Source organism: Pteronotus mesoamericanus, unplaced genomic scaffold (assembly GCF_021234165.1).
Source record: "Pteronotus mesoamericanus isolate MK-2021 breed Mesoamerican mustached bat unplaced genomic scaffold, CSHL_Meso_final contig_24, whole genome shotgun sequence".
NCBI lineage: Eukaryota > Metazoa > Chordata > Mammalia > Chiroptera > Mormoopidae > Pteronotus > Pteronotus mesoamericanus.
The window spans coordinates 8254219-8527943 of NW_026555100.1; the positions used below are offsets into that span (position 1 = coordinate 8254219).

At 48.7% G+C, this 273725-nt stretch overlaps 5 protein-coding genes across 7 annotated transcripts; 3 read left to right on the forward strand and 2 right to left on the reverse strand.

The window, feature by feature from the left end:
• Positions 1 to 1029: 1029 nt before the first annotated feature.
• On the reverse strand, positions 1030 to 66460 carry PALD1 (phosphatase domain containing paladin 1). 3 transcript variants are annotated; one of them, XM_054572663.1, is made up of 20 exons: positions 66402 to 66460; positions 33547 to 33759; positions 30889 to 30991; positions 29293 to 29472; positions 27923 to 28087; positions 26936 to 27096; positions 26695 to 26770; positions 25788 to 25939; positions 25377 to 25476; positions 25085 to 25189; positions 22903 to 22998; positions 22324 to 22452; positions 21775 to 21891; positions 21532 to 21687; positions 21027 to 21209; positions 19738 to 19878; positions 19431 to 19502; positions 17702 to 17842; positions 4837 to 4992; positions 1030 to 2794 (listed from the first exon to the last, which is right to left on the reverse strand). In XM_054572663.1, the coding sequence occupies exons 2-20, from the start codon at positions 33729 to 33731 to the stop codon at positions 2642 to 2644; spliced, it is 2571 nt and encodes an 856-aa protein (XP_054428638.1). In that variant the 5' UTR covers positions 33732 to 33759; positions 66402 to 66460; the 3' UTR covers positions 1030 to 2641. The 3 variants fall into 3 exon arrangements, with proteins under 3 accessions (XP_054428638.1, XP_054428637.1, XP_054428639.1); XM_054572662.1 differs by lacking the exon at positions 66402 to 66460 and adding an exon at positions 66027 to 66134; XM_054572664.1 differs by lacking the exons at positions 29293 to 29472; positions 66402 to 66460 and adding an exon at positions 66027 to 66134.
• A 27908-nt stretch (positions 66461 to 94368) lies between these two features.
• On the forward strand, positions 94369 to 101461 carry NODAL (nodal growth differentiation factor). The gene is made up of 3 exons (XM_054572422.1): positions 94369 to 94561; positions 98540 to 99237; positions 100892 to 101461. Exons 1-3 carry the CDS (start codon positions 94369 to 94371, stop codon positions 101042 to 101044), a joined length of 1044 nt encoding a protein of 347 aa, XP_054428397.1. The 3' UTR covers positions 101045 to 101461.
• Positions 101462 to 110115: 8654 nt separating this feature from the next.
• Positions 110116 to 134726, reverse strand: EIF4EBP2 (eukaryotic translation initiation factor 4E binding protein 2). The gene is made up of 3 exons (XM_054572665.1): positions 134251 to 134726; positions 111985 to 112170; positions 110116 to 111050 (listed from the first exon to the last, which is right to left on the reverse strand). Exons 1-3 carry the CDS (start codon positions 134393 to 134395, stop codon positions 111019 to 111021), a joined length of 363 nt encoding a protein of 120 aa, XP_054428640.1. The 5' UTR covers positions 134396 to 134726; the 3' UTR covers positions 110116 to 111018.
• An 11855-nt stretch (positions 134727 to 146581) lies between these two features.
• Positions 146582 to 217897, forward strand: LRRC20 (leucine rich repeat containing 20). Its single transcript, XM_054572666.1, has 5 exons — positions 146582 to 146677; positions 154001 to 154145; positions 188263 to 188412; positions 207622 to 207789; positions 217662 to 217897. Exons 2-5 carry the CDS (start codon positions 154064 to 154066, stop codon positions 217814 to 217816), a joined length of 555 nt encoding a protein of 184 aa, XP_054428641.1. The 5' UTR covers positions 146582 to 146677; positions 154001 to 154063; the 3' UTR covers positions 217817 to 217897.
• Positions 217898 to 240764: 22867 nt separating this feature from the next.
• Positions 240765 to 259715, forward strand: NPFFR1 (neuropeptide FF receptor 1). Its single transcript, XM_054572399.1, is given in 11 exon segments — positions 240765 to 240879; positions 241937 to 241955; positions 241957 to 242048; positions 242051 to 242186; positions 242188 to 242237; positions 244299 to 244398; positions 257955 to 258056; positions 259061 to 259210; positions 259212 to 259280; positions 259282 to 259594; positions 259596 to 259715. Coding segments are annotated over 11 exon segments (1266 nt in total).
• The last annotated feature ends 14010 nt before the right edge of the window (positions 259716 to 273725 follow it).

Below are 273725 nucleotides of genomic sequence, written 5' to 3' on the forward strand. Positions count from 1 at the left end.
GCTTACTGTGTGTCAGGTGCTGTTCTAAAGTTTGACATATTTACTCACGTGCCAGAGGCTTCAGATGCCATTGACTAGAGGACGTACTGAAATGTGAGCCAGTACCGTCCATACCACTGCTGGGTGCCCTCCGCAGGCTGGAGCAGGACTGGGGAGCTTGGGGGGGGCACATCCGTGAACACATCACCACCCCTGTGTACCCCGGCCCAGACCCCTCATCCCAGGCAGAGAAGTGAGAAACACACACACACACACACACACACACACCCAGTACACACGCCTCTATCTTGCATTCAGAAACCACATGAAACAGCCTAGGAGATAGTGTCTCCCGCTGCGCTAGGAAATAACCCCAGGAGGCCTCCCCTCCCAGCCTGGAAAGATGACCAACTGCAGCTCAGCGGGGGTTCCACGTTCCATTCCGACCACCCCAGCTGACCTCGGAACTACATCCCACAGAGCCTTGTTCCCCTAATCCTGGAAGAGTTTGAAGAAGCCAGGGTCAGTGTTGTTTCTGCCTCACTCTCCCTGCAGCCTCTTTACACACCAGTCTCTCAATGCAAGCGTGTTCAAGCATGGGGGGCCTGGAGGGACTGAGCAGAGCCTGGGGAGGGGGGAGGAAATGAAGGCAGGGGTCCACCCTCCTTCATGGCCCCTGAAATTCTACTTTGTTTCATTTCCCTAGTTAGGGCAGTCTTTCACACGTTAGTGTAAATTAGCCTGGTATGATGCTTTCTTCAAGGAGGGGCTTAGCATGATAGCCCTGGCATCCTGAGTGAAATGGTAAGGCACGATTGGAAATGTGAAAGAAGAGGAGGGATGTCCAGAAAAACTCCACCTTTTCTGAGTCTAGGGAGCACTAAAGGTAGGTACTCTCAACTCACCCTGCCCACTAGCCCTTACTGTGAAGGAGCAGGGACCCCAGCTCCACACTAAAGATAAATTAGCAGCCAAGCACACTTCACATGTAGCTGTTTTTAATGCTCAAAAGCTCTGTACAAAAAAAAAAATCACAAATGAATCCTCACAATACCCCTGTGAGGTAGGTAGGCAAGTATTATTCTCCCATTTTGCAGATGGGAATACTGAGGCAGAGTGGTGATGTGACCGGCCAGTGATCCCAGCACAGCTGAAAGTCAGGGCCAACCACAAGAACACAAATGCTCCCTCCCAGTTCAGCCCCGATCTCTGACCTCTCACCTAGGCCTTGTCTGCGAAGAAATTAAAACTTTTTAATACATGCAAAAAACAAATTAAAAAAACAAACCAAAAACAACAAATCTGGAAGGGTAGTGAAGAGACATACAGTAGTTTTGCAAAAAGAAATCAGCCAAGATGGTCAAATATTTTCCAATACTAGGTAGATATGAACAATTTCATCCTCTTGTCCCCTTTTCAAATGCCATGACTAGGGACACAACCACCTGTTTTTCCATAGAAGTGCATGTACTCAACCAAACAGAGGTCCCCCACCGGCCCCAACAAGCCAGACAGGTGGACAGCCTCCCCACTGTTCAGCCCCTGACACCAGGCGCCAGGGGAAGTGCTGCAAGGCTTGACCCAGCGCCGCCTGCCTCCCCTGCCTCTTCCGAGCAGCTTTCCCACTGTCTGGACACAGCAGGTCCTGGAGGCCCCTAGGTCAGCCGTGCGTGGCCCCTTCCGTTCCTACTGGAAGGCAGCTCAACGGACCCCAGCAAGGATGGTCTGGAATCCAAGTGACGCCTCACACCACTCACACGCTGCACTGCTCGCTCGGGTACAGCACCCCTGAGAGTTTCTGCTGCAGCGGGCAGGGGCACGGGGCCATCTTGGGCTGTGGGGATGGGGGGAGGGGGTGTGGGGGGGCCCAAGGCTGGGTGCTTTGTCTTCCCCAGCACCTCCCACCCGGGCTCCCAGGCAGAAGGAGCTGGCCTCTTCCGCAGGACTGCATCCACCTCCTGGAAGCCCTTTCTTCCTCTGAGAAGGGCTCCCTGATGCTTCCAGCTCCTTAGAAAACACCACAGTCCTGCCAGCCCCACAGCAGGGAAGTGGGGAAAGGAAGGAGAGGCAGGGGCCTCTGCTGGACCCACCAAGCGGTGTGATTGTACCTCTTGAAGTCTCCAGGATGGAGACCGGGCACGAGAGGCAAGAAAACTAGGTAAAGCCGCATTTAATAACAAAGCCACCCAGAGTGCTGTCCACTCCCCAGGAGACACAGGCCCCGAGTACGGGGAGAAGCCGAGAGGGAGAGCAGCAAGAGAATGAGAGAGAAGGAAACCACCGCTGGCCAGCTGCTCTGTGCCAGGGACTGTCAGGCTGCTCGGAGAGGGGAGCAGGAGGAGGGGACGGCAGTGCAAGTGGCAAGCAGCTTTCTTTAGCAACTTGAGGAGTGAGCCCTTTGGAGGGCTGACTCCAGCCCGTCTGCAAGGCATATACCCTGGGCTCTCCTGAAGACTGTTCTCACGCCTGTCATTTGCAAAGTACAACTGTGTGCTAATTGTCCTATAAAAAGCTCCTTCCAAAAAGGAGTCCCAACCCAGCCCCCATCTCCCTGGGAAGCTAGGGAACAGTTAACTCAGGGCCACTTCAGTGAACAGCACCTCAGACACCCTGATCCTTCGTGGGACCCTGCAGGAGGGGACAGGGGTAGGGGAAACACGTCCTACAGGAAGTCTCCGGCAGCAACGGGCTCAAGGCCGTGGCTCTGCTCCTGCCACCGGCAGCGCAGCCTTGAGAAGGGCTGGTCCTCCATGTTCTCAAGCTCGGGGAAGCCCAGCCGATTGAGGATCTCGTAGACTCCAGCCTTCGATGCCACCTGGAGAGGACAGCAGAGATGGGGCTGCGTTCCTGGGGAGGAAGGGTGCCATTTGGGTCACCCGCCCCGCTTCCTGCCTGCCTTCCCTCACGGGGCTCCAAAGCACACAGCTGAGTCTGAGGCCCAGGGACGCCTCCTACCATCTCAGAGAACTTAATGAGTTTGCATTTTGACCACTATTAACTGCTCTGAGCTTTAATTTCCTCATAATGGGGATAAGAGTCTCTGCCTGCCAGGGCCATGATGGGGGGCGGCGCCAGCACCGGAGGCACCCCGCAGGGGGAGAGCCACGCAGGAGACCCGGCTCACGCTGTGCCCGTGCAGCCCCAGGTCTCCGCCAGGGACAGTCAGAAGGGCGGGCTCTGGGCCTGACAGCTGGGGCCTGCAGGGAGGCTCCGGGAGGCGCATGACCTCGGGGAGCCGGCGAGAGCCTCTGGCGGTGAGTTCTGGCTGGGGGCCTCCACTCAGGCAGGTTACCTGGGGCCTCCCGGGACACCCTCCCACGCAGCTCTATTGCCCGGTGGCCCAGGCCCTGACACTAGACCCAAACTATCCAGCAAGCAGCCCCCTTCTCACCCCATCATCCTGGGGGTGGGAAAGAGCAGGATCCACTCAGAACGAAGGCCCTCAAGAAACCCTCCCCCCTACTTCCATTCATACCCAGGGGGAGGGCCCTGAGGCTAGAACCCCCCCTCTCCCAACTGGACCCGCAGTACTCTCCTTCCTTGACCTCCCCCGACACTCACCACCCAGGTTCAGCTGGGGACTGGGTCGAGCTCCTTCCCAGCCCTCAGCTCCCCTGATTTCCACTCTCCAAGCAAAACCCAGGTGGAAGTGTCCTGTGTCCCCCACCACCTCCACCCTATCCAGGGGCTCAAAGAGGAAGCGGAGACAAAGCCTGCTCAACAGCAGGGCCCCAATGTGGCCTTGGTGTGACCCATGCCTCCTCCTCCCCGGCAGGTGTCCTGACTCAGCACTCATCCACCTGAGGGCCACGCGCAAGGCCTTTCCTTCAGCACAACAGCCCAGCAGCCACTGTCCCTGCCACGGGGCACTGCCGGGGCCTCCCTGCCCCCACCCCCAGCCGCCGCTCCCTCACACCTGCCTAGGCCCCTATCCTCCCTAACCTGCTCTGGCTGGGGTCCCAGCTTCCTGCTTTCCCACCTGCCTGCCCCACCAGAGCTAATGCAGACTTGGTCCACGTTAGAATCACCAGGACAGGTGGCACGGTCGGGAGGGGCCAGCGTCCTGGTAGAGGGGTAATTACAGGCCGCTTTGCCGAGGACAGAAGGAGGCCACCCCACTGACCTAGCAGCAGCGAGGTGCCAGCTCTGCCTGTGAAACCGGCTGAGACAGAGGAAGAACCAGGAAGACCCGAGAGGCCAAGCACAGAGGCAGAACTCGAGGGCGGTGTCCTACCCAGACACGGTGGGCTCTGGAGCCAACCAGCTGGCTCCGCTGTGATTGTGAACAAGGCTCCTAGCCTGTCTGTGCTCAGGCTCCTCCTCTTTCGGATGGGAGAGTGACAGTCCCCTTGTGAGGCAGAGATGCTCAGCACAGGGCCTGGCAGGCGGGACTGTGCATCACATGGAACGCCCACCATGACCTCCTAAGGCGGTGCCAACAGTATCAGCATTGTGTCCATTTTAATGTTGAGGACAGCGAGATAGTTAACTAACTTGTCTAAGGTCATATAGAGGGTGGCAGGGACTGGGCCACCATGCCATCTCGCCCCTCGCAGAGTAGGTAAGGGCTGAACACATAACGGGCATAAAGAAGCCAGGCAATGTTGGCCTTGAGGACACACAGAGCAGCAGCCCAGCCTGACACACTGCCCTGTCCTGTCCCCCACACACCTCATCTCCTCCCTCCTCTTCGTTCACTCCTTCACTCACCAAACTTTTACTGCCTTCCAAGCGCAGGCACTGTGCTGGGGACCCAAGGTCAAGCAAGGCAAAATCTCAGCCAAACAAAAGAGAGATGGGAATGCTTTCCGCTCAACAGGGGGCCTGCCCAGGCAGCCCGGACCTCCCACCTCTCACCTCCCGCATCCAGGTGCTGAAAGGCCTCTGCCAGGAGTCCGCCTTCTCCAGGTGGAGGTAAGCGTTGAAGAGCACCAGGTACACGTAGCGCTCCAGGTACTGCAGGCTCCGCAGCTGCAGCCTCCGGGCCTCCTGCTCCAATTTGGCAGCCTTCGCCTGCAGGGTAGCACAGGGTGGGCATCAGTGCAGGCATTCATCCCCACCCACATGCATGTACTATGTACACGACATACAACACACATACATACATCCCACACGTACCATGCATACTCACACACCCCACACACATACCCGTACACATACATTCTCACACATACCACATACACCCTGCACATACCCACTCACACCCCATACCACACCTCACACACCACATACCTCACACACCACATACGCTCATACCGTACACACTCAGACACACTCAGACACACTCACACATTCACACCCTCCCTTGGGGATGGGAGGAAGGGATTCGGACGGCAAGGCCAAGGGCGTCCAAAACCCACTTCCTACTGGGACGCAGGGACACGTCACCCGGCCTCCTTCAATCCTCCCTCACTGAGAAATTCTAACCCCCGTTCTGGGCCCCCTGTTCTGCGGGGCACCCAGACAAGGACAGGCTGCCACGGGGAAGCTCCGTTCAGGCTCCCTCCGTCATGCCTGAGGCGTGGAGAGGCCCCGCAGGCCTGGGACTGACACTCAGCTCTGACCACTAGGGAGGACCCTTACTGCCAACCCCCGCCAGCCCCGAGTGGGGACCTCTCCTCCGGCCCCCAACCCTCCCAGGACTAGAGAAAAGACTCCTGGCTCCTCTCTCCCCTAGCCCTTGGGCCTCCCTAAGGACGGGGTGGGTGGGCCTGGGAAGGCGGCCAGGACAGCGGGCAGCAAACCTCAGCTCTCAGGGCTCCGACCTGTGGGTACTGCGTAGACCCTCTGGCCTCCCTCGACCTGGGCTCTGCGGCCTCCAGCTGCTCACAAGAGTGAGTTCATTTCCGCCTGGGAAGAGGGAGGAACGCCAGCGGGGCCTCCGACCCTGACTGGTCCCTAATGGACGGATGTCTTGCCTGTTTCTTAAGTGGTTCAGGATTAGAAGTGTCAGGGTCACCTGACACCAGAAAGGTCACCAGGGCAAAGGATCTACAAGAGATGCAGCAGCAACGGGAAGGGAGAGTAGGGACTGCCAGGCAATTAACGATGGGTCCCCAGAGAGCAAGGGACTCAGCCGGGCTGCGAGGGCCTGGCTGAATTTGAAGGGAGACAGCGACCAGATAGCGGGGCACAGAGGTGGGGGTGGTGCCCAGCGGGTGGGGACCAGGAAGGGGCTGGCCTGGCTGGAATGAGGCAGGGAAGGGACAAGAGGGAAACTGGGCTGGCACCCAGTGATGTCATCCCTGACACCTAGGAAGTCGACCCCTGAGGCTGGCTTCCCAATCCTGACATGCAGAAGCCTGGGCCCCACCCCAGACCAATCCCATGAGACTCTCTGAGGGGCGACCCTGGGCATCACAGCTGCGGGAAGCTCCAAAGTGGGTCTCTTTGGCCAGTGTTGAGCACTGCGGCCCCAGCTCTGGGAGCCACTGACAGTTTATGAGAGGAGTGACCTAGCACCAGAAGGCTCATGGGAGATGAATGCTCAGGGGTAAGGGGGGGTCCTCTCAAGGTTCTCCTCAATGTAGGGGTCAGGGACAGGCCACGAGACAAGCCCAGCTCCCCGCCACAGGGTCTCTCTGCGCCATACCTGACTGTGCCCTCTGCCCACCACAGATGTGGCACCCGCCCTGAAGAGGACACCATACCTTGCGTTGCACCCATACCCCCAGGTCTCCGCCCAGGGCCTACAGCAGCTGCCCCGGCTCCTGGAAAAGGATATGGCACAGGGACCGTTCCCCTCAGGCCCCTGGGACATCCGTGGGAGGGCACAGCCATCCCAGGCTCCCGGGAGCCACCAACTGCACCACCGCTGGAAGCCTTTCCCTGTGGGCACACATCCTTAGCCTCCGGCTCAGCCTCCAGCCCCGGACCGGACTCAGCCACAGTCCTACAAACCAGGAGCCACAGTGGGCCTGCTCTGGGGGCCTGGGGTCCCCCACCTCCCACTTCCGCCTTGGGTAACTCAGCCTTCCGCGCCTCTGCCGTCTTTGCTCCAAGGCCACGCGAGTGGACAGTAATTACACGCCCGGCCCACCCATGCCATCCATAAGGAGCTCTGGGGCCTTGGAGAGGGGGCAAGGGTGGAAGGTGAACAAGGAGACACGAGCTAGGTTCTGGGCCTGGCTCTTGCCATTTAAACCCTCAGCCCCCGACCCTCATTTCTGGAGGTGCGGTTGCTCAGTAAAGTTAGGTATGAGGAAGCACCTGGAAGCCATGGAGAGCCACACAAGTCCTTTCATTCACGGAATGGGACGGAGAGCTATGACACACAGGCGCAGGCCCTGCCCACAGAGGCGCTGGGGGTGGGGTGGGGGGACAAAAGATGGGTATGAAGCACCCAGAGGGGTCAGATCATGGGATCAATGTAGGGCAAGTAGCTGGACTGGGGAAGGCATCCAAGAGGAGGCGATATTTGAGGTGGGTTAGGAGAGAGAGGGGCGGGAAAGTGCCCTGAGAAGGGGAGAAAAGGAGTTGAAGAGTGAGACAGACAGAGGGGGAGGAGCTTATGGGGGGAGGAGGGAAGCTAGATGCAACACCCAGAGGCCACGCCAATACACTGCCGCTCTAGCACCTTTACGGGTGGGCCTCACACTGCCCTGCACGGGGATTTGCCACCCCATCCCTTATGCTGCTTCGCACACTCCATCCAGAGGCCCAGAGCCCATTTAAAACCATTTTCTTAACAGAGACAAGAGGGAAGGGGGGGGCAGGGAAAGGAAAGGGAAGGGGAAAGTCAAGGAACATATAGCAAGGACTCATGGACAAAACCAAAGGGGAAGAGCTGAGGGAGGGAAGGTGGGAGGGGGCAAGGGAAAGAGGTGGGGGGAAGGCAGAGACAAATGTATTTAAAAAGTAAATAAATTAATTTAAAAAAAAAGACAAAAGAAATACATGAATGACGACGAAGTTTGGTAATGCAGTAGGAATTTCAGTATATTAATTTGAAAATACCTTACTATTTTTTAGGGAAGAAGGAGAATCATCATCTTGGAAAAAGGAGAAATAATTCAGGAAGATAAAAATATTTCAGGATAAAGGAAATAATTAGAATTTAGGTAATCAAACAAACTTAGGTGATGTCTAGCACCTACAAAGAACAAGAATAGAAATGGAACAAAATTCCATTTAAGAATGCTCTGATAGCTTACAAGTAACCTGCACTCTGCCGTGGGAGAATAACTGAGCTGAGTAAATTCTAGACAGATGTCAAAATCTGGACCAAGGCTTTCTAGTCAGTTAATAAATCCTGTTCTGTTGACAATATGATATAGTATAATTATAAGTTGTTAAATGATGGCACCCATTTAGATTAATCCAGTGTTCTTGGTATGAGAATTCATTCTTAGTCTATGGTCTCTAATGAAATACATGGTTGTCCTAACTGGATGTGCCATTACTACGTCCATATAACTACAGCATATTGCATTGAGAACTTAATCCTTCTTTTCTTTTCTTCAATGGTTACTCTGATTCTTTGATGATCTTCTCCTGATATGGGAAGTAATTTGGCCAGAGTCAGAGATGTTGCCATGCGTTAATATTCTATATAACAATGATGTTCTTTATATTTCCATATAAAAATATGCACATTGAAAAGTAAATAAATCAGCAAAAATTAAGATGTTTATTCATATGGGGAAAATGTACACATTTGAATAAGTTGGACCAGCAGAAGAAAACATAAAATGAGTATGTCAAAATAAAAAAAATAAAAAATTTAAAAAAAAAACCATTTTCTTAGAAAGAAGGGAAGGAAATCACCAGTGGTGCCTCCAGGCAAAAGCCATGAACACCTTAGGAAGAACCCACTCAGAAGAAATGTCCAGGGGGCATGCAAAGCCCTCAGCTCTGGGCGTGGCTCTCGGGCAGAGCCACACCCGCCCTGTCCTCTCGGGGCCCTGCTCCCATGGGGACTCAGGCCTGCTGCCCTCAGAGACACCATCAAGGACCAGACCCAAGCGATATTCAGGGTGGAGGGGCCGAGCGCCTTCCGAGCGCTCCTGGCAAGGTAGGGTAGAATTATCTCTAAATTCAGACCGCTGGGCAAAGGTGACGCCTGACACTCCCCGGAAGGTTCCGTGGGCACATCCTGCCCAATCCAAGGCTGTGATTTGAGGAGTGGCCCATCTCCCTATCGAGGCCCTGGTTTCCTTAAAATCACCCATGATGGTACTGTCTGGGGAGGAGGACAAGCCAGCCACCTCCTACCGATAAAAATAGTGGAGCTGTTTTTACATGGCCTGGCAGCCCAGGCTGTCATTAGCTGTGGTGCGGTGGGCAAGACCTCCCCATCCCCTGGGACTGAGCCCTGAAATAGAAGGGGCCCTGGGAAAGGTGGCCAGGGCACTGGCCTCTCAAACCTGCAGCCCGCCCGGCACTGACACAGCCCAGCGTGGCCAGCGGTGGCTCTGCTGAGGCTCTGCTTTCTGCTGGGCATGGGGGCAGGGATGGCAGGCCTGTGCAGGCATGTCCAGGGCCCACTGCAGGCCATGTGCTGGGGCGAGCATGTTACACCCAGGTCTGATTAGCAGACTCTAATCCACCCTCCAGGCAACTCCAGGAAGGAAGAGGGATCTCCCATTTCACAGATGAGGCTCTGCAAGGTTAAGTAACTACCCAGAGTCACAGAGTTCCAAGCTGGGACACCAACTCCAAAATCCCAGCTCTCCTATCACCCTAGCCCTTCCTCACAGTCAAGTTCAGCCACCCCCGCCTCACTCCTGTCTTGGAACTCTGACCCCTCTCTTCTGCCCGGAACACGCAACTCCGTCCCCCCCACCCCCCGCCCACTGACATGGCTGTGTTCAGCTTGCCCCTCCGGCCCAGACAAGCCCCTCTCCTGAAGCCAGCTGTGAGCACTGCAGCCCCACAGCACCCCCTTCTCGGCTTCCTCTGCTCCCCAAGGCACGGCTGGCCTCAACCACGTAAACCAGGGGACAAGCACCAGACTATGGCTGGCCTGTCTCTCTGTGCTCCCCGTCGCTGCGAGAGCTGAGTTGGGCCGGTATCCAGCAAGTGCCCGGCTGGTCACTGAGCAGACTCCCCAAGTCACCTCCCCGTCTCGTACTTTCACTGTCATCTAGAATCTAGACTCTAGACAGGACACTGGAAACTCCCACATGTATACCTGGGACTCCAGAGCTGAACATGCAACAGTCTGTGCAGGGCCTCTCCAACCTACCAAACGTGTCCTGCCGAGCTCTCCGCAAAGCAGCCACCCATGGGTCGGCCCATCTTAGCGGCAATTCCATCCTTTCCGCTGCCCGGGCCCAAATCTGACAACCCTCCTTACTTCCCCCTTCCTCAACCCCGCACCTGACCAGCCAAGAAATCCGGTCCACTCTACTTCAAACACTCCCGGAAGCTGCCCACCTCACACCACCCTGACTGGAGCCACCTCGTGGCCGTGACAGCACGTGACCAGCCTCCCTGTCCCCACCCTCACCCCCACGCCCGCTGCCCATTATCAGCACAGCACCAGCGTGACTCTGCCAGAACACTGTCGGCCCCTCTGTTCGACGCCCTGCACTGGCCCCCCAGCAGCCCTCAGAGTAGAAGCTGAAGTCCACGTAATCCCAGACAAGGCCCCATGCGGCCTGCCCTTCCTGCCCCATAACTTCTGACCTCCTTTCCTGCCCCTCCCTGTCCCCTCCCACCCCCTCCGCTGCTCAAACACGCGGGGCAGCTCCCACCTCAGGGCCTTTGCACTTGCCGCATTCTCTGCCTGGAATCCAGCAGGGCTGCCTCCCTCACCTCCTTCAGGTTTGTGTGAAGGCAAATACCACCTTCTCATCGAGGCCCTTCCGCAGAGGGAGGGCTGAGCTGGACTGTGGAGGTGACGACGCGCAGTCAGCCTGGTGTCCGCACCTCTCCCACTGGTTCTGAGATGGTCAAGGGGACAGCAGGACACTGAGGGGCTGGGGCCCTAGCCCCAGCAGGGGCCTCTAACAACTTCCAGCCTCCCGCCATGAGCCCCCTTATCTTCGTGTCCCACCCCACCCCTGCCCCCGTCACCACCCAGACCCCTGTCTCAGCTGGTCTGGTTCTTCATCGACAGGAGCATCAGGCTCACCAAAACCAACATCCTTCCCCCCAGAGATACAGAGGCACCTCCCACACCTCCTTGGAAGGTGGACAAATCTAGGGAAAAGCCGGCACTGGGCCTGCCTCCTGGTGCCCTGTACCTCGGGGAAGCCTCTCTTTCAGGAGTATTGTACTTAGTTAATGCAGAGGGGGAACGAGACAGTCAGTATATCACCATTTTGCAAATCCCCAATGATATAAGGAATCCAGAGGATCAGCATGTGCCAGGTGACGAGAGACCACAGGACCACACAGCACCATCCTGAAAAACGGAGCTTAATCTGATCTGGCTCCACCCGTGAGAGGAAGCACAGGGACTTCGACACAGGCTGAGCTGCACCCGGGGTGTAATCAGCAGATCCAGAGGCTGGACAGCCAGTAAAAAGATGCAGTTATCTCAGCAAATACACGTCCAGGGAAGAAAGGAGAACGGTTCTAGAGCCACCATGACGTAAGGGCCACACCAACCACAAGTGATTTGTGGATCTTTTCTGGATCCTGATCCAAATGCAAAAGGCTTTGTGAGACCCGTGAGAACATGCAAACAGACAAGATATCGGGTGCTGATGGCGCAAAAGTACTGTTGTTTTAGGTGTGATAATGACATTACGATGATCTTTTTTAAAAGAGTCCCCCTTTTTTAAGTTATGTGCTGAAATATTTTCAGAGGAAACATGAGGTCTGGGGCTTGCTTCAAAATAATCCAGTTGGGCAGGGACAGGGGGTGGCAGGGGAGAGGTGGAAAGGCTTCAGATGACATTAGACTGGCCCGACTGGTAATTCCTGAAGCTGGGAGCTGGACGAGGGTTCATATTATTCTCCCTACTTTCAAATTTACTGTTGGACATTTCCCAAAATAATTTTTAAAAAAATAAATTCTGCCCTGGCCAGTGTGGCTCATTTGGTTGGAGCATCATCACATAAACGGAAAGGTCAAAGGTGCAATGCCCAGTCCGGGTACATGCCTGGGTGGTGGGTTCAGTCCCCAGTCAGGGCGTATACGGGAGGCAACCAATTAATCTTTATCACTCACATCAATGTTTCTTGCCCTCTCTCTCCCTCCCTTCCCCTCTCTCTAAAATCAGTAAGAATGTTCTCAGGCAAAGATAAAAAAAATAAAATAGAAATAAAAATAAATTCCTACTTTCAACTCAATCACTAATCCTAATTTTAAAATTCAGCCTACAGACGTGACCCGCACGGATGAATCGGCCGCGTGCACGAAGACGTTCACCCTATCATCCCCTGCCCGGAGAACAGGAAGCGACCTGAAGGGCCACGTCTATGACAGCAGCAGGTCACACTGGGGCACTTCCACTCACTGCGTATTATACCCACGTTACATACGGTGATGTAAAAGCTCTTCAGCAAACAGGGTGAAATATTGTGAGCTGAACCTATTCATTAATCTGCCTCTCCTCGTTCTACTAGAACATAAGCTCAGTAAAGCTTCGCCCACGGGTCCATCCCAGACACGGCCAAGCCCAGCACAGGCACCAAGGGGCCCGTGCTGGCTGAGCGCCTTTAGACACGTGAACACCATCCAGGAGAAGAAGCAGGCATCCTGTGTGCACACCATGATTACACCTATGAGAGAAAGTGTGTGCTGGTTCACAAAAGCCAGAAAGAAAAGTCAAATACAAAGTCATTGCTGGGCAGGCCAGAGTCTGGGAGACTGGGTAGTGGTCTAGTTTCATCTCTGTAACAACAAACAAGCTGCACAGAGGCCTCCCCGTGTAGGACCTCGCCATGCATATGGGACTTATGTGCATATGAGACTTATGACGCTCTGAGCCCTCCTTTATGACCCACAACAGAGAAGTGATCACCCACCCCTCTCTGCCAAAGGCCCTGAAGTGATTTTATTGCTGGAAGAAGTACAAACGCCACGTTCCAGGAGCTGTTTTCTTAACTGCTTACTATTGAAGTATACATTGACTGCTGGGCCTGGCAGGGGCCAGGAGAGGGAAATTTGCTGTGCAGGGGCTCTGGGCAGTGCGGAGCAGGAAGCCGAGGGACTGCGTGCTGTTGAAGCTTTCAGAATCCCAAGGCTGTGAACTAACTCCGGGGAGGAAAACTTTGGATGGGCAGAATGAGGGCGAGATCTAGAATGTTCCCAGGCAAATGGAACTGACATAGGTGATAATCCCCATTCAAGCCTGGGCTCAGGTCCAATTCCATTCAGTGGTTCCAGGGGTCCAACCAGGCCAACAAGCGTCACCTGCACATGTGGTTCCCGGACCTGCTCCAAGCGGACAACGGCAGGCTCCACTGGGGATTCCCTGGGAACTTCCACTATGAAAGCAGAGGGCAGGGGTTACACCAATAAACAGCCAGATACCAGGGATGAGGCAGAGCTGCCAATTCCCAGAGGGGTCAGTCCATCAGTGGGAGAGGGTGGAGGAAGCAGCTGCCTTCCGGAGCCTCAGCAAGCCCTCGCAGCTCACTGGAGCAGCAGCGACTGAGGGCTTGGGTCAAGGGCAGCGTGGCCAGGGGAGGGGTTCGGGGCTGGGAGTGAGGACCTTTGCTTCTGATACCTGCTCAGCCATCAACTCGCATGGGACCTGGGAAATCCGATCTCCCACTCATCTGTCAACAGAGAGGTCATGTGCCCTCTAAACCCTTTAGCACTAAAATCTCTGGGCCTAGCGGGGGTTTTGAAGCTCAGAGGAACATCTCAGGATACTGTGGCCCTACGATGACCCCAGGAGCCCTCCCATGCATTGAGCACCTACTGTGTGTCAGCCAAGCCCTGTGCTTCCCACCTGTCCCTCGTGTCCTTCCCACACGCAGCCCTGCCAGGAAAGCAGCATTAGTCCAGCCTGGCAGGTGGGGACACAGCAGCCAGGGAGGATGAAGACAGCCCTGTGGGAACCCAGCTCCTTCCACCTCCCACACCCAAGTTCCTCCTGCCAACCGGCCTGGAACAATCCTGCTTCCCTCCCATGTACACGGGGACTGACACTGGGCCATGTCAACTGTAATAAAGTCCATTCCATGGCGTGCGCGCGTGCACACACCCCCCGAGCTGGCCAGATGCCCCTTCTAATCTGGATGCAGCTGGGACAGCTCAGATCACCCTGATCTTGGGCAGGACATGGGCTCTTGGTCCCGCCAGGCCAGGGGGGCATTTTGCCTTTCTGAGTAAAGGAAACAGTGGCCTAGTCTCCAAAGATTATGATTCCCAAATGCATGTCCATGGCCAATTTCACAGGACCATAGGAATTTAGAAATATAAATCTTTTCAAGGACTATCCCGTAGTCAGAAATCATACCCACTTTACTTTTCTGGTACTAAAATATGTTTTCTTTTATGAAAAGCCAACCATATTAGATGGTAGGTGGATTTTTAAAATTTCTCCTTCTTTCTTGCCTTCCTTCCTTTAAAATGGACACATTTAACAACATTATACGTTGGCAACCCTAGAATAGTCCGTCCCTTTTTTAAACCACTCTGTGAAATCCCAACCAGGACTGAGGTCACTTTCAGTTCTTTGTTCCGTAAGAGCACTTCCAGGAGTCTATTACTGGATGACCACTAAGGTTAGTGCCCTTAAAAGAAGAGACACCAGAGAGCCCCGTCCCCCCACCCCCCCCCCCCCCCCCCCCCCCGCCCACACCACAGGCACCAAGGAAAGGCCTGTGAGGGCGCGAGGAAAAGGCAGCTGTCTGCGAGCCACGATGAGAGCCCTCACTAGAAACTGAATCAGCCAGAGCCTTGATCTTGGACTTTTCAGCTTCCAGAACTGTGAGAAAATATATTTCTGTTGTTTAAGCCATGCAATCTAAGCCCAAGATGACTGATGTACTTGTGATAACTTCTCTTCCTCTCCATGTTTCCATCTCCCCATCTGTAAAAGTGAGAGGGTAACGTTCTGAGGCCAACATCACCCTCATACCAACCAAAGACATTATAAGGAAAAAACTACAGAAAAAATATCTCTTATGAGTCTGATGCAAAAAATCCTCCACAAACTAAAGGTAGGAATATATAAAGATCACCTGCCATGACCAAGTAAGCTTTATCCCAGGAATGCTAGGTTGGTATATAATCCAAAAATCAATTAACATAATACACCGTATCAATAAAATAAAGTGAAATAAAGGGCAAAAACCATATAACCATCTCTATAGACATAGAAAAAGCATTTTGAAATATTTAACATGTAATCATAAAAAAAACAGTCAAACTAGGAATGGAAGGGGACGTCCCCAACCTGACAAAGGGGCATCTATGGCAAACCCACAGCTATAGCACCACACTCCATGGCGAAGGACCGAAGGCTGTCCCCCAAGGTCAGGGACAGAAAGAAGATGTCTCCTCTTGCCACTTCTGTTCAACGTTGTAGTGGAAGATCTTGCCACAGCAGTTAGACAAGAAAATTAAATAAAAGGCACCCAGATTGAAAAGGAAGTAGTAAAACTATCTCTATTTGTAGATGACATTATCGTGTATATAGAAAATTCTAAGGCATTTACTAAAACAAACAGGTATTAGAACTAATAAACAAGTTTAGCAAAGTTGCAAGATAGAAGATCGATATACAAACAGCAGTTACATTTCTTTACCATAGCAATAAACATGCTAAAAAGTGAAATAAGGAAATCAGTTCTAGTTATAATAGCATAAATATACTAAAATATGAATAAAGTTAACAAAAGCAGCACAAAACTTAACCTCTGAGAACTGTAATATAAAACATCACATAAGGAATTAAAGGAGACCTACATAAGTGGAAAAACATCTCATGTTCATGGATCAGAAAAGTGACTGTCGCTAAGACAGCAATAGTCCCCAAAGTGATTGACACATTCAACACAATCTCAGCAAAGTCTGAGCTGGCCTCCCTGCAGAAAGCCTGACCAGGAGCCTGCTAGACGTCCAGCCCTACAGAATCAAAGGCTCAGGGGTGAGGCCCAGTATCATGCATTTTAATGAGCTTCCAGGTGACCCTGACACCGACTAAGGTAGGGGACGCCTGCTTAGAGGATGTAGTGTTCTCAACCTTGACTGTACATTGGCATCACCAAAGGAAATTAAAAAAAAAAACAATCTGTGCTCTGGTTCCCCGCAGATCAACTACATCAGACTCTATGGGGATGGCGCTCATGCATGGGTATTTTTAAAGCTCTCAAGTGAATCTATTAGGCAGCCAGGATGAGAAGGACTGCGTTAGAAGGGTTCTCAGGCCCCTCTTCTTCGGCCCCTTGAGAGTTTGGCTGACATTCAGCCCACTGGGGCCACCTGGTGGTCACACTGAAAAACAGCTACATTTTGCTTTGGTAGCACCACCCTGCCACAGCCACTACCAAGCACCACCATCCTCACTGGCTCGGCTTCCTCCCTCCTCATTAAAAAACTCCACACCCCCAAGGCAGCGAGGGCATCCACTGCTGAACATAGCCCCAACCGCACCACCCTCCCCTCCCCTCCTGACAGAGTTAGAGCCAGCTTACGCATCCGACCTTATCTCTGACAGCTTCCAACACAACTGTGTTCACAGGCACCAAAGCACCTTCATTGCCTCTAAACTTACTTTGCACCCTGGGAGTGCCTTCCTCAGCTCTCATTATATGGGGGCTGTTCAAGGTCAACTCCATGGAACGGCTCCTCTCTCCCCTTAGTGCTCCTCACTCCACCCTCTGGGGCTGCAGAGCTCAGAGAGGGTAGGCCTATCAGGTGTGGGGGTGGGGGCAGGGTGGGGATACCTAGAACGCCTAAAGGCACTTAGGAGCTTGCAGGGCTGGAAGGGAGGAGATGAGGGGTGGGGCCTCTGACAGAGTGTGGCCAGTGTGGTGGGGGAGACCTCTGACTTGAAGCAGGGCTGAACATCCCTTTCAACTACTTGAGCCTCCAGTTACAGAGAACAAGAAGCTTCTTCAGCACTCCGTCCCCTCAGTCCCCTCTGAAAGCCAGAGGAGCTCAGGCTCCTAGTTCATGGCTGCCACCTGGTGGCAGCATACTATACCACTATGAAGACCCACAACAAATAGGAGATACAGTCTAGCTGTGGGGCCTTGGGAAAAACTAGTCCATGTTCCAACGTTTCAGCGACGTCCATTTTCTGAAACTCCTTAACCAGCTTCCCCACCCCACATCTGGCAGCTCTTGCAGGTGACCTCTGACCTTGAGCAGAGCCTGACCCCAGATGCCCTGCCTCCAGCCAAGCACCCCTGCCCCCCATGCCCTAGTCATGGTCTGGCTGTGACCCTTGAGCAAAGGCGGGCTTGGATCAGCCACTTCACCAATGTGTGCCCAGAGCATGGGGCTGGCGAGGAGCAGCCCCCTTTGCAGGGGCCCCCGGCAGAAGCTGTCCTTGGAACAAGGGTGGCACCCACTGAGATGCCCACTCGCTCCAGGCACGATCTCCTTGGAACACCCGTTCCCCCCACAGCTGCCCCTTCCCGCTCCAGCTCCCTCCTCTACCCCAGCAGCCCACCAGGCCTCTGGGCCGGAGAAGAACAGAGTTAGGCAGGTCAGCGTGCTCCACGCACAGCCCGGAGGCCACAAAGCCTGACACCAGGGCTGCCCAGCGGGTTACATGACTGGGCTGGGGGGGCCACATGTGACTGAGTGCTGGGGACCACAGCAGCCACACGTGGGCTATGCACCCGGGCTAAGGGTGGGGCTCACCTGGCGATAGGTGCAGATGATGATTTCCCGCAGGTGGTAGTGCATGGGCGTCATGGTCTCACTGACCGTGTCCAGCGCTGCGTCCACCTCCTTCTTCACACGGTGCCCATCGGGCAGCAGCTGCACCACCTTCATCACCACCTGGGGCCAGAAGAGGGGGCTGAGCGGAGAGAAAACCGAGGTGGGCAGGTGGGGCCTCCCACCCCAACAATAGGGTCGCCCCGCCCCGGGGTGGCCCTGGCCTCCAGGCCCAGGCCCTGACCGCAGAGGCCCGCCGTCCCCGGCTCTCAGGCGGGGCTGGGGGCCGGAGGGCGCCTGGGTGTCTCTGAGGTCAGGGGTCCCAAGGCACTTATTTTTCTAAGCAGTAGAAACCTTGCTTCAAACAAAACCACATCCAGACTCTAGTCTACAAAACAGGTGGCTGTCGTGTAAGAGGTGGCGGCGGGGGGTGGGGGGTAGGGTAGAGGATGAGCCTCTGTTGGGGCCCAGCTGGCTCTGCTTTCACCCCACAGCAGCCACCAGGCCCTCTGGGGACACCCGGCTATGGGGGACCCAGCATGGACACCACACATCTGATGTAAGCCCCCCTTTATTCCTAGGGGAGGGTGCTCTGGAGGGCACAGCTCTTCCCCCTGGTTGGCCCTCCCAGCCACGCCCCTGTGGATCCCCCACCCCCGGTAAATCTGTTGGCCAGGCACCCCCACGGCCAGCACCAGTCCAGGCGCCTATCACCTCTCATCCCACTGCGGCAGCCCCGCCTCCCCCCTGGGAGCCGAGAGGGCTCATGGGAATGTAAATGGGAGCGTGTCCCTTGTGTAGACTCCGCGGCTTCAATCTGTCTGCGGCTCCCTTGCACACAACATTGTTATAAATATGTCATGTTAGGTTATATGATAATATGTTATATGTTATAACATATAAAATGTTATAAATGTTATATTATGTATATTTTACCACAATAAAAAAAGAAAAAGAAAAGAATCAGCGAATCAGCCAGGAGACGGAAGAGAGAAGAGGTCGAAGGTGAGGGAACCGCAGGTGTAAAGGCCCAGAAGCTGAAAGGGCTTGGAGGGCTCGAGGCCCTGCCTGGCGGCCAGGGCGGCAGGACAGCGGGGAGGGGCCCGCGGGAGGCGGGCCGGGTAGGCAGGAGCCAACCACGATGCCAGCCCCAGGCAGCCATGTGCCAACTCGGAGCTGCATATAACCCACCTGTAAGAAGGAGACATTTGCCACCTACTTGCAAGGCGTCTGGGATGATGTCATGTGGCAGGTGCACATTACACAGGTGACTAAATTATAAATGTGAGTGACTGTCCACCCAGTGCCCTGGACTGAAATGGGGTGGGGTTGGCCAGGCCAGGGCCCCACACCAATGTCGCCAACCAGAGCGGGTCCCCGGTGCCTACGAGGGGGTGGTCAATGCTACCCAGACACGATGGTGGCCAGTGGCCTCCCCAAGGGCACAGAGTAGCCCAGCCACAGGGATAAACAGGGTGAGGCGGATCCAGGACCCCCATCCCCAGGGGCCATCTGCCAGGGCCCCGGAGCCAAGCTGCCCCACGCCTTGGTTTGCTCATCTGTGAAATGGGAGCACAGAAGCACTGATGTGATGAGGTGGGAGAAGGCGACGGCATTAAAAGCTTTGAAACCTCCCCCCAAGACCTGCCAGCGATACTCGCCCCCTCCCCTCCCCCAGGTGTCCCCCAGGGACCCTACGGGGCGTGCTCACCTCAAACTCCCCCTTGGTGAATTTGGCATCAGGCACACTCACAAGTTCCTCCTCGACCACCTCGGGGAAGCCCTGAGGGAGGACAGGCGTTGGGACGGGGGCACTCCTACCCGGGCTGTGCCTTTGCCTCAGGCCAGGAGCCCCTTGCCAGGAGTCTGTCAGCCCCGTCGGCCCTCTGCCCAGGACTGATGAGCACACTAGGTGCCATCTCTACCCCACACCCTCCTGGCACAGCCGGTGTCCCTAGGGACCAAGTGCCCACCCTGCCTGGGCCGGCCGCCGCCCTCACACGAGGGGCCTCACATACTCGGATGTGCCAGAAGGCGAGCACAGCCACCACCATGGCAGTCGTGGTCTGGCCCTGGCCACTGAGGCAGCTGAACACGAAGCCGGTGCCCGGGTCCTTGGCAAGGGCAGCCCGCAGGACCTCCAGCAGGCGGTCAAAATCCTGCGTGAGGAGACCAAAGTCTGAGTCCGCAGGTGTGCCCGGCTGCACAGACTCCCAAGGTGGCCCGTCCTCTAAACAGAGTGCTCACCCCATGCCAGGCTCTGCCAGGCTCACAGCCTGTGTGCACACACTCACCGCAGTACACACCAGACCAGGTGCACAAAACCAGCCCCACATATAGCACATTCCCCACCCCGGGACTGGGACTGGACATTTCAACACACACACGCACAAACCTGGGGCTCCTCTTGCCCACTGTCCAGCAGGCAGAACACACACATGTGCACACATTCCGATGTGCTGCGCCCCCAGGCTTTGCATGGACCCCCCCCCCCCCCCCCCCCGCCCCCCGCCGCTCTATTGACCAACTAAGATGGACCTAATCCAAGTCTCAGCCTAAGGGCAGGGTCTAGCCCTCAGTGGACCACTGCAGAGCGTGACCACCAGGGGGCGACAAACTACGGACAACCAGACCACAGAGCAAAGAGTGACAGGACACCAAGCCCATTACGACCTATCACCAGAGCACATCATAGGCCCTGCCCACACCACACAGACCCACACAGGCACAGCACCCAAACGACTGCTGTATCACACAGGCACACGGCGACCCTCACACAATACATGACAGACACATACACCACAGACATCCACAGACATGTATGTCACAAACCTACAGGAGCCACGTGCACACCAACACCCTGAGCCACACGCAGCACCCCACAGCACCTTCCTCCACAAACCCCTTACACACCACACCACACCACGCCCCCAAAACACTCTCCACACTTGTCCCCTGGTAAAGGCAAGATATACAACCCAGGTGCCATTAAAATACACCACACACATACACACACTCCCACAGCCACTCCAAACAGTCTCCAACAGACACACCTCCACAAACAGCGCGGACAGGCTCGCCCCCTCTACACACCTGCAACACATAATAATAAATGCACATATTCTCACACACATGCAAATACCAAGCTTGAAAGGGACGTGAATAAACCCACCTGAGCCAAATGTAAAACCTTGTGGAACGAGCACCCAGCCCCCAAGCAGAGCCGTGCCCGCAGCCAAGGCCCAAGCCAGAGGGGAAGCGGGGAGGGGCTCTCCTTCCCCAGAGGCTCGCCTCCCCAGCCCCTCACCTCCTCGTGGGGGGCACAGAAGTCTGGCACGGGGATGCGGTGGTAGGTGAGGCCGGGGCGGGCCCCGCAGTGCTGGCTGAAGACCTCCTGCATGGTGAGGCACGTCTGGAACCTGTGGGTCCGCGGGCCCTCTGCGCCTGGGGGAGGCATGCTCAGGTGGGCCTTCAGCTGGGTCTCCAGGTTCTAGGGGAAGGTGGGACAGAGGGCACACAGGCCACTGAGGCAGCCCCGAAAGGCCAGAGCCTGCTACGGCCAGCACAGCCCTGGCTTCCGGACGCAGGTCTGCCCCCTCCTGAGCCTCGCAGGTCATGAACCAGACCCAGAGCCAGGCAGGCAGCCATAGCAGGAGCCCCGAATCATCTGCTCCCTGACACTGCTCCTCGCGGGGGCCTGTTTCTCCATCTGCACAACAGGGGCATGGGACCTTCTAAAGACCCCCGCAGGCTGATTCCCCAGATGGCCTCCATGGGTGTGTGCAGGTGCGTAGAAGGCAGAAGGGCCTCACCTCCAGCTGGTCAATGGTCATGGGGGGCCCAGGCCACCGCAGGCTATGGGTGTGCCCATCACACTCCAGCACAGCCTCCTCTCTCAGGTTGACCCAAACGACCTGCTGCAGCTTCCTCTTTGCATCGGTCAGGTAAGCCAGGATACTCCCCAGGGCCTGGCGGGACAGGAGGCGGTCCGCAAAGGGCTCAGCCCTCCCCTCCTGCCGCCCCACAAGTGGGCCCATGCCCACTGTGGTGGTCACCTTGGCACTAGGCTGGGCTGTGCCATAGATGGGCATCCGGGACACCCGCCGGAAGTTGGCCACATCCATCTCTCTGACCGTGCTGAGTGCGTCGAGGGAGACGAGATCATCTGCGCCCTGTGGGGGAAGCAGCAGGCGCGGAGAGGTTCAGAACCAGCCCCAGGGGGCAGCGGAAGGGCGGGACGGCAGGTCACACTCAGAGCTTCATCACTGCCCCAGCAAGGGGAAGACTGACGGTGCCCACTCCCCCGATAAGGAAGCTGAGTCTCCAAGATGAGAAGCCAGCGGCAAAGGCTCTAGAGCCAGGGCTCCCGACTCCCTGCCCAGAGCACTTCAGTGTGAGACTCAGGAGAGGCACTAGAACAGTGGCCAAAGCTGCACCTGCTTGTTTGGCATGAAAAACCCCAGGAGCTCACAGGAAGATTCCACAGACACCTCACAGGCTGTCGCCCCTCAGCCTCACGTGAAGCAATGCTTAACCAACCCCTCCAGGAATTAAGGGCCAGCCCCCACACATTCCCACTTTCCCAGAGAGCCAGCCTTACTCACCAGGGAGCCCTTGGCGAGGAGGTCCCCCGGGGCCACAGGCCCCACTGAGCTCACGGTTACAGGTAGGCGGTACAGCTCAGGGTGGGCACAGAGCCAGCGGCTGAAACTGAGGGCAAAGGCCAGCGGGTACTGCAGCCCGAGGCAGAGAGAGATGGGAATTCAGGGGGGCTGGGCCACCCTGCACTCTCCCTGCCTGCCCCAGGGTGGGGGAGCCCCAAGAGACATCCATGATGGCCCAGGGCAGGGGTGAGAGGGTGGGGAGCAGGGACCAGGGCGTTCAAAGCAAGATCTTTCTAGGCCCCAATGCCCCCTTTAAGGGTACAGAGATGGGGGTGTGGGGGTGGCCCAGGGGAGAGAGAGGCCTCCCTTTGCCTGACCTACTCAGTGACCACCCCCATCTGGGTCTCTCCTTCCTCTGAAACCAACATGTGTCCCATTCTGCTCCTTAGTTCCACGGGGGTCCTCAGTGACCCCATGCCTGTCACCCTGTCACTGGTGGGGAGGCTGGAGGAGCCCCTGGAGAAGGGGCATGATGAGTCCACTCACCTCCACCCTCCCACCCCCCAACCCCGGCCCCACCTGCTCATGCAGATAGTAGTTAAACAGGATCAGGTAGAAGTATCGCTCCACGCTCCGCAGCGCCCTCTGCCGGGCACTGTGCTGGCTGCTGCTTCCCTGAGAGGAGGGAATGGGGAGGTAAAGATGGGACTGTTCTGGCCACACAGTCCCCACCCCAGGAAGGGCAGGAGTTAAGCCTCAGAAATTCCCAGAAGACAGTCTACCTCTCGCTTCATAACACAGTTCTGCCAGTTCCTCCAAGCGTCCCACCCTGCCCCGTTTGCAGCAGGTAACCCATGGTACAGGGACAGCTACGGTGACTACCCCAGGCTCGCTAGAGTTCTCAGTGCGGGGCCGACGTCTGCCGCAGGCTCTGAGCCCAGACACAGGCTGAGGCTCCCCGGCTTGCTCCACCACCACCGCCACGCAGGGCGGCACACCTCCCGTGTTGAAGCAGCAAGTGTATCAACACTCTCCCCTGAGCCAGAGCCCCTCACTTCCCAAAGCCTGTCACCCTCCCTACGAGAAAACAGAAAGACCCTCACGACAGCGCTCCAAGGGGCCATAATCCGTACTCCTACTTTACAAAGGGGAAACTGAGGTTCAGAGAAATGAAGTGACTTCCTCAAAGTCACAGAGCTGGGTCCCCACACAAGTGTCCTAACCCTGGCCCAGCACCTCTGGCTGAGGGCTTGTCAGAGAGGGTATTGATCCCCACAGTCTCCCCTCAGCCTTCAGATATCGGGGTTCTCCTGCTGGGTCTGTACACCCTGTGGAGGACACGGGGGATGGGTACAGGCCCGAAAGAAAGGTCGTACCCTTTGATGAAGTTTAATTCCATCTTTGGGAATCTAAGGCAGAGGTCAGCAAACTTTTATTTCTATAAAAGGCCAAACAGTAAGTATTCTAGGTTTGTGGGCTGCACAGCGTCTGTTTCAGCTCTGCCACTGCAGCACAAGAGAGCCAGAGACCGCGCATAATGAATAGGCGAGACCATGTCCCGATAAAACTTACAAAAGCAGGTGGCGTCTGGTTCTGGCCCCTGGGCCGCCGTGGGCCGGCCCCTAATCTAGACTATGGGAAAAATTCCTAAATTCATGAAAGCCTCATTTTCATGAAGCTGTTTGACGCAAAAGTGTTTACGCTCAGAAGGAACTGCAAGTGACTCAACTGTCTGACAGGAAGGGGGCCTATTAATAAATCATGGCAGGTGGCATGCCAGGAACACCTGCTCTGTGTCAGGCCCCGTTTTTGGCACTTCATGGGTCCTGTCCAACCTACAACAACCCTCCGGGGTCATTATCATCAGCGGCCCCGTGTTGCGAGTGGGGAACCTTGAGGCACGGGGCCATCCAGCAGCTGCCCACCCCCAGTCCCCTGTGTGGGGCAGAGCCGGGGTCGGATCCTAGGCAGTCATGCCCTCAACCCATCAGGCCCATGATGGCCAAACCAGGCCGCAACCTTAAGTTACACGGCCAGGAAAATCCTCCGTGACGACAGCCAGGTATGAACAGGGGGAAAAGCCAAACAAAATAAGCAGGACGCGCACCACATGCTGGGGCAACCTACACAAGAACATCATGCATGTGAGAAGTGAAGGAAGCCGGCCCCAAATGCTCACAGAGGCTATGCTGGGATTAGGAGTAATTGTTCTCCAATGTCTCAATTTTCTGTCATGTAACACTGCTTTTAAAAGATGGTTTTAAAGTGTTAAAAAAGAAAAAGGTTCTGCAGGCTTCAGATTCTTTCCATGCACTGTTTGCAAACACTGCCAAGCCTGCGTCCTCTCCCCGGAGTGGGGACAGGCCTGCAGAGACAGCCCAGAGCCCATCACGCTTCCAAAAGCAGCGGCCAGGCCAATCCCCGGCCTGCCCAAAGAAACGCCGCGCTTTTATCTGTGGGGGAGCCATGAGCAGTGTGGGAAGTGTCTGGATCCGGAGTCCCCCAGCACCCCGCCGGCAGCTCCTTCCTCCATCCTGTTTATTCTGCAGCAAGGGGGCCTGGTGAGGGAAAGTAAACTTCCCCCCTTCCTCGTCCGTCCTTCCTGCACATCCACCTCCCCTATGTCCCCTTCCTCTGAAAACCACTCTTCTAAATGGGAGAAGAAGCCACCAGGAAAAGTCAGTCTGAAAGAAGCCAGTCAACAGGCCTAACAAAACGAGGCTGCAGGTTCACGCAAAGGCAGGAGCTCTCCGGGCCTCACCTGGGCTGGGCTCTCCGGCCGCACACGTGCCAGCTTCCTCTGGTTTTCCAACACCACTTCCTTGAGGTCGTGCAACTCAGCACAGGCAGTGATGGCTCTGTCCACCTGGTGCCAGGGACCAGGGACGAGGGGACAGCGGCAGGGAGGGAGGAAAGATGGTGGGAGATAGAAGACAAGAGAAGGAGGTAAAGAGAATGATTGGCCAAGAATGAGAGCAGGGCTTGTCGGGGAGGAAGAGCCACCACGGTGCGGGGAGGGAGGGCCACAGCGCCTTGCCCAGCCCCTGGCTCACCTCCTCCACCATCTTCCTTCCCTGGGGCACCACGTGGAGAAAGCTCTGGACCACCTGGAGCTGCTCCATGGGCAGCGGCTTGCTCTTCACAGGGACAGCCCTGACAAGGAAGGGGGCAGGAGCATAATCAGCGCTACCGGGTGGCCCTGCCATTGACAGTCTCCCATTTATACGGCCACTGAGAGGCACCCGGTTACAGGCTCCAAGTCTGCCTTTCAAATCAGGTTGGCAGAAACAAGGGACATTTTCCCCCAGAAAGGTCAAGTGACTTTCTCCAGGTCACCCTGCAAGTCTAGGGTAAGCCGGGAAATGAACTCCCAGATGCCCAGTTTCCAGCTCTGGCTCTGAGCTCCCGATGTGTCCCTGGCATAGTGGGGCAGTTGCATGGGGCACCGGCCCCACAGCACTCACTCCGGCCTGGAGGCAGTCCCGCTATGGTGAAACAGGAGAAGGGTGCCCAGGGCCATGCCCAGGTTGGTCCTGCCCACACCCGTCTGGCAGCTGAAGAGGAGCGCAGGGGGAGGCCCATGGGCATCTCGAAGCAGCAGCAGGCTGGGGGTCTCCTGGGGAAGGACCATGGATATCAGGTAACAGCATGACCCAGAAACCCCTCAGCTGAGGAGCAAGTTGGGGTAGTGGGGTCACGACACAGGCCCACCCGCAACGCACCCCACAGTCTGCAGCAAGGTGGGGCCAGACAGGCAGCTCAGCCTTTTTTGCCAAAACCCACAGCCCCATCTGCTCCACCTGCCCCAGGAGCACAGGCCCTGGCTCCTCCCCGGACCCTGGGGGAGACCAAGGCACTGGCTCTGGAAGTGAGAACTACTCAGAGGAGATAAGGCCATGTCTAATACCCCTGTGAGATGCGACTTAAATAAATGACCTCCTGAAGGGGCAAAGAGAGAACCACCACCAGGACTCAGGAAGGGACAGTAGAAGAGTCTAGAGGGTAAAAAAATTTTAGCTCCAGTAAAGAAATGAGGAACTTGAGGTCTAGAGAGGTCAGGTTTGTCTAAGGTCCCACCACAAGTTAGCAGCCTAGTCACAGCCAAAGTCCAGCCCTCCAGATGGCCAGCGCTGGGCTCTGTCATTAGGGAATGTATGACTACACGCCCCAAACGGACACAGACACACACAAACCACTCCCCCCCACATACACACACACACATCCCCAACATACTCGGCACCATACACAACCCAGAGTGAGGACTTATTCTGAGGAAACCCAGAGGCCAAACCCACGGGAGCATCTCCATGGAGTCGGGGCCTATACACAGACCCACCCTCCAGGCCCTGGCAGCACCCTCCCCCCACTTACCCGGATGACATTGACAAAGGCATCAAACTGGGTTTCCAGGGGGGCCCCCTGCTCCGGCAGGGGCAGGCGGTGGTACCTGCCAGGTGATTGGGAGCAGCGCATCAGCCAGGCCACACACCCTGGGCACCCCTCCACCCCTCGCCCCACCGACAGCTGGTGAGACTGAGGCCACCGCTGGAGCAGGCCCAGAGACCGCCATGCCCAGCACCCTGGGGTCCTGCACAGGACTGGCCCTCGGTACCTGTAGGTGGGCTGCAGGAAAAGGGGCCGCTTGTATACCCCTTCAGTCACGTGTACATCATCCTCGCCCCGAATGGCCACAGTGTGGGGCTCCCCCTGCAGGTCCTCGATGTTGTGGTACACGTGGTATGTGTTCTCGCTCAGCTGGGCAAAGTCGTGGATCTACAAGGAGGTGTGGGGGCCAGACGGCCATGGAAGACCTTCAGGCCCCTCCCGGCCTTCCTGCCTGCGCCCTGCAGCGACTGGGCCACACCGAGGCCACGGGCAGGTTGCTTTCCCCAACCCGGGGCGCGGGGGAGCTACATGGCCAGGGGTGCGGTCTGCAACCTGGGTGTCCTAACGGCAGCTACCTATGCCCTGGGGTCAGGTCGGAAGGGCTCTGCCCAGTGGGCAGCAAGCTAAGCCACCAGGCTGAAGAAAGGGGCAAGACTCGGTCAGCAGGGAGCCAGAGAGGAGGCCGGAGAGGGAGACGGGGAGACGACGAGGGGCCAGTGCGGCCTAGGTTCCTGCCCGTGGGAGTCCCAGGAGACACTGTGACCCCTGTTATTTACACACCTCCATGGTGTGTCAACAGTCTCAGAGACCTTGACAAATCTTGTACAGAGGGAAGAGAGAGGAACTTGAGAAACCAACAGAAGCCCACAGGAGACGTGACTCACGCCAGCTTCACAGGGGGCTGAACTTCAGTCTTACACGCTTAGTCTAGTGCTCCTTGCACTGCCCCAGACCTCTTTCTACATAAAGATGCTGACTGTGAGGAGAAAAGCAGGGTGGGAAAGGGGCAGAGGCAAACAGAGCTGGGAACAGGAAGTCCCTCCGCTGGCTGCCTGTGAGCTGGCCTTGTAACCAGCCAGTGGCCCACGCAGGGCAGGAAAGCGGACGAGTACGGGCCCGTGACAGCAAAGCTGAGCCGCGGGCTGGGGTCTTAACTCAGGTGCCCGAGGCCTACCGGAGAGGAGGACACCCCACCCACCCCAGGGGCCCGCACCTCTTTTCGGATGGCCAGCTCCAAGCTCTCGGCCTGGACCCCAGGTCCAAGGCCCCGGAGGTTCTCATGAAGACTCTGCTTGTCTCGAGGTGTGTACGACACAAAGTCCTCATCGGCTCGCAGAAACAGCACGGGCTCCTCGCGCACGCAGAAGATGACGCACTCCTGCCAGGAGCCCGAGGAGGAAGGACCTGATCGCCACTGCGGAGCACGTGCTCCTGATCCGCCGCCCCCGACCCGCGGCCTGGCCTCGGAGCAGGCTGTTCCCCCTCCTCAAGGGCTCATCACCCTGCCCTGTCCCTGAGACCTGAATCCTGCCCCAGAATCCACGTGCCGACCACATGCCGCCTGCTCCGGACCCTCTCTCCTCTCAGGGCCAATAGTCCTTCATCTGAACCTCATAACCCCCGCTTTGTAGTAACGCTACCCATGAATCCCTCTTTTCCCCTTTAGTGGATTACAGGTTCCTCACAGGTAGAATCATATCCTGGTCATTTTCATGTCTCCACAATTTCTAGCACAGAGCCCTGGATAAATCGAGTGCTCGATAACATTCATTAGAAATGAATTCCCATGACCACAATGCAACCATTCATTCACTGTGCGTCGTACAGGCAGAGGGAGGAGTGTGGGCAGACCCCACCCTGGAGGAACCGGCAGTCTAGCTGGGGAGATGGGCTCCGCCCACAGCTAACACCCGTCCCTCTGGGTCACTCAAAGACACTCCATCTTAACCCCAGGTCAAAGGTCTGATTTGTGTGCTTACAGGGAGCCCACGATGAACCTGAAATCACCGTGGACCCTCAGCCTCTGTCCTGCAGACAAAATCCCACCTCGAAGGCAGGCAGGGGAGAGAGAGTCACTAAAAGCCGGCACTTAGAATGCAGATGTCTGGGTTTGGGTTCTGGGATGCCACTCATGAGCTAAGTCACTTACCCGCTCTGGATCTTGATTTCCTCCTCTATAAAATGGGAGGCTAACTGCCCCCCTCACAGGGTCGAGGTGAGGCTATAAAGCCTAGCTATGATTGTCACCCAGCAGCTCTCTCGTTGTGACTTGGCCCCCTTGTCACCCTGTTGCCCTCCTCACTTCCTCTGAGGTTCCGGGGATAGGGTGTGTGAAGGACTTCTAACCTCGAACCTCCCCTGTCCACACAGGACAATGCAATGACAGTTGCCTGGAATTTCCAACCATGCTGACCACAAAAACCATCATGGTATTCAAGGCCTGGCAGGGCTTGGTCAAGGTCACCGGCCGCCCTCCCGATCTTGCGGCCAAGGACCCTTCAAAGCCTCTGAAGTTGCCACTTCTGGGAGCCCTTTTCTCCAGTTTTGGGGGCCAGCCCCAGCCTGAGAAGTGACCGTGCTTACCTTGTGTCCATCCTTCTGGAGTTTCTGAAGGACCTGCCTGAACCCCGAGAGGCTGGGCTGTCCCATGCCAAACACGGTGAGCCCGCCCCGCACTTGGCGGAAGTTGGGGGCTCCACAGCTCCGCAGAGTGCCCAGCAGGTCCATCTTCTCAGCAACATCCCGCACCAAGAAGTAGCGCCCCTGGCAGTGGGAGAGCCACGGGGGGGGAGGGGGGGTCACTGAGATGACTCAGGGGAATCTTCTACAGTCAGGGCTCTGTCCCTGGCCCCAGGAGATGGGGATCAGGGAACCGGGGTAGGGGACATGGTCCTCAAGTTGTCTGCAGCCTCCCAGGAAGAAAAGACAAAATACATGACCACCTGTGATCCCAGGAAGGGGATCACAGAGTGAGAGGAAAGACAAGACAACCCCTTCTGAGTGGGAAACGGAGGATGCTTCATGTAGGTGTTGTCATCCACACCAGGCCCTGAGGGAGGAGAGCAGGCAGAAGCACTGCAGGGCGGGAAACCAGAGCTGGCTCTAGGGTGGGTCCGCGGCTCCCGGGGAGGAAGGATATGGAGAAGGGGCCGGAGTAGGGAGTCACCACTGGGGCAGCAGGAATCAGCTAGAGGAAGACTGTATGGGCCCCTTCCTGGGGTCCCGCAGTTTAGAGGATGGGCAGGTCTCTCCCCTCCCCAACTGGGGTGAAAAGATGCCATGACTATAGAGAAAAGAGGAAAATGGTACTTGGAGACCAGGGACGAGCAGGGAGAACTAGAAGAGTTCATTCCTGGGCACAAAGGAACCCTGAAGTCACCTCATCCGCCTCCCTGACTGCGCCTACATTACTGACAGATTGGTGGGACCCGTTCTTCCAGATGCCAGAAATCTCAGCTATTCTTTCAGCAAATACAGCTTAATTGTCATAATTCTTCATTCAGTCACTCATTCATTGACTGTTTACTGAGGACCTGTATCATGCCCAAGCATAGCTCTGAGGAATGGGGCTACAGCAGTGAATGAGAGATGAAAAATCATCTGTCCTCATGTACTTTACTTTCTAGGGGGTATTTAGGGTGGAGGGAAGGAAGGAAGGAAGGAAGGAAGGAAGAAGGAAGGAGGGAGGGAAGGAAGGAAGGGAGGGAGGGAGGGAAGGAGGAAGGGATGGAGGGAGGGAAGGAGGAAGGGAGGGAGGGAGGAAAGAAGAGAAGAGAGTAAAGAAAAGAAAAAACCAGCTAAGCTAGAGAAGTTCTGAAGCTTCAGAAGAGAAGGGGAGGGAGATCCCCAGCCTGGGGAAGCAGACTGGGACCTGGGGCCTTCTGTCCTCATCTACATTCTCCCTGGTGCTCCGAGGGACGGGGTAGGGCATGCTGGGGTCAGCCAAGGGGAGGATGGAGAGAGAGGAGCAGGCGCTCCACTGGGCAGGAGGAATGGGCCCCAGAAAACCAGGGGGTGAGGGGAAATGGGATTCGGACCCCAGCGGGTGGGATGAGGCAGTGAAAACAGAGAAGGGGAACAGTGGGGAAAGAAGAAAAAATTAGGAAGGAAACCTATGAGGAAGGAGGACAGGAGGGGCGGGGAGAGGCTGGGAGAGGGAAGGGCAGGGCTCGCCCTCACCTGCACCAGGTAGTGCTCAGGGGTGGCATCCGAGAGCCGGCCCAGGGTATAATGGGGCTTGAGCAACTCATCGTGGATCTGGAACTCCTCCTTGCAGTTGTACCTGCCAGGGGCAGATGGAGACCAAGTCAGGCAACCTCCAAAGCCAGGGTCCACTCCATCCTCACCAGACCTCACAGCAGGGCCACCCAAGCCCCACCCAAGTCGTTGCCCCTTTGTGGCAGAAGGGGTCCATTATACCACAATATCCACTCTCCTCTTTGTCAGCAAAAGAACCCTGGAATGGGGACTGGGCCATCCACATGAAGACAACATTTCCCAGCCTCTCTTGCAGCTAGTGTGGTCATGTGATTAAGTTCTGGCCAATGGGATGTGAGGAGCAGTGATATGTACAACTTCTGGGCCATTCCCTTAAAGGGAAGGTATGTGCCTTCTACTTTTCTCTCCTCCTCCCTGGCTAGCATCCAGAAGTGATGATAGGAAGCAGATGTTGATGACGGCACGGTAACAAGAGAGGAGGAGCCTGGACGATCATGGAGCCTGGTGCCTCTCCTGGATTTCTATGTGAGAGAAGCTTCTGTCTTGAAGAACACCTTTTGTTGCAGAGTTACTTTGGCCCTGGATGATTCCTCTCCATCAAACTGTCTCAGAAACAACCTCCACACTGACAATCCCACACAGTGAGGTGGTTCAGCACACAGGCTGTGGGGCCACGCAGCCTGGGCATTAATGCACCTCTGCTGCTTGTAACTCCGTGACTTTGGAGTCACTCACTCTCTGTAGCTCCGTTTCTAGTGATTCCCACTTCCTAGGGCTGCTGTGAGAAATCAACACGTTCATGAATATAACTGCTTAGCCCAGTGCCTTGGGCACAGTGAGCACTTATTAATAAAATTATTATTACTAGTGGTAGTTCTACCTCCAGAGGGCCATTTCAAACCCCCCCCCCCGTCGGCACAAATCCAGGTTTCTGCAGATGCTAAATGAGGTCTGTGCCCTCAAGACACAAAAAGCTTCTTGATTGATTATAACAATGAAGAAGACACAGCCCCCAAGTGGGTGGAGCAGGGAGCACTGGAAGAGCAGTGGGTTCCTGCTGCAGCTCTGCCTCCGCCTCACCACGGGGCCCATGGTGGGCAAACCTCTGCCTCCTCAAACTGTGTATCTAAGTCAGATTTCACGTCTGATTCAGAAGGTACTATTAGGTCAGGCGTCAGCAAACCTTTTATATCAAGGACTAGAAAGTATTTTAGACTCTGTGGGCCATACAAAGTCTCTGTGTCAGCGACTCGCCTCTGCAGCTGAAGTGTCAGGCATCCATAGACAATATATTAATGCATGAGAATGGCAGTGTTCCAAGGAAACTTTACTTATAAAAACAGATGCTGGGCTAGATTTAGCCGGCAAGATATAGTAACAGTTTGCTGCCCCCTGAATTAGAGGACATGTAAGGTCCCTTCCCCCTCAAACCTGCTGCAGTGCAAGGAGAACCGCGCCCACGGCTGGCTCCAGGAGGCACGCATGTACCCCTCACAGTGGATTTTTATAGCGGCCGGTGACTGTTCCGAGCCACGCCACTTGATTAGATATTTTGAACATCATGTTCACATATCCTGGTAAGGAAACTGAGGTCCCGGGAAGAAACAGGATGTGCCCAAGGTCATGGAGCAAGACCCGGACATAGGCCTCCAACACTTCCCTCAGGGTTCAAACCTAGTTTTGTCGTCTCTAGTAGAGGGACTATATATCAGGTCTTTTTTATATAACATCTCTTTTCCTCCCCTCACCATGAATACAGTAACGTATTAGGATTATAATTTTCCTATCAGGCCCCAAAGCCAACAGGCCAAATTTATCATTCCCACCCTCAGGTTTCCTTACACAGAAGGCCCATCTGCTAGGTCTCTGCCAAGCTTCCATGTGTGGAATATATTTAATTCGTAGCTCACCACGTCCTACTTCCTGCGTCCTGCGGGGGCCCACAGGCAGGGGAGCACGGTGGGCAGATTCAGTGGAAGACAAGGCTTGCCGACTCCCCAGGACACAGATCCAACGCCCCCTCTGTCTCCCAGGCCTCAGGGCTCCCCAGCACCCACTCTTTCCTTGTGCCCCGAGGGGCAGACAGGGTTTCAGGGCCCCTTCCTGACCCACTTCCTCTGGACACTCAAGTCTCTCTCAAAATATGGTATTGGAACAACCCTCAGCCTCCTCCAGAAATGTCCCTGAAGAACCTAATTAGGACAGTCGACCAACAGCTTCCAGCTTTTTCAGCCCACGGCCCTTTAATGGCCTCGTGTTAACCTCAATTTCCAACCATAATTGATGGTTGCAGGGGGGGAAAAAATCTCAACCTGATGCATCTAAATATATACACGTCCTTTGAAAATGTTCAGCCAAAAATTATTTTCTAAAGAGTGTGCCGCCAGCCAGTCCTCCCTCTCCACACTCCCTGACCCTGTGAACATACTAAGTCACGTAAGCTAGAGACCCACGACAGTCTCTGCCACCTGCGTATTGTGTGTCTCCAGATAAACTGCCTAAACGCTCTGGGCCTCGACATCCGCATCTAGATATCAAGTCCTATGGTGCCACCAGCCCTCCAGGCTGCCTCCACAGCCATGTCTTCCAGGGACATCATAAGCTCCCCCTGGCACTCACGTGATCACGACAGGAGCCACCTTGTTGGGAATGATGGACTTGGCCTTGCTGTTGTGCACGCCCGTGGTCTGGAAGGAGTGGACGCTGAGTGAGTGCCGCCCGTCCATCGTGCTGCTGCTCTGGAGGCCCTCGAAGGGGGCACTGGCCGAGACCGTCTGCTGAGCTGTGCTGGCTGTTGTACCCATAGTCAGCCGGCAATCTCAGACCCAAGACCTGTGGGGTTGAGAGGGTGTACGGTCAAAGAGCAGGTAGGAAAAGCCAGGGTTGAAGACACCCAGCCCACCCCTCACCTCCACCGTAGGTACAGACCAAAGTCTGAGGCCCAGAGAGCAGGGGTACTGCCTACCACATGGACACTGAGGGTCTACTGTGTGCCCAGCCCACTGCTGGCATTTTGGGTATTATGGACAGAGAGAGATATAAGTACAGAGCCATGGCCCATTAGAGTTTACACTCCTCTGGTGCAAATGAGAGGAAAGGGCTAACTTTCCACACCAGGTGTAGACCGAGGGCCCTAGATGACTAGATCAGGCCACCTGGAGGCCACACCTTCCAGGCTAGAAGTAGAAGAGCTGAGGGAGAACCAGGGGCAGATGCAGAAGGAAGTCAGGCCTAGATGTTAGGGATGTGGATGGGAACAGAATGCAGAGGACACTCTAGCCATGAATGTCACAAAACAAGGCCAGGGAAGTCCAGGCAGGGTGAGCTCACAGCCGATCAAGGGTCCAATGAAAGCTACAGGCCCTGAACTCAACATCAGCATCATCCACATCATCACCACCAACCTCAACGTCACCAGCATCAGCATGATGAACCTCAACCTCAACCTCAACATCGCAAACCTCAACAACATCAACAGGCAAAGCTTGCGACCCACAAGAAGCTTCCGCGTGGAGAGCTCCCTCCTAGAGAAGCACGTAAGGATGCGTGCAAAAAGTGGGCTACAAAGGTGGTGTTGCTTATGTAACAAAACACTGGAAACAACCTCCATCCTTCACCAGGGCACTTGTTGAATAAATTACAGGACATCTCTAAGATGGAATGTTAAATGGATAATAAAAATATCACATTGACAGATGTGGAAAGACATCTCAGAAGTAGGACTGAAAGGAGGAGGCTGCAAGTTTAAGCTATAATCCCAACTGAATTCATAAAGTGTACCAGGAGAAAAGTCTGGAAGGATACACTCCAAGATGCCAACATGAGTTATCACCAAGTGATGAAATTACAGGTAACTTTTTTTTTCTCCTTTTTGCTTCTCTGCATTTTTGTGATTTGTCTCCTCTGAACACTGGGTAATAAAGTTAACGCTTATTTAAAACAAATAAGAGAACGGCTGGGGAAGCGGGCTGCAAGACCTGGGAAGAGCTGCTGGAGGCTGTGTGGGGAGGGCTGGCTCTGGGGCGCAGGCACAGGAGACGGAACTCTCAGAGCCCAGCGGCGCTGGCCCCCCATGTCATTAATGGTCCAGGATCAGGAGAAGGAGGGGCCTACCTGCCCTGCCCACCCCAACCCTACCTGCACCCTGACATGGGTCGACCCTGCAGAAACACAGGGACAACATAGTCCTTAGAACATGACAAGTCCCCCAGCTGCCACTGGCTGGGCACGAGCAGCTCCGGCCACCCACATGCCCCTGCCCTCTACCCCCAGCCCTCTCATAACCAGCAGCAGCACCTCAGAACATGGATGGTGGACCAGGGGCTCTGCAGCTCAGCGTGAAGGCTGAGCTCACTGTGCCCTCTCTCCCGCAGCCCCTGAGTCAGAGCTCCCGATCTCCCGCGGGGGGCTGCCCAGGCCTCCCCATGGCTGTGTGCTCATGCTCCTCTCCCCAGAGCCGCCTAGACAGAATGACTAGCCTCACGCTGCCCCTCCCAGAACCGTCCCAAACCACCGCCCGTTTTTCTCCCTCTCCGGCGTGGGAAGGGCTCCCTGCCCAGCCTTGCCGTACTTGAAAACTCCCAGGAGCTGCATGACAGCTTTGTTAACACACACACCTGTGTTTATAAGAGCCCCATCGTGACTCTCCACACCCGGTCCAATTTCTCTCTCTTTCCTTTTTGGGACGGGGTGTCAAGCGTGGAGGGAAGGAGTCTCTGTTCCGAAACAGAAAGGCAGGCAGCTCAAAGGGTGAGGGCTCACGTGGACCCCCAGCGGGCCTACAGCAGAGCCCTAAACTTCTCTCCAGTTCTCTCCGCTTTGCCTGCGTGGCAGGCCCCCAGCAGAGTTCACCCAACTTTCCCAGACCCCTCTCGATAGTCTGGGCCAAGCAGGCATGGGTGGGAACAGCCCCTTCCAAGAACACAGGTGGCCGTCCAGAAGCAGGGCATGACGAACAGAGGCAACAGCTGGCTACGGCTGCCAGGCCCAGGCCAGGCCCTGCTCTCATTGGTCTGGGCTGGGCTGGACACCTCCGTCCCTTCTCCCCGCCCCCCGCGGCTCCCAGCGCTCCCGCTGCAGCCACCTGATCTCTCACCGGCTCCACAGGCAATGAGAGCCCCCAGCCAGTGCCTGCAAAGGCAGCCCGGGGACAATACAGATGTGCACAGCTGCAGCCCACAGAGGTGGGAGAAGAACAGTACCCTTTGAAAGCTGACCCGCCTCCAAAATGTCTCCAGGACGGTGACACCCTGAGATTCCCAGGCTTCGCACTCTGCAACTCTCTCCCTGGAACTTCCCTCAGCCGCCCAGAGTGAGTCCTCCAGGCACAGGGGCCTTCGCCCTGCTGGCCACAGGCTGCGGGGCCTTGGGCGACCTCCTTCCACTCGCTGGGCCTTCGTGAGGCATGGGATGGTCTGAAAGCCCCTTTTAGTTTCAAAGGGACCTGGCTCCTAAGGTGGGCAGTTCTAGTGGTCACGCCACTGCCGTCCACTCCCAGGCAGTGGTCGGCAAGGGTGAGGGTGTGGGGATCCCTAGTGCTCCCGCCTCCACTGCGGGGAGAGTGGGGAGGGTGGCTTTGGATGAGACCAGACTAAGGCGTCTCATGAAACCGGATGGCGTGTAAACAATCACGCCGTTCTTTTCCTGCCTTCTAACTAAAAGCGCGCATTCCCTTCAATCACAGTGAAGGCCACCCCATCACAATGCTGATCTCAGGGTGGGGTCGCCCCAGAGCCCTTAGATGTTTCACATCGCACCTCAGTTGTGCAGGCATCTGGAATGTGGCTTGCGCTCATCATTCCTTTCAAACCACAGCAATCCTGAGCGCCGGGTCCCCTGCCCACAGACCGGGGGTGATGTAAGTGGTGCCGTGGTCCGCCCACTCCACCCCCACAGTCCTTCTCCAGCCTCGGAGCCCCATTCTTTCTTAATCAAGTCACTGGCCGGATTATACTGTGTATAGTACCAGTCTCCCTGACTTTCGAATAGCAAGACGGTGTCTGACTTGTCCGTGCATGACCCCAGCATCAGAGCAGCACCTGGGGCCCAGTAGATGCTCAGGAAATAAGAGATGGGCAGATGGCCAACTGCAGGGCATCCACAGCTTTCAGGACTCAGAGAGCAAGTGAGTGCCCTGCACCGAGGAGCAGGTCTCAGCCTCCACGAGGCAGGGTCAGGAAAGCTGCTCCCGCCTCACACTTCCCTCACCTGGCCTGCCCTTCTCCCTAACCCTCCCACATTCTACCCTTTCTTGGAGGTTAAAGCCCGGCTCCTCCAGGAAGCCCTCCCTGATGACACACCCACCCCACCTCTCAGCTCCAGAGCCCACTGTCAGCATCACAAAATGGGACACTCCTTGCACTGCATGCTGCTCCTGGCAGGGGCCGTCCTAGGTCCTTCCCGGCTGTCAGCAGCCTGGCTTAGAGGACGAGCTGGACGCATAACTGCTGATCAAACAAACCGCCTCCATCACTGTGCCTCCGCACCACGCCTGGTTCCTTGCTGATAGGACCAAGGACGCCACTCAACAAGCAGGCACAAAAGACGGGAAGGATGTTCAAACACTTGGGCATTTATTCCTGATGGGGGACTGAGCGTGGTATTTTTCTTTTTTGCTTACCTATCGCTTCTAAGTTTCCTACCATGAACACAATTACGTTGGGAATGTTAAAAACGAAGTGTTGTTATTTGTAACAGTTTCAAAGTTGGACAAAGGTCGCAGCTCCCCGCCCCGGGCATCCCACACGGACCGCCAAAGCCCCCTGTTCTGCGCTTTTGTCCCCAGTGCCCTCTGCCCACTGATAACCGTGTTCCCGTGACAAGCACTCCATTCGTAACAGCCCGGTGGGGTTTTTGTCTTTGTGGTTTTTCTGTCTTAGCTACTGACAACGACCCTCAAGGGAGGAGAGACAGGGTTAACGATGCCCCCTTTACAGCCACGGAAACAACAGCTAACCAATAATGAGAATTTCCTCGACCTACGTGGTTCAATAAAGGCAGAGCCCAGGTTTCACCTGTGTAGCCCAACATGTCATTTGTCTGAGGGGTCACCCAGACCTGTCCCTTCACGACCTCTGCCCCTCAGCCTCCTTCTCTTTAACACTAGGATTAGAACAATTTAAAAAATAAAGCCATCCGGGGCCCAGGATCACGGGAGACCTTCACCTACTAAATTATGTGTTTCTGAAACATCTTGCTTTTTTTTTCCTATTAAAAAAAAAGTCTGAGAGTTAAAAACAGAAGGTGGAGGAATGTTTGGAAATACTGCCACATGTTCTGCAGGGGCTGCCGCGATGGGGTGGCCTTGAGTTCAGGGCCTCCGCCTGCAAACGGTGGGGAGCCTGCGGAGGTCTGAGTTCTGGCAGGGACACGTCATCGTTGTCACACACTGAAATGACACCTCAAGGTGGGCTTGGAGCAGGGAGTGGACAAGGGCGGGCAGAGAGACTAGCCGGCCAGCGGAGGAGCCAAGGCGACTGGGCGCCGGCACAGCCAGTAGCAGATGGAGGCCGGGCAGCGGGTGCGAGTCATAGGGCAGAGGGGCCCCCGAGCTGGAAGGAGCTGCAGGAGCAGCCAGCCCTGCCCCGGGTCGGGGGTGAACAAGACTCCCTGTAGCCCCCTGACAGGTGGAGGGCAGAGAAGGAGCTCCCCCCGCTCTAAGGCCAGCAAAGACCTTGACACTTGTCACACATGGGCCTGAAAGCTCTTGGAGTTTGGGATCCTCAGGAAGGAAAGGGGCCCTTTCAAGCACCGAGGAGCCTGCCTCCCGGCCCGGGAAGCCCCTACCTCTGGAGTTCCCCATGTGGGTCGGCTCTGCCTGACAGAAAGCTCCATCTACAGGGGATCTTAGATTCGGGAGGCAGAAAGGCTTTAATGAACATTTTGAGGACAAGTGGGAAAATCTGAATATGAACTCTATATGTTGGATAAACAAGTTAACTTTCTTGGGTGTGATGATATCGTAGGTACAAGGAGAATGTTCTTGTTCTTAGGAGACAAAGGCTGTGTGTAACGTGAAGCATCTTGCCATCTGTAATCTTCCTATGGTTGAAGGCGGGGGACACAAATGGAGTAAATTTAGCAAGTGGTGAGGACGAACATGTGTTCGTTGTAGTCTTCTTCCAACTTTTGCGGAGGCTTGAAATTTTTCAAATTAAAAAACTGGGACCAAAACTATTTCTTAAGTAATAAAAAGTTTAAGCTGTCTAATGAGAGCTGGTTTTCCACAGAGTCCCCCTGCTCTCCCCCTTGAAGACTGAGAACGCATCTCATCTGGAGGGAGAAAGTCTGTGATCCACGGGCCAAAAGGAGCCACATGTGCAAGTGGCTTGAGCCTTGCAGTTTTGTTATTTTCCACCCTAATTAGCCACCAGCACTTAAAAATCAAGTGGTGGCGCCCCTGGAGGGACCCCTGCAGTGCTCCTGGGCCCTCCCCCGCCTCTGGAGGCCTGATGGGGGAGGGGGCTCCGGCTCTAACCCTTGTCCCGGGGCAGCCTGTGCTTTTGTGTCACAGCACCTGCAGTTGTTCTGGCCACTCTCCTGTGAGCGAGCTTGTCCCCTCCCTCAGCGCCAGCAACCCAGACACAGGGCACATGCTCTGAACCCCTGAGAAGAGGTTGTCCCGCCTCCCTTATTCTGACCACTGCCACAGCGCTGATTCCTGACCCGTCAAAAGCCTTTCTGCCCCCACCTCTTGCTGGGCCACGTGACTTTCTGATTCCCAGGCAGGACGACTGGCCTCCCACCTGGGCGAGGCTCTGCCGTCCCTGAAGGGCTGGCCCAGCTGCTCAGCCTGGGAACATCCCCTTAGGTTCTATCAAAATGCCCGCAATGCCTTCATCCCCCCTTCTCCACCTTGTGTATTAAATGAACCAGACGAGGGGCTGCTAGCTGAGCTCCTGGCTGCCCAGAGCCAAGAATACACTGCCCATCTCCCTTGCAGCTACCTGGGACCTTGTGGCTAATTCTAGCTAATGGAACATATGTGGCGTGTCACATGGCAAGTTCCAGAATCCTTCCTATCCCTTTCCTCCCTTCCTCCATCCTGCTGCCTGGAGCGCAGATGTGATGACTGAGGTTTCAAAGCCATCGTGGGCCCTGAGCACGCGAAGCCACGCCCTAGGAATGGTAAAGATCAAGTTCCCTGAGGAATCAATCCATGGACCACAGAGCTCTGGGCTTGGAAAGGATGTCGAAATAAACTTCCATCTTGTGTAAACCGCTGTTATTTGGCTTTTCTTATTACTCGCAGCCAAATCTAATCCTGACTAATGCGCTCCATTATTTTTAGGTTTCACCCTCAGTGATCACACGCCATGTGGCGACAGGACAGGACTGACTTCCCCTCCTGCAGGACAATATCAAGCTTCCCCACTGGCAAAAGTCGAGCTGCACTGTGGGCTGGCGGTTCCACACTCAGGCAGAGCCACGCCAGGGCCCCGGGAGCTCAGCCCACGTAGGGGCCACGGGGGTTCAGAGAATACAAGAGACATCTTCCCCGGCCACCAGAGCCCATGGGGGATGCACACAGGTGACAACTGGAACACCATCAGTTGCTAGACAGTGTAGCGCGGCAGCTTTCCCTGCGTCAGCTGCAGCAATTTAGGAAGTTCTAAGCAGCTAGAGTAATTTGCTTCACACAGTAGAAGGACATGTGGCCTCCGCTGCTCCAAAAAGGCAGACAGAGAACACAGAGGCTTTCCATCTGGAACCTCTCCGTCTGCGTCTTCCTCGGGGCCTTCCTGAGCAGGGTAACTCCCTGGAAAACAAAAAGGTATCACCTAGATGGGAGGGACCCTGCCTGCTGGGTTCTTCCAGGGAGGAGCAGGAGGAGTGGACTGTAGAAATCCCCAGGGAGGAGGCCAGCCCACCCTGGAATGGCAGCCATTCTGTGCCTGGAAAAGCCTGAAGCTCCTGTCCATCACCCGGTTCCAGGCAGCCTGGGACCAGGGGTGAGGGGAGGGCGGGGTGCGGCGGGGAGACCGTGCGGTGAACAGGGTTAAAAGTACCCAGCCATGCTCACCTGCTCAACTCCAAGAAGTTGGGCATCTGGTTATTTCAAGGTCAGGAGAAGCCCAGAGTCTCCTGAGACCCCACCCAGAGCCCTGGACCTGCCAACACTCTCCAGGCTGCTTCCAGGGACTGTGCCCCAAAGGGCCAGTGGGAGCTTATGCTGGAAACCCACTTCCTACCTCCAGCAATGTCACAGGGGCATGAAGCATCATGGCAAGGAGACCTTTTCCACCCTTATGGCCTCCAGTCTAGACCCCCTTACCTAACATTCAAGGCCCCCTTTCCCACGCTCATCACCCCTCAATCTTTTACGAAAGTTCAACGTGTGAAACAGCCAGAAGCAGAGCTGCTGTGCTGACTGCTGCCTCAGGAAAGGGGCTGCAGAGTCTCCTGCCCAGAACCCCCGATGAGGGACGGCTCCATCCAGAGATACTGGCCAGAGATGTCCAAGGCCCTTACTGCCTGGGTGTCCCAGGACACATCCAGCCCTTCCCTGCCGGCATGCCTCTGCCCGCCCTGATCCCACAACCAGGAGGAACGCCATCCCCATCCTCGCCCTTTCACCCCGCCCATCGACATCTTGTAGAAATGCCCCCTCCCTCTCCAAGCCTTCCAGCACACAGCCTGCGCCCCACGCAGCGCTGGCCTTGAGCCCATGGCCTGGTGTTTCGTAAGCATGTCTCATCCCCCAGCTTTGGATCTGATGCTCCTCCGGGGCCCCCATAAGGTTGAACCCACAATAGTTGCAGGCTCTGAATGTCATTTTGAAAAATGAATTTCACATTCACTCTCCGCAGCTCCAGAACAACTCTGAGAAAAACGGAAGCACAGGCTATTGTGCCATTTAGCAGGTCAGAAACACGGAGGCTCAGAGAGTTCACGATATGATGCAACCACAGCACCGGGCCTCTGGTGTCGCCACCTGGGCTCTCCCTGCTGCGTCATCTAGCCGTCACTCTCCTATTGCTCCTGAAGCCACCCTTTCTCTCCTAAAAGACACTGGGACGCTCACACCGGGACCTGGTAGAAGGAAGAGAACAAGCTGGACCCAGAGAGGAGTGTCCCTCCCAGGACCACAGCCTCTCACACACCCCTGGCAGCCAGATGCCCAGGGTGGGTAACAATGGAGCTAAAAATAGGGCAGGAGACTGAGTGGCCAGCTGCAGGAAACATCTGCCTCAGCTGCAGAACAAACACGGAGGAAGTCACCGAGCTGCAGGGTCCCCTACTCTGAGGCCAGGGGAGAGCTGGGGGATGAGGGGTCCATGAAGCCCTCAGGTCCGTACCCAGGGCACGGGGCCCAGAGCAGCCCACCACCTGCCCTGGGCCTTGTCCCCCAACTCCCATCTCTCTCTCCCTCTCTCTCTCTCTCTCTCATACACGAGTGTAAACCACCCTCAGGCACCAACACATGTCTTAGAATCAGAGGCACCTTTGTGCCCCTAATCTGTTCCTCTCATTTTACAGAAGAGAAAACTGGGGTCCAGAGTAGGTCAGAGACCTGTCCACAGTCAGAGACCGTGGACAGCGGGGTCGGGGTCTCCCACCCCTCTCCCGGCAGCACCCTGCCTAGCTGCTCCTCTGAGCACGTCCGCCCAGGGCCATGACGCCCCGGACCGGGAAGAGCTCTCCGGCTCCACAGAACAAAGCACACCAAGCAGAGGAGACAGACTTCATAAGACTTCAGTCAGACTCAAAGAGGAACCGCATGGCAACCCATGACTTGGAGGCCCAGCCTCCTTCTCCGGCCTATTGCTCCCCAGCTCCCACCTTTGTGCTCAGAACTCCAGCCAAGGTGAACTTCTTACCATCCCTGGAACAGACAACATCTCAACAGGCCTTGGCCAATAATTAATAACAGTAAGAAAATAATAATAAAGCAGAGGTATATCTTACCAGACCAGGGCATTGGGGGTAGAGCGTTCTACAGTCTACATAAGGCAGAAATGGGGTCCTTGGCAATCCTTTAAATAGCCCGTAAAGGACAAGGCTGGGCCAGTTCTCTGTTGGTCCAACCTACTCAGTTTCCTCCAGGGACAGAACAGAAGCCGCTACTTCTTCAGCCGAGCAGCAGATCAATTTTGGGGGCCAGTCCAGCCTAGGGCGCATGCATCCCACACCTTCCTGCCCTGCTCCCTCCGCCTAGCTCACTCCGAGCCACACCAGGAAGCCTTCCTCAACCTGCCCCAAGCCGCCTCCCACCACGATGTGGCCCCCGTAAGGCCCACCAGGCCGGGGCTGAGGCTGGCCTTCAACTGCATCCTGGTGCTTGGCAGAAAGTAGCCACTTAAGTAAACAACACTGAAAAGATTTTTAAAGAACAATCACCACAAAGATCACCTCTACAAGTATCCATGTCCTGAGCATAACTGAGACAATACAGGCAGGCCGTAGCCCGCGGCCCGCACACAACAGGCACTCCATAAATGCAGCCCGGTTTTGACCACCTCCTAGAAAATGGAGGCGGACGCTGACCCCTGAGTCCCACACAGTAGAGAAGGTTCATGAGGAAGGGGCATGAAGGCTAAAGGCTATGAGGCCCCTTTTGGGCCAGGAAGCTGGACGGGTGATGCCGAGGGGTCCCCTGTCTGGGAAGCAGATTGCACCCACGCAGGAGTCACCTGGCTGAGACGCCTGCGTCTCTTCTGTTGAGTCGCATCTTCCTTATGTCCCAGGAGGGCAAGAAAAATGGGGCATCTATAAAGCCCCCTGGGCTCCTCATTTATTCTTGAGGACCAAACACATTCACCTGGAGTAGGATTTGAAATCACAAAGGATGAATTTTTAACCCCAAATGGCTTACCTCTCCATTCCCCACATTGCCTGTCTCAGGTTTGTTAGGGACAGGGGAAAATAATGGCAGCAGGCAAACTGTCCCAGACCCAGAGAGGGGCGCAGGCGCCACGCTAGGTCCATTCGTCTGTCATCTAACCCAGAGCTCTGGCACATGCTCCCAGAGCCCGAGGGTCCCCTACACCTCTAGGGGTCTGCAGGGTCCAAACTCTGTTCAGGACAGTAAGAAAACATCACTGCCTCTCACTGTGAGAACAGGGAAACAGCTAGAGGCTCAGCAGGGGGCACGGCACTGACCTTGAACTGGGCTGGTCATCACTCACAGTGACAAAATATGCCAGTGTCACTTAAGAATGCCCTTTGATGAAGCAACGCAACAGATGAATGTCACCAAATCTCAGCCCTTGAGTGCATCTTTTTAATGTTCTGTGCGGTGACCTGGGAAGTGCACGTGGGCTGGTCACCGGAGCGCGACAGGGGTCTGGGGGGAGGCGGGAGCCGGAGCTGTGGCTGCACTGGCCGCCCTGCCCAGCCGCCACCACCAACGCTGCTGGAAAGAACAGCCAATGGAAGAGAGGAGGTTGGTCACTCAGAATGGGGGAGCTGGCCGACGTTTTCTCAGAAATGAACACGGTGAGCCTGCCTCTTCGTGGAAAATGAGGGGCAGCATTTGCTGCCAATGATAAAGTCTGAGCTTTCAAGGCAAAAATCAAAATTTTGAAAAAACAGCATCGGCCACTGTGAGTTGGATGGTTTCCCAGCACATAAAGAATTAGAGGTACGGGTGATGTTCACATGAAGAGAGGGGCAAAATTAGGTTTATAGCTGTGAGTACATGAAACACAGTTTATTCTTGTATTATTATTATTATTGTATTATTTCCCATAAGAACAATTGTAAACATACTTTTGCCCCACCCTATATGCAATTTTTGAATATGATGAAATGAAATGCATCCACATTTGGAAGATCTGTGTAACTCAGTGACCAATCTCTGATGTTATGCCTGGGTCAAAGGTCCACTCATAGTGCAAGACAGTACAATGGACTTTAATGTAACAAGATACGCAAAGTTCATCAGTATGTTTTTAGATTCTGTATTTCAGTTAAAATTTAAAAAATTATCACCTGTCATACCTGGCCAGGTAGCTCAGTCGGTTAGAGTATCATCCTGTCCTGATACGCCAAGGTTGCGGGTTCAATTCCTAGTCAGGGCACATACAAGTATCAACCAACGAATGCATGAATAAGTGGAACAACAAGTTGGCGTTACTCTGTCTCTCTCCTTTTCTCTGTCTCTCTAAAATCAGTTTCTTAAAAATATGAAGCAATAAGTACAGTTAAAAAAATTATCACCTGTCAAACTTTTATAAAGTATCAAAGAAAAATATCTATAGGTTAATAAAATACTTCTTTCTTTTCAACCACTTATCTGTGTGAAACTGAATTTTCTTCATATACTTTCATCAAAACAACACATCACAACAGAGCGAAAGCAGAACTACATACGAGAATTTGACTTCTGTTAAACAAGATATTAAAGAAATTTGCAAAACTGCAAAACAATGCCACTCTTCCCGCTATATTTTGTGTTTTGGAAAACAATTATTCTTCCGAAAAAAAATGTATTTATATTAACATAATGAGTTTTCTACTGTAATTTGTAAAAGAAATGTATAAATCTGTTTTTAAATATATTCAGTTTTAATTTCTAAAATGGCAAATGTCAGTTTATATAACCCACATAAACTAAAGCTCTTTGGGGTTTCCAATATTTAAGAGCATAAAGGAAGGAGCCCCAAGACTAAACGTCTGCACATACCTATGATTTAACCCCCACGGCAAGCCTTTGGTTTTGTGTACCAGCATTATTCCCATTTTGCAGGTACAGCCACTGAGGCAGGGAGAGTCTGAGTAACGTGCCCAAGGGTACACAGGTGGCTGGGAGCTTCCAACTACATGCTCGTGACCTACACGCTGCCCATCACATTATGCTCCCAAAACAAGTGCAGAAAGGTGAACAATAATGTGCTATGAAGAAAACCACAAAAGTGAAAGAGGAAAATATAAGTAAATATTGGCATAATCTTGAGGCGGAAAAGAAATTTCAATGCAAAATGCTAAAGACAAACAGTTAACTAGCAGTAGATCAGACTACACAAAAAACCACAAAACAGAAAAACCACAAAGTTAAAAGTCAAATGTAAACTGGGTAAAAATATATTCAACACATTTTTATTATATATCATATTCAATATAGTCTTTTGTTTAAAAAAATGACAAAACAAGTACATCTTGAAAGTAGAACAAAAAAATAAAGAAGAAATTCAAATGGCCAATAAATATGAGAAGAAGAGCCCACCCTAATTTGTCATTTAAACACTGGAAATGATGAGATGCAGGGCCCCGCCTATCGTGGCAACACGGGCACCGCAGGACAGAAGCACCGTGTTGACACGGGAGCCACGCATCGGCCCGCCGCTCCCGAGCACCATTGCAGCGTAAACCGGCACAGCTCCCTGGAGACCGACTTGGCAATAATTTTTAAATACCTTAAAATTATACAACCCTTTGACCCAGCAATTCTCCTATCAATTGATTTCAAAGGAGATAATCAAAGATACGGCCCAAAAGGTGTTGGGTACAGCTTTATTTATATTAGTCAAAGGCTGAAAACATCCTTCATAGCAACAGTGGTCGAAGTGAATGTATCATGGATGTCACTCTGTGGTCATTAAAATGCAGGGAACGTCAGATGACTGTCACTAACAGAATGTGGAGGGAAGGAAGTCAACATAAAAGAATACTGTGATTCCATTGATTAAAACTCAAACACAGGCCAAAGTAGCCTATAGTGTTAAAAGTTAGATGAGAACTCACATCTGGAACAGGAAGGCGGGGGTACAAGAGTCTGGGGTTCTGGAAGAACTCTGTTCCTTGACCTGGGTCAGGCTGCCAAGGCTGTGCTCACTTTCTACAATCATCAAGCTGTCTACTTGTGATGTGTTTATTCTTCTGTACATGTTGAACTTCAATTTAAAAGTTTCAAAAGAAAGGAGTAACAGTGTATTTGCTGACATAGAAATATATGTACTGTATGTGCTTTTTTTTTTTAAGATACCAAACAGCCCTAACTGGTGTGTAGACCAATGGGCTGGGCATTGCCCCGCAACTGAAAGGTCACCAGTTCTATTCCCCATCAGGGCACATGCCTGGGTTGTGGGCCAGGTCCCCGGATGGGGGAATGAAAGAGGTAACTGATTGATGTTTCTCTTCAACATCGATGTTTCTCTCCCTCACTTTCTCCCTCCCTTCCCCTCTCTCTAAAAATAAATAAATTTTTTTTTTAAGAAAATGAGAGACACCAAACAGTGTTTCAGTTTTGCCCAATTAAGAAGTGAAGACTCTTGTATAAAGGTGCACGCGCATGCGCGCGCACACGCAGAGAGAAAATGTTGAGAAGGCTAGATCTCAAAATATTAATGGAGCTGTGGTTACCACTGGGAAGTGGGATCACAGATAAGTTTTCTAATCTTCCTGCCTATCTTTATTTTCTCTGATTTTCCTAAAATGAACCTATACTATTTACAGAAAAAAAGAATTTAAAAAAACAAACTCCATAGCATGGCCTCTGATAACAGTAAGGTTCTGTATCAACCTTGGAGCCCCAAAGCACCCCTGACCTCACAGGAAAAAGGTCAGAAGACTGAGGATGTTCCTGAGTTGCCGCTGACGGAAAGCTAACACCCTCCCCTGGGAGCAACTAGTATGTTGGACTCAGAAAAACTTGGGTAGACCCCAGCACTGTTCCTCATCAGAGGCCCGGCCTGGCTCCTGAGCTTCTCCATGTCTCAGTTTCCCTACAGTGGAGTGAGGGTTAAACAAGGCCACGATGTCCGGGCCTGACAGTGCTCAGGGAAGTTCTGACACACAGGCTCCCCCAGGTTCACAGGAGAAGAAATGGAGGCCCAAGGAGGTTGAGCAATGTCCTCGAACCACCAGCCTGCGCCTCCGGGGGACGCCCATAGAGTTCCCACAACTGGAGCGTGACCCGGAGGCCTGCTTCCTGGTCCTGATCTCAGGAAGTGCCTGGCCCTCCCTGGGCTTCAGTGCCCCCAGAGTAAAGAGCAGGCAAGCCATTGAACTTGACCTCTGGGAGCCTCCCTCAGACCCCACACCCATGATCCCCCTGAAACCCCCATGAGGAAGGCTGTGGCAGGAAAGGTGGATGGCTCATCCCGACAGGAAGTGACCTCATAGGATGAATGACAGGCCCACATTCCAGCAGGAGCCCCACCTGCTGGTGACCTTCAGGGTCATGGGAGCCAGGAGCGGGTAGGCATGCAGAGGCCAAGGCGGAAACAGGATTTACTGAGGAAGGCCAGGCACACGGAGACCCCCAGGCAGGGAAGTGACTTCACTGCACACACTGTCCTCCTCGCTTCCGCCCCTGGCATGGAAGGGAGTTAACCCTGAGAGGGCCAAGCCTCTCCGGCCCCTGGCTAACTCCACACAGGCCAGGGGAAGAGAACCCAGGCTCTCTCCTCTGCCCGCTCCTATTGTTCGCAATCCACGCTGAGAAAACGGACACTCATAGAGGTGGGCACCGGGGGACTCCAGGACCTTTCGCACCTCACTAAGTTGCACAGAGGAGGGAGATGTTAACTTAGGAAAGGTTTCCTGGAAGAGGGGACCAATTAGCTGGGCCTTTAAGGATGAGCAACATTTGACAGACAGGAAAGGCATTCTAGCAAACAAATAGAGCCAAGTTCTGGCTGGTGTGGCTCAGTGGACTGAGCGCCAGCCTGCAAACCATCAGGGCACATGCCTGGGTTGCGGGCCAAGTCCCCCATTGCGGGGCGTGTGAGAGGCAAAAATTTCTCTCCCTCTGTTTTCTCCCCTTCCCCTCTCTCTAAAAGTAAAAAATCTTTTTTTTATATCACAACCTCTCTGGCCCCAGTGCCCAGGCTTATCCCAGCCCATCAGGCAAAACAAAACCTACTGGTTTCTGGCAGGGGAAGAGCTCCCCCACCTCAAACCTCCAGGGGCAGAGGGAAGAGCAGGAAGAAAACACCAGGGCACAGGAGGGGAAGAAAAATATTTTTATGTTTTTCCCTCTTCCTGTTTGTCTATCCTCTTGATCCCAAAGCTCCTAGCGGCTAGCTGTTTGTTCAGGAGAGCTCTGAACAGCAGGAGTGACACCTTGCTGTTGGCCGCCCTGGACCAGGCAGCCCCTACCAGCCGCGTGCCCGCGTGCCCACAGACCCCTGCCCGGCCCAGGGAGGCTGCTACATAAAGGACCTTGCAACCGAATCTGGGGCCCAGGAAGGAGGACCCGAGCCAGGGCGGCGGCGCTGCTGCCATCGTCTGTCTCCTCAGCGCCAGGTGGCACCGATCAGCTCCACACTCAGCTCTGATCAGCTCAAGAGGCGACGAGAAGGATTCTGAGAAGGATTCGAGGAAAGGACTCTAAGCCTGGCCAGGGCACGGGGGTGGGGCTGGGAACACGGAGCATGCGCTGCACATCAGGCGGCCCTGGCATCCAGTCCGGGCTGACCAATGCCTTGCTGTGTGACCTAGGCCAAGTTACGGACATTCTCTGGGCCTAGTCCCCTTACCTGTAAAATGAGGATAATACTGGAACCTATTCATTAAAGATGTGATGAGGACTACATGAGACAACGTAGGGGAAGCGCTGGCACCTAGGAAATGCAAATAAACATTATTTGTCCCCACTGTCACCATCTAGCTGACCCTCTCACTCAATCCTGAAGATCAGACGTGCCTTTAAAATGTGCTCAAAAGAAAAACTGTAGCCTTAAACAGGAAGGAAACCTGACATGTGCCACAACGTGGATGAACCTTGAAGACATTATGCTAAGTGTTTAAATAAGCCAGACGCAAAAGGACAAATGCTGTCTGATCCCACTTATATGAGGTGCCTAGAGGAGTCAACTTCAGAAACACAAAGGAGAAGGGCCATTGCCAGGGGCAGGGGGCGGGGGACGGAGGGGATGGGGACTTAGAGTTTAATGGGCAGAGTTTCGGTTTGGGAAGGTTAAAAAGTTCAGGAGGTGGCGCTGACAGTTGCACAATGCGAATGCACTAAATGCCACTGAACGGCACAATTAAAACTGGTTAAAGGAGTAAACTTTACGGTATGTATACTTACCTCAATAAAAAAATTAAGGGCTGACTCAAAAAATAGGTTTTTTTACTTGCCCATGTCCGTTTCTGCCCCTGCCCTTGGACAGTTCAGGGTCGAGAGGTGAGGCAGGCGTGGGAAGAGCTAAGGCACTGCCTCCCAGGGAGCTGGTACCGTCCAAGAACCAAGTGGCAGGAGCTGAGGAAGGGGACGTAAGTGCCGCCTTGGGGGCCTGGGAGGGCCGGGAGAGGAGGTGGCTCCGAGCAGGGCGTGCATCAGCCCCAGACTCCGGCCCCTTCCAGTACAGGCGGGTCCGAGCGAGGCAGCTCCAGGCTCCTGCGCGTACCAGGAGCACTGAGAGTATGAGACATACAGGGACCCACACAGGCCCCGCACACAGTCTCAGGCCAAAGATGCTGGTACAGCACCGCCCCCACCCCACCCCTGCAACATGCCAATCCCGGCCCCTGCCTGGCCAGCCCAGGAACCAACACCCAACAAACAACACCTCCTCATCTCTCCAGCACCCGCAACCAAGGAAGGCAAACTGTGGTCTGCCCATCTTCTCCAGGGCCAGGGATGGGGAAGGAGAGGGCACTCCCGGTGCAAGGAGACACCGAAAAAATGCCGTCCAGAGACCCCCTGACCCCAGCCTGACCACCTTCCCCACAGGGCGGGGTGGGAAGCAGCGGGCCAAGGCTTGGGGGTGGGAGGTGTCTAAAACCCAAGGTGAGACAGCCTGAGGGATGGCTATCAACGGTCCCCAACCTTTTTGGCACCATGGACCAGTCTCGTGGAAGACTGGGGACGTGGGTGGGGGGCAGAGGCGGGAAAGGACTAGACGCTGAGCTCAGGTGAGCCATGCTGGCGGCCCAGTTCCTAGGCCGCAGACCAGGACCCCTGGCCTAGATTGCACCATAAGTCACGATGTGAAGGCAGGCAAGCCACTTCCCTTTCTGGATCGCCTGAAACCTCCTTACTTTCCTTCTTGGTAAAAAGAGGATTCTATCCCAGTACCCAGCAAGCACTCCTAGGTACACATCCAAAGAAGGAAGTGTGTGAGGGCACCAAAGGACAGGCAAGAGTGCCCAGCAGCTTTTCACAATCATCGAAACTGGAAACAAGGCCAAAGCCCATCTATGGGGGGCAGGAAACACAGTGTGGCGCCCCCTACAAGGAATACAACACAGCAATGAAAAGGGACAAACTGCTGATGCCAACAGCATCGCAGGCCTTACGGAGTTTATGTTGAGAGAAAGAAGCCAGAAGAAGCCAGATTTAAAGCAGCGCATACTGTATGGTTCCATTTACATAAACTTCCAAGATAAGCAAGGCTAATTCTTGGGAAGGCCTTCAATAGCATGGCCATTTGCGAGTGTGGGAAGGTCGGGTAACTGCCTGGGCCCTGGGGAACGTTCCAGGCCACTGGAAATGTCCTATACTTTTATCTGGGTAGGAGTCATGCAGGTGATTCATCTGTAACAATTCATCAAATTACATCCTCATTTACTGTCTCTAAATTATATTTCAATTTACAAACAGCTAATAAGTCATCCTCTGCCTTTCTCTGATGAATGCAATGAGGTGATACTGACATTCTGTGGGCAGAAAAGCCACAGAAAGGGTAGGGCACATGGGCTGGGAGTCGGAAGGACCAGGGTTCAAATCCTGATGCTCCTCTGACCAGATACATTTTTTCAGTTTTGATTTTTTTGTTGTTGTGGACCAGATTTTTTTATAACAAAAGTAATTTGTACTTACTGTCACAAATCAAAGATGAAGAAAGAAAAACATTATGCCCTTCCCGTCCCCCTCCAAGCCCACTTCGTAAGCTTCCTTCTACAAGCTTTTTTCCCTTAACAGAACACACAAACACCCCTCCCAGTTGCTGCATGCCACTCCAGCGCTGTCTCTTTAATGGTGGCCTGCCTTCATTGTATCACTACTCATTCAACAAACAGCCACTAAGTATCCATCATGTCAGCCAGACAGGCACAGTCCTAGCCCTTCATGAAATACATTCTATCAAGAGAAAGGAAAGGGGAGGGGGAATCAACAAGAAATACTATAAAGACAGGCTCTGGCAGAGTAGTTCAGTTGGTTAGAGCACTGTCCCGATACGCCAAGGTTGTGGATTTGATCCTTGGTCAGGGCACGTATGAGAATCAACCAATGAAGGTCAACAAATTGGTGAGCGCGCTCTCTCAAATTAATAAATTAAAAAATGTAAATTAAAAAATACAATAGAGACACATTTTATACATTGTGAAGAGGGCTACAAGGAGCTGAGGTGCTGAGATTAAAAAATGAAGACGGGCCCTGCCTCATGTGACTCAATGGATTGAGTGCTGGCCTGCAAACTAAGAGGTCACCAGTTCGATTCCCAGTCAGGGCACATGCCTGGGCTATGGGCCAGGTCCCCAGCTGGGGGTGTGCAGGAGGCAACTAGTTGATGGGTCGCTCACATATCATGTTTCTCTCCCTCTCTTTCTCCCTTCCTTCCCTTCTCGCTAAAAATAAATAAATAAAATATTTTTTAAAAGTGAAGAAGGTAGTTGAAAAGGACATACTGTAGATAGGATAGTCACAGAAGGCCGATGCTGACATCAAAGAGCAGGAAGGTTTTGGCCACGTGAAAAAGCATGCCAGGCAGAGGGAAGAACACATGCAAATGCCTTGGGGTGGGGAAGAACTCAGAACTGAAACGAGACAGTGTCCTGCACACAGAGCCTTATGTCCTGACAGTTTTACTTCTTTAGGACAGGCTACCCAAATCTGGGCTGCTTAGATAAGAAGACATGTGCCTTTTAAAAACTCTAGTAGATACTGCCATATTACTTTTCCAAAAGGTTATAGCATTTCACACAGAAACCAGAATTGCTTAAAAGGGCCAGTGTCCTCATATCCTCATGGGTTCAAGTAGCTATCAATCTTATTCATCTTGCCCATGTGAAATCTCTCCACTTTCTTGTCTGTAGAGCGAGGTAAATAACAGTGCCTCCTCCCCAGGATGCTGTGAGGTTTAAATGAGTAATAAATCCATCTAATCTGCGGCTCCCTGCGCCTCGCAGAGTGAATGCTCAACGAATGGGTGCAGGTAATCACCGTCATTTCTGTACACGTGCCAGGAGGTAACTGCCAATGCCATCATTACCAGGCTGACAAGGGGAACTCCCCAAGGGGAGATCTGAAGGCTCAGACTGACAGGGTTAGCATGGCTGTCCCTGGACTCAGGGACAATAGGGAGAAGGAGGTGGAAACTAGGGCTCAGCGTAAAGGAAGAGCTGTTAGCATAAGAGAAGGCTGGGAGTCAAGAGATTAGGTTCAAGCCAACCTTTCTGGGACTCAGTTTCCTCATCTATAAATTGGACTAATTCATTCGCTCTTCAAGCAGCCATTCTGGGGCACCTGCTATGTGCAAGACCTTATTCTAGGAGCTGACAATACAGAACAAAAGTTTCTGCCTCATACATGCTAGCTGGAGAAACAAAAACAAACTATATAAATTAGTCAAATTAGAGAGTCTATCAGGTTATTTGTGATAAGAAAGAAGAGAGTTATGGAGATGAGGTATGAAATGTTAGACAGGGTCCCCAGGGGACCTGGCCCACAACCTAGACATGTGCCCTGACTGGAAATCAAACTGGTGACCCTCTGGTTCACAGGCCAGCGCTCAATCCACTGAGCCACACCAGCCAGGGCCTGACTTTTACATTCTAACAAGGTCACCCTAGGCTGCTGTGTTACAATAGTCTATAAAGGAAGAGGGAGGAAGCCAGCAGACCCTTCAGGAGCCTACTGCTCTAGTACAAGAGATGCGGAGGCCAGGGCCAGCGGTGCGGGGAAGATGAGGAAGAAGGGCTCATCCTGGATCCATCTACTCTGAAGGTGAAGCCAGCAGGACTTGCTGGCATGTCATTTCTGAAGACTGAGAAACACAGAGGAACCATGGATGGCTTAGGTGTTAAGCCTGAGCAACTAGAGGGATGGGGTCGCCACTAACTGATAAGGAAGACTGAAGGGAAGTGTGCCGTGAGGACTGGACAGACAGACAGAGAGCCACGGCCTCGCCCTGGCTGCAACCTCAGAGGGAAGCAGCAGGCCCCAGGGACCTGCAACACACGAGGCCGGTGTGGGTCGTTAGGGAGGACAGCACAAGACACAGAAAGGGAAAAGTGGGTCCAGAGGGCACGCCAGCGTGGTGCGCCTGACCTGCCTGAAGCTTTGCTGTCCACAGAACCCAGGTCACGGTTAAGGCTGCTGCTCACAGGTCTGCATCTCAGGTGGGGAAACTGAGGGAACTGAGTTCTACAGTGAGGCCCTCATTTCGAAGCCAGAGAGGGCCAGAATGAGCTAAGGGGTTGGGCAGGGAAGGCATCCAGCCGGCCCATTTGGTTCCTAGAGCTCCCACCCCCAACAAGGACCACGGAGCTGGGGCCCAGCGTCCCCGGCACCCAGGAAGTCTGCAGGATCCCGAAGGTGAGGCAGGGCTCTGGGCTTCCAAGGCCAAGAACATGACTCAGTCCAGACTCCACAGATGTCTGCTTTGGTATCTGTGAGTTCTTTTTTAAAAATTCACATACCACAAAATTCACCCTTTTAAATATACAATTCAGGGAGTGGGGGTTGGAGGTAGAGGGATCAAGCAGGAACCAACCACGGACGGACGGACGCGCACAGCGGTGCGGTGATCGCGGCGGCGGGGGAGGGGCGGATGGAGGTGGAAGAGGGTATAAGGCGGATAAATTGTAATGGAAAAAATACAATTAAAAAGTAATAAAATATGCAATTCAGTGGCATTTAGTACATTCACAATGCTGTGCAGCCATCACCTCTAGTTCCAGAATAGCAAACCCAAAAAGTTAAACATAAAATTACTATTTGACCCAGCAATTCTACTTCTAGGTATATATCCAAGAGAATTAAAAACAGGTATCCAAACAAATACTTGTATGAGAGGGGATCCAAAAAATAAAACAATTTATTTATAAAACATTGTGTATTTATTCTTCCACATTTAAACTTCAGTCACCTTCAAAGTCCTCTCCATGTGATGCAATACACCTATCGGGACTTTTTTTCCACTGCTCAAAACAGTTTCTGAACTTGTCAGTTTGGATGCTTTTTCATGCTTCTGCCGTTTTTTTTTGTTTGTTTGTTTTACCTCTTCCACATCAGCAAAACTTCTTCCCTTTGAGGACGTTCTTCATCCAGGGAAACAAAAAAAAGTCACTCAGGGAGACATCAGGTGACTAGGGAGGGTGGGGCGTGGGGGTCATGCTGTTTTTGGTCAAAAACTGCTGAACACTCAGTGCGGTGTGGGCAGGTGCGCTCCTAAATCACCAGTCATGAAATGGGCAAACATGTTGAGTCTTCAAAAAAAATTCCCTGAAGCCGAACACAGCCTCTCACCAGAACGCCAGCTGGAACACTGACACAGATGGGTTCCTAGAACGCTCAGCTGGTGGGGCAAGTCTGCACTACAAGGGACCCACCCTCCAGAAGATAATTCCGGATTTTTTGGGTCCCGCCTCGTACACCCACGTTCATAGCAGCACCTTTCACAACAGCCAAAGGAGAAACCATCCAAATGCCCATGACCGATAAATGAATAAACAAAATTCGGTGTGTGCATACAATGGATCATTATTCAGCATTCCGCTCTAAAAAGGAACAAAGCACAGCTACATGCTACGATGTAGATGAACCTTGATAACATTATTCCAACTGAAAGAAGAAAGACACAAAACATCACATATTGTGTAATTTTATTTACATGAAATATCCAGAACAGGTAAATCCATAGAGACCAGAATACAGATCAGTGGTCACCAGGAGCTAGGACGAGAGAGACGGGTAGCGGGATCCAGAGTGAGTGCTGAACAGACGATAAAGGGTTTCCATTTGAGGTGATGAAAATGTTTTGGATGTTCAACCTCACTAATCAAGGAAATACAAATCACAACTGCCAAGTGATTTTACCTCCTGCCTGTCATGGCTATTACTTTTTAAAAAAGAGACAACAAGTACTGGCAAGGATGTAAAGAAACTGGAACCCTTACACACTGTTGGCAAGGTGTAAAATGGTGCAGCCACTATGGAAAACAGCATGAAAGTTCCTCCAAAAATTTAAACTAGAACTACCATGTGATCCAGCAATCCCACTTCTGGGTATTTATCCCACTTTCAAATCAGAAACTCAAAAAGATACCAGTACATCCATATTTACTGCAGCACTGTTCACAACGGTCAAGAGGTGGTGGCAACCCTAATGTCTATTCACACACACGCACGCACGCACACACACATTCTGGCACAAATAACGCCCTTTTTATTACAAAATCTTTTATCACAAAGTTATAAGCATGTAATTCTGTAACATAACAATATCACACTCAGGCACACCATATAACATTTTAGGTGAGTTGTTCAAATTAAAACTAAATTTTGAGGTAAAATAAATTATTACCCCCATATTATCACCCTACCAACCACACTCGAGCAGGCATTACTTCTGCCGGACCCTGTATATATATATGCAAAAGTATGTTTATAGTTGTATTATATATTTGTATTATATATGCGCCCTATTTTCATTATCCACATATATACACCCAATGGAATATGTTTCAGTCTTAAGAAAGGAGATTCTGCAACATGCTACAACAACGATGAACCTTGGGGACATTACACTACGTCAGAGATTTTCAACCTCTTTCATCTCCTGGCACACATAACTAATTACTGAAATTCTGCGGCACACCAAAAAATATTATTTTTTGCTGATTTGATAGAAACATAGGTGTAATTTTGATTCATTCACACCAGACAGTTATTGTGTTCGCTGTTGTTATTTTTTTATTTGATAAGTTAAGGCAAAAGAAGTCAGCGGCCCTGCATAGATAGCGCCACTATCTAGTATAGCACACGTTTTAAAAATTCTGGTAGCGCAGCGAGTGGGCCATGGCACACCATTTGAAAATCGCTTCAGTGACATAAGCCAGTCCCAGAAAGATGACAAATACTGCAAGATTCCATTTATATGAGAAATCTATAGCAGTCAAATTCATATAGACTCGAAGAACAGAGCGGCGGTTGCCAGTGCCAGGTAAACATGAGGAGCAAATTCTAGAGATCTGCTGAACAACATCGTCCTGTGGGCAACAATCACGTACTCACTTTTAAAATGTGTTAGGAAGGTAGGATTCAGGTTAAGTGTTCTTACCACAATAAATGTTTAATGTTTTGGAATAAGACAGAAGTGATAGCTGGCTGCCCAATACTGTGAGTGTACTAATTATCACTGAACTGCACACTTTAAAAGAGTTGATTTTTACGGGATGTGAATTTCACCTCAATTCAAAGAAAAAAGTAATGAGAGCAAATCCTGGGCCATCTGCCTGACGCCCTGCCATGAAAGTTGGGGCTCAAGTCCTGTGTTTACAATCCAGTTCCTTCCCTGTGAAGGCCAAATGACATCATCGCACACAGCACAAACAAAGGTTGTGGTTCAAGCAGAAGAGGGGGCTGGGGTAGAGAACTGAGCCACCCCATAGCCCATGCAGCCTGGATGTACGCAATTCAAAGGCCCAGCCTCTTAGCAGTCAGGACCATGTCCATGTTAGGAGCATCTGTGTGATCTGAGCAAAGCCCATCTCTGTTTGTGCCAAATTCTCGATTCCCACAAGAAGTGGGTTTAAGAACGTCTGTACAGAATCAATAACTCCACTATTCCGCCCTCATCTTCAATCAAACAAGCCAGCTTTCCAGATATCAAGCGATGCCCTATTAAAACAGACATTTGGGGATTACTCACTGGCAGTGTGGGCTCAAATGTGAATAATCAGAATTACCCCAAACTATCCAACTAGCCCAATATTATCACTGTCACTCTGCATAGCAGGCCCGCGTGACAGGGCCAGGAAACAGAAGCAGCCCGGGAACACCACTCCCTACTATCAACCCAACGTTGGCAGTGTAATTATTTACATCCTTCCAATAAATTAACATTATTCATTTGAAATGGGTTGGCTTTCTGGTTTTATTAATATTCTGTGTTTATTTTATAGTTACGTAAAAACTAAATCAAAGGCACTCTACCTAGTTTATATTTGTGCACATTTAAGTTATATTCCAATAAGAAAACTTAAGTGAGTCTTTTTTCCTCTAAAAGGGAGAGAGAAAGTGGATTAGTGAGCTGGGTGTGGGGAGTAACAACTAAGAGGACAGGTTATCCTTTGGGACTGATGACAATGCTGTAAAATTAGACTGCGGTGACAGATGCACAACTCTGAATCTGCTAATAGCTACTGAGCTTATGCTTTATATGAGCGAATGGTATGGCATGTGAATTGTATCTCAATAAATCTATTTTTAGAAGGAGGAGAGGTGACATATTACCCAGGTTTGAGCAGCTCTAAGCTGGAGAAGTCACAGAAAACAAACCCACCTATTGACAGCTTCTCCCCCAGGCCCACCCATCTCTCCCTCCCCTCACACCACCCCCAAGGGCTCGGAGAAGGAGGCTAAGGAGAAACACTAAGTCACCAGACAAGGCCACCTGGGGTGAGCGGGGGCCACCCTGGAACTCCACACAGGATTCCCATCTCCTGGAACTCACTCCATGTAACAGAAGTAAGACACGACTTTGAATTATTAAACTAAGAAAAACTTAAAAATGATGAAAATCACCAATGTCACTAAGTGTGCAGGAATTGTGAATCATTTATACATAATGACAGTGTGAAGGAAAGGAGCGTGACCATACAGATTCAGAGTCTCCATGACCCAGCTGGCTGGGGTCAGGGTGGAGCCCGGGGCGTGCCCATCTGAGCCCGGGCAGCCCTTTCCTCAGGAGGCTGGAGACATCCCCCCTCCACGCACCCGCGCCAGGCACAGCCTGCCACTCAAGACAAGGTCCCATCAGTAGGACCCTAAAGCAGTTTCCTAGGTCTGCCTCCGCAAGGGCCAGCTCCACTGCAGCTAGAAGGGAGGCCTCAAGGGTCTGTCCACTGTCGACCCAACCAATTGCCCTCTCCTTGGGCCTATTCCTTCCAGAGACACTTCACAGAGACAGGAAGCCCCCGCTGCTGGCTGCTGGGCGGGAGGCGGAGGTGGAACGTACGTCCACCCGGACACCAACTTATCTGCCCGCACAGCAGAACAATCCTTTTTACACCAATGGCCCTCTCCTCCAGAAAGCTGCTCTGAACTGGCCACCGCTGGGGAGCCTTCGTTCTGTCTCCCCGAAGCCTTGCTGGGCACCCGCTCGGAGCCAGGGGGGCGAAGGACACCCCCATCTCCCAGCCCTCCGCTCAGCGGGATGGTTCCCAGGAAATGCGCCTAGAAGCCCAGCAGCAGCGCTGGGGACCGATGGCTAAGTGAAAAAGTGGGTCCCTGAGCCGTGGACCAAGAGTGATCCCATTTATATCCCCAAAACGAAAAACTACACAAAGTCCCATCGAGGCACCGAACAAAGACTAAGGGATATTCGGTGAGTGCTGGCAGTGTAAACCCTTGGCGAAGAGAGAAAGGAAGGAGGGAAGGGGGCTTTTTACATTTTACTCTCTGCGAAGCTACAACTTTAATCTTTCATAAAGATAACTGCTTTATGTTATTTTTTAACTGAAAATATTTCCAAAAGCAGGGTGGGATCTGGCCAGCATGGCTCAGTTGGCCGGGTGTTGTCCCGCAAAGTGAAAGGTCACCAGTTGGATTCCCAGTCCGGGCACGTGCCTGGGTTGCGGGTTCAGTCCCCCGGGCCCGGCATAAACAAGAAGCAACCAGTTGAGAATTCTCTCTCACTTGGGTATTTCTCTCTCTCTCTTTTTACGTCTCTCAAAAAAATAAATAAATAAATAATTTTTTTTTCTTTTTTTTTAGGCAGGGTGGGTGTCCATCAACTGGGAACTTGATAAGCAAGCTCCCTCCACACGGGAACACTACACAGGAGTAAAAAAGGAACGTACTGCAGAAACATTTGGCAATGTGGACACATCTCAAGAAATCATGCTGAGTAAAGAAGCCATACATAAAAGACGACCTATTATATAAGTCCATTTATGTGAAAATCTAGGAAAAACAAAACCACAGTGACAGGAAGATGATAAGTGGGACTAGGGGTAGGATGGTGACTGACCACAACAAACCATGAGGAACCTTCTGGGCGACAGAAATGTTCTCAGACTTGACTGGGGTGGTGGCTACATGTCCGTGACATTCACCCACACTCGCCCAGCTACATACTTAGAATGGGCAGATTTTATGGTACACACACCTCAATAAAAAAATTCCTAAGTAAGGTAGAAGAGGGAATGGGGAGCAACTGATCAACAGGTATGATATGGGTTTTCTTTGGGCGTAAGGAAAATGTTTTAGAAATTGAGAGGCAATGGTCACACAACATTGTAAATGTACTCAATGCCACTAAAATGTATGCTTGAAAATGGTTAATTTTATGTCAAGCAAATGTCATCTCAATTTTTAAAAATTAAAGGTAGACAAGGAAAAAATTATTATTCCCACTTTGCAGATGAGAAAATTGCACTCAAAGGAAGCAGTCACTGCCAGCTCAAGGATTACCTACCTGTGCGTCCGCCTGGTTTAACGCGCAGCACAGGAGGCTCCCGCGCAGCACCTGCCCCGAGGGCTCTGCAGCTTGGGCCCAGTCTCCAGGGAGGGCCCGTCCCTCTGGGGCATTAGGAAACCAAAGCTTCCCAAGAGGTCTTGGAGTGAGCCAGTGGAGCAGCACCTACAGGAGACCCCCCCCCCAAGTTCATGGGTTCCATCAACAGACAGGACTGCATGGGGGGAACGGGAGTGAACACCCACTAAGAAGGTGGTCAACCTAAGGCGAAAGCCTCTCCGCGCAAGGATGCACGCAGGGGAGCCCCCATCAGATCCAGGCTGGGCGAGGTCTTCTAGGCACTGCCAGCAGGGCCCTGGGGCTTTAACAGAGGGCTGCTCCTGGAGAGTTCAGAGGTCAGCACCAACCTCAGGGACCCCAGGAGGAAGGACTCACTAACTACAGGGCAGCAGTCAAAGGGGACATACCCACCAGCCACTTTGTGACCAGCAGGAGAGGGGTTAACTCTTGCATGGGGTCTACAATTCCAGGAAAAGGAAAAGGGCAGCAGAAATCCCCTCTGTGCTCTCTAAACAGAATCTCCACAACACCCAAGTATTCCTAACCCCCACCCTGGGGTGGCAGGACAAAGGCCACACGCCTGCAGACAGGCGGGCGGCGGGGCTCAGCAGGCTGCAGAGGCTGGCACGGTGCAAGGTCATCGAAGGGTGTCCACCTCTCCTCTCCCCCCCAAAAACTGACCCAGCCTCATGGGCTTCTCAGGGGCGAGGGCGGGAAACCCAGCGGTGGATCCACAGCCCTCCCAGTACCACACCCTCCTTCCTCCTGGAATTTCCGATAGCCCTAGCTCCCTGGGAGCCTGCAGGGCCATCAGCGACACACCCAGCGCTCAGATTCACCCCCCCACCCCCGCCCCATGCCTGCTATGGTCACGTAGGTAACCCCAGATGCCCCATGTCTCTCGCAGTGCCCCAGCCCAAACAGGGGTACGCCCTCGTAGCTAAAGCCAGTCCACATATCAGTTATATCAGTTACAGGAAATATATAAAACAATTTCTGAAGTCCAGAAATTCCACTGTTAGACATTCACTCCTTAGGAAAGCCTAAGGAGTTTTCAAAGGCTTCAATTCACTGAAAGGAAGGGGATGAGGATTTATTAACTCATGGGTATCTTGACTAAGAGCAAAAATAGGCATGTTGATCTTGGGTAGGAGGAGTCTGGAGCCCCAGCTCAAAAATGAGGGGCACGAGGGAAAGCTGACAGCTTTTATAAGGGGGTAGGGGGGGTATCTAAAGAATCGAGGAACTGGGAATGTAATTCCTAAAAGGAATTCTGGTGGGCCTCCAGCCTGTGTCCTAACAGGGAAACCTGGGCTGCCCCAGAGCCCTGCGTGGCAGGGGCAGAAGGTCCCAACATGCAGGGTCTTTCCTAACAAGCCAGGAGTGCGAGGGTGGAACCCCTCCCCGGATCCACGGATCTGTTCATGTCCCCCACCCACACCAAGCTGTGTCACACCTTCGCATGGGCTGCTCTTTCTGCTCGGGAAGCCTTCCCTCACCCTTGCGCAGTCTGGGCCAGCCTTCAAAGCCCACCTGAAGCATCGCCCTGCCCCCAGGCAAGCCATTCCCTCCCTCTACCTCCACTCTTGGCCAGCACAGACCCTGGGAAGGTACCAGTGGGGGGTGGCAGAATGTACCTACCTGCCTCTCTCACCTGGCAGGTGTCAAGTGTCACTCACTTCTGGTCCCCTGCACCTCATACAGAACCCCAATCAAGAACAAGCCAAGAGGCATCCTAGTGGCTTCCCACCATGAGGCACTGTGCGAGCATCCTGGTCTCTGGCCTCCTAGGTGTCTCCCTTCGCTGAGAGAAAGGTGATAACAGAGGCACCTGAGGTTTACTGAGCATTTACTACAAGCCACACTCTAACAAGTGCTCTCCGTGCACTGCCTCCTATCATCCTTGAGACATTCTTATAAAAGAGTTGCTATCATTAACCCTGTTACATAAGGGCATCAGGCACAGAGAGGTTAAGCGAGTTGCCCAGGGGCACACAGCTAGTGAAAGAGCCGAAATTTGGACCCCAGCGGTGAGGTTCCAGGACCGTCGCGGAGGTAGGAAAATAATCAGGGGGCAGCTGTCAGGACAAGCTCTGAGTGGGAGACGAAATTTCTCTTTTTTCAGGTCCCAGCCAAAGACCCAGGGAGAGCAGCAGGACCTCCTCCCAGACCGAGCCCACCGCTCCCCGGCCCATTCCCACTCTGAGTGCCAGTTACAGGAAACACAAAAGGCCCATCTGCAAGCTCCTGTGCCCTGGACCAGGGAGGTGCACGGCTGCCCAGTGGGAGGCAGAGCCATGATTTGGGGCTATTCTTAGCAAACCACTGGCTCCCCTCCCAGAGGCGCAGAAGGCAGCGGGCCCAAGCTTCCATACACCCTGCCTGCCATTTCCTGACCCTGCGTGCAAGTTCCACAGAACTAAGGAGTGGCTGGTGGGCAGGGGTGAGGACAAAGCCCTCCAGCTTTCGAACAAGAGGTGCCGCATGCCCAGCCTTCCTGGGGCCAGGCACCTGGCTGCTGGAGCAGCTCTGGAGAGTCCTGGCCACAGGCTCACAATCAAAGCACCGCTGACCAAGTGCTCGCTCTGCGCCAGGGCCAAACCACAAGCTTTCCATGGATTATCTAGCATTTAACCCTCACAACACCCCCAAGGGACAGGGGTTAATGGCCCCATTTTTAAAATGAGTTTCACTTTAAGTGAGTGAGTTAAGACACTAAGTAACTTCTCCAGGGTCATAGGGTGAGTTAATGTCAAGCTGTATCTAGATTCTGGCTCCCAGTCTCCAGGGTGGGCAGGAGAGGAAACTATAGCCAGAGGCAGGAGGCCCCCTTCTGGGCCCAAGGCCAGAGTTTCAGAGAAACGTAGTCCACACCAGAGAACAATGATTTCACCAAAGACCCCACAGCAAAACTACTCTCCCAGTCCCCCAGGGATGGGTCCTTCCCTGCCAAACCCCCTCAGGCTTGGGGTCAGAAGGAAAGTCCCCTGCCAGATTGCTCCCCTACCCTAGGACACACAGTCGCACTTCAGGAAGCTTCTGGGGGCTCAGGGAAGATGAGACTCAAAGGTTCAGGGAGCCCCTGCTCGTGCTTAAGGCATGCACCCAGCCCTGTCACTAGGGAGTGAGAAGGTCAAATGATTCTCAGAGCAAAACAGAGACTACTGAGCCCTGGGGGTCTTCGAACCCCAGAGGAGTGGTCTACCAATGAAGCCACACCACAGACACCTGCACTATCACCCCAAACAGGTCCACTTCCGAGCACTGCTTGCCACTCATGACAATGACTGAGCGGTACACAACTCAGACTACGTCCTGGTGCCCACCTGTGCATGTCCTGGCCTCATTGTCAGGTGACTCAGCAGGTATATGTCTCTGTGTCCCCGGGGAGCCCACAGCCAACTCACGTCTACCCAAGTACTCAAGTCACTTCCACGTGGCTCCATGTTCTGCGCCAGTGAATGTCGGCTCACATCCACGTCAGAAGCTCATATGTCTGCCCACTTACACATCAGGTGAAGGTGTAGACCTGTCTACATAGGGTCTGTGGCCCATGTGTGGTTGATGTTTCTGTGTTCACATTGTCTGCCCCTACACATGTCTTACCCACCTCCATTGTCTTTCCATCTGTCTTCATCGTGTCTCTATCCAGTGTCTGTCTCTGCCCACGCACTATAAACCTGAGCACGCATACATCTCTGCTCGTACAGCATTCCCCACCTGTACCAGGGCGACCCTGTGTGTGCCACCTATTTGGAGGTGGATGGGCATGTTTACCCAAGTACTCACGGTGCTGGCCAAGGGCTGCAGGGTGAGCTCAGCAACTCCTACTCCCAGAACAGCGCCCAAGGCTACATGTACAAGCACACTGCCACCTCCGCAAAGTGTTCCAGAAAAGCAGAAATCTGCCAGGGATGTTGGGGGAGGGACAGAACCCCAGACACAACAGAAACCTCAGACATGAGGTCAGTATTGCCCCAGGTACCTCCCACCTCAAGCCAGCCCTGCCCAGCCCACCCACCTCCAACACCCCAACTCCAACACCAGTGGCCAGTGAATGGGAGAGTGCCTGCCTGCACTCACAGGAAACTGTCTGGCTCAGGGCCTCCCCCAGCCTCCCAACCTCATCCCCAGCCCCCAGCAATAGAGGCTCTTCAGAAAGGAAGTGAGGACTTCCTCCCTGCTGGCCTCTGAACCTCCAATAAAGCCGGATCTAGACCCCCAACCTCAGAGGTCCCCGAGCAGCTGGGAGAATCCAGCGCTCAGCCTGACCCCACAAATTAAATGGGTTTCTTCAGAAATCTACAAGCAGGGAAAAAACCACCTGGAGTGAGGCTGGGGGCACATACAGAAAGGGGAATTTCCTGAGCCCTCCTGCTGTTCCCGGTCCCTGGGGGCGGAGAAAGGTCCTCTTTACCAGCAGGGTCATTAGAAAGGCTGGGTATGGAGCCGGAACATTTCAAGCATATTTGCATGACTGACTGCAAGAGAACTGGACCCCAGTCCCCGCCTCCCGTCACCACCAACTCGGTCTATGTCACTCACTTAGCAATTAATCATGTGCAGCCTCTTGGCATTTCTACTATTACTACTGGACCAGAACTGGTATGGAAACCCCACAGCAGCAAACTTTGCATGTTTCTGTCCTGTCTTCCCCACGGGGCTGAGCCGCCAGAGGACAGAGCCCTCCACCTCCTCCCACCACTGCCGTTCTCCCAGGCAGAGCCCAGTGCCTGGAACTTAAGAGGCACTTGGTCACTGGGTCCGGTCGCTCTGCATAAAACCCATGGAGTTAGCCACTGGGCCTCCAGTTGGGAAAGTAAAGAATCCCAGAAGCTTGATGAAACCAGGAAGCGTTCTTCCATGTCTGACTCCCCATGAGAGAAGAGCATGTTCCAACCATGTCCGCCACTGTAAATGGGGTGCAGCAGGTCTCCCACGCACCATACTCTGCTTTCTGACAGGTCACTGTCTCTTCTGGAAAAACCTCTGAAGATGAAAAGGAGGCTCTCCCGGGAGACCCAGGCCCACAGAAGGAGAGAGCCAGAGCGGCGCAGAATCAAAGCGTGTGCCCACGGGTACCTCTGGGCTCTTCCGCTTCCACAGGCCTCAAGACCCCTAAATATGAGCCCAAGTGTGGATCGTGAGACAGCTTCGCTTCCCCCAGGAAGTCCGTTTGGGGCTACCCGCAGCCCTAGCCATGAAGAGTGGAGGTGTTGCCAGCCCACATCTGCTGAGATCAAGGGAAACCTCGGGAGAGGGGGTAGCCCAGGGCGCGACAAACAAAATGACCCAATATCTGCTCACTGTTCAGTACGTGATGTCCCGCTTCTCTCCCAGGCACCAATCCCGTGCGAGTCTGGGTGGGGGCCCAGAACCTCTCTTCTCCGGGGAGCCCAGGGAGGCGTTAGCTCCGGGGGATGGGGAGCGGGTGGTCAGAGCGGCCGAGAGGGGTGGGAGAGCAGAAGGCTCCCGGATCTGCCCTACCCTCGCCAGCATCGGTACCTGCCAGCCTGCGGTAGGCGCGCTGCGCCGGGACTGCGGGCGCCAAGTCAGGCAGCGGCGGGGCGAGCCCGGCGCGGGCTCCGGCTCGCTCCTCCCAACTTCCCCAGCCCATCCGTGGGCAGAGGTGACTCCGGAGGCGGGCAGGCCGGGCGCTATGAGGCGAGGTCACCAGAGCGAGAGTCCGCGTTTGCCGACGGTGAGAGCTGCAAGACCCAACCCCAGCGCGCAGCTTTGGTCCCGGCGCCCCGCGCCCCCAACGCCGAGGGGCGGGCCCCGTTGGGCCGCCAATCACCGCTCCCGCCAACGCCCGACCAGCCTGAACCCCGGCCCCAGTCGACTAGGGGGCGGGGGGCTCGGATTTAAAGACACACTCACCCGAGCCGCGTCCGGTTAGGCGTCCAGAGACTCGGCTCCGGAGCCGGGAGGGAACGGCTGGCCCCACCTTCCCCGGCCCCGCTTCCTCCTTCCGTCCGCCCACCCAGCTTAGGGAGGAAGAGTTTGGGGCGGGGGAGACTGCCTGGGAAACCAGTTCCTCTTCCCTTGTCATTAATTCGGTTCGTTCTGGAAGATACCCAAACCCTACATCCAGCCTTCCTGGCTGGAGAAAGAAGCAAACGCTGGCGGCGCCACACCCCCTCCCAGACACCAGCTCCCCGAGAGATTCGCGAGCCTGGGCTTCCCTCGCCTCTCTGCCTTTTAAAGCCAAGCGGGCTGTACTGTGCTGTGCAACCTGATTTAGGCGATTACCTTCTCTGGGCCTCAACCTCCTCAAGTGTCATTGCGCGAGCCCTTAAAGAGCAGACTGTCCGCTCTGTAGTGGGTTTCTCCCAAGCCCTGGCCACCCAGAGAAATGCGCCCCTCCGCCCTCGGAGGCGAAATGGGAAGAGCAGGCAAGACACTTTGGAAGGGAAGGGGGTCCCTCTGTCCCTCCCCCTCGGCTCCCATCGGCGACACGCACAATGTCCGCTCCTCAAGGGAGTTTGCCCCTGCCTTCTGCGCTGCGCGGGGTTGCCCCCGCATAGCAGCCCAGCCAGGCCTACTCGACGCCCAGAAGCCCAAACTCGCCCTTGGCTCGCACGCCCCCGTGGGCCTCCGTGTGCGTTTACTCTCTACAGCGGCTTCCTCTCCGGGAGGTGGGCTTTGTTGTGGTTAGTGAGTCACTTCCTCTTTCCCCACCGCAATCGGAGGAGATCCTTATTCCCTACCTGTCACTAGCTGCCTGGCCATCAATCAGAGTTGATGCCAAAGTGAATGGAACCCAGATCTCTCATAATGAAGGCAGTTCAGCCCTTACCTCTGTCCAAAGTCAAGCCAGAAAGCGCTGTGCTGGGAGAGGGGCGCTGAGCCCCCGCAGCGGCGCCTGAACCCTAGCAATAAGACAGGAGAAATGCCTGTCGTTTGTGGTGTTTACCAGGTCTCCAGCACTATGGTCTCAAGTGCTGCACCTGGATGAGTTTATTATCACTATTTTTGGGAATGAGGAAACTTAGTGGGTGAGGTAGACATGTCCTCACCTTCAGGCTTCCCGGGTCGTACCTAAAGTGTGCCAGGAGGAGAAGGGCCGAGAAAGTCAAGGAGTGGTCTGGCGAAGCAGACCCGACCTTCGGCTAGGCTCACGGTTTATGGGCTGTGAGATCTGGGAAAAGTGACATAAGCTCTTTGATCCCCAAGTTCCTCATCCAAAAAATGGTCTGTCCTTCAAAGAGATGTTGAGGAGCCAGGAAGCGAGGGCGTGTGATGCCCTGGCATCGTGTGTGTCGCATTGTAGGCTCCAGCCTTAGATACCATTCTCTTCCTTCTCCCATCACACCCCCGTACCCTACCCCTCCAGCTGTCAGGCCCCCCAGCTGAGGGCCCGCCATCCTGAGGATGCTGTATTCCGGAATAACTCCCATTGCAGCCAGGACTGTGGTGGGGGTGTGTGCAGTACTAGCATATGCGTGCACACGTGCATGCATGCATGCACAGGCACGCACACTACTCCCCTTCCCTCACTGTCCAGCAGGTGCTGGAGTATGTGGCCCTCTTTCTCTCTAGACCGGCTCCTGGAGGACAAAGTTCCATCTCTGGCCGCCAGTACAGTGCCCAGTACACATTATTCATTCATTGGCATCCACCATGCAACAGTAGGTGTTCTTGTTGAATTAAGCAGAAAAGCCCAGGACAGAGATGTCCCCAGGAGAGCCAACAATCACAGCTCTTCTGGCTTCAACAGACAACTTGGGGCTCAGCTTGTAGACCCCAGAAGTAGGGGTGTGAGCCACGGTGGGAACCTGGAAAGCAAAGAAATCCTCTCTGTGCCTGGGTGAAGAGCCAGACCGCAGCGGCGGTCCAGGGAGCCATACTCTTCATCAGCGTGCCCTCCCTTTCCCTCGTCCCTCCATCTTGTTTTCAGTAAAACTCTTCTTTTGAATCTGAAAAAAAAAAGAAGAAGTAGGGGGCTGGTGTCTTGGAAGTGTCTCCTGGACAAACCCACAAACTGCATCCAGACCACAGCGTCCAGCCTCCTCAGCCCACCCCCAGCCCCTGAAGCTCGGCTAAGTCCTGCTCGGAGCAGCAAGCCCTGTGTCCCTGGCTGCCTGCTGGCCCTGGGCTGGGGGTGTCCCCAACAACAAGAAAGCCTTCCGGACCAGATTTGCCCCACTGTGGGCCTGGGAAGGGGAGGAAGCTGAATACTGAGGGAGAGAAGAAAGAAGGGACACAGAGCAGCCCTAGATATTGCCACGAGAAAGTGCCCTCCCTAGCCCCAGGCAGAAGGAGAAATAAGTTGGGCCAACTCTCTCTGCCCAAACTGTCACAGAAGCTGCCTGAGAGATCTGGAAGCTCAGAGCAGAAGCCCAAAAGTCCCTGAGAAAGAATCGATGGTCCAAGAACAGGACCTTCACCCACTCAGCCAGCACCCTACCAGCTCTACCACCACCCTACATTCCACATACACAAGCACCCAAGATACCACCTTACTGCCTAAAGAATGCCAGTGTCCTATGTACAAATGTATGCACACATATGTGCTTATGTCGCTCATGTGTGAGCTCACATGTGCAAAGATGTGAATAAGGAAGTACATGTTTGTGCAAGCGTCCAACAGGTGTGAATGTAGATATACCAATGATCATGTGTGTATATGTATGTGCAGCACACACACAAACCAACCTACTACAGTCCAAAACCAGGTTGCTGGTGCAAAGAATAGCGAATAACCCCATTACTCACACTTCCTGAAGAATTGCTTGTAGCTGTCCACAGCCCCCTCCACCCAAAAAAGCAAGGTGCTGGTGCTCTTGGGAGAGAACTTCCAAGTTTAATTCCCACACAGAAAAATAAGCTGTGGGAGCCCCCTGTTCCTTTGTGACAATGCTCAAGCCAAGAATTATTTCTTGACAGGCACAAATGACTCGCTGGAAGGCAGAGGAGCTGGGTTCAAACCAGCAAGGATGAGACGTGACAAAAGATGAGAAACAGGCCCTACTGCTCTTTTCTGCTCCTTGTTCCCCACCAAGCCTGCCGGCAGCTGGGGACACTGGGCTGGAGGAATGACAGTGTCGAGGCAGGGAGCCAGTCTGGTCTTGATGCCCATGACCGCAGTATTGCCAAGAACCGGGGCTCCTGTAGGGCCTCCGAGGTGGGTGTCTTGGGGCCTGCAGTCTTCCCCTGAGGCAGGTGATCTCGGAACCTCGGGTATGCGTGCTCCCAGCTCCCAGCACAGACCCATCTCCACCTGCCCTGGCTGCCTCAGGGGCCTGCTGTGACTGTCTGCCCTTCCAGGCGCACTGCTGGTCTCTGGGATCCAGGCCCCTTCAGTGTGCGGTCGAGGGCTTACAGACACTGGCTTCGAGCAGGGTGAACCTGCCCCAGATTTGGCCTCAGCAACTTTACCGCCATGTAACCCCCTACCCTAAAAGTTACTGCGTTTCTCCAGGTCTCATTTTTTTCATTTGTAAAGTTATACGAAGGGCAGTTCTACCTCCTGGGAATGTCTGGAGGATTAAAGGGGTGCCTGGCCCTCAGCCAGAGCTCACTGACACAGCAGCTCTTGTTACTGTTACTATTGTTGCCACCTGAGCTCACCCTCTCTCCCAGCCCTGAACCTGCCAGGGCAGAGGGGTTCTTTGAAGCTGAGTTCAGGTTTTGCCTCCTCCAGGCAGTCTTCCTGGCTCACAAGATCTCTGTCTGCTCTTGGGCTCCTTCCTCATCATCTCTGTGTAGGGATCTTGGACCTGAGCACCCCTGCCTGAACAGAATATATGGTCAATAACTAGATTCATAATTAAAAGAATTATTCAGTTTATTGGTTGTACCCTCCAGGCTCAAGGATGCCATCACCCACCTCTCAAATTCACACACTGGGTTCAGAGTTTTTTGGCCAAGACTCAAAGTTAGCAATACATTTTACATTGGACCACTAGCTCCACAGAGAAATGAATGTGTGTGTGTTTCTCACACACACACACACACACACACATATGCTTAGCTTTACTGTGTACAATGCATTCTGATACTTTCTAACCTGTCCTATCCTATTTATTTATTTATTTTTATTGCATTGCATAAGACTGATTTTGCTTGTGACCTGCAGTTTGAAAACCCTGTACAGAATCATGAGGTCCCCGAGGGCAGGGGGTCCCCCCTCCCATCCTTAGCACCACTCCGTACTTGACTCAAGAGCACCAGGAGATGTGGGAGAAGGGTGATTCTGTCTCCGGAACATCCCGCAAGTGCTACAGGGAGAGCGTTCCATCAGAAGAAAAGAAAAAAGGGAGAAGGAACCCTGGTTCACTCATTCAACAAATAGTTCATTCATTCAGTCAGTCAACAAACATTAACAGAGTCCCTTCTATATTTCAAGCCCTGTTCTAGGCCCTGAGCAGTACCTGAGGCAGATGAGGCTCTGCTTTCATGGGGCTGACATTTCAGTAGGGTGGGGGTGAGGGATAGAATAAACAAGTAATAAACAGAAACAAGATCAATTCTGAGTGAACCATGCTCTGAAGAAGACAACACAACGGAATGCTATAGAATAGTGTACTGGCGGGGCTACTTTAGAAATGACGGAGGTCTCTGAGCCTCAGCTAACCCACCTGTAACAGGGCTACAAGGACACTGACCCAAGAGGGTGGTTGCGGCGCTTACATGGGGCAATGAATTTAAAATATGTGGCAGCATCCCTTATTGTCATTGTTAGTGGATAAATAACTGTGACTGAAGATAGGCCGTGATAAGTCCCACAAAGCAGAGGAGGGTTCAGAGGAGGGTGAGGGGACAACGCTGCCTACAGCACAAGCCCAGGACCCACGCATGTACTGACTTATCCCTGTGCACAGTGTTCCTTTCTTGTCCCCCCCACTTCCGCCCCAGCTCCCTACTCCCACTGCACCCCACAATTCAGCCCAGACCCGTTTGAGGTGTCCTCTCTTTAAAAGTTAGGGCATTGAAGAGTTAGCCTCCCCCTAGCGGGGTGTCCCAGACCACCCAGGGACAGATGCCCCCACACCCAGCAGCCTTCACCCCCCCCCCGGGCCTGCCTCGGTGGACCCCTCACTGACTAGGCGGGTCTGCCCGGGAGCATGGGTACTGGATCCCAGCAGGACAGAAAGGGGGCAGAGCTCGAAGGGGCTGAAGGGGCTGGAGGGCAGGACACTATCTTCCGGCCCCTGGACGGCTGTCAGGGAGAGAGCCAGCACCCCTGTTCCAGGGAGAGTCGCTTAAGCAGCCGAGCTCCGTGGGACATTTTTTAAGCACCTACTATGCGCCCTGACCTGGTGCTCACAGACCTGCGGGAGAAGCAGACAAATAAACTGATAGCTTCAGGTCGATGTGTTTCCTGGGAGGGAGGTGAGACCAGGGTGCTGGAGGGTGGGGGAGGGTGTGCTCAGCACGACCTCCCAGGTCAGCTCAGAGTGAAGGTGGATGTCCTGCGGGGACACTGCCAACTCTAACAATGTTCAGTGATTTGCTCCAGCTCTGGCATCAGGGCGACATGAGTTTTAATGCATTTCTGCCACCTATAAGCTTGTGTGACCTCAGGCAAGTCCCAGAGCCTCTGTTCCCACATCTATAAAATGGGGATAGTCATACCTACCTTGACAGAATTTTGAGATTAAATGAACTAATACATTTAAAACTCTTAACAAAAAGCTGTTGGATAGGAAGCTCCATACACAGTAGTAGTTGTGGCTGACATCGTCATCAGAAGATCCCCTCTGAGGCTCCGTCCCTCGGCCTCCCCTTCTCCGCCCTCCCCAAGCCAGCGCTTGCACCGTGCCTCCCTAGAACCGCAGAGGCTCCCCTGCCCCCACTGCTATCAGAACGCAGCTCCAAGTGGCCTTCTGCTGGGTCTCACTGCACAATCCCAGGCCCTGGACACTGGAGAGGGAGGGGTGGAGGGGGGTTCTGCCAAACCCTGCAGCAGGGAGACCATCCATCCCTGAATAAACAGGCTGTCGTCCCTTTCCCTCCCACCCTCTCTCCTTTAAATAATCTAGATCTGTTGCCCAGTTGTCTCCAAGCAACACCACTCAGGCTCCCAAGGATGTCTCACTCTGACAGAGCCATTTACGAAGATGCTGCAAGGGAGGTGGGGGCGGGGCAGGGGGTCAAGGGAGCTGCAGAGGCCTGACGCAGGCGCTCGCCAGGGCCTTCGTGCATGCGGCAAGCTCCTGGTCTCCAGGAACAGAGCTCCTGGGCTGACCCTGCACCGGACCAGTGGGCAGGAGACAGTGCTTGATTACCAGAAACATTCCAGGAGAGGCTGAGGCCCCCCAGATTTACAGAGATGGCCCCAGACTCCATGATGCTTGGAACACGTCGCAGCCAAGTGCCTTGGAAAGATCACTGGCCCGGGCTCAGCCTCCTGAGTTCTAGTCTGGATGTCAACATTCACTGCCCAGCCAAATCACCCACCCTCTCTGACCCTCAAAGAACCTTGGTGCCAGAAGATAGCTTCAGAGAGGGCTGGGAAAGGGACACTCTGGCACTCCTCGACCGTATCCGTCCAAATGATAAATGCACAGACTCTTGGCATCAGCAATTCCACTTCTAGGAATTTAGCCTAGACACGTGCTTGCACAGGCACAGATCGACAAGAGTACGAGATTAGTCATAGTTTTCAATGGTGAAAGATTGGTTGATAGTGTGATTTACCAGATATAATTGGCCTTTGTCCACAGTTCCTGGCTCAGGGCTCCCAAACCGCCAGGAATTTCCTAAGTGGTGAGAGTAACAATGGTGTCTCTTGTTATGTTAATGAAGTGACTTTTGAGTGAGGGCTGGTTGCTGATAGGAACCAACCGAGAGGTTAGAGGATTGGAACTCTGACTTCCCATCTCCTGATTTCCAGGAAGGGGAGAGGGGCTGGAGGTTGAATCAATAGCCAGTGATTGACTTAGTCAATCATGAGTATGTAATGAAGCTTCCATAAAACACCCCCCAAAAAGGGTCAGCCTTTTCTTCAGAGCTTCTGTGGTAAAGAACCAGAAAGCTTCCACCAAGCCAGTCTCCAAGCTCCACAAAGACAGAAGCTCCTTCATTCTGATCTCGCCCTATGTCTCTCCTCATCTGGCTGTTGATTCCTACATAAATCAGTAATCTAGAGGAAATGGGTTTTCCTGACTTCTGTGAACAGTTCTAGCAAATTCATCAAACCTGAAAGGGTGGGGTGATCACGGGAACCTCTGATTTGTAGCTGGTCAGTCAGAAGCACAGGCAACAGCCTGGGCTTGCGACGGCACCTAAAGTGGAGGACAGTCTTGAGGGGCTGAGCCTTTACCTGGGGAATCTGATTCTGTCTCTGGGTAGACAGCAGCAGTGTCAAAAGGAGCTGGCTTCTCAGACACCATCCTGACATCAAGAGTTCCCCACACACACACACACACACACACACACACACACGCACGCGCGCGCGCACAAGCTGGAAATAGGGCTAGGGAACTGCTTTCTTTTTTCAGTTCCAGTCTGCTTTCAATATTATTTTGTATTGGTGTCATGTGCATAGCACAGTGGTTGGACAATCATATACTTTACAAAGCGCTCCCCCATGTTTCCAGTACCCACCTGGCACCGTACATAGTTATTACAATATTATTGACCGTATTTCCTATGCTGTGCTTTACATCCCCGTGACTATTTTATAACTGCCGATTTGTACTTCTTAATCCCGTCAGCTCTTTCATCCAGGCCCCCAAACCCTCTTCCTTCTGGCAACCACCAGTCCACTCTGCGTCTGCGTCTGTTTCAGCTTTGCTTGTTGGTTTATTTTGTTCTTTAGGTTCCACATATTAGTAAAATCATATGGAATTTCTTTCTCTGGCTGACTTATTTCACTGAGCTTAATACCCTCTGGGTAAGATTTCATCCTTTCTCATGGCCAATATTCATTGTACATATGTACAACAGCTTTTCTATCTACTTGTCTATTGATGGGCAGTTAGGTTTCTTCTCTTTTCTGACTATTGTAAATAATGCTGCAATGAACAAAGGGGTGCATATGTTCTTTTGAATGAGTGTTTCAGGTTTCTTCAGGTAAATACCCAGAAGTGGGGCCGCTGGGTCATAAGGCAGTTCCATTTTTAATTTTTTGAGGAATCTCCATACTGTTTTCCACAGTGGCTGCACCAGTCTGCATTCCCACCAACAGTGCACAAGGACAGGAACCCGTTTTCAATTGGAAACCACTGAAAGGTCTTTCAACAGAGCATTGATTAGCCAGATAAGCTATGGAATGCCCAGAAACTAGAAATACCATGCAGCTATTTTCAAGCACACGGCAGATGTATGTGGACTGATGGAAAATGATCTCCAGAGGTGGGCAGGGACAAGGACGGTCAGGGCAGTGTCACCCCGTGGTCTCCAGGGGAATGGATAAGTCACATGGGCTCCAGCCATGGAATCCTGTCCAGGTACACCCAACGATCAAGGCGTACACAGAGAAACATGAAGGGAGCATGAAAACACAGCATCCTGGGATAAAAAGTCACAAATAGAACTAGATTAGCCACATAATAGCAACACTGTACACAGAAAAATACCTTAGTTTTTAAAAGTGAAGATATGCACATTACATAAAAGTATTTATTGAACACACTACCACGGTGTCTATGAGGGAAAAAATGAGAGGAAGGGAAAATAAAACAAAGAGAAAAACAGGAGAGAGAGGTCTCACATGTGATGATGATGATGATGATGATGATGGTGTGCTATGGATTAAGGAAAATTATCCACTCGGCTCTGCAGCTGAGGAAAGAAGGAGGGAGGGAGGGAAGGAGCCAGGAGAGCAGACTGCAGGGCAGAGTCTCTAATATTCCTGTAAAAAAGGTGGATATTTCATACACACACACACACACACACACACTGCACTGAATGCCTCTAAATGGCAGGTAGGAAACCAGAAACTTAAGTCGCCTCCAGGGAATTGCGAGGCTGGGGCTCAAGCCAAAGGGAAACATTTCGCTGTACACCTTCTTGTGCCTTCGAATTTTGCTCCACGTGGATACGTTATCTATTTTTTGATCATTAAAATAATTTAACTCACAGCCTGTACACACATATCCAATCTCTAGAAGGCCACGGAAGGCCCCGGAAAGAGGGTAGAGGGAGGGACGCCGCTTGCCTTCCACTCACTATCCTTCTGTGGTTGGATTTTTTACCCTATGACGTATTCTAATAATTAAGTCATTTTTCGTTTTTATTTTGAACACTTTATGAATGCGCAAAAGCAGAGAATGGTATCATTGATTTTATATGCCCACCATCCAGATAAGGCAATTGTCAAGGTTGTGCTGCAGCTGCTTCATCTCCCATCGTCTTTCTTGTCTTCTGGCTTTCTTGCTGGAGTATTTCAGAGCAACTCCCAGACATCACACCAGCTCACCCCCTACCCACATCAGAATATGACGGACATAATAAAGGCAGGTCAAAGAAACAAAGCCTGAGAGGCCAGGGTACCCTGCCAGGCCTAGAGGGAATGCACAAAATCCTCAAGGGGCGGTAGTCCCTTTCTCTGTTTGACTGCTCCCAGAGATGAGGAGCTCACTCCCTGACCCATCTCCGTCTTTGCCCTAATGCGCTAGAGCTAGGCTTTTCCCTCAGGCACCACCCCACTCTCCTTGCTATCTTGGAGCCACACAGCAGTGGGCAGAGGCAGCTCAAAGCCACAGGGAAAGAGCCTGGCTCATTAGAGTCCATTCTTCTCCAAAACAAACTCAGAAGTATAATGGCACACCATGCACATTCACATAAACTGGAGGCTACTGAAGCTCTGCTGGCTTGGAAGTCCCCTCTAGACACCTCTCCCAAGCCCCCAGTTAGGCCACCTGAGACAGGCATTCACTGTCATGGCAGTCAGATGTAAACCTTGGGTGAGGGCTGGGCGTTTGCTCCCTGGCCTGCCTATGCGTGTATTTGAATCGCCAGCAGGAAGGGTCCAGGGGCAGGCTCCCAAGCTCTGCTCCAGCTCTCTTAGGCCAGAAGCTCCAGGGCTGGAGCCTGGGAAAGCCTCTGGGTGGCTCTAAAGTGGCTGTCAAGTGTCTAGTGTTTGGGAATCACTGGGTCAAGTGACTCTGACGTCTTCTTCCAGCTGCAATGGCCAACTCAACTCAGCCACCTGCCCCTGTACCAAGATTCTGGCCTGCTCTCACCCACCAGCCCAGAGGGCAATGTTCCCACCTGAGGATGGCAAGGAACCAGTGGTGTGAACTCCTCTTAAGAGCGTGCTGGCCAAGTACCAGAGGAGCACATGCAGCCCTCAAATTCAGTGCTCTTTCTGAGCCTAGAAGCTGTGGATTCAGAGAGGGCATCTTGCCCCCTTTCCTTCACAGCCTTTCTCCTCCAGGGAAGAAGAGACACTAAGTGTTTACACTGCTGAAGTTCACACACATTAACTCACTGAAGCCTCAACCCCATCCAGGAGGCAGGAGTCAGCTTGTCCTTATTTAGCAGATGAGGAAACTGAGGTCCAGGGAGATGAACCAAACTGTCAAAGGCATAGAGCTCACAGGAGGCAGAACTGGGAGTCACACCAGTTACCCTGGCATCAAAGCCTACCTTTCTTGCCCTGGCTGGTATGGCTCAGTAGATTGAATGCCGGCAAGTGAACCAAAGGGCCACAAGTTTGATTCCCAGTTAGGGTACATGCCTGGGTTGCTGTCCAACACATTAAGTTTCTCTCCCTCTCTTTCTCCCTCCCTTCCCCTCTCTCTAAAAATAAATAAATAAAATCTTAAAAATAAAAAGCCCACCTTTCTTGCCATGGCCAGGTAGCTCAGTTGGTTAGACCATCATTCCAATACACCAAGGTTGCACGTTTGATCTCCAGTCAGGGCACATACAGGAAACAACCAAAGAATGCATAAATATGTGGAACAACAAATCAAGGTCTCTCTCTCTCCCTCTCTCAAATCAATAATAAATAAATAACATAAAAGCCCGCCTTTCTTGCCCTGACTGGTGTTGCTCAGTTGGTTGGGCATCATCCTGAAAAGTGAAAGGTCGCCAGTTCGATTCCCAGTCAGGGAACATGCCTGGGTTGCCGGCCTGGTCCCGTGTTAGGGTGTGTGCGAGAGGGCAGCTGATGATGTTTCTCTCCCTCTCTGTCTCCCTCCCTTCTCTTCTCTCTAAAAATAAATAAATCAATCTTTTTTTTTAAAGTCCACCTTTCTCTACCCTCAGTACTTGGCTGCACCCCTCTGGTGCCAGAATTGAACAAGAGACCTGATGTCGCCTCTGGCCTGTCTCAAAAGTGCGGGCAGTAAGGCTGTGCTCAGAATAACCGAGTGCCCAGTCAGTGCACGTAGCACTTTACACCATGTGTTAGTTCTGATGCTCAGGAAAGCAGACACAAAGGCAAAGTTAGCAGTGCAAGAGGTTTACTAGTGAAGTGACTGCGAAAGCCAGGGGCAGGACTGAGTGGGGAGAGCCTTCACGCCACGTTGCAGGTCTGACACCCAGGAAAGGGCAGGGGAAACAAGGGGGCTTGGAAGGAAGAGCCCTAGACCCGGTGTGGCCTAGAGAACGTCTTAGTCAGGCTGATGGGACACCCACACAAGACCACTCATTAGAGGAGTCCCGCATTTGGCAAGCGGGGTCTGGCTCTAGGATCCCTACTGGCTCAGCCGCTGGCCAGGATCAGCCCAGGGAGGTGACGGATGCAGCAGCGGATCCTGAAGGTGTGGCCGCTGGGGACAGGCAGCCAACTGCATCCTGTAGCAAGTCCTCCGGCTGGGAGCTCGGGGCGGCAGCCCTCAATGCTGCCACCCCTGCAGGGTTCCTTGGCTTGCCTGTCCCCCTGTCACTAAGCGGTGAGCTCCTAGATGCCACAGCACTGCACTGTTCAGCTCTGTGCTTGAGAACGGGGCATAAACTAGGAGCTTAAGAAATGTTTGTATCACAGGCAAGACTGATCCTCCAACCACAGTAGGGCAGCAGCTTCCTCTCTAAGAGGCGGTTTTGAACAGAGGAACAAGGAAGAAATTCAAGTCCTGAGTACCTGCTACATGCCAAGCTTGAAACCAAGGTCTGTAAAGTGCTTTTTGGACTACAAAGGGCTTTCTCAAAATGATCATGTAGGCTATTCTTGGGCAACCTGAGAAGTAGATATCACTCCCACCTCCCAAAGCCTAGAGTCTCAGAGAGGCGATGTCACTCACCCCAGCATGGCTCTCCTCGCACCAAACCCAGCTGCACTCCGTCCATTACCGAAGGTCCAAGAAGCCCCAGGCAGGGCTCCTTTGGGGGCAAAGGCAGGGAAGCGGCCTCCACACCTGGCCCTGGAGAAAGGAAGCTCCCTTAAAAACCTTGGCTGGGGCCCCTCACCCCACCTTCCTCCTGGGAAGACAGTCAGGCAGCCTCTCTAACTAAGTGGGGAGCCAAGTGGTCAGGCTTGATTAGGGCCATGAGCAGAGAGGTTGGGTGGACAGAACCTCTGGCCAGATTTCCACAGCCCCAAGCCCTACCCTAGTTCCTGCCTTACAGTGTCTGCACTGGGAAGGTCAGCGGGTCTCTCTGGGCCCTGGGCCTCAGTCTTGTCATCTGTAAAATGGGTAAGTAATTTCTGACTTGCATGTAAACACAATGTGCTCTTCCTAGACACCCTCTGGCGGGTAGGTAGACAAAGCACCCATTTGGTAGCAGGTGACAAACTTCAGACAACTTGGGAGCCCTGTCAGAATGAGCCCCGTGGTTTTCCTTCCATTGGTTTTCCTTCCATGGGACATCAGGACTGAAGGGCTCTTGGTAAGGGTTTAATCAACACCCAACTTTACACAAGAATACTCCCCACAGTGCTCCTGTCCTGTATGGGGTTTTCTTTTATTTTTAGTTATTCATTATAGAGAGGGGGAGAGGGGAGAGAGGAGGAGAGAAAAAGTTGTTCTTGCATTTCTTTATGCATTCATTGGTTGATTCTTGTATATGCCCCAACCTGGGATTGAACCCTCAACCATGGTGTAGCGGGATGATGTTCTAACCAACTGAACCACACAACCAGGGCTACAGGGTGTTTCCTTAGTGCTAGGTGGTATGTTAGGCTTCATATCCATGCTCTCATTCCTAACTTTTGAAAAGTGTATTTCATTACTGTCTTTATTGTATGAATGAAGAAACTGAGGCACAGACAGGTTGTAGAACTTGCCCACTGCTCCCCAGCCCTCTCTGACTCCAGGGCGCTTGTGTTCAGCCACTAACCTGCAGCCTGACCTGAATCCTCCAGGGGCCGGGAGCTGACTCCCTAGAGAGATTCCCTGCGGAACTGTGCTGCGTGTTAGGATGGCCTTACTCCTCTTAGCATGAGCCTGACACCCACTTCCCAGTCGTTCTCCTTAGGCCCCAGCTGGTCCTGACCCCCCAACCGTGGGACCACCAGGGTACATGTATGTATCGTCTCCTTTCAAATATTTGAGGAATGCCATCTCATACCCCTACCGCCAGACTTCCTCTCCGATTCCACATCCCTGACGCTTTCAAAGGCCTGTGGGAACCTCCAGGACCAAAAGAGGCCTTTACTGTTATTCTGCCACCAGGCACCCTGGGGGGTTCTTTCCCAAGGGGGTCAAGAAGAGAATGAAGCCCTTCTTTCTCTGGCCGCTCAGCACCCCGCCTACCCCCCAGGAAGCTGGTGTCTTGGCTCTGACCTCACACCTAGCTGACATTTGACATTTAGAAAGCTGTAGACAAGTCTCCTTGAATCTGGGGCCCCCACTCACCTCCCAGCCTGTCACCCCTCCCCCACTCCGATTCTCTGAAGGGGGTGCATGGAGCTGCTGCTGACAGGAGGCAGTGAGGTGGCAAAAATGCCCACTGTTTTGTAGGGAGAGAGGGAGAGGCCAGGGTGAGGGGTGGGGGTGGCAGGAAGGAAAGAAACTGCCCTGTGCAGGAGATCGGGACCGAATCCTGAATCCCGAGACCCGCAGGCGAGCCTGCTAAGTGTCCTGGGCAGGGGCCCTGCTTTCTCCTGTAGACCCCTGCCTTCTCTCGCCAGCTTGTTCCACGTCCTCTCTCTTCCTCTCATAGCCCCCTACCCGGGTCACTCAGGTCACTAACTTCTTTCAGCTCCTCAAACTGGCCAACTGGGGTCCTTCCTCAGGATCCTTGCACTTGCTGCTCCCTCTTCCTAGAGTGCTCTTCCTCCACATCCTCCCTCCTTTGAGGTCACCTCCTCAGAGAGGCCTTCCTGGCCGCCCCTACCTGCAGCAGCTACTCATTCTATCGCCATTACATCACCTCGTTCTACTACTCAGCACAGCATTCGTCATTATCTGATATTGTCCTCATTTGTTTTCTGTCTTTCTCCCCCAACTAGGATGTCAGCTTGTGAGAGTGGGAACATGTCTATGGGGGTTGAAATCTTGGCTCCACCTAGAACAATGGCTGACCTATGGGAGGTACCAAATAAACATATGCGGATGAACAGGCCATCTCTAGATCAAATCCAGTCATGTCACAGTTTTACTCTCTTGAAGGCGATGAGTGGGGACTCATTTTTTTTTTAATCCTCATCTGAGGATATGTTTACTGATTTTAGAGAGAGAAGAAGGAAAAGAGAGAGAGGGAAACATCAATGTGAGAGAGAAACATCGATCGGCTCAGGGTGGGAACTCACTTTTTATTTATTCATCCGCCCCATAAACATGCAAAAGAGGCCTACTATGGGCTGAGTACAACCTTAAGGGGTTCATCGTGGGACAGAGGAGAAAGGCTCATGTCAGATTTTTCTGGTACCACGTGAGGAATGGGCAAAAGGAGCATGTGCCCAGGGCTAGGGGAATGCTCAGAAGTGAGTGGTTTGGTCAGCCTCCCCGTTCCCAGGGCAGGGAGACTACATTGGGCTCTGGGTGTGGCCAAAACTTCCCAGGCCAGCTGAATGTCTGGGCAGCAGAAGGCCCTGGGCCTTGGCAGGAAGTCACCCCCTTCTAAAAAGCCAGGGAGCTCAGCCAAGACCAGCCGCTCTCCCTGCCTGCAGGCTTGGTCACCCGCTGCCATGGCAACCTGTCCTGCCAAGCCAATGACACTGAGTACAGAAAACACAGTGCCAAGAAGGTGGCAGGGCATCTGCCAGACTCTCCTGTTCTGGGGAGAGAGGCACCTGGGCCTGCCTACGCTGCAGCTGAGAAAGTTTTGTGTTGCTCCTGCGTTTGCTCCTGTGTGTGCGCGTGTGCATGCCATGCTGAAGCCGGTACAACAAAGGGCATTTCTCTCACGTCTGGGATTGAGTAGAGCATGAAGAATTGTTCAACAATAAAAGGCCATTTACTGCACACCAGGTACCATTCTAAATTCTTTTCAAGTGTTTCCGCATTTCAGTCTCGTGACAACCCTTTGAGGCAGGCGCTGCTCTCACTTTTACAGAAGACAAAAGCGAGGTGCTGCTGGTTAAGTAACTTGTCCAAGGTCTCACAACCCATAAGCGACAGAGCCAGGATTAGAATCCAGGCAATCGGGCTGCAAAGCCTTAATGTTAACCACCAAAAGGACAGCCTCTCCACAGAATGAAGTTCCTTTTGTTTACCTACTACTTGTTCAGTTTTCCGAGCTCTGAACAGGCACCAAGGAAAAATAAATAGGTTAGATTCTGTCTCTGGTTTCAAGTTGCTACTAGATCCTGTAGTAGACACTGGTAAAAATAACCATGATGCAGAGCCACGAATTTCAACAAACCAAGAGAAGTGTGGGGAGGTTCTGGGGACTGGGAAGCAAAAGGGGCAGCCTGGCTGGGCACCTGCCCTTTGGATCTCCAGCTGGGGCCCCGGGAAGGGAGTGGGAGTTGTCCTAGTAGCCGAGGACGATGACGTTCTGCCCTGGGGGGCCACCTGCTGGACAGATGTGGGAGGACAGCCTCGGCAGCTGGTCTCTCCTCCCCACAGCAGGTATTCCTGGGTGCCCACTCTTTGCTAAGTAAGGGCAGGGAGGCAGAGCAACACAGACGGTAAAACCGACAGCCTCTGACAGAGGCTTACATTCTTCATGCTCTACTCAATCCCAGACGTGGGAGAGATGCCCTCTGTTGTACCGGCTTCAGCATGGCATGCACACGCGCACAGAGGAGCAAACGCAGGAGCAACATAAAACTTTCTCAGCTGCAGCGTAGGCAGGCCCAGGTGCCTCTCTCCCCAGAACAGGGGAGAAAAGGGGAGAACAGGAGAGAACAGGAGAACAGGGGAAAAGACAGAACTTGCAGTCTGGTGGAGGAGGCAGACATGAACCAATAGCCCCACAAGTAAAAATGAACTACAAGTGCCAGTAAGTGCTCTGAAGGAAAAACACAGGGTGCTTTGAGGGTGTGTGAGAGCTTTAGACAGGGTAGTGGGGGAACACCTCTCCAAGGAGATCGTATTTCGGTGAAGAATTAAAGCCAAACAGGGGTTTGCCAGGCAGAGTGGGAGAAAGGGCATTCCAGGCAGAGGGATCATCACGGACAAAGGCCAGGAGGTGAGGACAAGCTCACCAAATTTAAGGAACAGAAAGAAGCCTGCTGTACCTAGACAGCAATGAGACACCCATGCTGGGGCTTTGGGAGCTTGTACTTGATCCCAAAGGCAGTGGGAGGCTCTGAAAGGTTCTATTGGGGGAAGTGCTGCAGGCCCATCTAGAGCAGCAGCGCCTGCGGGAGTAGGTAGAGGGGAGGAAGCAGGGTGGAGGCAGGAGACCAGCAGGGAGACCATTGTAGTTGTCCAGGTGAGAGACGCCTGGCTGTGGCTGCGAAAAGAGGAGGTGGAGAGGAGCAGATGAGTTCTAAAGAATGACTTTGGAAGCAGAATCAACAAGCAAGCATTGGATTCGATGTTGGGGTGTTGAGGGGAAGATGAAATCAGCACGTCAGGTTGAGTACCTGGGGACAGGAAGGGGCTTGAGTGAAGCAGGAGCACTGGGCAAGGAACACAGAAAGAGCTCCCTCTAGGATGGGAGTAGCTCAAGAGACCCGCAAGGGAGCCCAAGGAGATGCACGGGATATGGGGGGGGGCAGCAGATTAGGGGCCCCAGGCTCAGAAGAATGGTCTGGGGTAGAGAAAGGCAGGATGCCATTTTAAAACCTCAGATGGTGAGACCCTCCACAAGGAGCATATAGTGGGAGCAGGGAGAGCCATCAGAGCAGGGGTGGGGGGCTGCGGAGGGGGAGAAGGCTAAGAGAACAGAGTACTGAGCAGAGGGGGCCAGGAGGCGGGAGGGAAGCTTGGCAGCTCGCGAGCCAAGGGATAGGGAAACGTGTAGACTGTGTCAAAGGCTGCTGGGAGGTCAGTTAGGGCTAGAACCAATTTGGCAATGTGGGGTGTCCCACCACCCAAGCTGCAGGAGGGCTCTTGGCAGTGAAGTGTGACTGGGAGTCAGGGAGCGTGAAGAGGCAGCACTGTGGGCCCCTTGTCTGTGAGAAGGTGCTGCAGCTGGAAAGGGATGAGAGTGGACTGGTGCACAGACAGGGTATCAGGGCACAGGGGTTTGCCTTGATGGGCATAGAGGACAGCGGGGAGGAATGGAAAACATAGGCAGGACAGTAGGTCACAGCAGCTTTCCAGAGCCTCTTTCTTCTCTTCCTTCCAACTTTTACCCTGGTTTCTGCAGTCACGTCTGTAATAACCACGCCCTCCTCTGACGAGGGAAACTAAACCCCAGAGAGGAGCCGAGGTCACACAAGAGCTCTGCCCAAGCTGGGTCCTGCCATTGCAGGCCAAGGGCAGGGTGTGTGCCAGGCTGTTTGGAGCCTCAGGAAGCCAAGGATGATGCTGAGGTCATGTGGGCCCTTTGACCTGGTCTGGATGCCCTTCCTTTCCTGCGAGGCCTACACAGCCAGGCCCCTGCAATCCCCTGCCTCCCCCACCCTGGGCAGAGGACACCCTAGTGGTAGAGGACAGCAGACAGACCAGGTCCTCAGGAGACATCACTTGCTATGGAGCCTGAGCCTCATACCTTTGTGGAAGCGGGGCTTTTAAAGGAAAGAATACAAAAATGCAAATACAGATTAGGGCAGGGGGTCCTTGGAGGTGTCTGAAACTTACGTTTCATTAGCCTCAAAGTAACTCTAGCTGTGGTTGCCATGACCTCTATCAAAAGACATCCCCTCTCAGTACCCACTCTGTAGAGTTAAGGGCATCAGATGAGATAACTGTGCAAAGTGTGTATGACCAGCCTGTCCCCTGGTGAGGTCTGACAAACTGTGGCCCTGGTTGTTGGTGGGGAGAAGGGAAAGAGCCTTTGCTCCGCCTGAGCCCAGGGGCCCCAGGTATACAAAGCACCGTTGAGGACAAAAAGGCCGCGGTGGTGTGTGTGACCCACCCCAGAGCCAGCCGGGCACCGAGTGGGGCTTTGCAGATAGGCTTGAACTATAACTTCACCCTCCTGCCCCCACACTTCACACAGTCGCACACGCGACCCCTCCCCGCCAACAGCAAGAGAATGAGGCTGCTGGACAGAGGCCCAGAGTGGGGACGGGACAGTTGGCAGGGGGACACATCCCCCTCAACCTGGAGTCCTGACCAACGAGCTCAGGCGGACTCACCCTTTGTTGCGCAGAGGATCGCGACAGGGACCCAGTGGCTGGACAGCAGGGCCAGGGAGCTGCCCGCGGGGCAGCGCCAAGTGGTGGGCACGGCCCTCAGCGCGCTCTGGTTGGGCCCGGGAGGGGCATCCCTGCCGCTCTGCGGACCCGCGACCATCCTCCCGCCCGCCAGTCCCGGAGACACTCGCCGCCGCCCCTCCACCCCCACCCGCCCTGGTCCTCTCGCGCCGGAGTCCGCTCTGCTCGCTGGCAGAGTCGCTGGGTCGCGGTCCGCGGGCTTTTTCACGAGACCCGGCGCCTGGGCCCCCGCCAGCGCCCCGTGGAGCAGCCAGGCGAGCTCACCTCCCCGCGGACGTCGTCCCGCCGTTCCGCAAGCCTCCCCAGCGTCCCGCTTGTACCCTCTCAGTGCCAGGCGTGGCAGGCGGGACTAGGTACCGCCCCACCCACATCCAGTTAAGACCCTTCTCCACAAATGCGAAAGCAAAGCCAGAGCCAGACTCGCACGCTGACGGGCACGACTTTGACTCCAAGTCCAGTGCTCCGCTCCTTTGCCTCAGCCACCTGCAGATGAGAACAATCAACCTTCGTGAGGACAGCAAGCTCTGTCATAAGAAAAGTACCCTTTCTGCCACAAGTTTTAGCACCTGTTGTACCAGGGCGCTGAGTGCAGGTGTCCAGAGGAGACTTCTGTTCAGAGTTTAAGACAATCTCAGAGTTTAAGAGGAGGTGGGTGACGGGGCATGATGTGTGGGCCCCAAGGAAGGGGCGGATTGCGCGGACTGGGCTGGCTTCCTGCCCCTCCACCACCGCCACGCACGAACGGCAAGCCCAGCTGGCACCCGCACCCTGTCCCCCTCTCTGCCCTGCATGGGGATGGGGAGCAGTTTCGTGGGCTTGGGTCCCCAACAGAGCTCCCCCTCTAAATCTGCCACCAGTCCCTCCAGCCCTGCTCAGGGCAGCTCAGGACCTGAGACAGGCACAAGCGCAAAAAGGGTCACGTGATCTTCGATCTTAACAGTGGGACAGGAACAGGGCTCTGAGGGGTGCGGTCCACGGGGAGGAGGGAGCGGAGGAGCTGAAGGAGGGAGTGGGGGTGGGGCAGGCAGGGTGCTGGGAGCCAGGAGCAGGCTGGGATCGGGGCTGGGCTGCGATCTCCCCTGGGAGGGAAGTTACTGTGGCCAAGGCTGGAGCTGGGGGTGCATAGCCTCCTTCAGACCTCATAACCCTGGTCCTCAGGCCCTGAAACAGCGAAGGGCGGTGTCAGAGAGGTGTCAGCTGTCAGGGGGGGATTAGGTGGAAGAATGATTGGTGTGGGGGGGGGGATGGATGTGAGAGACACAGGGTGAGGTGGGGGGGGGGGGGGTGCCTTGTGATTCTGTAACATTTTGAATCATGAGAACATTAGCAGCATTGGATTCCCCAGTCCCTGTTCCCCAAAGATGTGAGCAAACAGGCACGGTGCTACCTCCTGAACCTGTTGCCCTCACTCCAGGGTAAAGTGAAGAGCAGAACACCCTGGGGTCTTCTTAGCTGTTTGTCCCTTCCTGAATGACAGGTGGAGAATGAGAATTAGAGTCAAAACAGACCTGGACTTCAAATCCAGGTCAGCTGCTTAGCACCAACTTGACCCTGGGCAAGTATTTATGCATTTCAAACCTCAGTTTTCTCATCAGTAAAATGGGAGCAATTATACCTATAGAATAAAACATAAAAGGAGCGCCTTAGAGTTGTGCATGAGGCATGTGTCCAAAGCACTCAGCATTATGCCTGCCGTAAAATTTGTAAAAGCTGGTTTCCAACACGTTTGTCCCTCTATCCAATGGGCACACATTTGGCACAGCCGCACCTCACCCCTAATTCCCATGTGTCTAGAGGATCTGTTAGCAGTCACAGAATGAAAGGCTCTGAGGGGAGGTGTTGGGTGGGAATGTATTCCATTGAATTATCTGCTCCCTGGAGACTCTTCCTGCCCCATTGGGTCTCTGGTTAATCGAATTAGCTCTCCAGGGCTTCCCGCATACCCAGCCAGGTCTGTGCATCTCCAGGCCAGCCACCTTTGAAGTCTGGGGCCCTTTGATGTGAGTGGGGGTGCACCCACCCCTGCGATCCTGCCAACCCTATGGTCAGTGGCGAGCAGGGCACGGGGCTTGAGGAGTATGGAGATATAAGCCCCATCCACTCACCCTGCCTGAGTTACCCCAAGCACAGGCTTTGGAGCCAGGCTGCCAGAGCCTGAATCCCAGCATTGCTGTTAACTGACTGCATGACCCTGAGCAAGTCACCCAGCCTCTCTGAGCCTCAGACATCTCATCTGTGGAATCAACAGAAGCACCTACCTCATGGGTTTGTGGAAAGCCAGAAACGGAGAGAAAAGGAGAGAAAGAGATGATGTTGTGTTACTTAATAAGACTCCCTGGAAGGCCAGGGACTTTGGGGTCTCACTCCAGACCCAGTGAATCTATAGACCAATAAGACATGGGTGTCCCAAAGGTATTAATGTACTTTTAAGCTTAAGCAGAAGTATATTTCATTAGGTTTCCTTCTGTTTCACAAGGATAAGTGCTACCAACTGACAAAGAACATCTGAGTCTAATAATCTAATTTTTTTTACTGCTTCTTTAGTTTTATGAATTTTGAATAATTTTTGTATTTTGATGTTTGTTATATTAATATCATTTTTACAACTTAGGTAAGATACAGTTGACACATGGCAACTGCCCCAGGCTCAGTTGAGTCATCAAACTCCAGCGCAACTTCAGCACCGGTGACTGTCAGAGGAGAGAAATGCGGAGCGGGGAGGGGGGAGGAGGGACACGGGGCGGCTGGCTGGGCTGTGGGAATCTCTGAGAAGCTTCTGGGGTGGGAGGCGAGGGCATCCTCCTGGTGGTCTCTTTGTTTGTTTCCCAGGCCAGGCTGAGCCTTCACCTCCTGACCCTGTGGGAAGCACACGTCGTCGGGCCTGGGCTCTCCCCGAGGGGGGGGCGGGCCGAGGGTAACAGTCTGACCGTGGGGGCTGGAGAAGCAGGAGATGCAGAGTCAGACAGCGGGGATCGCTACCAGCTGTGCCATCTCGGGCCAGCCACTCTCCCCAAGGGTGGTACCAGCCCCGCTCAGGTCACACGGCTGCTGCAAGGGTCAGGAGAGAGAATGGAGGTGAGAGTGTGGCATAAGTGAAGTACTGAGAAGGCTCAGTAACATGAATCGTGTTCCTAGGAGCCAGGAGCACGAAGAAAGCATTCTCTTACTGCTATCACGACATCAGCATGTCAAAGGAGGTATCCTGAGCATTTATTAAGCACCTAGTATGTACCCATATGCTCAGGAGAATGATGTGGAAGAACCTGAAACCACAGGAAGCTGGTGACGTGCATTGTTTATATCCTTTTGGTGGCAACTAGATCAAGAGACACTTCCCCTGTCCTCGCCTTCTTTCCTCTGTGTCCCACTCTACCCCCAGTCCAAGGACTGGGTTAAATGTATTCATTCAACAAATACATACTGAGTCTATGTATCAAAAACTGTGCTGCCCTGGCTGGTGTGGCTCAGTGGATTGAGTGCCAGCTTCAGTCAGGGCACATGCTTGGGTTGCAGACCAGGTCCCCAGTTGGGGGCGCGCGAGAGGCAGCTGATTGCATATCACTATTGTTTCTCTCCCTCTTTCCTTTCTCTCTAAAAGTAAATAAGTGAAATCTTAAAGAAAAACAACTGTGGTAAGCACTGGAGGTTCAGTGGTGAAGTGAACAGACGGGGAATCTGGCTTATAGCCCAGTGCTGGAGGAGGGTAACAGACAAAAAATAAACAAACAGTACCAGACAAAACAAGTTAATATCCAACTGTGGAGAAAGGAGCAGGGTGATGCGACAGAGTGCAGGACATCAGTGAAGACAGGCTAAGTGGGGAAAGGCCCCTCTGTGCAGGGAGGTAATAGATGACTATTGGGACATGGTAGTATCCAGTCTGGGTTGCAAAGCTGCAGTGACTTAGGATCCATCACAGCCTTACTCCTTGCTAAGTGTTCCATCTTGGGCAAGCTGATTAACCTGTCTGAGCCTCAGTTTCCTCGCCTGTAAAATGGGAGTAAATATGCAAGCTGCTTTATAAGATTGATGGGAGGGGTCCATTAGATAATGCAAGCACATTATGGTAAGCACGTATTAAATAATAGACTATTTCCATCTCATCTAGCCTGGGCCGAGTACCCACAATTCACGGGTTAGCCCCTGCGGAGAAGGACAACAGGGTAGCCCCTCCCAAACCCTCCCCACGCTGCGTTTCCAAACTCACTCCCTGCTACCTTTCTCTCACACATAGCAGGGTCTCAAGCTCATTTGTCTTTAGGGCCAGGCAAATGGGTGTAATAAGTCAGGACGTGGTGGGGACCATGGCACAGCTTGGAGAACAGACCCGGCCTAAAGGAAGCAGCTACTACTCAGCTTTAGGGGACACTCGCCCTGTTGAAATAAGGACCTAGACCTCTCCATTTCCCGCATAATGGGGGGAAAGCTATTTTAGGCAAAGTCTTAAGAATTTTCAGTGTTGGTAACTTAAAAACTTTTCAAAATACTATTGGGGACAGAGAAAACACTGGATCAGCCCAGGTGGGCTGTAGGCATGGTTTTCCACGTCCATTTGCCGAGGGCCAGCACTCTGAAGAATGCAGAGCAAGCTGGGCGCTGGGCTTGCTGGCGGAAAGCTCCTAGGGCTCAAGGACCTCGTCTGGTCCACAGAGAACGGCCGGGATCAGAGTGTGAAAGGGGAGGGGAGGGGGAGACCCCATGAGGAGGTCTTCATGGAAGCGGAGGCCCTTGAGCTGGACTATGTGAAAGAAGAGGAAGCAAAATCATTCTGGGCAAGGGAAGAACAGCTTTGAACTATGGGGAAGAGGTGTTTCCACAGAGCTGGAGTGCATTTGGCACACACAGGGACTGTGAGGGAGGGCTGTAGTCTCTATCTCCAGATCACGGGTCGCCACTGTGGCCAGCAGGTGCTCCTAGCCAGTACCCCTCAGCTCTGGATGTGGGCCTCTGAGACCAGCAAGGTGGGGTGACAGAAAGGGCGGGCAGGTACTGAAGGTGGAAGCTGGAAGCCCGTGCTTAGACCCGCCCTTACCACTTCCAGGATTGCATTCATTCATTTAGGCCAAAGATCACAGCAAGCGATGGTCAGTTATGCACTTGGGAGCTTGGGCTTTGAAGAGGAAAGAGAATTAGTCCCTTTCTCTAGGGAGTTCACAGTCTGATGGCAGCCACTGAAGAGAGTCCGGACAACTGCTCTCTGATGCTTTACTTAAGAGAGGGCTCTTCCTCATTGCCAGGGAGCTAGTGATAGGTTTGTAGAGGAGAGGACTTCTAAGCTGAGTCTTGAGAGATGGGTAGGAGTTTCCCAGGGGAATAAAGTGGAACCAGCAGAAGGCTGAATGCAGAAAAAGAAGCGTGTGAAATGTGCAGGTGTGTTGGGAACCTGCTTCAGGAATATAGAGTTCATTCAATCCCTTGACAAATACTTGAGTTCCTGTGTGCAGAGGCTGTGCTAGGCACTGGAGGGCAGAATAAAGCAGGTACTCTCCACCCTAACAAAGATAGTAATTGGAAATTATACTATCCAATTTCTCAGTACCTCACTTTCCCCATCTCTGAAGTGTTTTGCATACCTCACAGAGCTTCACTGAGGAGTGAATAGGATTACATGGTTAACATATTTGCGACGGCAGCTGGGTTCACACTGGCATATAGGAAATGCTCATTAAATATTTGCAGAACTAAAATGGCTTCTTGCCCTGACTCCCTGATAATCTAGCTCTTGGAGTTAAACTGTCATAGCTTCACTAGATAAGCAGCTTTGTTCAATGAATAAATACACAAATGCTACAGGCACTACGCACTTTACACACACATTACCTACAGCATGCCTGTCAAGTGGATACTATTCTTTGTCTCCATTTTACAGTAGGGAAACAAAGGCCTGAAGATGGTAAGAGACTGGTCTAACATGCACAGGTAGTGATGAAGAAGGCTCTAGATTCTGTGTCCTGGCAGTCTGACCTCAGAGCCTCAGCACTTTAACACGCCACATATTGTTGCTCACGTTGAGAGGGCATCTGGGTGGCCTGATGGAAAGCACTTGAGAACTTTGAGGGACTTTGCCCGCCACCCTCCAGCCAGCCGGGCTGGCCCTCCGTGGTTCTCTTTCAGGTCAGAGAATCTGTCGGACAGTCCTCGGGGGCAGGGGAAGTGAGAAGGTGTCATTCCCTTCCTGGGAAGAGGGCACTTCTGGTACTTCTAGTAGGAAACAGGTCCTAAATTAAGAAATACCTTTAAAAAATTAGAAATATGGCTGTTAGCTTCTGTCCTGAGGAGGTGACGAAGGCTCCAGTTCTTCCAGGGTGCCAGGGCTGGAGAAAGTTCAGAGATGGATGGGCTTTGACAGCGTCACTCTTGCTGGTCAGAGAGTGATTCCAGGCCTGGACGGGGCTCTGGGCCAATACACATCACAAAGTAGCTCTGTCTGCAGCTCCCAGACCTTGGGAAAGGCAAGACTGTTATTTGAGAGTTTTTTTAAAGTCTCAGTACAAGTCACATGTTCACCTTCTCATCTGGAGAGAAGCTCTAGGGCTAAAAGCGCAGTTTTGGTTAGCAAGCAGTCCTGTCCTGGCACTGGCTGTTTCCTGCTGTGAACTTGTGGTCTTGGCCAAAGTTACCTTGTTTCCTCCGAACTTCTGTTTTCTCATCTCAAAGAGGAGACAGTGATAAAATCAACGCAATGATTAGCAGAGTGCCTATTGCATGAGAGGCTCAGTAAATATTTACTATGGTTTTCTGATGGGTCGAAGAAAAATTTTTTCTTGTCAGACTGTCCAACTTTTTCTTGTAAGGATAGGAGTGATAATTTATTCACTCTATAGATATCAGAGTTGAAAATGGAAGTCGAATGTGTGTTTAAGGATTCTATGTTTGCTCTATTTATTTTGTATATTAAAAATCTTTTCTCTAAAAACATTAACCATTGTTATTAACATTTATTTTAACTGATACAGTTATTGAGCACCTACTATGCGCCAGATAGTATAAGGGGCACAGGATGACTAAAGCTTTATCCTTAATTTCAGGAAGTTGCTGGTCCCGTATGGGAGGTAGATATATCATCTTTTTTGTTCCTTCCCCAATCTTGGTGCATAAACTGCTCTGTGTTGAATATTCCTGTTTAAACAGGGACAGCCTGGAATCTGGGACACGAGGGGACCTGCAAGATCTGGGTTTCTGGGAGGCTGACTCCTATACTCCTGTCTAGCTACATGCACCTCCCTGTGTTGTCACTCTTGGTTCCCATGCCCTTGTCAGGGGCCCCTCCAGCACTAACCACCAGCTATCATTGTTTTTTATGTACGTATTGGGAACCTGGGTTAGGGTGCCTTCTGCCTCTGATGCAGATGGCCGGGGCTAACCACACCCAGCCAGCAAGCCCCCACGCTGGGGAAGTTGGAAGGCAATCACACTAATATCCAAATGCATAGGCTTTACAAATATCCCGGGTTTTGGAGCGTGGAAAGCATTTTAGGATTTACTTCATTTAATCTGTGCAGAAGGCGGTATGTCTAGTCATGCTTGACACATGAGGAAACTGAACAGGGAGAGGTGGGTTCCAAACGGCAGCTAGAGCCCCAGCCCACCCAGGTTCTCAACGTTGTCTGATTAGAATAACGGGGGTGCTGGTTAAATGTGTAGAAAAAAGCCCTCTCTTCCAGTTTTAATTCTGAAGGTCTGGATTGGGACTCAAGGATCAATAATTTAACAAACACTCTTGGTAATGCTTGTCTTCGGGCAAGTCCAGACACATTTGTTGATGTATTTACTTAGCTAAGGTTTACTGGGTCCCAGCGAGGATCCGCACTGTGGGGAGAGCATGATGAACATGCCAGTCCCCAGCCTGAAGGAGCTGTCAGCTGAGCAGATAGATTGTCCAGGGTCCTGGGTCTGCAACCCAGGTCTCTCCCGGACAATGTCCCTTCCTGCTGGGTGGGACTGGTTTCCGCCCGGACACAGAATTGGAGCCTGCTGGGCCTCCTCCCACAGTCTAACACTTGCTCAGGGCTGAGCCTGTAGTTCTTCGGAGCTGGAGGCATCCTGTGAAGAAGGCAAGGTGTGCATGGCACATAGTGAGGCATTCAGTAAATGCTAACCAACTGCTAACGTGCTTCTTGGCTTGAAAAGTATCTGGGGGGTGCGGGGTCGGGGGCGGGGGGAACCCTCCAGTGTGGAGGAAAGCAGCTCAGGCCTGACAAGAGGTAGGAATTTACATCTCTTCAAACGTAGTTCCAGCACGGACCTGACTTTGCACCTGGAAGGGAGGCCAGGCAAGGATCCCTCCTGAACTGATGAGGAAAGTAGGTCCCAGAGAGCCAGGAGTGAGAGGTCCTGAGCTAAAAGCTGGGTATCCCGAGGGCACTGCCGGGGCGGACGGAAACTGTGGGCATGGACATCGTGGGCAACACCTTTTCCCTGAAATCACTGAGGTGATGTCTGCCTGTGAAGGGAAGAGTCTGCTGCCACCACAGCCACCCCACTCGCGGGGACCAGGGACCTGTCAGCTATGTTCTGGGTTCCAGCTTCAGCTGACCACTTCCCTTTTCCAGTGGAGGAGGGCGGCCTTCATCCTGGTCACTCCTGGCCTGTGTCTTCCCCAGGAGACCACTTACATACTGGAAGCAGGACCCCGTGGGCCTTGGTCTGGAGCTCACATTCCTTGTTCCAGCAACTCTGAGTACCCAGTAGTTTCCCGGAGGCTGGCCCTCCAGATGGGCCCTGCCAGGTAAGCCGAGGTGCTCACGGAGGCCATCCTGGACAGTGCCCCAGAAGGCTGCACTGGCCAGGCTACACAGAGACATCACAGGCCAGTGTGGGTCCACACCTTCCCTGGTAGCCACCAGGGTCCACCACCCCCTCCCCCACCTACTCCTTGTTGAGCCAGACATACATTTGGAGGCTGGAGGGACAGGAAAGGGCAGGGATCCCAGGTGGGGGTAGAGTGAGGAAGCAACCACTTTGACCAGGGAGTTTGCAGGCAACAAGTCTGCTGTCTCAGAAATAAAGCCTAGGAGAGCCAGGTGCCCAGACCTGACAAACTAGCCGGTCCCTGGACCTTTGAGCTCTTCCGGGAGCTGCGTGGGTCTCCTCCCTACCAGGCTCAGGCCCCGCCCTCCCCGAGTAGTAGGGGGTCTCTCTGGGGGACTTCTCCCAGAATGGGGTGGGGGTGTGTGTGTATATGATCTTAAAGCTTCCCCTAGGGAGGTAGGGCGGGGCGGGGCAGCCGGCTACGAAGGCCCAGGATATAAGGGCGGAGGCGCCGTTTTCAGACCCGGCCAGCCCACCATGCACGCCCACCGGCTCCCCTTCCTTCTTCTGCACATCTGGTGGGCCCTCCTCCAGGCGGGCGCCGCTACAGTAGCCCCTCTACCCTTACGTACGAGGGGACAGGCCTCGTCACCGTCCCCTCTCGCGTATATGCTGAGCCTCTACCGTGACCCTCCCCGGGCAGACATCATCCGCAGCCTGCAGGCCCAAGGTAGGCTGCCCTACACCGCTGCGCACCCCGGGGCGCCTCGGGTCCCCTCCTACCACCGGCCTCGGAAGGGCGCTGGAGTCGCCTGGGGGCTGCGGATCCGTGCGGGGGACGCCGCCGTGGGGGACATGCCCGTGATCTCGGAGGGCGCGTTGGGGGTCTGGGGGTGACTGCACGTCTGCGTTGGCTCGGGCGCAGGGTTAGTGGGTGGCGGGATTGTGGTGCTCCAGGTGTGTCCCGGACGGAGACCTCTGGGTTCGGGGTCTTAGGGGTAAAGCGCGGTACTGTAAGTGGGAGCCTGATTGTGCCATTTTTTATCTCTGTGGTTTTGTTAAATTACGTAATTTCGGGCGTCTCAGTTTGCGCACCTGTAGAATAGGAATAAGAGTACCTCCCTCCTAAGTCTGTAGTGACCCCCACCCAAAAACACCCGCTCATAAATCTAGGTGACAAAGCAAAAAACAAACAAAAAACCCGCTTAGCACAAAAGCAGGCATGGCAATAAATGGCCCTTAGTATTGCCACAATTATTTTGTTTTGTCGAGTTTTTTTTTTTTTCTTCTCGTGAGGGTGAACGGGCATCCGGGTCTGGCGTTGAGAGTGTCTCAGGAGGAGAGCAGGCTTGGAAACCGGGTCCCAAGCGTGTCACACCAGGCATGCGCGTTCAGAGATCTGGGATTAGAGATGGGACGCCCCAAAGTCGAGAACTGAGTCACGTTTGGGTACGGAGGCTAGGCTGAGGAGGTGTCAGCGTCCCGGGTCACGCCGGCCTCAGGCCTGGATTTAGAGGGGGTCTGGGGGAGCCCGTGACCACGGTGACCTGGGAGTTTCGCCCTCCAGGACAGCAGAGCCTGTCTGCGCGCCGGGCGCGGCGGGCACGTGGGTGTTGCGCAGAGGGAGCCCCTCCCCGCGAGGCCCCCTGACCCCGCGCAATCCACATCCTGGGCTGGGGAGGGGAGCCCTGCCGCCCCGCGCCCCCCGCCGCTGCCAGGGCTAGACGGCCCTCCCCGGGGCCGAGGCGAAATCCACATCCGATAATCTGATCTGACTGCCGCCCGCCGACCCCTTGAGGTCCGTGGGTGGGGGCTCCTAGGGCCCTCGCCTGCCTAGTCTCGGGTCAGACAGCTCGTGACCCTCTCCGGAAGGGTCATCCGGGGACCGGCCGGACTAGGGACACCCCGGGGAGCGGGGCAATTTGAAAGTGCTCTGCTCCGCCACCAGAAAGCTGCGGGGGTGGGGGAGGGGGTATTGGGGGTGCGGCGGCTGTGCAAAGCGGAAGGTTCTTCAGTTCCTTTTTCCGGAGGGTTCCAGAAGGGTGGCTGGTCTTCCTGGGACTGGAGAACTGGGTTTCGGTCCCTCAAACCCTGCTTCCCAATTTCCTTTGTGTCCCTGAAACTTCAGTTGATTTCTCTACTTTGTTTCCTCTTTTGTAAAACGGAGCTGGCTTTCTTTCTGCTTCATTTGTGTGTGCATAGTAAGATATATACATAACAAAAATCGACCAGTTTACCCATTTTCAAGTGTCCAGCCGTATTAAGTACATTCACACTTGCGAACTGGCTTCACTCTGACAAAGCAGTGAGAGGAGCCTGCCTGGAGGGAGCCGGGCAAGGGGTGTCCTAGCGCGGCTCCGTTCCTTTCTGGGGTTATTTGCAAGCCGCACTCGGACGGTATGAAGTGGATGTTGGATGGAGCCTCACCAAATTGGCTTTGCATCTGTGTCTGTCACTGTTTAACCAGTTCCACGCAGGACGTTGAGTTTCTCATCCACAGAATGGAGGTGAAGGTGGGGAGGATTTAAAGGAGACAGTGTTTATAAAACACTTGGCATGAGGGTGGTCAAAATGGCATTTATTGTATAAATGGGAGATAGTTCCACACACCACGCCCCCCCCCCCCCGGCCCCGGGGAGAGCATTCTTAGCTTTTGTGAGGCATCAGTGACCCTCAGAAAGGTTAGCGCCCCTATTCTAAGATGAATGGAAGCCAGATCTAGGAGGCCCTATGTATCAGTGCTGTGTCCCAGGGGGCCCTTGGCAGGGGATGGGGTTGTGGAGTCTCAGACTCCTCAGCAGAAGCAGTCATTTCCCTGCCTGCCCGCCCTCCACACACGCGGCCCATCCCGGTAACCGATGACTCCGTTCCCCCGTCCAGGTCCCTGTCTACCACCACCTTCACTCCTAACTCTGGGCTGGGCAAAGGCGGTCGGTTAACGACGGCCAGTGTACATTGCGCTTTGGTGTCTGTGCTAGATAAAGCACTTCATGCACTTCTCAGTAAATCAGGGGTGGATATTATCACCACCTCCCTTTTACAGAGAGGGAAACTGAGGCTCAGAGAAGGTCTCAAATATTAACCTGCCCAATGTTAAACAGCAAATGGCAGAATTCAAACCATCGCTGGAGACAACAGGGCCCCTGCTCTTAGCCACTGAGCTGAATGCCTTCCTGAAAAAGGCCATTTGTGGATACTTGAGATAATATGTTGACTCCTGGTGCTTGTGGCTGGGAGTTGCTACATGTCCCACCTAATCCCCAGGGGGGCCAGGTGGTGCTCCAATGGGCAGCAGGTAATGTCACCCTCCTCCCCACACCTCTGGGGAGAGTTGCTAGTCTGGGGCCGGTTATTGCCCCCTGCAGGTGCTAATGAGGAGGGAAGTGGAAATAAAGTGAAAAGGGGCAGCCAGGGACCGGCTGGGAGAAGCCGCCAGAGGCTGGGCCTGGGCAGTGCCCCTTCCAATGCAGGCTGGGTTTCCCGAGAAATCCACTTACTGTCTGACCCAACAGGTTCTGCGAGACAATAAAACAAACAAACACACCAACAAACACACTGTTATGTGATCTGCCCGGAAGGACTGAACTCAAAGATTTAGGATCTATGCAGAAAGGGTTACTGTTTGTGTTTCTAATGAATAACCCTTGACTTTTATTTAGCAATAAACCCTCAAACCTCTTCACTTCCCTGGGTCTGATAATGCAGGGATGAGCAAGGCATTCCCATTACAAGAAGACATTGGGCTGGAAAAAGTTAAAGATCACTGTTAGGTGACCTGAAAATTTATAAATCCAGCCATTCCCAGACATCAGACCAAATTAGTCCAGGACTAAAATAAATGGAATGTGCTTCCTGTTCCTTTTCGTCCATTCTGGGCTTAGTTGTGTTGGGTGAGGGGAACAGGGCCGTTCGTGCGCGTGTGCTGTGTCTGTCCGGGGTGTGTGGGTGAGCTGGGGCAGGAGAGAGGGGGAGCGCCCTGCAGGTAAAGAGGAGAAACCACTGGGCGGGAAGTGTGAGGTCAGCGCAAAGCCAAGCTTAGAATGCCGTGGGGAGCCCATTTGTAAGGTTGCCAGAACCTCCTGAAGTTTCTGCCCCCATCTTGAGGAACAGGCCAGGAAGAGGGCAGCCAGCCTTTGGTTTCTGTTGCCTGCGCCCCTCTGAGAGCTCGGAGCCTTTCCATAATATGCATACCAACTTCATCGTGCCGGTGAAACAGGCCGCCCTTTCTAATGAGAAAATGGAACCTGGGAAGGTGACCGGCTCCAGGGTTAGGGGGTAAGCTGGAAGCCCACGGTTTAGGTCAAAAAGCTCAGAGCATGGCCTTAGGCTGCGTGGGAGGAGGAGACAAACTCGTCCAAGTTTTACCAGTTGTTCTCTGGCTTCAGAGTGTCTTGCGGGGGGGGGGGGGGTAGCAAAACAGTGGTTTGGAGATTGGGCTTTTCAGCTAGGCAAATCCAGGTTTCTTCCTGGCTCTGCCACCTTCCAAGAATAAAACCTTAAGCAGGAAATTTCCGTTCTCTGAGCCTCAGTTGTCTTCATCTCTAAAATGGGTTCAATAACATTCCCGAATCATAGGGTCAAGGAGAGGATTAAGAGAGGTGATTCGTCTAAGGGGAGAGCTCAGACGGGAGCTGTGGTTCTTGCATCGGCTGAGACTGCAGGGGGCCCCGCTCACCTGGCTCCCTTCCTGTGTTTTTTTTCTGCCCAGATGTGGAGGTGAACGGGCAGAACTGGACCTTTGCTTTTGACTTCTCCTTCCTGAGCCAAAAAGAGGATCTGGAGTGGGCTGAGCTCCGGCTGCAGCCGTCCAGCCCTGTGGACCTTTCCCCTGATGTCCCGCTCTCCGTTGAGATTTTCCACCAGCCAAAGCTGGAGGCGGATCAGGACCCAGACAGCTGTCCGGAACGTCTTCGGATGGAACTGTTCACTGTCACTCTGTCCCAGGTTACCTTTTCCTCAGGCAGCATGGTCCTGGAGGTGACCAGGCCACTCTCCAAGTGGCTGAAGCACCCGGGGGAGCTGAAGGAGCAGATGTCCAGTTTGGCAAGAGAGTGTTGGCAGCAGCCTCCCACACCACCTGTCGCCAACGCGCTCCTCCTGCTGTACTCCAACGTCTCTCCTGAGCAGAAGAGGCTGGGTGGCCCCACCTTGCTGTGGGAAGCTGAGAGCTCCTGGCGGGCCCAGGAGGGACAGCTCTTCCGGGAGAGGGGCAGGAGGCACCCTCGACATCCTTTGCCTGACAGAAGCCAACTGTGTCGGAAGGTCAAGTTCCAGGTGGACTTCAACTTGATTGGCTGGGGCGCCTGGATCATCTACCCCAAGCAGTACAATGCCTACCGCTGTGAGGGCGAGTGTCCTAACCCCGTGGGGGAGGAGTTCCATCCGACAAACCACGCATACATCCAGGTGCGGTGCCAGAGCCCGGAGGGGAGGGCAGGGCAGGGGAGGGGAGGGGAGGGGAGAGCAGGCAGTCCGGGGGAGAAGAGGCTGCCCTGCAGGGTCAGGGGCACAGCACTCCAGCTTTGCTATTACATGACTGTGTTCATTCCTGCACAGTTATTCAAGCACCTACCAGGGGCTGGGCCAGGTGCCAGGGCCAAAGGATATAGAGATGACCAATGACAGCATCCTCAGACAGCCTCCATGAAGTTGTGCCCCTTGGGGAGCATTGAACACATTGCTTTCCTGGGACTTTTTCCATGCCTTTCATCAAATTATGAGTGGCAGGTAGAGACTAGAGGGTCTCATATCCTCCCCAACCCTGCCATTCTAGGAAAGAAAGTTCAGAATCTAGAGTTTAGAAATAGAGAGGCCTGGATTTGATTCCTACTTGTTCACTGTGCCATACTGATCAACTTGCTTACTCTCTCTGATCCTCAGTTTCCCCACCTGAAAGTTGGGATAGCAGAGCCATATTTCATAGGGATGCTATAGGGTTAAGTGAGATGGTACGTATACTGCACGTACAATAGCTGGCAGCTGACAGGCATGTTTGATGCCTGTCAAACTTCCTCAGACTGGAAGTCTGTGGTTCACTGATGAAATGGGGGCCACATTTATGGGGCCATGGTTGAGATAATACTATTCCAGCTGCTGAACTTTTGCTGCTTAAAATAGTTAGAAAGGTCATAGGCTACCATCGGATGCCCGTAATCAGCCTAAGTTCTAGAAGGTGGTGGAGGGAAAGGAATGGAAGGAGAATGAGATGGAGAAAGTAGAGAATAGAGGGTAATAGAGAGGCCCTGTTGTAATAGGTGGCCCTGCCCTGCTCTCAAAGGTCATAAGGGACCAGCGTGTTTTTATTTACTCTGAGAAGCCTAGACTGAGAATCCCTTGGGCCTCTAGTGCATCCTCCATGCCAAGCCTCAGGCAGGGTTCAGAGGCTCTGGAGAGCACGTGAGCTGACCTTGTGCAAGGGAGGCGCTGGTGGGAGCCAGCTCCTTAGAGGACCTGTCCTGGGGAAAGGCCCTCATGAACCTCCGCTGGCCCCGCTTCACTCCACCAACCCACCTGCAGCAGATCAGAGGGAACCAAGGAGAAACCCAGATACTCCCAGTTGCCAACTCTGACCTGAAAAGATGTCAGTGTGTCACAGGGACAGGGCAGCACCCAGTCCCAGAATGCCAAGGGGTTGTTACCTTTTCTCCCATTGACTCTTTGCCCTCTCTGGGCAACAAAGAAAATCCCACAAGAATTTCTACACGACTCTCTTCTGCCTCATATTTTTAGAACTAAACCAGCAGTTTCTTGGAATATTTTTAAAACTGGTATTCACTCTAGACCATAACAATAGGAGAATGGATAATTTAGCTACTGTCCTACCCGGAAAGAGCTTTTAGGATCTTCTGTTGAAAAGATGCTTAAAAAAAGAGAGTTACTTAGAAGTTGGAGTTGATAATGTATTGCCATGCTGATTGCTTTGTGAAAACAACTTTCTTCAATCTTTGCACCCAGAAAGTGATTTAGATTCTATCTTTTTTTACCCTTTACCCAGAAATGACACTGTTCTGACCCTGCTGTTGGGATATGAATTGACCCCTCTCTCCCGTCCCTTTCACAGAGTCTGCTGAAACGGTACCAGCCCCACCGAGTGCCTTCCACCTGCTGTGCCCCAGTGAAGACCAGGCCCCTGAGCATGCTGTACGTGGACAATGGCAGAGTCCTTCTAGACCATCACAGAGACATGATTGTGGAAGAGTGTGGGTGCCTTTGAGGAGATCCTGGAGGGGTGCTGGGTTTGCCTGTACCTTGGAAGGTTGGGAAGCTCCTGGAAGACATGATAACCATCTGTCCCAAAGAGGAGGAATACAGGGGGAAGGCGGCTCTGTCCACCAGACCAGAGGAGGAACGGCTGCCCAGCCTGTGAACGAAGGCCCTGCGGAGTCCGGCTAAACATATAGGCCATCGGGAGAGGGAGGAGGAAGCTGTGAGGCAGACTTGCTGGGTTTTCTCTTTACTGAACAGATAGCGGCAAGGAAGAGCACTAATCCAAGAGTTCTTTACCGGACTTTTAAAGCTGTGAACCCCCAGAAATTGTATGTAAAAATAGAGGCATAAATGCATTTTTGAGGTGCGATAAAGTTGTTTACAACTTTTATGTATTCTAGAAAGTGGCCTTTGATACCCCCACCCCCAGAGATTAAGCATCACTGTGTTAAATTAAAAAGTCAGGTGCTCTCATTGCCTCAGGCTGGCTTAGGGCGCCGCACATCTTTCTGACTGGCCAGTAGTAATCTGTTGGCCTTGTCCAGGCTCCCTGAAGTGGATCTCTGCTAATGAGTTGTATGGACAATAAAGCCATTGTCTAGTTCTTCTGGGCCAGCTGGTGCCTTTGAAGGAAGAGGCAGGAACTCGTCCAAGAAAACTGGTCACGTTGGACTGCAGAAGCCGGAGCCCTCAAGACACCCTCGCGTCAGTCTGCTTTGGCAGACACAATCTGAGGCTATTAAACTTGGTGACAGTTTACCTCCATCTCTTAATGCTTACTGTTAATGAGGCCCCTGAGCTTCCTACCCAGTAGGGTGAAAGCCCTGCCCTGGGTGACAGATTTGGGTTATGATCACAGCTCAGCCACTGAGAAGCTGTGTGGCCCTTATCCCTCAGGTGAGTAATTCACTGCTCAGCCTCATCCTGGGGCATGGAAGCAGGTGGATCCTAATGTATTCCTGTGCAATGTCTGCTGGAAGGCTCAGGAGAGCCATGAGCTTTAAGCCAGACTGTCCTCTGGTCTTTACCCCCATCTCCCTATAAAGCCTGCTTGGCCCAGGGTTCTAAGATTGGCTTAATTTCAAGTTTCTCATAGCAGCACAACAAAAGGAACACAAGTTTACTTAGGAGGCTCTCCCATCAAACACATGTCTTTGCCTTCTGGATGAAAAGGCCCTAAAGCCAGCAATTCTGCATTTCTCTTACCAGCATTGCCAAAACAGGAATGAAAGACACACACACACACACACACACACAGACACACCATACACACACACCCCCACCCCCCCCACGGCAGGGTTAGGAGGCCATTTTGTCAGGAATGTGAAGCCACAGTAATTCTGCCCCTGCTTTCCCAAGAAGCCCATTGACTTGGGCTCCAACCAGCCTTTGGAAAATGATGTCAATCACATGAGGACACTTGCTGAGTTTAGATATTCAACTGCAGCCTTGCTTGCCCAGGCAGGGGTTGGCTAGGCTAGAGCCAGGCCTGGGCCTGGGAAACCTCAAAACCCTGATTCAGCAACAAAGCTGATCAAGCTGCTCTGTGTCGTGGAGTGGAAATAGACCTGCCCTAACTACAATTCATGATCACGTTAGGATTCTGCATCTGACTCTACTTAGAAAACAGTGGTGCTAGGGAGGCCCGGTGAGGTCAGCTTTTGTCCCATCCTTTCCTAAATGAAGCCCCAGAGAGGCCTAGTGACCTGACTACACAGCTAGGAGTGGCTCTGGTCTCCGGAGCCCCAGGGGCACTGCCCTTCATAGCTTTTAGAGGTCTTTGCCCCCTAGCTTTGGATCAGGGCTATAGCCTTTGGAATCAGACGTGAAGCCTAATTCCACTACCAAATCGATTATCTTGGGAGAGAAAATTCCATCCTTGGGCTTTAGAGCATCTTTGTTAAGTAGGTGCCAAATAGTTGTTCTCTGGTTGGGGCCAGGACAGCAAAAGGTCAAGTTATTTGTGGCTGCAGCTTGTGGGAGTACTCAGTTAGCAGCTCTGACAGAGGACAAACCTCACTGACAACAAGGCATCGCCTCATCCCAAGCAGAAGACGCAGGCACGAAGGAGTGAAATCTGCTTTGCTGACCCCTGCTGAGAGGTCGGGTTACATCAGCAGCAGGGGCATTCTGCTGCCTGGCCAGAGGCACCTGGGGCCAAGCCTAGCAACACAACTCCATGGTCTGCACCCTGTGTACTGGTGAATGCTTTGTTAAGTCAGGAAATACTACCTCTGAGAACCGAGTTCTGCCCTAACCGCGGGGCCCAAGAGGGAGCTTTGATAGAGTAGCCAGAGGTACCGGTATTTTACCTTGCTCTGAAGGCAAAGGTCTACTATTGTTTCTATGGCAATGCCACGTCAGTAGGTAAGTTGGAGAAACTATGCATTACTCTCCTTGGCTGGGGAAGTGGGTGGTGGCCTGGCAGTAGGTAGGAATGGCAAAAAGAAAAATGAGAAACAAACATAGGACACAGAGGAGTTGGGAAGCAGTTGTGACTCACATAGGACCATAGGGGTTTAAATCAATTTTGTAAAGCCTCCCCTTTTATTAGCAGCAAAACCCTTACCCCTCTATCTGAAATTGCTTGAGGTTAATGTCTTACTGCCTTTAGGGCAGAGTAAAGGACCTATGAAAGTGCTTTCAAAATTATTTGGCCCCACCTTTCCTAAAGAGATTATTTAGTCTTTCTGGAGGTCCTACCGCCAGATGGTAGCTGAAGTCCACAAGCCCGTTCCATTCTGGAACTTGCACTCTGGGGAAAAGGAGACCCCGCTATCCAAGTTCTGGTTTCACGCCAACTGAGCTGCGCTTGAGCCCTTTGATGAAATGTACAAGGCACTGGGCTAAGTGCTTCCCACAGTCTTACCTGAGCCTCACAACCACCTGGTAAAGACAAGGCTGAGACTGACTCCTCTTGGCAAGAACGCGGCTCCTACGCAGCAGAGCTGAAATCCAGACTGTTACCCAAAGCCTGTGCTAAACCTGGGCTGTCCTGAGAGGAACACATCTCAAGTCTACAGGTTTATTCTGTGGACTTGTTTACTGCATCTAAAACATGAAAGGACCGAATTCTTGCTCTCTATACTAGTATGTGAACCCCACTGAATTAATAATAGCAAGGAATCTGAGGCTCATGCAGCAGAGCCTGGTTTATTTTAAGACATCAGATATGATGGATTTCTAACAAGTGCTCCTGAGAGGCAGCGGCAGCCCTCTTCAGGAAAAGCCGTTAGGGCTTCCTCGAGGCTGGCGCCCATGGTTTTCTTCTACATCCAGCCCCAGCATATGTACCTGCACCTCCGAGCTCTGAAGGAACACGTCGCCTTCTTGCATATATGGGGCCGAAATGGCAGTCAGTGCTCCCCAAACGTCTAGAACGGACACCTGAAGTGGCCGAATGCTTTTACCTATCTTCTCACCAGTCAGGACTGCCAGAATGTGAAACCAACAGGATTTCACCTGGAATTTTAAAAAATTACATAGAACAGCAAGTTGATATTCAAGATCTTTATTGATTCAACTGTAACAGCAACCATTGGTAAGAATTTATTTTTTTCCCCCGATTTCCAAACACCTTCTGGTTTGGAAGGACAGTTAGACAAAAACAAAACAAACAAAAAACCCCAAAACAACTAATCACACAGGACTGCCTCAGGGCTACATGGTACCCTCTGCGATCCATTCATGACAGTGAAATGGATGGCGGGGTGGGGTGGGGGCGCGGGGGCCGGGGCATCAGAGGATGAAGGGAAGATCCGAGAAAGAACTGGCAGTCTCCGCTTTTCCATTCAGAATGGTTGGAACTGGGTCGCTGGTGTCACTAAGACAGGGAAGGACATTTTTTAATATATAAAATATTTTAAAGGTGATTAAAATGGACATCTGAATATATGAGTATCCATTGGGCTCTCCTCGCCCAGGTGGAGACGGGCTCCCTCTTCAGGAGGCAAGGCACTGGCTCACAGCAGAGATGCGGACACAGCAGGAACAGCATGGCTCACCTGCATGAGTCGTCCCTCATCTCCGTGGTGTTCCTTCCCCACTCTCCCGGTTTCAAGTAAAAATTACCCTTGGCCAGGACTGGGTTTTTGCCCCTTGCCCCCACTCCTTCTAAGATGGAGAGGGATTGAAATGGGGCAAAAATGGATATTCTGTGCTAGATTCATGGAATTCCCTAAGTTTGAAGTATCTAGGAATTCTGGTTTTAAGAACTGACAAGAGCTCCCTTTGCAAATTTCAACATGGCCAAATGATTATCGAGCATTGCGGCATCTCTCAGCCAGCCTCTCACTCACAGAACGGTGGCAGGGGCGGAGTTCAAGCACCTCCCAATATGTGTTTTCATCTCAATAGCATTTTCCATCAGGTATCCATGCAGTGATCTGCTAGCGCTGCACACAGATGTTAAGCAAACAGAAACCACTGACCATCTGAACAGGGCCTTGAAAGACTTAAATCTAAGCTTTGCCAAAAGGTATCAACTTATAGGACTAACCCAAAGAAATTTAAGTTCTGGAGGGTGAGAAGGGTGACATAAATGATTGTTTGAAAAAAATATGCATGTATCAATCACCCTCAGTCTTCAGTAAAACATTTTTGTGACCTAGCCTCAAAGAAACCCCAACACTAAACTGGAAAATCATTACTAGAACAGGGAATGCCCCTGGGGTATAAGCATTCTAAAGAACTGAGACCCAGATGTCTCAATGATCTCAATGATTTCATCTTTTATTAAAAGCTGAGAGGTAAAGAACCTGGGGCAGGGGGTGTAGTATGTGTGATAACCATGCCCCATCCCCCAAGTCCAGACAGAAACTGCCCTCCCAAAGAAACAATGCTTCTTTAAAACAAATACTGCACCATCCCAGGGGTCATGGGTGGGTGATTGGGTTTCGCAGATTAATAAATAGCTGCCTGTATGCATGTAGTCCAGAAACATGCCAAGAAGGGAAAGTTCTGACACAAATGAAGGCACTGGGCCACCTCTTTCAAGGAAACTGCAAAGGGCTGACTCGCTGGCTCAAGCAGCCAAGATGCTTGATACCTCACTGAGGATCCAAGATGAGGAGAAAGGAAAAAGGTTCAGTTTCTGGGATATTGCTGTCAGTACGATGAGCCCCTTACACCAGTGGCCTTGAGTCAAAGCAGGCGCTCAATACATACTGGCTGAATGATGGACTACGGAGATGATACCTACACAATTTAGCAAGCTGCATTCTAATGGAAATGTTTGAACTGGGAAGGTAAGTCCTGACAATCCCAAAGAGCTGGTAACCCTAATAGCAAAATAAAACACCGTCTATGTTGACTCCACCTTAAGATCAGGAGGAAAGGCAAAATTCATGTGAAGGTGCTTTAAAGATGAGTTCTTTACTTCTGGAAGAAATAATTTTTTTCTCATAGCTGCCTCAGTAGCAGTGTTTTATTCAAGTCTATTCTAAAGCAAGCAGTGCTGCAGATAAGAAAGTGCTGGGGAGAAGCAGAGTGTAAATCCATACAAGAGTCTACATATTTGAGATGTCTGAAATCTCTGAAAACTTAGTTGGGCATAGGTGCCACGCACACACAGCAGACATTCACTAAGAATGTGTTGAACCGATGAGCCTCATCTAAGTTTCTCTCAAGGGTGAAGACAGGACTGGTTCTTTTTAAAAACCCATTTCCATCAAGAAGCCCAGGACTAGGAGGATGCAGAGTTAACCTGTACACCGACTTAAAGGAACAGGGAAGCAAAGACATTTCTAATTCCCAGATGTTCCCTACTTTGACAAGTAGCTTCTTGGGTGACACCTGACCCAAGTCTGTTTCGGCTGTGGTAGCTGAAGTCCAGGTGTCAAGCATCGACTCTGGTGGACGTGGTCCAGGTGCTATCATCTCTTGCGCCCTGAATCTGAACCCTAAAGCAACAGGGCTACAGATAAGAAAATGCTGGTGAGAGGCAGAATGTAAATACATTCAAGATGAGTTCTTGTATGGCTTCTCTTCAGCTCATTAACCCAACATCTAATTCACATTTGCTCCCTTTGCTGGACAAACTTGGCTCCAATTAAGTCAGCTTTAGTGGATCGGCTAGAAGCACCCAGTTCCCTTCGTCAATTCCTGGCTAGGAGGAATAGCAAGTAAGTGGTTTTGAGTCTCACAAACACCAAACCTAGAACTTACAAAGCAGCATCTACGGGCTGCTGGCAGTCAGGCAAGTGTATAGTATTATGTTCTGGGAACTGCCATATCCAGCCACTCAAAATCAGCAGGTATCTTTGAGGAAAGTCTGTCTTCTCTTCCAGTTTGGTGACACATATCTTAGAGAACTGTTTTTAGGAGCAACATCTCTCTCAATAGATCATCTAGTTTAAACCTAACCACCACCTCCATTAACTTGGTTTCATCCTGTTAGGGATGAAGTGGCTTTAAGCTATATCCACCAGTTCTTTGATATTGCTCCATTCAGTAGGTGGTGTACTTCTCTCTTTTGAGTGCAGGCTGGGCTTAGCGGCTTACTTCTAAGGAATGGAATAAGGAAGTAAAAGTGTGTACTTTCAAAGACTGTAGATAAAAGGCACTGCAAATTCCTCCTTGTCCCCCCCCCCCGGTCACTCAGTCAGGGGGACGGCAGCTGCCATGGTGTGTGGACACTCACAATGCCCTACACAAAGACCCACATGGGGAGAAACTGAGGCATCCTGCCAACAACCACACGGAGAGACCTTAGAAGTGGATTCTCTAGCTCCAGATGACTGCAGACCCTGCCAACATCTTGACTGTAGCTTTCTGACACTGACACTCCTGTGCCAAAACCATGCTGCTAAGCTGCTTCTAATTCCTAACCTACAGAAACTGACAGATGACATTTGCTCTTTTGAGACTGTAAGTTTGGGGGTAATTACACAGCAGGTGGAAGGACAAAACTCTTGGCTTGGAAGCCCAATACTTCTAAGCCAATTTCTCTACAACTGTGCCTTTGAGAATGTGATAGCTATCTAAATAGTATGAGGAAGTGGTGGGCTCAAGAAACCACACTATAAAGGCAGAACCATGAGAATGCATGTCTCCTGCTGGAATATGGAGGAAGAGGTCATTAAGATGGACTGTCCCCAGAAATGTGGAATCATGATTTCCTCATTAAAAGAAAAATACAAGCACTCACTAAGATTTTAAGAACCATCTCACTCAAAAGATACCCTAAAGGTGTTCCCTCCTCAAGAAAAGCCAGGATAGACATTTAAGGCCTCACCCAAGTTTCCTTCCAAACATCCAGAAGTAAACCACCTACTGGATTCTGGCTTGCTCGGAACATGATTGTGAGGCACGGCCAAAGGGGTCATCTGCTGAAAGTTTACCTGTTGCCTTGTGAAATCATCTTTAAAATGCCAACTTATGAAGTCAAAGTCTCTCTGGTAGCAATGGCCTCCAGGAAAGAAGTGCACCAAGCAGCAAGAAGGCCTTGAATAGAAGGCTAAGGAACTGGGCTGCTCTTGTACTATACAATTGACACTCCCAAGAGTACTAGGAAAATAGCTTATGATTAGGCGGCTATGGGCAGAAATTGCTCAAGATGGCAAAAAAAAAAAAAAAAGGGAAAAATGGTATTTTGACACTACTCAGGCTGTCATGTTTTAATTCCATTCCCCACTGTTTGGTGAGGAAGCTGAGTTTCCATGTGCAAAAATAAAGATCAAGAAGGGGATGCTCTTCTGGCTCACGGACAGACCAACTGGCTGTAGCTGGAGTCGGATTCCACAGGATGCCAAGGCTAGGGCATGAAGAATGAAAAGCTTCATTCCTAAAGAATCATGCTCCCGGGGGACAAAAAGGTCCTGAGCAAGCTTCTTATGCAAATTACAGTGCAATTTGAGATTTTCCAAGAGAATATACAGTGAAATTTGGAGTTTAATTATAATCAGAACAGGGATACAGTAAACAAACAAACATAATACACTTTTCTGATCATCAATTTTTGAGGCTGAAAGCATCTCCAAAACTTTGGAGGTCCAGCTTATTCCTGAGAGACATCAACCATCACAAAAGGTTTTACTCTTTGAACTATTCACATTTCATAGCAGAAAACAGAACAAAGTTCCTCTGACATCCTCCCTCTCTTGTCCAAAATGTCTTTGCAAAGAGAATCTTTTCAAAGTTCAAAAAAAAGAAAAAAGAAAAAGCCAGCTTTCTTTTTTAGCCAATTGGCCTATTAACCTCATCCTGGGTTGTGATCTCTTAATACGAGGGTTCAGAACATCAAATCCAACCAGAAATTCCCAGGACATCAGAGGCTACTTGTCTTTCTATGAGGGGACAGAGGCATTAGTCTTTCTAAGAGGGGGTCACTCTCCTGGGATTACTGTGCCAGTCAATAGTCAGGGGAGTGGCTGGGGAAGAGGGGGAATAACAGAGCAAAGGGTAAGGGGAAAGGAGGTGTTCATGAACAACCCACGACAAGGCAGAATGGTCCAGCTTTACAAACCACCCACTATAAATGCCAAACATGCACACCCAAAACTAGAGGAAGAAGGAAACAACTCAAATGGGACTGCAGGAGACAAAGGGTGGTGAAATGGAACAGCAGACTCGCCTACAGACATCTCTCACCTTCCTAACACTGGAAGATGTGATTAAAAAGTTGCTGTTCAAAATTGTACTGAAAACATATCTAAAAATAGGTCTGTAGTCATCTTAAAAAATAAAAGGTCACTCCTCAGATAAGAGAAGTGACAGATATTATCAGATACCAACACTTGAGGTATCTTTGATGTATATTTGAAAAATGACCTGGCAGAGAAAGGAGGAGGAAAGAGAGAGGAAGGGAAGGAGGGAGGGAGGAAGGAAAAGAAAGGAAAAATTTGGAGTACAATGGGAAAGGCAAGAAAATGGGGAGAACACATTTTGAAGCCCATGCCTATCTATCTCAGCAGCCAAATAAAGCAGGTCCACAAAGGAAAGAAGTTTAGTTCTTTTCTAAACTCAAAATATAAAAAATTGCAACCTGAGATAAACATTACAATATTCACTGGACTGAAAAACAATGACCACTGAGACTAGTTACTTAAATGGGTCAATGCTCTTCCAAAATCATCCTAAGTATCATCCGCAGGATACTATCTATGATCAGACCTTATCCAAAATGCCTGTCACTTGGTATGGACCTGCTCTGAGAGCAGTAAAATCACCTGGATACAATAGGACTGCAAGCAACATGATGCAAGCAGGGAGGAATGGAAGAAGAGGAAAGAACAGCTGGTTATTGACAACCCCCTTCTCTTACAGAGTTTAAAATCGTTTGCACACATGTGATAAGTAAAGGAATGGGAAGATGAACTCTAATGCTGAAGACAGAAGATGGAGGGGAAGCAGACCTCCGAACAGTGTCACAGGGTAGTGCTACCAACAGCTGTACAACCTGTGCTAGCCCCATGGGCGAACACCTCAGGGTACAAGGGAAAGTATCTCTCTTCTTGTTTATTTCCCTCTTGTTTCAAAGGCCCCAAACCTAGACTCTTGTAGCACTGAACCATGGGCTGGAGACAGGGAGAAGAGACACAGGGTAAGAACACGAACAATAATGAATCCACCAAACCTCTGTAACACTTCCCCAGACTTCCCAGCTGGCACTGGTTGGTAGGTTGATATTTGATTTGGGATTTTAAAAAAAAATGGGGGAGGGGGGTGCTTCTAAATATGAAAATGACTTAGGGAAGCCAGAATTCAACTGTTTTCCTTTGTGGGCTGCTTAATTCCACAGAAATATGCCATGGGCCTTCAATCTAATCTAACTTGGAAGGGGAACAGGAAACAAGGAGAGGAAATGGTCAGATGAAGCTCATCTTCACATCATTTGGCACCCAGAGGAAGAGGAGGAGGTGGAGACTGCATTGGGGAGTGCTGGTATTGCCTCTTCTGTGTTTTCATTGTTGATCCTATTGGCCAAATCAGGTTTACACAGGAATCAGTGTTGCTGCTATTCTTCTGATCCTTGCAGGACAGTTAGATGTCCATCTCAAACTGAGCATCATCCCCTAGTTAGAATGAAAAAGATAAAAAGTTTTACACAAAAATAGACGAGCAAAACAGCTTTAATTGTCATTCCTCTGCATGAGGGTCAAAAATTAATTCAAACTATCACATTCTCTGGTAACTTAAAACAATTATCCTGCTTTGCTTTAGCTGGTCATTTTAATCTGGGAGAAGAAAAAAAAAAAGGCTGTCAAATCACTGATGGGAAGAAGCATTTGAGAAAATGATGCAAGTCCTTTTCGGTGTCCCTTTCTCCATAGGTTGGCTAAACAGGAGCTCCTGGGGATGCCGTCCATCACATCAGCATACTCTACTGGAGGCTTTGAACTTTGGCCCTGCTTTGAATTGACAAACTGTCTATTAAAAACTCATTTGGAATTTGAGGCGGTAGGATGCTGGCTCATGTACAGGGGTCATGGAATGCAATCTGAGGTGGACTTCAGGAGCTGGCTGTTTCCACCTCCCTCTTCTTCTTCCAGAGACAGTGAGGATTCATTACTAAACACGTGTGTGTAGGGGTTGTTTATTTAATTATAGGCAGTCCTAGAAAATAGGGGAAAAAACATACTGTTTCCCCCACACCATAAAAATGACGGAAATGGGGACTATTAAACTGTTTTAGGTTTTCTGGTATGTGTTTTCCCTAGTCCCATAAAGACCAAGTTCAAGGAGTCATCTTTGGAATTTACCATTCCGATTTTGGAGTTTTCCTTTCCACTCACTAGATGAAATTTGATTATGATTTAAACTTAAGGGTTCCAGAACATATCAATTAATAGTGGTGAGGGGACTTGGGGGGTGGGATCGGAACCTTGGAGACATATAACTAACTGAACACTAGTTTTAACTGAGCATCAACATTTTTCAACCTACAGCTGACTGATGTTCAAATTTCCAGGACCACCTTCCTGGTCCCCAATTCCAGCATTCTCTTACCAACTGCATGCTTCCTATCATGATTGTTCAAGTTGTTCAAATTGTTTACTTCTACTTTGGAGTCTTCAATTAAGGTGCCAGGGCTGGTGACTCCTGGGATATTGGGCAGATGGCAGGGTGGGGTCTGAGCCATGGGAGAATTGCGACGATCCAACAGAAACTTTCGATCATAAATGATTCGGGTTCCTGGAAAACATCATTGGAAAGAGTTGGAAAAAAATTAAGGGGTTATGAACATATACTACTACCCAGGAATTTATTTTAAATCCCATTTAATTCTAACCCTTAAGAATTTTGCAATTCAAACAAAATGGGGTAGCTTTACCCTCTCTAGCCCCTTTGCCATCTGGAATGCCTTTTCCTCCTCTCCTGCTGGGGAAATTACCTACTTATCCTCCTTCAAGACTCAGCTCCATCATTGTTTCCTTTACAAAGCTCTATAAAAATATTCTTTCCCCCTATCTTACTCAATATACATTACCTATTACAGGACTGTGGTTTAACTATTTGTCCCTCTGTGAGTTCCTTATGCCAGGGCCATGGTTTGTTCATATCTGATTGTAGGTCCTAATCATTAAGTAGATCTTCAAAAAAGTTTTATATAAAAGGTTGACGGATATCTACCTTTAGGTTAAAGGGACTGAGATCAATATTCTTTCCAGAAAGAGCTGAGTAGAAAATGAAATTGGCAGCCCTCCTCTATTTTACAAACCGGTCTGCTTACTAGTAAGTGCTACCAGAATATATTGTAGTAGGTATGGAATGCACTTTACCTGATAAACAGTTAAGAAAAACTGCTGCCATTTCTTCTTTTATGGTCTTTCCAAAGAACTAATGGCTACAAATAAGACAAAAAACCTAACAATTTAGAGATGCTAGATGTTGGCCTAAGGTAGTGGATGCCTGGAGCTCCACCGCTGATTCTAAGACTATAGTAAGCTCAGGGAGAAAGAATGTAGTGACCATGAGGCGGTGTCTGTTGAACAGGGGAGGAGGAAAGCGCAGTGGCAGGCCAGTGTACTAGCCATCCCCGGCCAATTAGCAAAGGGATGTAGTCCTGTGAAGGCATCTTGCTCATACTAGGCTTAAACCCAGGGAAGAAAAACTTGACTTAAAGGTTTAGGCTAACGGCATTGAAAATAAATTTGTGTACAAAGTTACACAGTTTAAAGAGGCAGAATGTAAATACTACCTGCTGGTCAATGCTTTTAGATTACCAAGTAAAAAGAAAGAATCCTGCCATATTATAACACGGAGAGACTGGTTCAGGTAGATTTCCTCAAATAACATGTGACAGCTATATCCCAGGAGACAGAAGAACAAATACAACAGCTAACTAATCTAATTGAAATGTGAGCATATAAGTGGAAAAAAGCAAGGCATTTACTACACAGGAATGGAAACTCTGGAGTCTTCTCCAGAAAGGAGGGAAATGCATATTTAATCCAAATAAATACCAACATTAAATAAATAGTTGGGAAGTGAGTTACAAACTCAATAATTTTCTTGAGATTAACAGTTGCAGTGGTACCATCACACTTTTATGCAAACGCCAGTAAATAATTTCCTTCTGAGGAAAAGGCCAGTAGAGACTCCACCCTCCATCCCCAACCATCCTTGCTTTATCAATCAAAATTAAGTACTAAACATACTATCTTCTCAATAATATTACAAATCAGTCACAGGAAAGAATCACTGAAAGTCTCAGATTCAGATGGGAATCTACTGGCACGTGAAGGCATTTCAAAACAAAACCTAAGACTTTCAAACCAACTCCAGAGGTTATCAACTTTCTTTTTTACTATCGAATCCTACTGTAACTACACTGCATGCACAATCATATTTATAGTTTATAAGATGTGGAAATAAAATATCTGGCTCTCACCCGCTCTATAATAAACTAAAAAAAATATGGTACCATACTTGGAACCTACCAAAACAGCATTTTTGCAGATATCTGTATCATCATCTCCAGGGAAGCTTGTTAAAAACATTCCAATTGAATTCAAACCCTTGGGACTAGAACCAGGGGGAAAATATATATATTTTTCCCCCCAAGTTCCCCAGTCATTGTGGTGTTCCTTTAAGTTAAGAACCCAACTTCATCCTTCTTCCAAAACCCTAGTAACAGTACTTTAATAATAGATGAAATATCAAAGAATCAGTAAGACAGTGATGGAAGGGGCAATAGAGATCACTTTGATGAATGATGCCGAGACTCAGAAAAGCGAATCAAGGTCACAAAGCTAACCAGGGCACAATCTGAACTGATGCTGTGGTCTCCTGACTCCCAGTCCAGCCCTCTTTCCAGTGCACATCACAGTAACTGTGATCTTCAAGAGTGGGAGTAAGTTGTCTGAAGTGAAAGGGATGGAAGGGTATACTACTGAATATATGTAAGTAACAGAGTAAACAAGCACAAGGTATGGCAAGCAGTTTATACAATACAGGCAACCAATCATTTGCCCTAAAACACTTCAAGATTGGGTGAGGGGAAGTGGTGGAGGGTGTTTTTGTTTTCCTATACATTTTATAAATTACTTAATCTTTGTATTTCTTACATAACAGAAATGTACAATTTTAAAAATTATGTGAATAAGTAGGTTATATAATCTAAGAAATTTATTTTGGAATACTAAAGGAGCATTACAAACTTTGGTAATAAAGAAGATGCTAGTAGAGATGATTATCTCCAAAGAACAGCATGGCAAACACCAGGTTAATAGCTCTAATTGCTGTGAAGGGTGCTTCTTTCACCATAAGGCTACAGGAAATAGGAAAAGGCCAAACCTTCACAAAGGACATCTTTAGGTCCTCTGAGAGTGGGCTAGTATTAAGCTTCCTATCTTTTACTGTTAGAAATACGTAAGTGTATAGACCCATAGTTCATTTGTGACGGGCCATGATCCTAAGCTTAGCAGAGCAGTTTTGTGTGACTCCCTCCAACCCATTAGAACACTTAGAAAAGGTGGAAATCATCTGTTCCTTATTTAAAGAAGACACAAGTCTTATATCCTCTTTCAAATATAATTTTAGGACAAGGAAAGTAGAAATTTACCTCCATTTTCTTTGTTCTGAAAAAATGAGAATTATAACAACTCAAAAAGGCATATGGAAATTATGAGTCATTTTGGATGGCAGAAAACAGTTCAACTTTCAAAAAGAGAATAATCTGAATTATTTTGGATGAAAAATTTTCTAACATGGATTTAAAATGTTTTACTACCTTAAACAGAAAACAATTCAACGCTTTCTTGATGAATCAGGGTCATTATTTTGAAAATCATTAAAAAAAAAGATGTTATTTATTTATTTAGAGAGGGGAAGGGGAGAGGGAAAGTAACATCAAAGTGTGGTTGCCTCTCACATGCCCCCTGCTGGGGACCTAGGTTGCAACCCAGGCATGTGCCCTGACTGGGAATCAAACCGGGGACCCTTTCGTTTGCAGGCTGGCACTCAATCCACTGAGCCACACCAGCCAATGCTGAGAACCGTTTTTTATACCACGTTGTCACTTAGAAAGTCTCAGGGCCTGTTCAACTGATGCTCTTTATTTTTCTTACACTGTACAGAATTCAGATTGTCAGGGTTGTGCCTGTACCCCTCCCTTCATAGTTTGTCCCCTCCCTCACTCTTAGGCTAAGAACTGCCTTTTCCCCATGTTTTAGTCAGTGTGGGCTGCCATAACAAAATACCATGGACAGCATAAAGAGAAACATACACGTATTCTCTTACAGTTCTTGAGCAATCCAAGATCAAGATGCCAGCATGAACTGTTTCTGCTGAGAGTTCTCATGTGGGCATGTAGATAGCTACCTTCTCCTTGTGTTCTTCACACGGAGAAGCAAAGAGCAAGCTCTCCAGTGTCTCATTTTAGAGGGATACTAATCCCATCAAGGGGGCCCCACCCTCATGACCTATTCTAAATCTAATTACCTCTCAAAAGCCCCATCTCCAAACACCCTCACCTAGCGGGTTAGGGATTCAACATATGAATGGAGAGGGCAAGATTCTATCTATAGTACACCATTCACCCATTGAAATTTAAAGTTCCTAATCTGTTGGGCTTGGAAATCAGTGATCTGCTTTTTAGAAGGCTACGTAAAATAAGAGCCACCAGGCTGAGAGGGGCCTGATGGCTTTCCAATGAACAGAGGGAAGAAGCTTTAGTGGATCCACTTTGCCCAGCTGTTGTTATCCGCCCCCCCCCCCTTAATGTCAGTGGGTTTCAGAAGGGTGAGGTTTCACTGTGAAATGTTGTAACATTCAACTTCCAAGTCAGAACAATATTATTCTCATTTCTGCAACACACCAAGCTTAGAAACTGAAGATGAGTGGTGGAAAAAAAGCACAGGATAAAAGTAAGCTTTCTACTTTTAAATTACATATTAGCAATAACATATGCATTAAAAAACTGTAATTGAGCCCTGGCCGGGCAGCTCCATTGGTTGAAGTGTCATCCCATACACCAAAAGGTGGCAGGTTTGATCCCCAGTTGGGGTACATGCAGGAGGCAATCAATGTTTCCCTTTCTCATTTCCTCTCTAAAAAATAAATACAAACATACATAAATACAAATAATAAAAAATGAAATAAAACATGTCCTAGGGTGAGGATCAAAAACAGAAACCCCCAAAAAACAACAAAAAAACCCCCAACAAAAACAAACAAAAAACCTAAATGAAATAACTAGGAAGTTATAGAGCTTCAACCTGTATGTGTGAGGTGGTGTAAGAGAAACTTTGAAGAACTTCTATGACTGCAGAGATGATAAAGTACCTTTTTACAACTTTACTGAGACATAATCCATTCATTCAAAGTGTGTAACTCAATAGTTTTTAGTGTATCTATAGAATTGTGCAACTGTTAACACGATTAATTTTAGAACATTATCATCCTCCTCAAAAGATAACCCACACACATTTAGCAGTCCCTTACAATTTTCCCCTAACCTCTTCCAGCCCTAGGCACCCATTAATTTTTCTGTCTCTACAGATTTGCCTACTCTGGACATTTCATATAAATGGAATCATATAATATATGGTCTTTATGACTGCCTCTTTCACTTTCATAACATTTTCAAAGTTCATTCATGTTAGCATTTATCAGTACTTCATTTCTTTTTTACTGCCAAATATTCCACTGTAGGTATGTATCACATTTTATCAATTAATCAGTTGATAGACATTTGGTTTGTTTCCACTTTGAATAATGCTGCTATAAACATTCATGTACAAGGTTTTGTGTGGACATACAGGGTGGGGCAAAAGTAGGTTTACAGTTGTTCACATAAAAAATATATTAATAATACAAGAATAAACTGCTTTGCACCCTCATAACTATAAACCTACTTTTGCCCCCCCCAATATATTTTCATTTCTCTTGGATATATTCATATACCTAAGAGTAGAATTGCTGGATCATATGGTAATAAAAGATTTTTAATCTTTTGAGGAACTACCAGATTGTTTTCCAAAGTGACCGCACATTTCACATTCCTAACAACAGTGTGTGAGGGTTCCAATTTATACACATGGTAGCCAACACTTTTTTTTTATTATAGTCATCTCATGGGTATGAAATGGTACCTCGCGGGGGGTTAATTTTAATTTGCATTTTGCTGATGACTAATGGTCTTGAACATCTTTTCATATACCTATTGGGCATTTCAACATACATTGTCTTTGGAGAAATGTCTATTCAGACACTTTACCCATTTTTAATGGGCTATTTACCACAAAGTTGTGAGTCCTTTATATATGATGAATACAAGTCCCTTATTCACATATGATTCACAAATACTTTCTCCTATTTTGTGAGTTACCTTTTCACTTTTCAGTAAGCAGTGTTCTTTGAAGGGCAAAAGTTTTTCATTTTGATGAAGTTCTATTTGTTTTTTCTTTTGCTGTTTGAGCTCTTGATGTCATTTCTAAGAAACTATCGCCTAACCAAGAAGGTCATTAAGATTTATGACCATTTTCTTCTAAACATTTTATAGTTTTAGCTTTTACATTTAAGTCTTTCAGCCATGGAGGTCCAGCTTCAATTTTTTTTTTTTTTTAACTCCTCACCAGAGGATATGTTTATTGATTTTAGAGAGAGGAAGAGGTGGGGAGAGAGACATCTATGTGAGAAACATCAACCCCTTGCCTCCCATGAGCACCCCCAACCAGGAATCAAAACTAAAAGCTAGATATGTGCACTGACCTAGAATTGAACCCGCCACCTTTTGGTGCACAGGACAGTGTTCTAACCAACTGAATCACCCAGCCAAGGCTCCAGCTTCAGTTTTTGCATGTGGACATCCAACTGCACCAGCATCGTTTGCTGAAAAGCCAACTTCCCCCCTTTTAATTTGTCTTGACATCCTTGTCAGAGATCAACTGGCCATAATTGTGAGGGTTTATTTTTGGTCTGCCATTCCTCTTTTATGTCCAACCTTATGACAGTACCTGATATCACACTGTCTTGATTTGTAATAACTTTTGAAATAAGGAAGTGTGAATATTCCAACTTTGTTTTTCTTTTTTGAGATTTCTGGGGCTATTTTAGGTCTCGACAAGTTCCATATGAATTTTAGAGTCAGCTTGTGGACTTATGCAAGGAAGTCAGCTGGGATTTTCATGGGAATTGTGCTAAATGTATACATAAATTTGGGAAGTTTTACGATCCTAACAATATTAAGTCATTTGATCCATTAACCTGGAATGTCTATTCATTTAGGTCTTTTAAAGTTTCTTTTAGCAATGCTTCACAGTTCCCACAGTATAAATTTTGAGCTTTTCTTGGTTAAATTTATTCCTACGTACTTTATTATTTTTATGCTATTACAAATGGATTTGTTTTTCTTGATTTTGTTTTTGGATTGCTCACTGCAAGTGTGTAGAAATGCAATTAAGCCCTTGCTGGTGTGGCTCAGTGGCATGAGTCCCACCGACCTGCAAACCAAAGGGTAACTGGTTTGACTCCCAGTCAGGGCACAGGCCTGGGTTGCCGGCCAGATGCCCAGTAGGGGGCACGTGAGAGACAACCACATATTGATGTCTCTCTCCCTTTCTTTCTTCCTCCCTTCCCCTCTCTAAAATTGAATAAATAAAATCTAAAAAGAAGAAAGGCAATCATTTTTGTATACCAATCTTTTATATAGTAACCTTGCTAAATTCACTCAATAGTTCTTCTCTATTTTTTTTTTAGTGGATTCCTAGGACACATGGTTTTGAATGCAAAAACACTAAACAATTTAGGAACAAAGACACCCTGAAGAACTAGAGTCTTAACTGATGCTGTAATTTAATGGTTTCAAATATAGACAGGGAAAATATGACTACAAAGCATGGTATTTTAAGGGTTTGAATTTTAGATCACTGCAAGTTAAAAACAATTAATTGTAATGTATAGAAAAAAAAGGGGAATCAACCTGTTAGTGACTGAAGAGTCTATGGTGTAATTCAGAAGCAAATGACATTCAAAAAACCGAAACTATTCAAAGAAAAACATTAAGACTCAACTATGAATAAAACACCAGGAAAAAAAAAAAAACACCTTTAGTTCCTTTGTTAAATATTGTGTTTACTGTGAAATTACATGAATTCCAAGACAGCCAATTAAAAAAACTAAAATACTCAGTGTCTCTTACACATGTGCATGCAGACATATCTTCTGAAGGAAAAAATCTCCTAGTAATTCATTTCTCCCAAACTGCCTGCCACATTTATGTCAGCCCAACTTACTGTAAACCATCTACAATTAGAAACAAGTTAACCTTAAGGGAAAATAAAACATCATATAAGAAACCTGCAGCTTGCATATAACACAATATAAAAATAGGGCATAATTTTGATTAATAGATGGAATGTTAAAAAAAGAACTATGCGACCTTGACAATGGAAACTTTCTCCAGTGATTTTGCCACTTCCCTTTCTATAAAAATAATCATACCCCTTAGTTTTGTGTTAAGATGTTATAATGGAAAGGCTGACCATACCAGCAAAGGACAGGTAGGACAGGTGATAGCATAATTGTACTCAGAGGAGAGCTGCAGATGACAGATTAAACACAGAGGTTTAACTATATTATTTAAGGTTTTAAAGGTAACTACTCAAAAGAACCAAAAATGATAACACAATTTATAGAAATTGGTAAATTGAGAGGCGAAATGAGGTAGAAAGTAATGGAAGTGTCCTGGATTCCTCACCTTTCATAATAGAAAGTCAATGGTATATCTAATGTTAAGAAATCAAGAAATTATGGTATACTTAAATTAATTACAGCAACAGTGGTAATCAATAAAAGGACTATAAAGAGAAACTATTAAAAGCAGTTTATTGACATTTTATTTGCATTTTATGCACCTGTTCAGTATTTCTCTATTTTGTTTTTAAAATGTGCATGTATTATTTTAGTCTTCATGTTTCGATTTCAGAATAAAAACTTTTAGATCTAGGGTTACTATCAGGTATTTATAAATTTTCTTCATTCCTTGTTGACTAGGTAGTAGGATAAATCACTACCTTGAGCCAGCATGGTTTCCCCCCTCCACTTTTTTAAAGTATATTTTATTGATTATGCTATTATAGTTGTCCCATTCCTCCCCCACCCCTTATTCCCCTCCACGCTGCACTCCCTCTCCCACCAGCATTCAACCCCCTTAGTTCATGTCCATGGATCATACATACAAGTTCTTTGGCTTCTCCATCTCCTACACTATTCTTAACCTCCCTGTCTATTTTGTACCTACCAATTATGCTTCTTATTCCCTGTGTCCCCCCCATTCTTCTCCCTCCCCATGATAACCCTCCATGTGATCTCCATTTTTGTGATTCTGTTTCTGTTCTAGTTGTTTGCTTAGTTTGTTTTTGTTTTATAAGCTTAGTTGTTGGGAGTTGTGAATTTGTTGTCATTTTATTGTTTATAACTTTGATCTTTTTCTTAAATAAGTCCCTTTAACATTTCATATAATAAGGGCTTGGTGACCTCCTTTAACTTTACCTTATCTGGGAAGCATTTTATTTGCTCTTCCATTTTAAGTAATAGCTTTGCTGGATAGAATCATCTAGGTTGTAGGTCCTTGCCTTTCATGACCTTGAATACTTCTTTCTGGCCCCTTCTTGCCTGCAAGATTTCTTTTGAGAAGTCAGCTGACAGTCTTATGGGAGCTTCTTTGTAGGTAACTGTCTCCTTTTCTATTGCTGCTTTTAAGATTCTCTCCTTATCTTTAGTCTTGAGTAATTTAATTATGATGTGTCTTAGTGTGTTCCTCCTCAGGTCCAGTTTCTTTGGGACTCTCTGAGCTTCCTGGACTTTCTGGAAATCTATTTCCTTCACCAGACTGGGGAAGTTTTCCTTCATTATTTTTTCAAATAAGTTTTCAATTTCTTGCTCTTCTTCTGGCACCCCTACAATATGGATGTTGGAACATTTAAAGTTGTTCCAGAGAGTCCTAAACCTCTCATTTTTTTTTGAATTGTTTCTTCATTCTGTTCTGGTTGAATGTTTACTTCTTCCTTGTGTTCCAAACCGTTGACTTGAGTCCCAGTTTCCTTCCCTTCATTGTTGGTTCCCCATATATTTTTCTTTATTTCACTTTGCATAACCTTCACTTCTTCCTCTATTTTGTGTCCATACACAATAATTTCTGTGAGCATCCTGATTACCACTGTTTTGAATTCAGCATCTAATAGGTTGGCTATCTCCTTGTCACTTAGTTCTTTTTCTGGAATTTTGACCTGTTCTTTCATTTGGGCCATATTTCTTTGTCTGGGCACAGCTGTTATCTTGTAAGGGGAGGAGACTTAGGTATCTGCCAGGGCAGGGCAACCCACTTTGCTGTGTTGTGGTGCTGTATGTCAGGGAGGGGTCAGAGAGGGAACAATGCCACTTGCTTGGCTCTCAGCAGGCTTTCAGTCACTTCCCCTGCTACCCACAAGCCAATTGGGCCCTTGGTGTTGATTTCCGGGTGGGTTGGTTTGTGTATGTTCTATCTCTCCAAAGAACTCTCCTGTGAGGCTGGCAGTTTCTTCCACCACCACAACCCCACAGGCTTTTATAGACAGCGGTTTTGAGGCTTTAGTTCCCCACATTGGAACCCTGGACTGCGAGGTCTCCCTGAGGTCTCCCTCCCTAGTTGTTCTTCCTGGCTTATCCACACACGAATGTGGGACCACCCAGTCTACCAGCTGCCACGCCAGTCGCCTGGTCTGCCAGCTGCTGCCTTGCCGCGTCCTCTTCGCCCCTCCTACCAGCCTGGATGAATGTTTCATCCTTAACTCCTTGGTTGTTGGACTTCAGACAGTTTGATTTTCTTGCAGTTCTAGTTGTTTTTTGTTTTTAAACTTGTCCTTCTTTTGATTGTGCAAGGAAGCAAAGCGTATCTACCTATGCTCCATCTTGGCCAGAAGTGTCCAGCTACCATGTTCTTGATACTGACATTGTTAGCAAACACAAGAGTAAAACTAAGTCTCTTTGATGGAGAGTAGAAAGGAAAAAAGCTTCTACCTGTTGATCTAAAAACTAGTTATTTTTCAAATGGCAGGGAACAAGATAGCCAATGAATGAGGCCCCAGATTATGCTTGCTGAGTTGGTTAGGACAGAAACAAGGTCATTTCACTCTAAGGGCCTTTAGGGCCAAGTAGCTTTGTTTAAGTGATAATTAATCTATGTATTATGCTATGTACACCTAAGAACTGTGTAACTTGAAATAAAACGACCTAGAGAATGTCCACGTCCACTGTAACATGATTAATTGACAAGTTAGTAGTCAATTCTACTTTTACAGGGTCCCCATCATAAAAGTCTGTTTAACTAAGGATGCTTCCAGAATCAGAATTAATTTAATCGCTTCTTGGCCTTTTGGCTAAGATCAAGTGCAGAATCAGATTTAAGCATACACTCATACAAATACACAGTTAAGAACAGAAACATAACTTGCCCAAATTACACAGCTTAAATAAAATGGTGACAAAACCCTCCTAGAAGGCTGAGATGGTCCTATATCCTACACAACACTGTCCTAGGCAGAAAGGGAGAGTGTGTAGTCAAATAGGGCTTCCCTAAGGGAGTTTTACCATCGAAGAGAAAACTCTTTCCCTAAAAGCCCTAGCCGACTTCTCCCTTCATCTCATTTGGCCACAACTGGGTCAGATGCCCACCAGAATGGATACTGGGGAAACACAGAGTAGTCATGGTATATATCCTGGGGGCTGGCATACTGCCACTTAAAAAAAAAGGAAATCTGGGGTAGCATAGAAGAAGGGCTGGAAACCAACAGTGTCAGCGACATCTGTTCAATATTTACGTAAATTTAATAACTATTAATTTAACCAAAATGCATTAAAAATTAAATTAGGAAGTTTGGAGGTAGAGGTATATATGAGGCCTGTCTGGAAAAAGTCCAATCATTGTTAATGTAACAAGAATGGTTTGCATGACATCAATGCAACTGGGTAGCCAAGGAGAGTGGACTGGAATACACATGTGTGAACAAGGATGACTTCATTGTAATAGTTGCCTTTGAGTGAGCATATGTACTGTGTGGCCGTCCCACTCAAAATGACTGAGTGAGTGAAGCAACGAATCCCCATCAAGTTTTGCGTTAAGCTTGAACATTCCCCTGTGGAGGCTATCCGGATGATTCAGAAGGCCGCAGCTATAGGCAACTGGTGACTGGTAGTTTCATCACAACAATGTGCCTGCTCATGCATCACGTCTTGTGCATTTTTTGCAAAATATCAAATCACTCAGGTGACCCAGCCCCCTACAGCCCAGGTCTGGTACCCTGCGACTTCTGGCTTTTCCCCAAACTAAAATCACCTTTGAAAGGGAAGAGAGCCCTAGCTGGTGTGGCTCAGTGGATTGAGCACCGGCCTGAGAACCAAAGGGTCACTGGTTAGATTCCCAGTGTACGGCACAAGCCTGGGTTGCAGGCCAGGCTCCTGATAGGGGGCACCTGAGATGCAACTGCACATTGATGATTCTCTCCCTCTCTTTCTCCCTCCCTTCCCTAAAAATAAATAAATAAAATTTTAAGAATAAACATAACAAAATAGGTATATTAAAAAAAGAAAAATAAAGCAAGGGAAGAGGTTTCAGACCACCAATGAGATTCAGGAAAATATGACCGGGCAGCTGCTGGCGAGTGGGATAACTGTATGAGGTTCCAAGGTGCCTACTTTGAAGGGGACTGAGATGTCACTGTCCTACGTACAATGTTTCTTGTATCATCTTCAATAAATGACTCTATTTTTCATATTTATATGGCTGGATACTTTTTGGATAAACTGCATATATTGGAAGGATATATATAGTAACTAAATGCTCACCTTCCACAGAGGAAACTAACTGTTAATATCCAAAACAGAAAAAGAGCATTAAATGTTATTCAGAAATATATAGGTAAACACTAAAAGAAATGGCTAAGAGTTTAAAGGGTGGAAATGGAGATTAGAGAGGACGGAGCACAAGAATGCTGCTTTTTGTTAATTAGTCTAATATTACTATCACTTTTAAACCTCACTTTTATCTCTGGCTGGTGTGGCTCAGTGAATTGAGTGCTGGCCTGCGAACTGAAAGGCTGCAGGTTCAATTTCCAGTCAGGGCACATGCCTGGGTTGTGGGCCAGGTCCCCAGTTGGGGTCATGTAAGAAGCAACCAATCGATGTATCTCTTGCACACTGATGTTTCTCGCTTTCTTCCTCCCTTCTTCCCTCTCTAAAAGTAAATAAAGAAAATCTTTAATAATAAAAAAACCCCTTATTTTCATAGGTATTAAAAAAAGTAAAAGAAAAATAAAAGCAAGATTGCATGAACCTTGAACAAGTCAGTCACAAAAGGATAATTATTGAATGATTCCATTCATATAAGGTACCTAGAGTAGTCAAATTGATACAGACAGATAGTAGAATGGCAGCTGCCAGAGGCTGAGAGGAGTGGGTAATGGGGAATCATTGGTTAATGGGCCTGATGTTTCAGTTTGGGAAGATGAAAAAGTCCAAGATGGTGGAGATGGCTGCAAAACAATGTGTGAATATAGTTAACGCCATGGAAACTGTACACTTAAAATTGGTTCAAATGGCCCTGGCTTGTGTGGTTCAGTTGGCTGGAGCAATGTCCCATGAACCAAAAGGTCACAAGTTCCATTCCCAGTGGTCAGGGAACATGTCTGGGTTGCAGGTTCGGTCCCAGGTTGGGGAGTATGCAAGAGGCAGCTAGCCTCGCAATGATGTTTCTCTCCCCTCCCTCACCCTCCCTTCCCCTCAATCAATGAGCATATCCTAGAGGGAGGATTGTAAAAAAAGGTTAAAATGGTAAATTTTGTTATGCATATTTTAAACTATAAAAAATGTATTTGATTTCAGATTTCCAGCCTCCAAAAATGTGAGAGTAAATTTCCATTGTCTAAAGCCTCCTCCCTATAAAATGTTTTAAGATTGAGACAGTGTAAAAAAAATTAATTATAATTACAAGGGCCCTGACCGGAACGGCTCTGTTGGTTGGGCATCTTCCCCTAAGGCGAAAAGTCACCAGTTCCATTACCAGTCAGGGCACGTGCCTGAGTTGCGGGTTTGGCCCCCAGTCAGGACACATACAAGAGGCAAAGGATTGATGTTTCTCTCTCATATCAATGTTTCTCTCCCTCTCTATCTCCCTCCCTTTCCCCCTCTCTAAAAGTAAACAGATAAAATATTTTTTTAAAAATCACAAGGAATTAAAAAAAAAAGTGACTCTAAAGTACTTGTAAATATAAATATATACACAACACACTGACGCTGCTAAGGCAGCAGGGGCCATGAGGAAGGAAGGTTTCCTTCAAAACTAGAAATTGAAATTTAAAGAAACAAAGCACTTGGCAAGTAATCTCAGTATTCCATTCGGAATTTTTGACAATTCTCCATCAACGCCTCATGCAAGGGCCCACCAAGTGATCAGAAATCGATAGGAGATGGACTGACTGGTGGCTCAGTTGGTTGAAGTGTCTCCTTTGACACCAAAAGGTTGCAGGTTCAATCCGCAGTCGGGGTGCATATGGGAGGCAAATGATCGATATTTCTCTCTCATACTGATATTTGTCTGCCTGCCTGCCTGCCTGTCTCTCAAATCAATGAACATGTCCTCAAGTGAGGGTTAAAATAAAAGAGCCCTGACTGGTGGTGGTTCAGTGAGCTGGGTGTTGACCCTCCAAAGGGTCTCTGGTTCAAATTCCTGGTCCTGGGCTGGGCTGTAGGCCAGATTCCAGTTGGTGGCGTGTGAGAGGCAACCAATTGAGGTTTCCTTTGCCCACTGACATTTCTCGCTCTCTCTAAAAATCAATAAGGTACATATATTTTAAAAAGAAAGAAAAAGATGAACAAGCAGCAAAGTGCTTCTAGTGCAAGGAAGTCAGCCTCTTCCTGCCACACCCACCCGTAAGTGAAAATACAGACAGGACTATAAAGGAAGTAGTTTTCTCTGCTTTTTATTCTTCCAACTTGGGAAGGTGTTAGAGTCTGTGTTTGACTGACTGGATTAAAGAACATTCCTGAACAAACTTGAGTTTTAAACATCTGTTCTTTATGCAGGCTCTGGATGAAGAGGCAGACTCTTAAAAGGCTCTATGCCAGATAACCCAGAGGAAACTAAAAGCTGCCGCCTAACTCAGTATCCTCCAGGGAGGTCGATGGGGGCCAACCTAGTGCAGTGTGTGTAACCATTAAATCCCTAAAGTGCTAATAAAACCAAAATAGAGACAGTTTTTGTACCAACAAAAGGCACTATCGGAGCTCCATGACCTAATAACTTAGTATGCTTAAATTATTATAGCAAAAGGAAGACATCCAAAGACTGTGCAAAGCCAATTCTACTGTCCTTTGACTAACTCCCAGTCTCAATAACTTCTGGGAGCAAAGATTTCCAAGATATTAAGGTCAAATGATGGCTCCCTGCCCAATCACTTAGGACACTGCTATAACAGAACACACACCTAGGATAAAAGGGAAGTTGATGACTATGTTCCTATTCGGAAGGTCCAGTGTTAGAAGAGGCCTTGGAAAGCATCTGGCATGCAGGAAGCCTGTTATTTTACAGAAGATACTAAAATCCAGAGAAGTTAACATTATTTGTGAAAGATCACACAGTGACACAGGAGTTTGGAAATCAACACAAATAAGTAAGGTCCTCTAAAACAAGTATGGTACTCTTGAGTCTCGACTGCAAAATGAGTCGAAACAAATGATGTTTTAAGGTAGCACCAAGTCCAAAATGGTATATGAATCACCGGTCTTAAATAAATGCCACCTTATTTTAAGTCTGTCTAGCCTAGGCCATCAGAAAATCTGGGTCAAAATAAAGTATACCAAATATGCCCACTTCTGTTTAGGCTTGAACACGGGTCTTTAAATAAATTTTCTTCACAAGAAATGTCAGGCCCAAATTCCAAGAAATGCTGGTTGGATCTGCCAGGATCCTACTGGATCTGACTGCATCCTGGATCCATTCTTTGGACTAGATTTCACAGATATGGCTCAGCCTCTGTGTGTAATGCTAATAATTAATGAAGGATCACTCTATTAGTACGGTGAAAGCACGCAGAATTCAAATCTGGCTTTCACTCCAACTATTTGCTTTTCTCCCAAGTTCACTCCTCATGGAAACTTATTTTTAAAAGTAAAAAACAACACATATCTATCAAGACCTACTCTTATTTGAGGTAAAGAACTTGAACTCTATCAACAAAGTTTGTAAGAGACAAAAGTCTACTAGGAGATCACTGGTCTAGGTCACTGTTCTTACCTGACACCTATTCCTAATAGATGAGGAACTTCGCAGATCAGGGAACATTTTCACTTCAATGTAAAAGCAGCCCAATTCTAACATAAATAGTCTCTTGGGATGAGATGAGCTCCTCTCTAAGACTCAAGTAATTAATTATGACACCTTAAAACGAAAAATCAGAAGCCTCTCACACTTTCTGACATGTACCTCTTAGAACCCAGAGAGCAATGGTCTATCATCACCAGTAAATAGTCAGCACTCCTGCTATTAAACAAGTAGGCTAGTTCTTAAAACATTAACAGTAAATGAGGTTATTACCTTGACACTCTGAACAAAGACATCACAAGGAAAATACAGACTAATATCCCTCATGCATACAAATGCAAAAATCCTCAACCAGCCCTGGCTGGTGAGGCTCAGTGGACCAAGTGCTGGCCTGCGAACCAAAGGGTCACTGGTTCAATTCCCAGTCAGGGCACATGCCTGGGCTACAGGCCAGGTCCCTGGTGAGGGGCGCATGAGAGGCAACCACACATTATTTCTCCCCCTCTTTCTCACTCCCTTCCTCTCTCTCTAAAAATAAGTAAATGAATATTAAAAAAAAAATCCTCAGCCAAGTATTAGCAGAGCAAATTAAGCAACATATAAAAAGAATTATATACCATGACTAAGTGGGATTCATCCCACCAATGCAAGGCTGGTTCAAAATCCATAAATCAATGTATTATACCCATATCAACAGAATAAAAACCACACAATAACCTCAAAAGATGCAAAAGAAAAGCATTTGACAAAACCAACACCCTTTCAACACAGCAGGAATAAAAGAGAACATCCTCAACCTGATAAAGGGTATCTATGAAAATTCCACAGCTAACATCCACACAGCACTTTCTCCATACACTGCACAAATCTTTTTTTGCACTTTTACTTTTTCTAAATAATAAAGCATAATACATTGAAAATATGTATTTTCTTCCATCTTCAATATTAAAATAGCTGCACAAAAATTTTATAAGTTTTTTTTAAATGCAGGCCAATATGACAGCTGTCACAATACAATCTTAACAAAATTGTTTCAAATGAAGTTAAAGACAAGTAAGCACTACTAGAGCCATCCTAGGAAAAAAAGCAAATAAACTTTTCCAGTTAACCCAGTATTTTCCAGTTAACACTCTTGATTCTTAAGATTTTTACTTTCTAAACTACCCAATGAAATGAACAGCTTCTGTTTATCCGGGCTAGAAATGGCCTAGATGTGTGCCCTAGATGGCCTAGAGATGTGAAAGATAATTTATTTAGATGTAAGCACTTAATGAATTCTCAGTTTTTGGCTTCAAGCTGTGATCTGAGAACCAGGTGAATAAGGTCTTTAAAAACTAGCCACACATCAAATGAAAAGCTGCTGGGTGGTAATAAGCACACAGGTTTTAAGGGACCTTCACAAAACAAAGTCCCATGATAAACAAAATTTGAGAATGGTAACCTAGGCTTCACATAAGTTGAATGGTAACTTAGTCATTCACATAAGATGAATGACTGCAAGTCTCAAATGACTTTTATCCTAGTATAAATGGTGCAACAAAAATCTTTTAAATATTATTTTGTTCATCTGAAGTCTTAGGAGTCAAGGAAAAGTTCTCCCATTCACCAACGAACTATTCTGCTCAAGTTCTCTTCCTCTCCAACCAGACGAACTAGCTTTCCCTACATTAACTTTACCCTATCTGATCTGCAAACCTTTATACACACAAGTAATCAAGCCTACAGTGTCTGTAAACCATGCAAGACTCCCTCCTATAAAACTGTCTCTAAGACTCCAGTCATCAAAGTCTTTGCTCAATAACCCCTGGGAGTGCTAGTTTACAGATGTGTCACTTTTCATCCTTCCTATTTCATGCACCAGCCTCAGGAGAGCTGAAGAGAGCTATGCACAGGTCTGTTGTGCAGGCTGCACCTGACTTAAAGCACTGCTGTGTGCCTTGAGGATGAGGACTGCTGCCTTCCCTAGGCTCGGAATTCAGTTTCTCACCAGCAAAAAATGCACCCAACATAAAAAAATAAAGTGCATCTTCCTAATATATACTTTGGCAGCTGATGAGTTATAAGACTAAAGCTGACACTCCCATGGAATGACAACACATGTTAATTTGTGTTACTCTGAGATAAGTAAATGCCATCTTCCTTGAACACAAAGCAAAATGACGGAACACCTTTCATTGTTTTTCACGCACTTCTCACATGTAATAATGAAGCCCTTTGGTTAATTAACTAAAGCTAGAAAGCAAAATAGTACATGTTTGTTCAGAAGTTTTTGGCCTAGAATAAACTCAGTCCAAGGTCACTGCATTAGAAATTTTACAATAAAAAACTAACCTTCCTTTTCCATATCTACACAAAGAGCTCTATTCATTTCTCCTAAGAAACCAAACAGATTAAAACTCAGGACTCCCTAAAAAGTACCCTTATTTTATTAATAATCCAAGCAGATTCTTTCCCCCTGCCTCCTGCCTTCTCCTTTATTTACAGATCCTTTCAATGGCCTCAGGTAATTCTGGTCCAGTGAACCAATCACAGCAACTTTCCAGCTGGCAGAGAGAGTAAAGGCATGACCAAGATTTCAGACCATCATTGTTAGTTCCCCTCTGGTGCTCTTGTTATGGCAACAGCATACTTTTCCACAGCTGATGACGCTGTTATGGGGGGGGGGGGGTGAGAAAAGGGCAGAAAGAAAGGCTAAAAGAGGTCTCTGTTTCTGCTTATTCCCCAGAGCGCAAGTCTCCCTGAAGCAGACAGTTGAGAACTTACAAGAGGACTATGGTAGCAGAAAGAATCCTATTAGCTAGCATTCCAGAGGCAGAAAAGTTTCTTTAAATATTTGGAAAACTTTCCTTTTCATTAAAATAAGCATCTTATGATAGTGAAGGAGAAAACTGGGATAGGGGTGGGACACTAAGTTTGAGGCTACCTGCTGCTATTAATTAGTAGTATGACACTTACTAATAAGTTACTTAATTTCTCTTGGCTTCAGTTTCTCTCAACTAACCAGAGTGTCATGAAAGTAAGGCCAACTATAATAACTTTACCTTCTTCCACTGAGACTAGTAGTAGTTTCTCAGAGAACCAAAATAAAGTAAAATCCAAGGGCATGTTTTTTGCCTTGAATTTATTCAACAAAAATTTTCCTCTTCCCTAATAGAAAAGCAACATGAGAAATTTTAGAGGTTATAGCAAGTGTGCTTTTACTTCTCATTTCTCAAACTGCAGGAAGGCAATTTTTTTTCAAAGATATTTTATTTATTTATTTTTAGATAGAGGGGAAGGGAGGGAGAGAGGGAAAGAAACATCAATGTGTGGTTGCCTCTCTTGTGGTCCCCTTACTGGGGACCGTGCCTCCACCCAGGCCTGTTCCCTTACCAGGAATTAACCACTGCTCTGTTTCGTAGGTCGGCGCTCAATCCCACTGAGCCACACCAGCCAGGGCAGGAAGGCAATTTTGAGAAACCTTTTCAAGGGTAGGCTGCATTCTCTGATCCCCAATGAATAAAGGACTGAAGGGGGGAGAAATCGAATGTCTTTGCCCCATGTGATCATTTCGGGCATTCAGCACATCGACTGTTACTCTGGAATGCTCTGGCATGTGTAAGATACTCCAAGTCTGAGGCAGGAAATGCTAATTCCCTTCCTTACCAGTAAATAGAGATTTCCAATACAAGAAGCCTACTGATTCTCATTTTTCTACATGTTTTCAAGTCTGAAATATGTAAGTTAGCACATAAAGTTTTTTGTTCTAGAACTAAAAATCTTATCCATTCTCAACTCATCAAGATTTTTAAGACCATTCAGAGCAAGGACTGCATTTCCTACTTTTGCCTGTATTCACTTTTGTTCAAAGCACTGCATTGGGCCCACAAAACTCACTTAAGATACCTAAGGATATTAATTTAGGTATCTGGAGGAGACCAAACAACAACAAACTATCTTACCTTGGTTCTGGGAAATAAAATACATGGGGGTGGAGGTGGGGAATGCAACAAGAGAAATGAACGAACCATGAGGGGAAAATTAAATCAGTAAGTACTGAACAGCTAAACAACACTGTGTTAACTATTATAAAATAGTGATTAAATCCAACTGCAACAGTGCTATATCCTCTAAACACATTAAGTCTTTGTGTTAAAAAAATCGAAAGATCACAATGTATTAAGCCAATAAATACAGGCTCAATATAATAACAGATGAGCTAACATGACAAGTCTTTAAATCTGAAACACAAAAACGGTCTAGAAACAGGTTAAATGATATTTGAGAAAGTAGTGGTGTGTGCTGGGAGGAAGGAGAAATGAAACCAGTATTTCTGGCAAAATCTTTCTAAGCATTTTAGGAACTAATCCAAAGTATTAGACTGGATTCTATCTTTAAAGTAAAGCTTAGGGACTATGCCCTTATTTTAAAAGCATGGTAGTTTGGCTCTTTGAAATATGCCCAAAAGGGTGCCCCTCTGTGTCTCTTCCCTCAGGGGACTAATGATTACTATATAGCAGTGATTTTCAACGGGTGTGCTGCAGGAATTTTTAAACATGCAATACCTGACTATGAGTCAGGGGCACTGACCTCTTTTCCCTTAGACTGTCAAATTAAGAAAATGACAACAGCCAACACAATAGTCATCCAGTGAATGAATCAAAATTATAGCTTTTTTGTTGTTGTTAGATCAGCAAAAAATATATTTGGTGTGCCGCAGAAATTTTAGTAATTAGTTTATGTGTGCCGTGAGAGGAAAAATGTTGAAAAATCGCTGCTGCATAGCTAAGAGTTCAATCCCCTCCTCAAACAAATAGCTCAGTTGCAATTGTTACTACAACATATGTTCTGAACTGCTGGGAGCACAGGCATTTACTGACCACAAAGAATTCTGGAAGTTATAAATTCCTTTCCATCACCTCAGAAAACAACATCCATTTTTAAAAAGCTGTGAGTTCAAGTTCAAGGCAACACTATCTGGAGCAGATTCTGGTCTGCCAAAATCTTTCATGATTACAAACATACTCAGGGGCTGGCCTTGAATAGATCAGGTCAGGAGAGAGGTTCCTCCAACGAGGTAAGTCATCCCACTAAAAACTCCAGTTTTGCAGTTAAACCTTCCTTAAACCCAGCTTTCCATACGTATTAGGAACTTCTCTGGCCTGGGTCATTTTAAAGTCTCCCAAGACAGTCACCCTTCCCCTAGAATGGCCTGGCTAGATTCCTCTGTAGAGCTCTCTCCGATTTTTATCCCTTGTTGGCAAGGAGGTCTCCTTACTCTAAGGTCCCTTTCTATTGTGCAACGGATTCAAGCACCGCCAAGGTCTAAACTGCACGGGATTGGTTGTAGCACAGCTGCTGAGCCCAGCCTACGGGAGCGATCTAGCACCTTGGAGACTGCAGGGGCTGCCAGCACAGTCCCAACGCTCTAGTGACAGGGCACCACATCACCAAAAGAAGGCGAAGTTCTGAAGTTAAAAATGAAGCACCATTCCCTTCAATAAGGTCCCTCAAGATCGCTTTCCAGTCTCCTCCCTTTGGAGAAGAGCCCAGTCAGGGGACACGCAACCTTTGAGCTCCCTTTTCCCGTGACCAATTCAAAACTTCACCTCTACCCCAGTGTTCTTCCTTGTAAACAGTTCCTGGTCGTACTTGGAAAAGCAATGCCCAGGAACCTCCCTCTGCTCTGCCCCTTCCTCAAAATCAAGCGATCCCACTGACCAAGGTGTTCTTGATAATGGCCTCTCCAATCGGTCTCCAAACGCGCTGCTACCAAAACCCTACCCTTAAGGCTGTCAGCGGTCTGCTACTCCCATTTCCTTTCCTTTGGCTATTACTTGAGCACTACTTTATCACTCTCTGATCCAGCCTCGGGACTCCCCCCACCCGTGAGGCCTCGTCCGCCAAGTAAACAATGCTGTCAAAGCAGGATAACACTGGGCGAGGCTTCCAAACTCCGCATTCCAGCCTCCTCCTTGCGTTCTGAAAGCAGCAAAACAAGTCATCGCAAGGGCCCAAGAGCGAATTACCCTCCCCAACTTCCTTTCTAAAAAGGCCTAGGAGACAGCTTCAAAATCAAGCATTACCGTGCACAAATGCACAACATGCAAGAGGCAGAGTGAGTGCAAGACCAAGTGTAGACGAATTTGCCCGGGGAGAGGCGGAGAGAGGGAAGAAAACTAGGTCGAGCGCATAAACCTGCCACGAAGCGGGAACAGGGGCTCCCCGCCCCCCACCTCGACAGGACAGCCACGTTTCCAGAGTGGGCGCGCGCTCAAGCGCGTTTCGGGCAAGAGAGAGAACTCAAAGTTCAGGTTCCCGAAAGAAGTCCCACGGGGCTTTGGTGGAGTTAGGCAGGGTTGGGTCGGGGGAGTTGGCCCAAGCGAGAGGCCCAGCGTGGACACGCCCTGAGTTAAAGGACCGTGGCGGGAGACTAGCCAGCTGCAGGCTCCTGGGGTGTGGGCCGCACGGTGCCGGGGGCCGCAGCGAGCGCTCACCTCCCGGTGTGGTGGAGAAGAGCGTCCCCCCGGGCGTGGTGCAATAGTCATGAGGTAGCTGCGCGGCGTCGCTGATGGGAACGGTGCGGGTGGGTATGGCGCGACTCTGGCTGGGCTGGTGGCCGCTGCCGGCGGACGAGGACATGGCTCTGGGCGCGGGCTCTAGGGCTTTGTCCGGCGGGCGGGCGGGCAGGCGGGCAGGCGGGCAGGCAGGCGGGCGGCGGCGGCGGCGGCTGGGGGCCCGGGCTTCTCCGGCTCCTCCGGCGCGCGGGAGAGCAGGCGGGGCTGAGCGCGCTCCGCTCGTTCCTCTAAGTCTTCCTTTCGCTCTTTCGTCCCGCTTCGCTCCCGCCGCCGCCCTCTCAGCCGCCGCTGCCGCCGCCGCCCGATCCTCCGGCCTCCGCCTGCAGCCTCAGCAGCAGCAGCAGCGGCAGCAGCGGCGACGACGACGACGACCGGAAGCGGGCGAAGGCGGGAGCCAGAGGGAGTTCGGGGAAAGGAGTTCTGCCGGAAGTGACGTTTGTGGGCGGGACCGCGGCTGCGAAGGGGCGGGGCCGTAGCTGGGGAGGACCGTCCCTCCCTACCTCGGCCCCACACTGGCCAGACGGACAACAGCGGGAAGGGGTTTGAGCCAAGTTTTTGTGAGCCCAGAGAAGGTAGGCACAGAAAACTTTACTGGTTTGTTTTTGTCAATAAACACTGCTTTACCTGAACTGACTTCTGCTTCCTAGTCATCTAAACAAAAGTGTAGTTTTACTTCTAATTGCTCAATAATAAATATAGGCAGTACATACATGATGTATTTAAAAAATCAGAGCAGAAAGATTTACGGTGTCACGGTTTCCCAGTTTCCCAATTTCCCTTTCTAGGGGGAACCGCTGGTACCAGTTTATTGTGTATCCTTCTAAAGACACTCTCTATATATACAAAATGCAACATACAAACATTAAGAGATTACCGGTAATCACTACCCGTGCCACAAGGATGAGTGTTGAGTTAGAGATAAAGAAACTGAAGCACAGGGAAAGGTTAGGACCACGAGGTACCTGAAAAAATCTAGATCTGGGACCCTATTCTTCCTTCTGGGAGGGAATCTTTTCTTGTCCTGAAAGTTTGGTCTCAAAGTTTACATTCTTAAAAGTTATTAAGGATCCCAAAGAGTTTTTGTTTGTGTGGATTATATCTATTGATAATTACTGCATAAAACAGAATTTTTAAAATGTGCTTTAATTCTTAAAATGCCATCGTATGTTCATGTGTTTTTATTTTTAAATTTATATTTCCCCCCAAAATTAGGAAAGTGGCATTGTTTTACATTTTTGCAAACATTTTAATGTCTGCTTAGTAGAAGACAGCTGCAGTCTCACATCTGTTTCTGCCTTCTATCTGTTGTGATGTTTTGATTTAAGTATATGAAGAAAACCCAGGCTCATACAGGTATGCAGCTGAAAAAGAGGTACGTTCACAGGTTCCTAGACAGGGTCTCGGACCCCTTTGTCCCCCACCCAGCCACCAAGGGATCTCCAGACCACATTTTAGGAACTGCTGCCCTAGGCAGCATTGCTTCTGCCCACAATGTGCCCAAGGTGGAATTGAAAAGATAATCATGGGCACCGTCAACATAGCTATTTTCCTATTTTGTGAATGAGGAGATTGAAATGAGTCTCAGATATAAGTGTTTAGCCCAAGTAAAACAGCACCTACCTCACTAGTCTGGGAGCCAAACCAAACGTGATTGGAGGGTTGGAACTTTCAGTCCTACGCCTTTGACTCTGGGGAGGGCAAAGGGACTGGAGATTGAGATCAATTACCAGTGGCCCATGATTAGTCAATCATGCCTTTGTTATGAAGCCTCCATAAAAACCAAAAAGAACTGGGGGCTGGGGAAGGAGTTTGGAGAGCTTCCAGGTTGATGAACACTTCGGGATGGAGAGAGTGGCACACCCAGAGAGTGTGAAAGCTCTGCACCCTTACCTGGTATTTTGCCCTATGCATCTCTTCCATCTGGCAGTTCCTAAGTTATATCCTTTTATAATCGTAAACTGGTAATCTAGTAAGTAGAATGTTTTCTGCGTTCTTTGAGTCACTCTAGCAAATTAATTAAACCCAAGGAGCGAGCAGTTGGAATCTCAAATCTATAGCCATTCTGTCAAAAGCATAGGTGACAACTTGGGCTTGGAATTGGCATCTGAAGTTGGAGGGGCAGTCCTGCAGGACTGAGCCTGTAACCTGTGGGATCTGACACTCTCTCCAGGTAGTTAGTGTCAAAATTGAGCTGAATTGTAGGACACCCAGCTGGTGTTGGAGATTTGCTTGGTGGTGAGGGAAAAAACCACACATTGTAATTGGGAAAAGAATCTTATCTTTCAATGTTATTGAGATCTTGGGTGACTGGGAAGCTGATGATGCAGTTGGGACCTCACAGACACAGTACCCCTAGATCCATAACTGATGTGCTGCTAGGATTGAACATGTAAAATATATCATATTTGGGCAGCCCTTTCTTGGAACTTCTAACATTCATCAGTATAACTTGAGTTTTAAAAAATGAAAGTGGCCTGAGTGTCTCCAGCCCAAGGTGTGTTCTTTCTGTAGTCTGTTATTCTGCTATTTAGCCATCCTGGCTGCCCAAAACTCATTCCTTCTAACTCCCCTGTAGTCACCTCATGCTCTATTACCTCTGCTTCTGTCTTTCCCAGGGCCAGAGGAAGGCTGTTCCCCACCCTCTGTAATGAGGCCACCCACACAAGATCTGTATCATCATAAAGATAATAGCCCATTACCTTTGGATAACACTTTTCCAAAGCACTTTCAGACCATTACCTCATGTTAAGCTGAGCCACTAGCCCTGTGATGGAGGCAAGCAGTTTATTATTCTTATCTATAGTCTATAGATAAAGAAACAGACTCAGAGAGGTTATGACTTCTCTGAGGTCATACAGCCAGGACCCATACAGCTGCTCAAGCTTCTGGCTGGCCATCCTATATACTTTCTCTTGCACCTGCTGGACTCCTGCATTATAAAGAGGGCAAGATGCCCCATGGGCACACACTCTTTATTGTCACATCTACTGAACTCATTGGGGGATGAGCAGTATCCATTCCCTGAGCTCCTGAAACATAAGAGACAGAATATGTTCAAAAGGTGGTGATAATTATAGATAACATGTAAGCATTTAGGCTGAGTCAGGTGCTTTACTAGGCCTTCTAGAGATCGTATCTCTAATACTCCTAACCGCCACAAAAGGATAGGTATTATGTGTATTTACAGATGAGGAAGTAGCCTCAGAAAAGCTAGTTCGCCCAAGGTCACCTGCTGTGTCTCTAGAAATTCTCTGGCCTCTCACTGTGGTTAAAAACAGTCCACTGTGCACAGGATTTGACCTCAGACATGCCTTCATTCAAATACTTGCTCTCCTACCTGCCAGCTATATGACTATGAACTCTGAACATGTTCTCACTTCTGAAAAATAAAAGAAGGAACCTCTCATTCGCTGAGTGCTCTCCGGAGGACTAAATGTCAGGCCCAACCAAGGTCTGGCTGATGGGAATGGTGGTCAGGCACCAATCATATCCAAGAAGGTGCCAATGGCCATGAGGCTTGGAGAAGAGGGCCGAGCAGGAAAGCAGCAAGTGTGCCAGAGGGGACCATGCTTCAGTCTCAGTATTTCCTCCTTTGTTAGTCTTGTCTGGTGATGCCAACAAAAGTCTGTAGCTGTAGATTTCAGAAAACACACTATGGTTTCTTCAAAATTCCTTAGGCAAAATAATGTCCTCCATTGAAGCCAATTTATTATCTGCCTGTTTACTACAATTCAACGCCTTAGTCCCTCTCTCTCTCTCTCTCTCTCTCTCTCTCTTTCTCCATCCCATTATTTAGTAGAAGATTCTTCATAGGTACAACCCTCCCTGTATTACCCCTGGCCTGCAGGGTGAAAGTGGGCAGTATGCTTAAGGCCACACCATATCCAGTGGCATGTGCCTGGTTTTGATAGCTTGCGCTCTAACCAGAGGGAGCAGTTTTGAAATGGAAATGCACTGTCATCCAAACAATGAGTGGTGTACCATGCTCTGTGCCAAGCCACAGCCCAAAGGCAAGGCACATGGTATACAGAGTTTTGGAGCCAAGAGTGGAGCTCACCAAGTTGAGACAGGCGCTCTGCCCCCAGGAGCTTCTGCCTTCTCTTGGGTGGAGCTGAGGGTTTTCAAAGGGAATTCTTTATGATGACTGGGTGGGCCCTATCTGGTTCACAGAAGAAACTTTGACTTGATTGCTGGAGATCTTATTCTCCATGCAGGCTCTGGACAAGCTACTTGGCTTTCATCTCTCCATCAACTAATTCATTCAGAAATATTTACTCAGCTCCTGGTGTGACCCTCCTCTAGATTAAGGGGTGAACAAGGGCATAACTTGTGGAGCTTCTGCCTAACCATGGGATTCACCTACCTTCATGACAACTCCTTGCATCCAGTTCTTTGGCTGGATTTGGATGGGGTTATTCATCCAGCCACACTGAATTAGGCTCAGAAGCCCTGGGATAACAGTAGCTGGTGGTGTGTGTCATTGTATCACCACCCTCTCTCCCATGGCTTCCTCTTACTCTTGGAATCTGGTCTAGCCTCATCTCCTACCTTTCTTTCTCTCACTTAATGTGCTCCTGTTCCTCAAATAGACCATGTTCCCTCCTATCACCGGGCCTTTGCACACGCTTGTCCCTTTGCCTGGTTGGTCCCTGTGATGACCAGACATTAAGGTGACCCCTGTGATCTTCACTTTCTGATGTTCACGTCCTTGAGTTGGGGTGGAACCTGTGACTTCCTTTGAACCAATAGAATATGGCAGAGGTGGCAGAACGTCACTCCAGTGATTATGTTATGTAAGACTCCGTCTTGCTAACAGACTCACTCTAGCCTCTGCCTACCTCACATCCATTGCTGGCTTTGAAAAAGCAAGCTGCCATGAGTCCTGCAGTCCCAAGGAAATGAGTTCTGTCAACAACCTGAGTGAGCCTGGAAGTGGCCCCTTCCGCAGTTCCGCGGTCAGGCCTCCATGTGAAAATGCAGCCCTGCCCCACACCTTGACTACAGCCTTGCAGAGCCCCCAGCTAAGTTGTGCCTGGACTCTTGACCCACAGAGCTGTAGATAATAAATGTATTGGTTTAAGTCACCAAGCTTGTTATTTTTTTAAAAATGCTGTGTAAATTTGTTACTGTTTTCTGTATGCAACACAGAAAATTGCTGTATTTCCTAACATCCACCTAGTTGACTCTTACCCCCTATCATTCCCATCCCACTCAGATGAATTTTCTCAGGGCAGCCTTCCCTACCTTCTCTGCCAAGGCTCGACCTCTTTGTTAGAAGCCCTCATACCACTGTGTGCCTCATCTCCACTTGACCTATATCGTTATAATTGTGATCACTTAATATCTGCTTCTCCTCTAAATTGTAAGTGGCATGAAAAAAGCCTATTAAGCCCTCTGTTTCTCTCCAGGGACTAGCACAGTGCCCTGTATATGTGGGTGCTCAGTAAGTATCTGTTGAATAAATAAATGATTGGTAGTCCATCCAGGGTCAGGAGGAGTGCAGGAATAGATAGGGGCTGGATTGTTCTGTGGTTAGAGGCTGAAATGACTTGGGGGAGAGTGCATCTTATAGTCCTAAAACCCACTTTTATTGTGATTTATCTGGGCAGCTGAAACTAAAAGTGTATTTTGGGGCTGCCTTGATAGGAGTAATATGTGTTCATACGGTTGTCACGCAGGGCCACCCCAGGACTTGGTATGAGTGTGTTTCTCTTGGAAACTCCAGACTCCCTTATTCCAGAACTTCTTGTGATTTGATCACCAGGCACCTATCCTAACAATATCCTTCCTAGGGGTTTCCACTTTCCTAGTCAGAGGAGGGAAAATGCAGCGGGGGGGGGGGGGGGGGGGGGGCGGGGGGAAGGGTGTGGTTAGGTGGAGTGAGCTCCAGCTTGGCAGTTTCAGTAAGGACCCCAAAAATGCCAAATAGCTGTCCTAGTAAAAGACAAGTATGTACATGGGTGCTACATACTGAATTATATTCCCCACAAATTCATACATTGAAACCCGAACCCACAATGCAACTGTATGTGGAGATGGGGCCTTTACGTATATAATTAAGGTTAAAAGAGGTCATAAGAGTAGGACCGTAATCCAGTAGGGCTGGTACCTTTATAAGAAGAGGAAGAGATACCAGAGATCACTCTTCACCACATGAGGACACAGCGAGAAGGTGGCCTTCTGCAAGCCAGGAACAGAGACCTCACCAGAAACCAACTCACCTAGGACCTTTATCCTGAACTTCCCAATCTCCAGAACTGTCAGAAAATGAATTTCTGTGGTTGAAGCCCCCCAGTGTATGGTATTTTGTTACAGCCACCTGAGCAGATTAAGACCTCAGGTTATCCAGAAGGCCCCATTGTATGCTATAAAAACAAGGCTGAGGGTCTCCAGAGTTTAGGCGTGTGTTTTTCTGTATCCAACTGTGTCCCCTGATTTTTTGGCATTAGAATTTAAACATGCCCAAGTCACTAAAAGTGTAAACATCCCTCCCCAGGTCCTATCTAAGGCCCTTCCTAGTTCTGGCCATGTTCTTCTTCCATTCCAGCCACGCTTCCTGAAGGAGTTGTCTATACTCACTTGCTGGTTGTTCTCTTATTCCCATTCATTCACTCTTCAGTCACTTTAGTTGGGTCTTCATTGCACAGAAGCTGCTTTGATGTCCCATTCAGTGGACAATTTTTGGTCCTCATCTGACAGGACCTGGGGTCAGCCAGCACAGCGTGGACACATGGGTAGCCCCAAGGATAGGGATGAAATCAAGTAAATAGACTTCTCCAGTTCAGGAAGACAAGATTTTGCTGCAGAACTTGGTGTTTGTGAGATGTTCATTGTTCTGGGCTGCCTCTGTTCTCTTTTTCTTGACCCTTTCTCCTCCCTTGCATTTCTGGACACTGGTGTCTTCTGTGTTTCTTCATCCCTTCCTGCCCTCTTGCTTTGCTCACTCGGATGAAGCATGCTGCCATGCTGAAGGAAGCTCAATGGGAAGACCCACATGGCAAACACCTGAGGGAGGCCTCTTGCCGACAGCTTGTGAAGACTTGAGGTATTAGTCCATCAGTCCAGGAGAGCTGAATCCTGCTAGCGACCGTGTGAGTGAACTAGGAAGAGAATCCTTCCCAGCCAAGCCTTGAGAGATTGTGAGAAACTCAGAGCCAAGGGGCCCAGCTAAGCCACGCCTAGATTCCTGACCAATATAAACCATGGTACAGTAAATGTTTTCAGCCACAAAGTTTTGGATAATTTCTTATGCACCCATAGATAACTAATACAGTCACTAAATCGACTTCTCAACCTGCTAACGGGTTATGACTTATAAATCAAAAAACACTGATCTGGTTCTAGATGTAAGGACTTTGCTAGGCATCAAAGGGAGATTCAAGGATGAATAAAACCTGCTCATTGTCTTGAAAGAGCTTTTAGTGTCTTTTAAGCAGCTAAAAATTTAATGGGATGCATGTATTTCTAGGGCAGGATGTTCCGGCTGTTCAAAGACAGCAGAAGCACATGAGAGGTTCCCTCAGGCCGAAATACACCATTTGGTGAGCACTGAGATATCTTGATTGGGGGTCCTTAAGAGGAAAACATAGGCTTCACTGGAGGACTGAAAGGGATTTCCACATCCAGAAAGGCTTGGAACAGAGAGGATGAGCCCATGAAGAACTCTGCTCAGGGGAAGGATCAAAGTGACCACAAATTGTATCTTATTTCCATTGTGGTTAAAGCCAGAAATCAGTAGGCTAGGCTACTGGAGGCATGTGTAGGATGACAAGGGCTGTTGTAAGGATTAAGTGAGTAAATGTGCAAAATGCTTAGATCAGTATCTGATGCGTACTAAGTAGCTATGTTTTGTTATTGTCACCTGGCCCCAGCTCTAGACACGTTCACAAATAACTTTCAAAGCACCAAACCCAATAGCCCTTCTCAGTTCTTCCCTTCTTCCCCTCCAACAACAGACCTTGATGTTGATTCTAGTAATTGTTAGATGGGAAGGGGTCCCTATCAGGGCTCTAAGTCATCAGAGAGGGCTGCTCTTTCTGCTTATAGGATAGTGACCTTTCCACAAGTGCCCTGAGAATTTATCTTTCTCAGCAAGGGGTAAACCTACCAGGAACCAGGCAGATAACAATTCTGTTTTTTGTTTTGTTTTTTGTTTGTTTTTAGGAAAGGAGACATTTATTTTCTCTTGTAAGCAGCAGCTGTCTTGGGGGTCTGGAGTCACTGAAGGGAGTCCAGTGAAGGTGGACGGCTGGGGACGGAGGACCTGGGGTCAGCCAGCACAGCCTGGACTCAGGGGTAGCCCCAAGGATAGGGATGAAACCAAGTAAATAGACTTCTCCAGTTCAGGAAGACAAAATTTTGCTGCAGAACTTGGTGTTTGTGAGATGTTCATTGTTCTGGGCTGCCTGCCTTGGACTGAGTTGGCAGAACAACACCCTTCTACAAGTGTCCAGGTCTCAATGCCCAGAATCTGTGACTATGTGACTTTCCTGGCAAAGACGGTGAGGGGGGTTCTCCTGGGTTGTCCAGTTGTCATGACAAGGGTCCTTACAAGAGCAACACAGGTCATTTCCTCACAAAGACATCTGTACCCCCATCTTCATTGCAGCACACAGTCCACGGTAGCCAAGGCACAGAAACAACGTACATGTCTGTAGACAGATGAGTGGATAGAGAGAATGTGAGCTGTCTGTGTGCCTATGATGGGACAGACGGCTCAGCCATGAGGAAGGAGGACATCCTCTCATTTGCAGCTGCATGGATGGCCCTCAAGAGCATTGTGCTAAGTGAGAGGGGCCAGAGGAAGACTTGCACTGCTTGATCTGACTTGCATGTGGAAGCTGAACGCACAAGTCCACAGGAACAGAGAGCAGACTGGGGGTTGCCGGGGTGGGGGTGGGGTGGTCAGCCACGGGCACAAACTCCCAGTTACAGGCGGGTGAGTTCTGCGTGGTGACTGTAGTTAACAGTTCCGTGAGCTTACTGGAAGGTCACTAAGGGAATAGACCTTAAATGCTGCCACCACAAAAAATTGGTGGCAGCAGGAGGTGACGGAGGTGCTCACAGCCTCACTGGGGCATCAGTTTGCAGCACATCCATGTGTCAGATCATTGCATTGCACACTGTGGGCCTACACACAGCGTTACTTGCTTGTCCTGTCTCAGTAAAGCTGGGAAGGGAAAGGAGTTATCTGTCATTTAACAAGAGGTTTCCTATCTGGTGGGCAGTTTGCAAAAGCTTTCAGGCATCAGCAGGGGCTGGGTGCAACCTCTGGCAAACATCTAAGCCTCTTTCTTTTTACAGGTGAAGTGTATATGGATTCCAGCTAATGTGACCAGGCTTGGACCAGGGCCCTAAGGGACCCGGACCTCCAAAGATGCTCTGGATTTCTTCGGAGAGACCTGTTTGGGCCAGTTGAGGATCCTTAGTGTGGCTTCTGCTTGCACAACTCTATCTTTCCTAGCCCCTCCTTTGTTATTCTGAAATGAAAGGTGGCAATGGATGTTTTTAAGAGATAAAAGTTTGCCAATTGGTTCTGTTCAATGAAATCTGTAAACATCATCATTGAAAACCTCAGAACTGTTGATAAATACTTACTGAGCACTCACTAGGTATTGTGGGAATATTTACTGAGCACTGAAGTAGGTTGCAAAACCAGCTTCAATTCTCTGCCCATCCCTATACCCGTGTTCCTTGCAATGTGACTTTGCTGCTCCTGCCATCAGAACACGGAGTCTACTTCCCCACCCTTGGATCCCGGTTGAACTTGTGACTTGGTCTAGCCAACACAACTGTGGAAGTGATGCAGTGCCAGTTTTGAGCCTAGACCTTAAGAGACCTTTCCTGATCCCACGCTTGCTATTGGAACTCTGAAGCTCCATGTGAGCCAGCCTGGCCTAGTCTGCTGGTGGATGAGAGACACGTGACCCAGTTACTTTAATCGACTGCTGGCCACTCCCAGAAGCAGAGGCCTCTGGCTGCCTAGCCACTGATGCCAGATGTATGTGGGAGTCCAGCTGAGGCCAGAACAGCTGCCCAGATGAACCCAACCTAAAGTGCTGAGCCATAAAATCATGAACTCAATAGTTATTTTTTCAAGCCACTTCTAAGTTTTGGGGTCTCTTACTATGCAGGAGAAAAATTGCTGACTGATATCAGCACTTACACATGCCAAGCGCTGGTCTATTTGAAATCAGGCAAGCCTTGGGAGAAAAGATGTGCAGAGATGGCTTAAGAAGAGCATGATGCCCTAAGTGCTCTGGAGAAGCAAACACACTAGGAATAGAAGGAGTGGCACTTGAGCTGGAGAGGAGTCATCCTTGTGGAGCTGGAGGGGCTAGGATGAAATTCCTGAGAGAGGGGACTGAGTAAGGTAAGGCATGGATGTGGAATACCCCAAACTGGGGCCATGAGTCAGTGGTATTTACTGAGCTCTTACCGCATGCACAAAAGCACTGTACTGGCTATTTCAGGTCTGTGTGTGCCTAGCAGGGGAGTTAAGACATCCACTTGTGGAAATTGGCCAGAAATTTAAGGCTGATTTTAACTGAAACAGAAGTAGCAGGGTCTGCTTTGTCTAGAGTAATAAGGATCTTGGCTTGGGCATAACAAGACTCAATCCGTTTATTATTTATATATGGTACCTGGTATATATGTTGCAGAGATACAGTGATGATGAGGGTGGGGAGAGGCTTCCATAGTTTTCCTGGGAAGGAGTCAGAAAACATGGCTGCTCAGGCAGCCTCATGAGTGTTAACCACTGGAGGGCAGGGTCCGTGTCTACTTCATCTTAGTATATATACCCCAAGACACAGGGCCTTGCCTACACTAGGCATTCAGTTTTTTGTTTTAAACTGATGAGGGAGAGAGAGAAAAAGAAACATCAATTTGTTGTCCTACTTATTTACACATTCATTAGTTGATTCTTGTATGTTCCCTGACTGGGGATTGAACCTGCAACCTTGGCATATCGGGATGTCACTCTAACCAACTGAACTACCTTGCCAGGTAGGCATTCAGTTTTGAAAGACTTTCTTTGGAGATGTTGCAAATTGCCTTACCTTTTATTCCTATTCACCCAATTGTATTAGTTTTCTAGGACTGTTGTGGTAAATTGGCACAAGCTGACTGGCTTAAAACAAGAGAAATGTACCCCCTCACTGTTCTGGAGTCTAGCAGTCTGAAATCAAGGTGTTGGCAGAGCTGGCTTCTTTTTTGGATGCTTTGAGGCAGAATCTGTTCCTTGCTTCTTAGCATGTCAATCCTTGGGATTCCTTGCTTTGTAGAAGTATCACTACAGTCTCTGCCTCCATTGTCACATGACACATCTCTGTCCATGTGTCTCACCAGTCACACTCTACATACTTCAGTATGAGCTTATCTTTTACCTGCACTGACCCTATTTCCAAATAAGGTCATGTTCTTAGGTACTTGGGGTTAAGACTTCAATCTGTCTTTTTGGGGGAGACACAATTCAACCTGTAACATCCATCAAGACCTAGGGGAACATGTGTTCCTTAATCTCACTGCCCCAGTCCTCAGAGGCAGCATTAAATGTTCTTTTCTTCAGGACTCCCACATGTTTAATACATGTTTCTGTTCATTAGAGCATTTGACTCGCTGGTCATCCTCACAGGTTGAGTTAGAGGCCTCATTTCTTTCATCTTCCCCATGAAAACTGCGAAAGGTTATATGGTGATTCCTCCATAAACGAAGACCTGTGAAGTAGCTACCCTTCCCTGAGCTATCGTGTTGGGCAACTTCCAACATTTCATGTATTAATCGTCACAAGGACCCTGTGAAGTAGGTATTTATATATTTAATTCCTCTTTTATAGATGAGAACATAGGGATTTAGAGAGGTTGAAGTTACTTAGGGTAGCCAGAATTGTTGTCTCTAAAAACCTGAATGGGCGTCTGAAGCCATCACGTGAAAAGTTTCCTATTCCCCATCTTCACTTTTCTCAAAGTACCCTGATCCGGCTAATTCAACTCAGCCTCAGTCCTACGTCCTCGTCTGCACCCAGCTCTCCCAAGCGTCTTCCCTCCAGAAGCCGCACACAAAGCGGATCCACCGATGAGGGCGCGCGGCCGCCCTTCCGCGCGCGCCGCTCCCAGGGCGCGGCGTGAGGACACCCGCGCGCTGCTGAGTTGCGCGCGGCTCGGGCCCTGCCTGCTCCCGCCCCTGAGCCTGTCCTGGCGCAACGATTGGCCGGGCGGCCGAGCGCTCAGGCCCAGGCCCATACGCCCCTCCCTGCCGGCTCCAACACGCTGCTGTTGCATGGGGCGCCGCCGGCGGCCGAGGGAGCGTGACTGCGCTGCGCAGGGCGCTAGGAGGCATTGTCGCCGTAAGTGTAGCAGAAAGCCGCCCGGATCGGGGCCCCACGCTTCGTGCCTCGCAAAGTAAACGTAGTCTGAGGCTAAGCGCTGGAGGGGCTGGGGGAGAGAGGGAGATAAGTGTCCCCGTTTCTGCAGTGTACCCTCCCCTCCCCCAGGTCACCTGGTGCAAAGAGCAGCGGTGCACCAGGTGCGGCTTCTGCAGAGTCCAGGGGCCCAGCGCCACGCCGGCTCAAGCTCGCAGACTGCGGCTGGACTGGGGCTGGCTCGGGGGAGTGGGCACAGCGGTGCCAGGGAGTAGGGAGCTCGGGGAAGCAGTCCTGGGCGGGCCTCCATTCCCCGCGGGAGGCGCCCCTGCGGGGACAAGCTGTTGTGTACTTGATTCCTGAAGTGACACTTTCGGGGTTTGCTTCTGCTCTGGGGAACTGCAGACGCGTGCCGCAGAGTGTGCCTCTCGGCCTCCGGAAGGCGCGGGAGTCCCTGGCCCTCTGTGATCATAGCATTCTTTCCTCTGCCTGCTTTATTCTCTCCAGTCTCCGCCTGCCGGGAGAACGGGGGCCGGCGACGAGGAGCCATTGGCTGCGGGCTTCGGGGGGTGGGGTAGACGGGTGAGGCGGGCCCCTTGCGCCACGCGAGGGGACCCTGGCCTGGCCACCTTGCTCAGTCCTGGGAGGTACAGCCCGAGGATGCTTACATGCCTATACGGAAGCACGCGCGGACGCTGCGAACCCCATGGCTCAAAAACAAGGCGCCAGCCGGTCCTGCTCACTCCCCAGCGGGCTCCTTTCCCTTGGGTGGAAAACTGGGTCAACTCTGTTCTGGCCTCCAGTGGGCCTTCTGGGCTACTTGGGTCCGATCCAGCCCGCCAGCTCTCACCTCCCCATAGGCTGTCCCATTGGCCTGGTCCAGGAGACCCGCTGGAGCCAACGTTGGGGGAGCTTGCACACATGGCTCAGGAGGTTCGGGTTGCTCTTCCAAGCGGCTGCCAGGCTCTAAAGTTCCCAAATGACTACACCAGTAACTAAATATAGGAGCAGCTGGTGTGGACGGGGTGTCGCAGCAGCTCCTTTGCACAGATCTTGGGGCTCAAGATAAGGTAGAGTTCTCACTGGTGAGGGCGGGAGCTGAGGCAGGGGGCTACTTTCAGGGTTTGAGCAAAAAGTTCCCCTTTCCCAGCCTCCTATCCAGGTGAAATGAGGTTATAGGTACAGGAGGGCAGTGTTGCCAGCTCATAAGCAGGGCACTTTTTTTTTTTCCTGGCATCCAGTTTATTCTAATTTACTGTACCTGTTTAATCACCTATTGGTAATACCTTGTGTGGGAAGTGCTTAAGAGCTTGCAAAGACCTTTCTCAAAAGTTATACGTCATTACTGTTTAAAACAACCCAGCAAGGAAGACGATATATTCATTTTACAACAGTTACTGCTCACAGCACTGATAGCCTTCCAAAACTTTGGTTGGTTTAATCTGCTCTCCTCAAAAACCTCTCCAGAGAGCTCCCTGCAGAGAAACAGAGGACAGATTTATAGAAAGGCCTTCAACCCCCTTCCCCAGTAATCTGGGGACAGACTGGCTGCCTGGCTTCCTCAGTCCTTCATCACTTTGGATACCTCTCCTCAGTCCCCCTCTCTGTCCCCTCCTCCCAGCCACACCGTGTGCCTTCGTGGCACAGGTTGCACTACTCCTTGGGCCTGGTGTCATTGCCCTAGTAGCGTCTGACTTATTCTGCCTCCTGTCACTGAGTCTCTCTTACCCAATGGGAAGCTTATTCTGGCCCATACCCTGTCTCTGTACTTTTACTCCCCAAAGCAGTGTAGCTGTAGTCCTTGTAGGAGGTGCCCTATAGATGTCTGCTGGATTTAAAGATTTCCTGCACACTCAGAGGAAAGGGGAGTGGGATGTGTGGAGAGGGTTGTGTTGCTTGGACAGCAGCAGTGTGAGTACCACTTTGGACCTGGTGCATAGGGATCTCCAGGATTTGGAGTGCTTTTCTTGAAATTTTCTAAGGCTTCTCTCTAGTGCCTGGGAGCAGCCGAGGGCTGCATATCCATCAGATTTGGGTCCACAAGGCCATGTGGGCTGATGGTTCCTGTTTCTCCCCTTTGGGATACTCTTTCTGTTACCACCACCCCTGCTTGTGGGGTTGACCAGATGCGTCAAGGTTTTTTTTTTTTTTCTCCTTTCCCAAATCTCCTTTCTCTCTGGGTTCCTGATACATGCTAAATAAGTTCTTGCTTGCTTTTTTTTTTTTTTCCCCCAAAGAGGCCCTCTGTTGGGTTGGGGCTGAAAGGAGCAGTCAGTGAGGCTGGACAACCTTGTTGGAGCCCTTTTGGGTACACACTCTAGACTCCTATCATCCCAAGTTTGTCCTTTCCTCACTTTTGGAGCCCTCTTATCCCATCTTGGGTCTCACACCACATGTGGCCCTGCCACGCTCCCATCTCACAGACCTTCATCATTTGACCTGGGAGAGAGATTGTCAGCTGAACTCTATGAAGGAACTCTCCCTTGGAGGGAGGGGGAGTTTTAGGTGAAGGCAGGGTGGTTTCCTAGCCAGTTAGTGAGGTTGGGCAGCAGGAACCCCTTGGAGGGGTAGGGCATATCTGAGCTGTACCCCTGAGCATCCTATGGAATATAAGGGGCCCCTCCTAATGACTTGTTCTAACTCACAAACTTTACAGGTTGCTCCTGTTCCTGCTTCAAATATCTATTCTCTGACTCATACAGTAGGATGTCTGAGCTTGCTAGCAGGGGTGTGTGTGTGTGTGTGTGTAAATTGATTATGCTAATACAGTTGTCCCATTTCTTTCTCCCCTTTATTACCCTCTGCCCAGCACCCCCCCCCTCTAGTATTTCCCCCCACCCTTAGTTCATGTCCATGGGTCATACATATAAGTTCTTTGGCTTCTTCATTTCCTATACTATTCTTAACCTTCCCCTGTTTATTTTGTATCTACCATTTATGCTTATTCCCTGTACCTTTTCCCCAATTCTCCCTCCTCCCCCTCCTCTCTGATCTCCATTTCTGTGATTCTGTTCCTGTTCTAGTTGTTTGCTTAGGTTTTGTTTTGGGGTTTTTTTTTTTAGGTTATGTTTTTGATAGTTGTGAGTTAGTTGTCATTTTACTGTTCATAGTTTTTGATCTTCTTCCTTTTCTTAGATAAGTCTCTTTAACATTTCATATAATAAGAGCTTGGTCATAATGAACTCCTTTAACTTTACCTTATCTGGGAAGCACTTTATCTGCCCTTCCATTCTAAATGATAGCTTTGCTGGATAGAGTCATCTTGGATGTAGGTCCTTGCCTTTCATGACTTTGAATACTTCTTTCCAGCCCCTTCTTGCCTTTTCTCTTTTGAGAAATCAGCTGATAGTCTTATGGGAACTCCTTTGTAGGTAACGTCTCCTTTTCTCTTGCTGCCTTAAAGATTGTCTCCTTATCTTTAACCTTGCATAATGTAATTATGATGTACCTTGGTGTGTGCTTCCTTGGGTCCAATTTCTTTGGGACTCTCTGAGCTTCTTGGACTTACTAGAAGTCTCTTTCCTTCGCCAAATTGGGCATGTTTTCCATCATTATTTTTTCAAATAAGTTTTCAATTTATTGCTCTTCCTCTTCTCCTGGCACCCCTGTGATTCAGATGGTGGAATATTTAGAGTTTTCCCAGAGCTTCCTAAACTTCTTATTTTTTGAATTCTTGTTTCTTCATTCTGTTCTGGTTGAATGTTTATCTCTTCCTTCTGCTCTAAACCATTGATTTGAGCCCCAATTTCCTTCCCTTTATTGTTGGTTCCCTGTATATTTTTCTTTACTTCACTTTGCATAGCCTTCACTTTTTCCTCCATTTTGCGACCATACTCCACCATTTCTGTGAACATCCTGATTACCAGTGTTTTGAACTCTGCATCTGGTAGGTTGGCTATCTGTTCATCACTTAGTTCTATTTTTTGGAGGTTTGATCTGTTCTTTCATTTGGACTATATTTCTTTGTCTTGGTACACCTGTTACGTTGGAAGGGGAGGAGCCTTAGGTACTCGCCAGGGCGGGGCAACCCAGGTCACTGCCTTTGTGGTGCTATATATGGGGGAGGGGTCTGAGAGGAAACAATTCCACAAGTCTAGGCTCTCCAATGGCTTTCAGTCACTTCCCCTGCTATCCACAAGCAAATTGGGCCCTTCCACTGAGGTGGGTGGGTTTATGTACATTCTAGGACCCTATGGGTCTCTCAGCGAACACTCCTGTGAGGCTCAGAGTTTCTCCCACTGCTGCATCCCCCACAGATTTTTACAGCTAGAGGTTTTGAGGCTTTCTTTTCCCCCGCTGGAACCCTGGATTGCAGGTCTGTCTTGCTCCCCAGTTGTTCCTCCTGGTTTATCCGCATGCAAATGTGGGACCTCCTGGTCTGCCCACTTCCAACTCGCCCACTTGGTCCTCCAGCTGCTGCCTTGCCATGTGTCCTCTCTGCCCTGGCTACCCAACTCTAACCCTCCTACCAGTCTGGATGAATGTTTCGTCTTTAACTCCTTGGTTGTTGGACTTCCATACAGTTCGATTTTCTGGCAGTTCTGTTTATTTTTTTGTTTTTAAATTTGTTGTTGTCGTTCTCTTGGTTGTGTGAGGAGGCAAAGTGTATCTTTCTAGCATCCATCTTGGTGGGAAGTCCAGGAGTGTGGTTTTCAATCTGATTATTTTTCATTAATGGGTTCTTTGGTTTAAGGCACAACTGCTTCCACCTCGTGGCAGCTAGAAGAATTGCAGGCATAGCGTCTGAAAGGAATCAATTTAGACAATCCCACTAAGTTTAGTACAGACCCTGGGCAGGTTGGAGATTTACCTTCTCTTTCTCCTCTGCTGAGAGGCCAGGGTTGCCTCTGTGATGTTTCTTATAAAGCTGTTCCTCATCAAAATCACAAGTCAGAGCTATTTCCTGTATTTCTTTCTTCTTCATTTTATGCCCTGTACCTCGTAGATGTTCAATACATGTTTGTGACTGTTGATGATAAATATTGGAGATGGGGATAGGAGGGAGCATGGTATGGTAGGAAAACCTGGTTTAGGAGTTAGAAGACCCAGGTCTTTTGTTTTCATCTATCTGATTTACCTCTCCTCTTGGGTCCTCAGGTTTGTTTTCTTCCTTCCTTCCTTCCTTCCTTCCTTCCTTTCTTTCTTTCTTTCTTTCTTTCTTTCTTTCTTTCTTTCTTTCCTTCTTTCTTTCTTTTCTTTCATAAAAAAGTGAGACTAAGTCATGAAAATTCCAATAACATTGCTATGATTCAGGCTTAGGGGGATGCCTTAAAGGTAGCATAGTGAAGGTGTTGGTTCTAGTTTTCAGTAGACCTTACTATTTCCTACTGTCCCATGGCTCACCTCCTGCAAGTTGTATACCCGGTACTGTTCAGGCATTTGAATTTATGCCCTTTCTCAATTACACAGTGCCTTAGATTTGTTGTAAGAGTCAGTTGACTTGTGTTTAGATTTGAAACTCAAATGATGGTTGTTAATCATCATCATCACCATTGGGAAACACTAACTGGGTATCTATTTTCAGTGTGTGGTGTAAAGTGTAGGTGGAAAGCACAGTATAGATCTGCTTTCCTTCAGACCAACTCAGGACTCAAATGTGTATAATTTAAAAAAGCTTATTAACAACTCAGTTGGCTTGTGCTAGGACATCCAGTGCTTCAGAAACTCAGAAGGAGAGAACACAGAGGGCTGGGGCAATCAGGGAAGACTTCCTGGAGGTGGAGAGAGAAAAAAATTCTACTCATTCCTTAAAGATGAGTTCCACTGTGGTGTTTGTTCAAAGTCACATGGGTATGAAACTGGGATTAGATGCTGGCATCGTGTCTGCACATGTATTGCTTTATCCTCTCAATTAACATTTATTGAGTATCTATGTGTCCTGGGTTCTAGGCTAGAAAGATATATATATTTTGCTTAATCTTTGTATGAACCCAGTGAAGTTATTACTAGATGTCTTCAGATGAAGAAATGGGCTCAGGGTGGTTAAGACACATTGCCAAGGCTTCTCAACTAATAAAGAGCAGATTTAGACATCAGGCCTGTGTTAAAAAACCAGTCTTTTCCCACTGCACCATGTGTTTCACACCTCTAATGTCAGCCTCCTTGACATATGTATGTGCATCAATATGAGATGCGCATACATATTGAACTCACTGCTAACTCTCCCCTAAGCAGATGGGTAGGCTTGGCCATTCCCCAGCTCAGCCTTGGCTGCCCTGCCTGTGCAGCTGAGCACATGCGCAGCTCTGAGCTCTACCCTTACCTTGTTTTTCTCTGCCCCTTACATTCTTCTGCCTTTGACTCTCAGACTGAGTTCATTAGAGTTGCCTGGGCTGTGTGCAAAGCTGAGATTGGATGGGGGTGAAATGTGGCATTGACCTTGGCCTCAAGTTCATTTTCTCTGTGGGGTGCTGCCACTGGTGATGTGGGTGATGTGGGTAAAGAAGTGAGCATTGAATGTGGAGCCAGGCTGAGCTGATTATTGTCACTTATTTCAACCTTGGTCAGGTCATTTAGTCCTACTGTATGCCTCAGTTTCCTTCTCTGTAATAAACGGAGTTGGCAACGTTTCTAGTGTTCCTTGTCTTTAACACCTTATAATTTTTTATTGTGTTCCTCACCCTTCTTTAAGTCTCCTCTCTCTAGTAGTCCAATTTCCTTTCTCTCATTTCCCTACCCCATCCCCCTTTTCCCTTGGGGTCTTGCACATAAATTCAGCATCAGGTTCATAATCAGGCCTGCAGGCTAAAGACGTAACTTCCCTCTATACTAATACTTGGGGAGGGAATTCTTAGAGACCAGCCAACCTGCCAGACTGTGAGCTCTGACCAGGCACAAAGGAGGAGCCTAGCGGAAGTGGGTGGGGCAAACCAGGAGCTGGAAGAGTTGTCCTGGAGGGTCTTGGACAGTGCAACATTTCATAGACTATGGGGTAGAGGGACAAGTGTCCCTTCCTTGCAGTTGGCTGTGCCCCGCCTCCTCCTCCTACTGCCCTGCCTGTGAAGTGAATCACAGGCCAGTACACACCTGAGTGCTTACATCTGCCCAGCCACGGGTTCAGGCCCTGATCCCGTGTCTGGTTAGGTCATATGTGTCGATCCTCCTAGGAAACTAGTAGGACTGGGCTGCCTCCATCCTCTGATGACCAGATCAGCTGGCTGTGCCCTGGGCTCTGGGCCCCTCAGGAGGAGGTGAGTGGCCTGGGCTCCCCCTGCAGGCTTCCAGCAGCTTGGGTCCCTGGGAAGAGTGGATTCAGAAGCGAGTCCTTGGCTGGAGGGCAGGCGATTCATGCTCCTGTGTCTTCCCCAGGTACAGGCCCCCTTGTGAGCAGCAGACCGGCCTTGGGGCTGGCAGCAGGACACCCACGTCTGCATGCTGAGGAAGATGGGTGAGGCGGTGGCCAGAGTTGCGAGGAAGGTCAATGAGACGGTGGAGAGCGGCTCTGACACCCTGGGTGAGTGAGGGACGTGGCTTTCCATGAGCGGGTGCCCTGGAAGTAGTTTGTGAAATCAGTTTGGAAATGAAATAGAAAGAGAAGATGAAAGAGACAATATTAGTGTACCCCTTGTCATGAGGAGCAGTGTTTCATGGAACTTTTATTGCAATTGTATTTAGTTTGCAAATATACTGGGGACCAATGTAAGACTGGCAATGGGTCGTAGTCAAAGAGATTTGACAAACACTGAGTAAGGGGTTCCACCTGCCTGGAGTCTGCCTGCCTGCCCTTGGACTGCCGGTGATTCTGAGCGTGTATGTGCCCTTGGACAACGTGGCAAAAGCTGGCACTGCTGAGTTGTCCCATGTCTCAGGCTCTGTGCTGGTATAGGGATATCGCCTTACTGAATTCTCACAGCCTCCCTGTGACAGATGATCCCTGCCAGGCATGACTAGCTATGGTCTTCAGATGAGGAGGAGATGAAGAGTCCAAGGCAAAGGGGGCTATTTCCAGGCCCCTTTTCACTCCACTGTTTTACTTGAATTGTACCCTATGTATTTTTTGCTTTAAACTGATAATAGCATAAATAAATATCTGCTGAATTGACTATCTTGCCATATGAAAGGATTAGCAGGGGATACAAGGCAATTGTGTGTGTGTGTGTGTGTGTGTGTGTATCTCATTCACTGGAATGTAAACAGCATCTTAGAGCCATAGGGTAGGGGTGTTGTGGGAACCCAGAGGAGGGGAGCACCATCCTGCCTGTGGGTGATTGTGCAGGTGGACAGATTGGGATTTGCCTTGGGCCTTTGGTACACAGAGAGGAAATTCACAGGCAGGTAGGGATGTATGTGCCTGTGTGTGTCTGTGTCTGTCTGTCTCACGAAGGAGCATATCAATGGAGGCTAATGCCTGAGCAAAAACCCATTGTCTGGAAAGGTAGAGCATTTCTTCAAGTAGCTGTTGACCAGGGTGTATCTGGAATGTAGGCTTCTGGGTCAGGGGGTGGTGGCTCAGGAAGTGGAGGGACGCTCAGCCGCTTGGCCACTGCTTCCAGGAAGCCTTCAGTCACACCCTGTCCACCTCTTGCTCCCTTCCTCTTCTGTAGCACCCATTCAGTGTCCCTAGAGGGCAATGATCCTGTGGTCTTTTGTCCCCTACTCCCTAACCCCCAAGAGCTGGCATAGTGTCAGGTATTAATGAGCACGTGGAGGTGTTTGCTGAATTGAGCTAAGGTAAGAGAAGCATCTCCTCTATGAGCAAACAACTTGAAGACTGTCATTGATTTTGGAGGGAAGACTCTGTGGGGAGCCTTCAGCTGGAGCCCGGTGCTGGTCACTAATATGTTTGTACTCACCCTTGTGCTCAATGTGGTGAAGAGCCAGGCTTTGGGTCACACAGGCCTGGATTTGAATCCCCACTCCACCACCTCCCAGCCTGCTTTCTTAGCCTCCCTGAGCCTCGGTTTCTTCATCTATAAAATGGGAGTTTAATTGTGTCTCCCTCATCAAGGTGATTAGGAGTAATTGTAGTATCTGTAAGGTGCTTGGCATGTGGGTAGGTCGATAAATGGCAGCTATGATTTTTCATTTGTTCTCTTCCCCGAGGGCTGGAGGGGGAGGCCTAAGCCCCCCCCCCCCCACCCTGCCCCATCATGAGCACACCTCCTCCATGTGTCAGCCAGCCAGGTCTTGTCCAGGTGTCTGTGTTGCCTTTGAATGGGGAGCTCAGTGCAAATCGACAAATCTCTGCAGTGACTAACCAGCTCCTACTTTAAAGTGTCATTGGGCAGAGGGACACATATGCAGCTCAGTCTTATCCAGAGGTGAGAAGGGGGACAGGCGAGGGGCAGCAGAGGAGGGACAGCGGAATTCCGACCTCCTGGGGAGGCGCTGTTTGAGAGAGGATTTCCTTAGGCAGCAGTAAGGAGGCAGGTGTCCCAGGCAGGGGCAGGGCAGCACCGCAGCTGGGGAGAGGCCACTGGAGAGCTGCCTCTGTGGCAGGGGGAGCTGGTAAGGGATGGCACCCTTCACGTGGAGGGCCTGGAAGGCCATGTTGAGTGTAGGAGTCTAGATTTCAATGTCTGTGGACCAGAGATTGCAAATTCAGTTGCCTTTGCAGCCCAAGTGAGGGTTTCTGTGAACTGAAGACTGGATACTCTTCCTGGGGTGAAGTGTGCAGTATGTCCAGGGTGGGGAGGGCTGTGACCAGCTCTTCTGCACTGTCTGGGGCCTTGGCCACTGAGGAACCCAAGCCGGGCCTCTGACCACCCAGCCAGACCACCTCAGTACCCGGGATTGGAATTCTGCCTTTCTGACACCAGAGAAAGGGCTGTATTCCCACCATGCTGTCCTGGAGTTGGGGGCAGATGGTTGGGTATTATCAGGGTCATGAGCACAGTGAAGCTGTAATCAACTTGGGAGAGGCCAAAGCTCAAGACTTTCATGTGTTGTGGAGGTGATGGGGTCTTTAAAATTAGGGCTGGGTGATAGGGGCCTTTTTACCTCTTCAGTGCCCAGAGAAGAAACAAAATATCAGACTGGCCACTAGTTTGGGTACCTGACCCTTGGCAAATGGAACTCATCAGGCTCATACAATCTGAGAGGCCTGGGGTTTAAACAGCCTGCACGTATTGAGTACTTGCTGTGTGCAAGGTGCATTGAAGCCCTGGACCTGAGACTAGACTGCCTCTGTGACAGTCAGAGAGCAGTGAGTGACACATGGCTCCATGCCCAGCCATGTCAGACAGCCCACAGGTGGTCGCGATTCAGAGGTGGGAGATGTTGCTGGGTGTTGAAGTGGTACAGGATAAAGTTCTCACATAAGATAGCAAACAATCTGAAGCAGCCTAAACAACCAGTGCCACAAAATTTCTTACATAAATTTTGTTAGAGCTATAGAATGCAATGTATGTTGCCATTAAGAGTGGTACATAAAATTTCATCCCATGCTTGAATTAAAACTGGAAAATCTCATGTATAATGTGAATTGGAAAAAAAAACCCACCCCAAACTCTATCTATAGTAAGATGCCAGTTATCTTAAATGTGTTTATGTACATAGAAAAAAGTGGAAGGAAATAAAACAAGCTGCAAATGTATGTTAGAAAATACAGCTCTGTACTTTGTGAATGTTCTGTGATGAACATATTACCCTTTAAGTAGAGAAGAATGAGTTTTAAGGAAGGGACCCCCTGCCACTACAGAATGTGGAAGGGAAACACCCTTCCTTCCCAACAGAGTGACCAGAGACCAGAGTGTCAGGAGTAGCTCCTTCTCTGAGCCCCTGGTCCTAGGAGTGGAATGGGCTCCCCTCGCGGCCTCCCTGTGCGCAGGCCCCGGGGGCACGGGCCCTGTGAGGTGGCTGTGGAGCAGCCACAGGTGTCTTGCTGCAGAGTGCAGAGATCCTGCGGAGACTGGGCGGGGGAGAGCTCTGTTACAGGCTGGCTCTCACCTTACGCAGGCCGGTCACCCTGGTGCGCGGCACTCCTGCTCCCCCAGGCACTCGTGGGTGCGCCTCCCCAGCCAGGCTTGCTCCACCTGTAACCTGAGCTTTGGATCCCAGCCCTTGTCGCCCACTTCCGGCCTCCTCATCCCCTGAGAAGTGGGCTCCTTTCCACCTGGCCCCTGGTATGCCCCTGAGCTTGAGTTGAAGCTGCTTTCCTCTAGCCCCTCACCCCTCCTCAGCCTCATCCTGGAGGCTCTTCCAACCAGCTGGCAGAGTTGTGTACTGTGCACCTTCCCTGAACCTGGCTCTCCTCTCTGTCCACACCTTGTCTCCCCACGTTAGCTCTTTATCTTTGTAAAGGTCTCAGGCCCATCGGGGCATCCCTAGGCACTCGTACCCCAGAGTGGTCTGATTGACCTTACCCTTGCCTCCCTGGCTTCCCATAACAGCATGTCTGGCCAGTGGACCATCCGGCCAGGCCGCTCTGCGCCCCACTCTTCTTCAGGGGAGGGGCTCCCAGGTCTGCCGTGTGCTTTGGGGATGACTTTAAAAAACCATCATTACTGCAGAGGAGCGGGGTTTGGAAAGGCCTGGGAGAGTGCAGGCAGGGCAGGCAGAGCCGGCTGGGATAGAGGCCGATGCAGAGATGGGAGGAAGGAGACTGTTGTGGGCTGGGAAGGAAAGGAGCTAGCATTTATCTGGGGCCCACTGATAAATGTTATGGGCTCAGTCATTTCATATCTCATTCTGTATTTTCTATAGCATTTTGTACTTTCTGACTCTGAGGGTTCATGTCTGTGTTCATTTGTAGAGACTTCTGAGCCATTAACTCTGGGCATGTTGCTCTCCCCATCCCTGGAGTCTCTATTGCCTAGAATTGCTCTTGGGCTTTCCCTCTGGTTGCCTCCTCACTCTTGGGTACTTCCTTTCTCTTTCTCTCTGTGCTCTGTGCTGAATTTTCTCTGATCATTGTAAGCCCTTTACCATTTTGGACTTAATCTTCCCGACAACCCTGTGACTCAGGTAATGCTAATATCCTCATTTCACAGATGGAGAAACTAAAGCATGGAACATTTTCTCTCCACTGTTGCTAGGTGTTCTGTAGCATGAAAGTACTCAGCGTGTCTCCTAGGACGAGTTGCTTTTGGAGTTGCCCTGTTATGCAATGCTGGAGCCAAGGCTGAGGGTGCAAGTGGTTTGCTGATGAGACAGCTGTTTAGAGGTGGAGCCAGGGCTCATCACGGGTGTGTGGCGCCCAGCCCTGCCTTTCCCCAGGCACCCTGCTGCCCCCATTAAAGGGTGAGGGAAGGAGACCTGAGCAACTTGGAGCTCCCTCCTCCCACCCTTACACTTGCCTCTCCGCTCATGCCTTCTTAGAACTGCAGTTGGCCTACCCTGTTCCTAGAAAAGGAGGAAGATAATCAGACTTATAGCTATCTGGTCATTTAAGATGTCTTATGTGGTAACGAGAAGGTGGGGAGAGCCCCCCTTAGGGCACATGCTCTGTCAGCTCCTCTTCTACAGGGCTTCCTAAAAGGCTGGGTCCTGCGTCAGGGTCGTGGGATTCGGGTTAAAAATGCACGTTCATGACCTCTACTCCAGAGCTTTGAAAATAGAATCTCTGAGGGTGGGGCATGGCGATCTGCATTTTAACGAGCCCCCCAGATAACCCATGCCTAATTTATTTATTTATTTTGGCTTTCACGTTTGTTTTTATTTTTAGAACAGTATTAGATTTGTAGAAGAATTGTGCAGCGTGGAGAGTTCCCATTTACCCCCACATGCATTTCCCTTGTTATTAACATTTTACATTAGTTTGGCATGTCTTTTGTAATTAATGAACCAATAATGATACGTTATTGTTAACTAAAGTCCATATTTTGTTCAGGTTTCCTTAGTATTGAACTCATGGCCTTCTTTGATTTAAGGATTATCACAGTACATGTAGTTGTCATGTCTGCATAGACCCTGTTAACTGTGACCGTGTCTCAGACTTCTCTTGTTTTTGATCGTCTGTCTTGACAATTTTGAGGTACACTGATCAGGTATTTTGTAGAATGTCCCTCAATTGGTATATGTTATTGTCAAGGCATAATTTACATGAATGAAATTTACATGTTTTAGTGTACAATTCTATGAGCTTTGATAAAGACATACAACTATGTGATCACCACCACCATAAGATCCAGAACCTTTTCCATCACCCCTGAAATTCCCTGTGCCTCCCCAAGTCCCCAGTACCCGGGAGCCACTGATTTCTTTTCCATCCCTATGGCTTTACCTTTTCTAGAATATCATGTAAATGGCATCATACAGTGTATAACCTCTTGAGTCTGACTTCTTTCATTTTAGCCTAATGTCTTTGAGATTCACCCATATTTTATGTGAATCAGTAGTTTTTTCCTGTTACTAATGAGTATTACATTGTATGGATGTACCATGATTTGTTTATCCATTCATTTGTTGGATTGTTTCCAGTTTTTTAAGGTTATAAATAAAGTCTATAGATATCCACATACAGGTTTCTGCATAAATGAAAGTTTTCATTTCTCCTGGGTAGTACCCAGGAGTGGGATTCCTGGGTTGTATATATTAAATGTATGTTTAACTAAATAAGAAACTGCTATCATCTTCCAAAGTGGTTGAGAGTTCTCATTCCTCTATATCCTTGTCAACACTCCATATGGTTTTTACTTTTATACATTCTAATAGTGTGCCATTGTATCTCATTATGGTTTTATTTTATAGTTCTGTGATGATTAATGATACGAAGCATCTTTTCATGTGCTTATTTGCCGTCCACGTATTTTTCTTTGATGAAATATCTGTTCACATTTTTTTACACATTAAATAGAATGGGTTGTTTCTTTTCTTATTAAGTTTTTGGTGGTTCTTTATTCTGGATGCATGTCCTTGGTCAGATATGTATTTTGCTAGTATTTCTTCCAGCAGGTGGCTTGTTTTTTTACTCTTAATAGTGACTTTTGAGGAACAGACATTTTAAATTTTGGTGGAGTCCAGTTTATCATTTTCCCTTTATGGATGGTGCTTTTGGTGTAGTATCTAAGAAATCTTTGCCTAAACTGAGGTCAGAGATTTCCTTCTATCAGAATCACCTGGGTGTTCATTAAACATGCAGGTTCGTGGACCCTACTCTAGAGCTTTAACAGCAGAACTTCAGATGGTGAGCCTGGTGATCTGCATGCTAATGCGCACCCTGCATGATTCTTCCCTGCCTTGAATTTTGAGGCTCACTGGCTTACTACTACTTACAATTTGGAACTTCCTTCTCTTGGTGCTTCTGGGTAGCTGGGCAGGGAGGGGCATTGCCTGGAGTGGTATCTGGAGGTGTGTGTGTAAGGGAGAAAGAATGAATATGAACATGGATATTATCCGTCCCCAGGAGACTGAGCAGCAGGCTCGGAGCTGTAACAAACTGAAGCAGGAGACCAAGACTAGTGAGAGAAGCAACTCATTTGCCTCTTTTCCTTCTTCCCCTCCCTCTCAGGCTCAGTGGCACTTTGGCCAAGTGCTTGTCTCCTCTTGTACATGCCAGCAGATGGCGCTCTGTCACCAGCCAACCAGGGGACAGGAAGCTGAAGCTGGGACTTGACCCGGCTAGGCTGTAGCTGGGTGAATGCCCAGGTCCTGACAAGCGCTTCCAGTCCCCGCCCAACTCACATCCTGTATATACATTCCTGGCTGGCCCGCACTGGGATATGATTTTGCAGCCCCTTTCTTGATCAAGGGTACTCAGGAAGTACCTAGTATATACTCACCAAAACGGAATGATACCTTTTTTTGGGTCAGACACTGTTTTTCAACACACACATTGAGCACCTAGTGTGTGTGCCCTGCCTGGAGGACCCAAGTGCCCAGGAGGTCCCAGTCTGGAGGGGGAGGCACACACGCGCGCGCGCGCACACACCCACCCCTGTGCTGAGGGAGGTGGGCAGCCATGTTACCAAACAAATGGACCTGTTTTGGCGGGGGGTTGCCCAGATGCTGTTACCGAAATGACACCTCCTTTCCTCGGGGTCCCTCGGTTGTAGGTCTTTTGCTCGCCACCCTTGGAATTACGGCTCTGAGTGGCAGAGTTTGGTGAAAAGGAAAGGAACTATTTATTCAAAAATTATATAGGTTTGATTAATGGCTAATTGTCACCCATAAACCTCAAAATCCCTTTAAAACAATCACCAGCACACACACCATCCCTGCCTTCCCCGCTTTGCCCAGTCAGGCCAGTCAGGGGTACCGTCCTTCAGAAGAAAAAGAACAGAAGTCCGGGGCTCCGCTAGGCAGGCCTCTCGCGGGTCTCAGCACCACCTGCTGTGTCGCCGCGATCTCCAGCTCTTAATCCATAACCATGTGGCACCTTCTCCTGGCCCATTAGCAAGAGTTCTTTTACCCTTTTCCCTTCTTTCTTCCCGCATGGTCTTCACAGTGTTGCCCAGAGTCTGTGTCCCTTTGTCTCTCCCACAGGCCCATCTCTCCTCCTTCCTTTCCCAGTTACATTCTGCATTAAGTCTTTTAAACCTTCCTGATTAGCTTTGGTGATATGCAAAATAACCCTTTTTGCATATGAAGAATGAAGCTATCCAGCTGTTACTGACATGCAAAATGACTCTCAATGGCCCTGCTCAAGGCTCCCAACCCCCCTGGCAGCCCGCCCTGGGGTGGGGAGAATATATTTTCCTTGGACACCCCAATCTCCAGACCCCGTCACAAATCCCCCTGGTTGAGGGGGGGGCCCTGGATGTGCCCCGTTACAGCCAGAAGCCTGATGCTGGTGGGGGCAGGGGTCCTGTGTGCTGCTCTAATGTCTCCTGGCCTGGGGAGTTCTGAGGGTCAGCCAGACAGAGTCCAGCTCTGCAGGCAGAGAGGAGGAAGCAGACTCTCACAGGTCCCCCTCGCAGCTGGGGGAGCAGGCTGGGAGTTTGCCAGCAGGGGATGGGGACAGCTGTGCCCACTGCAGAGCCCCTGCTGCTCTCCCAGCTCTGCTTCCTGCTCAAGGTGATGTGAGGGGGGTGACTGGGGGGTCTCTCTAGATTGGGGGTGTGCGCATCTCTAGCAATTCTAGAGTAATCCAGCCTAACCTCAGCAGAGCCCCCTAACTACACCTTTAGTTCCATGACACGCTGTGCCGGGTGGGAAGAAGCCTGGCCTCTCATTGTTTACCCTTTGGGCCTCATCTTTGTGCACAACTTACATGGAATACCTATTTTTCTTTTAAGTAAACTCACATATTTTTTAAAGTAATCCTTCAAATGCAGCGGCTGGGTGGAGCCATAAAACACATTTTCTCTCCATCCCAAGAGCTGCCTTCAGTATTGTAGCAAGCTGTCCTCATTCCCTCCACGGGCTCCACGGCCTCCACGGCCCCCACGGAGCCCCATGCTGACCTGGGCACAGAGGGGCAATGCCAGGCCACAGCACGGTGCGAAAGGTTTGCAGCAACCCCCACCCAGGCTCCCCCTGGCCTGCCTGAGCAGTGGGCTCAGCCCCACCCACGTGGACACAGCCCTCTGCCTTCTCTGCGGCGGCTCAGAAGCAGCTGGAACTCCACAAACAGCCCAGGGCAGGTCTGACACCAATCGCTCACCTCTGAATTGAGAAGGGCACCCCAGGCCTAGGCCCCGCATTTCTGTAGCGCAGGCTGCCAGTGCTGTGCCCGCCAGGCGCCAGGGAAGGCCCGGATCTCTGAAAGCTCTCCTGATTTTCTTTTCCACGCTGCTTATTTGCCTCTGAATGTACCCTCACACAGATCTCACCTCCACCCCTTTCATTGCTCTGGCACATCCTGCAGAGGAAAGACCTCTGATTCCTCTCAGTGTTTACCAGCCACCTCTGCCACCGCGGCCAGTGCCCATAGCCTGCTCTGTCTGGAACCTAAGGGCCAGACGTAGAGGCACCTGGGCTGGCCTTCTCGGTACCCTGGTTAGACATCTGAGGAGGCTGAGACCCAGAGATGCAAGGTGACTGCCAAGGTCACCCAGCGAACTCTCCACAGAGCTGAGACTCAAGTCCAGCCCTCCTGACTCTCAGGTCAGGTCTCCTCCCGCTACCCATCGTCCTTGCACGACAGTGGTTCCACGGGTGCCCTGGGCATCTGTCACTTGCCAGGTCTCCCTGACCGCCCCCCCCACTCCAATACCTCAAGCCACCAGCATGCAGGCCTCCGTCCTGGAGGATGCACACAGTTGAATGTAGCCTTAGAGACACCACGTGCACACATGTACCAGGGATGTGCTCAGAAATGTCCGCGAAGCACTGCTGGGACAGCCCTGTGTGTCCACGAGTAGTGACACGGGTTGACACGTTGGTTCTGGTTAACTGGTGTTTTGAGGCCTTTTTAGGACTGTTTACAGCAGTGGTGGGAGAAGACCTTAAAGCCCTAAGGTTGTGGCCCAGGTCTGTCTGTTGGGGGTCCCTGAATCCCCTTCTAGAACTTTGGAAGCTCCAATGGCCAGGAGCCTCAGCTGCCCCCATTCCAGTCCCACTGTGGACCTCAGACTTCTAGATGGAGGGAAGAAGGATAAGAGTGGGGGTCCGTGGTGGGCAACCTCAAGGAGAGCCGACCCATTCCTTGGGTTCCTGCTCACTGCAGCGCTGTCCTGCAAGCGCTGGTGCTCGGAATGCTGGGTGAGTGGGCGAATTCCCCCATCCCGTGGGCACTCACGAGTAGTCTTCTCTCTTTAGTTCTTCCCACTTGTCATTCGTCTGTCTGTGGAAGTCTCTCGAGCTGTGAGAACTGGTCCAACTCTGAGGGGTCTCTGGGGGAGCCCAGCAGGTGGTGGAGTTCCCTGTACAGCGAGGAAACTGAGACCTAGGTGACACATGACTTGTTGAGGTGCCACAAGCCCCAGAGACGGGCCCCTGTGGAATGAGCTGATGACTTGGGTTGTAAAGCACTTGAGCATAGGATGTCCTAAATGAAGATGAGTTCCGCTTCTCTTGTCTTGAGTGGCATATGCACCATGCGTTGGTTTAGCCTCTGTGCTAAGGGGGTTGCTTGGAAGAGGTGGCATTTCAGCTGAACCTTAAAGAGTGGAACAGTGTGGGACAGGAGTGAGGGGGTCTGAGCAAAGGCTTGGCAGCGCAAAAGTGCTTGTGGCGGGACTAGCAAGGCTGTGACACAGAAGAATCAAGGCAGCTGAGGGGGAAGGGAGGGATGCAGGGGTTAGCCAGTCTCAAAGGGCCTTGAGTGTCACCTGAAGCAGTTTCTACAGTGAAGTCCTGTCTTACACAGGGGTTAGATTCTAAAGAGGGTCTAAAAAGGGAAAATCACCTAGAATCAAAGTGACCCATGAATAATAACGAACTCACACTTCTTTAATCCCCACCTGTGCTAAGCTGTCCCAGGTGCTTCACAGAGGTCTCATTCTGACCTCATCCCAACCCTGGGATATAATCACAACTTGGGCTCTGAGGTGCCTGATGTTATTATCCTCATTTTCCAGAGGAGGAAACTGAGGCACAGGAAGGCTGAGCAACTTTGCCAACGGAGGGATTTGACCCAGGCTCTTCGGCTGCAAAGTGCACGTTTTTCCCCTGTGTAACTGACAGCAGGGGACAGATTGTTCTGATGGCAGGGGACCAAGTGAAACCGCTGACTTGTGGGTAGCAAACTCATGTTGAAGGGAAACGTACCTTCAAACACTAGCATCACACTCAGCACCTGAAGCAGCATTTCAGTACGTTAAATCGGGGGCTGAGCTGCCTCTGCTGAACTTGACCTGGGCAGCAGTGGGGAGCCCCTCGCAGTTTCTGAGCAGGGAATGATGTGTTGGGGGGGAGGGTTTAGGAGGACCCCTGCTGGACACAGCCTGGATGCGAGACCAGGAGGGAAACGGTGCCTTCCATGTGCCAGGCCTCTGCTGGCGTGGCTTCGTTCTGAGTGGGGCCAGCGGGGGGAGGCACACAAAGAAGGAGAGGCTGGGAGACAAGGTGGGCGGCTGATTTGTTGTGGGGGTGTAGCATTTGAAAGCTAGGCATGATGTAACAGAAACAAGGCATCTGGGCCTTTTGGGGGGGGATAAAGGGATTCTGATGAGTGAGGGCCCCCGAGGAAGACGCCTGCAGAAGCACACAGCAAGGGGCTGGAAGTGGAGGCATAGCCTGCCGTAAGTGGAGCTTTCCGCAGAAGTGTGGCTGCCCCAGAGGGGTCCTGTCTGTCTCAGCCCAGCCCTAAATCTGCTGCCAATTCCAGTGCATCCTTCACCCCTCCTTCCAGCACAGACCCCAGGCTGCCTGGCTGCCCTGCATGGGACTGGTACTTGAAGCAGAACTTTTTGAAGGCAAAGAGAAATACTGTTTGAAATCCCTTGGATAATTATGCAGCTTCAAAAGAAGTATGTTGGTAAAAGAATGAAAACGTTCTGCCTCAAAAACATAACCAAATAGACAATTTTGTGGCATCAAAAGCTTGTGTTGCTCAAGTATGAAGGTGTTAATCTTGGGGAGGTGACTTAGTGAGGCTGAGGCATTGATTAAAATAAAATACTTACACAAACATGAACACGGCTCTGGCTGGTGAGGTAGCTGTGGATGCAGCTACGTCGGGGGTCGGGGGGGCAGCAAAACCACTCATCCTGGAATGGAGTCCCCGACAACTCCAAGCTGTAAATGTGGCGACAGACCAAAACGAGTGAGCTCTGCTTTCCTTAAAGGTTAGGAAATTGTGGTTTATTTTGAAAGACAGGTGCTGCAGAACCTCATTACCTTTGAGATGAGGTTGAATTTAAGAGCCTTTTACTTGGCCGCTGCCTCATCTTGATTGACTGTGTTTTGCTAAGACGCATATTTTTGTCATGCCTCAGTTTGTTCCCAGAATTCCTTATTCTGTCAAGTTCATCTCAGCAAAGTGTGTTCACTGTTTGCCGCGCTTGTCTATGTAACACTCTGCAGAGGATGAGAAGGGGAGAGAAGGAGGAGGAGAGGACTAATTACTGAGCTCTGGCAGGTGTCCCATTAGGCTGTATATTTGATGGTATTTCTGCCTAGATTGACCCTGGCCCAGATTGTTCCATGCCCTGCTCCTTCTCTTTATTCTTTTTAAAATTAAAAAATATACATATTTATTTATTTGAGAGAGAGAGGAAGGGGAAGACAGAGAGAGAGAGACAGAGGCCGAGACATTGATGTGAAAGGGAAACATCGATTGGTTGCCTCCCTCCCATACGCACCCCACTCGGGGATTAAATCCACAGCCTAGGTATGGGAATAGAACCACCAACCAACTGAGCCCCACCAGTCAGGGCTCCTTCTCTTTATTCTTATCTCAGTTAAATGTTGCTTCCTCCAAGAAGCCCTCTCTGACAACCCTCCCTGAGGATTGCCCCATCCCTGCCTCAGTTACATGCTCTCTCATTACACCATTTTATCTTCTTGAGAGAGTATCACTGCCTGACCTTCTCTCGGGTATTTGTCTCTGTGTTCATCACTGTTCTCTGCACACTAGAGTGAAAGCTTCTTGAGGTCAGGGACTCTGTTTTGCTCACCACCATACCCTTGAACAGTGCTGGCATGTACTGGGTACTCAGGAAATATTTGTCAAATGAATGAGCGCATCTAATTTTCTCAGCAGCTCTGGACAGGTGGTATTTTCACATTACTCATGGAAGGGAAACTGAGGCTCCGTGGGTGCAGTGATTTGCCTGGATTCTCATAGCCAGCAAATCCTGTGTTGGAATTTGAACTTGAATTTTGCCCTCTGAAACATGCTATCCACCTCAGTGGGACCTAATCCCTGCCCTCAAGGAGCGTTCCAGGCGGCCAGGAAGAGTGATACAAAAGTATCGACAACTCTCACGTAGACACACAGTACCAGTGCCTGATGCAGGCGGCAAACACGCACGGGGCTCAAGGGTGGGAGCAATTACATTAGTTGAGACACAAGCAAAGGCTTCGTGGAGAGGCAGCATTGAAACAAAACCTGATAATGTGGTGTTAATGGAGAGCAGGTTTTTGAGGCTAAGGGAGTAGCGCCAGCAAAAACAGAGGTGGGAAAATAAAGTTTGCAGGGAACAACGAGCAGCCTGGCTCAGCCGGAGGGTGGGATCTTCAGTGAGCAGTTGCAAGAGGGATGTCTAAAAACGGAGGCCGGACCCAGGTCCCTCAGCAGGAATGCCAGGCTACAGAGGGTGGGTTCATCCCATGCGACCTAGGGGTCCTGAATGTTCTCGAGTGGGAAGAGGTGTTCAGGTGATAGTGGTGAAAGGGTAGGGGCAGGGCGGGGGCAGGGAGAGGGATTCCTCAGTGAAGACAGGGCCATGATCATTGTTAAGGTGGATTCCAGGGTTTTAAAGCTGGTTTCAGATGACAGTAAAACTATGCTGGAATTACCACATCTTTGCTGTAGAGGCCATAGTTTTGGCTGTGAACTCAAAACCTAGACAGATACAGCTTACATTTTTCTTCATTCCCCAAAAGGGCATTTTTACCCCCATTCTACAAAGGGGGGGAACCCCAAGACCAAGGTTCCCAGTAGGGAGGAGTATAGTTACGTTCCGAAATGTTGGTCCCGCTCTGCACCAGGCCTGAGGGGCAGTCAGCAGGAGTTCGCATGCCCCTCCTGTCGAGGTCACCGCTCACAGATCCTGGAAGTGAGTCTGCAGAGATTGACAGGTGGGAGAAGGTGGTCCAGGGCAAGCATTAAGGCAGGTATCCTGAGGTTGGAGGTGAGGTGGTGGAGGCACCCTCCCTGGGGGAAGTAGGGTAGGGCTGGCAGGAGGATTTGTGGGGGCAGAGAGGAGAGGGAAGGGGACTCCGTACTGTAGGAAGCGTGTGAGTGAGCTTGAAGACTGGCAGGTGGTGGAGGAGGAGCGTGTGGCCGTGAGCCAGGCACTGGTGTTGGGCTGGGTCTGACACGAAGCACAAGATGCTGCTTGAAGTCGTTTGCTTCAGCTTCCTGGGTCCACTCAGCCAGCCAACTGTGACCTGAGAAAGCCCAATTATTGCCTGAAGAAAGCATTCTTGTAGGGCAGGATTCCTCAATATATCAAGCCCTGAATGATTGTTTGAGGAAGAGAAGAGGTGTTATAGAAATCCAGTTAGTCAATAGTGGCGCAGTCCCATAGTGTCTGAGGCACTGCCTTTGTCTAGTAAGTGCGGTCACCCCAGCTGCCAGCCTCGGCCCCCTCTCTCCCTGCCCTGCACAGAAGTGGGCCCCAAGCTAACGGAACTTTCTGGAGTCTCGTTACCCCTGGAGATGCCCACACGTACTTGTGGGTTCCTGCCCTGTGGCCGGCAGTCTCAGCTGCGCCGGGTCAATCTTGAGGCTTCTCTCTGCCCAGCAAGTCAGACCAGGGAGATTTATCCTGGGGTGTGCGTTGGCTCCTACTGTGGATCGGGCATTTTGCTTTGCTGAGAATGAGAGGCGAAAAGATGTTGCCCTTACCAGCCAGGAGCAAGTGTTTGCCTCCCTTTGACCTTGTGCATGTGACAGTCACGATTTTTGCCATGTCAGAGGGCCAGCTGTACTCCCAGTCAGGGATGGAATGCCGCGGTCAACTCATGAAGTCGGGCTGCCCTGGCTCTGCCCTTTACTAGCTTTGTGACCTTGGGCAGGTTACTTGATCTCTCTGATCAAGTTAAGTCTGATCTGAGTTGTCTCAATTTTCTCATTTCTAAAGGTTCTTACTTTCTAGAGTCTGTTGTGAGAATGAAAATTGTGTAATGCCTGTAAATGTTTAGAATGGTGGCCAGTGTATGGTTGGTGCTAGGAAAGTATTAGCTATGATTATTGTTACTTAACATGTTTCTTTAAATGAATTTAGCTAAAGGAAAATTTAAGAAGAACCTTATAGAATTACTATAAATGGAAAATTGATATCACTTCTTTATTAACAGTTGATTGCCATAAAAATAAATGTGAAAACAAAACACTGTTATGAAATCTTTGGATATATGCTGGACTTGGACCTGCTTCCCCATTAAAAAGCAGTAAAGCAAGGACTAGATGGGTGATGACCATTTTTGGATTGAGAATTTGAAATGGGACTTCCTCATTCTGTGGCTCATTGTCATTTGTACAGTGATCACCATCTAAGTCCTGCTTCTCAAAGTGTGGCCCGATAGACCAGCAGCACCAGCATCACCGAGGAATTCATTACAAACACAGATTCCTCGGCCCTTCCAGACCTGCTGAATCAGAACCTGCAACTGAGGAGCCTGGTCTGCAATTGCCCGTTTTTGAATTCCACGCTTGGAGAGTTGATTTTCTATACTTTACAAATGAGGAGCTTAAGGCCTGAGAGTGACCTGTTCCAGGTCACTTGAGTTAAGCACAGCAGCAAGTCAGAATTCAGGTCTCCAGACTAGCTCTGCAGGGCAACACCCCCCGAGGAAGTCAAACTCCACTCGTCTTTCTGTGCTGCGTGACCTCAAGCAAACTCTTAACCTCTCTGGATCTTAGTTTCCTTATCCGCAGAAGGGGACTGACAATAACACCCTCTCTCAGAGGTGGTTGTCAGGGTTAGAAGAGATGATGCTCATTTAGTGTTGGCTGCTGCTACCCGTGTAGAACTCAAGGCTGGCCCAGGCCTCTCAGAGGTCTGGCTCAGCAAGCGTGTGGCCTCTGCTTGGCCAGCTGTGGTCATCTCAGAGCTGTTGGTGGCCACACTGTGGACATCATTGCAGCTCCTGTTTCTAGTCCCTTTTTTACTGTTCGAGATGAGTCATCAATTAAATTAAAATAATTTAATATCTCAAATTGGTGACTGTCATTTGGTTGTACTGTGGGGGCTTTACTTTTGATTTTAATTAAATGTAAGATTGTCTTTTCTTAAAGGTGGTTGTCTGCTTGCCAGGAAGAAGCAGAGATTGTTTTGGCAAATCCTAGATCCTGCAACAAAACACACACAGTTGCCTCCCTGTGGTAAGGTTGTTAGAGTAAGTGACAGCCAGGGATCCTCTTCCTCCCTCAGTGAGCAACAGAGCTGAAGCACTTCCTTGTAATGGATTTTCGTGTAAAGATAATGTCTTTGCCTCCTCCTAGTGGCATTTCCTATTCACTGAGCACAAACCAGTCTGCGGCACTCTGCGCTAAGCCCCTTGTGGACATTTTATTTCATGCTCAGAACAATCTATTATTTGGAGCATCTTCCTCATTTTTCTTAAATTGAGAGATAAGTCATAAAATTTACCATTTTAAAGTGGAACATGCTGTGGTTTTTAGTATGTTCACAAAGTTTTGTAACCATTACCATAATCAATTTTAGTACATGTCATCCACCCCCAAAAGGAACCCAGTGTCATTAAGCAGTTACTCCCTATTTATCCCATATCCCCCCGCCCCTGATAACCACCAATTTATATTCTGTATCTATGGATTTGCTTATTTTAGACATTTTAGATAAATGGCATCGTATAACATGTGGCCTTTTGCGACTGGCTTCTTTTGTTTAGCATGTTTTGAGGTTCATCCATGTTGTATCAATATTTCATTCTTTCTTATGGCCAAGTGATATTCCAAATGATACCTCATTTTGTTTATCCATTCATCAGTTGATGGACATTTGATCTCCTCTTCCTTGGCTGTGGTGAGTGATGCTCCTGTGAATGTGCACATACAGGTTTCTACAGGAATTTTTGTTCTCATTTTACTGAAGAGAACATGAGCCTGAGGTTAAGTAACTTGCCTGAAATCCCACAGCAGGAAATCCCCAGCTCAAGAAGAGCCACAGTTTGGACTTGAGGATGAGAGAGCTCTCAGGCCCACGCTGAAGCCACTTCTTCCTTTTAGGTCTCCGGCTCTTGTGTGGTCGGGGCACATCCTGATGTTGGGTGTGGTGGCCACTGGCTGAGGGGCCAGAGGCTCCACTTTGTTCTCTGAGACAGATACTCTGCAGGCGCGTCGTGTACTAGAGCTGCCAGGGTCTCTGCAGCAGGGCGGTGAGAACGCCCCTTGAGGTTCTGGATTCCCGGGTGCGCAGCATTTGTCGCTGGGCTGTAGGCTGTGCTCTGCAGAAGCCCTTCTGGCTTGGCCCTGATGGGATGTCCCCCCATTTCCCTTGTCCCCATCAAGGACACTCTCCACTGACTTGGCCTTCTCAGCACTTGAGAGAAAGTGTAAGGGACGTTACTTTAAACCGGGGATGTTTGTGAGAAGTAATAAATGCTTGTTGTAAACATATCACACAATACAGAGGTAAAATAGAAAGTAAAAGAAACAGCTTCCCCAAACCTATGGCCACTTTCAAGTTAAATGGTCTTGCCAGGCTCCCAGAAGATGCCACGCCCATTTCCCCCTTATCCACGTGCCTTTCCACCCTCCTCTCTAACTATCTGCCAGGACCTGGTGTAAGTGCTATTGTTAGGGTGGTTGGTGACAGAGCTGCGAAAGAATTCACACAGAGACGAAACTGTAGAGAGTAAAGTTTGTATTCACTCTCCAAGAAAGGAGAGGGGCCCGGTGTGGAGAGAGAACACCAGCATTGAAGGGCAGGGCGTAGGCCCTGGGCTATTGCGGTGTTATAACTTCAGGCTGCAGTTTGTTCCAATGTTATTTTCTGCCTGTGGCTATAGGGAGTGGTTAGTTCTGGTCTTGCTTTCTAGTTATTTCCAGTCCTGGGGACAAAAGCTCAGAAGAGTAAAATGTCAGTTGTTACGATCCCCGCAAGTATGAGCTCAGGAATTAGAGTTTGATCACACACTCTTTATTATTTGGCCAAGTTTTTACCTGCGCAGGGGCCACCTTTCCCTCGAAAGGAAAAAGGCGCACCGCTGTAAGGGTACACGGGTTTTTATAAGCAGAGCAAGCAAGCAAGATACAAGGGCGAGAAGTGGCAGTTAGCAATAGGCAGCTTCTTTCTTTCTTTTTTTTTTTTTTTTTTTTTTGCTGATTAGGTTCAAGGCTGTTACTGGGCCCCCTACTCTTTCTCTGGTCAGGATGTGTATCTGAGGCAAGGCTCAACCCTCGCCCTATGCCTCCTCCTCATTCTTGTCGACTCTGGCCCAGCTGCATGGGGGCTGCACCCTGATATGTTTTTCTTGGTACCAGTTTCTCCCTTATCCTCAGCTCTGACCCTGCCCCTACCGGCTGTTTATCTGAGTCAAGGCTCAGCCGCTGTCCTATCCTGCTACCAAGGGGGGCTCTAATTCTTCCCTTCATCTTGGGGCACTGTCTGCTCTAGTTTCTTGTTTCGGCCCAGGCTTGACCTAGTGTTAAAGCCTGGCCCCTTCATCAGTCATGTTTAACAAGGTCATAGACCTGCTCGGCAAATGGTGCCACATAGCAAATGGTGCTGACTTTGTCCTTTCAGTTGTGGTGGAACTTCCTGGACTCCTGTGGTCCTTGGTGGGCTTCTCCTCCGCCTTTTCTCTCCAGGTGACATGATGCAGAGAAAGGCTGGGAAAGGCTGCTCCAGACATTGGAGCACCAGCAAAGTCCCTGAAAGTAGTTCTCTGGGGGAAGAGGATTTGTCAGGAGGTGGTATGGCCCGGGCTCCTATTTGTCTTAAACCTTCTAGAATTAGTGGCTCTGTGAACACTGGGCACAAATAACTGGGAAAATCCAGTGCAGTCGTGATGCTGGTCCTTGATGACTGGTGGCTTCGCTCAGTCTCTGCAGCCTGCACCTCCAGCGTCAGGGATCAAGTGGCAATTCAGAGACTGGCAGCCTGAGTCACAGAGGTCCAGCTGTTTACAATTTTGTTTCGTACACCGGGATGCCAATTACCACGGAGCTCTAGAATGTACCTGGAGATGCTGGAAGTTTGATCTGCTGGAAGGGGTGCTGGCTCTTCCCAGCAGGCCCAGTCTAAGGCTTCATTTCTGTTTCAGAAAAATTCACTTCCTCTACGTCAGTGTCCTGAACGCAAGCGCCATCCCACTTGGCGCTGTCCTGATGCCCTCCCACAGTCCCACGTCTGTTTGTTAAACGGAGCTCTCTCCTGGTCGGGCAGCCAGGCAGCCTGGGTTGGAATTGCAACTCTTCTGCTTCCTCACGTGCCTTAGTTTCCGCACACGTAAAACGAGATGAACATCCTTTATGAGGTTGTTAAATTAGGTGAGATGTGTCATGTGCTTAGAAAAGTCTTAGGCACTTAAATAGTGCCATATAAGGATAAGCTATGATCAAATTGATTTCAATTATTTTTTTTTTTTTAGGACTCTGCCCTTGGCAGTAAGAGTGAGCACAGACTAATGTAGTGCCATGGATAGACCATGGCTTTGGAATTGGACTACCTGGGTTCAAATCCCAGCTCTATACTCATGAGCCTGGGGAGCCAACTTCACTGAGCTTCGGGTCTCCCCATCATAGTGCATGTTCTAGCATATTTTAAGGCATGACAGTTCAGAAATATTTGACAGGAGTCTAACCAAAGAGCCTTTGCTCAGTAGACTAATGGGGTCACAGAATGTCCAGCCTGGTTGATACCCCCCAAATTCCATAGTACTAACCCTTGCTTATAGAAGAGGAGAAAAAGTCCTGGAGAAGTTGTTTTCCTGAGACCCCTTGGCTGGTAGGGGAAGGGCTGGGACAAGGATGCAGGCCGCCTGAACCCAGTCCAGGGTGCTGCACCCCAAGTGTCACCTGTACCTCTTTCAGAGCCAGAAACACAGACAAAATAAGAGAGAAAGATGAAGAGACAGTTGCTCTGTCTTCAAATAGCCTGGTCTTAGGGGAAGTGGGAGGAACAGAGGGCAAAATAACTTTCCATGGGTGAGTAAATCTAAAGCCCCTACACAGGCACGGACCCGCCAGTACTCAGTAAATGGGAGTTACTTCAGTACTGTCACCACTATCATCAGCCAGGGCCAAGTCACCACAGTTGGTGGGAGGCCTAGTGCCTCTACGCCAGTGCTTCTCAAACTGGAGCTGACATCAGCATGGGAGGGCTTGTTAAAACACAGTGGCTGGGCCCCACCCCCCAGAGCTTCTGACTCTGTAAGTCTGGGGTGGGGCCTGAGAATGTGCACGTCTAACAGGTTCTAGAGTGATGCTGATGCTGTGGGTCTAGAGACCCCACTCTGAGGACCATTGAGTTGGACCAGCCCTTGCTGCTGAGAGCGGTCCTTGAGCCTCCCTGGTAGAAATGCATGCTCCCAGGCGCCGTCCCAGACCTGCTGTGTCAGAATCCTCACCCTAGAAGGATCCCTAGGTGATTGTAACCGGGAATTTGGAAAATCTGGGCTAAATGACCTCCTGTCTCCTTCTAACCCCGAGGTTCCATGAAAAAAAGATGTTTTGTCAAAAAAAATGACAGTCTGGGCAGAACCAGGTCACTTGACCACAGGTTCCTCCCATTGCCTTGGGAGCCTTGCTTCTTGGCCAGGCCATGGAGCCCAAAGTGCCTGCGTGTCTGAGTGCCTGACATTTTCTTTCTAAGACTTGTTTGACAGGGGCTCCATGATCCTCTCCGATTCCCCCTGTCACCAGGCCCCCCTCTCAGCAGGGACTGAGCAGGGGTCAGAGTTCTATGTTTCTCAGAAACAACTCGAGCTTGACCTAACACTCCTGACTTCCAGCAGAAGGTTCTGTTTACTTTGTGGGTTTTTCTTGTCTTGCCCCGGTTCTGCCTACCAGTTACTTTTCATCAGGCATTCATTAGAATTAACATGATAACCTTTAATGAAGGGCCCATTGGTTGAATAAAGACACTATACTGTCTTTATTAACACAGTATAGTGTCTTAATTAGAGGTTTGGAGAGATGGAGTTTGGCCGTCTTGGAATAATAATTATAATTATGAGGCTAAGTATGCCTAGTGTTTATTACAGTGACTTCCCCCAAGCATCTCTATTATCTACTGTAGCTCAGGTATCAGCAGCTTGGAACACCATAGAGGGGTATGCTTGAGTTTAGCTGCTGTCTAAATATTGATGTCCAAACTCCCTGAGCCCCTTTTTGGGTTTGGGCTTGCATGCCTCACCAGGTAGCATAAAGCGATTCCAGTGCCAGAGCCTTCCAGTTTGAGGACTCCCTGAGCAAGAGTGAGGCTCCAGGAAGTTGGAGGAGAAGGCAGGGCTCAAAGGTGGAGCCCTAGAGGGATAAAAGCCCTCTGTGCCTTGGCTCATGCAGCGCCCACATGTGGGTTGCCTTTCCTCTCTGCTCTCTGAGCCAAGTGATCTCTCATTCATCAACATCCAGCCTGAATCCAGGATGACCTACTCTTCTGAGTTGTCTGGGACTGAGAAGGGGTCCCCCAGGATGTGGGACTTTCAGTGCTAAAATCAGGAACATCCTAGATAAACTGGGACAAGTTGGTCACCCCCTTGGAATCTTTGCGTTCAGAGTTTTTGTATTCCGCCCTCTTACCAAAGTGACCTTGGATGATTTACCTATCAACATGGATCTCATTTTCCCTCTGTGAAGATAACTCATGGTTTTTATGGAAATTTAATGAGTTAATATATAAAAAGTGTCTAGTACTGTGTCTGGCATCTAGTAAATATTCAGTGATGTTAGCTATGTTTGTTGTTTTACTGAGCTGAGTGAGACCTTTGAGATGACCCTGCCTCTATCTAGTTCAGGAATCCGCTCTTTGGGGACCCTGCTTATCACACACCCCATGATATTGCACTTAGTTCCTCACACAGGAGCCTTTCTTTATGACTGGTGAACTATTGCCTGTCCTGTCAGCTCTGGGGACCCATAGAGAATGGGACTGTCTTCTTGGAGACAGACACCTCATGGCTCCTTGAGAATGACTTGCCTGTCTCCAGCTTGGGTCTTCTCTTCCCTGGGTAGGTTGCCCACAGGGGAAATAAAAACAGTTCATTAACTATGAAAGATAATCAGTCTCTTTACTGAAAGAATTGCAAATTAAAGTAAGGGATACTCCGATCATATTAACAAAGCTTTTTTAAAAAATGATCCTCTTACTTATTGGACAGAATATATGTAAATTAGTATAAATATTCTAGCAGTTTGGCAATACATATCAGGATCCATGTATTTGTTTGTTGATTATATTTGCTTGCTCATGAATATCTTTTGTCATTTTCCTCTTTCTTTTTGGTCTTATTTTTTCAACTGAATAATATTGAACATTTTAAATAATAAACATAACTATGTATCCTACTTAAAGACCCTCTTTCACAATCTGCTGCTTGCCTTATATTTTCTAAGCATCCAGGTGTTTTATATATTTTATACAGTTAAGTTTGTTGATCTATTCCTTTGTGATTCTTTTATAGCTGCTGGATATAGGACGTCATCCTCACATAATTTTTTAAAAAATATTTTATTTTTTTATTTATTTTTAGAGAGAGGGGTAGGGAGGGAGAGAGGGAGAGAAATGTCACTGTGAGAAAGAGCCATTGATTCGTTGCCTCTTGTACCTGATCCAACCGGGGACTGAGCCTGCACCCCAGGCATGTGCCCTGACTGGGAATTGGACCAACGACCTTTTGCTTTGCAGGATGATGCCCAACCAACTGAACCATACCAGTCAGGGCCTCACATAACATTTTTTATTTCAAAAATATTTAAAGTGTAATTTGATATAATTTTTTTTAATTTTTAGGTTATTGAGAGTCTCTCTCTTTTTGTTATCCCAAAATTGTTAATGGGTAATTCTAACATCAGTTATTAATCTTTCCCTTCCCTGATTTATTTATGAGGCCTCCTTCATTAAATAATGACATTATTTATGGACCAAATTTTATGGGCTATATATTTTCTTTCTTTTTATCTATTTTCCTTATTACCCTCTTTTTAAAATTATTGTAGCCTTATAATATTGGTTATCACCCGATCTTTTTTTTTTTTTTTTTAGAGTTATGCTTGCTAATTCCCCCAGTTGAAATTAAAAGCATTTCATCAAGTTAAAAAAAAGTTTTGGGATTTGAGAAGGAATTACATTAAATAATCTACATATAAATCAATTTCTTTAAAAAAATCAACATTATTCCAGGGAGAGAAGATGGCAGCCAAGTCGGTGGAAGCTGTACCTACTTGCTTGTTCCCCCAGCACAGATTTTTGGCTGATCTTCTGACAAGTGACCTGAGCAATCAGCGGAATTACAGCTGATAGGAATTTTTGAAGCCAAGGAGTACAGAAGATGCTTTGCACTGTCCACACCTGTATAACAGCATATAATATGTGGTGGGTGGTGTGACTCTCAGTCAGCCAGCCAGAGAGAGGAACCCAACAAAGAATGACCCAACAACAACCAAAATCCAATTACAATAAGAGAGCCCACATAAATGGCATAAAGGGCATGCCAAGATCACCCAATGGTCAAGGAGATCAAGGAGACTGCACCACTGAGTCCCACAGGTCTCCTACCACAGAAGTCCACCTCATAAGGGAAGGGAATCAAAGCAGATCAATCTAATACGCAGAAACAAACAAAAAGAGTCACCTAAAATGGAGAGACAAAAAGAAAACACCCCAACTGAAAGGAAAGGGAGGAATCCACAGAAAGAGTGGTGGGTGAAATTGAGGCAAGCAATCTATCAGACATAAGAGTCCAAAATAAAGGTTATTATAAGGATGCTCAAAGAACTCAATAAGAACTACAAGGAACTTTATGGGAGCTACAAGGAACTTAGTGGGAATTACATCAGTATGAAAAAGGACATAGAAACTATGACTAAGAGCCAGGAGGAAATTAAGAATACAGTATCTGAAATGAAGAACACACTAGAAGGAATTAAAAGCAGATTAGATGAAGCAGAGGATCAAATCAGTGAGTTGGAAGACAAGGTAGAAAAAAAAACACGCCCAGTCAGAGCAACAAAACAAAGACTCAAAAAGAACAAAGATAATTTAAGGGAGCTGCAGGACAACAACAACAACAACAACAAAAAACAATATTCACATAATATGGACTCTAGAAGGAGAAGAACAGGAGCAAGGGATAGAAAACCTGTTTGAAAAAGTAATAACAGAAAACTTCCCTAACTTGGTGAGGGAAAAAGTTACACAAGTCTTAGAAGCACAGAGGGTTCCAATCAAGATGAACCCAAAGAGGCCCACTCCAAGACACATCATAATTAAAATGACAAAATTTAAAGGCAAGGAGAAAATCTTAAAGGCAGCAAGGGAGAAACAGCTAGTAACGTACAAGGGAACTCCAATAAGGCTATCAGCTGATTTCTCAATAGAAGCACTACAGGCCAGAAGGGAATGGCACGAAATATTCCAAATAATGAAAAGCAAAGGCCTGCAACCAAGACTATTCTATCCAGCAAGCCTCTCATTTAAAATAGAAGGTGAAATAAGGAGCTTCCCAGACATAAAAAGCTAAGAGAGTACATCTCCACCAAACCAGCATTGCAAGAGGTGCTAAAGAGACTGCTTTAAGAAGATGAAGAAAAAGAGAGAGGAACACAGGTATAAATATCAGTAGTAACTTTAAATGTAAATGGATTAAGTGATCCACTCACAAGACATAGAGTAGCTGAGTAGATAAGAAAACATGACCTGCATAATGCTGTCTTCAAAGGACCCACTTCAGAACAAAAGATTTGCACAGGCTGAAAGTGAAGGGATGGAAAAAATATTCCAAGCAAATGGATATGAAAAAGAAGCTGGTGTAGCAATACTTATATTAAACAAAATGACTTTAAAACGAAGGTCATAACAAGAGTCAAAGAAGGTCACTACATAATACTTAAGGGAATAGTCCACCAAGAGGATATAACCCTTGTAAACATATATGCACCCAACGTGGTAGCACCTAAATATATAAGGAAGGCCTTGGAGGACTTTAAGAAAGAGCTCAACAGCAATATCGTCATCATAGGGGATTTTAACACCCCACTGCCAACAATGGATAGGTCATCCAAACAAAAAGTCAACATGCATATTGTAGCATTGAATGACCCTCTAGATCAAGTGGAGTTAATTGATATTTAAAGAGCATTTTTTGAAACACACATGAATCATTTTCAAAAATAGACCACATGGCAGGACATAAAACAAGCCTCAACAAAGTCAAGAAAATTGAAATCATATTAAGCATCTTCTCAGATCACAATGGTTTGAAACTAGAAACCAACCTCATGAGGGGGGGAACCCCCAAAATTCAAATACATGGAGATTGAATAACATGTTATTAAATAATGAATGGGTTAACAATGAGATCAAGGAAGAAATCAAGAAGTATCTGGAAACAACTGAAATGAACACACAACAACCCAAAACCTGTGGAACACAGTGAAGGCAGTCCTGAGGGGGAAGTTCATAGCACTATAGGCCTACCTAAAGAAGATAGAAAAATCTCAAATAAACAACCTATTGGATTTTTTGGAATAGTCTGAGAAGGACAGGGATTAGCTCTTCCTTAAATGTTTTGTAAAATTCTCCTGGGAAACTGTCTGGCCCTGGGCTTTTGTGTGCTGGGAGTTTCTTGATTACTGCTTCAATTTCCCCAGCTGTTATTGGTCTGTTCAAGCTTTCTGTTTCTTCCTCCTTCAGTGTTGGAAGATTATACTTTTCTAAAAATTTGTCCATTTCATCAAGATTTTCAAATTTCTTGGCATATAATTGTTCATAATAGTTTCTGATGATCATTTGTATTTCTGTGGTATCAGTTGTAATTTCTCCTCTTTCATTTCTGATATTATTAATTTGGGTCCTCTCTCTTTTTTTCTTGATGAGTCTGCTTAAAGGCTTGTCAATTTTATTTATCTGTTCAAAGAACCGGCTTCTGGATTGGTTGATCCTCTGAATTGTTCTTTTTGTCTCTGTGTCATTCAGTTCTGCTCTAATCTTGACTATTTCCTTCCTTCTACTTGCTCTGGGATTTATTTGTTGTTTCTCCAGTTCTTGAAGTTGTAGTGTTAGGTCTTTTACTTGAAATGTTTCTATCTTTTTTAGGTAAGCCTGTATTGCTATGAACTTCCCTCTCAGGACCTCCTTTGCTGTGTCCCATAGGTTTTGGACAGTTGTCTGTTCCTTTTCATTTGTTTCCAGAAATTTTTTGATTTCTTCTCTTATCTCATTATTGACCCATTCATTGTTTAATAGTGTACTGTTCAGTCTCCATGAGTTTGCAAGTTTTTGAAGTTTCTCTTTGAGGTTGATTTCGAGTTTCAAGGCCTTGTGGTCTGAGAAAAAGTTTGGTATTATTTCAATTTTCCTGAATTTGCTGAGGCTTGCTTTGTGTCCTATCATGTGGTCTATCTTTGAAAAACTGCCATGAGCCTTTTGATCCAGGGATTCCCCTGCTGGGACTATACCCTAAGAACACCAAAACGCCAATACAAAAGAACCTATGCACCCCAATGTTCATAGCAGCACAATTTACAATAGCCAAGTGTTGGAAGCAACCTAAATGCCCATCAGTAGATGATTGGATCAAAAAATTATGGTACATATACACAATGGAATACTACGCAGTAGAAAGAAAAAAAGAACTACTAAACTTCACGACAGCATGGATGGAACTGGAGAGCATCATGCTAAGCGAAATAAGCCAGGGGGCGAAAGACAAATACCATATGATCTCACCTATAAGCGGAACCTAACCAACAATGCAAAGATGCAAGGAAAATGTGACCAGCAACACTGAAAGGAAAAGAAATCAACAGAGACAAGAGGGAAGGGGGGGCAGTGAAAGGGAAGGGAAGGGGAAAGTCAAGGAACATATAGCAAGGACTCATGGACAAAACCAAAGGGGACGAGCTGAAGGAGGGAAGGAGGGAGGGGGCAAGGGAAAGTGGTGGGGGGGAGGCAGAGACAAATGTATTTAAAAAGTAAATAAATTTAAAAAAAATTAAATCCAAAAAAACCAAAACAAAACAACAACCTAACCCTACATCTAAAAGAACTAGCAGAACAACAACAAAGCCCAGAGCAAGTAGAAGGAAGGAAATAATCAAGATCAGAGCAGAATTAAATGACATAGAGACAAAAAAATTTTTTTCAAAGAATCAATGAATGCAGGAGCTGGTTCTTTGAAAAGATAAACAGAATTGACAAACATTTAACCAGATTCATGAAGAAAAAAAAAAGAGAGGACCCAAATAAATAAAATCAGAAATGAAAGAGCAGATGTTACAACTGATACCACAGAAATACAATGGATTGTAAAAAATTACTATGAACAACTATATGCCAAGAAACTGGACAACCTGGGAGAAATGGATAATTTCTAGAAACATACTATCTTCCAAAACTGAATCAAGAAGAAGCAGAAAGCTTGAATAAACCAATAACAACTAGTGAAATTAAAGCAATAATCAAAAAACTCCTGGAACACAAAATCCCTGGACTGGATGGCTTCACAGGCAAATTTTACCAAACATTCAAAGAGGAACAAACTCCTATCCTTCTCAAACTATTTCAAAAAATTCAAAAAGAGGAAAGCCTTCCAAACTCTTAATGAGGCCAGTATTATCCTAATTCCAAAACCAGGTAAAGACACAACAAAGAAAAAAAATTACAGGCCAATATCTCTGATAAACATGCATGCTAAAATCCTCAACAAAATATTGGCAATCTAGATCCAGCAATACATTAAAAAGATCATATACCACGATTAAATGGGATTCATCCCAGGGATGTAAGGATGGTACAACATTTGCAAATCAATAAATGTAATACACCATATAAACAAAAACAAAGGACAAAAAAAATCACATGATTATATCAATAGATGCTAAAAAAGCATTTGATAAAATCCAGCACACATTAATGATAAAAACACTCAGCAAAGTGAAAGTAGATGGAGCATACCTCAACATAATAAAAGCCATATACGAGAAACCTACAGCCAACATCATACTCAACAAGAAAAAACTAAAAGCTTTCCTCTTAAGATCAGGAACAAGACAAGTACGTCTGCCTTCACCGCTCTTATTCAACTTAGTACTAGAAATTCTAGCCACAGTGATCAGACAAGAAGAAATAAAAAGCATCTAAATTGGAAACAAGGAAGTAAATCTGTCATTGTCTAAAGACAATGTGATAGTGTACATAGAAAACCCTATAGTCTCTACCAAAAAACTACTCAACCTAATAAGTGCATTTGGCAAAATAACGGGATATGAAATCAATATTCAGAAGTTGATGGCATTTCTGTACACCAACAATGAACTATCAGAAAGAGAAACTAGGGGGGAAATCCCATTTACTATAACAACAAGGAAAAATACCTTAGCATAAATTTAACTAAGGAGTTAAAAAAAACAAAAACCCTGTACTGAGAAAACTGTAGAACACTGAAGAAAGAAATTGAGGAAGATGTAAATAAATGGAAGCATATACCATGTTCATGGATTGGAAGAATTAACATCATTAAGATATCCATACTACCCAAAGCAATCTATAGATTCAATGCAATTCCTATTAAAATACCAATGGCATATTTCACAGATCTAGAACAAATATTTCAAAAAGTTATTTGGAATGAAAAAAGACCCTGTATAACCTCAGCAATCTTGAGAAAGAAGAACAAAATTGGAGGGATCCAAATATCTTATATTAAACTATACTACAAAGCCACTGTAATCAAACAGTCTAGTACTGTCATAATAACAGACACATACATCAATGGAACAGAATAGAGAGCCCAGAAATAAACCCATGTCTCAATGGTCAATTAATATTTGACAAAGTGGGCACGAGCATAAAAGGAGTAAAAACAGTCTCTTTAATAAATGGTGTTGGGAGATCTGGACTGGTACATGCAAAAAAATAATAATAAAAAGAAAAAAAGAAAGAAACTAGACCACCAACTCATACCTTACACCAGAATAAGCTCAAAATGGATAAAAGACTTAAATATAAGTCGTGATACCATAAAAGTCCTAGAGTAAAACATAGGCAGAAAAATTTCAGATGTCCCATGTAGCAATATTTTTTGCCGATGTATCTCCTAGGACAGGGAAATAAAGGAAAAAAAGTAAACAAATGTGACTACATCACATTAAAAAGCTTCTGTAGGGCTAAAGAAACCATCAGCAAAATGAAGAGGGAACTAACCATATGGGAGAACGTTTGCCAATGATATATCAGATAAGGGTTTAATCTCCAAAATATATAAAGAACTCATACAGCTCAATGCCAGGAAGACAAACAATCCAATTAAAATATGGGAGAAGGGCCCTGGCTGGTGTGGTGGTGTGAATGCTGGCCTGTGAACCGAAAGGTTTCTGGTTCAATTCCCAGGCAGGGTGGCTGCCTGGGTTGCAGACCAGGTCCCCAGTTGGGGGCATGCAAGAGGCCACTGATCGATGTATCTGTCGCACGTTGATATTCCTCTCCCTCTCTTTCTCCTTCCCTTCTCCTCCCTCTAAAAATAAGTAAAAATAAAATATTTAAAAAATGGGAGAACAACCTGAAAAGACATTTCTCTGAGGAGGACATACAAATGGCCCATAGATATATGAAAAAAATGTTCAACATCACTAGCCACTAGAGAGATGCAAATTAAAACCACAATGAGATATCACCTTACACCTGTCAGAATGGCTATCATTAATAAGGGAAAAGGAAACCATAGTGCACTGCTGGTGGGAGTGCAGACTGGTGCAGCCACTGTAGAAAACAGTATGGAATTTCCTCAGAAAATTAAAAATGGAACTGCCTTTTGACCCAGCAATTCCACTGCTGGGAATATACCCTAGGAATCCCAAAACACCAATTCAGAAGAACCTGTGCACCCCTATGTTCATAGCCATGTTATTTACAATAGCTAAGTGCTGGAAACAGCCTAAGTGCCCATCAGTGCATGAGTGGATCAAAAACGGTGGCACATTTACACAATGGAATACTACGCAGCAGAAAGAAAGAAGGTACTCCTACCTTTTGTGTCAGCATGAATGGACTGGAGAATATTATGCTAAATGATATGTGCCAGTCGGTGAAAGACAAATACAATATGACCTCGCTTATAAGAGGAATCTAAGAACAAAATAAACTAACAAGCAAAATAGACCCAGAAACACAGAAACATGGAACAGACTGACAGCAGTCAGAGGAGAGTAGGTGGGGGATAATGGTGGAAAGAAGGGGAAGGGACTAGTCAATAAATACGTATGAATGACCCATGGATGTGGACAACAGTGTGGGGCTGACTGCAGGAATATTGGGAGGGCTGGGCCGGAGGAGGGCAAAGGGGGGAAAATTTGGACAACTGTAACAAAGTAACAATAAAAAAATAAATAAAAATTAATAGCAAAAATAATCAACATTATTTGAATATTTTGACTTGTCATCAGTGATCATATTATAGCTTCACATACAAAACTATTTTGAAAAACATCTTTGTGAACTTTTCTACTTTTCTTAATATTGGGTTGGCCAAAAAAGTTCGTTTGGTTTTTTTCTGTAAGATGGCTCTGGTAGCACTTAGTTGTCTAACTTCATTCAAAACAATTTTGTTAGATTGTATTGTGACAGCTGTCATCTCAGCATGCTTTAAAAAAAAAAACTTTGCAAAATTGGTGAATTTTTGTGTAGCCATTTAATATTGAAGATGGAAGAAAATATGCAACATTTTTGGCATATTATGCTTTATTATTTCAAGATAGGTAAAAAAAAAACCAACTGAAACTCAAAAAAAGATTTGGGCAGTGTATGGAGAAGGTGCTGTGAGTGATCGAACGTGTCAAAAGTGGTTTGTTACGTTCCGTGCTGGAGATTTCTTGCTGGGCAATGCCCCATGGTCAGGTAGACCAGTTGAAGTTGACAACAATCAAATCAAGACATTAATGGAGAACAATCAATATTATATTATGCAGGAGATAGCTGACATGCTCAAAATACCTAAATCAATAAAGTTATTGGAGAAGATGAAAATGTCTTTTATTTTACAGAAGAAACCATACGGACTTTTTGGCCAACCCAATGTTAGTCAAATACATTTTTCACAATGACTGTCTCTATGTATTTTATATTATTGTTGCCATTTGGAATAGAATTCTTAAAAACTATATTTTTATTACTGGCATATAAGAATATTATTGAATTTTGCATGTTTATTTGGATCAGCCACTTTGCTGAGGTCTATTTAATTTGTGTTGTTAGATGACTTTGGGTTATTGAGGTTACACAGCCATATCATATGCACATAGTAATCATTTTTGCCTGTTTCCAATGTTTGTGTTTTCTATTTCTTTGGCCAGAACTTCTAAGACCATATTCAGGGATGCTGGTAATGGAAGGCATCCTTTTCTGTTCCTTGTTTTAAAGGGACAGCTTTTGATGTTTTCTTCGATGTTGCTCCTAGTTTGTAGATCTGCCTTTTCCATCTAATGGGCTGATATGATTTACGACAACCACATCAAAGAACTCTTTGGAGCCAGCTGTGCTTCTGGCATAAAGCACTAGGGGACTCATTGTTTGGAAGTGTTTGTTCTTTGTAGAATCTCCAGCCTGCCGCAAACTTTGAGCCCACAGAGCTGGTCCAGTTCCAGCGCTGATCCCTACTGAGAGATCCCTACTGAGCCTGTCTTCCTGGGAATAGTTCCCCCATGCTGACGTCACTCTCTCTTCTGCCAGCCCCACCTGCTGATAGAAATTCCAGTGGTGCTTGGCACCACGCAGCAGCAAGGCTGGGCTCACCTGGCACAACCCTGGACCTGAGGAGGCAGTAAGACACTTCTTCATAGGATGCCCTCCCAAGGACCTCTGTGGACCCTACATCATCTGGACTTTTGTGTATATCCCACCTGTCCCCTTTCTTTCCTCATCAGCTCAGGGAGGTCACCAATTCCCCTGCCCTGTCTGAGCCTGCTAGACCTCTGCTGGCACTGTGCTCTGGGGTCTTTCCAGTCCAGTGGGAAAGCAGAAGCAAACAGGGGTTAATACAGTACAGGATGAGGAGGTTTCATTCTCACTATATGAGACTAAGGGGCTGGAGCAACTACCTGCTTATGGCAGTAAGAGAAGGCTTCTTGGAGGAGGTGACATTTGGTCTGGTCTTGGAGCAAGAGTAGAGATATTATGAGGCAGATGAGGGAGTATGGCTTCTATTCTGACTGTTTCTCTACTCTTTGCATTATTGTTGACATTCAGAATATGATCTTTGTAAACTATCTTTTTTTTTTTTTTTTTTTACTGGCATATAGGAATATTATTGATTTCTGTATATTTAATTTGGAACAGTCTTCAAAGGCTTAGGAGCCTGGGGGAAGCCTGGCCTCTGGGGAAAACACAGGAGTTTGCTGAGAGAGATGAGGCAGTGCTATCTGAGTTGGTGAGTGCTCCTGGGGTTCAGGGGTTGGGGGGCTGGCAATCACTTAGGGAAGAGAGAAACAACTTCTATAGCATCACCGCTACATTCCTGCCAGGCACTTTGTTCATACATTTAGTACTTTTAGTACATTTTAATACATTCTCTTTTCCTGACAGCCCTACTAGGTTGATAACGATACACCCATTTTACAGATGAAGAAACTGAGGTTCAAAGAAGTTGCATGACTTAGATGAGCCCTATCTCTTAGCCTTTGTGCTTTCAGTGTTTCCCTACTGCTGCTGTATAAAACAACTTTATTTAGATATAATTCACGTACCCTACAACTCATCCATTTAAAGTATACAATTTATTGGTTTTAGTATATTCATAGAGTTGTGCAACTATGACCACAAAGTTTAGAACATCTGCATTACCCCTGCAAAGAAACCTTCACCCCTTAGTCTCCATCCCACAATCCTCCCATGCCCCCTGCCTTAGGTAACCATGGAGCTACTTTCCACCTCTATATCTTTGCCTCTTCTGGGCATTTAATATAAACAGCCTCATACAATATGTCATCCTTTGTGACTGGCCTATTTCACTTAGCATAACGTTTTCAAGGTCCTTCAATGTTGTAGCATATATTGGTATGACATTTCTTTTTTCTTTTTTCTTTTTTTTTTGCTAGACATATTCCTTTAACGGAGATACCACATTTTGCTTGTCCATTCAGCAGTTGAGTAGCATTTAGGTTGTTCCCATGTTTTGGCTGTTATGAATAATGCTGCCATGAGCATCCATGTGTAATAGGTTTTTGTGTGGACACATGGTTTTATTCTCTTGGGTATATACTAAGAGTGGAATTGCTGGTTGCATGATTTTTTTAAAAAATCCTTATTTCTTGATTTTTAGAGAGAGGAAGGAAGTGGGGGAGGGGAGCCATCAATTTGTTGTTCTATTATTTATGCATTCATGGGTTGATTTCTGTGTGCACTCTGACCAGGGATTGAACCTGCATCCTTGGCACATCAGGATGGTGCTCTAACCAACTGAGCTACCCAGCCAGGGCCATATGGTAATTTTTGAGGAACTGCCGGATGAGGCTCCACAGCAGCTTCTTCGCTGCCTCTAGTACAAGGCTTACTTATCTTCAGAGTGACAGGACTGGGGAGAAGGTCAGTCTACAGAGTCTGTGTGAACTCTCTGTTTTCTAAGATGTGGACTACTGTACAGTAGTCAGAGGACTTGCAGCTTCACTAAAGGAGACTTTGATGATTCCACAGGGACTGGTGTAGTTTGCAGGGCCTCAAGGACATTGCCATGGATGCTGGTTGTCACTGTGCTGGCTGAGCTCTGCCTTCCACATTCTGACTAGTAGGCTGTGGTAATAGAGAAGGTGCTGGAATAAACCCTAAGGTTCAGGGTACGAGGTAGGGACAAGTGTGGTAAAGAGTGATAAAGGCTCTCGGAAGAGGGAGGGCAGGGTTTCAAGCCTAGCACAGCGGGGACAAGTGGGAGAGCAGGGAGGCTGGGAGGGGAGACTGGGTCTGGTCAAGTCCTTGGGCTGCTGTGGCTGCCAACTCTGGTCTGTCTTTCTTCTTTGGCTGCAGATCTGGCCGAGTGCAAGCTGGTTTCTTTCCCCATCGGCATCTACAAGGTGTTGCGGAATGTCACTGACCAGATCCAACTCATTACGCTGGCCAACAACGAGCTCAAGTCCCTCACCAGCAAGTTCATGACCACATTCTGTCAGCTCCGAGGTAGGCCCTGGTCAGCTCAGGCCGGGGGCACACGGCTAGCCCTTATATTCGGGCTCTGACCCTGTTGAGAGTATAACTAGGACCAGTCCTGTCAGCTGGACCTGGGAAGTCACTCCTGGGGGTGGGGGAGGCTTTGAGAATGGACCCAGGTCCTTCTTGAAGCCTGGGAATCTCTGTGTCACTTCTGCCTAGATGGCTGTGAATCAGCCTGGCTAAGGGCCCAGGGTGTGGCTCCTGGAGTGATTTCTCTTATTCTGAACAGACCAGCGGGGTGTTTGGGGTCCTCAGGTCCTGGAGTAGTATTTCTTGGTAGACTTGAAGAAGCCCCCTTCCGCCCCCCAGTCTGGCGTTGTTCTCCTGTGCTGCTCTCTCAGCTCGGGAGTGACAGGTTCCAGGAGTGTTGGTGTTTCTTTCCTCTGCTGGGCACACAGAGAGCAAGTGGACAGGGGCGCTTGGCAGGGAGATGGGCTGGAAGCCAGCAGGTGGGCATTGCAGACCCTGTTGAAATGGCTCCTCTGGTTGGACAAGCAGGGCGCAAAGGACACTCCAGTGCCTGTTCCCCTCTCTGCACAGCAGTCCCTCCATTGTCACTCAGTTACCCACGGGGGAGCTGGGACCTGGGCAGTTGGCATGTGTTTGCGAAATGGCGGAGCAGGAGAGTTGGGGAGAGCACAGGAGGCGTAGCCTTCCTTCCTTCTAGAATCCTCTATCTGATAGAGTCATGAAAAGGGTCTAAGAGCCTGTTTGGAGAAACCAGGATGTAGAATGCTGATGGAACAGGAGCAGCACAAGCGAGCATAGCTCACACAGCTGATGTCAGGCTCCCTACAGGCGCTTCGGGCATTGGGCAGCGCCCAGGGGAGAGGGAGGTGTGAATCGGCAGCCAGTGACTCAGGAGGGAGCTACAGGCAGGACCTGGAAAGACCACCAGCTAGGTACAAACACAAGGGCAAGGAAGAGGAATTGGCCTGTGTAGAAAGCTTATATTGTTACATAATACGAAAGCCATAAAACACTAGATGTAGCCCAAGGGCCACCAGTTGGGAGAATCTCCCATAAAATATTAGAGCTGTCTCTGTTACCTCATTTCAGGGGTGGAGAAGGAAGGGCCGGGACAGAAGGGGCTTCTCCGGGGTCTCAGAGCAACACCTCGGTTGCCCACCTTCCAGGGCAGGGCCACCTTTCCAGCCCACGGGCATTAGCTCGAGGGTCCCCCAGAGCTGTATGCTGCCAAGTGGGATTGGATGCTGCTTTCCAGAGGAGGATGGAAAGATAAAAATGGGTGGTGGGGGTTGGCTGGAGCCTGTCGGAGGGGCACCGTCAGGCAGGGGCGCTTCCTGTGAGTAAGAGGAGTGCAGCCATGCTTTTCTTCATTCCCTGACCCTTGAGCACCTCCTGTGGCCCAGACCTCTGCCCGGAGGCTCAGAAACAAAGGCCTCTAGACCAGGTCTCTCCCTGAAGGAATCCAGGGTGCAGAACAGGCTCGTCAACAATACTGAGTGCTGTGATGCCGGTGCGGCCAAAGCGCGCTGGGACTGCTGGGAAAAGGAACGAATTCTTCCCTTCCCGAGAGTGGAGAGCGACGTGGGCAATGGGGTGGGCGTGGAAGCAGAGCCTTTCAGAGGATTTGACATTTGGCAGCGCCTTGAGGGATGAGTGAGCAGGCCCTCCCCAGGAGGACCGCAGTGAGTGCCAGAGCAATGTGCTCAGAGCCCTGTGCACTCGCCCCCGGACCTGGGAACATACACGTCATCATGTCCTCTCGGTCAGAGGTCCGTGGAAGGATAGAGTTTGAACTCCCGCTGTCCGTGCCTTGGCTTACCAAGGGAAGGCTGCCCGTGCCCAGCCGGGAGGGGCTGGAGCTGAGGACCAACCTGGCAGCCACACAGACAGCTCTGGGCCCCAGCCTTTGTCATGGTTTCTCTTTCAAATAGAAACACCCTCACCTTTTATGTGTGAAGAGGAGGCTTAAGTAGGGTTTGCTGGGCTCCTCACAGCCGGCCAGTGTCCGTTTCTGGGTTCTGGCGGAGGAGGGGGGCTACTCTGGTGTTGGGAGAGAGCCATCTGCAACTCCTTGCCTGCCAGGTTGTCACCTGTCAGTGTCCTGGGGACTGTCATCTGCTAGGCCCATGGTCCCCTCTGAGCAGGGTCATCTTTAAATGATTGCCTCTCCTTGATGTCCTTCACCCATTTCATGGCAGGAAAAAGCAAGACCTGGGAAGGACAACGGGACAATGAAATCAGTCCAAAGGGCAAGTGGGCCCCAGGATCCAGCTCTGGCTCTTTTGTCCGCTCTTTTCCTGGGCTCCCCTCTCCTCACCTCTTCATGCAAGTCACTCAGCTCTTCTGACTGAGTGCGTCCTGGGCCTGCCAGGCCAGACGTGTGTGAGGTACACCTGCAGAAATGAACAAGGCCACCCGAATGAGAACTGGCAGGGCTGCTTTTACAGGGCCTGCCCTAGCAAGGGAGTCAGCCTCTGTCCTCGGATTTGGCAGAGACTCAGAGGCAGGCAGAGGAGGGGGAAGGCTTTACCATGGACAAAAGGGAAGCCTTCAGGCAAGCCCTGATTGGAGGCTATTGGCCGGGGAAGCGGGAGGCAGGCCAGCTACCAGTGGGGCATCCTGTGTGATTGGCATTTGGCTTTCTCTGGTTGGTGCTGAGTTGGACGTGGGGACAAAAATTAAGGACACTGTCAGTAATCAATTCCTGGCCATTTGGGGCCAATTGTTGCAGAGAGTATTGTTTGGCTTCCTGGATTGTTGACAGAGAAGCCGTCTGACTTCCTATAAGTCCGACTTACAGCAGACTAACTTCCTGACCTGGTTACTGTACAGATGGGTTGTTTCCTGGGCAAGTTGCTGCAGGTTGTGGGTCACAGTTCTATTTTTATAGTTGCGCTGGCTGTTGTCTGTGTGTATGTTCAGTGTCTCACAGACTGCCTTTCAACGCACTGCAGCAGTTCCTCGTGAGCACCTGTTCTGGGCCCGGCCCTGGGCATGAACAGGTGAGTAATAACAGGGGAGCCCAAATTCACCAGGTGCTTAACCCTCGGGGCTCCATGCTGAGGCTTTTACATGCATCACCTCATTCAGTCCTCACAGCACCCGATATTTGGGAAGGATAACAAAACTAAGACCTAGACCTGGCCCTTGGGGAGCTCCCGGTCTCTCAGGGGAGCCAGGTTTGCTTCAGCCCCTGGGGTACTTTTCTTTCAGTGATGGCCCTTAGCAGGTGAAGGAGGAGGGAAGAGGGGGTACAGTGCCAGGGACATGGAGCAGACACTGAAGCTTTGCAGCGGTCTGTTTTGGTGTGGGATCAGGCAGATCTACTCTGATGGGCACACATTTTCTGGTTCCCTCAGCACAGCCGTTGCTGAAACAGTGGGTCTGGGAGGGTCCATCACAGCTGAGTTACCCACAAGGAAGCTCCCAGTTGCTGATGACCGAGAGTTCCTGCCTGATGCCGAGGCGGTGCTAAGGCTGTGGCCTGCTGCGTCAGTTTTTCCGTCAGGTCTCAGGAGCATCTGGCCCCTAGGGTTAGCTGGCTGACTTCAGGGGGGAAAAGGCCGGCTGTCCGTGACCCCTGCACGTACGCCTACAGAATTAAAGGAATCCAAGTGCCGTGGCCTCCGGCATACTTTGGATAGAATCCCAGAGGTGGGACTACCAAGGCCAGCGGGTGAGAGCGTTTTAAGGCGGTTGATCTACACCATGAAGTTGTCAAGCACTGATGTCTCCCTGAGCCCGGGGCCCATCAGGAGGTGAAAAGCAACCTCTCTGTGGTCAGGCTGGACCAGGACCCACAAGATGAGAGGCCGGGTCGTTCGGTGTTTAAAGCCCAGACACCGAGGTTGAGCCCAGTTCTGGATTGTGACATCTTCCCCTTCCCCTGCAGATCCGAGCTCCCTGCCGATTTTAGCTCTGTGGTTAGGTGCAGCCATCAGAGGGCCCGAGCCGATCGGAGGAAGAGAGGAGAGGATGGTCAGTGAGCTTGTTCTCCTGGCCACCTCCCTGTGAGGTCCGCCTCAGGCTGGCTGTGCCCTTAGTCTGCAGGTCACTTTTCTCAAGGCAGCTTCAACACAGCTCTCTCTTTCTGGGTGGTGACAGCTCCCTGCTTTTCACCCTGGGTTACTGCATGATCCCTTGAAGTTCCCCTGTAGCCTCCCACATCTTTGGAAATACTTTTTTACAAATAAACCCTCCTGGAGTTAGTTTGAGCTGCAGCTCTTCCTCTTGGGGGCCCTGACTGATACTCTGCAATTTATTAGTTCCATACCCACAGGCAGATTATTTAACTGCTGTGTACTTCACTTTCCCCCTTGGTACGATAGAATAATACTGGTAATAGTCTACCCCATAGGGCTCTTGTGAAGACTGACTATGTTAACCCAGGCACAGCCTGAGAGCAGCTGCCTTCCCCACGCTCTCCAGCATAGTACCTGGCACATAGTGGGTGTTCCCAGCTGAAGGGCTGAATGAATGACTTCCTACCATGCAGTCAGCAGAGGAAGGACCCTACCAAAGATGTACACATCCTAATTCTTGGAACCTGTGACTGTGTTACCTCACATGGTAAGAAAGACTTTGCCGGTGTGATTAACTTAAGGACCTTGAAACCAGGAGATATCCCGGATTGAGTGCATGGGGCCAGTGTAAATATGACGGTCCTTGTAAGGAGTCAGGAGGGACGGAGTCAGAGAAGCGGATGTCATGACTGCAGCAGAGACTGGAATGATGAGGCTCCAAACCTATAGAGGCTAGAAAAGTCAAGGAACAGATTCTCCCCTAGAACCCTCAGAAGGTCCAACTCTGCTGACTTGATTTGACCTCCATAACAATAAGATGGTAACTTTGTATTGTTTTAAGCGTCCAAGTTTGTAGTGATTTTTTTTTACAGCAGCAATAGGAAACATACACACCAGATGGGTCCAGAGCCTCCTCCTGCCTTGGTCTCCCCACTTGCTTGCTTGCCCTCCCACCTCATCTCACTCTGGAGCTGGGGTTGTACCCCAAAAGAGAAGCCTTTCTCTGAGGAACTGCCCTGCCCACTTTTCTCAGCTGCCTTATTTTCCTCAGCTCCTCCCGACGTTCGGCCCCTCCCGTGGCACACAGGCTAGGTTCTGGTGGAGCTCAAAATTATCCTCAGTATGTTTTCTTGAAACCCTTCGTGGGAGCTGCTGCCCCCACCGCTGTGGAGGTGTGGGTTAGGGATGCAGCAGGGGAAGGAGGAGGTTGCAGTGTCCCAGTGGGGCAGAATCTGAGACCTGCTTTCCTCTCCAGCACAGCCTGGGTCTGTGACTCCGGCAGGAGGGGGCCTGCTCTCCTTAGAACATCCTCGCAGGAGTGTGTTGCTCCAAAGGAATCCGTGGCCACAGAATAGCTCTTTCTTTGATCTATTACTGTATAACAAGCCACCCTAAGATTTATGTGTTTTAAACAACAGTGTATCATTTCCTCCAGCTCTGTGAGTTGGTTGGTTTCTGCTGGGCGGTTCTTCTGCTCCATGAAGTACAGACGGAGATCACCTCTCCGAGGAAGGTGCATCCTCCGGGGCCTTGCTGCATGTGGCCTCTGATCTGCTTGGACCTCCTCACAGCACAGTGGCTGGACTCCAAGAGGAAGGAAGTGGGTGGTTACAACCTGGGCTTGGAGGTTCCAGAACATCACTTCTGCTGCATTCCACTAGTCAAAGTGGCCACAAGGCCAGCTCAGATTCAAGAGGTGGGGAGCTAGACTCACCCTCTTGGTGGGAGTTGCTGCAAAATCTCACTGCAAAAGGCACAGGCACAGTAGCAGTTGCTGGAAACAGCCGGCACAGAGGCTTTCTCAGTTTATTAGACGGAGCACTGATGGATGGCGATTTTACCGTTCCTTGTTTGCACAGCTCCTGGGTGCCCGCTGTTCGCCAGTCACTGTGCTAGGAACTATGAGGAAACAGTTACCCCTGGGGTCTGAAAACCTGGCCCTGGCATTTGCAAGCTGTGTGACCTTGCAAAATTGGACGAATTATGGGGACCCCTCTGAGTTTCCACTTTGTCATTCTGAAATGGGCACTATACTATTACTTCACAGAAGTGTATAAATCCCACATGCTATTAACTTGTTTTCTTTATTTATATATTCTTGTAAACCAAACTAAATATATATATAATTAAATGGATGAATAAATGAAATAAACAAATAGGAATAAATGCACAGGAGTAAATGAAATAAATGCCCTTTGGAGGGGAGTTGGAGGCAGCCAGGAGAGCCACTCCTGCCACACAAGCGAGCACCTCCATCTTGCATCTTGCAAACCCTGCAGATCCACAGACTCCGGGTGCCCCCCTGCCCACCTGGCCAGGGACTCGTGTGCACCCCTGGAACAGTGGGACGTTGTTTGCAACTCTGCATAAACTCTGATGCCTCGGTCAGTACTCCTGGACACGGCCCAAGCTAACATTCCTCTCCCACCCCGTGTGCCATGCGGCCTCACTGCTTCTCTGTTCTAAGCTCCAAGCAGAGACCTTCACTCTTGGCTCCAAGATTTATAACAGTTTCCATCCTCCTTCTGCCCATCTTACCCTTTCCCATGCATTTCTGTCATTATTATAAAGCTGTGAGGCTTCACTTGAAAACAGGTTCCTGTTATTTGTCTTTGAATATGTAACAGATGCACACAATACAACACTCCAAGGGTTGGAGAGGGTAATAGGGAAAAATAAGTCTTCCTCTTACACCTGTCCCCAGATATCCCATTCCCCTGCCCAGAAGCAACTACTGTTACCAGTTCTAGACATATTTATTCTACACCAGTGTGAACCTAAGTGTGTTTAATGTCGGCAGCATTGAAAATGTACCACCATGGGTGGACACTGCTGCGAGCACTTTGCAAGTATAAAATATTTTAACCTTTACGACCCTATAAGGTCAGTACTTACATTGTCTCCATTTTTTTTTAAATGAGGAAATAGGCAGGGAGAGTGTAAGTAACTTGTCCAAGGTCACACAGCGAGAAAGAAGGGGTTGGCGCTGTGGGTCCAGATCCACAGAGCTCCTTTATAACGAACTACTAACGGGAGTAGAGGGAATGCACTGTTTTAGAAGTTGCCTTTTTTTACTTAGCAATACATTTTAGAAATTGGTCCATGTTGGGACGATGACAACTGCCCTGTCCTTTTCATGGGGGTAGAATGGTTAGCGCTGCATTTTAGTTTGTTCCAAACCTGGTTAGAAGTTTTCGCACCCCTTCCCTCTGTCTACCCATGGAGTGAGTGTCGCTTTCAGAAACTTCACTCCTGTCTCCATGCCCCTCTGTCCCCTGTGGGCAGCGGCTGCCCCTGTGGAGGGCATGAGCCATTTGAAAGACACTCACGACCACGCCACACGGACCGACTCAGCTGCAGGGGGCCTTTGCCGGCAGCGACATGACTGCTCCTACGTGTGGGGGCGGCAGCCAAGGCACTGATTGGTCCTCGGTGGACAGGCATTTCTGGAGATGGCACATCCCCTTGCTGCCTGGCTACAGAAGTACTGCCAGCCGGCCTCATCTCTTCCTTCATGGTATCAGCAGGCCCTTATCCTCTGGCATCAGTCCCAGGCCTCTGAGTCAGCCTTGGCAGCTGTCCAAGCTAAGGATGCTGCGGAAGTAATAAGAAGGACTTGGGGAAGGAGGGGTCCATTTAACAGACACCGGAAACCACAATTCAGTAGGGATAATAAATAAGAGAATATCACGATGGGCTGCTCTCACCCTGGGGACAAGTGATGGGAGAGGATCTTCTTCCAGATCCCATGTCGATCCTGGCAGGTCAAAGTGTTCAACTCTGAACCCTGGTGTAGGAGAGCAGGAAGAAACATCTGGAGGCCCCCTAATGCTGCCCCCCTGGGACCACAGGGCCTCAGCCCTCTTTTTTCAAGAGAGAAGGTGGTGAGACCCTGGGTATTGCTGTGACCTCAACAATGAGAAAGAATGTATTGCAACCCCAGGGGCGAGAAGCCAAGCTAGATGTGGCGGCAGCTGTATTTAGTTGGAAGCTAAGCACATCAGCCAATCAGATGGCTGGGCTGTTGGCTACACTTTTGTTCTTCCTCTGAAGTGGAAACAGCAGAGAAAACCTCGAGCGCCCAGCTTGAGGGGGACATAAAGTCCCAGGAGTTAGGTAAGATTGGGACTTTGACAGGTATAGGGGCATCTATATCAGGGAACCCACTTTTTTTTGCCTTCCCCTGGTGAGGGGGATTGGAAACAGTTTCATGGTTTTGTTTCCACTCAAAAATGACTAGATCTATTATGAACAACTTTGCACTCATAAACTTTTGACACTTAGGAGAAATAGACCAGTTCCTTAAAAATCACAAACTACCAAAACTCAACCAAGATGAAATAGCCAATCTGAATAGTCCTATAACCATCAAATAAATTGGATTTATAAATACAAAGACCCACCCCCCAAAAAGAAATCTCTAGGCCCAGGTGATTTCACTGGAGAATTCTATTAAACTCTTAAACAAGAATTAACATCAATTTTACACAGACTCTTCCAGAAAATAAAGAGGACACACTTTCCAACCCATGCTACAAAGCCAGCCTTACTTTGACTTCAAATCCAGATATAAACAAACAAACAAAAAAAAACAAAAACAAAAACTACAGACCAATATCTCACATGAACTAAGTGAGACACAAAAAATTCTTAGCAAAATACTAGCAATCAAACCCAGCAATATATGAAAAGTATTATATGCCATGACCAAGTGGAATTTACCAATTTTTTCTGATATGCAAAGCTAGCTCAACATTTGAAAATCAACCAGTGTTCTCTATCACATCTGCTGACAAAAAGCATTTGACAAATTCCAACACCCATTTATGATTAAAACAAAAAAACAATAAACCTCTCAGGAAAGTAGGAATACAGGAAAAGTACCTCAGTTTGGTAAAGAACATCTATCAAAATCCTACAGCTAACATCAGACTTAATGAGATGTTTACCTATAAGATTGGGAAGAAGCAAAGATGTCTGCCCTCATTGTGAAAGTTCTAACCACTGCAATAAGATAAGCAAAGGAAATTAAGGGCATATAGATGGGAAATAAAGAAATAAAGCTCTCGATTTGCAAATATCATCATTGTCTACATGGATAACCCCAAGGGATCTACAAAAACAAACAAAACAACCCTCCTAGTTCAGCAAGTTCCTAGGATATAAGTTCAACACAAAACCTACTAGGTCATGCATGTTCATATTCAAAATGCCTCCCGTGGCTTCCTATCTCACTTAGACTAAATCTCCTGTCTCCCCACGATCTCTGCGGCCCTGTATAACTTTTTTCTGGCTTCACTTCTACCATTTTCCCTCTCTCCCTCCCCGCTGCAGGCACACTGACCTCTTTTCTGTCCCTTGGGTGGCTGGGCTTTTCTTATCTCAGGGCCTTTGGACTCATTATTTCCTGATAGCTTTCACTGAGGCTCTTTGCACACCTCGCTTCTTCCCATCTTTTATTCTAACCTTAAAAACCACCCTAGTCCTCTGAAATAATCTTAATTTTTTTGGTTTTCTTGTTTATTACTTTCTCCCCCACTAGTATGTAAGCTTGTTAGGGATTAGTGTCCGCTATGACTTCTCCAGTCACGCAGTGCCTGCCCTGGGTTAGGTGCCAAGTAATACATGTTGAAGGAGCAGGTGAAGGCTGTTTCGATATCCCTGCAGCTGATGACTTTCCTGTAAGTCATGTGTTTTAGCTGCATCTACCTTTTCTTCTTTTATTTTCTCTTTTGCTGCCTGCATTTTTTAGCTTTCGATTTTGTTTTCACAAAAGGCTGTATGAGCCAAGAATTTAATCTCATGGGTCTTGGCCTTCTCTAACAGAAATAGTTTCGCTGAATACTGAATAAGTGCTTTTGAAGATTATTCTTTTCATGTTCAAGTACAGCACTGAGTGTGTAATAGGTGCTTAATACATATCTGCATTGTGCAGCACATCCTGCCTTTCACAGAACTCTCTCAGCTCATCCTCACAGCCAAGCTGTAAATGGGCTGGGAAGACCTCCTGCGTCCATCCAGAGAGAGGAGAGCCAAGGACACTTGCTGAGTTAGACGAGAACCAGGCCCTCCTCGTTCTTTCCCCTTCATTCACGCAGCACTGAAATAAGCAAGGATTTGCTAAGTGTCTACTTGAAGAACAAATGCTACTGGAATGAGGAGGGCACCACTGGAAAAATCAGGGAGCAAAATGGCCCACTTCCACCCCAGTTTCAGCGCAGCGCCTTGATTACTCCACTGCAGTTAAGGTGTTTGAACCCAGGGGTGAGGAGCCCTGCCTACCCACCCATTACCCACTCTATGCCTTTTGCTTTTCAGAAGAGCTTCTAAGCTCGGGAAGAGCCCAGCGCCTCCCTGCTGCATGTGAACTTTTCCTTAAAAAGAGACTGGATTTCAGAGAGCCACTATCCTGAGGAACATGAAGCTGGGGCAGGGGGGGATATTTTTACCCATAGGCCTCCTCACCTTTAGAGCAGTGATCTCCAGAGGAGACACCAAGAAATGCTTGGAAAGCTGCCTAAGCTCTACTGAGTGAAAAAAAAAACAAAAAACAAACCCAGGTCTCAAAGAGTATATAGTCTATGATTTCATTTTTTTTAAACAATATTTATCTGTCCATCCATGAATCCATCTATCCATTAGTATGGGCACAGAAAAATGTGGAGGAATGCATACCAAAAAGCATTGGCCTTCTCTGGGTGTAGAAATACATGGCATTTCCACTTCTCTATGTTCCATAGTTTTGAGATATCAATATTTTTACAATGAGTAGGCTCTGCTTTTACAAACAAAAAATGCATTTAAAATTGAATAAACTGTATCAGTTAGGAGAGGCCAGTTTTGCCTCAGGAACAAATAATCCCCAATTAAAACAACAAAATCTTGTATTTTCGGTTGGAATAGCATTCGGTTTCTGTAATGGGTATTAGCATTGTTCACGTGCCTGAGTGTTAGGCTGCCTGCCACCTTCAGCAGTGACTGAGGCCTGGACCATGGTTTTTCTGGAGAAAATAACTCCAGTACAAACAGGGCCCAGGAGGTCTGTGCACAGTGGGGAAAAAATATTAAAACAGTGAGAACAACCATCTCCCTTGGTGATAAATTTCTGCAACAACATCTTGTTTTAAGCAGTGCCCTTTTCGGAAGCTTCTCCAAGATAAACCAGTCGCAAGCCTTATCTGTGGTAGCTAACGCGGCCGGTGCCAGAGTCAGTAAGTGGGGTGGCTGACAGCACGAACCCTGGGGCCAGACCGGCCAGACCAGGGCAGACGTTGGCTCTGCCACTTCTAACGTCCTGATCTGTAAAATGAATCCATTCTACACCTTCTCTTGTGATCACTGTAAGGATAAAGTTGAGGTAAACCATGGTAAACACAGACGAGGGTATCACCTGGAATGGGATGAGTGCTCAAGAAATTTAGCTGCTTATTGTTGTTGTTGTTGTTGTTGCTGTTGTTGTTGTTAGAAATGTCCCCTATTTCTCCCCCTTTGCCTACCTCCACCCAAGTACCTATATAGCACATTATTATGTGTAGTCATGTCCAGAGCCCACGCGGTCCTCCTAAGAACAATGACCCAAGAAGTAAATTGAGAGTTTGTCAAGAGGATCTATTGTACCATTGGGATGGATTATCTAGTGAGCAAATAGTCTGTGGTTGGATGGGAGTAAATGTTGCCCTTTTCCAGAATGGGGTCCCCCAGAGGGACGCTCCAGGGGTTGGGGGAGGACTCAGAGAAGGAACAATGGCCTTTGCCAGCACTTTTGTCTGGGAGAAAGCTGCCTCTCCAGCTCTTGTCCTGATACCAGACACTTCCAGTTCCTCCCCGAATGTTCCCGATGCCTTCCAAGCTCCTGCCCCAATGGTGCAGGTCAGAGCAAGTGAGTCCAAGTGTTGGGATCCATATGCAAGAAATTGGGTGTGATGAAGTGCGGCAGGGTTTTGCCATTGCCGTTAAAATGGGAGCCACAAAAGTCAACTTTGATAACATGGTTGCCATTCACCCTATCTCTTTGGAAGAACTGGTCACACTTCTTTGAGAACTGAGAGACTCATGTGACTAGCCATTGGACCAGTGGACCTTCTGAAAACAAATAATCATGTTTACTTAAACTGTTCCCATTTTATGTATTTCTTTATTGTAATCAGGGTCTTCTGATAGTGGAAATTTTCAGTAAATAATAGAATTTATTTATGTAACTGGAAATTTGTTTTGTTATCCAGGATTGATTTTCATTTGCTTGCATCTCATAATAATGAATATCCTAAAGTTTTTTAGCTGGTTGTTTTGTTTTTGTTTCAGCCTCCTTCCATGTATAAAACTATATGAACTACAATTAAGTTAATGTACTGGAACGAATATAGCTTTCCGCCTATTATGGAGGAAGATGACAAGCGGCTGTTCACATTTAAATAATACAAGTGCACAGAATCCTTTTATTTTTTTTTAAAGCCAATTCTGTGTTCTGCATATTGCAAAGCTGCTTCAAGGATGTGACCCTTTTCCAAAAATATCTGCCTCCCTTATTTTATTCTTTCTTTTCTTTTAAATGATCAAAAATTGTTTGTTACTTTTATGAGCTGAAGTACATTAAACTTGGGAAAGATTTGAGGAAGCTGGTAACATAAGCGAGGGACATTTTAGAAGTGATTCCAGAAGGGGAGGTACTCAAAGTCCCATTCTCTGCTACGAGTTCATAGTTCAATGAAAGATTTCAGTTTTTGTATGTGTTCTTGTAATTTCATTTTTTTTCTGAAAACATTTTTCAAAAATTTGAAAATAGAATCACAGTCTTTCCTTCTTATGAAAAAAGAAGAGGAGCCTGATGTTCAGAGTGGTTCTTGAATAAACATTTTTGCAGGCAGGAATGCCTTCTTTAGCTTGCACTTTTTTAAAATCCTTAATCAAGGATTTGTTTTTATTGGTTTAAGAGAGAGTGGGGGTGGAGGAGGAGAGAGAGAAACACCGATCGGCCGCCTCCCATATATACTTTGACCAGGAATCAAATCCACAACGTAGGTATGTGCCCTGACCGGAAATCAAATCTGCAACCCTTTGGTGTATGGAACACCAAAAATTTTTATTTTTAAAAAGATTTTATTTATTTATTTTTAGAGAAAGGAAGGGAGAGAGAAAGAGAGGGAGAGAAACATCAATGTGTGGTTGCATCTCATGCACCCCCTTCTGGGGACCTGGACTGCAATTCAGGACATGTGCCCTACACTGGGAATTGAACCAGTGACCCTTTGGTTCACAGGCTGGCGCTCAATCCACTGAGCCACACCAGCCAGGGCATGCACTTTTTAATTAAACATACTGGGCGAGGGAGCACTCTTGGCCTCCTAACAACTCTGGCATCAGAACGTATGCAGTTGACATTCAGTTATAAAGCTTGGAAGAGTGAGTCCCCCATGGGTCTGTCAGGCTCTGAGCTTCTCAACCTTAGGGCCATCATTCTTTCCATTTAATTCTGGTTATAAAGTCCTTTGTCCATCCCTTCCGAGGCAGCAATATCTTTGGAGTCAGACACATCCAGTGTCAGATTTCAGCTGCCCCAGTTACCACCTGTGCTATGTTTGGCAAATCACCTAACCTCTCTGAGCCCCCAGTTTTTTCACCTCTAAAAAAGAGATGATAAAACTGATCTCTGAATTGCTGTAAGAATGAAAGAAGATGATATATGTATAGCACTTGGCATATAGTAGGTGCTCAATAAACATTTAATTCTTCCTTTGCTACAGTGTAAAAAGAAAGAGAAAGGATAGAAATCACTTACAGTCAAGAAAATCCAGACCATAGAAGTAGGGTGACCTGCCCAGGGTGTCAGGAACTGCAGACTGAGCAGGGATTTGATTAGGGTCAGGTCTTTGCATCAGTTCTACCTGTAACCACTGTTCATTAGTAGCAGGCCCATCTCAAGGAACATGCACTGAGTGTCCTGGGCAGAGAAGATCTCTGCTCTCCTGTTTCTTCCCTGGGCCTCAGAGGAGTGGGTGTGATCATGCACAAACCTCAAGATGCTGTTCATTCTAGCAGCACATAAAGGAAGGAGATTTGCAGGGCCTTTGAGTCATGTTGCAACACGACAGAAGTGGAGAGAAAACCTGTTGAACAGCAGAGAAAAACACTGGCAGGACATGTTGAGCATTTATTAAAAGGACATCAGCCAGATGGAAAGCTCTCCAGCTCCCCAGCCATGGAGACGCAGGGGAGAAGGTCCCCCAGCCCACCCTCAATCCCAAGCACGTCTCCCCAGCAGGATGGCTTATGCTAGTCTTTCATCTTGAGGATGTTAAAACTGGGCCTCAAGTGTCTTCTGCCTCTGCCAGTGATTCTGTCGCCCCAGGTTCCACCCAGCTCCACCCCGATCTTGGTATCTGGATGGCCCCCTCCCCTGCCACTTCCCAGACAAAATGGGGCTGTCATTCCACTTCCTCCTCCCATATCTGTGACTCTCAAGGAACATGGGGAACATCTGAGCACCAGGCATAGATCTTTTTGGTGTGTGCGACCTTGGGCAGGTTACTTGGCCTCCATGAACCTCAGTTCTCTCAGCCATAAATTGGGATAGGACTTTTTTGAGAGGATTATATGAGATTTCAAGAACAACTAATACACTGATACAGTGCCACTCAGTAAACATTCACATCTGTCTCTCCTGTCTCCTTTGTCACCAGTCCCTTTGTCACATGCTTTGTGACCAGCATCAGGTCATCCTGGATCATCCCAACCCCAGCTTCCCTACCACCTGGCTTTGTGATTTAAACAAATTTTTTTAAAAATCCTCACCTGAGGATATGTTTATTGATTTTAGAGAGGAAGGGAGGGAAAGAGAGAGAGAGAGGAACATTGATTGGTTGCTCCCCCCGTACACACCCTGACCAGAGATTGAACCCACAACCTAGGTATGTGCCCTGATCGAGAATCAAACATACAGCCTTTTGGTGTATGGGATGATGCTCCAAACAGCTGACTCACCTGGCCAGGGCTTGGCTGTGTGATTTTTGAGTAAGTAGTTTAACCTCTCTAAGCCACAGTTTTTGCTTCTGTCAAATGGAGCGGAGTAGGGCAAATCTGAAGACTAATGAGACAATTAGCCTCAGCTCCTGGCATGTGAGGGACTCATAGTAGGCTCTAAATAAAAAGAAAAAGGTAGCTGTTATTACCACATTATGGGATGTAGAGCCACACTGGTGTTCAGCAAGATGATATAGTGTGTCCTCCTTTCTTTTGTGATGTGTCTCTTTGGTTGAGATCACACCAGAGGACATTGTAGAGCAGCTTAGAGCACATACCCAGCTGTGAGTGCTGGGCCTGGAAGGGCTGGGTATGATCAGGTAGGGGCCTGATCACAAAAGGCCTTGGATACCTGGGAAGGAAGCCTTGGGGAGCCACTGAAGGTTAATGAACTCAGAGCTGTGCCCCTGAGGGTAAGTGGACCCAAATGTGCACTGTTGATCAGAAAGGGGACTGGAGGCAGGAGACCAGGGAGGAGGCTGGCCAAGTGGTCCAGGTGAGAGAGACCCACGGCCTGAGCGCAGAAGGTACAGAAGGCTGTTCCCTTGGGAAAGAAGATTCTGCAAGTTGTCGGGGAGAGGTATGAGGCTTGGCAGATGGAAGAGTCAGAAAGAAGTGGAGCTGGCACGGGTGAAATAAAGGCTGATGTTGTGCATCTACTGAGTTTGCCATATCTGGAGGCGTCCAAGTGGTCATGTCCAGTCAGGCTTTACCAGAATTCCCTGGGGCCACTGGGTGGGGGTGGGGCAGCTTTCTAATTCTGCATGAAGAGTAGCCATGGCTGCAGGAGAGAACACCAAAATGAGTGGACCTCTTCTCCCCATCTCAAGTCTATCCCCATTCTTCCCATGGCCTTGCTGTGACTTCGGGGATGGGAAAAGGTGAGGCTGGGCTGCATATGAACTTTGGTGGCAGTGGAGCTGGGTTCAAACTCCTAGTCTGCCGCTTATCAGGCTGCAGAATTTGGCCTTAAATATGGAATGTCTCTTAGCCTCAGTCAACTTATCTGCAAAGCGGGACCTCGTGGCATGATCATGGGATTCAAAGGAGACCATGAAGGGAGAGCAGTTAGCATGGTGCCAGTCCCTGAAAGGTGCTTCGTAATAATATTTATTGTTTTCAGGAGGGGCTGGGCATGGAAGATCCTGGATTGGCCAGAGAAGGCAGAGCCAGGTGGGCAGGGCCAGGCAGGGTGTTCTAAGTCTCATATATGAGACCACCTTGATTGAGTGCCTAGCTTTAGCAAACAAAATACAGAATACTCGGTTAAATGTGAATTTCAGAGAAACAATACATTATTATTTATTATAAATATGTCCCATGCAATATTTGGGATGTACTTATACTAAAAATTATGTATTGTTTCTTTGAAATTCAAGATTAACTGGGCCCCCTGCATTTCATCTGGAAAGCCTCTACCGTCAGCACAAAGGACAGAGGGTGAAGAGGTAGGGGGTAGGGAGGGTGGCAGCTCTCACCAAGGCAAAGACTTGGCCATCCGGCTCAGGACTCCGGCTGTTCCTGAAGAGTGGGCTGGTCGGAGCCACAGAGCAGGGGGGTCACCTCCTCCCTCAGCTAGACAGATGAACAGGCAGAGACACATGCACGTACAAATACACATACCCTGCAGCCTGCTTGTAGGGCAGACAGCGATCATGTCATGGAACAGCTTCTCTGCCACAGACTTGCAAGAAGGCAGCACAGAACATTCAACCCCAAGTGCAGGGCCCTTGTGACCCTAGGACCCTGTGTGACTGTGCTGGTCCCAGGGCCGTGAAGCCAGCCTTGGGGGGAAGAGCTGAGGTCATTCTTTGGGTCACTTGGCATTTCTGAGTCTCAGTTTCCTTTTTGGGGAAAAGGCGGGGAGGCTCTAAGGTCGCATGGGGACGAAGCCTGGGAAACTGGCAGAACCCCGAGCCCCTGTGGGTGCTCTCTCACGGCAGTTCTCCTTCTCTCTCTCCCCTGTTCTACGGTCAGCTGGCTTCCTCTTCTTCCTTAGGGTCCTTCTTAATGTTTATTGAGCACCTACTGTGTACCAGACATTGTGCAAAACACTTCGAATGCACGTAAACTTCTGTTGCGCTGCGGAGCGGCGCGACTGGGCGCGCTGCGGCAGGGGAACGCTTCTCGGTCTTTCGTCCTGGGACCCGGGAGCAACTGCTGCTTCGGAGGGACGGAGCGCACCTGGGGAGCGCGGCACTCCCTGAATCTGAGGGAAACCGTCTGGGCCGGCTGGGATGGGAGCAGGGCTCTGAATCCTGTAGAGCCCATCCCAGGGGTGTCACAGATGAGGGGAATAAACACAAATCGTCACAAACACTTCTCTGTTTGCCAGGAGAGGGCACATGGGCACTTCCCTCTTAGTGGAGAAGCCCTGTGGCACATCCCTCTAGTAGGGAAGGCCTGGAGTCCCTTTGTCCAAAGGCTTTTATTGAAGGGTTATCAGTGGGGCTAGGTTAACAGGAATGCACAGGTAATCTCATTACATCCATATGTTAATGTTTACAGAGAATGGGTGATGTTTTGAAGAAAACAAATGGCAGGAACACATCGATTTACATGGGTCTGAGAGGAGACTGGTAAACAAGAGAGATGGCTAAACATGAGAGCATAGTAAACATAAGAGCGCCCAAGGATATAGGGTTAGGGTCTGTGAATAATGTAAATTTCCTTCTGAGCATGAGTTGGCTAGAGCTTTTGAGGGAAGAACAAAGCGCACTTTAAAGAATTTACTTTTAGGCCTGATTTCCCCTGGCAACCACCAGATCTGGTTTAGGGCTGATTCCTATATTTTTTCAAGCCTTGAGCCAGGCCAGGGGGAAGGAGCCACCAAGAGACAGGGAGACTTTTTTAGGATAGAATGAGGACTCTGGCCATGTCCAAGCTGAGCCAAGAAGTATGGGCCTTTTTGCCCTTTCTCCCTGTCCCCCAATTTCTTGTCTGCTGCCAATAGTCGATTGACATCTGTCTTAGGATGTATACCTCAGCTCAAGGTAACCGACCCGTCCTTGATTAACCAATCCTTCATGGCAAAACAGAGAGGCAGGAGCTACGCCCCTGCCAGGGGAGACAGGTTATGGCTCCTCAGGAGCCTGTTTCTCCAAGGTGTCCAGATTATTTCTAGCCTTGGGGCCCTCCTGCCTGTTGGCAGGGTTATAGTTCCTGAAATCAGACAGGGCATTTCCCAACAAACTTCACTACAGCCCTATGCTGTAATAATAACAGTAGCACATATGAATGTTTACCCTGTGCAGGGCACTGAGCCAAGTGCTTTACCCGTGTGAACAGATGTAACCCTCTGGCAGCCTTGTGACACAGGGACTGTTAGTAGTCCCTTTCTGCAGGCAAGGAAACTGACACCTAACAGGGTTAGATAACTATCTGGCTGAACGAGTTGTAGGTGGCACAGTTGGGTTTGAACTCAGGCACTGGGGGGCCCCCAGTGCCACACATTTAAATCCTGCATTACATTACCTATCTTCGCTCCCGCCGTGACTCTTGGTTTCCACCCCTCATCCCTTCTCCTTGCCCAGGGTGCTGGTGGGTGCCCCAGCTTCTCTCCGTAGAACACAGCATTTCAGCTGCAGCCTCCATCCCCCGAGCCTTGCCTTGGCCAGGTTCTCAGCAGAGGGACTCCTACCAGCCCAGCTCACCCCCTCCCACAGGTCCCTGCACTGGCTGCTGGCCAGCTTTTGGAGCAGCTGTTCTAGGAGCAGGAACCCATACTGACCTGGGCAGCTGTGGCTGGGCCAGGAGCCGTCATGTGACACGGAAAGACCATGGCTGTGACTCCTGGAGCAGGAGGGTAGAGGGAAATGCTGTCCCTCAGAGGGGCTGCGGGTGTGGGGAGCCCAGGGGCTGCCGTCCTGACCTATCCCATCAGGGCCTGGAGTCGAGGCCTTGTCTGAGGGAGGAGCCAGCACATCCTGATCCACTGTCTAGGCCTAGGCTTCTGTCAGGAGAGCCTTCCATCCCAAAGCCAAAAGCCCGGCCAGGGGTAAGAGTTACCCCTCCTCTTACATAAATAAATGTGGAATCAGACCCTGCATGAGGAGGACTTCCCTTTGGCCTGGGGCTTTCTTGCTGCCATCCTGCCTGGGCCGCTGGCAGTGGTCTCTGGGTTGCTTTCCTTCTCACCCTTCCTTCTCTTCCTCCCTCCACGTGGCAGAGCTCCGCCTGGAAGGGAACTTCCTGCACCGCCTCCCCAATGAGGTCAGTACCTTGCAGCACCTTAAGGCCATCGACCTGTCTCGGAACCAGTTCCACGACTTCCCTGAGCAGCTCACCACCCTGCCTGCGCTGGAGACCATCAATCTGGAGGAGAACGAGATCGTGGGTGAGTGGACAAAGCCCCTGTGGCCCCCGTTCCTCCCTCGGAGCTCGCTTTCCTGAGTGAAGCTCACCGGGCCTCACCGGGCACGAGGCATGGGGCTCTGGAGTCACGCTTTCACAGACAGGAAGGCTGGGCTGGGAGTACTTGACTTTAACACTCAGACCTGAGCCTGGAATGGGGTTTCCTTGACTGGCCCTCCGGGAAGGCTCTGGGGATGGGCTCTGATTCAGTCTTGTCCTCTAAAGACCAGGATCCCTGCGTAGCTTGCCCCTTGGCTGAACCCCTGGTCCCTTGGGTTCATACTTAAGTGGAAGGAGCATGCTCAGAGGTTCCTTTTCACTGTGAGGCTCTCCCTCCTGTGGAAGACCCGCCCAGGGTCTTGCCCTGAGCCTTTCCTTCTCAGCTGGGCCCTCCTTCCTGCGCCCTTCCTCCCCTGCCTCTTATTCCTTGAGGCCTTTCTGATGCCACCACTTCCTTCTGCTGCTTATCCAAATGAGGCAATACCCATACAGGATACTATAGGCTGATGCCAAGGCCAGAACCAGGCATGGAGTTGCTGGCAGGCAGGTCAGGGCAAGAATTAGCCATTGGCTTCCTCCTTTCCTAACTGTGGCCTTTGAAGACTCACATCACTTCTCTGAGCCTCAGCTTCTTCTCAGCTTTCAAATGGAGGTTCACTCCTACCCCAAAAGATGGCTTTTCCCTAAGCAGGGGAACAGGGGGAGTGGGCATCTCGGTGGCTGCAGGACAAGAAGTAACTTTCCCTAAAGCAGGCAGTACAGGGCGGCATGGTTCCCTAACCCTTCCCCTCCCGTGAGGATGACAGTATCCCTCAGTAGCAACAGCCCCCTGAGCAAAGATCGGCTACTTTGACTCATTCTTTTATAGACATAGCTCTGCCCTTCTGCAGCGACAGTAACAACTCTACATGTGGAAGCATCTTAAAGTTTAACAACAACGCTCATGCACAGGCCTGCGCCAACAGAGTAGTCACCCCCATTTGACAGATGGAAATGCCGAGGCTCTAACGTTCTCCAGGCAGGCAGGGGAGGAGATCCTTCCAAGAGGCGGCAGCTTCCCTCTGGTCTCCATCAAGAGATGAGATCCCCAGGATGCGGTGTCTCTGCCATCCTCCCTAGTCCAGTGTACAAATGGCCAGGACCTCAGGATCACCCTCCCCTGACATTCCTGTCACTGTCCCAGTGTCACCCGGTTTCACAGACCAAAATGAGCAGCGTCACTGGGGCAGCAGGAGCATGGCTTCATTTCACTAGGGCGGCTCTGCACCGGGCTGCCCCTGGGCGCGTGGTTCTGGCTGCTCTGGTTGCTCCCAGAACCTGCCCATGGTTGCGGCGATGAGGCGATTATTGAGCACCAGGATGCTGTTGGCACTCTGCTGGTAGCACAAAAACAGCAAGAGAAGTTCTTTGCTTGAAATAAAACAAGGTGCCTCCGCGCTCTGGTAGCCAGCCAGTCTCCGGTGTGGCCTGTCCCCATCTCTGTCCAGAGTGCTGGAGAGCAGCCCACGCACTCTGAGTCTCAGAGCGCAGCCTTGCCAGGACCTATTCCAGCAATAAGAGGCAAGGCAGGAACCCGGGCCTGGATATGGACACGGATGCTTTCGGGAAATGTTCCTCCGTTCACCAGTTGTTGTTTGTGACTGAGCAGCTTGCTCTGTATTGGGCACTGTGCTGGAGACAGAGGTGGACAAAGCAGACTCCCTGCTCTCACAGGGCCTGTGGCATGGTCATTACACCTGCTGCTGTCCCGTGACCATTTACTTCACACCAGGATATTCTGTAAGCATTTTTCAAGTATATTCTTGTTTGAACCTCACAATAACCTTATGAGGCAGGCACTGCTATTCTCCCCAGGTGAGGAAAATGAGGCACAGAGACATTAAGTAACTGGACTAAGGACATGCACCTAGGGTAGAACCAGGATTCCAACCCAAGCAGGTTTGCTGCAGAACCCCAGCTGTTTAGGACAGTGCTTTACAGAAGGAGAGAAGGTTTTTGCACATAGCCATAGGGAGATAGAAAGCCACAGGAGCCCTTCCTGGTGTGGCCCAGTGGATTGAGCACCAGCCTGCAAACCAAAAGGTCATGAGTTTAATTCTCAGTCAGGGCACATGCCTGGGTTGTGGGCCAGGTCCCCAGCTGGGGGCAAGTGACAGGCAGCTGATTTATGTCAATGTTTCTCTTCCTCTCTTTCTCCCTCCCTTCCCCTCTCTCTAAAATAAATAAATAAAATCTTTTTTAAAAAGAGAGAAAGAAAGCAAGCGCAGGAAAGTTATGGCTGAAGCACATAACTTTGGTTGGAAGGAAACTTTCTTGGGGTGGAGGGAACAGTATGGTAACGAGGCAGGATGTCCTAGGCCATGCAGGCAATCGGCCTCGCTCCTGCCAGCTCTGCCTCCTGCCCTGAAGCAGGCGGGCAGCATCCCAGGATGGAAGTGCTGGAAGGTCGGAGGTACTCAAAGCAGCTGCACATTCAGCGCATCCAGGGAGCTTCAAAAAAAACCCTGTGCCTAGACCACACCCTGGGCCGACTAAATCAGAACCTCTCATGGTGGGTTTTGGGGCTTAATAATTTGAAAAAAAAACTCCCCGGAATGTTGCAATGTGCAGATAAGATAGAACCACTAAGTTATGCCAGAACCTTCCATCAACAACTACATTCCAGCCCTGAAGAAGCTATAACCTCCCATGCCCTCCTCTTCGCAATGACTGGGGGTGGGGTGGGGGGCGGGGAGCGGGGGGGTGGGGAGAGAGAGAGAGAGAGAGAGTCTACATCAGGGTGAGTAGGGCAACAGCCTGGCCAGGGGAGCCGAGCTCTGTGGACTTGCCTTCCTCCCTCAGGGCCCCTCTTCCCACCAACCCTGCTGTCCTTTGGACTTTTGGGCACCGTGCTCTCTTGGCCCGGGGCCCCGTCTCCTGGTGTTCCCATAGCACAGCCTACTCACCTGGCATTCTCAGGAGGAACTTTATCAGTAAGTCAAAGGCAATGGAAACAGACAGTAAGTGAGAAGTGGGCCAGTTCCCAATGTACATGTTTATGCCAAAGGATTCCAGTGTAAGTGGAGCTGGCCTGTGCTCCAGTACCTTCCACTCGGGAGCCCGCAGTGCTGCCTGCGTGGGCCACGCAGCGCGGCCACTGGTGATGCTGCGGGAGGCGCTTGCTCACCTTCAGTGACCTCACCTTCAACTCATTTTCCTTCCCCAAATCTGGTTTCTCTGGCAGGGCCCTAACTAACTCATTCCCTCCTGGTCATTATCTTAGGAGCTTTTCTTCTACCTTTTGCAGTTGCAAGGGAGGTCTTATTTCTCAGACAGTGATCTCCTCCTCTCAGTGCCCATTTAGACTGAGAGCACTGCAAGTGTGAAGAACAGGGCTCTGAAGTGATTGTTTGGGTTTTGTTTTTTTTTTAATTTAAAATTTAGCCTCTAGCTGGCCCCACAGGCATAAACAAGTCTGCCAGCCAATAGTGCTCATGATCAGTGAAGGGAGGTTAAGCTGACTTTAGTGAAGTAATTCCAAGCACTGCGCACTCTGATTTTGCTGTTGCAGATCACTTTAAGCTTCCACAGACATGGGCTGGAGTCTGGGATGTCTGCAGAGGCAGGAGGGCTAGGTCCTTCTGCACCTGGGGGGACAAGGCCCACCCAGGGCCTGGGGTCACCAGCTGCAGCATTGTGAGGTGACAAAAACAAGCAGTAGACTGTGCCCCACCTGTGCCAGAATTTGTGGTGTTTACTCTAGGTTGGGGTCCGTCTTCCCCACTGTGGGCCAGAGCGGCTTTAGTCCACACAGGACAATAGGCCTTGCAACCTAAGCCCATCACCACCACCAGACACTTGAGGGCCGTCGGGAAGTCAAAGGACTATTACTCTAGCTTCATAAAAGAATTCTAGAACATCACATCCTGCCTCCTACAGTCATAAGCTAGAAGAGATGAGGTGACCCGGGAATGCCTTGTGAACTCACAGCCTCCAGTTGTTTGTAATAGAGAAAGTTGGAATCACCCTGAATGTCCAACAACAGAAACGGGAGCCAAAGTGTGTCCCTCTGTACCATGGTCTAGCTGTAGCCATAATAATGTCACCAACTTGTAACCTGAAAAGATGTTTACAACGTGTCATCAAGAAAATCATGTTATAACATAGTACCTAGGAGGCCATTTTTGAAATACAGACGTGTGTATATGTGCCTGTCCATTAAAGAATTAATATGAAATACTAATTTTAAAAATAATTAATTGGAAAGGCCATATACTAACACATTAAGTGATAAGTTCTAGATGGTGGGATGTAGGTGATTTTATTTTATTTTTGCTCATCAATATTTTTCATTTCTTAAATTGGATTTCTAGTGTTAAGGGGCCAGTGTCCTATCATATAGCCTTGATCCACAGAGGCCTGGTTCCAACTGGCAGATGTTCACAGAATGGGTCAGACCAGGGAGAGGGCTCTAACTCTTGAATGTACTGTGGTCACAGAGCTGTTTAATAAAATTGTGTTGATGGTGGATCTACTATGTACCCAGCTCAGGGTGGTCCTGAGCCTGAAAGAACTTGTGATCTAATTCAGGACACAAGGCCATTCATCCATTCATTCATCCATCCATTCATTCATCCAGTTAATAGTTACTAAGCACCTGTTGGCACTGTGCGAGGTACCTCATTTAAAGGCGGGACATTTTCACAGCCTGCATATGCATAGCATGATCCATGATACAAGACTGGTATAAAGTGTGGTAAGAGTTTGGATGGGGACCGAGGGAACTGTCGGAGGAAGGGGCCTTTGAGCTGGGATTTGAGGATCAGCAGGCCACCGGTGAATGGTGACGAGGGAATGACCCATGGAAGAGGGGAGAGCTGAGGCTCCTCTTCCTGTCCAGGTGTGCCCAAGTCCAGATACCTGGCTTCTGTTCCCTCTGAGCCATGTGGCCTTGGGAAGCTTACTTAACCTCTCCAAGCCTCAGTTTCCTCATCCACAAAGTGAAAATCATTTCATATCCTCCTCTCTACCCTCTAGCCATCTTCCCCTCTTGTCAGGGTGCTGCGAATGTAAACTATCTTCCTTAAGCTTTACCTAAAAACTGCAGGTTGGCTTCTTGGGCTTGTGGCTTGCCAGCTTGGCTGCTCCAGGCTGTTGATTCTGCCAGCGTTGACAGCCTGGTGGTTCCCTTGCTCCTTCCCCTAAGCAGCTCAGACAACTTTAGCAGTTAAAGCCGGGGAAAGAGATACACCTAATGCCCGCCCCGCGCCCGTGAAGGCCATCGCTCTCCTTCAGCAGGGCAGTTTGGAGAGCACTGCAGACCTGGAAAGGCCACTTGGTGGCGGATGTGGAAACGACAAACCGAGAAGTCAAACAGGGCTGCTGGCTCTAGGCCTGGAGTCGCAGGGATTTGCTCCAAGGCTGAGCTGCAGCTGGTCTTAGTGTCACACCAGCAAACCTCATCGCGGGGAGACCCTCTTCCTACTCTCATGAATACCGGCCACCTTGCAGGCCTCTGGCCATGGCTGAGGGGTGGAGGAATCATAGAGTTCAAAGACAGAAAAGGTCTCAGCAACCCTGTAGTTCAACCCCCTGTGGGGAAACAGGTCCCCAGTGGCAGGTGTGGCGATGAGGTGACAGTGGCTCTGAGGCTCGGCCCCCTATCTTTGAAGTGAGCCTGTATTGACAGTTAAGGTTACGATGCCCACCGCTCAGGGTCCAGCCCTTAATGTGTTGCTCAGTGAAATCTGCCTGTTGTGATTACCTTCTGGGGGCTGAGGGGCCAGTGTAGTGTGGCTGGATCTGGCCTTGGCCTTGCCCCTCTGTGTTGTGGCATGAAGCACATGGGCTTTGGGATCAGAAACTGTCCTGCCTGCACCACTTACTGGCTTGGTGACCTTAGAGTCTATCAAAACAAAACAAAACAAAAAAAACAACCAGAGCTGAATGGTAGTTAAAGCAGTAAAAACAGATTTTATTCAGTACACTTGCAATAATAGAAAAAAAGACCTCAGTGTAGAACCAGGCTCGATCACAAATACAACAGGGGCACTTGGGAGTTTATAGCCAAGGAGCAAGGGGTGGGGGTTGGGGGGGGGGGTCAGTGGATAGAATATTACTAAGAGGAAGAACATCATGGGTGAGAGGAGATTCTGGCTAAGTGACCTCAGAGGACTCTTGCTGAAGGCAGGCCAGGGTGACCAGACATCACCTGGCGGGTGATGAAGGGTGAGGAACCTGATTAGATATCAGGGGTGCTCAGATACTGAGGGTGGAGGGTTCTGACCAGCCCTACTCGCCATCCTGCAGCCAGTCTTCTTGCTTGGGACCCAGCTCCCAGCCACGGCCCAGCCTAGCGACTCCTTCCCAGCTGCCCGGAATGTCTTTTTGTGTCCGACATGTGTTACACCTTAGGCATTCAAAGACAAAGTCTCTGCCTTCAGGAGCTTAAGAGTGTTCTCAGGGTGTACAGGGGGACTGGGCCACTGTCAAATAAACAGAACCAGGTCCTCAGGGAGCTTAGAGCCAGGTCACCCCGAGGTGAGAAAGGAGGTTGCACTCCTGGGCAAGGGTTTGGCTCCCTGTTCACAGGGCCCCGGGACTCTTGCATATCGCTCTGTTCTGGTCTAAGCAAGTGTCCTCTGTCCCATCATCAGCCTGGCTGCCCAGTGGCCGGGTGTTTTGGGCCAAAGTTGCTTCCTCCCACTGTGCCTCAGTTTCCACGACCTGCACATCCCCTGGCCAGCAACCCATGAATATGAGTACTTTGATGGTCCTTCTGGCTGGCTCTCTCAGCTCCTAGCAGGGGCCACATCTGGGGCTTCTGACCTCCTGTGAGTGGTGGGGAGGGGCTCAGGAGCTGTAGCGCTTTCGGGGAAATCTGAAGCTCAACACTGCTTCCCTTTCCACATGATCTCATACCCAGGTCATTTCAGTGCCAAACTCAGGCTGAGGTGTATTGCTGCCAAGGTTCGTGGCAGGCGTCTGCATGCTCAGGAGCTCGTACGCGTCCTCGAGGACTGTGGTGGCGCTCGGCTGGTGTGTTTGGTGCCAACACCAGACTAGCGCTAGGGAGCAGCGGGTCCAATGCTTGTCAAGTGTGTGTTGCTGGAGCTTTGCCCTGGCATGCTGCATACAGTCATTTTGGTGATTTCTCGTGGTCTCCCTGCGAGGTGAGCAGAGGGGCCCCCATTTTACAGGTGAGAAAACTGATGTTCAGAGATGCTGCCTAGGCCAACACAGTCAGTCACTGGATAAGCCAGCCCTGTTCAGCATCTGAACCACCTCTCCCTGCCTAGGATCACGGGAAATGGAGGATGTAGGGGGTGCTCACCTGAGGAAGATGGTGGTGGTGGTTGCTGAGCAACAAGTTTCACAAGTGTTGTCACGGACAGTAAGGGACAGGTTCTCTTCTGCACTGTGACCCAGAGCAGGATCAGGAGGCATGGAAGTTTCCGGAACCAATCTGAGACCAGGAAACCCTTTTCCTCACAGCAGGAAACGTTTTTCCTCACAGCAGATCAGCAAGGAAATTCTTGTCATGGGGACATGAGAGAGATCAGAGGTTCTGTGACACCTGCCATGTGCCCCTAACTTCTCTTGGAGGTGGGGTCCCCGGGCTGGGCGGTGGAGGGAGCTGTTCTTGGTTGGGGGGCCCAGAGAACTGTGAGCATCCTGGTCAAGGAAGCCAGACACTCCTGGGTCCCAGGGAGCCCGGCCGAAGACCGTTTTCTCTCTCCCATTACTGACAGGACCCCTGGGAGGGTCCCAGAGCTGGTCGGCGGGAGGCGTGCCAGGCTGCAGGGCTGGATGGGAGGTAGCGTGAGGAGCCCCGACGCTGAGCCGGCCAGCCCGTCTGCATGTCCTGGTTCCGGCACTTCCTGGCCCTGCGACCTTGGCCAGTTACCTAGCCTCTGTGCTCTTCATTTTCCTCATTTATAAAATGGCGATAATAGTCCTCAACTCACATGGCTGTTGTGAGGATTAAAAAATTCAACATAAAGAGTTTAAGTCAGCAAGCGCTCAATACGTGTTAAATAAGCAAACAAAAACACTAGCAACAATAAAATTTGACCAAACACAAAGATCCCAAAGGCCCAAATCTCTGAAAACTCCCATCCCGCTGGGAACCTCTTGGGCTGCAGCCCTGGGGAGAAGAGGCCCCTGGGGACGCCCCTGGGTGCCCAGTCACCTGCCAGCTCCTGTTGGAGCCTTTGGGCTGCTTTCTCCTGTCCCACCCCTACCTGACCCAGCTGGGCAGGGATATTGTGGAGCTTGCTATGAAGCAGGAGGCAGCAAACCAGGGCCAGCTCTGCTGCTCATAGCTATGTGTCCTTCAGTGTCAGTCTTTCCTGAACCTCAGTTTCCTCATCTGTAAAGTGGGCAGAGGGGCACTTTAGAGATGAGGCAATTGTAGGCCGTGGAATGCTGCTCTGCCCCAAGGCTGTGGGGAGGATCGAATGGAAGTGCTTTATAAACTTGAATGACACGCACATACGAGGAACTGCCCTGAGCTAATGACCTCCCCTTCCCTGTCCCCACAGCCATGGGGGTAGAGTTAGTGGGGTAAATGCATCCCAGTTACCAAGCCCGGGGGGAGGGGATTCTTTCCAAAGGGTAGAGAGCACAGCCTAGCGTGGGCTGTCCTCACCGCCTTCAGCACTACCCGCCGCTTTCTGCAGGGCTCTAAGGCTTGGAAGGGAAGGATACTGCAGAACCCTCACTAAAGGTCAGGGGCTTGATCAGCCTGGAGGTGGGGGTGGGAAGGCCCAGGCAGCCTCTTTGGAAAGCCCTGGGGCAACAGGGTGACTGGAGTTTCTGGTTGACTTGGCAGCTTTCGAGAGCAATCCGACAAGTATGCACACAAGTATGCACACGGTAGCCTTTGATGGAGCTTTCAACCCTGCTTCTGGGCATACCTCCAAAGACACTGTCACCCCTGCCCTTAAAGACAGATGGAGGCCACCTGGGTGTCCATTGCTGGCAGAATAGAGAGGGAGGGTATGGTGTGACACAGCATGATGTTCTAGGCAGCAGTCAAAAGCAAATAGCTCAGACATACACAGGGCCTTGAGGGTGAGCTGTGAATATGGTTTAGTCACCGGCACCATTAGAAGGGCGCTGATACCCTTCCCCGCCGAAAGGAACCAGGACTTCCTGACCGCTGACACTAGGACTGTGAAGGCTCGAGGTGGGCCTTACTGGAAAGAAAGGAAGTGTGTCCAAAAATTGCTGGGGGCAGGTCCAAAGTGGCCAGAGCCAGAAGGAAGGGACTCCTTCTGGCCAAATCGGGGATGATTTGAGCACTGAGATAATTAAAACAATAATGAATTTTAAGAAACATAGGAGTCCATATTGATAATAAATAGGTAGATAGGAGAGAAGGGAAGGCTCTTCCTTAAAGTATTGCTAGAGTTGGAAAATGGTAATTTTGTAACCACCATAAAGAGCAGATCAGGCAAGAGTCATCAGCGGATGTTAGATCTGGGGGCAGGGGATGCTCAGTGTTGATGAGCAGCGGGGTATTCGCATGCTCTTAAAGCGAGTCCCCACGTTTTGTTTCCCCATTCATCTGTTGGGGGCACTTGGCTATGGTGAATAGTGCTGTGTATATTTGTGCACAAGTATTCGAGGACCTGTCAGCAATTTTCTCAGTTCTACCCAGGAGTAGAATTGCTAGGATAAAGAAATCCTATGTTAATTCTATTTTTTAGGACCCTTTTCTGCATGTGGTTGTCATGCCCAAGGCTGGGCGCCCGGAGCTGAGCCCACGTGTGGTGGGTGATGGAGAGCTGCTCCCACCGAGTGTCAGCATCTTCCTGTTCCATCGTCCTTCTTGGCCCCTGGCCCCCTAACCTATCCCTCTCTCCCCAACAGATGTGCCCGTGGAGAAGCTGGCCGACATGCCCGCCTTACGCAGCATCAACCTCCGCTTCAACCCACTGAACGCCGAGGTGCGCGTCATCGCCCCGCCTCTCATCAAGTTTGACATGCTCATGTCTCCGGAGGGTGCACGGGCCCCTCCACCTTAGGCCTCCGTCCTCATGCCCACCCAGCAAGGGACAGAGGCTACCTGGCCTGGCACCCTGAGGGAGGGAGTCCCAGGGACCATGGGAAGCCAAGCTTGGGGGGCTAGGGGTGGGTGGGCCAAACGGTGCATGGTGGGAGGGGGTGCAGCGGTCCAGGATAGATAGCTTAGAGCAGTAGTGGGCCGTGGAATGCCCAGAGGGGAGAGGGGCGGTGGGGGCTACAGCCTGGACTCTGGGCATTCACAGTCCCTGTGCAAACTCGGGCAGACCCCCACCCTCTCTGAGTCTTATAGTTTGGGGGAAGGGTGGTGGCAGTGGGCCCTTGCCTCCTTTGAGCTCCTTGGAGGCTTTTTAGGAAACACATGCCTCCCGGTTCCCTTCAAATCCTCAGTACCTTCTGAGCTCACAGCTGAGCATCGCTGAGCATTTCCTGGGCCCTTATGGGTTGAGGCCTTGCTTGTAGTGCTGAGAGCCAGTCGCTGCCCTGAGAGGAATAGAAGACAACGTGCATCTATTTATTGCTTCCTGAGAACCAACCTGCTGAGGCCCTTCACAGCGCCCCACCCCCAGCCTCATGGGTCCCTGGATGGGCAGGAGCCTGAACCAGGAGTTGTGGGAAAGCTGCCGAGAGAGTGCGGATGCTGCAGCTGGGCTGGCAATGTTTACAAACGAGCCCAAGGACCAACAGGCCAGGAGACTGGGGAGCAGATCAAGTTGGCTCTGTTCTTCCTCATGATTAAGAAATTGCTAGGGCGGGAAGATCTGAGTGCACCCTCCCTCCCTCCGGAGTGACCAGCTATGCCTGGCCTCACCCCTGGAGCTGCAGGAGAATGGCCCAGAGAAACAAAGCCACTTGCGCCTGGGCCTTCCTCCACACAGTCTCCCTCTGGCAGCAGTCTGGCTGCCTTGTCACTTGTTCACCCAGAGGCAGAAGGCACTGTGGACCATTGGATTTGTAGCCGGCCAGCTCCCAGGCCACCACGCAAAGCCCTGATGACCTAGCCATTTCTAGACTCTCAGCCTGGAGTCGAGGGTCTGGTCAGGCAATAGGGTGACTGACCATCCCTGTTTGCTCAGGACACAGAACTTTCAGTGCTAACACAGGGACAGGACTGGCAAACAGGGACAACCAGTGGCTCTACCAGGTTGAGGGCATGGAGCTCTTGCTTCCTGTAACAACACCTGTGGTTTGGCAAACCCCTGACCTCCTGATTCTGCAGGTATCTACCTCCCACCGTCTCATCTGTGGAGCAAGCAGATCAGAGCCCACCTGGTCTGGACTTCTGTCCGAGTCTGTGGGAGACACCTGGGGCCCCAGGACTTGGGACAAATAGGCCACCCAGATTCTACATCCATGGACAAGTGGCCACTCTTATACAACTAGAGTTAAGCCGTTCAGAGCTCAGATCACCACTCAGCACTAGTCCTTTCTCAGAACACTCCCATTTCCTTCCCCTTCCCCAGCCCTGAGGCTGCCCTGCCCAGACCTCCTGTCTCTTGCCCAGAACTGACGTAGATTGTACGTAGATTGTAGGCCCGTGACCAAGCACTTGAGAATTTGGTGTCCCAAGAGATGCCTTGTTCACTCTGTTTATCTCTGAAGCCTGGGTGGTCAAGCTCTGGGAAAAGGGTTTTCAGGGCGAGGAGGCCTGATGAAATCTCTAGGGCTACTGAGCTCAGCAGGGGACACAAGAGGGCTGCAGTCTAGCCCAGCCTGGCCTGGGCCACCCACTCAACCTGTGTCCTGGAGTGGGGTCTCTCCTCTTTGAAGAAGGGGTGCATTTGCCTGATAAGCAAAAAGGCATTGCGTGGCCAGAGCCTTGCAACTTGGTGTGGTTTGTGGGCCAGCGGCATCAGCCTCCACGGGAGCTTGTTAGGAATTCAGGACCCCAGGCCCAATCCCAGACCCAGGAATCAGAGCCTGCCCTCCCGAAGATCCCCAGGGGATCCCTCCAAGCACTTTACTGTTTGAGAAGCAAGGGCCTAGGGTGGCCCTGGGGATGTCCTGGGAGTGAAGGGTGGAGTTGCTCAGCGTTCCCCCAATGCTGAGTCTGTGCCCGTCCCCCTCCATAAAGCAGCCCCTCCACCCCCACCCGGGCCTTTTAGATTTTTTCAGAGCCTGTGTGACTCTCCCAGCTAAGGGAGTGACCTGGAGTCACCAGGAAATGAGGGCCACGTTTGCCTGGCCCTCTGGCCTGCCTCTTTCTGGTTAACCCCAAATACCAAGCTGCTACTTCCCCAGGTCTTCATCTCAGGCCCTTAGGAGGGGTTGTTTCTGGAAGCTGTTTTCTACTCTGCTTGGGGAGTTTGCCCTGGCCTCTCTGGGAAAGGTTGGGCCAGCAGAGAAGCCCCAGGTCAGAGCCCACAGTGTGAGCCCTTAGCTTCAGTCTGCAATAAAGAATGCATTGGTTTCACCTGCCTGGTTGGTGTTTGATTTCTTCTCACCGCACAGGCCTCCTATAGGCTGGGTGTCAGTCCTTTCCACCTGAGAAGAGGCGGGGCTACCCCTCTGGTTGAAAGCTAGACTGAGGCGCTAGATGGGCACAGGTGCAGCCCAGAGGAATTGACGCATGCGCTGAAGCTCCGCTGCTGCAGACCCCTAAACAGCAGCTCTGCCCTGGGGTGGCCCGCGTACCTGGGAGAGGATGAAGGAACCTGTCGTCTCCCAATTTTTCCCTCACCAATGCCAGGAATTACACCCTTAGCAATTCATTCTGCAGAGTCCGTGGTTCTCAAAGAGGGGTCTCTGGACCAGCAGCACTGACATCACTGGGGGACTGGTAAGACCTGCGAACTCTCAGTCCCACCCCCTGATCCACAGAATCAGGCGCTCTGGGGCCCAGCACTCCTGGGGTCAAGGTTCAAGACAGATTTTGTTTTCTAAATTTGAAAGTCCAGCCTGAGTTTGCCTTAAGTTTTAGGCCAGCCACTTGGTTATTTTTATTTAACAGACACAGAGAGCATAGTGGTACCAGGTAGTGCCTAAGCACGTTAGACAGAACTCATTTAATCCCTGTAACAACCCTACCTAGCCCTGTGAATTGGACAAATCCCTTCCCCTCCCTGTCTCGGCTTCCTGCCTGTAAAGGGAAGGGGCTGCACAGGGAGAACCTGGCCAAGGTCAGACATCAGTCGGCTGCCCCCCAGACAGCCGCCCACCTTTCCTAAGAGGCTTCAACGCCTTCCCAAAGACATGTTCTTCCTGACTCTGTGGAGCCTGACCTGAACTCCACCTTGAGCTGGAGAAGCCCTCCCCGCTGCCACTGCCCAGGGTGCAGGACTCTCGCCAGAAAGCTGCAGTTCCTCAGTGTGCCCCCGGCCGCTCCTCACAAAGAAACCCTTTTCTCGGGCTCTCTCAAGGAAAAGGTAAACGGTCAGAGTAAGAAAGTTCTGGTCCAGACCTCTCCCTTTTTATAGATAGGTGCAGCGACTGGCCCAAGGATGTGCAGGGAGCTCCTGGCAGAGCACACACAAAGGCCCAGGTTTCCTGGCTCCTGCCCTGGGTCCCTTCTGGGGCCTTCGATGAGTCTCGGTGTTGGGAGCTTGCCCTCTTAACTCCCCCGGCCTCTCCCCCTGACCATGCTGCCCTACTTGTTCTGTGGACGTGAGTAAGACGTTAGAGCCCCTGCTCGTCATCTGTAAGTGCAGATAACAACATCGATCTTCCTTGGCGAGAGCTCACTCATGACCATTTTAAAGCATTTTGAAGACAGTTTTCCTCAGAGGCTGGCTGGGGGGGAGGGAGGGCACCTCCTGGCTCCCAGGTAGAGACCCTTCCCCAGTCTAGATCTCAGCCTCTCGGCAGCGCCCCTGGCCTCGCTCTTCAAGGGGACAGCCCCTCCTCCCCTATCCTTTGTCCTCCCCCTCCACCACCAAACAAATACTGAGAACCTCTGGCAGTGTGCTGGGGGTCTGCTTTCCAGGGACCGTATGGCCACCAGGCTGAGACCCTCTTACACTTCCCTGTAGATTCTGAGCCTTTTCAAAATGGTGGCTACGCCAGTGGCCTTCCTCGCTCCAAAGATCCCTGTGTGTTTCCAACCAGGGAGAGAGACTAGGTCTCCCATCAGAGAGGCTTGGCTTTCCTGCCCCTGGGGGCGGTATCCTGCAGGGCACTGCAGCTTTATGCCAGGCCTTCTCTCTCCCTGCAACTCTCCCTAGGCACCTGCAATTCTCTCAGGCATCTCAGGACACGGCTCCAGCTGTGCTAAGAGAATTTCATGGAAGAGGCCAGCACAGGCCTTGTGCATCCCATCCACACTCACTACTCACTGAGGTCTGGGACCCGGAAGGACGCCAGGACATGAAACCTTCAAGGAGAAAGGCAGTCATTTGGTGACCCCCATCAATGCCCCGCAGAAAGTTTGAAGATCACCCTCTACTTTCTCCCCTGCTCTCTGTAGACTGTTCTCTAAGCGGGTGTCCACACTGATCCCAGTTGGCACAGGAGGCTTGTCTCCCTTCAAGGACCTTTTCAAACCCTCTGCCCTCCTCTCAGCTGCTAGTACACAGCTTTTTAGGTGGAAATCAGTTTCCAGAATGGTGGGGCTTTCTGTTCAAAGACTCCCTAGGCCACAGCCATTGGGGATGGGGCAAGGTGGGGAGTAGCTCCCCTGAAGATAAGGGGCCAGGCCAGGGCTTGGCCAGAATGGGCAGAGTGGGAAGACCTGAAGGGCAAGGAAGTGGCGGGGCTCTTCAAGATGTGCAGGGATTGCTTCTGTGCTCTGGATGGCAGCACCCTTTGTCTCTCAGAGGCTCCCAGAGGGCCAAGAACCTTGAGGACAGGCAGGGTGGGGGCCAGCAGGCCCAATGCCCAGGGAACCCAGAGGCGTGCCCCCCTCTTTCCTCCACTGTCCAGCTGTGCAATATTGGGGAAGGCACCAGCCTCAGTAGCTTCACCTACAGAATAGGAGCAATGGCTTCCTATTTGTCTGAAAGGCTCTGGATCTGAGTTTCAGGACTGGGAAGGACCCCAGCCTCCAGTACCTCCAGGTTGGGAGAGCCTAGAAGAAGGCACGATCTGACAGAGCATTTCGGGGCCTCAGGTTTCCTGGGAACCCTGTTGGGGTAAGGAAGGGAGTGAGAGGAGACACTTTTTAATATCCGCGTTGAAAGGCCTTTACCCAATCTATATGTTTGGCCTTTACCCATAACTTTGGGGATAAGAAAGGACATTGTATTATTGGCACTTAACTTTTAATCCTCACTGCCGCCTCGAGGGGAGGATTCTAAATCCCATTTTACAGATGGGGAAAATAGGTTTTCTTCATCTGCATCACACAGATAATAAATGGTGGAGGAAGAATTTGAACGCAGGTCTCTCTTCCCATGGCACTGTCCTGCCAGCCCCTCAAAGCCTGGACCCACACATAGCCGGGCACACTGTGCAAAGGTTCCGATGGTAGAAGAAAGAAATCTGTAGAAGAGAAAGCAGAAGAAAGGAAAAGAGGCTCTGTGATCCAGAACTATTTAAATATTAGTTTAAAAAAAGATGGGAATTGGGAGGAGTTGACCACAAGCTTAAGTTAATGTGCTAGAATAATGTGGCTGCTAAAGAAAAAAGGAAGAGAGGGGAAAGGAAAGAAAGAGAAAAAAAAAATGAGGAAGTGAGACTATCTTATTCAAAGTCCAGTGTCCAAATAAATATAGCTCATATTTATTGAGCACCTACTATGTGTCAGGTACTCTTGTAAGTGCTTTACTGCATGGTAAGTACTATTATTATCCCTATATTATAGATCAGAGGAAACGAAGGCATAGGGAAGTTCTATAACTTGCCCACAGTCACACATACAGTAAATGGCAGTGCTGAGCTATACAGACTTTATAGCAGTGTCCTGAACTTGGCATTGGTCAGGAGGGGTTGATAGGACCTGTCAGAATTCTGAGTCCTCACTATCAGAAAGACTTCAAGAACTGTGAGCACTTCCATAGGAAGGTGGTCTTAGCATAGTAATCATATGAGTAGCTGACATTTGTTGAGCCCTTACTATGTGTCAGGCACTATTCTGAGTGCTTTAGATAGACGAACTACTTTAAGTTTCACAGACTCTCACAGGTAGGTACTATTATTACCCCCATTTTACAGATGAAATTGGGGCAAGTCACAGAAGGAAAGAAGCCCTAAGAAACTCAGGTGTTTGTCCTTCAGAAGGACAGGTTTAAGGGGACACCCTTCCTCTCTCCCGCCCTCCTGCTCTCTGAAGGGCTGTGCTGGGGGAAGAGAGAGTGATTTGAGGGCATTAGGATTGGGGCACCCGCCCCAAGTCAGGGTTAGACTCGGTGACCTGTAAGGCCCTTCCAGCTCTGTGACTCTGCCAGGCACTCTGGGAGCAGAAGGAGACTAGGAAGAAGCCTGATGTGACCTGTTTCCCCAGAGCTCCCCTGACCCTGGTAGAGGAAGGAATGGTCCATTCACTCTCTTCCATTTGTCTGGAACCAGAGATCTTCATCTGTGTGATAAAGGCTGCGATGGCAGCTGTTGGGTGCCTGACAGGGGCTGGCATGGCAGGAGGAAGGTGGCTTCCCATCTAGCTTGAAGGACCATCTGTTGAGCATCTACTCTGTGCTGGGCAGAAAGATTAGCATCATCTCTTCTACTCCCCTCAAAACCATTTAACAAGTGCAGACACTGAGACAGGTGCCGGTGAGACTCTTGCCCAAGGACCATCATCTGCTGAGCGCCTGAGGGGGGGGGGGTTCCGGAGTCAGTGGTCATCAACCCGAAGCCGGATGCATCATCGGCACCCTGGGCAGAGCCAGAGCTGATGAGGCGCCCCCAGCTCCCTCCTTTACCCTTCCTGGGCGTTCATTTCTGCCTCTCATCCCCTTCTCAGGAGGGTCCCAGGCTGGGTGACTGGGTGTCAGACTGGGGTGAGACACCAAAGAGTGGGGTCAGGGGCTGGGATGTACAGCAGGAGAGAGGGGTACAGTTATTGGAAGTCGCTGCCAGAGCTTCCGTTGACAATGGGGTGCATCCCCCACTTTGGAGAGATGATCTGTGTCTGCTGAAGTGGCATCGCTTGGGACGGCAGGGAGGGCAGGTGCAGCTGTGCCAGGTGTCATGACAACAATGCCTCGAGGGCCCCCTCCCTCCCACCTGCCCGTAGAAGTCAGAGCCCCGTGGGCAGAAGCACTGGGTGGGAGCCCTCAGCCCACGCCCCTGGCAAACTGAGTCCCTCCCAAGGACAGCTAGACCCAGGAAGGCCTGGGGCTGCGAGTGCGTGCTCCCTTCCCGCCCCCCATGGCTGCCGGGGACTCAGGGGTAGGGGAGCAGACGCGGCAAGCAAGCTCCCCGATACTGCCGGCCCAGACGGGCCTGCTCCCTCCACCCGACACGTTCCGGAGTCCCCCCCCCCCCTCCCAAGCAGACAGCGATGGCTGGGGCTGGGGCTGGCTGGGGTATTGACTCAGGAACAGCGAGCCAGAGGCAAGTAAAGGGCGTCTGATCACTGAGAGCTGTCCAGAGCCAGACAACTGTGACTGGTACGCTGGGCGCCGAGCGGGTGAGAGAGAGAGTCCTGGGGTGCCTCTGTGTCCTCCTCTCTTGTGCCTGGGCCAGGGGATTTGAAACCAGGTGAGGACCACGTGGCTGTTAGCTTTAAAGGAACTGCCACGGGCTTTGCCTACTTGCAGGAGAAGTAGTCGGGGAGATGGAATCTAGACCAGACCTCAACCATACAGAGAGACTCTCCCTGGGGGAAGGAGAAGGTAACTGTGGACCTGACCTCCTGGCTGCCTGTTCCAACCTTGCCAAGTGGGAGTCCAGGCCCCTCTTGCAGCCAACATGAGCAAGGGAAACTCTATCTAGGCGAAGAAACTGTAATACTGAGGACTGGTATGCTGGCTTGCTGGCTGTCTTTGGGGTAGTGCCTAAACCTCTCTGTGCCACTGGTTAGCCATCTGTTAAATGAAGAAAGTTACATTCACTTGTCATCATAGTGTGGCACAAATTCCTACCAGTAAGAGAAGGCTGCTGCAGGAGGTCATAAAACCTCGAAATTCCAAACTGATCGCAAACACTGCTGGCAGGAAAGAAAAAGGAATTTTCCAAAACAGCTTGCGTGGCTGCACTTGTAGTTTGAAAAATCACACACAAAAGATGCAATCAGGAATGCATAACCCAAGATGAATCTCGAAGATTGGTAGGATGTGAAAAAACAGTGTTAGCAAAGCCCTGAAGCCCGAGTGACCAGAAGCTGGGGAAAAGTGGCAAAGACAGAGCAAAGAGCGTTCAAAGTTGCAGTAAGGAGAACAAGAAGGAATCTGCTCAGGGCTTGGGGCGCATGATGTAACCGTAACACACGGGGAAGGCAGACAGAGCAGGGCACGGACAATTTTACTTCCAATGGTGGAATGGGAATAAAGAGCTTAAAGAGGAAATTGAAACCCGAAAGAAGTGATAAGAAGAAGATATCAAGCCATAAACAATGGAAGCTGAAACAAAAGACATCCCAGGGACTTGGAAGCATTTGCAAATGTAATCATTGCCTTAGAGGAAATTACAGAGAATAAAGGAAGTGCCAGAAAAAAAGATGGGAAAAATGTGTGATTTTTCAAAAGGAGGGAAAAATAGTTAAAAAAAAAAAAAACCCTCTGAACTGCTCAGATTAATATCGACCTCTATTAAAGTTCCCGAATAAATTATCAAACATGTAAGAGACAATAAAGCAATTACACATCTCAGCATTTTTTCAGAGGACACCCTGTACACTTGCAAAGATATATACGAGAGCATTTTTATCACAGTGTAAAACTGGAAACCTTCTAGATGTCCATAAATAAAGTAAATTAAACATCAGGCACACCAGCAATGGCATACTGTGCAGAAATTAAGAACTGTGTTTAGGATTTTATTTATTGGATATGAAAATATGTTCATTGCCTACTGTGAATAATCAAAAAGCATGTTTTAAAACACATGTCATATGATCCCCTTTATGCAAAATTACATAGGCTTATCATTGTTTATATATGTAACAGACATGCAGAGAGATGGTCAGTAACATCTGTGTTTGAATTCTGCTTCTGAAAGCACATTCTAAGACCAGGACTTGGGTCCAAGGAGTTGATTTGGGAGGTGATGGGTGGAAGCGGAAGTCGGGAGCGTGAGATGGGAAGGGAAGGGAAGAAAGGGAAGGACGTGGGTGCATTAATGAGCTGCGTTCAGCTGTGGACAACTGGGGGTTCTATCCCCCTGGGGACCCTCTGAGAAAAATACAGAATGCACCCGAGATGTGCCCCACATGAGGTGGGGAGCTGACTAATGTTGGCCCCCCACTGCCTCCACTGGCTGAAGGTTGCCCTGCTCCTGCATTTTTAGGTGATTCCTGTTTATAGCTTCAAAGCAACGCAGAGAGAGCCCTGGGTGCAGGCCGACCGGGACGCTGGAAGTACAAGCAACTGGGCACCCCAGCCAGAATCTTTGGGCCGAGAAGGTGTGGCAGGAAGCATCACAAATGCATTGGCTATGGGTATTGTTTTATAATAAGCACATCGTTGTTTTTTTTTATAAAAACAAAATTTCTTAATAAAAAGACTAATATAGTGCTCATTAGGAGTTAATATTAGTGCTCACTAATAACAAATCATGCTAAACCTACCAAATTTCCTCTGTCAGACTGGGTTTCTGAGAGAGAGAAAGGCGAATTAGGAAATTTCAACAGGACACGACAGAGACCTTCCACAAAAGCCCTGTGAGCTGGTGGAGAGATGCAGAAAGTCGGGGCTGGAGGACCGACAACAAGCTTTCGCTGAATTACTGAATGAGGCCTGGTGGGCCCTTAGACTCTGACCTTGACATGACATCAAGTAATTTTGAGGGAAAATAAAAGTCATGCTTATCAGTTCTGTGGTTAAAATCCCTAACACCCACGCAACAACAGATTCCAGATTAAGAGTTATCTCAACATGCTGGAATGCTGGGTCAAACCCCAGAAAATGAAATGTAAATGAAAGTGAAATGCAAAGTCCTGGATTTAGGTCCAAAAATCAGTTGCACGCATTTCAAATGGGAGAGATCTGGCTTGTATTCTTGAGGAAGATTATTGAGCAAGTCATAATGGACTGACAGTGAGATGGGCCTAGAAACCTTCTCACTAGAGAGAGAGATCTCAGGAGCCCTGACTGGCGTGGCTCAGTTGGTTGGGCTTCGTCCAGCAAAGCAAAGGGAGGAGCGAAAGGTTGCTGGTTCGATTTGTAGGTCACTAGTTTGATTCCCAGTCAGGGCATATTCCCGGATTGTGGGTTCGGTCCCCAGTCGGTGTACATGCCAGAGGCAACCAATGGATGTTTCTCACATTGATGTTTCTCTCCCTCTCTTTCTCCCTCCCTTCCCCTCATTCTAAAAATAAAAAGCTTTTTTAAAAAAAAATAAAGAGCCCCTGGGAAGTTCTGGTGAAAAGAAGGTAGGCAGGGGGGATGATCCTGGGGGATTGGGTTTTTTCATTCTTGTTCTGGCTGGTTCCAAGGAGCAGAGCTGGGTCAGGTGGGGGCAAGTTTCAGTAGGACAACTCCACTCGACCTCAGGAAGAACTTTCTGTTCTCAGAGCTGGCCTAGAAGCCTTCTGCTCACCAGTTCTCATTACCCAGCCTGAGCAAGGGGACAGACCTGGGAGCAGAGGGGATTTCTTGGGTGGCTCATCAAAAACCTGGCCTGGAGGGTCTCTGAGGGCCCAGAAGCCTCCTCCCACTACCGGTGGACAGACACTCCCTTCCTGCAGGGTTGTTCCCCCTTCCCAGGCCTAGTCTGTGGTCTTGTGCTCTGTGATACGTATCAGAGGACAGCAAATCAGATCCCCTCCCCGCCCCAGTCCCAGCCGGTCCCCAGACTAGTGGCTTCCTTGGAGACCCTGGCAGCCTCCACAGCTGCCTGCCCAGCTGCCTGCCCAGCTGCTTGCGGGGCCCCAGGGCTCTGTGGCTGAGGGAAGCCCATAGGCTAGGAGGATGTACGCCTGCAGCGGCTGGAAGTGGGTGTGCTGTGGGGAGGGGCCATCGGAGGGGAGGGAGGTCATTGGAAAGAAGAGGAGAGGAGTAAGCCAGCTGGTCTCCCTCCAGCCCAGGACCTGAGCTTCTTAGAAGTTCAGGTGGGTCCTGCTTTAACATGCTCCGGGAAATGCTTCCAGAGACATTGTGTCCTCTTCTTTTTCATAAAGCATGTGTTCATCCTGGAGCTGCCTGTCCAGTCTGGGAGGTGGCAGGGAGATAGCATCACCCCTACCCTCATTTAACAGATGATAAAACTGGGCTTAGGAGGTCCAGCTTGCCCTGGCCTGAACTATAGCAAGTTTGCGGATACTTGGGCTACAGCCTCCGTGGAGTCCAGCTATCCAGCTTTGTCCTGGAGACCGTCTACACCTTTCCATCTGGCTGGGAGTAGGGAATGGGAAAGGAGGCGAGGCCCGGTGTCTCTACGGCAGTCTGTCCTGCTGCCAGCCGTGAGCTGAGGCAATAATTACACCGAGTGTTACTGCTCCAGTTGTTACGTGGCCCATTCTACGGCAAAGATCCCAGGTTATCAGAGCCAGGAGAGGCGTGGGTAAGCAGCTGCTAAACCCTGATTTCGCAAATGAGGAAACTGAGGCACAGAGCATGGAACTGATAACATAGCTAATTTTTACCAGTTTCACTTAAGATACAAATATAAGAGAATTAAATTTGGTCTCTTCTTCCCAAACACCTTTTGTTACTCTCTTGCTAGTAACTGAAATTGCACCCGTTAGAGCTTTGCTTTTTTTTTTTTTTGATTTAAGGTTTGACTCCCATTGAAACGCAAACACCAAAAAGAGACACAGCACTTCAAATTGTTATGAGTCATTTCCTTCCCCATCTACAGGAACAAGTTAAAAGAAGATCCTGCGAGGAAGCGGGAAAGAGACACGAATAGCTTGGAACAGGAGTGCAGAGACTCCAGGGGGGACAGCGGAGGGGGAAACGATGGACCTGGAACAGTTAGGCGTTCACTTCCCTGCTTCTTGGTTGAGCTCCAAGGAGCAGGGCTCTGCCCCCAGCCAGTGTGCCTGCTTCTTCAGGAAAGGTTTCAGGTGTCCCAGGCAGCATCTGCAGTGGCCACTTTGTAGCTGGAGTGTCCCTCAGAAGGCAGGGCTCCCCTCAAATCAACAATCCCCAGTCACTGCTAATAGGCACGGGAGGTTTTTATAGGTGACTTGGTGATACCCAGAGAAGGTAAGAAAATGGTTGGAGGTGGCAGGGCCTGAGCAGGGCCTCAAACTCAGACTAAGTCACATGGCTTACGTGGTAGACCCTGAATCACGGAGCCCAGCGAAATGGTCCTGTGTGTTCTAACAGCAAGTCTCTGTCTTTGAGCTTTGATTTTACTACCTGTGAAATAAAAATAATTCTCCTTTCCTTGTCAGAGATAGCTTTTTTACTTTTTTTTAATATAAATTTTTTTTTGGATAAAAGTTTGCATTCAATATTATTTTCTATTAATTTCAGGTGTATAACATAGTGGTTAGATGTCATATACTTTACGAAGTATTCCCCCTGATTTTCCAGTAGCCAGCTGGCACCATACACAATAATTACAAAATTATTGACTATATTTCCTATGCTCTACTTTCCATCCCCATGATTATTTTGTAACTACCAATCTGCACCTCTAGATAGCTTGATGCTATATAAAAAGTATTTCAACAATCATGAAAGCAGTATATATCAGAGCCTATGGAATATAACTAAAGCAGTGCTTGGATGAAAATTCATTACCTTCAGGGCCTATATTAACTGCCAACATTCATTAATCATCTATATGTTCTAGGCTCTCTGTGGGTAGTGGGGGACATTCTGAGCTGAATTAGTCATGGCTTCTGCCACTACTGCATTTCTAGCTTAGTGGGAGAAAAAAATGTTCTACACACAGTCAAAGTAGGAAACTGAATGCGGCCAGCACTGTAGGTAGACTCTGAGGAAGCAGACAGTCCTAGAACCCAGAAAAGAACCCCAAGGAGTATGTTTAGCCTCACCTAGAGCAAGAGAGAGGAAAATCCTTCCCCTTCCTCCTCTCCCCTTAAATCTCTTCGACCCCAATTTTCTGAGGTCTGGAATTCTTTTACGCGTGCTAAGAATACTGGCTTAATGTGTGAGTCAAGAGCAATCCAGCAACTTCAGTTTTCACTGAGAGGTAAATGACTTGCATCAGAACCTTTCCTGAACACAGGTTTTGGTGGGTGAAACAGAGAAAACCAGAGACTTGTTGGAGGGAGTGAAGAGAAATGGAAAGATTTCAGAGTTGGGGAAGGAAAAGTGCAAAAAGAGGCCTGCTAGGGGCTGCCGTCGGCTGTTCCAGGAGCTCCTCAGTCCTCAGCCTTTGGCCTTGGCCAACCCAAACGACTGTGGGAAGGCCCACCTGCTCTTACTCACCAAGAAGGAACTGGGCTTGCCAAATCCGTGTTGTTGCGGTAGGTGCCTGCGATGGGGCACACTTTAGCTCAGACCCCAGAAGGGGCAGAAGAAAGAGGTCACCGGTCTCAAGAAGGCTCCTTCAGCAGGGATCCTCCTGCACACCCACATTTCACTCTCCTGAGTGGCTGCTACCCAGGTCTTTTCCAGACTGGCTTCCTTGGGAACACACCCCAATGGACTGGAAACTCACTGTGACCCTTCTGTACCCTGCGGTTGCCCGGCAGATGCTAATTCTGCCAACAAGTACCTGCTCTGTCTGTGAGGCTCTTTATAATTTTCTCTGATATCCACTGAGCCTGGTAACAAGTCCATGCAGGAGGGAGGTGAAGAATCCCAAATCATCCACGTCTAAGGCCAAGGAGGACATGGAGATGAAGTGGGTCTCCCAGTTCACACAGGGTTACCAAGGGGTAGCATGGGCAATCAGGCTCCCATCGTCTGCCCCCAAGCCACCTCAAATTAATAAACTCTGCAAAAACGGTGCAAAAGCAGCTTTACTATAAGTTCCCAAGCATCTCCTTCAAATTAAGTTGCCTCCTCCAAGACCACCTTTGATGCAAGTTCTGGGGTAGCCACTACTAGGCCCACTCTCACGCCATGTCTTCCACCTCCTTTCCCATTTGTGTCAGCAAACTCTCTGTAAAAAACGTGGTCTCTCTGAGGCAGCAGAAAGAAGGCAAATTTATAGCCTGGGGATCAGGGACCTTGGGAGTCAATGGTGCTGTTCCTACCCCTTCCACCTGATCCTGGGGTTCTGAACTGGACTCTGCAGACCCTCAGGAGGCCCAAGGATGGTCTACTTCAGTCCCCTTGGTTAAGTCAAGATACTGGGGTACAAGTAACAGAAACTAGCTCTGGCTAACTTGATCCACAATGGGAATTTGCTGGAAGAGTATGGGTAGGTCATCCAGGGAAAGGAAAAGCTGTGCTACTAGGGCCCACAGTCAAATCTGAAGCAGAAGAGGTCAGATTGTCCGTCCTTTGGTCAGGGGTGGGTGCAGTCCCCTGATCGACGATCTCTGGAAAATTGCGTGCAATGAAAAGGGCTGACTCCCCAAGGAAAAAATCACCATGCTAGAAGTGGTCATGGGCGCAAGGCAGGCCACGACCCAAAGAAATTCCCATTCTTCCCCCGGGAGTGTGTGAAACAGAAATTCAGAGAGGATCTGAAACTTTCAAAGACTGTAAATTCCATGTAGAAAGAGACTGTTTCAAGACAAAGCCTTGGAAAGCATCTGCAAAATGAATTCAAATGCACTAGGGTGTCAGAGAGTTTGGTGACCCCCAAAATATTAAGTATCACTAAACCCAGCTGTAAGTTCCTGGAGGTCAGGGACTATATAATTAAGTGGTTCTCGAATCTGGCTATATTTGGAAATCACCAGGGGAGCTTTTAAGAGACATACCAGTGCCTGGACTCCACCCCAAGAAACTCTCATTCAGTGTTTGTGTAGAGGGTTTGTGTTCTAGATTATTAAAAACCACATGATTTTTTTTTAGTCCTCGCCCAAGGACATTTTCATTTGCCTGTTTAGAGAGAAAGAGGAAAGAGAGAAACATTGATACAAGAGAAGCATCGATTGGTTGCCTTCGTATGCATCCAGACCAGGGATACGCACTGGGACTGGGAATCATACATATCTGGACTGGGGGCGACCCCGCAACCTAGGTACATGCCCTGACCTGGAATCGAACCCGCAACCTTTCAGTTACTGGATGATGCTCCAACCACTGAGCCACACCAGCCAGGGCAAAGCTATGTGATTTTGATAATGAGTCAGAGTTTAGAACCACCGATGTTGTCAGCTTTTAAATCACTTTTATCAGAAATTCCTTCTGATCAGAAAGGTCAAAATGCAAGTTAGTGAAAAGGGAAGTAAAAGCTACTTGAAACACCCTCTGTGGACAAACTTCTTTTTGTCATTCATGTGCATACACACACACACACACTTTCATGCAGAATGTAGATTTATAATGCATGTACATACTATTTTGTAACCATTACTATCCATGGTCAGTATTTCTCCCACACCATTAGACCTTCTTCTGTTCCTTAGAAAATTACCTAGAAGTGGTATGTCCAGCTGTGAGAGCAGGTTCCTTGTCAGGGCACTGGATGGGTATGTCCCAGTTTTGAAGGCCAAGCTGCCTTGTGCCCCTCTGTCCCCTCAACAGTGTACAGCCACACTTGGCCTTCACTGAGCACTTTTTATCTCTTGACAATCTGACTGATGGAAAGGCTAACTGCTGTTCTATTAAAATTGCATTTCTTTGATTACAAATGAACTTGAACTTTTTGTTTTATGTGTTCTTTAGCCATCTGTGCTGTGTTTTGCTCTGTGCTCTCAGTAGCCCCTGTGTTGTGTTCTTCAGCAGGTCCCCGGTGCCCCTGGGCCCAGCCTGCGTTCACCTCGGAGGCTCTGAGGAAGCGGGTGTTGAATGGTGACCCCCAGGTCTCTCGGGTGGGGCTGGGCTCCTGAGTGGTAACAGGACAGGCAGGCAGGGGGTGTTAACTAGATGAAGTTACTGGTGTGAGGGCTATGAACTCAGGGAGATCCCCAGACTGATTCAGGGCTCAGGGCATTCATTTTGGCCTTGTTTTCTCTCACACACTGGCATTGCAGAAAGGCCCAGACCAAGCATATTATAAAATACTATCCTCACATCCATTGTGTAGTTTAACAGTCAGTACTGCTGCTACTGAGCTAACACCTCCTAGGTGTCATGTACCCAGCCTTCTCTGAGTTCTTTTTATACATTATCTCACCAACTCCTCACCACAGCTCCCTTTTCAGCTAAGTGTGAACTTTTCTTCCTTTTACCAGTGAGAACTCTGGTTTCTAGAGAGGCGATGTGACCTACGTGAGGTTGCAGCCGGACATTGTTTCCATTGTAAAGAGGAGAACTCTGAGTGCTCACCGAGGTGAGGTGGTCTTAGTCAGCTCAGGCTGCTGTAGCAGAACGCCACAGACTGGTGGCTTATGAAGATCAGAAATGTATTTATTTTTTATATTTTTTTATTGTTATTATAGCTGTCCCAATTTTTACCCCTTTGCCCTTCTCTGCCCCTCCCACCCCCCTCTCCCACAGTCAGTTTCCACACTGTTGTCCGTATCTGTGGGAAGAACAGAAATTTCTTGCTCAAAGTTCTGAAGGCTGGAAAGTCCCAGATCAAGGCACCAACAGATTGTGTGTGTGGTGAGGGCCCTCGTCCTGGTTCAAACACGACTGTCTTTTTCTCCACATTCTGACACACAGAAGGACTGAGGGAGCTCTCTAGGGCCTCTTTCAAAAGGACACCAATCTCTTTCATGAGGGGTCTGCCCCTCAAGACCTAGTCACCTCCCAAAGGCCCCACCTCCCAATTCTCACTCTGGGGATTGGTTTACAACATAGGAATTTTCAAGAGACACAAGCAAGATAGGGACAACATCTGACATCATCAGAGGCAAATCCAGAAAGTAAAAACAGCAGTCTGCTACCATAGAAATTCACACCACAAAGTCAGGAAATCAAGACAGATCAACTTAAGAAGCAGAAGCAAAAAAGAAGAGTCTCACACATAATGGGAAGACAAAGAAATACCCCTCAACCAAAGGGAAAAGAGGACTCCCCAGAAAGAGAACTAAATGAAATAGAGGCAAGTAAACTATCAGGTATTGAGTTCCAAACAATGGTTCTAAGGAAGCTCAATGAGCTCAGTGAGCTCAGAGAGAATTACAAAAAGCTACAGGGAAACTACAAGGAACTTATTGCAAACTGTATCAGCATGAAAAAGGACATAAAAACTATCAATAAGAGACAAGAGGAAATGAAGAATACAGTTTCTGAAGTGAACAACACAGTAGAAGGAATCAAAAGCAGGCTAGACGAAGCCAAGGATCGAATCAGCGAGCTGGAGGACAAACTAGAAAAAAGCTCCCAGAAAGAGCAAGAAAATGAAAAAAGACTCAAAAAGCATGAAGAGGCATTGAGGGAAAGGCAGGACAACTTGAAACACAATAATATCCATATAATAGGCATACCAGAAGGAGAAGAGGATGAGGAAGGGATAGAGAACCTGTTTGAAAAAGTCATGATGGAAAACTTCCCTAATTTGAGGAGAGAAAAATTCACACAAGTCCAGGAAGCACAGAGGGTTCTATTCAAGAGGAACCCAATGGGGCCCACTCCAGGATACATCATCATTAAAATGGCAAAAAAACAAAACAAAACAAAAAAACCCCCAGAGAATCCTAAAGGCAGCAAGGGAGAAAGAGGCAGTAACATATAAGGGAGCCCAGAAACAGCTAGCAACTGACTTCTCAACAGAAACACTGCAAGCCAGAAGGGAATGACCAAGAAATATTCCAAGTAACAAAAAGCAAAGGCCTGCAACCAAGACTGCTCTACCCAGCAAGGCTCTCAATTAAAATGGAAGGCAAAATAAGGAGTTTGCCAGACAAAAGAAGGCTAAAAGAATACACCTCCACCCAACCAGCACTGCAAAATATGCTAAAGGGACTGCTTTATGAAGATGAAGAAAAAGTTTCTATGAATTCCCAGTCCCTTTCACAGTTGCCAGTACTTGATATTACCAATATTTTAAATACGTATTAATCTGATTGTGACAATGATGTGTTATTTGAATTGTTCCTTTATTATTTGTTGAAACTAAACCTGTTTTTGTATATTTCTTGCCTATTTCTATTATTTTTAAAAAGCTTTAAATGACTTTTTGGTATTCTTTATCCATTTTTTGATTAAATATTTGTAGAATATTTTTCCCTAAAAAAAACCACACACAAAACAAACCATTAACCCTTTTATAGATGTGTGGCAAATACTTTCCTATTCTATTACTTGTCCTTTAAGTTTTTTTATATGCATATTACTGTACAGTCTTAAATGTTTAATATAGTCATACTGTCAACATTTTACTTTGTAGGTTCTGGGTTTGAATATTTTACTTCAGGATAAGAAAAATATTATTTTGCATTTTCTCCTAAAACTCCTTAGATTCTACCTATTGATTTTTAAGTCACCTGAATATTTCTTGTATAATGTGTGAAATATGGCTCTATATTTGTTTTATTTCAAGTAATAGTGGTCCATGCACCTTATTTGTTGAATAAGACTTATTTTACTCATTGATTTGAAATATCAACTTAATCATATATTACATTGTTAGACAGATATATACAGATATTGTCTCTAGAATGCTCATTATATTTCATTGATCTACTTGATTTCTGTGCTGGTGTCATGTTGGTTTAATTGCTGATACTGTATAATGGTTTTAAAATTTTTAATATTTTATAATTAACTTTGACATTAAAAAATAAAGAAAATCAATCTCCATTTAAGAAAGAAAGAAAGAAAGAAAGAAAGAAAGAAAGAAAGAAAGGTGAATCTCTTACCTTTTGTGACAACATGGATGGAACTGGAGATTAAGCTAAGTGAAATAAGCCAGCTGATGAAAGATGAATACCATATGATCTCACCTTTAAGTGGAATCTATTCAACAAAATAAACCACAGGCAAGGAAACATGGAGCAGACTGAAAGTGACCAGAAGGGATGGAGAGAGAGGACGATGGTGGAAAGAAGGGGAAGGGACTAGACAAAGAACATGTATGAATGCCCCATGGACATGGTCAACAGAGTGGGAATTGACTGTGGGAGCGGGGGGTGGGGTGGGGGTGGGATGGGTGGAGGAGGGTAAAGGAGGAAAAATTGAGACAACTATAATAGAATAAACATGATTTATAAATTAAAAAAAATAAAATGGGAAAAAATCTGGAAAGAAAAAGGCACAAACATTCAATCTATTGCCTGAAGTCACTGGGAAGGAGGCAGAAAGGAGCACTGCGACTTCCCAGTCTGTGTATTCACTGTTTCCAGGGTCTTTGGTCCTGGTCCTTTAGTTCTGTGACTCTCAAACTGGACTGTGTGGCAGAATCACCCAGAAGATGAAACAGAGGTAGCTGGGTTTCTGATCCCCTAGATCAGGGTGAGGCCTAAGAATTTCCATTTGTAACAAGTTCCAGGTGATATTGTTGAGAACCAGTGCACCCCCTACCCGCATCTTCTCTCTGGCTTCAGCTTTCAGTGGTGCTGCGCTTGGTCTCTGAGATCATCAGTGTGCCCTGGGGGCAAATGTTATTATATCCCGAGACCTCCAGGAAGCTCCCCCAATGGGAGTTCATTGAGTTCAGCAGATGAAATTTTCACAGGCTATACTGTATCCACAAGGACACGAGGCAGATCCCAGAAAGGACAAGTCAAGGGTGTTGAGGTCTCAGGCTGCTGACATGGAGACCAGGTGGGACGGGAGGCCTGCCTGCCTCCACTCCATCTCACCCCCAGCACAGGGGAGTTGCCAGGAGTAGGGAGTTTTTCCTCCTCAAGAAAGAATCAGACTACAATGCTGGGAACTGGCCTAAGAGTGAAGACCAATGCCAGGCTCAGCCAGGGATTGGGAGATGGGCAGCATCATTTCCAGAGAGACTTCGGAACAGGAGCTCACTGAGCCATTCTCTGAGGCCGTGTGAGAGGCAGCGGGGGAAACAGACAACCTGGAGACTAGCCAGGCAGTTTCTGGCAATTTCCTCTACCCATCCACACCCCCAGGTTTCCCCAGGTCATGGAGACAGATTCAGAGTTGATTATGAGGCCCAGCAGGGCTGACCCGCCTGGGGAGGCTCCCCGCAGACTCTGTGATGGGGGTTCTGTCTGCACGACCCTGGAGGAAGCCTTCCAACACCAGCAGTGCCAGCTTGGAGCAGGATCCTGTCACCTGGTGTCAGGATTCACATTTTCTTCCTTTTTTCGTTCAAACAAGTATTTACTCAGTCAACAATCATGTATTGAACCATTTACCATGGGGCAGGCACTGATGAGGATGCTGGGTATATGGATGCCAACAAGACAGGGAAGGTCCCTGTTCTCCAGGAGCTGACTTTCAAGGCTGGGGGTGGAGGGGAAGCAATAAACCTGAAAACAAAGAAAATATTGAGAGGCTTAAGAAAATAAACAGGATCCTGAGAGAGACGATAGAGGGGCACCTATTTTAAATATAATAATCAGGTCAGGCTGTTCTGAGAAGACAACATTTAAGCTGGAAGCTAAAAGAGGAGAAGAGAGGCCCTGGCTGGGTATCTCAGTTGGTTAGAGTGTCATCTGATGTGCCAAGATTGCCGGTTCGATCCCTGGTCAGGGCACATACAGGAATCAACCAATAAATGTATAAATAAGTGGAACAACAAGCTGATGTTTCTCTCTCCCTTCCCCTCTCTCTCATAAACAAACACACACACAAATAATGGGGAGAGGCAGAAGGAATAGGAAGAGATAAAGGCCTTGGAGCTGGAGCTGGAAAAAACAACAGTGCATAGGAGCCATCACAAGGCATCCAGAACATAATGGGGAGAGTGTCAGGGAGTGAGGCCAGAGAGATGGCTGCAGGAACTAGACCACGCAGTAAAGAGTCCAAATTGTATTTGGAATGCAACGAGGGGTCTAGGCAATAACCTAGTTCAGTGGCTGCTGCCAAGAACACTAATGCAGTGCTGATGAGCGACTCAACAGTGGAGGGATCAGGTTGGCATTTCCTGGGCTCTCTGATCAAGCTTAGCATCAAAAAAAAAAAAAAAAAAAAAAGAGAGAGAGAGAGAGAGAGAGCCCACCAGACAATTGATCAAGCCTCTAGATCTATTTATCGATTAAAGGAAATACAGGGGACAAAGAGTATAACATATAAAATGACATCATGAGGAAGCAATCAACACAATCCAGTCTGAGAAATTCTACAAATTACCCAGTCATTTGTATGACAAATAAATTGTAGGGGAGGAAGGAGATAGAAGGAGAACTCAGAATCTAAGAGACCTAGGAGCCACATCAACCAAATTCAATGTGCAGATGGTGGTAGATTTTACAATAATGAACCTTAGTGAACCATATTTCCTGAGTTCACATACCTTTTGCAATGTAACTTTGCTGTTTCTCCTATCAAGAGGCGGAAACTGTTTCTCCTTGGGCTTGAATCTAGGCTGACTCCATGTCTTGCCTTGGCCACCAGAGAGTGGCCTAAGTGATGGTGAGAACATTCTGGAGCCTATGTCTTAAGAAGCCTGTAGCTTCTCTTGCTGTTTTGGAAACCTGGGTCCACCAAGCTGTGAAGAAGCCCAGTCTAGCCTCCTGGCGGATGAGAGGCCATGTGGAGGACAACCCGGACACCCCAGCCAATATCCAGTGTTAAACAGCAGCCACGTGAAAAGCAGCTCATCTGGAGGCTTCCAGCCCCGTTGAGCCATCGGATGCCCACAGCTGCATGAGGGAGCCCCAGAGAGACCGGCAGAAGGACCACCCATGTTGCCAAGCCCCACTGCTGCACCGCTGAGCTTTGCAGTGGTTTGCCACATAATAATAGATAATAGAAACAGAAATCTCATTTGGACCCTCACTCAAACGAGCCAATTATTTTAAAATTATGTTAAAATCAAGGAATTTTGAATGTCAGATGCTGGATAATTGATAATATTATGACATAATTGTTCATTTTATTAGGTGTGATAATGATACTGTGCTTATGGGGTTTTTTTGAGTCCTATTTTTTAGAGATACAAGCTGAAATATTATCGATGAAAAAAAGTCATGTGATATTTGCTTCAAAATAATGCAAAGAGAGGTGGGAGTTTGGTGTAACAAGATTGGCCTTGAGTTGATCGTTGTGGAAAGAGGATGATTTATACATGGGGGTTCTTTATACTCTTCTTTCTTCTAATGTTCATTAAGCTACGTTCTCTTGTATATGTTCAGTATAGCATTCTCTTTTGTACATTTGACATTTTCCATATGAAAATAAAGATGTTTGGGTACAATTAGAAGCTCCTGGAAGGGCCAACACAGGAGAGCGTTATCTCCTCCCTTCACTGTGCACTGGAAACTCGAGCTTCTTCCTCTGCCAGCAGGTGCTCTGCCCCTCGGCACCTGCTGGTCCCTGCAGCCCAATGGTGCCAGCTCATTGGGCCTGGTCCTCCCACAAGGCCTGTCTAGTCTCTAGGTCCCAACCCTCCAGGAGGCCTGCAGGCCAGTGGCTGAGCTCTGGATGTGACAGAAGACTCCCTGAAGACTCTTCATCCCCAGGATCAGGCCACATTCAGTCCCAGAGGAAGGCAGGAGGAGAGTGTATCAGACAGCATCATTAACCACTACATCTAATGACTTCGCAGCAGAGTTGTGGTTGGACACTGAGCCCCTCCCTTCCAAGTGTGGCTAGAGAAACACACAGTGGAGCCTGGAACAGATTCAGAGACACTCAGGGCAGGGCCAGCTCTGCCGCATAGCCCTGTGCCACCTGAGCAAGTCACGGAACCCCCCTGAGCCCTGTTCTCCCATTTGAAATGGGGCTAATACCTGACGTGTTTACCTCATGTGGTGGCTTGTGGAGGCGGGGGAGGGGGTTAGATTAAATAATGGAGATGGAAGTGCTTTGTTAAATGCTGTGCAATGAAGCAGCTGATCACCATGATGGGAGAAGGTGAAGGATGGGTGGTGGCCTTGGTTTTGGATGTCCTTCTGGTGAATTTAATTGCTCCTTTCATTCTCCCAGCCAAAGTTCTGTGGAGGAGATGGTGAGGAAGGACATCGAAGATTTTGAGGGTATAACAGTCAGGGTCCCAGAAGAAAATACATGGTACACTCAGAAAGGGTTTAACTGAAGAGAGTTTAACAGAGGACTTTACAGGGGTAAGAGGAGACAAGAGAACCAGCCAGGGGATGGTGAAGTACCCCTGGGACTGGCAAGCACAGGAAGCTGCTGGTGCAGAAAGGGAACAGTGTCTCTGTGGCCCTGCAAGAGCTCTAGATTCATGGACGATGAGTCCCCTAACAGGAGATGTACCCATAAACACAGCCCCACAGGCAGAAATGGGCCAGGCAGAGAGGGAGGCAGAGATGAATCCTCTGACTTCTCTCTTCTCCAGTCCTTCAGTCTCCCTCAGTGTCTCCCATTGGCTGAACCCAATCAGAAGTCAGAGGGCAAGGGAACCTGGGTGATATGGTCCTTACAGGTCAGCCTCTCGGCTGTCGGCCTGGGGCAGAGAGCAGGACTGAGAAGGACTGAGCATACCTGTGTTTTGCTGTATATAATGCACACCCACGTTTTTGGCCCAAACTTTCAGGAGAAAAATCTTTTGTTTTAGTTTTTTAATCCCATTATTTATTTATTTATATTTAGAAAAAAAAAACAATTATCGTATTACACAGTATTATTTTGCATACAGATATCATTGTTTTCTAGAGGTATGCTTTTAACGCATAAGCATAAATAAAAGAATTAAAAACATTTATATAGATACGAAATTAGTACTACCCATGTATAATGTGCATCCTTATTTTTCCCTCAAAAATTCGGGCAAAAAAGTGCTCATTATACACGGCAAAATAGGGTAGACGGGGCAGAGAGGTGTTGATTGCAAACGGAGAACAGCCGACATTGGGAAATGAGCAGTTGGGGGAGACAGGTTGGGACGTCTGAGATCAGGGTGTGAGCGGCTGTGGGTGAAAGTGTTGGATCCAGTGACGGCTGGAGTCGAACACATGATCGGGGCAGTAGGGCATGGTCAGGGCTTGGAGAACAGAAGGTTCTCATCGGTGGTGAGAGGTCAGTCATGTCTTCTTCGCCTAGGACTGGACCCATATGCTCCTTCGCTCCTAGGGGAGCCCTCCCAGCCTCCAAAGCAGCTGGCCCCCAAGCCAGAATGGGAGTCACGCCGAGGCCACCCCACCTGCAAACCTCACCTTCTCCTGCTACTGCCAGCACTGCTCACCAGGGCAGCCGTGTTCACTGCGGCCCACGTGCTCATCTTCCTCCTCCGCATGGTGGGCAACACCCTGGTCAGCTTCACCGCGCTTAAGAACCGGCGCATGCGCACTGTCACCAACATGCTCCTTGTCAACCTGGCCATCGGTGGGCATCTTCCGCGTGCCTACTGCCCTTGTGGACGACCTCACCACTGGTGAGCGTAGACACAGGAGGCAGTGGGAGTGCCCTTCCCTGAAATCATTGCTGCCCTGGCCTCTTGGCCAGGACGCCACTGTCTCAAACTCTCAAGATAGTCCTGTGGTTGAGGGATTAATCTAGAATAATAGATACAATGAATTAATCATTTTCTTTCTCCTGGTCTTGTGTGACTTACTCTTCCTGCATTATCTTAATTAATCCTCACAACAATCCAGTGAGGTATGTATTATTATTATCGATGAGGAAACTGATGCTCAGCGTGATTAAGGGACAAGCCCGTAGTTACACAGCTAAGTTTCAAGTCCCACATTCTCACACCCATATTACTAATACCTGTACCATTCAACCTTACTTTCCCAGGTAGCTCTCTTGCGCAGAACTAGAACCAGTAGGAAGAAGTGGTAGGGAGGCAGATTTCTTCTGAAAGGACCTAAAAATCCACTTACATGAAATGTTCTCCAAAGAAAGACAGTCTATCCTACAGGTAGTGAGCATCCCGTCACTGCGAGTGTCTAAGTAGGGACTGGCTGACCATCTAGAAGGGATTTATTAGAATACTGCAAGCAGAACTAGAGCACCTGACCACTAAATTCCTGCCTGTTCATTTTCAAATGAGAGAAAGATCCCCCGTCATCTACCCTCTCCTCTGTTCCAGAATAAGCCTCCCCAGACCCTGGGACTCTGGGTTTCCAGAGCTGTGGAGACCCCTAGAGGTCCGAGCCTAAAGGTTCTGAGCTCAGAGCCCCCTTCAGAGTGACTTACCTGACTTGGGGCAGGGAAGGTACAGTCCTAGTTTCTATAGGTTCTAGAACCCAGCAGAGTGGAGCTGGGGCCGTCAGCTTCCCCTCAGATATACCGGCCCTGCCTAATGCGACCTTTACCCACTGCTGAATCCCAGGTTCTTTCAGGGCTGCCGAACATACACTGTGCATTTTTCTTCCCAACACACCAAGACACACACATATGCATACATGTCCACACATACAGACACACACACCAGTCAACAATGACATGATGAGATCACCAGTTGGTTAAGGTGGTTTTACATGCCTATATTAAAAAAAATTTAATAGATAACACATCCACATAGTTCGATAATAAATATCTCCCAAAGGTATCCAGTGAAAAATGTCCCCTCCACCAGTTCCTCTCTAGGAGAACAATGTTGCCTGTTTCCTGTGTCTCTTTACAGAAGTATTTCGTACAAGTACAAACAAATTTTTTAAAAATGCTAACCTTCCAGTCAATTCTACACTTTCACCCTTTCTCTGCTTAAACATATAGCATGTATGTTGTAAATAGAATTTGTTAAAATTAATTTACATGAAATTATTTTATGTTAATAAATTAAACAGTTTCATTCTTCTTACAACTGCTTAGAGTTCCATTGTATGGATGTGTTACAATGTATTTAACCAGTCTCTTTTTGATGGGTATTGAGGAGTTGTTTTTAATAGAATGTTCTGCCTTAAAATAAAACTTCATATGACTTTTTTGTCCTTTTCTTTCCTTCCCTTCTTTTTCTCTCTCCTTCACTTTCCTTTCTCTCTCCCTCCCTGTCTTTCTCTTTCTCTTTCTCTTTTTTTCAGAACACAGGTCCAGATGGTTGAATTTGTCACATCCCTAGTTCATGGCACCATGTGACTTCACTCTATTGTAAAGCCCCTTGCTTATTTTTTTTATTTATTCATTCCCTTCTATACCCCTACACTGCTCTAAATCCCCTTCCCCATAGCAAACATTCTATTAAATGTAGTGTGTGTCTTTTGCTTTGTATGCATTCTTACCAACTGCATTGGGCTGGATGGATCCAAAGCTCATGGAAAGAAATCTATGGTTGATAAAAAGACTGTCTCTCTAACAGTCAGAGCTGTCTATGGTGGTAATGGATGGTCAGTTCCTCATTCCTGGAAGCATGTAAGAAGAGATGAGGGGACTGCCTGCCAGGACATAGAGGGAAGATCCAAATCACAGAGGGGACTGGCTTAGATGGTCTGAGGCCCTTGGCCCTTTGTAGAGGAGATATCTTATTCTGTGGCAGCCTCTGTCATTGCAGGGTGGTCTGTTGACAATGCCACGTGCAAGATGAGTGGCTCGGTGCAGGGCATCTCTGTGTTGGCTCCCATTTTCACACTGGTGGCCATTGCCGTGAAAAGGTGAGAGAGTTCCTACCCAGGGTGTCCTGGGTTGACTGGGCGTGGTGCTGGAAAGAGCCACTGTCTTCCCTGGGGGAAGGCTGGGTCTGCGCCGCAGTGGGTAGGGCTGAATCCTGAGCAATAAAGGGAAGGCTGCCCTCTAGAATTGAAGGACCTGCAGAGGAAAATGCCCCCTCCTTTCAGAAAGGCCTGGAGGCAGCTCCTAAGGAGGTTTAATAAGGATTCCTGGGGCCTAGGAGGAGCTTGAAGACATTCCTTGTTTCCTGGGCAGCATGAGTCCTACCACCCATGACTCTGAGCAGGGGCGCCAGCGTAAAAGGTGGGCTTTAGTATGGCCGGGGAGGAGGGGCATCCCCCTGCTTCTTACTCCACCTCTACGGCCTTTCTTCAGGTCCCTGGCAGTCCAGGCCCTACTGGCTCCCCATCTCCACTCCATCACCAGCTATTTCTAGTCTTTCAAGCCTCAGGATCCATCAGGTTCTCTGATGAGCATGGAAGGGAGCCAAAGGCCAAGGAGGCTTTGCAAGCACAGAACACTGCTCTAACTGCAGTAAGTCCGCCTCCCTCTCATGAGCCCTTTCACTAAGTTACTTGACCAATCCAAGCCTCAGATTTTCATCTGTAAAATGGACAATGCCCTATAGGGCGGCCGGAAGGCTTCAGTGAGCTTCTGCTGGTAAACCTGGTGTACACTATCTGGCACTGGGTCCAAATGTCAGCTCTTAATTTAATTTTATTTATTTCTTACCTCACACCCAACTCCATATCCTCTTCCCAATACAGGCACTTCTTAGCCCCACCCTTTCTATGTGTTTACTTATTTTTATTAAATTTCTTGGGGTAACATTGGTTAATAACATTATATACATTTCAGGTGTACAACTTTATAATATAGCATCTATATATCCCATTGTCTGTTCACCGCCCAAAGTCTTGTCTCCTACCATCACCATGTATTTGACCCCCTTCACATTCGAGCATCTTTTCATAGATCTGCTGGCTATGTGAAAACAGATAGGTCCTTTGCCCATTATTTTAATCTAGTTATTTGTTTTTTTGTTGCTGGGTTGTATGAGTTCTTATATATTTTGAATATATACCTCCTTCTTTAAGTATCATTTGCAAATATCTTCTCCCATTGGGTTGATTGCCTTTTTGTTTTCTTGATGGTTTCTTTAGCTGTGTAGCATCTTTTCCCCTTGCCTTGGGGTCAAAATCACAAGACTCTCTGAGACTAAAGCCTATTATGTTTAGTGCCTATGTTTCCTTCCGTGTATTTTATTTTTTTATGTCTTATAGTAAAGTCTTCAATCCATTCTGAGCTAATTTTTGTGCATGGTGTCAGATAGCAGTCTAGTTTCACTCTTTTAAAAAAATTGTATTCTATTATTTATGCTATTACAATTGTCCTAATTTTTTCTCCTTTGCTCCCCTTCACCCAGCACCCTCCCTCCCTCAGGCAATCCCCACACATTGTTCATGCCCATGGGTCATGTGTATAAGTTCTTTGGCCACTCCATTTTCTATACTGGACTCTACATTCCCATGGCTATTCTGTAACTACCTATTTGTACTTCTTAACCCCCTCACTTCTTCGCCCGTCCCCCACACCCTCCTCCCATCTGGCAACCATCAAAATACTCATTGTATCCATGATTCTCTCTCTGTTCTTGTTTGCATAGTTTGTTTTTCATACTCTAGTTTTGATAGATATACATTTATTGCCATTTTATTGTTCAAAGTTTTGATCTTCTTTTTTTAAGTAAGTCCCTTTAACATTTTATATAATAATGATTTGGTGATGATGAACTCCTTTAGTCTTTTCTTGTCTGGGAAGCTCTCTATCTGCTTTTTGATTCTAAATGTTAGGCTGCTTATACTCTCCTCATTTTTTTGGATTCTTTTTTCTTCTTGTTGTTCTGATTGGTTGTTTTTTGTTTCCTTATGTTCCAAATCATTGGTTTGATTCTCAGCTTCATTCACTCTACTGTTGTTTCCCTGTAAATTGTTCTTTATTTTAATGAGTGTATCCTTCATTTCTGACTGGATCTTTTTTATAATTTCGAAGTCCTCACTAAGTTCCTTGAGCATCTTTATAACCAGTGTTTTGAACTCTGAATCTGAAAGATTGCTTATCTCCATTTGTTTAGGTGTTTCTCTGGAGTTATGATCTGTTCTTTCATTTTGGCCATGTTTCTTTGTCTCTTCATTGTGGCAGCTTCCCTGTGCTTGTTTCTATGTATTAGGTAGAGCTGCTATGACTCTGTGTCTTGGTAGTGTGGCCTAATGCAGCAGGTGTCCTGTAGGGTCCAGTGGCACAGCCTCCCCTATAACTCAACGTGGGTACTTGAGGTGTGCCCTTCATGTGGGTTGAGTATACCCTCCTCTTATAGTTGAAACTTGGTTGCTGCTGGCAGGTCAATGAAAGGGATTTACCCAGGCCAGTCAGTTGCAAGGGTTGGCTGTGACCACTGACCACCATCCTCCATGGTCCATGGAGGATCAGCTGTTCAGGGGCAGGGTGGTGGTGCTCCCATGTGGTCTGTAGCTGTCCACTGGGGGCACAGGCCCTGGGGTTTCCTGGGTGGTGAAGGTCAAGGTCAACCCCTAACTGTGCTTTGCCCAGGGTCATGCTGCCTGAGCTATAGAGCAATCTGAGATGGCTGCTACTTTTGCTGGCTTGGAGATTCCTAGGTGAAGTCAAGCTGTGAATTTAAGCTGGCTGCTGCTAGTGCCAGGCCCGGGACCACTTAGCAATAGGTATAGAGACTGGGAGCTCACTGAGGCTGGTTGTTGCTTGTTTGAGAGGATTTAGGAAGTTGTGAAGCTTGAGCCAAAACCAGCCATTCATATGGAAAAGCTACTGTTAACGGCTATAAATTGGATGTGATGGAGCCTCAGGGGATCTCCAGGGCTGGGCAGTGTTAGCCAGGTTGATGGAGTCTCAAATATGGCACCTGCCTGCAGGCTCTGTGAGTCTTCTTGCCCTTCTGTCTGGGAGAAAGCTGTCCCCCAGTTCTCGCCTTGATGCCAGATACTTCAGTTCTTCCCTGTATGCCACTGGTGCCTTTCAAGTTGCTACCTGGGTGATGGAGCTCAGAGAGAGTGAGTCTGAGTAAGTTTGTGTGTGGGTTCTTTAAGAGGAACTGCTTGGGACTGAGAAGTTTCTTCCACCTACTCAATCCCTGCTGGATATTGCAGCCAGAAGTAATCGGGATTTATCTTTCTGGCACTAGAACCCTAGGCCGGGGAACCTGGTGTGGGGCTGGGACTCCTCATCTCTGAGATATGCCTTTTGAATTTTTATCCACCAAACATGAATGTGGGACCAGTCCATTCCGTGTCTCTGCCCCTCCTACCACTCTGGATGGATGTTGTTTCTTTAATTCTGTAGCTGTCAGACTTCCATTCAGCTTGATTTCTACTGGTTCTAAGTGATGGTTGTTCTATAATTTAGTTGTAATTTTGATGTGATTTTATGATGAGGTGAGCCGCGTTTAGCTGTGCTGCCATCCTGACTGGACAAATCTTCTAGTTTCATTCTTTTGTGTGTGTCTTTCTAGTTTTCCCAGCTCTGTTTATTGAAGAGGCTTTTTTTTAAAAATTATTATTTTTTTTTTTAGAGAGAGAGAAACAGACAGAGACAGAAACAGAGAGTGGGAGGGAAACATTAATTTTTTTGTTCCACTTACTTATGCATTTATTGATTGATCCTTGTTTGTGCCCTGACCAGCGATTGAACCCACAACCTTGATGTTTTGGGATGATGTTCTAACCAAATAAACTACCCAGCCAGGGCCAAGGCTTTTTTTTCTACATTGTACTTTTTTGACTCCTTTTTCAAAGATTTCTTGTACTTGTATGTATAGATTTTTTTTCTGGGCTCTCAATTCTGTTCCATTGGTCTGCATGTCTGTTTTGTTTTTTTTTTTTGTCAATATCATACTGTTATAATTATTGTAACTTTATAGCACAACAAATCAGGGAGTGTGATACCTCTGTTCTTTTTTCTCATGATTGTTTTGGCTGTTTTGGGATTTTTTTGTGGCTCCATAGACATTTGAAGATTTTAAATTTTATTTCTGTGAAAAATACCATTGGGATTTTGAAGTGGATTGCATTAAATATGTATATTGCTTTAGGTAATATGGACACTTTAATAATGTTAATTCTTCCAATCCATAAACATGGATATCTTTCCATTTCTTTGTATCTTCTTTCAATAATGTTTTATAGTCTTCAGTGTACAGTTCCTTCATTTCCTTTAAGTTTATTCTTAGGTATTTTATCTTTTTTTTGCAGTTGTAAATGAGATTGTTTTCTTTTTCTGATATTTTATTAGTAGTATATAGGAATGCAATAGATTTTTGTATATTGATTTTCAATATTGATTATTGATATCCTTTAACTTTATTGTATTTGTTTATTGTTTCTAATAGCCTTTTGGTGTAGTCTTTTGGATTATCTATATATAAACTCATGCCATCTGTGAATAGTGACAGTTTTACTTCTTCACCCCCAATATGGATACCTTTTATTTCTTTTTCTTGTTTGATTGTTCTGGCCGGACTTCCAGTACTATGATAAATAACACTGGTGAGGGTGGGCATCTTTGTCTTGTTCTTGATTTTAGAGGAAAAGCTTTCAGTTTTTCACCATTGAATATGGTATTAGCTGAGGGTTTGTAATATATGGCCCCCATTATGTTAAGGTAGTTTCCTTCTACATCTGTTTTGAGCGTTTTAAAATCATAAGTGGATGCTGTATGTTGTTGAACGCTTTTTCTGCATCTACCGATATATGATTTTTATCTTTTATTTTGTTAGTGGTGTATCACATTGATATGTTTGTATATGTTAAATCATGTTTGTATTCCTGGATGGAATCCCACTTCATCATGATACATTATCCTTTTAATGTATTATTGTGTTCGACTTGCTAGTATTTTGTTTAGGATTTTTGCATCTATGGTCATAGATTTTTGCATGTATGTCCTGTAATTTTGCGTGTGTGTGTGTTGTCCTTGCATGGTTTTGGTATTAGGGTAATGTTGGCCTCATAAAATAAGTTAAGAGATATTCCCTCAGACTCATAATTTTCAATACAAGGAAAAACAGACCTTCAAACGGTACTCCCAGATTATTAACTTCTGTTGACAGTTGGTATTTTATGAAGTTTTGTACCTGCACTTACTGTCCACTAGGAACTATGTTAGGACTGTGGATGCAAAGATGAAAAGCACAAGCTTTTCCTCAAGCAGTTCACAGTCAACTATGGAGTTTAAAAGAGGACAAATAAAAAATTACTTTCATGGGGTGCAGACAGTGTGCAATGGGAAAACTGCTGAAGGGTCAAAAAATGCCTGGGGGAATCGGGAGAAGCTTCAGTAAGGATTCTTGAAATAAATTTTTAGGCCCAAGATGGAGCTGCTCCTGCTCATGGTGCTATGTAAGCAAACTGAAATTTAGATTAATTTCATGTTCCTATAAATGTCCTACTTGACCAGAAACACAGTATAGCCTGCCAACCCCAACCACCATACAAGCTCTTGGCTCTACACTTAGTTTCTTGTTCTTCTTTCATTTTCTGTTTTCCTTTCCTTGTTTCTTATTCTTTATCCTTTAAAAATGTCCTGCCCTCCATTCCATTTGCATTTCTCTGGGCAGAGACTGGGAACAAAGATTGTCTGCTTTATTAAATGTTAAATAAAGTTCATTTTGTATAACTCCCTCCCAAAACAAACTATTTCCTCTTATTCAGTTCTTTGGAAGAGTTTGAGAAGGAAAGGTATTAATCCTCCTTTGAATGTTTGGTAGAATTCATGAGTGAAGCCACCTGGTCTGGACTTTTGGTTTTTTGGAAGGTTTTTGATGATTGTTTCAATTTCCTTACTAGTGAATGGTTTATTTAGGTTTTTCTGTTGTTCATGGTTCAGTCTATCAGGGTTATATATTTCTAAGAACTCATCCATTTCTTCTAGGTTATCAAATTTGGTGGTGTATGGCCTTTCATAATATTTTTGTATAATCCTTGGTATTTCTGTGGGGTCCATTGTAAATTCTCTTTCAATTCTGAATTTTTTCTTGTTTCTTGAGGTATACCTGTAATGCTAAAACTTCTTTATCTTCAAAATTTTGGCATGTCATATTGTCATTTTCATTTGTCTCTGGGTATCTTTTGATCTCTTCTTTATTTTTTCTTTAACCTAATAGTTGTTCAGTGGCATGTTTAATCTCCACACATTTGTGGTTTTTCCAGCATTCTTCTTGTAGTTAATTTCCAGTTTCATACTGTTGTGGTTGGAAAATATGCTTGGTATGATTTCAATCTTTTTACTTAAATTTATTGAGCCTAGCTTTATGTCCCAACATATGGTCTACCCTTGAGAATGTTCTATGTACACTTGAGAAGAAGTAGGGACCACAGTAAGTTTACAGTTGAGCTCTATAAATATTAAGCCCATGTGTTATTTAAGGCTGATAGTATTGACTTTTTGTTTAAATGACCTATCTATTATTGTCAATGGAATATTCAGGTCCCCTGTTATAATTGTATTTCTGTCAGTTTCTCCCTTTAGGTCTGTTAGTAATTGCTTTATATATTTTGGATCTCCCAGGTTGGGTGCGCACAAAGGTGGGCAAAAGTAGATTTACAGTTGTGAGTACAAGTAACACAGAGTTTATTCTTGTATTATTTATTAATTATTGTATTATTTCCATACTAACAAATATAAACCTACTTTTGCCCACCCTTGAGTGTGTATGTGTTTGTGTTTGTGTGTGTGTGTGTGTGTGTGTATTTTAATTTTTTAGAGAGAAGGGAAGGCAGGGAAAAAGAGTAGGAGAGAAGCATCAATATGTGGTTGCCTCTGGTGCGCTCCCTACTGGGGACCTGTTCTGCAGCCCAGGCATGTGCCCTAGACTGGGAATGGAACCGGTGACCCTTTGATTTGCAGGCTGGCACTCAATCCACACCAGCCAGTGCTCACCCTTGTATATATTGACAAGTGTTATGTCTCCTTAATAATTGTCCCCTTTATCATTACAAAGTGTCCATCTTTGTCCCTTGTTCCCTTTTTTATCTTAAAATCTATTTTATCTGATATAATTATGGCTACACCCATTGTAGGGTAGGTGGAGGCAGTCTGGCTCTCTCACCCAGATGCATGGGTAACAGGAGGGAGCAGCTCCTCACAGCTTTGAAGAAGACTGATAAAGCAGTGTTCCCACAGCCTTGAGCCCGGGTCTCACGGCCTTGAGCCTGGATGTGATAAATTGCCCTGTAGCCTTAAGTAGGCTCGCATGCTCAACTCTTGAGAGTTAATTCACTTTCTATCCTGTAGCCTGCTTTGTTTAGGGCTAGTATTTAAGGGGTAGGAGCTTTGGACGAGCTGGGGAGTCGGGGTGCTGACTTGGACACGAGCCTGTGGCCTGTGTGACTCCCTCCACACAGGCTTGTGGTCTGTGTGCGGCGCAGACACGGGCGTTATGGCCTATATGATTTCCCCAGACACAGGCTTGTGCTTGTATGACCCTCCCGAAAGAAGGCATGTCAAGCATCGCCAAGGCTCCACACATTTTCTTCTGTCTACCTGAGCACCGAGTGGACCTGCCCAGACTACAGAGGCTGCAACACACCCACTTTTTCTGGACACCATTCTCACAGGAGCGTGGACCCTACTGTGAACTGTGCACACGAGGGATCTAGGTTGCATGATCCTGATGAGAACCTAATGCCTGACGATCTGAGGTAGAGCTGAGGTAGTGATGCTGGAGGTGGGGAACAGCAGTGAATACAAGTTATCATTAGCAGAGAGGTTTGGCTGCACAGAGACCATAATAAATCAATTGCTTGCAGACTTATATTAAACCTTACCAGTGAGCGGTAAGTGACAATTAAACTGCCTCTTGTGGCAGGCTTTATAGTGGAGAGTTGATGAACTTCAATAGTACAGCTGCATCTGGTGACAGGATTTAAGCCAGACTCCAACACTTATTTTAGTCCATGTGTGGCCCGCCTATCTTATTTACCACTTCTGCCCAAGTCTCTTTCCTGCACTGTGTACTTGTCTCAGCCACAGTTTTGGTAAGCCCACAAGCTAACCCTTACCAAAATGAGTGAAAAACATATGCTGCTGGAGAGCTTCTTTGAAAAGGGGGAAAGACAGAATGATAAGACAGCAGAAGACTCTAAGACTGCCAACAAAAAGAAAGGTGAATTTAAAAGAAAATACCAAGAGTCCTACTTACATCATGGGTTCATCGCAACAGGGGATTCATATTTTCCAAGCCCTCTTAGTATAATATGTGGCAACTGGCTACCCAACAAAGCCATGAAACCTTCAAAACTGCTTCGCCACATGGAGATCAAGTACCCTGCACTTAAAGACAAGCCTTTGGTGTTTTCCAAACGAAAAAAAAGTGCAAACATGAAGAACAGAAGGAATTACTGACGGCCACCACTTCCTCAAACGTGTATGCACTGAGAGCATCACCCTTAGTGGCTAATCGCATTGCTAAAGCTAAGAAGCCCTTTGCTGTCGGTGAAGAGCTGATCCTGGGGGCTGCTAAGGACATTTCTTGTGAACTTTTAGGAGAGGCTGCAGTTCAAAAGGTGCCACATGTTTCGTTTTCTGCTAGCACCGTAACTAGACGAACTGATGAAATAGCAGAGGATATTGAGGCACATTGTTAGAGAGGATTAATGAGTCGCTGTGGTACGCTATCCAGGTTGACGAGTCTACCGATGTTGACAAGACAATAATGCTTGTTTTTGTGCGATATATTTTTCAGACAGATGTGTCATATGCACTTTTGTTGCCAACCAACACCTCTGCTGCAGAACTATTCAAGTCTTAGAATGATTACATATCAGGAAACTGAATTGGTCACTTTGTGTAGGTATGTGCGTGAATGGAGAGGCTGCCATGACTGGGTGGCTTTCGGGTGTCACTACTCGGGTCAAAGAGCTCGCTTCTGAATGTGAGCCTGCACACTGGGTCATCCAGAGAAATGCTGGCTGGCCGAAAAATGTCACCTGAACTTAACGTTTTGCAGGATGGGATGAAAATTATCAGTCACATTAAAGCACATGCCCTTAACTCACGTCAGTTCACGCAGCTCTGTGAGGACGTAGAGTGCACACGTCTTCTCTTATATGTAGAGGTGAGATGGGTTTCTAAAGGTAGATCACTGGCCTGGGTTTTTGAGTTAGGAGAGCTGCTCCAGAGATTTCTTTTAGAAAACCAGTCACACTGGCAGCACATTACAGTGACACAAAATGGGTGGCAAACTTGCTTACTTGTGTGACATATTCAAACTGCTCAAGAAACTCAATCTGTTACTTCAGGGAAGAAGGAAAATTGTGTTCCAGTTGGTGGATAAAGTGGCTGCATTCAAAGCCAAACTGGAATTACGGGGGCGATGAGTGAACACTGGGATTTTTGACATGTTTCAAACATTAGCAGAGATTTTTGAAAGAGACTGAGCCAGGGCTTTCTTTCTCCCAGCTGGTGCCTGATCACCTATTGCAGCTTTCAAAAGAGTTTGAGCATTACTTCCCAACCACAAAAGACCCCGACCTGGGAAGGAATGAATCCGCGCCCCATTTGTGAATAACCCAGGTGGATCGACTCTGTCCATGCAAGAAGAAGGCCAACTGCTTGAGATCACAAATGACGGCAGCTTTAAGTATGTTTGAGACAACTTCAAATCTGCATATGTTCTGGATTAAAGTCAAGGCGGAATACCCTGAGGTTGCCACAAAAGCACTGAAAAGCCTGCTTCCATTTCCAGCATCCTATCTTCATGAAGCAGGGTTTTCTGCAGAGACAGCAACCAAAATGAGATTACAGACTAGACTGGACATAAGCAACACACTTAGGGTATCACTGTCTCCCATCACCCCCAGATGGGATGGTCTATTTGCAGGAAAACAAGCTCAGGGTATTACAGAAACAACCCCCTCCCTGGGGTCTTGTTTTAGCTATGGCTCTTTTTTGCCCACTGCTGGTAGGAATTGTGGCTCTCAATGTCAAAGTTTGGTAAAAAGGAAAGGAATGATTTAATTGAAAGTTATACAGGTGTAGAAAAACGGCAGAATTCTACCATTAAATCTCACTCCATTTAGAGACAAAGACACACCCACAAACACACAGCCCTGCCCTCCCCCCTTGCCCAGTCAGGCCAGTCTCAGAGCATGCAGTCCGAAGTACAGTCAGTCCTCCAGAAGGAAAAAACAGAAGTCTGCAGCTCACTTCTCCAGGTTCCCCCCTGTAACCTGTGCTCTGCTGGGCAGGTCTCCCACGGTTCCCAGCACCACCAGCTGTGTCACCGTGATCTCCAGTTCTTAATCCAAAACCATGTGGCACCTCCTCATGGCCCGCCAGCGAGGGTCCTTTAACCCCTTTTTTTCCTGCATGATCTCCACATTGTTTCCGTTCCACCTGGTGGCCAGCCTTTTTGTTTAAATCCCAGTCTGGAAACTCCTCCGTAACCCCATTTCCAATTCCTCCCACAACTGGCCTCACCTGCTAGCACTCCCCTATTCTCTGCCTTTCTTGGCTGCCATAGTTAGTTCGGGCTGGCGTGGAGCGAACCATCTTCAAACTCTCACGCAGGCACTGTAATGGGGTGGGGAGGGGAGCTGCCTCCCAGCTACATCAAGGGTGAAAATCTTGCCCATCACCCTGGCCCAGGAACACTATGAAGCTAACCTGCTATTATTAATATGCAAAATAACTCTCAATCCCTGTGCTGTTGCTTTTCCCAGACCCCAAGCTAGGCTTGTGCGGGAGTGCCCAGGGGCCCTCTCAGCCTGCACCCTACTCTGAACCTTGTTCCACACCCATTATAAGGGCTCCCACTAATTCTGCATTATGGTGAGTTGATAATTATTTCATTATATATTACAAAGTAATAATAATAAAATGTACAACAAACAAAAATGTACAAAAAATAAGAAAATGTTCTTAAATCATCCTGAAACCATCCCCTTCAACCGATGGTCTTTGGAAAAATTGTCTTCCACTAAACTGGTCCCTGTTTAAACTGGTCCCCAAAAGGGTTGGGGACACTGTTCTGCCAGGCTCTGCCACAGTGGGTGTGTGGCGAGGTGGGCAGGGGGAGGTGGGTCTGGGAGTCTGCCGCTTTACCTTCCTGCTAGTAATGGTGGCTGCTAGTCTGCTGCTGCTCCCACAATGCTGTGTCATGTCTCCACCTGAGTTTAGTCTCAATTGGTGCTGGCTACTCAGGCAGAAATATTGCTTCTGGCCCTCTGGGATGCCAAGTGTGGGCTGCAACCCAACTCCTTCCTCCCTGCCACATCAGCTGGGGCCATGGTGGGTCCCCATCACTGTCCTTCTGCCCTCTTGCCTCTCCTGCTCGTTCTGATTTGACCACCTTCAGATGTCTCAATGCGTGGATCTCTCAGATGTGTTTGTGTGTTGAGCAAGGAAGCCTTTGTTGAATTATAGTTATCTGACTTGTTATAACCTTAAGGGGAGAAACCAAGGAGTCTCCTCACTCTGCCATGATACACAGTCCTCTCTGCCCTTTGTAGAATCTAATGTCCTTATCACATCGTGTTGCACCTCTGCTTGTGGGGTTCCTCAGGACATGGCCTTTCCATAATCTCAGAGAACAGATGGTTGACTGGCCAGCAGCCATAAGGCACAAGGAAAACTCTATCTGAATGTCCCAGTCCTCTCAAGGCCCCTTTGTTTGTCATAGACATGTAGCGCTTTCACAGGCCACTGCTGCTCCCACCGCTGCTCCCTCCACTGCTGCTCCGCCCTCCCTACCCCTACAAGTAGCAACAAGACTGGAGGTGGAGTGTGGTCTCTCTTGCCTGACCCGCATCATCAGCGCACTCCCCTGTAATGCGAGGAATAAATGGCATGTCCACATTTGCTGGTCCTCTGGGTGATTTTTACAGAATATCACAAACACAAGTACAGCTCCCTGGCTCGGAGCTCCTGTGTTACACTGCTTTTATCAAATGCAGTCTTTTTTTTTTTTTTTTTAATCCTCACCCAAGAATATTTCCATTGATTTTAGAGAAAGAGGAAGGGAAAGGGAGAGAGAGAGATTGAGAGAGAGACATTGATGTAAGAAGGAAACATCAATAGGTTGCCTCCTATGCACATCCTGACTGGGGACTGAACCTGCAACCTAGGTATGTGCCCTGACTGGGAGTTGAACCCACAACCTTTTAGTGTATGGGATGATGCTCCAACCAAATGAGCCACCGGCCAGGGCTCAAGCATAGTCTTTTGTGACCCAGTGATACAGGCAGCTGGGGTAATGCAACTGGGTTCCTGTCTCTGCAGGGCCACTATCTAGCTGAGCAATTGTAAGAAGTCCCTCTCCTTCACTGATCTTCACTTTCTTTTCATTGTTTGATATTTGAATGTGAAACCTCTTCCAGTGGTATTTGCAATATTCTCCAACTTATATCCTCTAGGAAGCCTTTCTGGTCTGCCCCAGGATTCTCCTCCATCCACTAACCGATATTTTACTGTAGTCAGTACTATATGCTTTAAGAATTATTTGTTCTTTGGCAATTTATTAAGTGTGTGATACTATGAAACCAGTAGGGCAAAGTCATAGCGACTGAGACAGTAAGGCATGAGACAGGCCACGGGAAAGGTAGAAGGCGCAGTCAAGCAGGGGAACGGGTGGCCAGGCAGAAGCGCAGGACACAGTTTTGTGAAGTAGGAAGAGCACCTGGCTGGGAGTCAGCTCTAGGCCTGTGCTCTAGTGCAGGTTCTGCCCCTAAATTGCCATGTGACCTTCCCATACTAATTAGATTGGGATCTTTGGCCAGGAGAACTGGGCACAGGTATTTCTTGAAATGCTTCAGTTGGTTTTAATGCACAGTGAGGGTTTATCGCTGCTAGTTTATATGGCGTAGAGGAGCAAAACAAATCTGGGTTCCAGGCTCATCCTTGCTATTTGCTAGCTACGTGACCTTGAAACAGTTGCTTAATGCTCTGAATCCCAGGTTCCTCAACTGTAAATTAAGGGTATAAGAATAATTGCTCAAGATGTTCAGTTGAGGAAATGGTACCCAATTGTCCTAATAGTGAAGGACACTGGCCAAGATGACATAGAAACTGCTTGTTGTGTAGATTCGCGAAGCTTTCTGGAGAATACATAAATAGCTAAAAAAATTTTTTTTGATAAACCTACTTAACTGGTCTACTCAGATACAGAATGCACAGACTGATTGCTCTACTGCATGCCAGATAATCAAAGTGCCCAAACAGGATTCATGTTTCCCACACTCCCTGCAGTATCTTCTTCCCCACTCTCTTCTTAAATCATTTTTTTCCCTTTGTTCCTTGGCTACGGAGACTGAGAGCTGACTCTTCACAGGTGAGAAACCAATTTGCTTGCAAACTAACCAAATTAGCATCAGAGCTGTTATTTGCCATGAAGGTGTGAGGATGAATGGGAAGTGCCCACACCAACCAGCCCTTAGTCAGGGTGAGCTCTCATCTGGGAATGACTGGGACCCTCCTAGAGCCTCTGCTTCTCTTTTCTCCCTTTCCATAGATTCCACTGCATCGTGCACTCTCTCTGCAAAAAGCTGACCCTGCAGAAGGGGCTGGTCACCATTGCAGTCATTTGGGCCCTGGCCCTGCTCATCATGGGCACGTCTGCGTCACAATGACTTGCAGGAGGAGCACCGTTTCATGGTGGACGCCCTACAACTGCTCCTCCTCACTCTAATTGTAGTGGGTGTGTAAGAGGACACAGCCAGGAACCCCCAGCGGGGTTTTGTAAAGGCGTCCAGAAATTGGAGTGTCCAAGAAAGATATAGGATATTCTCCCCCCACCCCCACACAACGTGGGCTGCCCTGGGGGGATGGGAGACAGGGAGCAGGGCCATTGAGAGTCATTTTGGACGTCAATAACAGGAGGATAGCTTCATATATAATATGCAAAGATGGCTATTTTGCATATCAACACAGCTAACCAGGAAAGTTTGCATAACTTTAACCCAGGAGGGCATTGGGAAGCAGCTCCCCTGGTTAGGGCCCTGCCTGAGATGGGATTGTGGGGGAGGATTCACACAGGGGTTTAAAACCCAGACAGCTATACAACAGCAGCTTAGGAAGCGGGATGTAACTGGGAAGGGGACGCAGGGCCTTCAAGAGAGAGAATGGGACATAGACTTGGGAGAACAATGTGAAGACCGTGCAGGAAGAAAAGGGGAGAAAGAACTCTTGTTAGGGCCATGAGAACATGCTACATGGTTCTGAATTAAGAGCTGGAGATCATAGTGATGCAGCAGACGGTGCTTGGAACCGTGAGGGGCCTGCCTAGCTGAGCTCCGGACGTCTCTTCTTTATCTTCTGAAGGACGGTACCCCTGACTGGCCTGGCTGGGCAAAGCAGGGGAAGGCAGGACTGTATGTTGGTGGTTGTTTTAAAGAGATTTTGAGATTTTAACAACGACATTTAGCCATTATTAAAAACTTATATAACTTTTGAATAAATTGTTCCTTTCCTTTTCACCAAACTCTGCTGTTGAGAGCCATAATTTCAAGGGTGGCGGGCAAAGGACCTAGAACCAAGGGACTCCAGGAAAGGGGGGGGGCGTTGTTTCAGTAATAGTATGTGCCCCCTGACCCCCTTTCCGCCCCCCTCCATTATTAGGTATCGGGAGGGCTGGCCTGAGAAGGGCATGCACCGGGTTTGCACTGCTGTGCTCTTTTCCCACATCTACCTTGCACCATTGACGTTCTTTGTGGCCATGTATGCCTGCAAGCTTGTTGAGGCTTCAGGCCCCAGCCAAATGGGCAAGGAAGGCAGGTGGGGGTCTCTGGTACAAGGTCAAGGTTATGCACATGCTGGTTGTGGTGGCAGTCTTCTTCACAGTCCTGGCTGCCACCCTGGGCACTGCTGCTGCTCACCCACCACCCGCAGCTCAGTGAGCCACAGTTGCACCTGACCTCTGTCTACTCCTTCCCCTTAGCCCACTGACTGGCCTTTCTCAACAGTAGCGCCAACCCCACCATCTATGGCTACTTCAACAAGAACTTCTGCCATGGCTTCCAGGCCGCCTTCCATGTCTAGCTCTGCCCACTGCAGTAGGGGAGCCACAAGAAAGCCTACTTACTGCTCACTTGGGTCTTGGTGGAGGTGCAGCCTAGTGACTCAGGCCTGCCCTTTGAGTTGGGGCCCAGCAGCGGGCGCTCCCAAGCCTGGCTGCCTCCTGCCACACAATGGCCCGATGGCACACCATGGCTTGGCTGTAGAGGGTCCTGGTTGCTCCCATCTGCCCCTTACCAGACCAGCCTGGGATATATGAGTGGCATCGGGAGGGCAGACCCTCAATCTGAGGGCCAGGAGTAGACATGTGAGACTGGCGTGTGTTAGCAGCCTGGTGTGGTTTTGAAGAAGGTACCATGGTAGAGTCCTCTCAAATACAAGGCAGTGGGCAGCTGTTAGTGACATCTTCTTCCCTACCTCCCTTTCAGACAGAGAAAGGGAAGGGAAGAAGAGCTCAGTTTGGCCCAAACCCTTCCCTGTGATAGATGCCAGGAACTTCATCTCATTGAATTCTCATAACAATACCAGTAACTTGGCCAGTGCGGGAGTACGAGCAGGAGTAGAGGGAAGGGGCTGCAGGGGCATTGCCCTGTTGCCCCTGTAACTAAGCTAGTGTGGCGTGTAACAACAGTTACCCCACCCCCGGCAAAGATGCGGCAAGAGGAAGTCATTGCTCTGAGCACGCACGCGGCTATCCAGAGTGACTGGCAAAAGGAAAAGCCCTCCTACTCCTGGGTGGTGCGTGGGGGTGGGGCCAGAGCCTGTAGCTGCGGATAGCTTAGAGGTCAAGAAGGCGGCAAGGGGAGGTGCTGTGTTAGAGCAAGACCTGTCAGTCTAGCTTAGGAAAAAGATGGGATTGGTTGTAGGGCTGGACTCTCCCGGAGTGGGGAATTTGGGGCTGTAAGATAAAGCCAAGGGAAGGGAGGGGCGAGCTCTATTGGAACCACCTCCGTGGGCATGCTGGCTGGAGCGATTGCTGGATTGGCTGGCCCTGGAAGCCGCAAGGCTAACGGTGGCTCCAGCAACACCTGTGGGCCCCAGGAGGCAGCCTGAAACCAAAGAGCTGCCTGCTTCGCCACCTCGGACTTCAAAGGACATATGAGGATCCAGCAGGTATTCTGGGCATTGTTTTGGGCTTTGGTCTTTTTGGGTACAGCTGGGTTTTGTTTGTGTTTAGTAGAAGAGATGAGCCTGGAGACGGGGAGTCCCCTGTTTTCCCAAATTGCACAGCATTTTAATAAAGGCCACTTTCCTTCTTCACCAGCCTCTGTCTCCGGAATTTGCCCGTGGGTGGCAGCGGGCAGCCAAGCCCCACTTTTTTTTGGTAATAATAACACTTTGGGAATAGGCTTCCCTGTCTCCCTCCTGCAGAGGAGAGACTGAGCCCAGGAGAGCTGTGGCTAGCCCAGGCCCTCGGTTGAAAATCTCACAGGAGAATGGCTAACTCCAGAGACTGATTTTATCTCTAGCTGTCTCCTTATGGTGGAGCATAGTGAAATGTATAAATACTAAATAGGCTGCTGGAAAAACCCCGAAAGCATGGCTGGCCTGTTCATTTGATGCTTTGTGTCCATGTCCTAGACTCTCTCCTGTGTGTTACTGAAGCCACTCGCCTTGACTCCTTCCACGGAGAATATGGTATGCCCCTCCTGCCAGCTTGTGGGTGTGTCTTGTTGGTGTCCAGGGCCATTCCCTTCTCCCCAAAGTAGTAAAACAGGACTTAACACCTGAGAATGTCAGATGCTGCAGAATGTCGGATGTGCCCTGAAGAGCCTGCACCAGTACTGGCAGGTACTCTGGGTCTTGCCCTTTGGGGCTGAGCCCGAGGTGGGTTTTGTCTTCACTCCTTTCCCCATAGGGGGTCCACCACCATCACCTGGGCCCAGGCAAGAACTTAGAGTGTGGCAGGCAGCTAGCTGCAAGGCAATGCCCCTGTGGAGGAATTGGTTTATTCATTCATGGACAGGAGGAAGGGAAGGCACAGGACCCCTTTTCTGCCTTTGAAACACACCTGTTCACTGCAGCTGAAAGCACAAAGCCTTCTCAAGGCCTTTTTCCACTCTTCTCTCCTGGGAACGGGGGGGAGAAGTTGGCACACCAAAGCTGGTGTGCCGTTGAGGTCCTCTCAGAAGATAACACTACACCCCTTCCCAATGTGGATAACTCGTGTACCCTAACAAGGGTTGGGAACCAAGAGGTCCCTTGTATACTCTGACTCTCACCCAGCATGCCTGAATAACTTTGGAGAAACGAGGCTTCTTTTTCAGTGATGGGGGGAACCGGAATGGCTGGGTGATCCTTGCACGGTGCCAATAAACTGGACATTTCCCCGCATTTCTATAGAACACACAGCGTGGCTAGAATTTTAGTGAACAAAACAGAAATATTTCCAGGAATCAGAGCACAGAATGGGACTCCAAGGCTTGGATTGTTTCCTTAATCTACAAACAATGACTTAACCTTATTTATCCCACTTTAAGTACAGATGAAGGACAGAAGAAAATTTCTAAATGATTGTATAATCCTTTCTCAAGTAAGTCCCAAGACGCTGTCTCATTTTTGTCATACAAATGAAGTAGAAGGAGATATGGTTGCCATTTCACAAAAAAAGTGACCCGAGGTTTAAAGGCGCCAAGGGCATGGGCCACAGAGAGGCGCGGTTTAAATTTGTCTTCGAGTGGTTTCTTCCTACACTGCCTCCTGCCCCTCAAGAAGGGTGGACGGGGATTGCAGGGAGGTTTTCTGCCTAATGATGAACCAGAATGTTGTGGAACCAGCATCCCCACCCTCAAATGCTTGGCCTGGGAAACGAATCTATTGTGTTGACTCTTTTAATATCTGGTCTGAGCTGCTATGTGTACAGTTTCTCTAAACCCGTGTGTTGAACAGGGTGCCAAGATGCTAAGGTCCTTCACAACCCCACCTAGTCCAGGTGTCTGCGAGTGATGGACGAGGGTCTCAGGAGAGGGTGTGCCATCCTGTCCTTCATTGGCTAGTGCATGTATGAGCCCCATTTTTGGTCCGTATCAGTGTTACATGTCACATAGGCCAGAGAGCTCCTGGCTGCTTACGGTGAATAACTTTGACTCCAGGCTCTAAAAATAGGCCAGAGAAAGGGCCATCTGAAACCCAAATGCTTGTCCCTGTGGGTGCAATCTATCCAGACACTGCGTGGTTACTATTCTGGAGTGTGTTTCTTTCTCCTTTAGCATGGCCTCCCCAACCACAAAATCACGGCCTCTACAGTGAGGGGAGACTAGGACGCTCACTCAAGCCAACCTTTCCACCAAGGCCCCTTTGTTCTATTTCCCCCCAAAGATGCCATGCTTTGAAAGATAGTGCCTGCCAAGAAAACTGCACTAGGTCATAACTGATATATTTTGCTGTTAGTTTTATTTCTTTCTAAAAAATCAATCAGAGGCTATGCCTGCCCATTTAGAGATTTGATCTAAATGGTAAGAGGTGTGACTTGCTGCTTTTATAAAGGGGTACGGCTTTGTGGATACCTGTGGAGTGTTTGGTTTTTGTGCATGCTGTAAAATATACACAACATAAAATGCACCTTCATAATGATTTTGAAGTGTATAGTTCAGGGACATCAAGTGCCTTCACACTGTTGCATAACCATCGCTACTGTTTCCAGAACTTCTTTTACCACCCCCAACTGCAGCTCTGTACCCGTTCAACAAATCCCCATTCCTCCCAGCCCCTGGCAGCCACTGTTTTACTTTCTGCCTCCAGGTGCTCTAGGTACCTCATACAAAATGAGTCATACAGTATTTGTCCTTTGTGACTGGTCTTTTTCACTTTGCATAACATCTTAAGGTTCGTCCATGTTGTAGCACGTATCAGTACTTTGTTCTGTTAAGGCAGATATAGTCCACTGTATATGTATATACCACATTTTGTCTATCTACTTGCAGAAGGCAGGTAGGTAGGCATGAACAGGGCAGGAATGATGGGACAAGTCCAGAGGGTCACCGGGGCAGAGCACCCTGCGTGCCTAGCAGAGGGCAAAACTGTAAGCCCGTGCTTGAGCATTAACCACTTCCTTGAGCATTAACTTCTGGAGATGACATCTGGGCCTCGAGATGCGTTTTAGTTCCAGGCCCAGAAAAGCAGGAAAACCAGACAGAGCAGAGTGACCGTGCCATGGCTGACGTCAGGACCAGCTGCAATGACTAACGACGCCCTCCCCTGGTGCCAACCGATCCATGGAGACCACATTCTATTGGGGTCCCCCCGTAAGACCTCAGATAAAAGGCCCCAGAATGGAGGACCCATCTCTCTCCGTCTCTGTGTCTGTCTCTCTCTGTCTCTCCTAATCCAAGGGCCCTTCTTTTGCTGGAACTTGTTTCCTGAGCCCATTTCTCTACAGGCTCACTTACTTCTACCTCTGTGACTTTTTAAATAAACTTTCTCTTATAATTTGAGTCTTGGCTCTGAATTTTTCTTTTAGCCAGAGCTCAAGAACTGAGGTTGCTGAACCAAGGCTAACACCTGGTGCCATTTTTTCCGCCGCTAACACAACTCATTCGTCAATGGACACTTGGGTTGTTTCCACCTTTTGACTATTGTGAATAATGTGTGGAGTTTTAAGATGCTGGAGTTCTAAGTTCCTGAACATAGTGCCTGTGTGAATCCTGAGGACAGAGACCCCAGGTTGGGAACCTGGATTTCTCCCAACGTAGCATTTATGGACAAAGCAGAGTCTCTGAGGGAAGCTATGATGGTCTCCGTCCCCCATGCCCACCCCAGCTGCTCTGAGTGCCTCCTGCTGGGCTTTACTTCTTAACTGAAGTGTCTAGAAAATTGTATGTTTTCTCCACAGCATGATATTTCATGAAGCTATTTTTATAAATATAGCTTTATTACCTTCACCAGAATCCTGTGTCCTGGTACCTGGGTCCTGTCAGGGGTCTTGTCCAGCTACCCAAGGCATAAAAGGGCTTCAAGCCCTCTCGGAGAGCCCATCCTCCAACTACAGGCTAGTCAGGTCTCCTAAGGTGACTGCCCTTTCAGGGGTGGAAAGTTCGGAGATGAATTGGATGTATGATGGAGGAAAAGGGCCAGAGGCCTGTTGACACTGAGTTTCCCCACCCTAGAGGGGCTCTTGGAGGGACTCTGTGTCCTGCCCTGCCATGTGTAGTTTGAGAGGTCGTGCTGATCATTGGTCTCCACTGATGAATGGCCTCTTGACTTTACCAAGACCATGCACCACTCAACAGACCAATGCGAGCTGGAGGCGGGCACCCAGCCTGGACCCCACAAACCACAACCTGCACAGCCCTATGCTGAGGACTTTCTCTTGGGGCTTGGAGGACGCATGAGTTGATTTGGGTTGGAATAAAGGGAGGAGTTGGCAGAGTAGGATGAGAGCCCCCCTATCATTAGTCTACTGTGTATTCATCCAAAAATCAAGGTGAGAGCCAAACCGAGAGCTGGATGGACAAAGCATTGCTATTAAGCTCTGTACCTTTTTGCATCCATTTCCTCAGCTCACCCCTCAGAAGTGCCACTGAGGAAAGATAGATGTGAACCAAATGGGCTTCGTTACAAGCAAACAATGTTGAATCAGCAATAGATTCCTTGTTGAATAATCCAATTATTTATGTTTATGGCATTTTATTGTTGATTTTATTCTCTCTTTACAAAAGCGCTAGATAATCACTGTGGAAATTTTATAAAATTTAGATAAAAAAGAAACGAAAATAAAAAGCACCCAAGTCTGACTATAAGAGATAAGCATAGAGTCATTCTTTACGCATATCTATCTGTATGTTTAAAATGTTTTTACCAGCTTTTTAAAAAAAGATTTTTTTTGTTTATTTTTAGAGAGAAAGGGAAGGAAGGGAAAAAGGAGAGAAACATTGACGTAGGAGAGAAACATTGATCAGCCGCCTCTTGTATAAGCCTCAACTGGGGACCAAACTCGCAACCCAGGCATGTGCCCTGACTGGGAGTTGACCCAGTGACCTTGTGCTTTGCCAGGTGACCCCCAACCAATGGAGCCACCCGAGTCAGGGCAATGTAACATTTATTAAGGCATAATTTGCAGACAGTAAAAATTTCCCATTTTTGTTGTATATCTTGATAAGTCTTAGTTATTAGATAAAATTGTGTAACCACATTTACACTCAAGATATTTCCCGAAGCCCCCCCCCCCCCCGCCAAAATTCCTGGTGCCAATTTGTAGTCAGTCCTTTTCCTCCACTCCCAGTCCCAGATAACCCATCTGATTTTGGAATGTCATTTACACAGAACCATACAGTGTGTAGCCTTTGGTCTCTCTTTCACTTAATTCACATTTGTGAGATTCATCCATGTTATAGCATGTATCAGTAGTTTGTTTCTCTTTATTGCCTAGTGGTATTGCATTGCGTGGGCATGGGCTCATATATTGCATTTTTTGGTCCCTTCCTTAGCTGATAGACATTTGGGTTGTTACTAGTTTTTACAAATTTATGAATTTTAAATAATGCTGCTATGAACACTCAGGAGTGGGTTTACTGACTGTATGGTAGTGTATGGTTTAACTGTAAGAAACTTCTAAACTGTTTTCCAAGGTTGTTGTACCATTTTGCATTCCCATTGGAAGTGTATGAGAGTTCCAGTTGTTCTTGCCTACACTAAGTAGTATCAGCCTTTTATAAATTTTCCTGATGATTAGTGATGTACATATTTTCATATGCTTATTAGGCATTCTATATCTTTTGTTGTAAAGTGTTTTCAAGTCTATCTTTTAAAATTATGATTATATTGTAGACACGTTAGTACAAAAATTTGCCCTAAATATAAGAGGAACTTATCACTAATAGATGATATTCAAACCCATCAAGAATGGGTTTAAAGTAAGATCACTGGACAGAATGCGATAAACATGGGAGGATATTTTAATAGGTGGTTAGGGATGGCCCCTCTGAGGAGGTGACATTTGCACACAGGAATGAATGAATGAAGTAAAAAGAGGGAGCCATGTCAATTGCTGAGCAAAGAACAAGCCAGAGAGAATGTCATGTGTAGATGCCCTAAGATAAGGAGGAGGATCAATGAAAAGGAAATTAGTGCATATCAATAGAGCGCTGAATTTCAGTAATTATATTTCTGGTCAACTCAGAACATTTACTGAGTTCCTGTTATAAGCCAGGCACAGTCCTAAGAGCTTAGTTACTTATTCCTCCCAACAGACCATAGCTCCATGCAGGGGCTATGTCTATTTCACTCACCTTCGTGGACTCAGATGTAGGACATTATCTGGTACATCGGACGCACTCAATAAATGTCTTTTAAATAATAAAATGAGCAGATATTTACTAATATTCCCATATTATAGCTATAAAACTGAGACTCAAAGAAGTTAAGTAATTTATTGGTCATATAACAAGGAGGTGCTGACGCTTAGATTCAAGTCTCGGTTCCTCTGACAAGGAAGCCAGATTTTTGCCTCTCCCTCAAGCTACTATGGATTCTTTTTCCTATATTTGGGAAACTGGGGTTCAGAAAAAAAGAAAGAGGCTCGCTGGAGTTCCCCTTTAATCCTAAAAATATAACCAGTTGACCACAGGCTCCAGACTGCTGTTTTGGCTACATGATCACATCTCCACCACATTCAGTGGCTGCCAAAGATTTGAAATGGAAAGAATACCAGACGTTTAAGAAAAAGGTGTAAATTTAGTTTGATCCAACACTGTACCAAGCCTTCAAGGCAGCCAGGGGCTGAAAGAGATCCTTTCGACTCCTCTGCATGTGGTCATTGATGCGAGGAAAGCTGCCGGGCTGGCTGTGGTGTCCTGCCTTGAGCTGTGTTCTCTTGCTAGCTGCAACGCCCAGAACTTTGAATCCTGTCACCAACAAATGCTGCTGTTGTCATGTGCAAGCAAACAAATTAATGCGGGTGGAAAAACCCAAGCTTAGTGATTTGGGCAAATTAGTCTGCCACATGGCCAGCGGCGGTGCTAAATCACTCTCTGTTTGAGGAGTAATCATTTCACACCCCACTCTGTCTCCCTCTCTGCAGGGAGGTTAGAATGGCCAAAGCCAAGCTGGTTCAGTGACTGAGTGACCTATATTTATGTGTTTTGACCGCCCCCAAGGAAAAGCATTTTGCATAGCGTATTTTGTTCATTCAGAGTGCTGTCCAGCAGTCTTTTGAAGCCGCCTCTGATGATCATGATCGCTCCCCTTTATTCTCCTCTAGTTCATGTCTGTGGAAAATGATTCTGGTACCTATGCTATAAGTTATGGGAAATATTGTGAAAGAACTTTGTGTTTACTTTTAACTTTCTGTCACAGTAAGTAATTTTCCTCCTTTTGCATCTTCATTCTGAATGAAAAGTTTCCAGACAAAACAGCCATCTTCCCCCCAAAAAGGTCTACGGTAAGCTGTGTTATCATCAACATAACTGCGGCATTCCCGTTTCACAGATGGAAAATTGAGTTGTGGAGAAGTCAAGGCATTTCCTTGACATCCTCAAAGTTCATAAGTGGTGAAATCAAAACAAAATTTCAGGCTTTGTGGGTTGTAGTCCAGTGTTCTTAACACTAAACTAAATTACCTACTTGGTTAGCTCCCCGCTTTTAAGTGGGACAAGTTAGACAAAATTTAATTCTGGCATGTGTACACTCAACAAACCTAGCGTCTGTTGAATCTAAGAACATGGGGGCAGTGAGCAGAGATAGAAAAGAGAAGAATCATCATGTGGGATAGTGCTTTCCTGGTGGAGTATCAAGGTTGGCCACATAACCAATGGAACAGGCTGGAGAGACTGAGTGTCAGAAAAGGGTTCCCATTTAAACTTGAAATGAGTCTTAAAGACTGAGCTAGAGAAAACCAGGTAAAGAGGAGGGTTTGAAGCAGGGAAATGATGCACTCAGATCTTCATCTGTTAAAGCTCACACTGGCAGCAGGTAGAGACTGACTTGGAGGGAGATGGAACTGGAGACCAGTGAGGTAGGAGTGAGTTATTTGTGAGAATCCAGGTGAGAAATCCCAGGACTGGCTAAGGCTGTAGAGATGAAGAAGAGGTGGTGAGTGCAAGAGATGTTTGGGAGGTCCACACAATGTTACCTGGTAACTGGTAGGTTGTGGGAGGATGGGTCATCTTCTAGGATACTTTTAGTTGCCATTCACAGAAATCTGACTCACGCCAGCTTAAACTAAAGGGATATATTGGTTTCTAGAATAGTAAGTGCAAAGGACTGGTTGATCCAGTGGCTCAACAACGTCATCAAGCACCCAGGTTTTCTCTATTCCTCTGCTCTGCCACCTATTGTGCAATGTGAACTTCATCCTTAGGCTGGCTTCATGGTGCAGCTATCAGCGATCAGAGCCACAAGCTTTCTTGTTTACATTGAGAGAGTGAAAGAAAGTGAAAGGGAATATATCTCTTCCCAAGACTTTCTCCTAAGAGAACAAAGTAACTTTTCACAAGGAGTCTGCAAACTCTTTGGTTCAATTTGGGTCAGACATCTATTTTTGAACCAAACCTTGTTGCTAGGGCAATGCCATTTCTTGAATCCCATGATTTTCCAATGGGGTCCTGGAGCAGTTAAAGGGGCTGAGATTTCAATGATCGATTTAGACTAATCAAGGTCCATCCCTGGAACTAGAGCCCATCTCCAATCAAATTAATCTGGGGGAGGAGATGAAGACCGTTGGGAAGTTGTGTCCATTAGAACGTTTTTCAGCTGTAAGAAACAGAAAACTCTGAATCAAATTGGTTTAAACACAACAACAACAAAATCATATGAGATAATAATCTCACATAATTTTCCACTTGGCATCTTCATTGTAGGTTTATCACTATTACCTACAGGCTACCTCTCCTCCAGGTTGTGCAGTTGGGGTTGGCAGATGCCATGACAACGTCCAAAAAAGGAAGAACATGGCCTCTGCCAGTATATATCTTATAGAAGCAAGAGAGTCTTTCCTAGAAGTTTCCACCACACCTTCCCCTACATAACCTTGGCCAGAATTGTGTAACATACTAGCATTGATTAACTTGGATTGTTGTACTCTCCCCTGGGGCTGAGTAGCATTAATTTCCCTGAAGCATGTAGCTATTCAGGGGTAGGTAGATGCATGTGAACAGCAGCAGAGTTCTGTGGGGAAGGAGAAAGGGAGTGTAGACAGGTGCTGGGCAGGTAACTGCTGCAGAAGTTAACCAGGAGGAGTCTAGAGGGTCTTCCAGGATGGCTGACTGGGTAATTGTGGCACCGTTAACTGAAACAGAGGATTTGAGGTGGGGGGGAAGGTGTGCTTATTTTTTCACTTCATGAATATGAGATGCCAGCCAGGCAGAGAAGTTTATTTATTTTTTTTTTTTTTTCGTTTATTACCCATTTTATTTTTTATTTATTTATTTTTTATTTTTTTTTTTTGCTTTTAATTAATTTATTTACTTTTTAAATACATTTGTCTCTGCCTTCCCCCCCCTCTTTCCCTTGCCCCCTCCCACCTTCCCTCCCTCAGCTCTTCCCCTTTGGTTTTGTCCATGAGTCCTTGCTATATGTTCCTTGACTTTCCCCTTCCCTTCCCTTTCCCTGCCCCCCTTCCCTCTTGTCTCTGTTGATTTCTTTTCCTTTCAGTGTTGCTGGTCATATTTGCCTTGCTTCTTTGCATTGTTGGTTAGGTTCCGCTTATAGGTGAGATCATATGGTATTTGTCTTTCGCCCCCTGGCTTATTTCGCTTAGCATGATGCTCTCCAGTTCCATCCATGCTGTTGCGAAGTTTAGTACTTCTTTTTTTCTTTCTGCTGCATAGTATTCCATTGTGTAAATGTACCATAATTTTTTGATCCAATCATCTACTGATGGGCATTTAGGTTGCTTCCAACACTTGGCTATTGTCAATTGTGCTTAGGCAGAGAAGTTTAGATGGTAGCTGCACGGAAGGGTTGACCACCATTTCTTAAAACCTCCTATTCTCCTGGTTTCCAAGACACCAAAGTACCCTGTTTTATCCCCTACCTCTATGGCCTTCCTTCTCAGACCCTGTTGTGGGTGGTTCTGCTGCCCTCCTTCCCTGGAATATTAGGATTCCTCAAGGTTCTGTTTTAGGTCCTCTACTTTTTAAAAAATCATTAGTATATTTCTTCTCCTGTGACTTGAATTGTCCAAATCAGTCACTTCAGAGAGCCTTCATTTCTCTTCTGAGTTCTAGGCCTCCTATCTAACCACACTCTGGGCTTTTCAATCTGGACTTTAGTCTCTCCCCACCCCCATAATCTCTGTAGGATTCTCTCCATTATTTGATCACCTGGAAGGCAAATAATGTACCAAGTAGTCTGATTTTAGGCAAAGAGATTGGAAAACAGATTGTTACTAGTGTGTCTAGGTTGCTTTTAGCTGTGTTTGACAGAATACTGCAAGAAACAGATGAGCTTAGAAAAGAGTTGGCTGTTTTATAAGCAGGGATGAAAGGGAAAAGAGAGAATCAGAGGTTCCAGGACTGACAGAGGGGAAAGACGCAACTGTTGTTCATCTTCAATAATGGAGAGAAATTGAGAAATGCTTTTGAGTTACAAGGCTGATTAAATCCCATATTAAAACAGCTTTGGGACAGGCATCAGATCAGAGGCATAAGCCATGGCTTCCAATAAGTTCTTTGCTGAATAAAATGGTTCAGGGAAAATAGGCTAAGGGCATGCAGTCCAATGCAGGTTTGATACCTTAGCAATTATGCCTAGAGAGGGGCACATTTTGAAAGAATTATAGCTGTGATGATTGGCACATGGAGCTGACTAGGATCAAATAGGTAAAATGCTTTTCAAGTTTCAGAGAGAGTTGTGTAGCTAAGATACACCAGCTTGGGGTAAATGATCATGACTGCAGGACTTCTGGACAAAGTGGAGGCATAGGTAGAATTGCTTCATTTCTTCACACAACCAAAAAAAGGACAACAATAAATTTAAAACAAAAAACAACCAGAACTGCCAGAAAACCAAACTGTATGGAAGTCTGACAACAAAGGAGTAAGGAAGAAACATTCATTCAGGCCGGTAGGAGGGGCAGAGACAGGCAGCCGGAGCAGTGAGGACCGGGCTGGCGAGGCAGCGGCTGGCAGATCAGGCAGTCCCACATTTGCGTGCAGATAAACCAGGGGGAACAACCAGGGAGTGAGACAGACCATCCAACCCAGGGTTCCAGGGCTGGAAAAGAAAGACTCAAAACCTCTGGCTGTAAAAATCAGTGGGGGTTGCAGCAGTGGGAGAAGCTGGGAGAAGCCTCGCAGGAGAGTGCATTGGAGAGACCCACAGGGTCCTAGAAAGTACACAAACCCACCCCCCCTGAGAATCAGCACTGACAGGGCCCAATTTGCTTATGGGAGGCAGGGGAAGTCAATGAAAGCCGTCAGAGAGCTGAGCAAGCGGCATTGTTTCCTCTCTGACCCCTCCTCCACACAGCATCACAACACAGTGACCTGGGTTGCCCTGCCCTGGAGAATACCTAAGGCTCTGTCCCTTCCAATGTAACAGGTGTGCCAAGAAAAAGAAATATAGCCCAAATGAAAGAACAGATCAAAACTCCAGAAAAAATACAGCTAAGTTATGAAGAGATAGCCAATCTATCAGATGCAGAGTTCAAAGCCCTGGTAATCAGGATCCTCACAGAAATGGTAGAGTATGGTCGCAAAATGGAGGGAAAAGTGAAGGCTATGCAAAGTGAAATAAAGGAAAATATAGAGGGAAACAACAGTAATGGGAAGGAAACCAGGACTCAAATCAATGATTTGGGGCAGAAGGAAGAGATAAACACTCGACCAGAACAGAATGAAGAAACAAGAATTCAAAAAAATGAGCAGAGGCTTAAAAACCTCTGAGACAACTTTAAATGTTCCAACATCCAAATCATAGGGCTGCCAGAAGGAGTAGAGGAAGAGCAAGAAATTGAAAATTTATTTGAAAAAATAACAAAAGAGAATTTCCCCAATCTGGCAAAGGGAATAGACTTCCAGGAGATCAAGGAAGCTCAGAGAGCCCCAAAGAAGTTGGACCCAAGGAAGCACACACCAAGGCACATCATAATTACATTACCCAAGATTAAAGATAAGGAGAGGATCTTCAAGGCAGCAAGAGAAAAGGAGACAGTTACCTACAAAGGAGTCCCCATAAGACTATCAGCTGATTTCTCAAAAGAAACCTTGCAGGCAAGAAGGAGCTGGAAAGAAGTATTCAAAGTCATGAAAGGCAAGGACCTACATCCAAGATGACTCTATCCAGCAAAGCTCTCATTTAGAATGGAAGGGCAGAGAAAGTGCTTCCCAGATAAGGTAAAGTTAAAGGAGTTCATCATCACCAAGCCCTTATTATATGAAATGTTAAAGGGACTTATCTAAGAAAAAGAAGAAAATAAAGAACTGTGCACAGTAAAATGACAGCAAACTCACAACTATCAACAACTGAACCAAAAACAAAAGCAAACTAAGCAAATAGCTAGAACAGGAACAGAGTCACAGAAAAGAAGAGCACATGGAGGCTTATCAGTGGGGAGGGGGCGGGGGGAGAATTAGGGAAAAGGTACAGGGAATAAGAAGCATAAATAGTAGGTACAAAATAGGGGAAGTTAAGAATAGTATAGGAAATAGAGAGGCCAAAGAACTTATATGTATGACCCATGGACATGAACTAAGGGGTGGGGGAAGGGAATGCTGGATGGAGAGGGGTGCAGGGCAGAGGGGAATAAAGGGGAGAAAAAAATGGGACAACTGTAATAGCATAATCAATAGAATGTACTTTAAAAAAATAGAGCAATTCTGATCATGTCATGTTCCTACTAAAAACTCTTCTTAGGAAAACGTTCAAACCCCCTTTGAGGCCTTCCAAAGCCCTCTACTATTTAATCTTGACCACATCTCTGGTTTCACTTCTTAATCATCTGTTTCTGGCTTCTGTCTTGTCCTCTTTGCCTTATTGACCCCTTTTTATCCTTCAGGTCACAGGTTAAAGTCATTTCCTTGAAGAGATTCTCTGTTCCCATAATGCAATTTCTTGTACGTCTTATATTACTCCACTTACCCAAATTGATTGTAATTATTTGTTGAAGTCTGTCTTCCCTTCACATTATACATAAAGGCCAGGACCATATCTTTTTAAGTGCTTGATCACCTAGCACAGAGCATGGCCGCAGTAAGAGTTAAATAAAACTTAGTTTTTGAAAATTTTCATGTTATAGGATCTATAGCTGGTAGTTATCTCAAGTATATAAATGAGATAACAGGGAGAGAGTATCTCTATAAAGAGAGAACATGAGAAGTAAGAAAGATAAGCA

Coding starts and splice junctions, on each gene's coding strand:
- PALD1 (XM_054572663.1), bottom strand. CDS start 33,731: ATGGGTACAACAGCCAGCACAGCTCAGCAGACGGTCTCGGCCAGTGCC. Junction 29,473..30,888: donor CTGAGCACTACCTGGTGCAG/GTGAGGGCGAGC, acceptor TCCCACTGCCAG/GGGCGCTACTTCTTGGTGCG. Junction 19,503..19,737: donor TCGCCTTCTGGCACATCCGA/GTATGTGAGGCC, acceptor GTCCTCCCTCAG/GGCTTCCCCGAGGTGGTCGA.
- EIF4EBP2 (XM_054572665.1), bottom strand. CDS start 134,395: ATGTCCTCGTCCGCCGGCAGCGGCCACCAGCCCAGCCAGAGTCGCGCC. Junction 112,171..134,250: donor CTTCTCCACCACACCGGGAG/GTGAGCGCTCGC, acceptor GATGTTTTCCAG/GAACCCGAATCATTTATGAT. Junction 111,051..111,984: donor TGATAGGAAGCATGCAGTTG/GTAAGAGAATGC, acceptor CATTCTAACTAG/GGGATGATGCTCAGTTTGAG.
- LRRC20 (XM_054572666.1), top strand. CDS start 154,064: ATGCTGAGGAAGATGGGTGAGGCGGTGGCCAGAGTTGCGAGGAAGGTC. Junction 154,146..188,262: donor GAGCGGCTCTGACACCCTGG/GTGAGTGAGGGA, acceptor CTTTGGCTGCAG/ATCTGGCCGAGTGCAAGCTG. Junction 207,790..217,661: donor GGAGGAGAACGAGATCGTGG/GTGAGTGGACAA, acceptor TCTCCCCAACAG/ATGTGCCCGTGGAGAAGCTG.
- NODAL (XM_054572422.1), top strand. CDS start 94,369: ATGCACGCCCACCGGCTCCCCTTCCTTCTTCTGCACATCTGGTGGGCC. Junction 94,562..98,539: donor CCGCAGCCTGCAGGCCCAAG/GTAGGCTGCCCT, acceptor TTTTCTGCCCAG/ATGTGGAGGTGAACGGGCAG. Junction 99,238..100,891: donor CAAACCACGCATACATCCAG/GTGCGGTGCCAG, acceptor TCCCTTTCACAG/AGTCTGCTGAAACGGTACCA.